The following is a 288,358-nucleotide window of genomic DNA, read 5'->3' as shown; positions in this document are numbered from 1 at the left end:
TCAGAGCCCAAAACTATGTAATCAATTAAATGAATCACCTTAGCTAATCTGAAATCCAAAGTTAAACCACCGCAGAGGTTAATTATAAAATACTAATATGAGTTTCTACATAACCATAACTAATATTTATTGATTGATCTGAAATACATATTACCCATTTTGCAGCCTAGGAACCAGACAACTTGGATTTTCTTGTATTAAAATTGTCCCTTCAAAAGCAAAACTGAGGAAAAAAAAAGTATTGATTAGGTAGCGAAACGATCACTTTTAGCTGGCATAGCTGATATATGGCACAGTCAGCTGTATCCACGTCCTAGTGGCAGTGAGAAGCAGAGATAGCAAACAAAAAGGTATTTGGTGAAGGGTTTTTTTGGAACTATACCACATTTTTCTTTGAGTGACAGCCAGCAGTATTTTCAAGGCTTTCCTTCCTAGTGAAACCCGGGCGACAAACTGCACATCACAAGCCGGCCAAGATGGCATCCATCGCACAGCCCTGCCACTGATCTCACCGCCATCGGCCGCCAGTCAGACTCATCACATAGCTGCCTTCTGCTTGCTGACAACAGCCAGGGCCAAAAAAGTTAACTCTTTCTCCACCAGTCTAAAAAAAAAAAAAAATACTACAACAACAGTTTCTTTCTCTCTGTTACTTTCTTTTTGTTAGGGGTCAGATTTTGTCTGCACAGAACAGGATTGAGCCACAACTGGAGAGAGATCACTCTCTCCGGGATCTACCTCAGTGTCTCACTGTCACCAGACCAGCAATGCAGCTGTGTCTTTTTTCTTTTTTTTTTTTTTTGTAGCTATCATCTACGTTTGTATACACAACTGTGGTAAATTATTGTGTGAATGTGCATAGTGTACATCTCTAACTTAATTGGGAATATTGAATAGCAGATAATTAGATATTTGATGTGACACGTGGCGTCTAATGGGCTTGATGCAGTGGTCTCATGTTGTTCCCATAGCGAGAGGGATTTTTGATGTGTTGTCAGGCCCCAGTGTAAAAATAACTGAAGTGACAGCAGTGACTTGGTTGTCAGTGTTGTCGAGGCTGGTGCGGATTTTCACAGCCGTGGGTCCTGTGCATGTGTGCGTGTGCGTGTGTGTGCGTACGCTTGTGTATACGCGTGTTGCGTGTGTATGTGTGCTTGCGTCTGCTTGTATCCGTGTGTGTGTGTGTATATGTGCACGGCAATGTTGTGGGTGACAGTGCTGATCGCTGTGTGATGACAGCCTATCATTGTCGCTGTGCAAGAGTGAGAGTGGCAGGGGGGCCTTTTTGGCATGTGTTTTCTCCACGCCTTCATCTGTGTCTATGGCACTCCGAGCTTGGCTTAACAAAGGAGAAGCAGGGTGGTGAGGTGTGTGCGTGTGTGTGTGTGTGTGCGTGTGTGGGGGGGGGGTGTACTGGGTGGCGGATGTTGGAGGCTGGGTGGGGCTAGCCGTGGAGAAAATGTGTTGGTAGCGCAGTCATATGGTGTCACTTCCATCCACGGTTCAGGAACAGGAAGCAGAATTCACAGACTCTGTGGGGCAAAAAAAAAAAAAAAAAAAAAGTCACCATGGCAACCGGTTTCTTTTAAAAGTCTTCTTCTTGTGTGTTTGCATATTGCTTTAGTAACAAATACAGCTTACTGATGTTGGACTAGCCGTGTGTGCTCACAGTTTTACATTGCTGCAGGTTTGTCCGGCTGATCGTGGCGCACAGAAAAAAATCCAGAAACCCAAATCGATCGCACAGAGACCTTCACTGTGTTCAGCTTTGTCTCACATGGCAAAAATACCAAGCAGATCTAACATTATCAACAAGTGCCATGGGGAAGCAGACGTTACTTTCTCTGGTGAGACATTTGCTATGTGGAAGGACTTGAGTGAAAACTTGCCGTGAGCCATTATTCACAGTGTGTTTTTAAGCAGATGGATCACATGATGCTCTGTCTCCATAAAGTTCTGCAGGGCTGGTTTGGAAAAGCCTCTTTCTTCTTGTTAATACTTTGTTCCTATTTAAACAAACAAACCAAAAAATCTAGACTTTCCTCTGTGCACACGTCCAGAAAGCGTGGCTTTGGCATCCTGTACTTCTGAAGCAGTTAGCGTTGTTTAAAATCACCTAATAAGGCTATTGGAAACACATGCTGTACGTTGCACTCACACCAAGTGAACGACAGGCTGCCTGTAAAATCTACACCCGGGAACTGCAGATCTCCACCTTATTATTTGGTGCACACTATTACCTGGACTGTACATACCGTTTATTCACTATATATTTCTGTATTTGTATTATTTCTGAGTGATCTGCTTTAAATTCTTTTCAAATTCAAGTTGAGCTTATGTTTTTCCTCTCAGTTATTTATACCAGACGTACTGTAACAAAGCCTGTCAATTTACTCTTTTATCGCAGTGGAGGACAAACTTTTGAGATGCGTCAGAGACACGCCAGTGCATGTTGTAAACTCTGAGGATCGTGAGAAACGTACGCTTCATAAGTGTGGAGGCAGTTAACCTTTAATAAACAGATGGACAGCTCCAACTGGTGCTGTGAAATTAACAAGCTCGAAATAACAACGGGACGATTGCATGCAAGCTGCCTACAATGCCAGTCTGCTTTATTTTTCCCTTAGTTTATACTTTTTGTGATTTTAAAACGGGGACAACAGAGGATGACGGTCTGCAAAGTTGGGCGTGGGGGTCCTCTTAGTAAAATGAGGACTGTACATTTAAGGAAATAAATTCTTTTTAAAAGGTTTTCATTCTTTCAGCCCAACACCTACAGCGCTGAATGTAAAACAATCCACTATCATAGCTGAACTGAGCCATATCAAGTTTGAATTTGGACATCTTGCCCACACATTAACACTCGTTTATGGTTAACACATGGAGTTAGAAATAACAACTACGGCATTCTTGCAAAAGCAGTTATTTAACCCAGAAACAAAAAGGCCTCTGTTGATAATTGTCTGTCTTCTCTGCAGTCCAAGAAGGCTCTGAGTGCAAAAACTTGAACCAATAATGTGAATAAGGGCTCACGAGGGAGCAGTGATTGAGCTGGGTGTGGGTAATGCAGGGAAACAGTTTCCAAACAAACACATTTGCAGTTCTGTAAAGAACGGGGAATGAATGCAGAATAAATGCCCCAGAGGGCCAAATCCTCTGGGAAATGATTGTTTTATGTAAGTCTTGGAAACAACGTTTACAGGACACTAAAACTCTCCATAAAACGCCATAGAGAAAAGCTTTCACGGCAGCTTTTCCAGACTGCTGGAAAATAAGCCACGCCACACATCTGATGTTAAAACTAAAATTATATTGATTAGCTGCGTTCAGGGAAACCACCATCAGTGCCATTGAGCTTAGATCATCTGTGTCCCATCCTGTGTGAGTAAACGTCTCTTTTAAAAGGGGTCTTGCACTAAATGGATATTGTGTCTTCTTGCCATATTTTTCTATTCAGCTCAAGCACTTTTTTTCTCCCCCCGCTGGCACACTTAAAACAGCTGAGGCTTTTTTTTAATACCAGCCTAACTTGTAACTTGAAAAGCCTAAAGCTCATTTCCAGAATTCCATTCAATCAGACAGGACAATGCACCAATTGACAACATGAATGCCGCTTCCTATGAATCACCATCAGTCATGCATTTTATAGGTTTTCAGAAGAAGATTTTATTTATAAACTTCAGGCTGGAAGTTTTTTTTTGTGTGTGTCTTTTACTGAGAGTAGTTGTTCTCCACAAGTAAAGACTTTTCTATTAAAATGTCACAAATTGCGTGTTTTTATTTCTAAATAAAGTGAAAATATTGTCAATAGAAAATAAGTTGTTTTTTCTTTTATGATTCTACTTAGGTATATAATTTTAGTCACCTCCTGCTCAGAAAGTCACACAAAAATGATTTTGCCAACATACAGTCACAATGCTTTTTTAAAGACCTTTTTTTCTTTCTGCTCTCCAGTAAAGTTTAGAAAAAGACCACAGTTATGACAAATAAACAAAAAAAAAAAAAAAATTGGTAAAAGTTAGGAAACAATAATTAACGGTAAAGCAGATCAATCACTGCGTGACTGAAGCCGTTGTCACATGTGTACTCTGAACCATGCCAGGAAAATAATGTGCGGACATTGTCTGGAGTTGCTCTTTCGCGCATGCAGCACGCAACATGAGAGTGTCAGTGTCACACCGTGGAAATCACTGTGTTTTGTTTTCAGCACATCAAAGCTGATCCAGTCACATAATTAGAAATGATGTCTTGTGTTTATAATCCGGGTTTCCTGAAGGAGCGAAGCACAGCACAGTACCAGAAAGCATGGTAGATCTGGAATGTCCAGTTGCTCGATGTGAGTTCTCTGGACAGATTCATGCTGTATTCACACATGGACTCAGTCAGACCGTACCCAGAGTTTGTACTAGGGAGCTGGTAGGATACTAACTATTTAAAGTCCGGGGTCACTGACTTGGACATTTGCGTTCTCACCTACAGCTCCTCTGGGTGATGTTTTCAGTGCATGTGTGAAAACAGCTTAATTACTGTATTAGGTACTGAAGCTGAGATTAAGACTATGTTTGTAGGTCGGGGCATAAAATCATATAACCAACCTTCAGCTGACCCAGGTCAAACCCAGGGGCTGATAGGAAGTTTGTAAATCAATTTGAAAGTGTGCATTTGTTTCATGATGTACTGTACATGACCAAAACCTAACTTTATTATATTTTCTCATGTTTAATGACTTAACTTAAATCCTGATCAGATACTATTTTTTACTTGATAATCACATTGGATACAACTGGAAAGAACAAGCTGCTGGACAGGAGACAATAACACGGTAGTAGTACAAGACCCCATGACAACACATCACAATTCTTACAGCACATTTTCTTTTTTTTTGCCCTTGCTGTTATTCTGAGCTAGCCCTTAGGGCTCATAGCAACAGACTGAGCAGAACTGAAATTAATATTTCCCTTCAACCACCATCATCACTACAGTAATACCAGTGGACAGGTGACCTACAGGCCTATAGGACCTCCTGATCTGCATCCATGCCTGCCCTGGATGAGGCCTGTCCAGAAAAAGGCCCCGCGGGCCCATACTGTACCTCGCAGTCCTGTCTAATCTGGTTACTGTGGCAACAGCAGGGATTAGAAGTGTGATGAAGGAGGGGCTCTTCTAACGAGACTGGTCATATGCATAATTCATGTAAACGAGCCAGGCAAGGAGAGGGGCAGGAATAGTTGATCGCCGATGAGCACTTCTAGAAGACATACATACAACAATTCACAATGTTATGTGGAAATGCACTGATTTGTTAAAACATAAACACACACACACACGCACGTTTACAGATTAAACCCAACCTAGCTGTAATCCACAAAATCACACCGCTCTGCACTGCCATGGACTTCATAGCAATCCTTTACTGACGACTTTGAATCTTTAACATATTTACCGACACAGTAAAAGCACAAACACACAAACACATCTACGAATTTATCGTCAAACATTTTATTGAGTCACCGCGGGAAAAAAATGATGTGAGGCCGTTGAGATGCGGTGTCAGTGGTGCTTTAACACCTCGCTGCAGCTGAAGCTCAGAGAACAATCACATCCAAAGGAATGACAGAGGGGCATTTCAACAGTATTAGTCATTTTCACTCACGAACAGATGTCTTAAAGGACACGATTATGGCTGTGATTCTACTGTGACTCAACATGCATATCACCAAAGCATGAATGTGAGTGCGTGCGTGTAGGAGTCTGGGTGTCTGCATTAGTGAATTTGAATGCACTTGTTTATGTATATGTTGCTTCTCAGTGGACATGACAAATGTTTCGCCCCTTCAGTGTGTGCTACACCGAGATGCCGCCTTCCACCGCCCCTTGAAAGCGCACGCACACACCCTGACACCTCTTCGCCCTCGCTCTCCTCTTCCTGCCCCCCACCCCTCCATGCCTCCCCCCACCCCCCTCCAACCACACACACACACACCAGCATAATAACCCCCCCACCCCTTCTGTCTTCCCTGCCAGAGCACCCATGTCCAAACCAAACACAACAGATCAACAACTCGGCATGCAGATCATGTCACGGGATAAATTATGCGCAGCATGTCAGCTTCATACGTGGGCTCTTGGCTGGCTGTCCGTGACATGTGTCAGGGTGCCCCTGCATCTCCGCCATGCAACGCTAATGACGTGATGCCGGGTTAGCCTCCCATGCACCCCACCCCACCCTATCTCTCCGCCTGCCCTCAACCACCCCTCTACCCCTTCACCCACTGTTCCACCACCCCCCACCCATCACACGACAATGAGACAGTGTGTCACCTCCAGAAGGGCGGAAGGGGGAAAAACTTAGGTTTTAAGGGTATAAAGATGGACAACGGTGTCTGATCCCGAACAAGACCATGATGACTGATGGTCTTAAGATAGAAGAAATTTTGAAGGTCAGTAAAATGATGGCTCCGTATGTTCGATATGTGTGCATATGCATCCTGTAACATGCTTAAAAAACATCTTTTTATTGCAAAAAGTGGGAATGTTTCATTTGAAAAGCAACATACAAATAATAACTAGATTAGAATGGACAATAGAAATAATAGAGTTTGTGTCAAGTAACATTCTAATCAATACATTACAACAAAACGTTTCTTTTTTTTCAGAGGTATAAAACATTCAACTAAAATGCCAAGAGTCGGAATCAGCTCTGTATATTGGTCTAACCCTTCTACATACACAACATGACATGTAAGACCTTTTTAAAACAATATACCGACCACCCCACCCCCCATCCCCAACTCTCCACCTTCTCGTCCTGCTCAAGATGGTTCACTTTTTATTTATGCCCTCTTTCCTTTTTTTTTTTTTTTGTTTTTAGTCTTTGTATGCAAATCCTGTCTGACTTGTCTGAATTATGTGTGTCTGTCCAGGAGCCTCTGTGATTCGGAGTGACTGAGGATTGCACACACGGTGATTGCATCCACTGGGCCTACTCTGAGCCTTGCATAAGTAATTGAGATGTCAGTATGTGTTCTCATATTCCCACAACAAAACTGTAGGAAAACATGCACTGTTGAAGGTCATTTGAATAATTCCTTAATGGAAGGGAGGCCTTGTTTTTCGGGATGCATGAAAAAGCAAATGTCAATGATCAAAATCAAGCAGCATCATATCTCACGGAGGCAGCACTGATTCCTGGAGCACTTCACCCTCTATCTCCCTCTATTTCTCTCTGAAAAGATAGATAAGGGATAAGTGTCTTTGTGCATATCAAACACAGCACAAGCTATCTCTCAAGGGTCTTTTTGAAACACAAATTGGTTTTGAGACATTTTCCATGTTGACCTTTTTGATTTGAAATAGAAATGACAGGGACATGGTAGTTCTCATATTCAAGGAAAAAATATCCCTGAGAGGTCAGTGACTAAATCATATGTACACACACCAGATAATAGGAAATGTTTCATTAATCTTTTATATATAAATTGTTTTTGTAGCTATTGACATGCAAACAGGCAGCTAGCAATAGATTAGGTGCTGCACAGTGAATGTGTTCACAGAAAAAAAAAAAAATGCATTTGCGACAGTTTTGGTGCACGTGTTTGTCTCAGAGACGTGGAATTCGAATACATGTTCTATGGAAAGGTGCATGACTTATAATTTATATCTGCAAAGACACTGAGAAACAAATATAAACAACACAATAAACTGGCTCAGTCCTCCTCATTCCAAAAACAAAAGGGGAAAAAAGAAAAATTACACGGTAAGAACACAATGGCTCCTTCATTCACCAAGATGGAGGAAACATTTCATCCCCTCTATGCTTTGTGTTTTGTCCGGGCTTGTGATGGATGAAGGGCCTGGCGACACACACCTGCAGTTCTCATCCACTACGGCATCATAACTAAAGGCTTGGCAGACTGAGATGATCTCCTACATCCGTTAGCCTGCTGCTGTCAAACACCATCATTCTCCAAAGACAACTCTGTCACATCAACCCTCCCACCGCAAAATAAACCCATCTTGATGAAAGACTGCTGCGTGTCCATCAAAAAAGTACAAATACACTGCTACTGACACCAGCTAGAGTGCTGCACTCTGTTAGAAAAGCATGAATCATACTCTAGCCAACATAATGCTAAGGTATATATATTTATTTCATTCATATTCAAGACTTTTTTTAAAATGATGTTTTACAACTTTTGAGCTTGTTCAACATATGTGAATCAGTAAGAGATGTTATCAGAAAGCTTACTGATAATTACACATACAAACATGAAACCACAAGACCTCCAGTCATGACTTTGGCCTGTGCCATTATAAAGATCATGGTACAGAAAATACCATTCATAACTAAATGTTTTTACTGCACCATACAAGTGTTATGTGTACTCGCCCTGTAGGTTCGCTGTAATAATACACTTGGATTCATAAAGGGGGTGCTCAATCCTGTGCTACTGGTGCACAGAACCTCTTCTGGTACTATATAGAACCTGAAGTGGTTAGTGGGTATAGTGGGATATGGATAGAGGTAGAATTGCTACAGATCCTGCACATTTTACAGTACGGAGCTGAGCAACATAACTGAATCAAGCCCACAAACTGACTTAAATCTACATAAAAAAGAGCGGGGCAGGTATCTTCAGCAAAACGTGAATACTGATAACTTCTCCCAGAATGCAATTTCCACAATGAGGCGTTTTATCAGGATGCACAGATTCCTCCGACTCTCGTTTCTGATCCAATACAAAGGCTCTCAGTCGTTGTTGCTTTGTTTGTTGATTCTCTGTCAGACATTGTTTGTTTGGTTTGAGGTATTTTGGAAGGGTATTAAACCATACGTCGGAATTGTGTGCAAAGTTGGAGGTTGTACAGATGGCAGACACATGCCAGGATCCTCAGCAAGAGCTTTATGTTTGTTTCGTAGTTGACAATGATCTTTATGCAAGAACAATGAACATATGAAGCCTAACGAAAGTTTTGTCAGGAAACCACAGGTGTGAGCGCCTCATATGTATGAATGCTGTTTCTGCTCAGCATACATACATTGAAGGTAATAACACGCCTTAAAGATTTAAAGGTGAACCACTGAGAAAAGATCAAACATCAGACGTACTGGCCGTCCTCGTTTATCTTCCCCTTGTACGAGGCTTTAACCACAGGGTGACACCTCTCTATCATGTCTGTAAGAGATGACACACAAACACTAAACAGTATATTTGACACAGTGTGCAGCATCAGAGCGGAAAGTAGCCTAGTGTACACATTCCCATGCAAACCCCCTGTTCTATCTAGGCAGAGGCAAGCACAAGTTACGGAGGTTAATACTCTCCCCTCATGTTCCCACCAGCCCAGGTAATTTTGTTATTCCGTTTGTGCCCTCTGTCTACACCCACCCCTGTCTGCTGTACATAATGGTCCCAGCCCTTAGAGGAAGCAGGCGTTTACTTATACAAAACCTTGAGGAAATCCCTACCAATCCTCAGGGCTCACGTTCAGCAGCGCCCAAAACACAAAGGCTATGCAAATCTGCCCAGCCTGCGTTTATCTATCCTCGGTTTCCGTTTGCACCACGGGAACCAGCATTGTGCCGTGCGTGGCGATTATCGCATGTAATTTACATAGAATACGCACAGGAAACAGTGCACTGATCTCCAACAAAGCAGGAAGGAGTCTCTATCGGCTCAGCAGCTATCTGACGGCACAGCAAAATTACAGGTTTAGCTGTGGGGTATTAAACCTACAAGGTGTTTTTTATTTCTGGTGTGCAGGGAACACTATCTCCTCCAAATGTCGCTTGTTTATCTGCCTTGTTTGTTTTATAACCCAACTCTAGCAGCCCCTTTCCGAGGAAGCTGCATCTTCAGCCGAGCTAATCTGCCCTCTGCCTGTGTTTCCTTTGTCACTGAATCCATGTATCAACACAGCGAGGTGCAGCCAGATCGAGGAGGTGTGTAATTGCACAAAGACACTCATGCTAATATAGCTGGGAGAGTGAGTGTGTGTGACTGACTCAGCTGACACGAGACATGTTGTGAGTGTGAGGAATGGAAGTCATAACACTGCAGCATGGCTTCATCCATACAATGGCTGGTACTGTAAGTACTCTAGCAGAAACTTGAGACATGAGGGCGAGATGAAAGATCAAATTCCTGATGTTATACCAGCGGGGCTGCCTGAGGAAGAAAACCCCACAACTGGGGGTCATCTAGAGGTCATTTTTCATAATGATTCACTTTTCAGCTCTCACTTCAGCTAAACAGTAGCAATACATTAAATTAAGCCAGTATTTAAACGTAATCAAATAAAGCAGCACACAGTGTAGAATCAAGGAAAAAACTAAAGTTATGAGAAAAAGCTGCAGCCAAAAGGCATCAAAGGCAGCTGATGACTAAAAAGCTGTTTGATTAGGTGCAGAAATTGTCTGTCATGCTCTGCAAGCAACTATGAAAACATTCATTTAGAGGAGATGGAAACAAAGTCAATGAAGTGGGACGAAAAATGGCAATGGTGTTCATCATCATTTTTGACTGACCTAGACAATCACATGCTGTGGAAATCCAAAAAAACGTTTAGCCAGTACACACTAGACATGCTGAAGTGATAACTGAACAAACCAGCTAAAATACAGAAAGGCGTGTAAAACAAAAGTGGCGCACACTGTGCATTTCTTTTAGACTGATGAGTAGTCACCAAAACAACAAACTTACGTTGCAGCGTCCATCATTTCATCCAAGTCATTTTTAAGTGCACAGCGTATATAGTTTCTTCCACTTTTGCAGTTAATTGGGAACAAAAAAGACAGCTTTCTCATCATACATCATCTGAATAGTTGTGTTAATTATTGGTTGGTTCAGTATGGTCAGGCTATATCAAGCAGAACAGACACCCATCTGATTTTGTTCCAAGAAGACAGGCAAAAGTACACTGCCGTCATTAATATAACACTGATTCTTTCAGAGCGGGCCCTCCGAAGGCCAGTCACAAGCCTAGCATGGGTTTCTTACAGTACAATAGGCACCCTTACAAGCTTATCATCCCCGTCATCTTCATCATTATAATAATCATTGGTGGCATGATGCAGCTCAGTCATCAGTTACACGTCTGACACCAGTGACTTTTCTTTTTCGGAATATTTTGAACACATAAAAGCAGGCCTGTTACGGAACACAAAATATATATTAATAGTGAGAGCAGGAAATTTTTTATCTCACCCCTGCAAGGAAAAAAGCCTGTTACACTGGATTAGCATTTGATATGTGTATGATTGCTTTAACTGGCTGCAAAGCAAGTTTTATATTGAGTTTGGTGTACCACCATGACAAATGAACACACAACCACAAATGTATGACTGTTAACAACTGCTTTGGGGTTTATTTTACAATTGAGAAAGAAATGAAACAAACTAATTGGTGCTAAAAAGTTTTTTTTTTTTACAATATTGTCAATAAAACATTGAAATGTATAGTCATTGTGCATCGCTTATTTATTTTTCACACCATATCATGCATCAAATTGGATGCAAGTATAATTAAAATCATTTCTGTAAACCAAGCCAAAGAAGCTAAATTTGTATTTTCTTTAAAAAAGGACATTTTGTAGCTCTACAGCATATATCTATATACACCATCTGTTTTTATTTTTTTATCATTTTTGTATATAAAATGACAATATAAAAGTTAGAGAATGCACACACCTTAAGATACAAAGAATGTTGAGCCGTTTCAAATGGTAAGATATGTCTTATGGAGTACTGACATTTCACTGCTAATCATTTACATTTAACGGACTGTTCTCTTTACAGTTGAATAAAGTGACACAATTCAGAAAGAGAAAGTTGTAACAAACGATACAACTGGAAAATTGCTATAAGGTGATACTTCACAACAAGGAATTTTTTTTATTATTATTATTTTTGCGCAAACTTGCATACTGACGGCCATTCATTTTTCACTGATTGACTCGTAACCAGAAGCAGCATTTCAGTTTTTCCAAATCTTCATGTGATCTTTTTTCTAATACACTGACAGATTTATGAGCAGGCCATTCATCATCAAAAACAATGCAGTGACAGGAACTTAAAAAGGAGGGGGGGAATGATATTCCTTAAGTTTTTTTTTTTTTTTAAATCAATCTAATTTTGACAAATGCAAGATATTTTTCAAAACATGTTCTCTTTACAAATTCCACTGTCTAAGGTGCTACTTCAGTCTTTCAGAGTATTCTTTCATTCTTTTAGTGTATACATTTAATTTCACCTTCTTCATATCATATAAGTATTATACAGTTTTCTCTTCCACTAATTCCTTCCACCCATCACCTTTACCATTGAAGCAGTAGTTGTATTTTTGCAATGAAAAGATTAAAATCTTGTGTTTAACCTTGATTCACTAAAATACATGCACAGATCAGACAAATAGCATATAAATATATTACAAAATAAGTGTAAAAAAGCTTGGCAAAACAAAAACAAATCAACATGAAAAGACATGGTCCAGTCAGGCAGTTATCACAACAAAAAATAATAAGACTGATTTTTTTTTTTTTTTCTGGCGGCTCAGTTCGGCCCAGTGCAGTAACTCTGAATAATGTCATTTTAGTGCAATGATATTCTAGTCAGTTCCACAGCTGGCAGTCTCTACCCTCAGCTCGAGACCCCACTTAAACCTTCTCCATCTTGTCTAGCTTCTCCAGTTTCTCCAAAGCAGTGACAAACACCAGGTGGTCCTCTGGAGACTTGCCATGGGTCTTGCTGAGGTGCAGTTTGACTGCGTGTTTGCTGACGAATGTCCGATTGCAAAGTCTGCACTGGTACACTGAGCCTGTGTCGTCCTCAGGTGTGGTCAAGGCAGACAGGGGGCTGCCGAATGTCATTTTGTCTGTGATCACCTTTGAGGCAGCCTGCTGCTCCCGTAGGTGCTCAGCTGACAGTTTGGACAGGTCCTTTAAGCTGAAACCAAGGTGAGACTCCAGGTGGCTGATGTAGGAGGAGGGAGTCCTGAACTGAGAGGCACAGTCACCACACAGGAACACAGGCTGGCATGAGTCCATGTTCTTGAGAAACTTGGTTCCTCCCGTTCGTCTCAGCTGGTACTTGACATTAGCCAGCCAATGGGATATAGTGGTCATGGAGAGACCTGTGAACTTACAGATGTGGACCCTTTCCTGAGGGCCCAGGTCAGTCATGGCGTAGCGACCCTCTGGGGTCTCCCTCAGGCTAGAGGCAAACTGTGCTTGGAGGATGAGGAGATGCTGGGGATTCCAGTTGGACTGCCTCCCTTTCCTCTTTTGCACTGGAGAGAGGTCCTCTAGCGCATCCTCAAACGCGCTGCCGTCAGCATCCGACTTCTCTGAGATGGAGGAAGGAGTTGAAGATTTAGGCGTCAGTCTTCCAGTGAGGTTCTTTACCATGTCAGAAATGTCCATCAGAGCATTCTCTCTCAGAGGAGAGGAGACTGTATCAGGCAGGGAAATTAGGGGTTTGTTACCATTTACACCATTATTGGTCAAGAGCACACTGTTGTTATTGTTATTGTTGCTGTTAGTGGTGGACTTATTTTTACTCAAGTCTATAGGTTGGTCATTGTTTTCATATAATTGATAGTGATTGATGGACTCAGCTGACTTGCCCTGAGGACTTGGGTTGAAAGCCGGCTTATCCATCATGCTGTTGCTGATTTTGTAAAGCATAGACAGTGGATCTGCAGCTGGGCTTACTGGTTTGGAGGCTTTACCCAGGTGTGTGTTCATGATTGACTGGAGTGCGCTGAGAGGGTTGATGAAAGGACTTTCTGGTGAGTGATCTGTGATGATGCCAAGACTGTTGCCGTTAGACACTGGGGACTGGCATGCCTCTGAGCCATTCTTTGCATGATTGCTGTGACCATCGACTAGGCTCTCTTTAGGCTCCTTCTTACAGATGAGCTCTGAATCTACACTGCCTGGGCTGCTACTTCTCATACCAGCAGGTTTACCAACAGAAAGGTCATTTGGAGATGCCAATTGCTCTCTTTGCTCTCTCAAAGCAGGAGAAGGGGATTTCACTAATGATGGAGGCCGGCATCGTTCCAGGCTCACCATCTTCTCTTCCTTTTCTTTCTTTACAATGGAAGCTTTCCCTGTCACTTTTTCCACAAGCTCTTCCATGGCAGTGACATTGCTCCTCAGAGGGGTGGGGGAGGAAGGGCTCCGAGGTGAGTGGATTACTGAGTTGGGGTCACTCACCAGGCCTCTTAGCCCACTGTTAAACATTGGCTGCATCTGGACACTCTGGACAGTTGGGGGCAGAACTGCGGTGGAGCTTTTCAAGGCACCCTGCAGCTGGTAGGCAGCATGAATACTAGGGTAACCCCCCCATGTGGGTGTGCCTGTTTGAGCCTTGCTGATGGCACTGGATACTGTGTTCTCAAGGGACTTAAGAATATCTAAACCCTCCTTGGGTGTCTCCTCCAGATCTTCTTCTCTAAGGTATTTGTATGATGTGGCATCAGTCTCAGATTTCTCACCCGAGTCATCTTTTTCCTCCTTGATTTTCTTTTCCACCGGCTCACCACCATTAACTTTTTCATCCTCACCTCCTTCCCTCTTTTCCTCTGAGCCAGAGGAGAGAGCAGGAGAGACTGGCTGGGACTTAACACTACTGGGAACAGGAAGCCTGGTGGTGGTTGGTGGCAAGGGGATAGACTGAAACTTCTCTTCGACAACTGGATCAAAGACCAGCTGTTTGCCCTTCTTGGATGCGGAATTTGTGACCTTCAAAAAGTGGCCTGTAACCATCATATGGGCCGTCAGCTGTTGCAGTGTGTCATGAGAGCTCCCGCACTCCATGCATTTGAGGATTTGGGCTTTACGAGCCTCAAACTGCCATGTGTAGCTGGCACCATTCTGGTACCCATAGCGGTTGTTTGGTGTAACATAGGGGTTAGCTGTGGATTTTGCATCTTTGCCAACATCCCCTAGAGATACACTGCCACCACCACTAACAGCATGGACAGAGTCTGGGGAACACGGAGACACTATAGCATCTTGGATAACTCGTTTTTTAGCTGAAGTGGGCACCAGTTTAGTGGCCAAGGCTGGCACTGGTTCTTTGAGAGGCACTTTCTGGTAATGCTTGGTCTTGATCATATGAACACTGAGATCTTGCAAAGACTCAAATGAGTGGCCACAGTACATGCACTTCAGCACCTTCTGTGCATCCTCTTTTCCCTCCATCTCCATTAGGGAGCGCTTGCGTGGTTTGGACCAGCGCTTTCCCTGATCCTCATCTTTGTCCTTGTTGTCATCTCGATAGTGGCCCGTCTCATTCATGTGGACTGTCAAACCCACCAGTGTGTCATAGGCAGCACTGCAGTCTTTGCATCGAAACTTGCTTGCACCAGTAAAAACTGAGCCATACAGCTTGTTGTTTTGCCTGTAAAGCTGCACTGTGCTGAAGAGGCTGGGCTCTGGTAAAAGGTGGTAGGGTGTCTGCTGAAGAGTTTTGGCAAGTGCTGCCTGGTGCCAATCATAGGCTACACCACTACCATTACTGGCTCCACCACTGCTGCTCCCACTGCTGCTGGTTGCACTGTGGCTGCTAACAGAGCTAGCTGCTGTGCCATTAGTATTACCACTTGCATTGCCTGTGTGGTTGACAGTGGTGCTGGAGCTCCTGCCATTATGGTGGCTGTTTGCCATGCTGACCCCACTGCTCTTCACTGTGGTTGTAGTTGTGGAGACCGAGGCAGTAGAGGCAGGCTCTGCAGTGCTGAGGGCAGTGTTGACACTGCCTGCTGCAGAAGGCTTAGCTTTCATGATGTCCATTGTGATGCTGGACCAAGAGGCATCTGAGATGAGATTTGCATAGACGGCTTTCATCTGTGCCAGGCTATCCTGGAAAGAGAGGCCGTTGTTGGGGTGAAACGTTAAAGCAGTGCCATCCCTCTCCTGACCATCCCTTGAAGAGGTGCTCTTGAAATCCGTGAGTCTGTCACTGGCATCACTGAGTGGAGACCCGTACCCAGCATCAGGGTTGGTGCCATTGCTGAGTGGAGAGTCTCTGTAACTAGGTGGCTGGCCTCCATCCACATCTTCCTCTTCTTCGTTGCACAGGAACTCATTGTCCTGGCCATCTAATGATAGGCCGTCATCCTGCAGGTGCTCTTCCTCATCGTGAGTGTCTGCCTTAAGCTCATCCTCTGGCATGTACGCTGGAGCATAGAGAGAGAGAGAGGAAGACAGAGAAGACAAAAAAAAGTGGAGAAAAGAAAAGAGGAAAAAAAGAGGTCAGCTCAGTGAAATTAAAGATTTACAGCACACTAACAGGACCCCTGTCAAAATAACATGGAGTGAATACTCAATGATGGGAAATGTAGGCTTTTATTCTCATCCAGTATGAGTGTGTGCATGTATCTGTATGCATGCATGCATGAGTTTGTGTGTTTTTTACACACATCTGGTTCTGAAAGCCAGTGGTGAAAAAAGCCTCCAAGGGAAAAATAAATCACTGAGCTTCTGACAGTTGTCCTTTTCCTTCCCAACTCCCTATTCCTCTGCACATGCCTCATGTTCCCCAGGAAATGACTGACTGTTTGGCCTTGTTAGCCAGCTGCATGCTTGCATGTTCAACTCCCCATTTTTCTGTCTATCCATGAAGTTCAGCACCCCACATGTTCAGTTTGTGCAACTGATAGCTGATGGCAATAAACAAAACACTAATGTGGAGATATCACAGCTTTTCCTAAACCACTCTGATAAATCACATGTCACTTCCAATAATAAGCAGGAACTGGCCAAACAATTGTGCAAATTGTTTGTATATGCAAATGCACAAAGGCATATATGAGATGGAAGGCTAGATCACCATGTCGTATGTTCGTGTGCATGCTAGGAAAGGCGCAGCAAGCATCAGTAAGTAGGAAAGATAGGAGGTGGTTAAGGGGAAAACAAGTGAGAGGGAGAAAGAAAAAGTGAGCAGGAGGTGGTGGGTTTGGTGGGTGGAGAGACAGGGTGTAAGAGAAAACCGGCGAAAGAAGAGAGATAGTGAGAGAAGGGGAGTGAGGGAGTGAGGGAGGGAGACAGGAAAGACGGCCCCCTAGCTTCTTCCTTTATCTCCTTCCTGCATGGTGAGATGTGTGTCCTAGATGCCAGTATCAGTCTCTCCTGATGAAACAGATGTGCTGTCAGCTTCAAACGGCATGCTAACCTGTCATATCATAATCTAAGTGGACATAATACCTGATATATATACACTGGCACCATTTACTGCTGCCTGAGAGGAGATGGGTGGAGGAGGTGGGGGAGGTGAGCAGCTGCACCATCAACTGTGACTGTATGATGATGTGCATGTGTGCGAGTGCCTCGGTAAGTGCCCGTTTGCGAATGCATGTTTGCCAGCACGCTCACCTTCACATGCCTGTGTGTGCTTTACACACTCTGGTGCACATATGTGTTTGCTCTTACAGTGCAAAGCTGAACCCACAGACCATAGGATTGCCTATAAGTCTGAGTTCTCTGTGTGCTACTGATACACCCTCCTCTAAATGAGCAACATACTCCCCTAACGCCTGACAGGATTTCAGTGAAATGAGAGCACTACAGGAGAACCTGGCTGCGCTTCAATCCCACTGACAGACTGAGACCGAGACAGTTTCTAAAACTCCTGAAAATCCCTAACACAGCAGATTAGCATTATGTGCTATACTCTCTACAACACATCTGCAGAGTGTCTTCTGTTACAGTGCCTTCTCCTTTGCAAACCCACTTCCACAATAGGAGGCTATCAATACATATCAGTCTTTTAATATACAAAGCATTCTGCAGAATGGCTATCCATTCTTCACGAGCCCACATGAACAGTGCAAACATACAGTAGGAATTACCTATGTGAGTCACTCGCATCGGCAGCAGCCAAAAAAATAGCTAAACCCCAATAGTTGGCAGTGCTTAATACATACACAGTCACACACATACACACAGACAGCAGGAATGAGAAGCAGCAGATCAGAAATATCCCTGGGTGAGTGACAAAACACAGACTGCAGCAGGGAGGGGCTTTGAACGATGAGCAGGTCGCCAGGGAACCCTTTGACGATCCCTGTCAATCAATGCCTGTCCTGCCATGTTGTCATGGAAACAACAAAGAGGGAGATATCAAAAGCACACAGACAAAAGACTGGCAGAGACAGACATCTGTAAAAATCACAGGCAGCAAGTGGACGGTTTCGCAAACCATAAATGTACAATATCACTGATGAAACATTAGTCTGAAATAAATGATCTCCCTATCTGTTTTGAAACGCTTCACTTCTGACAGGATGCTAAAATTTGAAGCACGAGGAAGGAGAAATATTAAGAGCTACATATCAACTCTGTCATTGCAACTTGAAGATGTGTGATTCTGACTGGTGACCAGATCCCGGACACACATATGCGGAGCAGCACCAGCAGCAAGGGGAGGGCTTGGGAAGGGGTGGGGATGGCGTGCCGTCCCTGGCGGTTTGGTTTGCAGAGTGGGTGATGGCTGTGAGCAGGGCCATCTGCACGGGCGCCAAAGCGCCTGTCACTTTTGCTCGGGGACGTGCTGCCATCAAGGAGACAGGCGGCAGCGTGGCCAGGATAGTACTGCAGACTCACTGTCAGAAGCAGCAGTGATCAAGCCCACCACCAGCCACGCCAAATCACCAACAACACACACCAAGGAAGTGAGAATTAGCATCCCAGTGTATCTCTGATTTCCCAATACCTGCATATACCTTTAATAAAAAGGAGTATAAAGCAGGTCAAGTACTAAAAAGCGTTTGCAGCAGCCCCACTAGATGTTATAAAGAACCCCTTTTAAAAATTCATAATGCACAAATGGATTGACATATACACCTATAGCGCTGTAAAGCAGGTGTTATCAAAGATTTTCATGACTCGGACCACGAAATACACTTTCAGGCTACAAACCCTTATTTGATTTAATATAAGAGCTTTAAAAGAGCTCAAGTGTGTGTTTTGTTCTCATCTGTCTCATTTATTATTACTCTTATTTAAATGAGAGATTTCCTGGAGTACTACACAAAATAAAGTACCCATGAAGCACCCTTGATTCTGATTAGTACCTGATACAGAAAGATCAAAGATTGCTATGCCCCATTACAGATTTTTGCATTTGCAATCTGTGATCAGGTTTGTGCGTGTAGCACTACTTCTCAGAAAGCAGGGCAGAGCCAAGTGTGTGCAAAACACAGACAGTTTGATAAGATGTTTTTCTGATGAAAAGATTGGGTGAACGCCCTGTATCCTGCCTCAACATAACACTGGGCCTCACAATGGGACAACATGATTGACCTAAGTACAGATCATCTGTAAAACATCCTGCCTCACACACAGCTTGACTTTGACTATGATGTGATTCTTCTAAATGATACCAAATGAAATACAACCAGTGGACACGTCAGCATTTTGGCAAGGAGTAAAGCAGAAACATATCACTCTTTTTCAAAACTTCTATCTGCTATCTTTATGCGTCCTACCCATTTTCTTTTTTTTTTTTTGCCTTCTCCCTTCTCCTTGCTGAGAGTCTGCTGGTTGTTAAATCAATAAAACTCTCTGTCAGGCTTGTGGAGCTTCACCATTTGGCCGCTGTCAAAGCCAAACAAACCAGATAAGAAAGGCAGAAAGGCGATGAAATGAGAGAGAGGGAGAGAGAGAGAGAGAGGGGGAAGAAGGAGATGAAACTAGTCAGCTTCCCCTCACCACCACCACCATCTCCACCACCAGCCCCATTTCTCCAACACCCCTCCTTCTATTTATTTACACACATTTCTTTATTTATTTGATGTGAGTTTGGGAAGAGGGGGCAATCACAGCAGTCATTTGCGGCACTAATGTCCAATCACGGGCCCCTTCACTCATGTGATTTAGGCAGTGCAGGAGAGGGTTTGCGGCAGAGAATGGTTTGGAGGGGGGTGGGGGGGTGGGGTTGGGTAGGTGGTGGGCGCAGAGGCCGTTTAGGCTGGCCCGTAATAGGAAACTGGCAGTCTTATTCCTTCCCCAGATTCTGTTTGTCACCCCGCTCTCCATTACGTGCCTCTCAGCCCTGATGGCTTTGGACAGGAGCTGATCAAAAAGCCATCGCTTGACCTACACGCCGTGGCAGAACGAGACTCGCGCCCTGCACAGGAAGAGGGAGAGAAAGGCAGATGAGATGGAACAGGAGGGTGGGGTAGGAGGGGATGATGTCTGTGCATGTGTAGAGAGGAGGAAGAGTGCGGTGGCGGGGAAGGGGGATGGAGGGAGGGAGGGGGTGATAGCTCTCGGACCGGGACAAGAGGGCTGTAAATAAAATGACATTATTATTTCCTCTGTCCCGTCATGTAGAAAAGCCAATTATGGTAATGCTGCTGCCGGCGTGTCAGAGGGAATGCTGGGATGTGCTTCCCGTGAAGCGGCTAACATGAAAGCAATGCCATGATCAGGAACACAGGCCTCAGTTTGACAAGAGACGGTGCAGATAGGGAGAAGAGAAGAGAGAGGGGGAGAAACAAGAAAGAGAAAGACATATAAAGCCAACAACAAAGCTGTATGTGGACCTTGTTTTCCTAACGGAGAAATATTAAGCTATCTACAGGAGAAAAGATTTTTTTCAAAACCCATTACAGATGCCAAAATAAAGTTTGGGCATCCAGGGTTAGAAGGATGCAAAGTTTATATTTGTCATTTAGTTGATATGATTTTTATTATATTTCATTCTCACTGCTGCATGTACTACATCATGTATTTAAGACATTTGCAAAAAAAAAAATCTACAAACGATAAACAACAAATGTCCACGAGGAGGTTTGTCGCATGGACTGTCATTGAGCGCCGTTCCATCATAAGAATATGATTGAGAAGCCGTAACCTAGGAGAAGCTATCAACCTGAAAAGTTCAGGAGTTCATGAATTATACTCTGTCACACCTCAACATTTGACGAGATGAATTATGCAAAGACGGCGGAGAAAGAGGCGGATATTGAAGGTGAAGGCGATCATTTGCTTTAGAAGCTAATTCGTTCTCATCTCATCTCAGGCTTCTCCTGGTATCCCGTTCTTAAAATTCCTCCAGCTTGATAGGGGAGCTCTCCTTAAAATAATTCCTCAGCTACCTTTCTCCTTTCAGTCCCCTCCATCAACCTCTCTGTCTCTTTTTCTCCCACCCTCCGCCTCCTCCTCTCTTCAGCTTTGCTCGCACGCCCACATGGGCCCCTCCCAAGCGGAATAATGGGAGCATATGGCCTAAGCAGCACCTACAGGGCCTTAAATAACTGCTGCAGCATTCCAGCTCGCTGTACCAATTTATCTCTCACCCCACTCTCCACCCCGTTTCAAAACACTTCTAGCTTGAGTTGAGCTCAGCAGACAGCGGCGGATGGGACATGTTGTTCTTCAAACACATAATGGATTGACGTAGAAAGTGGTGTGAATGTGAGTGAATAAGTGCTGTGCAAACAGGAGTACTGTTGAAATTCTGTATTATTGGCAGCTATTCTATGAGTTAACAGATTTCCCCTTGGTCGTTTGAGCTGATGGACCCTTGCAAACACATCAAGTCATACTGAGTTGCAGCAGGTCTATAACATTATGTAAAGTAGCAGTGCTGTTCTTCTAGAGAGCGGTTTGTTAGTATGTTTCGCCTGCCTGCAGCACTTCATAGGAAGTCTATTCCTCTGAAAATGTCTTTCTTGTGACACTTTGTCATATCAATCAGTTATTTGGCCAACAAGTCGCTTCAAATAAAAGCCAAGGTGGGTCATAGGTCAGATGGGTAGCTGTTGCTAAACTGGTACAGCTTGTGCTCTCATGTAAATATGTCCAACAGACATCCTTCAACCTCATCTCTACAGAAAGAGGGAAGGCTTACAGTACGGGGGTGTAATTGTACATATGATTGTGTATGGGCAGGTATAAGATCAAAGACACACGTAGGCAGATTTGAATGTGTGTGTGTGTGTGTGTGCGTGTGTGTGTGTGTGTGTGTGTGTATGTGAGAGAGACTGAGTGCGAAAGGTGCTGCTGTTTTATTTATAGAGCGAGCGCTATTTATACCCAACTCAAAGATCAGTTCAGAGAAGCAGCTTGTGGGCCACAGCCAAGATCACTCTCCATTACTGTGCATGCACAAAACCAAAACACACACACACACACACACACACACACACACACACACACACACTTGCTAGGGCTGCGAACACTGTCGCCTCTGCTTTTTACACATGCATGCAGTAACAACACAATGAGACATTTACAGTATATCCAACCATGTGTTAGTTGGTGAAGGAGCAGAGGGGAGAGGAGTCGAGAAAGGGGGGGTGGGGGTGAGCCCACACTTACTGACTGAGTGTTCTTCATGGAGTACAGCAGGCTTTAACATGCTGGGAGATCAATACAGTGAACCAGCGCCAATCGATTGCAATTCATCTGGCTTTGTTTTTTAAATTTCATTCTCACCCACTCACACTGCGCACTGAGCTGCTGCTTCTGCCGTCCTGTGAGGCAATACATAAATAAATACGCACATATGCATACACACCAACACATAAACACATACACACACCTGAGTGGCTCAAACGACTACACCCTCCACGCAAAAGTGGGTTCAATAAACCTGTATGGAATTTATTTATTTTTATTGAGCATATCAGCCCATCCTGGTCTTCTCTGCATAACAAGGCCTGTATAATTAAACCATAAATTTCAGTGCGCTCCTTTAATTACCACAGACAATGTCAGGAGGCAGCACAGTAAACAAATGGCTTTGAAGTGAGCAAGAAAAAAAGTGCTTCGACACAGCAATGGAGAAGCTGTTCATTTTGGTGGGGATGTTGTTGCACTTGAAAAGGATGAAATGTTCAAAAGAGTGTACGTGCAGGGGGAGTACAGTATGTATTTTCTTTCCCCTCCTGCCTTTTCTAAGAACGCTATTGAGGGATGCAGGCTTGCTGCAGAATGAAGGAAGGAATAATCAGTGTATTGCCATGAGCATGACGATGTGCAAACATGTATATTTGGGTGAACATTGCATACTTGTGACTATTAATAAAGCACGTTAGGGTGTCTTATGTGTGTGTATTTGCACGTACGTTTCGGCATTTGTTTCTCCTGAACACAGACGCGGCTCAGAAGACGTGTTTGTGTTTGTATGTAATTTATTGGAAGCCAGGAGTTCTTGTCTCCCTTGTTCATGACTGCACTGTGTGCCTTATACAGTATATAGTATATGCATTTGTGTGTGTGTGTGTGTGTTTGTGTCTGTATATTGTGTGCGTGTGTATGCTTTAGGTCAATGTCAACACACAGACCTGCTTCCCAGCAGCTTAGCTAATTACACAAGAGCCCTGAAGGCCACTTAGAACAGGTTAGCTAATTAACAAACAGGCTGATTGCAGATTAATTGAGAGGTGTTCCTAATCTTCACCCCTAAAAGTAATGACAAATGCTAACTGCGCTAATTAAGCCGGAATGGAGAGTCAAGAGTGGAGCTTTTATTTACAGTCATCGCGGCTCATATGTACTGCGTTTGTGGCTCACATAATACAGATATGCCAACAGGTTAAACAAACAGAGCTTGAAACATGAAGCTACAGGATTGAAAAAAAGAGGACAAGAGTTATCGTCACTATTTAAGGTTGTTCACAGTGTAAAATGTCTAGCTGTGTCTTTTTGCATTTCTAATTGACTGTGAATTTGGCACTAAAAATGGTCAATCAGCTATTTACTGTAGGTGTGATTTGCAGTTAAATCAACACAGCGTGCAGTGTTAAGACTGTGGTATTTGTACTTGACCTTTCATTTTGTGAGTGTGCTTGAAAGGGTGGTACAGGTTTCATGTCTGCTGGAACACGAATGAGTGTGTGTACATCATGAAACCAGAAACGGCGTGCAACACAATGGGTTAATGCTGGATTACAACAGCAAAATGAAGAAAAATAGGCCCCTTAAAAGGGATTTGAACCAGCACCCATCTGTGGGACAATCACCTGCCAATAGAAAAACACCCACGCTCCACTTCCACACGTACACACACACACACACGCGCACATTCAATCTTGCAATTTTCACAGCCACTAAAATTACTCCCCAAGGCCCGACTTCTTCCAACCAACTTCCATCTGCCTGGATAAATTTATCATACATCTCCCCTGTCTATCACACACACACCTGTGCCTTTTAAGCTGTCCACACCCCCGCCAAACACACACACACTCAAATTCCACCTGGCCTCTTTCAACCTCTGACCCCGCCCTCTCCCTCCCTCCCTTAATCCTTTCCTCCATCCATTGACTCTTTGCTTCCTTCTTTCTTCTACACCACCTGCGCTTTTAAATCCCCACATCAGGATGGACCACTTTACCTGAACACACACGCACACATTGCCAGTAAATACACACACACAAACCCATGCACGCACCCATGCCCAAATCCCAGGAAACATACACAAATATACACAAGTACGTACGCACACACACACACACACACACACACACAAATGCACTGTCCCTGACAAGACAACAGCCAGCAGCAGCTGCTTCCATCTCCTAGCAACGGCCAGCCTGATAGATGACCCAACGATGGATAATTACCGTAAATCACCACAGCTCGCACACTAAAGGAGAGAGAGAGGGGTGAGATAGGTTGAGAAGGACTAAGAAAGAAGGAGAGAGAGGGAGAGAGAGAGAGAGAGCAGGGACTGAAAGGGATCAGAAATAGAGTGCTGGAACTGGTCGTGTGTGCTCTAATGCACCTTGATGAGCTTAAATTCATCTGCCTTTTAAAGCACACACAAACACAGTGTGCAGGGCACAAACACGCACTTTCATGTATGAATACACACACTTGTATACGCACAATTCATACACTCCAGCGCACTAAATAAATCTGTACATATCCATGAATACTCATGCATTGGCAGCGCTGTCGCTGTAATCGAAAACCACAGGCCCCGCCCCCTTACAGAGGCACTTGTCTGTCACAGATTCACCTCTTTTACCTCAAAGGCCAAACGGTGTTGTATTGTGGGTCTAAAAGCTGTGACTGTGTGAATTAAATCTTGAATTTTAGGTGGTATCTGCGCCTGAAGGCTCCCCGGATGCGAGATCATTTAAGTCTCACTAAAATAATCTAATGACTTTTCCATAACCTTTTGACCTTCTATAAAACATATTTACATAAAGCTATTCCCGACTGCCATGTGGTCTATGTTCCCCATATTCCAAAATTAGCAACATGACAAACTACCTCCAGAAGTTTCAAATAATTGCACTCTGAACAAAGTTTACTCCAAATTATCAACAGATCTTCGATATGCACACGCAGCTGCTCCACTCACTTCCCCTTCATTTTCTGCTCTCTCAGACATGCAATCTGTCCCTCGCTCTCTCTCTCTCTCTCTCTCTTCTTTCTTCCCTTGCTCCCCCTCCCTTCTCCCTAACTCCCTCCCTGTGCGAGTCCTGGCTGCGGCAGACATTTGATCTGGCTGCCTTGTGATAGATTGACAGGTAATGAGGAGGTTGAAGGGGCGTTGGAGACAGGAGCAGGTGTTCAGCACAGTCTTTTTGGCCAACACTAAGCTGCCATGTCCTTCACTGCTGCACCACACCACCCTGCTTCCTCTCTGTCTCTCTCTCTCTCTCTCTCACACACACACACACACACTTGTTTTATCCCTCCTTCTTTCCTTCCTTCTTTCCACCATCCCCCCTTTCTCTTCCTGAGAGAAGAGGACTATGCAATCCATCACGCAGTGACACGGTTGGACATAGACTGTCTTTATATGGGGAAAACGCATGGGCTGTGGAAATAAATAGAGAAACGAACATCAAGTCCCATGCTGGCAGCAGCAAACTAGGCCTCGGACTGATCAGTCAAACTGTGCAAAGGAGAGGATGAGACTGTTTGGAACATTGTGTATAGAGGAGACATACAGGCTTTTAAGATGCTGATAGCTGCACGGATATAAATTTTATCAGGCAAAAAAAAGAAATCCCTCTTATCGAAATGTATATTTGTCACGTTGTGAAATCACTGGATACAACAGTTCAACCATCATGTGATTCTAAAAGTTTCTTGAAAGCCAAACTAATTACATTCTTTTAGATTTAGCAGCTCTCTGTGGCAGAGCTGGATTTACACATTTAAGATGGTGAGTAAACCCTCCCACTCCTCGCTGAGGAGTATTTTCTGGTCAGCCGCCTAAAATAAAGATATTGCTAACACTCATATTCACCTCCCGTAGTCTACCTGCATCATCTCAGAGGTGGACAGCCTTGTCTGGCTTGAATCCAGCAAGAACCCAATACCGAGAACCATACAGCATTACCGTACCCCTTTCTGAGCCACTATACACTTTGACCTGTTACAGTCCTGCTGACATGGCAAAGCACAGCTGTGCATCATACCTCACCAACTAAGGAGGAGCAGAGAGCAGAGAGGAGGATGATGAGTGGGAAGACGGAGCAGAAATGTGAGAACGAGGAAAGGTAAGGGCAAGCTGAATCAAAAGATGGGCTGCAAATCCAAACTGGCTGGCATTCAGGTTAACTGGTGACTCCAGTAAAATAGTATCCTACATCCTGCATAATAAGATAGTAGTATACTATATATCTTATACTAGTAGTACACTTAATGGATGGATTTATCTAGTTTATGTAGTTTTGTTTGCATCAGTAAAATGTCACACACCCAAGAAAAGTCAAACAACAAAAGCCACAAGGAAAGTTCATTTGCTTCACTAGTCAGGAATTCGGTGCAGGAAAGGCCTTTGTTCTGGGGTTAAGATGCATCAAATTTCCAGTGAACTGGGAAACTGGGAAAACGTCTGTCCAGTTTGTACGTAGCAGGTGATCTGAAGTAGAAGCCAGCTGCTCTGCTACAGCTCCTGCTGTAGCTTTGAGTACACCTTTAATGCAGTAACGGTGCTTCTTGTATTGTTGTCTTAGGAGCCAGCAGACGGGGTTGGGTGGTGGTGGTGGGGGGTGGTACAATGCATAAACCTGTAAATCCACTCCTCCGGTTTACTACCCAACATTAAAGCACATGTCACCCTCCTAAATCAGCGGGCTGCGAGGAGACAGCGGGGCGAACACAGGGAGCATTTGCATGTTCCCTCAAACATTCCTGAGAAGTGAACAAACTGCTTGACCACCTTCCTCCAGTTATATCAACATCACGGTTCAAACAATTCGAGATTACTCACGACATGATGGATGCCATCGGCCTACTGTCATGACGGACCTCTCTAAAGTGAAATAAGGGTTTGCATACGAAGAGAAACTTGCAAGCCCTGTTATCTGGGTTTAGTTTTTATCCAAATTTTGTTAAATCCATTCCTATAAATGGATTTAAACACTGAAATCCATCACCTGGTCACATGACTGACCGGCTTGCTTACTTAGTCGTAGCTATAAAAACAGCTTCACCTGGACAGTGTTACAGACAGTTTAATTATTTAAAATAACACTAGATAAGAGTGTGTAGAATTAAAGAGGATGCTACCAAGCTTAAAATTAGCCTTTCCCAATTGTCACCCTACTCAAAGAGAACCTGTTTTCTGAAAAAAAAAAAAAAAAAAAAAAAGTCATTGACGTACAATCACATTCAAACACACTCGCCTGTCAGTTTATAACTCTCCTACTCTCACAAACACACACACACACACGATGACACTCACACACACATACAGACCAAACGTCGTCCAACACACAAATAGACACCCACACATACACACTTTTTAAGCCCTCGCCTGGCATCAGCTGTCACACAACCTGTCTCGGAGAACTAAGCAGAGACAGACGCTGTCAACTTAGAGTGCCTCAAATGCCCACATCCAGCCAGGCAGAGGAGAAATCAAGCCTGTCTCCCAGTATAATTTGCGCTAATCCTTCATGGGAGATAGTAAAGTCTATGGCATATCTGCCTAATAGCATCAGTCACCGGCAGGTTCTAATCTCATATTTAGACCCATTTCCATCACAGACTGACGACAAAAGCACCAGCACAAAGTGTGATTACCTTCTTATTTTTTACATTTCTGCATGACTTGACTCCTGATAATGGTGGTGGGTAGGAGGGGGGGGGGGGGGGGGGGGAGATTTTAAAAACACAAGAAGCAAAACTTTGAGGCTCTTTTCCTAGTGGAGGAAGAAGAAAAGTCATTTCAGGCAACTACAGAAGACAGGTGGGCAGAAAAAAAAGGAGCAAAGTAAGTGGTGAACTGTGTCGGGAGAGAAAAAGTAGAGGTAAAGAGAGTGAAAACCTTTCAGTCAAGAGCCTGCACACACTCACACACTCGGTCTCGTTCACATTTACACATCTTCATGCACGCCTTAACACACTCACATACACACACACACTCCTTTTCAAAGCGTTTACAACCTGTGGTGTTTGTCCTGCTCTGCTGGCTGCTTTACCACGTGCATTTGAATGCCGACTGGAGTGCATCCCTCTCTTTCAGACAGCGCCATAAAAGACGACACACACAATGAGGGTTCTTTTCAGCCGAGTGGGGCTGCCTGGGGGTAGGGGAAGCACCTCCAAAACCGCCACAGCACTTCAACTCTCAGGGCACAATGAGGTGCTAAGCCTTGATGAATAATAAGAGATTATTCATAAAGATGACAAACAGAATAGAAACAAACTATACAAAGTGTTGGGATGAAAAGTCCTTTAGTTGCAGCTTTCCCTCTGCAATGTGTGTGTTGTCTGTGTGTGTGTGTGTGTGTGCATCTCCAGGAGTGACCCGGCGAGAGGAGGGAGACAAAAAGAAGGGGAGGTAGCGCAAGGATCCTAATGAAGCCGTAAATCAGTCTGATGAGAACAGACTCTGAAGGAGGATCACATCACTGGAGATCAATGCAGACAGCTTTACACACACACACACACACACACACACACACACACACACACACACTGACAAGAATAAAGACGAGAAACAGCCAGACGCAAACACATGCCAGAATTCCCAAGTGAGGCCGACTTATGAAGGTACAAGCAAGTACATGAGGATAAGCACACGCGTTCATTCACACACGCACACACAAGTGGCACATGCGCACCTCTCATCTACAATCTATTAAACTTCCATGCTGCACCCACCGCTCCCCCCCCCACCAGAACCCACCCATGGGCTCAGGAGTTCCACCTCCTAGTTCAATCCCGCTCGTCTGAATAATATCGGCGGTGATGAATGGCGCCATAACTCTGATATCCACAATCAATCTCTGCTTTAAAGACACATCCATCTTCTGTAATGTTGATGGTGGAGGTGGTGGGGTGCTTGCCTGACCTCCTAGTGGAAGGGAGAGTGTGGTGCCATGGTGTGGGGGTTGGGGGGGGGGGTGTGTGGGGGCCGATGAAGGGAATGAGGGGAGTCGAGCAGGCCACTGAGTGATGTCTGTCAGTTCACATCTGGTTGCAAAAATAAATGAGGCATATAAAGACAAATGAAAATGAAAGGGTCTGTCTGCCCAGTCTCCCACCTCTATGACACACACACACACACACACACACACACACTCGCAGACAGACAAGCAAAATGCACAGAAGACAGAGGGAGAGCAGGGGAAAAAACAAAGAGACCGGAAGGGATTCAAGAGGACACCCGGTGAAGTAACCGTGTGCAAAGTGTTTGATGCTGATGTAGTTGAGTACACACGAGTGTAGTTAGACTGAGTTGAGATTCTCTGGAAGTGTAGCACAGCTGTTTAAATGTGATTATTTTATCATGGTGCAGCTAAACTCGGCTGGATGCTGCAATCAATTAAAAACGTCTGCTGCTGAAGACCCTTGTTTCAGTGAGAAATAAGGAAAACAAAGACATCACAATGGCAACTGTGTGATGAAAATGCTCAGCCAAGAAGACATACCTATGAGGGGGGAGGGGGAAGTATTTAGTGGGGCAGAAGGGGGGGGGGTTAAAGAGTGAACTATCCGTGACCTGTTAGAAGGGTCACCTCTCAGTGACACTGCCACCAAATATTCGTCTTAATGATGCACCGTGTCTTTTAACTGCCGCAGACAAAGCAGAGAAACATTATACTGTCATGAGGGCTCCCCCCACTATCTTCTTCCTTTTTTCTCTCTTGTCTCCCCCTCACTCACTCTCTCCTTCTCCGTCTGCAAACCGCCTCATGCTGCCCCGAGTTGGATTTTTAATTATTAAGCAGAGAATTTCACCCAGAGTTTTTCTGCTGCTCTCCAGGCTGTCTGATCTGCAAGGACACAGTTGTATTCTGCACCAACCTAAAACCTATTTAGTCTGATATTAGAAAGCGAAAGTAAGTGAGTGGGAACAGTTTTCAAAGAAGTCAGGCTTGCAAGATGCATTAGAAGTGTATGTGTATGTCTTCCCTAGAAAACCTTGGGAGAAATGACCTTTTACGCAAATGACTGTCAGTCGAAACCTTTGGAAATGTCTGCATCTAATACTTGTAGCTACATCTTCATTTTAAAAGATAAAAAACTGCAATTTATTGTAATAAATATTACTATAAATGGTGACATTGTTTCAGAATCATGTGATTTCTTTAATTAGAGCTTCCCATTATTGTATGCTAATTGTATGCCATCTGAATTTGGATGCACAAGTTCTACAAAATAAGGCGTCATACAGACATGGCGATAAATATACACAAGTTAAGAGGATGAAACTCTGGCCTCTCTTACCATCTAATCTGACCATAGTGGAGGACATGCAGGGGACTCAGGTGAGATAGTTTATTGATTCTGGAAGTAGCTGGGATAGAGTTAACCCTATAGCAGGAGCTGACGATGGGGGTGGATGAGAGGTGGGGATGAAAGGTGAGCTGATGATGGATGAGAGGAAGCTGGAAATGGAGTGCATGCGGTGAGGTAAGGCATTAACAAAAAAAAAAAAAAAAGTTGTGGATAGGCGTGCCATGACTGGACTGACACAGCTTGCTATTGTAACTGACACATTGGTTACAACAAGCGTTTCGATGTACAAGCTATACTGCAACGTAACACGTTACTAAATGGGCCCGGATCGTTCAGTGCCGTGAACCCACCGATCTCCAAATGAGGCCCGATCATCCAGAAAAGCTGTAATTTCTATGTCAGGCAGGTATGGAGAGTGTGTGTGTGTGTGTGCAGGAGAAAATGAATAAAAATGGCAGTATGTAAAGAATATTATGTGGGGGAGTCCTAACAGCTTTGCTGTAACAAGGACTCAATAACAACAAATGAAAGATAAAGGCTGAGTTTAATCAGATCAGTTCATCAACATCTATCAGGACCAAAACTTTACAACCTAACTTTATGGATACCTGTATAAAAAAAAACCTGCATGTTGTGGAACTGTGTAATTAACTTTGGCTTTGAACGTTCTTTTCATGTGACTTAATCTTTCAGAAGTTGTACTGACTTTGGTTTGAGGGTATAGCAAAGTAAAGCAAGTACTCACTGGGGTAATCCTGCACACACAAAGACACACAGTGGCTCTGTGTGAGTACATGGAAGACAGAAAACATTACAGAGCCCTTTTTTTGGCACCAAGCAATGTGAGTAGAGAGGGTGGAGGTGGTGGAGGTGTGGGGAGGGTGGGGGGTGTACGGAGAGGAGAGAAAACGTCGAGGAGAGTGAACGGTGGGGGCGAGCTGAAGGAGTAGAGATGAGGGAAGGAGGGAGAAAGGGAGGGAAGGAGGGAGGGTTGAGCGCTGGAATGAACTCTCTCAGGCTTTGTGGTGCACGTTTCCCAAGGCCCCCGCCTGGCCTCTTTGATAAATGACACATGTCATTCTGTCAGCTTGTGACACTGCAGCTGGGAGGCCCTGTGATGTATGGCTCTGCTGAAAAAGGAAATCAACTTTTTTCCCCTTCTCTCTCTCTCTCTCTCTCTCTCTCTCACTCCTCTTGTTTCTGTCTCCCTCTCTCTTCACCTCTTTCTCCCTCCCTCCTTCCCTCAGCCCAGGCTGAGTGCATGGCCTTTTTATATGAGGATTTAGGTTTCCTCTGGTCCAGTAAGCTCCCCCTCCTCACTCCCAGACACCGATAGACAGGCATGCATGCAGCCAGGTTGTGGCTTGGTTTGTTCTCCCGCACACACATTTGCGGTGACACAGCTATTATGATCGCGTACAAAGCTGTAACCTGAGGAAAAGGGGGCAACGCCACATCGGAGGTGGATCCAGGATTTATGGATAAGAGCCGAGGAAGTAAACAAAGTACGCACTTTTTAGTAGGCAAAGGGGGGCAGGTGGGGGGGGGCAAGATTCCGGTTGGGCAGGATGGCTGGTGTCTCCCACTGGGTCATCTGTCATCCATGTGTCTGACTGGAGGACGAGCACACACGGCTCTGGAAACACTGCACATACACACACACACACACACACGCTCTCTCTCCCACAGGAACTGGGATGAACTAAGAAAAGTATGCCACACACACTTACATGGGTGGATACTGTACAGATGCAGGCAGATAAATATTCACACTCAAACGGAGATTTCAGAACAAATACCCGCACTATCAATCTTCAAAGGTGGAAAAAAAAAGAAAACAAAGATGCAATAAGATTTTATTTCACAGGGCAAATGAGTCTAACCAATGAGCTGCTCCCATGAGGCCTGCCCTAACCCTCCCTTCCTGGCAGATTAGCCTATCACAGCATCCCATTGACCCCTCCACTCCATGCACCTCCCACGCAATGGTAGAGCCAGCATAAAGGAGACCAGTATCTCTCTTTTTTTCCTCCCTCTTATATACACACTTTCTTACTCTCTCTCTCTAATCATATCCTGGTTCATTCTCTACCTCACTCTACCCCTCCCTCTGTCTCCCTTCTCAACGGCTGACCTGTTATCAGCGCTCTAGAGATTTAATGGCCAAAAAAAAACAAAAAAAAAAACAGTCGAGCGTGAGTCAGGCGTGACGGGGGGACGTTTCCCATTGTTGCCTCTCTATCTTCATGTGACCTCACACAGAAACACAATTTGCCCACCACTAGGAGACAAACACAGCGAATACGGAAACAAGCAAATGTCCGGCTATCATCACTGGCAGGCTGCTCAGTCTGGTCAGGGGGAATCATGATGAGGTGATGGATGTGTTGGTATGAAATCAGAGGAATGGAGAACAGGATTCAGGCCATTCAACAGGGCTGCATGCACACTAATGAGTAAGAGTTCACTATGTGTTGCTATGGGGACCAGGGCTACTTTGACTAAAGGAGAGCAAAAAGAGACACAGAAAAGACAGGGAAAGGAGAAAAAGCAAAACAGCATGAAAAGGAGGGAGAAGTTGGTGAGATTCCAAGAGACAAAGGAAGAAAAAAAACAGTATATAGATCGGATATATTAATACATTTGGTTAGCAAAATGTATTAAAAGATGACTCGTACCACAGGTACGTGACCGATGTGACACATTTATTGTGACATATAACACTACAGTGCCGTCTAAGGAAAGCTCTTTTAGCCACATTTAATAGTGATGCAGCATTTTGATTGGATTAAACAACAAGGCAACAATATTTTTAGTGTTATTATCATTGCTATTCTTATTGGCTTATTGGCTTAGAGCATTTTAGTATCATGCAGTTCTGGTTGAAACGCAACATATCTGGAATTTTTGGTGGCATGAAAATTGTCCAATTAATCCCATGCAGAACTATAAATATCAGCTATCTGCACCTTCCAGCACAGAAACGTTATATTTGCTGCTATATCTGTTTGAACGGTAACCGAATATGAAGTCAGCCGAGGAAGAGAGAGAAACAGAGAGAGGAAGAGAAAACGACAACAAACAGCAACAAACAGAGGAGTGCAGCGATCGCCCAGGACTGTGGCCACCTGGGGGTCACGACCTGCCTGCGACCCCGTAGGATGTGCTCTCTGGCCAGGGCGGTGTGTGTGTGTCTGTGTGTGTGTGCATGGGGGGGGGGGGGGGAAAGCAAGGCTTCATTAGGGCTGACTGATGAGCAGTGGTAGAGCTCTGCTGCAGGACTGACACTGCATTTATAAATGCCAGAGGGCCTTCACAATGCCATCAACAACACCAGTGCAACAACTGTGTATGTGTGTGTGTGTGTGGTTAGAGGTGGGGGGAGAACCACCAATGGTATGAGCCCCCCCCCCCCCCCCCCCCCCCCCCCCCCCAGTTAACAAGCTGCTTCTGTGACCCACAGGATATTGAAGACAACAAACACATTGAAAACACACAGCGCTGCTGCCACTGGAAGAACATTCCAGTGTTAATGTCCATCTACATGAATAGTGTATCCACTGTAGTCATTTTGTTTTTGTTTAGTCTCCCTTTTGGCCAAAGTTTGGTTTGAGCAGTTTGATTTTCTCTTTAATCACAGCAGGAGGGGAAGAAGAAAGAGCCATGAGGAAATGAGGGAAGTGATATGAGAAGAGGGGCAGTGTGTGGAGGCAGGATCCTGGGAGTGTGTTGCTGCGTGCGCGTGTAAGAAGGCGGCAGGGTTGGATTCCAAGGTCAGCTGATAAACACCGCATTCACAACTCAAGAGCGGAGGAAGAACCTGCAACCTTCTATCACCAGCACCACCCCCCGATCCCTCTGATCCTAGCGTAGGATTCACCTCAATTAATCACTAGAATTGTTACACCATAGTAATACCAAAAAACAATCTCCATGATCACACGCACAAACAAAATTTCAAATTGCTATCATCCATCTCACCTGCCCCTGCTAAAAGCATGGAGAAGGGGGAGCGGAGGAGGCAGTGGTGGATGGGAGAACCATTCCATGGCCTCCCTCTCCTCCGATCTAAAGGCCTGGCCAGTGAGATGATGGTGAAAAATTAACGGCAGGCAGCCAAACAAGTAAAGGCACCGGGGCAAGAGGATCAATGCGCTGCGTCCGTGGCAGGAGCAGCTATGTAAAACATTTGCCTTAAGTCAGCCACATCCGGTTAATATTTAATCCCTCCATCCATATCCACAAAGAACATTTTCCTTTTAGCTTTAGCTGCCGTTTACTTTGATTACACACAAACGGTTTGGGGTGGAGGGGCGAAGCAGGAATGATAAGAGAGAGCATGGTGGATGATTTGCATGGGGATGGAAAATATTCTCAGGTTTGATAATCGCTTGTAGCAATATAATGCCAGTGTGAGACAGAAGAGAGGAAGTGGGCCTGAAGAAAGAATGAAATAAGAAGAGAAAGAGAGAAATAGAGGGAGAGAGGAAAGGTTTGTGAGGTGGAGAGAGGAAAAAAAAAAAAAAACAAGTGATGCAGGATGAATCTCTGGAAGCCGAACTGAATTTCACTCCGAGGGGTTGCCTTATTTAAAACAAGAGATATGCAAATAAAGCAGAAGTAGTGAAATAACACTGATATTATCTTCCCCGGTTATTTTCTGTGGCAAATGATTTCTAGGGAGGAAATCCAAAACTGTAACTCCCAAGTGAACATGCAAATCCATCTGTGTATTCCTGGGGAGCCTTCTGCACTCACTCTCATGTTGCTTTTTCTCGTTGCTGTTTTCGCTTCCTCCTTCCACCAACTGAAGCTTCTCATGTTTACTCTGCATCGGCACTGACGACGCCATTTATTACCGAAGCCAAGTAATAACCACGCAGTGTCAACAGCGTGGCTCGTGAACAAATAATAACTTTAAAATGAATAGAACACATGTGCACTTGAGGGCAAATTATAGGTTTATAATTAGAAATAATGGTGAGCAGCAGAAAATCTATCACGAAACTTTCGGTCTCTCTCTTTATTTCCTCGTACAGTCGCCACTGTCGCCAGCCGAATCCTGGTCTCGTACGCATAATGCTTCTATTCCACTTGATCAGTTAAAGGGAAATTAAAGTACAAGCCACAGCACTGATTTAAACTCCTACAAACTGAGGAAATATGGCAAATGGAGAGCGCAAACTGCTCGAATTTGCTTTTCCTTTTTTTTTTCCACTGTAAAGCCAGAAGCCTGACTGCCGACCCCTAAATGTTTGTCAGCCAGCGGGTTTACTGGAAGGGAGCCTTCAGATGGGCAATGGCAACTGTTCATTTTCTCACTCATTGACCTCAACTCCCCACTTTACAATGTGAAATAAAAGTGGCCCTGTGTTAGCCAAAAGGGTGGGTAATGAAAGATCAAGGGAAGCAGCATCTGCATTAGCCCGCTGCTTACGCATCGCAAAACACACCAAACATAGCGCGCACACGCCAGGGTTGCATCACATACACAGTATATGTATATATAATATATATATATATTCAAGGAGCCCGATCTTAATCTCTATACACAGACAGTAACAATCCGCTGGTAGTTAAACTGATGTTTTCAGGTGCCTGCGTCATCACAGCTTCCTTCTAATGTTTGGTTGCTTGAGAGAACAGCAAGACACAAACAGCGGATCACAGTTGGTACGGCAATAAGTGGACCAAACGGACACCCTCTACCCCCATCTGTCCAGCTACAGACACACCACCATGATCAGTAATACGGCGAGCTATTGATCAGCAAGCTGGCTGCCGTTTCAAAGGGAGAAGAGAGCCGGGGCTGCAGGGCCTGTGACAACACTGACAAGGGTAAAGTGTTATTTCTCTTGCACGCCGACAGCTGGACAAGGGGGTGGTGGCGATAGAGGGGGGGCTTGGAGAGGGGGGTGCCGTAGGGATGGAGGGATGGGTGTGTGCGAGCCGGGAGGGGCATTCGGCTGGCCGGGCAGTAATTCTTAATTGACACCTGTCAGGATAATGGCGCCAGTCACAGCTGTTGCAGGAGAATTTGTCTATCGTTGCGTTCATCTGTCAACTCTAATACCCATCCTAAAAGCTGCCCCCCCACACCACTCTCCATCTCCATCCCACCATAACTACTAGTGCCACCCACTAACACCTTGTTTGATGCTGCCTTTGGACTAAACACTGGTGCTCGCTGCCATCATCAAACATCCTTTCTTTGCATTTCTCTCAATTTGATTCAGTTAATGTACTGACAGTATAAGCAACGCCAAAGCAGATCTCTTTCATTATACTGCTGTCTGTATTCAAACCACGCTGGGATGATTCAGTATTTGGCATAAAACAGCTCCTTAAAAAAAAAAAGAAGAGAGAAAAAAAACAAGAATGCAAAGTTGAACTCTTTCACTTTTTTCGCTCATTTGTTTCCCTTTCAGCTTTTCACTTCCCAGACAATCTCCACCTAACTTTGTCTGATGAGGTACAACCAACAGGAAAAAAGCTCAAAAAGTAAGTTTAAAAAAGAAGAAGAAACATGTTTTTTCATCCCTCCCTTTTCATTTACCCCATCCACCAACACTTCTCCCTCTTTTCTCTTTTCTTTTGAGTGGTGGATAAAAAAAAAAAAAAAACTAGCATCTATCCAGAAAAGAGGAGGATGTGAGATGAGAAACATGCTGGAGAGAGGAAAGAGCAAGAAATAAAGAGAGAGGGAGTGCCGAGAAATGAGAGGAGAGATGAGAGGCACGTGAAAGAGATGGAAAGAGAGAGAGAGAGAGAGAGGAGAAGAGAGGCATAGAGGAAGACGAGACGGAGGAGTGCGCAGGGGTTGGATGTCCCTGGATAGGGCTTTTGCTCTTCTGTAGTGGGCCCATCTCGTTTGTCTTGTTTGTTTGTTGGCATCAAAGAGTTGCTTCTCACTCCCCCTGCTAACTGATGTAATGAGTGGGTAAGCTACATGTTTTGTTTTTTTTTTTCCTGCACCGAGGAATTCAAATACTTATTAGACAAAATATTCTGTAATTGCTCATCTTTTATTGATAGTAGTAACATGTTAAATTTGGCTCTAGCAGCCTTTTCCCATAGCCTCTCGAGGAGGCACGGCACTGATCAAGAGAGCAAATTTACCCTCTGCAAATGTAATACTTTACTTAAGAAAATTTGAGATGTCAATTTTTGTGCCTTAAATGTTGCATGACTACTTCTCTTGAACGCTTCCCCTCTTATCTTCATCCTCACGTCTCAAATTATGTGCCGGAGCATAAAACTGAAAACACAACATATCAACAAATTTTCATTAATGAGCTTTTAAGCCTTACATCCCCACAGTGGAACCTTAACAAAATGTAATTACTCAGCACAACACAAATATTACATAGTAATTAAGCACACTTAACAAATTGTTGACAACAGCAGCGGCACACCGTTTATCAAAGCTATGGGTCCAATCCGAATTTCACGAAAGTAAAAAAAAAAAAAAAAACGAGTTTGTTATGCTGCTGCAACATTGAAAAATGAGAACAAAAATTCTTTATTTGGGGGGAAATTGTTTTTCTATGGCAGTCAGGAGTAAGACTGCTTGTCAGCCCAGTCCCAGAGGGCTGCTTTCTATCTGTTTCAGACTTGATTTTCTCAGACTTGGATTTTTTTTTTTTTCGTTTTTGGATCCCATGACTTGCTGCTGTTTTTATGTGCTGCAAGGCAGGCAACAAAGCACATCTGGCTGCTTTAATGATATGATTTCCCATCATACTAAGCCACCTCCATTATGACCTCCCACGGAGACATGCTGGCTGCACTTAAACATTAGGTGTAGGTGTGTGTGTGTCTGTCTCTCTCTCTCTGTCAGTCTGACTGTCTGTGTTTATGGTTGATGGTGTTTGTATGTGTGTATTTAAAGTGCGGCGAGGGCAACACACCGCTGGTGATGGTAGCAGCGTGCCCTAAGGGCAACCTTTTTTGAGAATGGCCCACAAAGAAAGAAAGAAAGCGTCACAGACAAGGACGGGCATTAATGCTACAGTGTGAAATATTAACAGGAAAAGCTTCACACATTAGACACACACACACACACGCAGGACCCCGCCTTTACCATCCATTTGATTGTATTAGTTATTCACTGAAAATCAATACCAAAAAGCACTGATGTTAATCTTAGTTCTGTGCATAATCTCTGTGTAAAAAATGCATTTTACAGGGATGATAACGGATCGAATGCATGTGACACACACACACACACACACACACATACAAAACACCAGGGGCACTTGTGGTGACTCAAGGCATTAGAAGAGTGAGCAGAGCATGTTTGACCTTTGACTGGCTCAAATCCCAGATGTAAATTCGACTATTACTTTCCGAGGATGGCACAGGAGTAAAAGTGGCTATCGACGAGGTCGATCGAAGCCACCTGCTAACGACACCGCCGCTCCAATTAGTGTAACCTCTAGTGCAGGCAGACTGCTAAACACACATGCTAAACGGAACACCCAGGAAACATACAGCACAACTCAAGTGGGGGGGGGGGAGTAAAGGAGGCTGTGCTGGATCAATATGTGTTCTTGCTCTGTCTGATATTCCTCCCTTCGATTGGGAACAGCGAGCAGATATGACGGTGAGAAGTGAGAAATATGTGGAGCTGTTGTTAGAGGTTGTTTTCGGCTCCTGTGGGGGAACTGAGAAGGGGATCTGAAGACAGGCCCTGCTAAAGAGGATGACTAACATGACGTGGTTACCGTTACACTCGTTCAAGTTATTCATTCCAAGAAAACCAACACCGGTCAGCGCTAAGCTACAAAAACATACATGCTCTTTTCGCCTCTGTCTCCTACCCCCTCTCTTTATTACTCACATACAAAAAGACACACGCTCGTTTTTTTTTTCATGAAACGCTCACATAAACTCATTTCTCAGAAGCTGTGGAGCCTTTAGGGCATCGGAAGTTACAAGCCGCTCCAACTTTCAGGCCAAAGACACTAGTTCCTTTGCTAAAAATCAACTTCTCATCAAAACAGGGCTGTTCTAATTTTCAGGAAGGAGGGTCTTATTCAAATCTGGCAACATAAAAAAAAAAAAAAAAAAAAAAACAGAAAACAAAACACACACACCTAGAGGCTACACAGAGCTGTACTCTTCGGGACGCTGGTGTAGACAGAGGGGTGGAGGGGGGGGCACATAAATCTCAGCATGCTGATTATTTCGAGGGGAGAATATCACATAACAGCATCGGCAAGTAAGAGCACAAAGGTCGCTGTGTAATCTTAGCTACCTCGGGCATGTAAAATCATTAATCCCTGGGCACTGTGATTCTCCAGTTCGGAATAAACTGGAGGCCTTCGACGAGGCGGCTGCAGCAGTGAGTTGGGAGGACGTTCAGCCAAACTACGTGGAGACTGTGTTATGATGTTGCAGTGATTTACTAGCAGGGCTGTAACACATGCAAAAGTGTAAAAACTTCAACAGAATGTCGAGATGTTAAAAATGATTCCCGGGGTTACTTTGGAGTGCTGATATATCAAGCAGCTAGAGCAGGTCTGTGCCATGTCATTAATAAAAAGAAATAAATAAATCTTTTTGCAACGGTTTAAAAAAAATAAAAAAATAAATCCAACTCTCACATTCCGGCAGAAAACAAGGAGAAAACTTCAAGGAGACGCAGCTCTAACCCTAAACCCACACAATAATGAAGTGCTACAACTGAAAGGATCCAAATAGAAACCAGGGAATTTGATGATAGAAAGTAAAAAAAGAAAAGAGAAGGAGAGGTGCTGTAGCTGGTCTGGTTTGCTTATTACAAGGTTATAAGACTGGTGCTCGGGGGGGGGGGGAGGAGGAGGTGGCGGGGGCTTACCGAGGTCATTAACTGGCATTGTCTCCTGACGTGATTAGTCAGGTAGCAAAGTCCATTTGTCACCTGCGCAGGCAAATTGAGTTGGTGCTGCACTAGGGGCTATGGGGACTGTATAATATCAACTTGATTACATCAAGGCAGCTGCGGACTTGACACCTTACTGAATTTGTCAGCATTAATCGTTAGGGCCTGTCACAAATCCATCAGCTCCACAGATAATTAGGGCTCTCTCTAATGAAGCCAACGGGAAGCAACCTTACCCCCACCCTCTCTGCACACGCACACACACACACACACACACACACTATATCTTTTTTTATAATTAACCGATGTGCTCCACAGACATAAGAGCAACTATCTTATCTGCTCTTCTTCATCTTCGTCCTCCTGCAAAAACCATCTATAGGATAAAAAACTACAACTATAGGATGAAAGACGGCATCAGTCCATTCTGCCTTTTCATCGCCTCTGCTCTCTCTCCTGCCCCGGTCACCTTTACATCGATTTCATGATGAGGTGAAGCTACAAATGTAACAACACACACCAGAGCAGGAGCATGCATCAGTGCACAAGGAAATACATACGTTATCATGTAGGTTTTTAAAAGTTTCTGTCCATGTTCCTACGTGTGTAATAAATGCTAATTTGTTTGTTCAGTGGGAAATCTCCATGTTTAAACGCGGATGTTAAAAGAACACACACACACACGCACACGAGCCTAAAAACTGAACTCTAATACTGAACAAACCGTGCAATATTTAGTTTCAAAAATGTTGTTTGAAATAATCACATCTGTGTTCATGAAACTGAGATTTTAACTGCGCAAAAATATAACATCAGCAACTAAGTTAAAGAGAAGATGAAATCTGGGAAAGCTAAGCAATACAAAAATTCAGTTATTGCCTCAAAAGCTGCCTCAGACGTTTTAAATTATAAGAAGACACTGGAAAATGTATACGAATGATTGTTAAACGCAGCAAATCCACAATTAGAACTTCCGCTGTTTCTTAAGTTGTGGAATTATTTTATGAAGAATCTGGTCCTGAGGGACTCAAAGAAAACTCAACGTAACAAAAAAAATCTTTTCTAAAATACGATAGAGGGTGAAAATGAAAAAGAAACCCCTGGAGACAAGTCTGCTATTGTGTTTTAATTGTCTGACTTCTGATTTCCATGCTCGTTCCCACCATGAGCAACTTCCTCTCTGAGCAGCAGCACAGAGAGGAAGCCACAGGTCAGTACCAGCTCCCACTGGAGCATCAGACTCGCCTAGTGTGTGTGTGTGTGTGTGAGTGAGTGTGTATGAGTATGTGTTTTAGTTATTTGTTGCTGCTGGGAGCTTGGAGTGGAGGGCATTATCTCTGACCAACCACCATGTTCATGGAAGAATGGAAAACATCCAGTCTGCCAAGCTGTGATTGACCATTACAACCCATGAAGCGCATGGCACTCAGTGGACAGTGGAACGGATCAATGTGTGTGTGCGCGAGCGCGCGTGTGTGTGTGTGTGTGTGTGTTATGAGAGAGGGGAGGGATGGGGTCACAGTGATGTCATGTTTTCATGCCTCCGTCTACTTGCTGAAACATAAGGGGAGTCACTTTGCGCCCACAGTGACGGGCCTCTTCCAAAAAGATATTTCCCCAACACAACAGTCGAAACTCTCTCACACGCAAAAGCACAACACACACACAACACACACACACATCCAAAACTGGGTCCAGAACTCGCGTGAACAACACTTTGCTAGAAAGACCTCGGCAGCTAGCACCGGTTGAATGTTCTCCATCCTACCCTCTGCCTCATCCCCATCACCACTACCACCATCATCATCACCAGCTCCCTGCTTAAAATGATAAAGAAAAAAAAAAAAAAAAACCTGCTGAGTTCAAAGTCTTCGACGGCTGGCCCTCCTGTTCGACCCGCTTTGCACCTCATATTTCAAAATCTCTTTAAAATTCTGTAACTGTCTTTTGTTCACTCCAGTTGTTAATGCCTAACTTCAAAGGCTCGGCCTCATTAGCACAGAGGTAGAAACCCCTGTCACTCATTTACATTTGTTTAAAGGCTGCAGGGAGACGAGAGGAATAAAAGGGGGGAGTCCAAATCCAAACCACTAGAAGTCAACCTTGTCGGTCCTCTGCCAACACCTGGTTATATCAGTTGGTCACACAGCAAATATTATACGTCCCCCCCCCCCCTCCAGCGGTGGATATTGATGTCAAAACTGGACTGATTCCTCCAGTGAATGTGGGTTGAATTTGGATGGGACGGTGCAAAACCTTAAGTGCAAAATCTTAACAAAAGGCATAAACAGACAGTCATGGATCTGATTTAAAAGGAGTGTTTGGACTGATTCCTGCTGTGAGCTACTCCAACATACACACTGGCTTTTCATCTGCTTTTAGTACAGTCACTTAAAATAAAATGAGTTGATTTCCCACCATGATTCCTAACTTTTTCCTTTTTTGTTATATATATATTTATGTTTTATTTAATTTTAGCTTTTTTAAAATCTATTTATTTTTTTATTTTTTGCCTCTTCGGCGCTGCTTCAGACAACAGCATGGCTGTGTTTCAGTGACTAAACCTACCAGAGGCATGCCTGTCTTCGTGGAGGGATTTATTGATGTTTATCAGGGATGAAAAGATCAAAGACTGCCACCTGACAGGCGATCAATCACGCATCAAATCAAGAATGGCAATCCTCTAATAAAACAGAAAGAAAGGGGAAAATAAAAAAAACGGCTCTCACCAGTTTTCTCCCCCTTCTTTCCCAGTCAATTATTCATCATTACTCACTCTTGAACCTCAACAGCTCTCTTTTATCCCCATAACATGCCATTTAGTTTATCTCACTATTCTTAAGAGAACTTTCCTGGCAAATAAGGACATTAAAAAAAAAAAAAGAAAGAAAGAAATCCCAAAGTGCGCAGATGTGTGCGTCATTTTCGCAAATGGACACATTTTTAACACAACTGTAGGTCAGAAGGTGAGTTGCGCGCAGTGTTAGTGACACAGTTATCTTCATTTAAGCTGGGTTGTAAAATAAATTGCAGCACAACTAGTGAGTGTGATGTGGTGGGAGCTCTTTTCATTTGGCACTTGGCAGTAAAAATTAGTTTAGCTACTGGGATGAGGAATGGTTGTAATGGAGGGGCGGGTTATACCTGCTGATCGCCGCGGCTCTTGCTGCTTTCTCCTCGGCATAGTGACCGTCACGTTCCACGGTGCTTCTCATGCAGGAATTACAAAAGAAATAAATGTCTGTCAGTTTTGAAAAACCATCCCGTTCTCGGGGCAGAGGTGTTTTTTTGATCGCGGAGCTGTCTTCTTTTTCAAACTGGCTGCTCTCTTTTTTGGGGGGGGGGGTGTTTAAATAGCTGGATCGGCTTCAGCGAGTATAAGCACAAATTTTACGAAGAGATTCGGCCAGTGTCCTGACACCTTCAAGTCCATCAAAGATCATCTTCCTTCATCTCTCTCATGGCAGGAGGAGAAAAAAAAAAAAAAGAAGAAAGAAGCAAAAGCAGTCAGAAGCAGGCAGGCACCTTGAAACCCAAGTTTTCAGTTCACTCCCACTGGAAGAAAAAAATCCCCCTAATCTCCAGTGCTGCGTGTGTGTGAAGGGGGACGATAGTTTGCTGCGCCTTTTTACGCACACCAAAACTAAAAAATAAATAAACTCGGGCGGTAACCAAACAAATAAGTCCCGTGTGAGCGCAGCGCTCAGCTCTGATAAGTGATGTATCCGCGTGTTTCCTTCTCTTCTTTTGCCAGAAACCTGAAAGAGAGAAAGGGGAGAGGAGGAAAAAAAAAAAAAGACAGACAGGCATTAGATGGGTTAATGTCAGTCCCGTCACCACCACGCCACCTCAGCCCGGATCCAGCCTCACCAGTCCGGCGAAGACTTTTCCCTCCCTCCCTTCCTTCCCTCCTTTTCTCCCATTGAAAATAATAAATGGGACGAGCAGGCTTTCTCTCTTACTTACGTTTTAAGACTCGTGGAATTGATTTCCACCGCTCATATCATCGCATCTTGGACAGAATCGGGTTTTCTTTTTTTTTTTTTTTTTTTTTGGAGGGGTGGTTGATGCGGTGGAGAGGATATCACTTGAGAGAGAGAGAGAGAGCGAGAGAGAGAGAGAGGGGAAACAAACAAGACGCAGGCGCATCCAGGCTTCGCCAACAACAGATCAGATCGGCGTGGAGTAAAATACTTGTCTCTTTTTTAGAAAAGCCAAAAAGAAAGAAAGAAAGAGGGGGGGAAACTCCAGGGACTGATCCGAGGTCTCCCAAAAAAGAAAAAATGGAAACGCGGTGGATCCAGAAGCTGTTTCAGACAGTCTCAACTGATAGACAGACGCATCGAGTGGCTTTTCCTGCTACATTTTTACTCCTCCCCTCTCCGCAAGCGTCACCCCTGACAGAGGAGCCTACCTGTCAATCTTTTTAATTGTCTTGTTTTCCCCCCTCTCTCTCTCTCTCTCTCTCTCTCCTTCTCCCTTTGCTTTAAAAAAAAAAATCCCAAACCTCCGACAAAGGATCCTTTTGGGACCGTGATGAACTAAAACCAAACTTACACGAACGCGTCTCGCAACGCACAACAAGTAGTGAAGTGCGAGCTGGTTCCAACTTCCATGTTATCTTTAGTTGGTGAAGGAGGGCGCTGACATAACGTGAGTGAGAGGTTCGACTCCCACCAGGGGGGGGGTGGGACACGGGTTCAGTGGTCCAGCGTGTTGTGGTGACAGTGGGACGTTTGGAACAGGCTGGATGCTTCTGGAAAACGACAATCACTAGAGCAGATGTCACCTCTGCTAAATGAAACGTGCCATCGGAGCGGAATGCAAACAAGACACTTTCACACATCGCTGAAACGCGCTTTGGTTACAGGTGTAGGCTGCTGCGTGCGGGGAACTAACGTGTTCCTGCCACAGGGCTCCCGCGAATAAAGCCCCCTGAATGAAACCCGAGCGCATCTGCGCAAAACGTGCCACGATCGCGTTTCGCGTTTCCTCGGTGTTTTGGGAAGCTCTGTCGGGGTCTGTGTTGTTTTAGCACAGAGAGGGGGGGGAAAAGAAGGGCTGAGGATATGTTAGCAGATGAGGATTGATTTGTTTCACCTTACTAGGAAGTGAGTGCTGTGTCCGGGAAGGGGAGGGACTCCGACGACAAGTCTGGGGCGCCGCTGTGCTGCTCACAGGGCTGCGCCAGCGCAATGTTTTAATCCCGCACACCCCGCTGTGTGCTTGTTGTTTTGTTTTTTTGTTTTTGCTTAAGTAACCACGAGTCGTGCTCCAAAGCATCGCAGCTTTAGTTTTTGTTGAAAGGCGCGTTTGACTCGGCTCTGCCCGGTCCGGCCTGCACAATGTGCAGAGGGAAAGCCTATAGCGCAGGCTAACGGCAGCCGAGCTTACTGCTGCCACTATTGCACGTCAAGTTGTCCGTGAACTTTGTCATATTTCGGAGCCATGTCCAGCCTGCTGTTGGCGGCACACGGCAGGAGAGCGTGCTCGGTAATCGGCGGGCGGCGCAGAGTCACCGACGCACTTTCAGGAGTTGGTGTGGTTGCGCGACGCTTCATCATAGATATGTCCTACTCAGCGCACTTCATGGATTTTAAAGGATCCTCCATACCGAGCACTATGAAAAAGCTCGTCGTAAGTAAGCTCAGTCCGAATTTCCGAGAGGCCGTTTCTGTGCAAACCGTCGCGGTTCCGACGCCCGGAGACGGGGACTTGCTCGTGAGAAATCGGTAAGTAGTTGTTTTATGAACCGTGGACACAAACAAGAGACTGTTTGTCTCAAAGCGCATTCAAAATACCGCTGCGAGACCCCCAAAATGTGTTCAGAGTCTTTTGTGGGATCATAACTGGACGCCGGGTTATCACTATATTGTTGAGAAGTTGTAAAAAGGCCTCCGCTTACCTCGGTTTACCTCTGTCCAGCACCTGCGATCATCATCATCATCATTACAAGATGGCAAAATACGTGAGGAATAAGCGTTGTACTGTAATTCCAAGTTCCGCCCTCTCTGCATTTGTCTATCAATCCATCTCGGCATCTCCCTCTCCCTCTCTCCCTCTCTCTCTCTCTCTCTCTCTGTCCTCCTGTCTCTCTCTCTACGTCACCAACCTGCAAACAGAAAGTCATAGGGTGGGGGGGCTCAGACTGACATCAAGAGATGGAGATGATGGAGAAGGAGATGCAGTGTTACATGGCGCGGGAATCGCAGCATCATTTCTCTCCTCCACAGCCACAGGAGCCAGCGGTGTGTTTACGGTTAGAGCAGAGTGAAGCCACCTGAAGTCAGTGAACTGCTCCACCTGATTTAGTCGAAATGATTTGGGGTGTGAAATGATGGGTAATGAATTCATCTCAACGTTGGTTTGTTTTAACTGGAAAAAAAAAAAAACAGAAATGAATTGTGTGTGTTTGGGATTCCAGCTGGTTGAGGTAATAACTTACCCTAATTTTGATTTAAAACTACATTACTGACTCTTTATGGGCCTGATCTGATCTTAAATGTTAAATCAGCCTTACACAAATGCACCTCAGGGTTTATTGTGGCGTTTCACTGCCAGCAGATGTAGGTTTCCATCAAACCGAGTGCAAAACATATTACATTAGAGTCTCACTGCCTTGCGAGACAGCGACCAGTTGCTGGTGAATTAAGACCTTTGGCTGAGGCGTCACATTCACCAGGACTGGGAATATGTTTTAACGATCAGAGAAAATAAATATTTGCTGTTGAAGATTGTGTGTGCAAACTGAGAAGCACTTACCCCGCTTTGCACAGCTTTAGTGTGAGCTTAATGAAATTTTCAAAACGCGAAAGTGTTAAATGAGAAATCTCAGAGTGAGAAATTGGTAATTGAAAAGAGCGTGGCAGTGCAGCGAAAGGAATGAAATGTTGTATTATAATGTTATCTTAGATCATTTATTGATGTCGTCACTGAACCACATTTTTATTTTTGACGTACAGCTGGATCCTTAGACGCCAGGATCCCTGAGTGCTCTCCAGCATCACCTTCAACTCACTTTTGAATACAACTTAAACGTTGTCACATGCTGTAATTGCAGTCAAATGCCTGACTTGCACGTGAAAGTAGCACGTAACAGTTTGATGAAAATACTTAGTTTAAAGTTCAAATTATCTTGTATTATTATTATTATTGGGTTTTTTTTTAAAATAAGAATACACTCAAAAGCAAATCATGAACATAAATCAGAATTCCCCTTTTGCTGTTCTGTGTTGTTTTCCCAAAGTGCTGCACTTCTCCTCACACACACATATAGATCACACATATCATGGTTCACGTTATAATACTGTGATGTTGCTATAACACGAGTTTACTAGATCAACATGGATAATGATGTGTTTTACAGCTTTTCTGTGCAGACTTTATCATCACAGATATCAGCTTTATTATTGCTCGTTTGAACTTATTCTTCACTATTTTCTAGCTGTGTGCATTAAAATAGTTGCGCCTTTGATGAAGACGTAGTATTTGTTTGAGGAAACCTGATTCTATAGATGTAAAGGAGTCAAATCACTGTGTTTTGTTTCGTCATTGTGACCCATCCATAAACCACACAAGCATTATCTACAGGCTCAAAGTACACGTGTGACATGCACAGTAATGAGGCGCAGCATGCGTGCCACTCTAAAAGACAGTAAATGATTTATTTATGCATTCCTTTCTCACGTATTTGTTTCCAATACGTTACCAAAATAAGATGAAAACAGCAGTCGTCTTGTTGAGGCAAGAAGCAACTATCTCTGATTGTTAAAAGTGCAGTTTGTTGTGGGTGTCTCTGAAGACAATGAATCATGACATCATGCAATGTTTTTTGTGATACAAGCCTTTCCCTGTCAGTGCAGGACTGTTCTCTTCAAGAGAAGAGGGAATTATTGCCAAAACAAACCAGAGTGTGTGTGTGTGTGTGTGTGTGTGTGTGTGTGTGTGTTCGTCCCGTACAGACGTGTCTAGAGAAGGAAGCTGAAGTCTTGACCTTCAGACAGGAATTCAGAAATAAGCGTTTACACTAATGAACATGGTTATTTTTCTAAATGCATATTTTATTATTGGAGGTGTATTCGAGGTATTTTCCCTCCCTGCATCTACAGTTATTGTTCTTTTCTCTGTGTTTCAGTTTTGTGGGAATCAACGCCTCTGATATTAATTACTCAGCGGGCCGTTACGACCCTTCGGTGACGCCTCCCTTTGATGCCGGTTTTGAGGGTATTGGTGATGTTGTCGGCCTCGGCCTTAGCGCGAGCTCCCGTTACACCGTCGGGGACGCTGTGGCCTACTTCCGGAATGGTGCATTTGCTGAGTACACCGTGGTGCCAGCCAAGGAGTGTGTGCCTGTGCCTGCCGTGAAGCCAGAGTTCCTCACCCTGCTGGTCAGCGGTGCCACTGCCTGCATCGCCTTGAAGCGTCTGGGTGACCTGGACAAAGGTGAGACAGTCCTGGTCACTGCAGCTGCAGGAGGGACCGGGCAGTTTGCAGTGCAGTTTGCCAAACAGGCGGGCTGCCACGTGATTGGGACTTGTTCATCCAACGAGAAAGCCGGCTTCCTCAAATCTCTCGGCTGTGACAGGCCGATCAACTACACCACAGAAGACCTGGCCAAGACTGTGAGGAAAGAGTACCCACGAGGCATAGACGTGGTGTATGAGTCAGTCGGAGGCAGCATCTTAGACCTCGCAGTGAACAGCTTGGCCAATAAGGGCCGTCTGATAGTGATTGGCTTCATCTCAGGGTACCAGACTGCATCAGGGATACCACCGATCAGAGGAGGAGGAACACTACCGGTCAAGCTGCTCCAGAAGTCGGCCAGCATTCGGGGTTTCTTCCTGCCCCATTTCCTCAGTGACTACAAGGAGGCTCTGGGTAGCATGATGCAAATGTTTGCAAAGGGCAAGCTTGTGTGTGAGGTGGATTGTGGGGATCTGGCACAGGAGGGCAGGTTTGTAGGCTTAGAATCCGTTTTCCGGGCCGTGGACTACATGTATGCTGGGAAAAACCTGGGCAAGGTTGTGGTGGAGGTGGCACCCCCCTCTGTTAGTAATAGTAAACTGTGATCTGACTAATTGTTAATGCACTAAACAAATCACGCGTGAAGTGAAATGATTGCTAAGTTTAAGACAGAACAGGGCTTTCACTCCTAGTACTACTTTAGTTTAACAAATAAATATAATTTTCTACTTTAATTGCTGCTGGCCTACTTTGGAAACAGAGTACAATAATAAATGGAGGATTTCTATTTACAAGAATAAATTTAATATAATAAAAAAACTGAAAAATACCTTTGAAAAACTGTTTATTACTGATGACATTGCACAAAAAATTAAAACAATAACACACGCCTCTGTATTATTATTTTTGTTTTTCCAGAAAATATTTTACAGTGTTTCCTAATCTTGAGTGCCCACCTTCTGGCACAAGCCTACTTCTGAAATAACTTCAGACCTGCAGCCGTAATGCGCTTGCTTTTAGCGCTCTCAGGCACTTTATCTACCATAAATGTTTTATGATAGACTTCATTGTTTTTCTAATAGGGGCTTACATTGGTATGTGCTTGTCAAAAGTGAGTGCTGCTCCAGGTGTGCTTGGTATTTCATTGCCTGTTTGTGGCTGACAGAAACGGCATTCACACAATCAATCTTTTCATTCACATGCCCTGAAGCTGCACATAATAAAAAAAAATTAGTCCAGCTAACCAGGAGTTGGACTAGAAAATGCCATTACTTTTCCCCACCATGAGTGGAAAAAAATCACTCTAGTGAATGCATTGTAGAATGCCCTCTGACATGTTTTTTCATTTCCATTTTTTTGTATTTAATTTGGTTTTGGAAGCAAGAAATAAAAAAAGTGGGAAGTTTGGTCACATAGCAGGTAATCTGTACATGAAACTCAAAGACGATCACTGTTGCACCAAAGATAGAAGATGTGTTTTTATTGCAACTTTAAAAGCTTCGCTACCTGAAAACTTTCCCACAATCTCCCAGCGTTTAACGTTTTCTTTAACATGAAGCCCCATAAATTAACCTAGATTGCTAAAAGCAAGAAATCAACATGAGCTGCGTCCGTGTTGTGTTAATGTTCTGTGTGTCATCTAAAACAAACACCTGTTCCTACCTGGCAGGGAGAGCTGTAGTGTTCATGGACTGTGAACATGTTATTTCCTCATCCAGGTGGCCACTCAAAATATAACCCAGTGTGAAATACGTTACAGGTGTGACCCCAGCATGCAAAGCTGCTACCTTCACCAGACGGTGCAGGAAATCTGAAACACACCAGGCCAAAAATTTAAAAAACCCACGGTGGAGGAAGTCAGAACAACACTCGAGACTTGAAGATAGACATTATCAAATATAGCTGATTATTATTCTAATTTGTCAGACCTGCTATAGGGTTTTAAAATCACAATTATTCCTTCATCTTAAATGTCTGTTTGCAGCTGTGCATGTATTTTAGTTACCTTTCCTTCACTACCACTCAAGAAACATGCTTAGATTTGTTAGATGTAAATAAACGGGCACACAGTTATGCAGTGATTGATTTTTGTCATTCTGCAACACTTAATTACAGTAGAAGATGATTTTTGAATTGAGGCGACTCTGCCTCACGACTGTAATTAAAGTGGGTGTAACCCATGAAAAATCCACTGAGTTCATCTGACCAGCAGAACAAACAGGGATCATTATATGATTGCAGTCGGCTCTGTAACACCACTGTTTGCTCAAGCATTATGATACAAAAGCAAGCTCTGACATGCCATCCACACAAAAGGTGCGAAAGGTGACGATGCACGCGGATGTTTAGATGAATTAAGCATTGATGTCGCGTGGCGAGGAGGAGGCCAGGTTTAGCATCTCTTCAATTAACAGGAGAGGCCTCGTCTGTGCGTCCTCCAGGGCCTACCTGTACCTCCGCTGATTAGTGAGCAGTCACAGCCCCAATTAGAGAACACAGGAACCTGGAGAGACAACACTCTTTATTTAATTGGATTGTGTTGCAGTTGGAGGCTGCTAACTGGCAATGTATTGAAGCAGCCTGGAGCTGTGGAGCGTAAACAAGACATTAAAGACAGAGAAGGTCTTCTAGAGAAGCATTCACAGACGTTTGCGTGGTGGCGATGCTGTGGAAACTGTCTTCACTCAAGACATTATGTCAAGTGTCTCTCTCGTTTCAGTCAAGAGTTACAGTAGTACTGCTCTTTAGAAAGTGCCACCCAGTTACAGTTAAATACTTATGTGCATAGTAGCAAAGGAGGATAAAAGTTGACCCTTTTTAACCTGATGACATACAGTAAATACAGAGACAGATTTTCATCTTTCAGAAAAGCCGCAGCATTGGTTTTGCTGATGTTGGCGGCAGTGTTTCTGCCAAACAAAAGCTGATCTCACGACGATTAAAACACGCCCATGTTCATTTTGACATGTTCAGGGCGATGACGGCCTCATCCGGTCCGACAGATCACAGGTTTTGTTGCGTAACTGGCCTTTCTCAATCATTTTGCTGACTTCACAGCTCCTGTTCATCTGTGCTCGGTTCCACCAGCATTTCAACATTTACCGTTGTGCCACTTATCACTCGTGACCACAGCCTGTTCGGCTCGGCCAACTTTACTCTCACTTGAAAATGAAAAGGTGTTTGATTATGTACTGAGCAGCTCCGTTTTCGTAGCCCTTCAGTCTATTTCAAATTTCCATCCGAGACAACAGCACACGGCTGGTTTTCATTGTTGCACGTTGACATTCAGAGTAGTGAAATCCTCAGAGGTCTCTCCCTGTCTCTTTTTTCACTAAACCCTCTTTTTCCACAGGCTCCCCTTGCTGGAACATGTGGCACATAACAAAGACATCACCCTCATACTATGGGATGCTAGACTACCTCTAGGCACCTAAGGCACACTGGCTGGCTGCTTGGTGCTGCCAGAATCCAGACAGTCCAGTTCCTTTTCTCTGTAAGTCAGTCAGACCCCCTCAACTCCCCAGCTCCCTGAGCCCCCGTCACTCCTACCTCTGCCTAATTACCAAACCTAAAACCCCACTCAACTAATTAGCCACAGCAGACCCAGGAACTGTGAGTAAAGGTAGAGAGATGGCTTCATTGAGGAAATGCAATGTGTGTGTGTGTGTGTGTGTGTGTGTATTAAAGAGAGAGAGAGAGAGTGAAAGAAAGAGACAAGAAGAAAGGGAAGCAGAATATTCAAGTCTCCTTTAGCGAGCACATCTCTACAGCCAATTAAAGTCATTTATTAAACTCTTTGCCAAACCTGAGTCGTGCCTGACAGAATGATAGGGGGATGTATTTGTTTGTGGCTGTGCATGTGTTTCTGGATATGTACTGTAGCTGCGCGTGTGGGTTTCATGCACACACGTGCCCACTCACACTCACACACACACACACACACACAAATGTCCGCATGTGTCTCAGTATGGCTGGTAATCTGTCGGCTTTCCTGTCTATCAGCGGCGCGAGAGCTCAGTGGGACATAAATTACAATATGCAGCAGCACCACTTGTGTAAGTCTCAATGAATGGGAGGAATAACTTTCTTAATCAAGTTCTCCTGATTAATTGTAATAAAGGTGTCATCTGTAAATGTGTCCTCCTGATTGAGTAATTCGGGGGCCAGAGACAGTAAGCACATCCTTGGTGATTGGGGGGTTGGACAGAGTTAGGGGGGGGTGTGAGGGAGGGAAGGTGTGTGGAGGACATACCGAGACACAAATAGCTCCTGGGCACACTGGCAGCCTTCGCACAACTGACAGTTATGAAATACAATTATCAGTGTGATCTGCTCGAGAATTCATCAGCGGCTTCACCGGCCAGTAAAGACATTCATAGAGAGACAGCAAAGAGGGGAGAGAGGGAGGGTAGGTGACACAAGAGGAAAGGAGGCCTCACTGATTAAATGAGATTTTTATTTTGTCCAACAGATTGTTCACATTATGGTCCTCTATTGTGAAAGGATTATCTATTCTCCTGTTTTTGTTCTGCTAGTGTTGCCTGCTTTGTCCCGTGTTAGCCCACTGATTCTGTGAGTTTACTGGGAAACCTTTTTTGTACGTTTATAAGAAAACCAAACGTATTTGAAATGTTTCAGGCAACAGTTTCCACTTCTTGGGTTTGTGGACCTTATAAATAAAGCACTCCTGTCGTGCATCTTGCATTAACATATGAGCTTCTGTCAGGGAACCAAGAGGAAGTACGGACTCTTGAGAAACTATTTTATTTAATCAAATTTTTAATCACTCCTCCTCCACTCCTGGTCTGGTTCAAGTGTGGGATTTTTCCAGGTGATAATTTCCAAGTGGAGGTGGCCCGACTCAAGAGCAACTCAAACAACCAAGAAAGTTTTTTATTTTATTGTTTTTGTGTGTGTACGCTAACAAACATCTTCAATAAAATGTCCAAAGAAGCACTAACATTTCTATTTCGTACTTCAAAATGCACTCAGTAACATTCATCATCTCTTGTTACCTACACTAACCCCCTGGTGCAGTTTCTGTGGCCTCATGAGAGGAGCGAGGGACCCTCGCTGTATCTTTTCAGATGTAGATATATATTCAGGTGAAAAGACAAGGGCACTATTCACCACGGAAGGATTAATGACAACATCATTGCTATCGCTATGCTGACCAGCCCAATATTTCCATTGGCTGGATAAAGAGCAGAGGGAAGATAGTGGTGGGAGAGGGGAAATATAAGTATCCTGTCGGCGGGATGATGGACAGGTCCTCAGTCCAGCTCCCCTAGGCCCCCCTTGTCCTCATTCTTCACTGGCCTGAACTGGCTAGCAAGGTAGTGTCTCTATGGCCAAGGACACGAGGGTGTCAGCAATGTGTCTGGGTAACATCGTTCATCAGGGCGCATCGGTAATGGGTAGCTCTCTGTGACAGTGGTCATCAGGACACAAAAGCAAAAGGGCCCATAAACATCGCATGACAGATGGCTGGGAGGACAGCTTCAGACAGGGAGGGAGGGATGGAGAGCGAGAGATAAAGTGAGATAGAGAGAAAGGGAGAAGGACAGAGAGGTGGAAGAGAGATCTCAGGCTGGGTTGTTAAGTTGTAGGAAGAGTGCCGGACGGTTTATGAATGCTCATGTTCAATGTCGGCTGTGAAGCAAAAAAAAAAAACTGGCAACCACAGGGGAAATAGCTGGCAACTGACGTCCAGCAAAAAGACCCCGAACGACTGTTGTACGTGTAAATAGCCCCAGTAAATAAGATGACATGCTGAAATTATTATTTCTTTTTGGTACAAAACACACTGACTCAAGTCTATCTGATCAATACTTAGAAAATTTGATGGACATACATTTTTGTCTTGTTTGTTTGCCAGAATGTCAACAACAACTTTGGCCAATTAGTGCAGTTAAACCATTTAACCTTCAGGAAGGCGTGTAAAGTGCGAGAAAATGGTTAAACAAAAAGATCCAATATGAAAGAGGTGTTTGCTCAAAAGCCCAACACAGAGAGAAAAAGAAAGTTGTGCTTGAAGAGAAAGGATGAGAGATTGTTGAGGAGGCAGCTTGAGAGATACAAGCCTGCAGCGCCGATATGTCAGAAGATTTCATCAAAAGGATGTTTTGGTACAACTCCGACTTTGAAGAGTTTGACAGATAAGCCACGTTGGAAGAGTTGGCCTGAGGAGGATGATGTTTTTAAATAAATTACAGTCTAAGCAGGCTGGGGTGTGGTGAAAGTTAAGGAATAATTATTGAGGTGAGAGCAATGACAGAATGCGCGAAACAGGTTGTGTGAAGATGAGGTGAGGGTGTCGAGGGGCGAGGGCTGTCACAGAAGTGACTGCAGAACCTGCTGGAGGTCCCCGCAGAGGGAAGACAATTGTTGTGTTAGCAACACCTTTGTTCCTTTCACGATGTATACTTTGTCTTCACATGTTTACAGGGAGATCAGGTCCCCAAATGTGAAGTATCATCTCGAAAGCACAGTGAGACGTCGCTCCCTGCCCACCTTAGCGTCGCTGAGGGCCACGCCGCCTCTTTCTTTGTTTTGTGGAAACAGCCTTGCCCGTCCATTAATCGTCATCCATCCATCCTGCGCACCTGTATATAAAAGGGAAATTAGAATATCCATCACTCCAGCACAACGTCAGCATGATTGATGGGTTAGTCACAGGATCCCCTCCGTTTCCTACCCATGTCTGTGTTTCGGGAGTGAGAAGTGAACATTATCTAGCGCCATGATCAGATTTAGTCTGCACATTTCCATCCAGGAGAGCATTTTGAGTGGATGATACACAATCCCTACTAGGAGGCAGCCAGCAGAAGGTTTATGGAAATCTAATATCATAAGGCTTTTTGGTTTGTTAGACTTGTTATTCATGGAGTGGGCTGGTGACACTTTTGATATAACAGTATAAGACAATGTAACGAGGCAGAATCTCATTTTGTTGAAGTGTTTCTGTCAAACTATAGTCTGAAGGATGATGGGGAAAATCTGTGCAAACAGGTTTTGAGTGGGGTGTGCTAAGACTAAAATACCAACTGTTCTCAGAGAAAAGTCTTTGGTAAATAACAGGAAACATCCTCCGAGAAGGCGAAGTGAATGCCACGGGTGCACGATGTACATTTGTCTTTTAAGCGAAGCAGAAATCATTTCAACAAATAAATAAATAGAGTCAGTGCAAACAGACGACAAGAATTAAACTAATGTATGAGACTAATGTTGGGCTTTTATTAAAACAGCTGGATTTAGTGGGAAAATTGAAAATCAGCACCGTATATCCAAAGTTGTTGGTATTTAAAATCCCATATCAGGCATGTTTACGTCTCTCCTTCTCTGTCTATCGCTCTCCTTGTGTGTATGTGTGTGTGTCAGTGTGTGTGTGTGTGTCAGTGTATGTGTGTGTGCTTTGACGAGGTGGAGACAGGAGCCCTAACGCTGCAGGATGGAGAAAGGTGAACAGGAAACAGAAGGTGCCCATGGAGGAGGTATATGACATCTGTCAGGATCCAGGGTGGGTGGGGGATTCAGCGCCGCCGCCCCCCTTCCCACCACCCGAGGGTCACCCATCGCACGGCAGTCGCTGAAGTTGTCACGACACCCTGACACTTCCTTGGCAATGGTGGCCGTGAGCCGGACAGCCTCGGACATTCAAGACACACACATATTTTTGAGTAAATTTGTCTGGCTGGGGGAGGGGAGGGGGGGCATTTTGTATGTGCTGTTAGTGACTCCTCTGTACAGAAATGTCAGCGTCCTGCTCATTGTTTGTTTGTTTAGTTGTTTTTTTTTTTTTCACATTTCCCCTTTCTCTTCAGGGTCCTGGATGGAGGAAGGTCAGATGACATGGCAAGGTCAACAAACAAACAAACAGAAGGAATTAAAATAGAGAAAAACAGAGCAGATGAAAAGTGGCAGTGTGGTTTTTTTTTATCGCTGTAAGGTTGATGGCATGTAGCAGCCATTACTCTCTGGTGTGTCCTCTGCCCCCCATTGGCTGCAACAACATCGTCTGGCAGGATGGGGGGGGGGGCTGCCAGTGTCACATCATCTCAAACGTCTGCTTAAACGTGTGGACGACAAGGGCTCTGCTTCCTGAGTCTAACTAGTCAGGTGTGTTTGCTAAAGGCAGGAAGTTTAATAATTAGAGTGTCATTGAATAACTTATAGAGGGAAAAAACTGTAAAAGAAAACTCCTCACAAAAACTATTTTGATTTGGCAAGTCTTCTGCCAGACCTCTGACTCACTGCCACATCTCTGATTTCTTCAGATAATTCCGTCTGATGCTAATTGGAGCATCCCCGATGTTCTTGTTAAAGTGATGATGTCTGCTGACCTTTTTCTTAATTCATCACACAGAGCAAATAATAATACATTATCAGCTGCTGCTCATTACCTCGATTTGTCCTCAAACGTTTTGTTGGTACGGCCGTTTTGTTGGAAATAATATCGAATGAATGTAAATTGAGAAATATGTAGAAACTACAGCTTTAGACGCTGAGGTCCAGGTAATGATAGAGACAGACTCTCAGTCACAGCAGCTTTCATCAGATGTGTGGTGCTAAATTGTGTGATAAACCCCACTTATAAGTAAACAAGAATAATATAGTTATTTCATTACTAGACCGCATCCTAAATAACCAGCAAAGCCCCGTTTGTCATGACTTTGAATATGTTTGGCTCAGGCTGCTGCAGGTCTGGTCCTCGCCCTCGCATATCTGTATGCAGAGTGTGCCTTTAAAAAAGCATGTTTCTTTTGTTTATTCTTTGCGTTGTCTTTTCCTTTCTGCGCGGAGTTTTGACATTGGAGATGACAGGTGTCTGTGGGGTGGAGGAGGAGGAGGAGATGCTGGTAAGAAAACAATCTTTGACTGCCTGTGGGTGAAGGCAGACTCCTCTAGGCAAGGCGGCCTTCAGCGTTTAGCTGGGGGCACAGTATCAAAATCACAGCCACTGCTGTACCCCTAAGGCGCTAATCTCAACCAGTTACCATCAAGTGCTGCTTCTTCTTTATACAATCCTTCATTCCCCCCCCCCCCCTCCACCCCCCTTCCCTTAGCTCTCTCCATATCCGTCATTCCTCCACTGTTCAAGACCCAAACCACAGAGGTGAGAAGATAAATGACAGTTTGAGAAGGTGCAAGGGAAGCCGAGCATCTTGAATCCAGCATCGCTTCTTTGCTTACCAGGCTTAAAATCAAATCCAAACTGTACAGCCTTCATAAAATGTTTCGCTGAAACTGTAATATCATAATTAGCAAAGCTTCTGTGCTTATCTGTACCAAACAAGGCATCTCACCAGATGCTGAGGAGACCTCTGCCGTCATTCACTCGGCTCGATAGAAAAAGGGTTGTTGTTTGATCACTGGATGACTGCTAATTTAATAAGTGTTGACTATGGAGCAGCCGAGCGAGGGAAAAAGGGAAAAATGAGGCAAAATGTAGGAGTAAAAAGCATTAAGACTAACTGATGACATGTTCAACTGTGCGCATAATATGGGGCTTAGTTAAGTACGCACATGCTGTTTGTCAATTATTTAAAACCCCAGGAAATTAAGTCAAGGTAATCTCATAAGGTGTAAATAACATTCTTTTTCATGGCAACTTAATTGAATTCATTTGACGCTATTTAGAAATAACAGCATTAGATTTGCTTTCACATGCAATCAAGGACTGACGAGAGGCGTTTTAGTAAAGGTGTGCTGAAGAGAAATTAAAGTACGGTTTATTCAAAGAGATCTGAAAGGATCAGATGTGGGAATGAATCAAATTTCATAGGGTGTAGGCACCTGCTCTTATTTCCTTCACTTTGCAGAACTGTTCTCAAGTTAGTTCATTTGTTTGTTTTTGTTTTGTTTTGTTTCATTACGAGTTCTGAGTTTGGGCTCAAACTTTTTTTTAATGTTAGGAATAGATACACGTAATAAAGCAAATACATCGTAATAGTTAATCTATGTAAATAAAACTGCTGAAATTAACAGTTGAACCTGTTTAACTTCCAAACTTTATAATGGTGTGGTGAAGATGCTCAATGTGAACTGGGCCTCTTCTTGTACATCACCATACAACACCTTGCCACTTGTTCTGTTGCATTCATTCAACTATATTAAGACTTCACAGAATGAGTGACTGTGCCGCCATGGACGTCTGACAGTGACACTTGGTGGTAAAGACCAGGCCAACCATGCAGCGACGCTGGCCTCAGGCAGTCCTGATTTGGCCTTACTAGTGGGATGGCATGACTTGACGCTTCTTACGCACACGCACACATAGGCAAGCAAAGCCATCAAGAGTTGAGATTGTAGATTGTAGGTGAAGGCCGGTATATGTCTGTCTTGTCTTGTGAACGAGCGGGCTGAAGATGGGGGGGAGGGGGACTGGAGGCAGATTGGAGAGATGGAGGGGAAGAGGGGAAATAGAGGGATTAGATGAAACCTTTCAGTGCGTGTCATCATCCCTGACATTCTGTAGGGCTTGACCTTAACAGAGCAGCATCGTGTCAGAGACAGGGTCTCATCACCACCAGGGAACACACACACAAACACACACACTACTCTTCATAGCTCAGACATCTACACCCAACTTAGACTTTCACATAAACACACACACGAAAATGCAGTTTGAGGAGTAGATTAGTAGATGCTAAGATAGTTTGAAACATTTTTTTTTAACCAGGTTGAAATAAATCAGAATTTCTTTAAACATATTTTAATAATAAAAATAATAGTTTCACATCTCGGTTCACTTTTTTACAAGTGAACTAAGAGATGTTAATAAGAAGACATGAACATGTTATAAATGAGCTCATTCATTTGGTGACTGGTCATCAGCACATGAATTTACATGGGGAAATCAAATTGCAGTGACTGACTCTAACTCTTTGAGCTCTCTACTTCTACTTCCCATGCGTAAAATCATATTCCACCCAAACAGGACAAAAAGAAAAAGGCTGGGGGACTTTATTGTCTATCTGCCACAAAAAAAAGATGATGCAACGTTAGTCTCTACTTGTAGTAAAGCAAATTTATATATTACGCTGTGAACAAGCTGTAAGTGTTGTTTGTGATTTTCTGACTCTATCTTCACTAACATACCAACATAAACGTCGCATTTTGGCTGAAAGTTAGTAGGTGTAGTAGTTGAGTATTTAGCGTCATCCCTTTACTGTTCCTTGTAGTTGCAGAGGCCACTGTTCCATAGCCTCATTTTTATGCTTTGGCCAATATATATTAATGTACAACAACTGAGGCTAACAAATACTACTGCTTCTGCACTTCCTCGCTTGACAGAAACTTACATAAAGCTGGCCTATAAAGCGCAAAGCGTATACAAGTCCCATCTTTCCATAAAGAAATGCGTCGTAATGATGCCCCACCCAGGTACTAGACTTTATCTCTCCCATCTTCTCATTGGTCAGCCTTCATATTCAGCTGACAGATTTAGAGTTGGCCATAGGGCTGCTATTATAAAAATATGGTTGACCTTTGAGGACCAGGGATGGTTTAGAGTGGGATGTGCCTCTACGATGCTGATCGGACAGCGGGTTACTCTCAGTCTTATTAACATATGCCAGTCTCCCTAAATGTTCTCAGTCACTTTATTAAAAAAAATTTAAGTGCAACAGTATAATTTTTATTATGGCCATAAAGGAAGCGCTAGCTCACATTAACTTCTTCATGAACAGTGAACTTTCAGAGTGAACCACAGTGGGTTATTATGGGTCTTTATTTCTACTTTCTGTTAACGCATCACCATATTTTCCAAAGCCGTGCTCTTTGGGTCTTTGTTTTAATCTTGTTGTCTGTCTACGTACAGTATCCGTCTTCAAGGTGCACTTATTTTTATCGGCCTTTAAAAGTTTGAACTTATTTTTGTGATATTCTCCTAATTCGAGACGCCGTGAGTCAGAGAAGTAGCTGGATGGAAATGTATTTTGGTGTCTGTGTTTGTCAGTGAGAGTGCTGCTAGGAGTTTGCAGAAGCAGTGCAGTGGTAGCAGTGTACATCTGACCCCATCATGCTATCCGTTCTAATGATGCTCAGACCTCCATCAAAGTAGGGACCCCCCGTGGCTCCTGGGGGCCCCTGGGCTCAGGCACAGTTGCTCTGGTTTGGTTTTTTTTTTTTTTTTTTCTTTCCTTTCGCTGCTTGAGGCTCGGCACAGTAATGAGAAACAGAATTTAAAGAAAAGCAAAACAAAACAACAAAAACCCCTCAATCTTACACTGACATCCAGTCTGTGTTCAGTCAGCTTGCTCTTTTTCTCCTCTGTATCAAAAACAAAGATTGTTTTAATGGAGCAGTTCAAACACAGTGGGCAGCTTTTGTTCAGTGCTTCTCTCCTTCGCACGCACACGGACACACACACTACTTCCACCAACAGGAAGGATTAGTGTAGAGTGTGTGCACATATGGATTGATATGTTACAGCTTACTGGACCGGTGCAAGACAGAGGGAGAAACTATTGATTTTTTGCCAATATGGCTGCGTGTTGATCCTGGGGCCACATTCATTTTCATCACTCAGATGCAGGGAGAGAAAGCAGAGAAGTGTCACACTTGTTTTGCCAGTCTCCATGGCAACAAGGATCGTCCAAGTCAGAGGAGGTCAAGTCGCTGGTGAGAGGTGAATGTGGGTTCACTGAAATCAACATTACATGAAATGCCCTTCACCCCTCACTCTCCGTCTGTCTTTCTCGGTGTCTTTCTATCACCTCTGCACACACTGTGCTTTCCCTTCTTCCACAGGCACCGTCACGTCTTTTACCTCTACTGCAGTTTTTCATAGTGGTCAGGTTCAGTGTACCACATCAGCTGGGAAAACCTTTCATCCTACCTTTGAATAGAGGCACTGAACTCCCGACTGCTCTCGTGGAACTACCAAGCAGCCACCGGTAACACGCTGTCGATTTACCCTGTATGAAGGAAGTTTCAACACATCACTCATTTCTGTCATGTCCCTCCGCTCTCCTCTCAGTCTGCGCTGCAGCTCTCTGACCAGGCTGCATCCTTCATCCCTCATTCCTCGTGATAGATTAGAGTTTATTACTCCGATCTCAGATTTGTTGTCACTGCGTATTTGGGTGGTAATATGTTTCCTGGCTCCTCATCCAATTTGCTGGCGGCTGATGGGTGGCTGATTTCAGGGGAGGCGTGAGAAGAAAGAACGGTGGCTGCCAACCAACTGAGGCCAACTGACTCTCCTCAGGTGATAATTGGCTGCTGATGCAACATCCAACCCCTTGTAATTAATTTCTGCATTGGTGTGTATGCGTGTGTATCACAAACAACTCATGTTCCCGTGTCCTCTTTGTGCACGATATGAGGGAGAGTGTTTACAAAATAAAGCTCCGTTAGTATTGATAGGGGTGAGAACTAGAATAGATGTACGTTCCCTTCATTGCTGCCCTTCACTTTCCACCTTTACTTTACTAGATTTTCATGGATAACAGTATTAGTTTAAAGATATCCTTGTCAGTGGCACTTTGAGCAATTTATTACAGTAAAACTCTCAGGTCGTAAGAAGTTTGAAGAAAGGTCACCAAGTGTCCAAGTGCAATAATGCAGTTTGATGGGGTGTGAAGTTGAAAAATAATGAACTCAGTGAAGAAAATGCCGCAACGCAAAGTGGAGTATTATTTTCCAATATCGGCACACCTTGTTTTTATTGCTTAAATATCAGTCAATCGGTTGAATTTAGAAATGCCACCGTTTCATTAGATCTTTTACTGTAACGTATTTGTTGTTATTTCAGTGGGTTCATTCTGAGCTGTGAGCATCGTCGTCCCACTGTCCAAACACCTACCAGTAGTAGCCAGGTCAAGTAAAAAGCGAGTATCTTTGTCATATTTTAAAATAATTTTTAAAGGCTAAACATCAGAGAAATTCATAAGTGAAAAGCTTAGAACCCACTGCCCCAAAGAGAGCTGTTAACTTGAAGCAACTTCAGCAGACTTCATGTAAATCTTTACCTCCAACTGACCAATTGACTTAAAAACAATTATTTGAATTTCGTCTCTTCTGTCACTTGCATGTAACTGGCATTAAAACGTTGGCCTGTCAGATATCTACTGATATCTAAGATCATGGTAAATCTTTCTTTGGACTCCACTGGGGCATGAGCCTAAGGGATTCTTATGCAAACCAAATCATTTGTTTGTGTAAAGACCTGCAAAGAAAAGCCTGCATTATCCTACAAAGTTAATTAGAATCCATTTTTGGAAAACAATATTGGAGTATAACTTTTCACATAATACACATCGGGTAGTTCATGCTATTACATTGCGTCTGGTGATAAGCCCTGAAAATAACCTGACAGCATACACAGCGAAGATAAGAGGCAGCTAGAGTGAGCATCTATCTTACTGTGTTAATTAAAGATAATCAGTCCTTAAAGACGTCCAACTCTTTAAATTAACACAAGATGCTGAGTCCTGCATCTCAGAGGGAGAGAGCAGAGAGATGTAAACACAGATTGAGACAGATGCTGTTTCCATCCAACTGTCAAGGAAATTTTAAGCACACTTTTGAAATGTCACCAGAAATAAAATTTTAATTATGCATATTTCTGCTGAGATGAAGTTACTGTGTGCACGCACAAAAACACATTTGTGGACGGACTATCTCCAGAATTGATGAGCACCAGGCAGCTTATTATTATCTGCTATTCTTAGCTGATGTTGATAATGTTGTCTGGGGAAGATCTACAAAGACATTTGTGTCATGATTTACTAATCAGGTTTCTAACAATTTCAGGTCCAGCCAGTCCAACAGCGGACTGAAAGCATGTGAAACTTTTAATGCCGAAGCATATTAAACAATTCCAAAACTATCCTCTTGGCAAGTTTTGAAGAAATATCTGAAACTGAATTTTGATTATCAAATCACCTTTTGAAAAGCAAGTTGGTGACCTTTTGACCTTCTTCAGCTCACACTTGAATATGAGCTTTGGAAGACAATTATTAGGATGAAACATTATTAAACTGGTTATGTACTGCATATGTTTGCATAGTTAAATGTTAATGCATGTTTCGCTGTGATAGTACATTAAATATATGATGTACTATGTTATAGTACTGCTAAGGTCACCACAATACTGCACTCTAATAGCCCACACAGTGGTTAGCCATATTGAGATGTCAGTATGTGTATGTTCTTTAACAACTAAATAATAAATCTGGTAATAATAATAATAATAGTTTTCTGATATATTACTGTGTTTAAGCAATTGCCAGACAAACAGAAAATAAAGTTCTTATTTTCAAGAGAACAATGTCAATTTATCATCTATATCTAGATGAAGCACATCACCAGCCCTGTCCGGGTGTCTGTGCTTTTTTTTCCTCAACGATTCCAGTGGCGTGTAACAGTAGGAAGCTGGGCTTCCTCACCAGGCTTTGTTCTCTGTGACTCCCCTACGGTAGCTTTCATTTGACTCCCAGTGTGAGTTCCGTGTTAATTAGGTAAATGAATACGTGTGTACAGACAAGGCTGCCCCACGCTAATAACGGCACCAGCACAATTGCAACAAAAGGGCCCCACCAGCTAAGGCTAAGTTTGTGATTAAAGGAAAGGCCTCTATGGCGAGGTGTAACAAAACGGCATACAGCGGGCTTTGAAGCTTATTTATGGTGCTTTATCTAATCCCTACCACCCGTGGCTATGGAAAAGATATGGATGTATTATTCATGATAATAATGTATGGTGGTGACTCTTATGCAGATTCACAACAAAGGCAAACTTTCTTTTTGTGCCTCTAAATGGCCAATTATTTTTTTTTTCTCTTAGACTGATGCAGAACAGATCACATCATGAAAAAAAAAAAAAAACAGTGTTTCTGACATTTAGTGGTTCGGTTTGCTGTATGTTCTTGTCTGTCTTGTGAGTCTCTGAACCCTTAAGCTATGTGCTTCCTTGGCAGAACATCTGACTACAAATCATTGTTACAAAAGTTTTATTCTTCTCACCTAAAGGATGCTAGAGAGTCCTCATAGACCCATAGTCTAGTAGTAAAAGCTGAACTCAGGCCAAATCCACATCTTGAACACATGGGTCACAAAACAACAATATGTGAAAATAATTGGCAGTGCACCTGGTGGTGGTGATCTGCGTTGTCATGTTGAACATGTGCGGATAGATAAAATATTTCTTTTACACAGCTTTTTAAAACATCTTTTGTCGGAGAGAGCTGAGGGTCCTTAAACTCTCTAATTCTCCTCTGGTGTGAAAACACCATGTCTCCAACCATTTGACTGACAACACACAAATCATACTTGTTGTCACCATGTAGGTTGGAAAAAGTATATGAACACCTACATTAATGACATCCAGAGAAGCTAATTGAAGTCAGGTGCAGATCAAACAAGATCAGAGATGTGGGTTAGACTGACTTACAAAACAACCATCTGCTCAAGTGAACTATGACTAGTACAAATGTAGATCTCAGAAGAAGACGATCAATTAGCATAAAGCAGGAATAGATTACAAATTAACATCAAAGAGTTCATATATATATATATATATCATTATATATTATATTACATTGTCATTAACTTGCTTTCTCCATCAGCACTTTAATGTGCACTTTGATGAATGTTTGTGTCTTAGCTTTAAGTTTGACGAAGATCAGATCACATTATACAAAAAGCAGGTGACGCCAAAGGCTCCACACACATTTTCATTTCTCTACACCTGAGTTTTGGCTGTAGGTGCCACACACAGTATTTTTCTTTACATACCAATCATTTTCTCCGGCTCTTTCACACTTGCGTAGGTAGTTTGCAGACGTTAAAGTTCTAGCCTGCCTCTGTAGTGCTGAGCAAGAATATGGTCCAGTTTTATCACATTTGATTAGGCTCTGAGAGGTGAGGTGAGTACCTAGGTGTGTTTCTGAATCATAAGACACAGTGAAACCACTGTGTTGAGCCCCTCTCTAAGATGTTTCGTTTGACATTACATCAGCAAGCTCACTGCAACACATCCGCACTTTTCCTCTTTGCTTGTGTTAAAGGCTTGCAGGGAGGACAAAGTTAGAAGACAGAGGTTTTCAAAAACGTGGCAATTTTCTACTCCTTATCACAGGTTGGGAACGGGATTTCTGGATGGATAAGTCACTGGCAAACAACCACAGCAGAGTTACGTGTACAAAATGAAATACTGTCATTAATTCAAAAGCTGTTAATAATGGATGAGGGAAGACATCACTGAAAGCTATTTACGGTTTGAGGAGGCAGACATATGAATAGATGACCCTTCCCTCCCTCGCAGTGACAGTCGAGGGTTACTTTACAAAACTGTTGGCAGCAGAAGATCTTCCTGTAGCAGACAGACAGAGCTGCTGTCACTCAACACTGAGCTGTCACCCTCCGCTGAGATAGCACCAGTGCATGTGTGTGTGTGTGTGTGTGTGTGTGTGTGTGTGTGTGTGTGTGTCAACGTGACAGGTCTGAATTAATGAGAGGTTGAAGAGTAAGGAGGGCAAATATGGTGGCTGAGTAGTGGCGACTACAGCATGTGTGTATGTAGAGATGGCACTTAAGAGAATTGCTGGATTGTTTCCTGCCTGGTTATTTTAGACAAAGTCAGATCGGATAGATCTTTAAAGTTACCAAATCCTTGACAGTTTCATATTAAAATAGCTTCAGTTGCACGTAAAACATTTCACATTTGTTCTAGAAAAAGTCAGTGTCTTGTAGATTTTCTCTGTGGCGGGGGGGCTGTAGTTTAAAGGGTGTGATACCAGCAATAACCTACTGAGCACCAAAGACACCAACAAGAACAATAAAGGCCATTTCATGGTTTACGTTCGCCTTCAGACATGTGGACATACACACTACAAATGAAAACACACTTTTGTTCATATTACACTAGCGTCCCCATATGCAGAAACTTTCCATGCTTGCTCTACTAAACATGATGGAGACCTGTGACAGCAAGTGACAGCAAGAGGACGCTCCTTTGTTTGCTGGATCTGACTGAACAGCTGCGCACTGAGTTAAAGCTACAATAGGCCAGTGTGGGGAATCAAGCTTGAGGCTTGAACTAAATTCACTCCACTCCACCCTGGTTCATGCTCCTTGCTCCACCGTGCTCTGCCCAGCCCTTCACATATCAGTCATTATGAAATTAAAATAAAAAAAAAGAAGCTACATAATGTACCACATAATCAGCTAGAAATAATTGAAATTCTCTCAATGGTTAAAAGGCCTTGCTCAAAAAGCTTTAAAAGCAAATCTCTGCACTACTGCCAGGCTGTTTACTGAATCTCTCTAACAGGGCTTGGATGGTATGTGTCAGTGTAAAGATAGACCTGAAGTGGCAAAAAGTATGTGAACCTGCATTAATTTGTCATAAAATGTGATCTGAATTTCATCAGGTCAAGAGAATTAAGAAATATAATGTGTCTAAAATAATAACACAAAACAATCTGATCTTTCATGTCTTCATCGAGAACAATCGTAAAAACCTCATAGTGCAAGTGGAAAAAGTATGTGAACAGGTGTCAGGAATCAGGTGTGAGCATACGTTTAGAAAATTAGTTTGAAGGGGTGGTCTAGAGCTACTTCAACAGACAAAATCCACATTAACTTTTTAAGTTTGCTTCACACAGGTTATGTGAACTGTGTCTGGCCAAAAGGAGCTTTCTGCAGATCTACAATCAAGAATTGTTCACTTACATAAAGTTGGAAAGGGTTAGTGATGAAAGTGATGTCAAAGACTTTTGAAATTCACCAGTCTACAGTTATTCAAACAATCTACAAATGGAGACACTTTGGGACTGTGGCTACTCTACCAAGAAGTGGGCGGCCAGTCAAAATGACCCCAAGAGCACAACAAGCTCTCACCAATGAGGTAAAGAAACAACCCAGAGAGACAGCCAAAGTTTTGAAGGCATCATTGGAACTGGTTAACATCTGTGTTCATGAGTCTACAGTATGTGTAATAATAAACTAGCTGGGTGTCTATGACAGGACACCACGAAGGAAGCCGCTGCTAAAAGAACACTGCTGCACATCTGAAGTTTGCCAAAGAGCACATTGACACTCCACAGCAGTATTGGCAAAATGTTTTGTGGACTGATGAAACTAAGATTGAACTATTTGGAAAGAACACACAGCACTACATCTGGGGTGAGACGTCCAAAGAATATGACAGAGCCAAAGAAGTTCTGCAGAAGGAATGAGCTAAAATACCTCCTGAACAATGTGCAGGTCTGATCCACATGTACGGGAAGTGCCTGGTTAAGGTTATTGCTGCCAAGGGTGGGTCAACCAGTTATTAGTGAACATACTTTTTCCACTATCACCATAAGGTTTTTATGATTGTTCTTAATAAAGACATGAAAGATCAGATTTTTTGTGTGTCATTATTTTAGGTACATCATATTAGTTAATACTCTTGACTTAGATGAACATCAGATCGCGTTTTATCACAAATGAATGCAGAAAACCACAAAGTTCACATACTTTTTCTTGAAACTGTATGTTGTGAAGCATATTTCTATTAAAACAAATATTAGAAATAAAAAAGTTAATACATACTATTAACTTCGGCAAATTCAAATGACATAATGTCACACAAAATACCAACGTTTAATATGCTGATATTAAGTAGTTGTAGAACATATTAGCAGATGCTGATGTGTTTGCTAATTAGCTTTAAACACACTGAACTGTGTGACATTCCTAAATATAGCATTTGTTATGTAGGGATTTTGGTGATAAACTTAGTCCAGTCCAGAATGGTAGATGAACCAACCATCAACATGGAGCCATCTATGCTGCTCATGGATGGTTAAGATCCAGGGGACGAGACACTCAATTAGTACTATACTTCCATAATCCTTAAGACAAGCTAAAAAAAACAATACTCAATCCTACAATTCCCATGATGCAACTGGATCGTTACATACATTTTAAAATCATACATTTTCTACAATAGGACTTAAAACATACACACAAAAACTGCATCACAGTACGTTTAATGTAATACTCATCTTACGGTACCGCTTCGTGTCTTTGTTGCCCCTAAGTGGTGCGTTTGGTCAAATGTGGCACCTTGAATTTGAAAGAAAATGTTTCTCCACACAAGAAAAGGATGCAGGTAAATGGGTAAACCTCAGTTTGTCTGTGTGTGTGTGTGTGTGTGTGTGTGTGTGTGTGCGTGTGCCAGTTTCCCCTACTGACTGAAGGAGAAAAACAGCCAGGGAGAGTCTATCAGCGTGGCACCCTGCTCCAGAACATTCTTGATGAAGCAAAGGTTGTCTTCATTAGGTGCATTAATATTCATGACGAATGGTAATTTTGACACAGAAAAGGTCTCAGTAACCTTTTCTCGTGCATTTTTTCACTTCTCAAGGAAATTACAGTCCGGCAATGACTTAATTAATGCTTGGTTTCCTCGCCAAGTCGTTTGAGGGCCTGTCACTTTGAGGTTGGGGTATCTGTCTCACACCGACAGCGATTGAGAGAGAGAGATAGGAACAGAGAGCGAGAGGAAACTAGGATTTCACAGAGATAGGGAGAGACAGGATCAGTTGCTTCGGCACAGGCTTATTTACCATTAAATCATCCGGTCTGTTTTCCTCCACATGCTTCAGCCCCTCTCCTTTCCCTCTCTTTCCTCTCTCCCCTCCATAGCATCCACCCTCTCCGTTTCTCCACCTCCCTCGTTCACTGTATTGTGGTGTGTTGGTATATGGAGGTTGTCACCCTCAAGGCCCTGCAGGCCTCACATTTCAGCCGAGAGATCATGAGATGTGACAGGATGTGACTTTTCACTTTCCTCTCTTTATCATCTCAGGGATCGTTCTGCAACGCGGCTTCAATGCCGCTGAACAGTGAGACACTGCAGTCCTCAGTGCATTTTCAGTCCAGGGGCTATTACAGAAATAAAAACGATCACTGTCACATACCACTGTCCATGAGCATATTCATACATGAGATGCTTCAATTCATGGCAACAATAACTGTAGATATTGTAGCATAATAAATCTGTCTCTCCCCCCTCGTCTCTCTAATAATAATAATAATTCAAGTAACAATTTCCAAATCTAATAATTCTATGAGACCATGCAGCGACAATAATTAGTGTCCACATTTGAACCTATTCATTTAAAAAATTGAATTATTTCAGAATCTTTTCCAGAAATTTTTACCTCTCGTAAAGCATGAGCTTAATTTCATTCATCGACAGTGTATTTTTCTATGACACTCTAACCAAGCATTGCATTATCTGTCAGCTGAAACAGTTCTGACCAGCCCTCACACACACACACACACACACACACACACCAACACAAAGATCAAAACACACGCCCTACAATCTGAAACACTCAATTCTTTCTCATTTCCTGTACGACACTAAAACGTTTGAACATAAGGCAGCATTTCCTTTATCATGTCCCATAAAAAATAGTAATTTGCAGGAGCCTCTTGTAGCACGAGACGGTAGGCAGTGTGTTTTCGTGATAATGTAGAGATGACAGATAGGTCCAGTACTGGAAGGTTTCACTTCACTCTGGTTACCAGTGTAATAAATTACACAGGGAAGGAAGGAGAGGAGGGAAGGATCGAGCAAGAAGAGAGGAAGATGTGGGAACAGATAGAGACCACTTCGACGTCGTCTCTCTTCTCTGGCCAGTCGAAGGCTGCACTGTGGGCAGTGATTATACGCTATGAAAATGTAGGATTAATTAGGCCGGCAAGTGAATGCAACCCTGTCTCATTACTGGCACACTATACCCCCTCAAAGATATCACCACTAATATGACCATCGCACTAATGCCAGCAGACAAAGTCCTTTCTTCTCTACTCGTCGCTCTTATTATCTTATTTAAGGCCACTTAAGGAGGGCCCCAAAGGTGGGCGACACCATAGATTCTCTTCACCATCCGCCGCCTTAATCAGAGCCTCTCCTTTTGCTCTCACCTAGAGTTATATGGAAAAAAAATGTATGTGTTTCAGAGGGAAGAAAGAGCCGCTTTTACGGTTTAGCACAAGATGTGTGATTGGGTGGAGCAGAGACAATGGTGGCACAGTTTCTACTTTGTCACAGGAATAATTAGTCTATGGAGACTTTGCCCTCACTGTGTTGATCCTCTGTTCTTCTCGCTTTATCCATTTTCATAGATAACATGTCACACGGCCGGAGCCTTCCGCTCCCCATAACATCTGTGATTCTCCATCATACACTGTTCGTCTTCCAGGTCTTTATCTTTCTTATTCATCAAATATATTGCATCACAGAAGGGCAATTTTCGACACAGGCGTGCAGATGATGTGAAACTTTCCCAAGATCAATTCATTTTTTTTGACTGCGATTTCAAATGATCATTAAGGTGATAATCTGTAAAATCTTTTTTTTGCTTCTTCTTCTTCTTCTTTTGTCTGTTGTTGCAGGCAGTCGCAGCTGCGGTGATTTCAGTTTGGTTTCGCACTACACCTCACAGAGATCATTTGTCACTCAGTGTGGGTAGTCTATGACTGCTTACAAGTGTCTTGGATGATTTTTAAACGCTGATTAATTAATTTATCAAACAACAGACAACTATTTGGCAACTATTTTCATCTTTCTTTTTTTTATTATTAATTTATTTTTCAAGCAAAAACAGCAAATATTTGCTTCTCAAGCTTCTCAAAAATGAAGATTTGAAAATGCTTCTTTATCAGATTTCATGATATAAAGTTTTGGATTTTGCAGTCAACAACAGTGACCTTGGGCTTTTGGAAATGACAACTGGCAATTTTCAGTAATCAAGAAAATCAATAACAAAGAAAAAAAACTGTTTGTATAGGTTTAATTGAAAACTATGTTGCAAATGCTACACAAAGCAAAGATATTAGATTATCTCTCTTAGATAATAGTGTAATTATGTCACATGTAAATAAAAACAATTTGCTGTAGGAGTGACATCACAGTAGCACCAGGCGCATGAGCTCATCTTAAGACAACATTGCTTTCACTGTGGAAGATAACTTTTTTTTTTTCAGTTAAGACAAAGTTCATGGTTGGAGAACAACAATAGTGATGACGCTGAGGGTGGCCACTTCAGCGCGACGCTTAAAAAAATATGACCCTGTCACCCTGTGCACCATACGAGCCTTGCTGACAATTGTTACACGTTGCGGAGCCTACATAACGAAACCTAATTAGATTGTTGAGTCAATCAGCATCCCACAGGTACATAACATGGCTGTAGAGAACAACAAACCTGTCTAATTGCCCTGAACATGATTACACCTCTCACCAGGACTGAGGGTTTCCAACACGCTTGTTTTTGTTTTTGATTGCAAAGTCGTTACATGTGCTAATTGTGGCATGTAAACCTGTTTGAGTTAGTGTCAGCCTCAAGATGGAAGTCGAAATTGATAAACATTCAGTGCAACAAATGGCATTCTTCCCTCTGCACACATACTGAGCTCTATGCCTTGGAAATAAAACAGCTTCTCTGTGTGTGTGTGTGTGTGTGTGTGTGTGTGTGTGTGTGTGTGTGTGTGTGTGTGTGTGTGTGTGTGTTCGCTTCACTCTGCTGTTTATAACCACTGCGAGAGTCTCACCTCCTCCGAGCCAGACTTAGCCGAACATAATTACCCAGGGCGCTCTGCGATAACGCCTACTGTCACTCCTCATTTACAAGGCCTGCTGGAACTCCACTCAATTAAGTAATAAAACATGTTCTCTACTATTACCCTCTATCACATGAACATTTCAATAGTGCACATCCATAATTGACGCACGCTGCTCTCCCTTTAAATTTTTCAGGAGAGTTGTGTGAGAAGGAGAGGAGCGTCACCGAGTCAAAATGTTGCCGTGCTGGTTTGGGACTGTTTAAATGCCAATCTTTATCTCAGTCAGAGTGAGAGATCATCTTTCTAGTTATACCACTGCAGGTTTGTCTTCACTTTCACTTTTATGTCACTAAAAGTTAATTGGAAACAGATTCACTCATAAGAGTGTGACCTGACATCTACAAATGGTGCAGGATGCTTGATAATGGAGAAAATGAGCATTACACACGCTTCAGCAACACAGAATTAAAGAAATCACCGAATGTTGATCGTCTACAAAAATGTTACCAAACAAAAATAAGACAAACTTTCAAAAGTTTTTTTTTCACATATAGAGACACAGTACGTTTAAAGAAGTTTTCTATAGCTTACAGTCGTTGATATGAAAAACAAAGCTATGAAACCTGAGTAACATGTGACTTATAGGGCGTCTTATAGGGAGTAATGAAAATGTCCCCTCCGTATGTATTTTCTCAGCAGCTTGTTGTAATGTGCCTCCTCTGGAGTGTCAGAAAGCTGCGATGCCTGCTCCTGCTGCACCACAGAGAGAAGAAAAAAGTGTGACGGAACCAGGGATTTGTGGTCTGATGCAAACATTGCTTGGTCCCCAAATACCCGACCGGTACTGCTGGCCAGTTGTGACCTGACTGCAAGAGAAGAAATGTAGTCTGATGCAAACGTTGAGCTGGCCTGCAGTCAGAGCCCTTAAGTCGACCCTGAGGCAGTTAGCTAACTCCCAGACTGCAGCGTACAGGACTCTTCATGTACTGTAGCTGCACTGTAGCAGTAACGTGGCTGCTGTGCTCACTGTTTTTCCACGAGGGTGCTCTCCAGGGCCCCCCCTCACCCGCCCCCTTCCCACATTTGCCTGCAGTGATGTCTGAGGCCACCTCTAAAGGCAGCTGCCACACCTCTGCTGAGGCAAGAGCCACCTCTATGAACTGTGGTAACGTTTCATATGTGTTGCCATTAAACACCCATGGGACCCTGTGCATGCACAGATTGGAGGAAGGAGGTCAACATACATCTCATGAAGAAATGAAAATACTATTTCACTCCCAATCATGTGGAGAAAATGGATTTTTATTGGATATGTTAAAGTTTATCAGCCTCATCTGTTATAACAAGTCCAATCAGATTGACACATCACTGGGTTTCATATTTTTAAAGGCTTTAATCTGGAGCACCATGCATTAGCTAGCTGCTCTTTTGTGTGCTTGCCTCTATAGGACAAATTCCTTTGATCATGCTGTGTAAGATGGTGTTGAGTGTCAGACATGAGCCATAGCCTCTTGTTTTCTATTCTAACTTGGGGCACTGCATTGAATCCTGAGAACACAATGGCTGCTTATGTGCACATGGAGGAGGCATTTTCTTGTTTTATTTATCCTTCCAGGATAAATGCAGCACAGTTTAGGTGACGTTACACTGATATCAGTCGTTTATCAGCTTTATGTATGCTGTGTAGAAGTGTTACCTACAAAAGGTGTGTATAGGAAGTGCAGAAAGGAGAAGAATACAATGATTGTGTACAGTGAGGACCATCTGGATCTGTGTAACTGTATTGTATGTTTCTCTGTGACCTCTAAAAGCTTCTATCCAGGTGAATGTGCGGCACAGTCAGAAGCATCATAATCACAAAAAGAAGATGCAAGTGTCGTTTGGACGCTCAGGTCGAAGTTCACCAGAGCTGTTTGCCTCTGTGAATAAATCCACTGACTGTAGTGAGCCCATGAAATGTGTGCGTGTGGGCATGTGTGCTCTTGTCTGTGCTGTCTTGTCTCGACCAAATGAATGAGTTCCAGTTCATTTTTCAGTGTGTGTGTGTGTGAGTGGGCATTTGTGTGCGTGTTACTGGATCTGCCCACTGATTACTGAGGGCGAGTCTACTTTGGGAGCTTGGTGAAGGACTGGCTAAGCTCTGTGTCATGTCAGTGGCATTTAATGTTGGGGAGAAAGCCTCTGCAGTGTCGCTCAGTGAACTGCTGTGTGTTTGTGTTGGATGTCAGCGCATGATGTTTGATGCTGAGCAGACCCCAGACGTAGGCCAACAAAAGTGGAAGGGGAATGCGTGGAAGAACCTGGGGCAGGCTGGGTAACGAGATCCGGTGAGACCAAGGGATGCATCATGGCAACCTACCACTCTTTATGAATGTGAAGTCACAGTTCAAGGTCACTATTCCACTTTCTTCACCCCATGTTATTTATTTTTTTTAATACCACTTTAAAGGCATTTCTGGTCCAGCAGTGAGAAGACACATGAGAGATGAGAGCAAGGCTGATGAACCATAAATACCCAAAGCTGAATCTGGAACTAGTTTCTTACAACCAAAACTGAAAGCAGCACAATACATCTAATGTAATGTGATAATATAACAGCTCGCAATTTTCAGTAATTGGAATTATCCATGTCATATCCACTGCTCAGCAACTCACATATTGTTTTCATTCACTAATATACAGCAGTCGTCTCCATTTGGGTGTTTTCAAATTTTCGTGTCTTTAATTCTTACTGTCAAACAAACCAATCACTTCCTCCTAGAAGCTCAAAAATAAAGGTTCAAAAAACTGTATTAATCCCAGATGGGATGATGGTTTTTTTTTTTTTTTATAAATTCTACTCTGGCTGTTGGACTTTTTGTGTGAAACCTCTGCAGGAAGTGTTTCGAGCTTCATAGTCGGTGATTCAGCACTGAACAGAAGAATGACAAAGTGCAGTTGCAGCAATAAGATTTAATTCCTGAGCATCACCTGTATTCTCCTTAAAAGAACAGTCTGTAGGGATGTTTGTTGTTGCTATTTGAATAACAGCTTTTATATACACATTTTGGCCACTCTAAAGTAGCATAACCTTACTTTGGGACAGACTTGTTTGGCTATGATCATACTGTACTTGTGAAGAATCTGAATTTACTAATCCTGTCACACAACGCAAACACACGAGGCAGCCTGATAAGATCTGCTCAAAGTCTCCATCAGAGAATGACCATTAATTGTCATCTGTCACCGGTGAAGTGGTGCGAGGGCAACACCGTTGCATTTCAATCAGGACAAGTGTTGAAAAGCGGCTGATAGGCTGTGACGGCTCCGGGGTGCTGCTGGCGTCTCAGGGGCATCTCTCTGCCCAGAATCAAGTCTTCATTGTGGGCTAAGGAGCTCTCAGGGCCCCCCTTTCTAATCTGACGCCCATTCTCCTCTCTGTCTCACCTGCAGGTGGGAGCTCACACAGCTAAAGGCCTCCTCAACCCCACCTCCTCGCCCCCCCTTCGGCTCCTTCTCCCTCCTGCCTCTTCGCTTTAATCCCTCATCCGCCCGTAGATTTGTACCCTCCTCGCAGGTGCTTCCCTCCACTTCTTCCTAACGTATGCACACATATCTGCTTTCTGTTTTTGGGCTACATTTTGCTCAGTCGTTCTTTTGGTGAATTCCTCCCTCTTTGGATTTGTCTCACCCTCCTTCTGTCTGCTTCTTTTTTCCTCGCCCTCCTTCCACTCCCTCTCCTGCCTTCCCTTCTGCTATACCTATCTATCTATAGTCCAGCAGATGCTGTCCCATTTGTACTCTCCCCCATGACATTCCTACAGGGGATTGCTTAAGGATTCAGGAGCCTCTGTGCTCATGGATCACACTGACACTTGGTCAGCATCAGCAGATTATGAACTATAGGAACCTGACACCCCGCCATTGTTCCTCCATCTAAATATGAACAATAAGGCCCATCCGACGCCCACGCTGACAGCTTATTCGCTCTTATCACTCCTGTGGAGTCGCCCGGCGTGATCCGAGCGCCTCCCCTCTTCCTTCTCCACACACGTACACGCCTCCTCCCGCCTGAGCTGGCCTCCCCTAGACCCTCCACCTCCCCAGCCCCGAATGCCCCATCCCCTTCCTAGCCCAGCCACAGTGCAAGGGTGGGAGAACTGGATGGAGTAAAAGAGGAGAAGGAAAGGGCAGAGGGCAGAGAGAGGAGCTTGCAGAAAGATACAGATAATGGTTAGGAGAGCCTTTTGGTGCCTCGTTTGGAAGTTGCCCTTATCTAGTAAAAGTAGAGGTGCACTTATAGGTTCAGGGGCACTTTAGCAGGGGGCTTCACTATCTGCAACACTGTACTGCCAACATTAAAATCAATGTTGGAAGTCAGAACCCCAGATGTTCAATTTCCATTTTTTCATATCTAGAGCAAATATTTTCAGCATTCTCACTGTCTACAGTGGTAATTACTGCACGGCTACGGCCAGGGGAACGTCGTGGCAAAAGAAATATAGCTGGTTTGAGTTGAGGCAACCCAAACTCTTCCTTTAGGATCCAGAAAGATTGTGAGTATGGATGATAAAAAATCTGTCTTCTAATTGAAAGTTGGACGCTCTAAGTGCTCATCCACCACTTTGACCCCCCACAACTTAACTTCCCACATGGCTGTAAGGTGTAAGGCCCACTACTTGACATACTTGTGATGTGCAGAATTGTTCAGTATGGATGGTATTTATAGGGAACTGTGGTGAATCTATAACATATATTAAATGAATATCAGTAGGCTTTGGTTAATGGACTGTTTCTCCAACCACGACACTACCTTGCCACTGATCTGCACATCTCTGTCACAGTCACAATTTTACAACCTCCAGCTTTTTTAATGAGACTGGCCGAGTTCCCTGTTGACAGCACACCTTCTACATAACGAACAGAAAGAGAGAGAAAGAAAAGAGAGAGAGAGAGAGAGAGAGAGAGGATGATGGGTGGATAAAGAAGAGGAGGAGAGCAGTGTGAAGAAAAGTAGGAGGAGAGCAGTGGAGAGTGGCGAGGCTTTCTGAGCAGAGCAGGAATTAACAGGGCCCCAGGGACGGCCAGATCAGAGCCAGGGTCCCCAGAGAGCACTTACCACAGGGGCCCCCTACGCTTGTTACAGCAAGGCAGGGACCACTAGGGGACTCCCAGGGCTACACTTCACAAATGCGGGGCTCAATTCGCCATGCAAGATGGTTAAAAGGCAGACGGTCAGGGTGGCTGGGAAGGAAGCACACTGCAATTATGTCCTGCTTTGAAATGCCCTGCTCCAAGAGAACCAGAGAAATTATAACAAGCTCAGATATGTTTAAGATCAATTTGGGAATAAATCCTCGCAAATGACGTATCCCCCTCTCTGAGAACATTATACTCAAAGGCTAACTCCCATGTAGGGTTTTTTAGAGGGCTGAAATGCCAACCAGATCACTAGGGATGAGGGAACTAGCCAATAATATGAGTCCTGCTGAATGACACAGACACCACCCATTGGCAGCACCATAAATTCGTGACTGCACTTCTCCAGTGGCACAGTCAGGAGTAGTATCACATCTAATCCAATATCAGTGACACTAAAACTCAATTCAGCAAATGAGATCACCCTGAGAGCTGAGGCCTCACTTTGTGTACATTAGGAGAAAGAAGCCAGAATAAGGAAAGTAATAGACCTGACAGGGGATGACTAAGAGGGAAGCATGCTGCAAAGAGAAGTTTGCACATACATCGAGATTTTTGACATTTTCATTTTAGTCACGTTATTTTAATCGATGAGATGCAAACACACATGGACCCGTTTACAAACATTTCACACTGTGACATTGGTCCAACTGGACTGAACCTCAAGTGCACTAAAAGAAAACAGTTGTGTTGAAAGAGCTTTAAATTCTGACACATCACCCTAAGAATGTTCATAAGTCTTTTCCAGTGTCTGTCAATGAAACAGAACCAGACAGTGAGTAAAGCTAAGAAAATCTGTAGCTCAAAGTTTTCAGCACTGTCAGTGCAGCAAGCTGAAGTCACAGGATGGGGCCTCGCTGTGTTAAATTAGTAAAGGAGAGCAAAAGCTTTGTTTCCATCCAACTGACAAACACATTTTCATCAACCTTTTGAAATGCTGCAAAATTAATAACATTTGAATTGAGTTTCCACCAGCTGAGCTGTGGTCAGTCAGTCAGCTTTGTGAATTTCCAAACAGGCCCATCCACAAGAAAAATGGAACACGTCTTTCAAAAATTGATTAAGATTGGTCAGGTTGCAGGGTTTTTGTTGTTGTTGTTGTTGTTGTTTGTTTGATTGTTTTGTTTTGTTTTATTCTCTCCAAATGTTTTTTTTTTTTTTGGGTATGAAATAGTCAGAATGTACTTGCAAATCAGTGTGCTAGTCATTTTACCAAGATGTTTTCAATCAAGCAAGCCTATCATACCGAATTCTCTCTCTTCATCTGTCAAGCTGTTTGTTTTGTTAAAATGAATATACCAACAGAATTAACCCCTATATGGCAGTGCTGACATGAAGCAGATGGCTGCAGCAGCTATGTATAAAGGTGTTATCGCAGGCTGACAGTGAAGATCTGCTATTTAAACAGAGTGGTGTGTTGGCGCAGGGTAGCGTGCCGACTTCTCAGTCTATACACGTGAATCAGACTCTGTGAAGGCCACTGATATAAAATTGAGCATGTCAAATTGTTTAATTCAAGAGGACAAATTTAAGACGTAACATTTACTTACTCTTGGGGGGGGATTTCATTTTAAATATTGTAAATCTAAATGGGAGGAGAAACTAAAGTGCAACTGTTTTGAGAGCATTTCAGCTCAATTCAATTTCCAGCTTTTCTTCCATGATGTGCACGGTGTTGAAAAAGTGATGCTCTCGTAAGGGCAGAGGGAATAGACCTCCCACTGATCCACTCTTTGCCTCATCATTTACTTCCCCTTCTGCTGGAGATACTCTGTCTTTCACTTCGTGTTTTCATGTTTTGAAGTGCTATTCCTCAGCGTTGTGAGCCTAATTCAAAAAGCATTTACAGTTGTTTCTGGTGCAAGGTTGAAACATTGCGATCTCATCGTACGGAGCTAATCAGATCGCTTTTTAATCACTGTTTGTCCTCAGTGAGGTTCTGCACACTGTCAATGGGACTGCCTGCCTTGTGTTTTTATTTCATTCTTTTCTGGGGTAGGGGTAAGCTGCTCTATGGAGGAATTGAAAATGCTTGCCATTTCGGAGGGGGTGTGCATGTGTGGGATAGAGTGGGCTGTCAATTTCTGTCAGGCACTGAGGTGTGTGTGGCAGTGAGTCTATGGCAGGGAGACCAGGGGGTGGGCGCTAGGCAGGGATTAACATGATCAAAGACACAAATGCAGAGCCACATAGGAAAAGTAAGAGAAAGGGAGAAGAGCCATGCAGAGCTCCACACATACCCTCCCTTCCCTCCTCTTTTCTGCCCCTTTTCCCATAATAACTCCCATGGAAGAGATGAACCGTGACTGAACCGTGGCATCCCCTGCACTCCACCTCTGCCTCGAACACCTATCGATTTACAGCAACAGAAATGAGAAAAACAAACACTGAATTCTGACTGTACCTGCCACTATACTTGGCCTATGGATAGATGTAGACACCAGGATTCAAGGTTCTAGCAAGCAGGGCACATGTAGCAGGAGACAGACAGGAAATAAACAAACAAGCGGGGTTTAATAGAATTGTACCTGGTGCCCCGAGGACACGCACACACACACAAACAGAGCGTATCAGCCGGCATGCTAATACTGCCAAAGGGAAACCAAAACTAATAGCAGAGACATTAAGAAAATGATCCTCGGGCTGATATGTTTTCTATAGATGGCGACTAAACCGAATTGCCATATTTATCATACTCAGCGAAATGGAGAGCGAGAGAGCAAAAGAGACCCCCGTCCTGTCCCTCTCTGTTGTCCCCAGGAGAGTGATGAGTGTTGCCCCCGGGAGAGGGTGCAAGTTAGTGGTTCTACGTATGAGAGTGTGCATTTATGTGTACACTGTGCACCTACACACTCCAACTCCAATCCAGCCAACGGTGTGTTAGCATCACAAGCATGTACTGTTTAAAAAGCAAAACAAAGACACTGCATTACAGGTAAATACTGCTGGAGTATGTTTATTTGAGGGTTTGCTGATGAACTTAAACCTGCAGCAGCCACAACTTGCTGTCAGTGGACCAAGTTAACACAACACTGACAATTCACGTTTTAAGATGATGCTGTTGGTAAAGAGCTGCCTCTTTACATGCAGTATAATTACTGTATAATTAGGCTACTTGATGAATGTAAGACCAGGTCTCTCTCATCACCAGCGAGTCAACTAGTTGCTAACTTTATCTGTCTGGTGGTTGATGATGTGCAGGTTGTGTAACCTGCGTCTGTGTTGTTTGTTTTTTTTTTCACATACATGACAATGGCTAACGCACAGCACTGCCTCATGTGTTTTCAGCACTTTATTTCATCGACTGCGTCCAGCTGTACAGTAAATAGCATAACAATACCATCAAAGTCTTTTTTTCAATAGTTACATATTAAACAACACTTTTATCTTCCACCCTCGCTCCCACTTCTTTGCCCTCATCTCTCTATGCATGCCTCTTCTCCTCCTCCACCCCTGCCCTTTTCCGGCTCTCCAATTAAGCTTCAGCGGCAGGTTTCCATCAGCCGTCTGGTCGTCTGCAGCAGGACTCTCCGGAGCAGAGGCCTGTCAGGAAATGAACTCATCACTGGGTGACAGCTGCTAATTTCTCCCTCTTCCATGTCACACGAGTGGCCTGCTGCAGTTAATAATGAGCCATCCAGCTCTGATTAGGGAGACACACGGGGAGGGTGGGGATGCTCACAATACAGAACACAATCACTCAGCCAGACGTGTAGAATGATGTACAGGCATGAGCGCAGGCAGACATTCCTATTCAGAAGACAAACACTGGCAACACCCCGACTGGGGACGTTAACGGAGACCATCAAAACAGCTCAATCAAAACCTCTTCTAAGGAAGTATTAATAAGATTTCAGTGCGATATCTGTTTAATGAAGTAAACCAGTCACTTCTGTTTAAACTTATATGCAGTTGGTGAAAGTAGTGTTACCAACTTGGGGTCACGAGATTATTAAGGAGACAGAAATGTAAAAGGTCTAAATACATTTACATTTCTCATACATTCATCATTTTCAGGCCTTTAACAAATTATTCAAATAATCTGAAAACTCTAAACTACACTATACGAAACTAGACGAGAAAGGCTGGCAAGAGCTAATTTAAACAATACATTTCTTATGTTGTTCGTTGAAAAATGCTAATAAATTCAGGTTACATTAAATATCCTAAATATTTAACCCCCTCCCACCACACACACACACACCCTGTATAGTTTGATATGAACCCTGAATAACATATGGTTATTTAGCGAATTCAAAACAGATCTAAATCCTATAACTAAATGTTTTTGTCGCATGTTTTTTTTATCGCTCTGTGGGTGTTAACAAACTTTGGTTCGCGCTCGTCCCTGCAGGTACGTACAGATGCTCACACAGAGAACGTGACCTCTGTTTAATGTGCCTGTCTTCGCCAAATGGGGGTGTTGGGGGGGAGGAGGGGGTGAAGGTATGAAAAGACTGTGTAAGTTTATAAATGCAACATGAGGCTGGGAGCAGGAGACAAAGACAGGCTGAAAGGCAGACAGGTGCTATGTGAAATTACAGGCTCCCTTCTCTCTGTGTGGTTGTGAATTTCACTGCTCTTTCACTTCTCTCTAGCCTCACCTCTCTCAACATCCATCTGTAATCCTCTCATTTTTCCTGCCCACTCCTCCACCACTTTCTCTCTCAGCCCACCTTCTCCCTCTGCGTGCGCTACGTATGTGTGTGTGTGTGTGTTAAAGGGATGATCTTTTGATGCCCTCAGTGTGTATGAGTGCTTTCTCTCCCTACTTTCAGCAGTTGGCCATTGTGTTTGCAGCCGTCATACTGCTCTCCCACTCACTCCATCAGAAACCAGGCCTGTGTAGGGGCCTAAATGAATATTGATTCTCCCTCCAGTGCTGAATACTGCTGGGGAAAAAAAAAAAAAAGATGAGTGTGTTGTACGCAATGAACAGAATGGGCCTGATGGGGGGAGAGAAGAGAGGATGACGATTAGGATGATGGTGATCATGATGACGATAATGATAATGGTGATGATAATGACTGTGTTAGTGATCAGAAAGCATGATGGGAACCATCAGTTGATGCATGTATGTGCATGTTGCCTGTATGATGGCGGTTTGCTGTACGTAAAATTGCACCACTGATGATAAAATGTGTGCTTGACATGGCAATTAACAGGAGCTACTATAAAAAAAAAGTCTGACCACCATTCTTTAAAAAATTTGGCTCAATCTTTATTGTCACAAACAAAATTGCATTCGTGTTTTAAGAGTCTGATGAGCTCTAAGGCTGATGAAAACTACAAGGAACTCTGTTTTGTTACACATAAAAGATCCACAAGATTTGTCGCAGAATTTTCCAGTTCAAAGTACTAGTTCATAAGTGATGATATAACAATAATTACGAAGGACAGAATATAAAGAAGAAAAAAAAAGAGAGAACAATCAATCATAGGACACAGAAAATTCTATATCACAGCAAAACAAAAGGTGAAAATACACAAACAAACCTCTACTGAACAAAATAGATATTTGTCTTTATAATGAGCTATTTCATTTTATGTACTTATAAAAAATATCTCAGGAGGAAATATTTTCATTTCCTTGAGTTGCATGTCATTAGTCAAGTTGTTAATATATATATATATATATATATATAGTTCTGGTGGTTGTGAGGATTGCAGAATCACTTAGCACCAAAATCTCTTTGAATCACTAAATGAATAAATGAAGTTTAACCTGAGTTTAGCAAAGCTCAAGAAGATAGTAAGACAACAAAAAAAAAGGGTCAATAAGGCTGAAATTAAAGAGGACATGGGATGAGGAAGCCCCAGTAAACATTTGGCCTAATGCTGAATGACGTAAATGAAATCACAAATGCACGTCTATTACTCCATTTGCATCTCTTCTACCCTTCTAGTACTATATTATGAGAAGCTCCATCCAGATAGACCACCATCTCTTCTCCAGCTTGTTCCTCTACCTGCTGCACCTCCCCACCACCTGCACCTCCATACACACCTTCCTCCACCTGTAAGGTGCAGTTGTCCAGCTCCGTCACGATGTAGTGGGTCCCTTCATCGTTGACAATGACCTGGGTCAAACCTTCCTTCATCATCTGGGACGCGGCGAGCTGCAGCACCTCTTGCATCTCCTCCTGTGCCGTTTCCTGAATGACCTGCACCTCCTCCTGCTCCTGTTTCACATCTGACTGCCCTTCACTCTGCAAAGCCTCGGCCGTCTCAGAGGTCAGGACCTCGTGAACGACGGCTGTCTCTCCTTGCATTTCCTCCTGATGGCCCATTTCACTGACAGCGCTGAGCAGAGCGTCCAGAGCAGTGGATGACTCCGAAACAATGTGACTTTGTCCCGCACCTGCAACTGCCACCCCTCCTCGAGCCACAGCTCGCAGCTCCTCCCTGGCTTCCCCCGACTCTAGCACCACATACTGGGTGCTGCCTCCAGCCAGGTGAGCCCCGGCGGATGCTACTTCCCTGCCTGAGGCGATAACTTGTCCGTCTTCAGTGATGTGCAACACCTCAGCCACCTGGCCGGCCATGGCCAGTGTCTGAAGGGTGGCAGCAGCTGACTCCTCCAGGGCCTGGTCGATGGCCACCTCCCCGTCGCTATAGCCCTGGATGATGATGACCTGCTGGACTTGCTCTTCTTGCCCGGATGCCTCTGATGAGCCCTTCCTCGGCACAGGAGAACCAACACACTCTGCTTCCACAAATGTAGCCCCCTGGCCCTTCAGACGACACTCAAAAGACTTGGACACAATACCTGGGGAACACAGACACTTAATGTTACATTTCAAATGTTTGACGTTTTGCTGATAACTAAGCACATAAATTAAGCATCTGAAATGTTTCTGTGGTCAGAGCACGTGTTATAGCAGTGAAGTACACAGACAGAGGACCAGAGAAGCTAAAATGAGAGTTGGACAGTATAAAAGGGAAATAATTTAGTGGCAAGATGTTCAGAATCACATCCAAAAGTACTAAAATAGGCATGGCAATTACTGCGCATACAGTACCACACACTGCTGTTCATATTCATCCTCTCTTATTTTCTACTTGCTATGCATCCATCACTGTAAGGAATAAAAGGGAAAAGCTAAGTTGATATAAAAGGTGATGTAACACTTCACATATTTGTGTCACTTAATGCATGAAAGGAGACAGAATATGGAGATATTAGGCTGGCGGAAGAGTGCAGTGAGATACGGCTGGTGCTAATTGAGCCACACTGTGCCCTCTCAGATCACGGGTTGCCATGGCGTTTCCAAGGTGATAGGAACAGTGTTAGAAATGCCATTGTTTAAACAGCGCCTGGCTCAGACACTTGTAGGCTAATCTATGCAGAAAAATGGGAATTTGAGACAGTGAAGAGGGGACTCTGTTCACACCTTAGCTTCTAGGCAGAGATGAACTTACTGTAAAAAAAAAAAAACAACAACAACAACAACAACAAAAAAAAAAACTTACAACACACATTACAAATACAGTATTATTGTCATGGGAAGAGCATAATGACCCTAATTTCACCAGAAGGTTTGCAGATTTGGCCACTCTTCAAAGACTTCCTGAAACCTCGACTTTGTCTTTTGTTTTTGCTAGAACGCTTTTGCTGGGAACGTTAACATTTTGGAGCTACAAGGTTTACGTCCAAGGGCAGATCTCATGCTACATACAGGAACAAACTCATCCATCATTAATATTCCTATCTCCCCCTGACATTTAATGTCCTGCACTCACAAGGTTGACAGTGTGATCAGAAAGTCAGAGTTGTGCTGCAAACAGTCTCTGACCCAAATGCGCCCCGTCCTCCTCCAGTGTAAACAGGCCCAGAGAAGTGGTAGCTTTAACTCTCAGTCCCACTGGACAAGTAAGAGACCACGGGTCTGTTAATCCAACAATACACTCGTGAAATTAGCTAGTGATGTGTTTTATAGGCATGTACCTGAAGAAAACACTAACAGATGTTTCTAACATCTGAGAAAAATATTGGGACAGATTTGTACAGGCGGGTGTCAAGAAATACACCTCATCTTAGTGGCTGCAAACAAAGATCAAAGCATCAGGTTTTGAGTGAAAGAGCTAAATGCAGCTTAAGGTAATTAGTAAACCAACCAAAATACAGTGTTTTCTGACCTTTTAGAACTAGGCATGAATCTGTGCATGACACGTCCCGTCTGTTCAAGGCGTTAAAGAAAAAGTCTGCTTTTAGTTTAATTGGTCAAGAGCAGCAGAAGATTATGTCTCTGTGGCTCAAATGTATAAATCTGTCCTCTGCTCGTGTTCACACGTTAGAATACAGTATGATAAATCATCAGAAAGTGGCATTATCTGGAAAGTGAGAAGATTAGAACTTGTTGCGGCTCCGAGTTTGGACAGTGAGTTATTTAATGACATCTACACACACAGACACCCACACCTGTCTACACCTGCCAGGTTTATTTTAAGGAGTGGATAAAAAGGAAAGAACATTGGACAAAAGGCTGCCATTTCACCAGTTTTTCTTTTTTCACTGGTTTGATTTGTAGCAAACAGAGCAAAGGTTAACCAATGCTTTCTACTGTTGAATCTCAAAGGATTTAATGAATGGTAGAGAAATTAGAAATCTACAAACTAGGGAGGGTGCCGTCTTTTGAGCAGAGACGGACAGAGTGATTTCTGAAGAGAACGTTTTCACTCTCACTTCTTGTGTTTTCAACTCTGAAATAATTTTTCTTTTGGCCAATAGAGAGAAACTTTAGCTCTGCCTGCTGTATGTGTCTCTCTGCCTGACTCGTCCCTCACATTACTGCTCTCTATTTATCTACTGTACATCTCTACTTTGCTTTATACATAGCCACAACATTAAAACCACTGACAGGTGAAGTGAATAACATTGATTATCTTGTCACAATGGCACCTCTTAGGGGTGGAATATATTAGGCAGCAAGTGAATAGTCAGTTCTTGAAGTTGATGTACTGGAAGCAAGAAAAGTAGGCAAAGCTTAGAGATCTGAGCGACTTGGACAAGAACCAAAACATAATGGCTACACGATTGGGTCAGAGCACCTCCAAGGTACTGAGTAGGTGGTGTGTAGTGGGCAGTCCGTATCAAAGAAGAGAAGAGAAACGCATCAGGCCCAGTCACACAGAAGAGCCACTATAGTACAAACTGTCAAACTGTGACTGACAGCTGTCAGAACACACTGTGCCTCTCAATTTGCTGTGTATGGGGCATGTAGCCGCAGATGGTTGTTTGTTTAAAGGCAAAATCACTACGTTGCTGCACTACACATGCAACAAGTCAGTGTAGTAAATATCAATTCAGACTCTATTTGTATCTCAAGTGACAAGCACAGTAGTTAGTGTGTGGAGGGAGTCAGCACTGTCGAAGACAGCCAGAGGAGGTTGGCATTTTGAACAGCAGAGGTTACCTATTTACACAGAGCTACGGGGCCTATGATAACTGCCTACGCCGAAAGGCTGCGAGCTGAGAGGTCGGATCGAGAGGACAATAACTCAGTGGCTGTGCAGATTGTGCTGTATTACCATAAAAGCTGTTTAGAAATGTGTGTGTCTGTGTGTGTGTTTCAAAGAGAGAGAAGGCATATTAGTGTGTGAACTCTTGAGTGTGCGTGAATGTCCAGCTTGGCAAAGCTTGGTTTTGCCAGTTAGTGCCAAATATGTGCTAATGAATGTTCTGTGAATTCACATGTTGTACGTATGTGTCAGTATGTGGGTGGAACGTGAAGGTCAGGCTTCTCCAGCATACAATGTGTGCATGTATGTGGGTATATCTGCGAGTCTCTGCGTGTGTTTGCTTAAGTGTGTCTGTCAGATTGTGTATAGTGCTGTGTGGGTTATAGGGCTATGCGTTGCTAGTGTGTGTCACATTAGCCACGGGGTGCTGTCGGCGGGCCCCAGCGGCGGCCTGCTGAGGTTTATGGAGTGTCACTCAGTCGCCGCGGCCGTGAATCAAGTTAATGTTGCAGATCCCATCTCTTCAGTTGTCCTGTGCTCCCGGTGGAAGAACAACATTTGAACAGCGTGATTTGGCCCCGGCAAGAGGCTGATGCCTGTTTAATATGTGTTTTGAGTGTTCTGACTGACTGATTCCTTTAACAGGAAGTAGGAATGAGGATGAGCCTGAGCGAGAGAGGCAGGCTGCTTTATTGGCTGTGATCTGAAACAAGATGGAGGCTCCCTGAGAGGAATAAAACACCGGGAAGAAGAAAAGGCTGCAGAGACAGGCGCTGATGTCATTTTGATTTCCCAATGACAGACGTGTCTGAAGAAACGTGCTGTAAAAAGTGAATCAGTGACTAATAGCAAACTGACTGCATGTGTGAACTTACTGAATGGTAATTCTCTTCACAACAGACTTAAAGTACACTGCATAGTTATGTGTTTGCAATTAGGCAAAGGGCAAAATCTTGTAGTTGGATTCTGCATTTTGAAGTAAATCAAATGCAAACTTAGCTGAAGCATAGCTCTTCTTTGAAATTACATTTGGCTTTTGGCTTGAGTTACATTTGGTACAAATACTATTAAGAAAAGTCTAACTAATAAATGTATGTCATTATTACTGGCTTGTGCTGCTAAGAAATTTGAAATTGGTATAATCCCCATGTGCTTATTCTATTTCAGCTCTTTGTTCTCACAGTCTTTTAAAATGTTTCTCATAAAAATAAAAATATAAAAATCCACAGGAGGACCTGTCTTCACTGTATGGGGAGATAGCAGTGATCTATTCTCAAAATGGGATCACCCCTAATGAATGAAATGCTTCTGAAATTAAGCTGAAGCTAATTTTGCCAGGGACTCCTTTGGAACCCCTTTAAGGACCCTTCGGTGATCCCTGGACCGCAGTTCGCTAACCGTTTTGTGTGTAGCGCCAGGTCAACGCTTCCTGCTTAGTGTATGGTACAGACGCAATTATTGATGAGCGGATCAATGGACTGGACGATGGCGGGGGCCCGGGGCCTCTAAGTGGCATTACTTCAGCTCAGAGAGGCCGCCTGGGGAGCGGTCAGACAGCACTTACCAGCAGTTAGAGAAATTAACCTTAACACTGAGACTCCAGCACACACACAATCAATTACACTCGCTGTAACACAGGTCAGCTCGATGCAAATATAAGCTCACGTGCGCACGTACATGTAATCAGGCCTCCAGCACACACGCCAGACTTGTTATACTTGTGAGAACAATGTGCTGGTTGTTTTTGTCCTTTAATGCTTCGTTCAAACCTAAATGTAACCCTAAGCTTTTTCTAAATGTCCAGCATAAGGAACCCCTAATTGGTTCATAGTAAAGACAGAGTACGCACACACTCTGAATGACAAAGACAATACACTGAATAGACACTGGAGCAAGCAAAGTCAATTATACTGTATCAAACCATAACACAAGAGAAGAGAACAAAACATGCTAACCAAGTGGATCACAAGGTCAATGATGGGACCATGAAAAAGCCAGCGCTGCCACAGCACAAAACCCTTTACAATCCCTTTACCACACGATTACCTTCAATTATAGATATGAAGCCAGTGGCTTAAAAAGAGCATGATGGAGACCCCTAACCCTGACACACATACGTACGGCTGTTATTTGTGTGTGTGTTGGGGGTGGGGGTGGCGGGTGGCTACAAACGAGGTGGTGTATGTCACTTTTGCAGGCTTTTGAAGGTGACACTGCTAAGTAGATAAAGTGTCAGTTCCGAGTGTATCCAGGTCACCGGGGAAGGCCTGCATATCAGAGTGCGACGTGTGTCTGTGTGTGTGTGTATTTTAATGTATATAAAGGTGTCTGTACAATCCAATGCAATCCAGCTCTGCCATGAATCCCACTTGGTTTCTAATGCTTTGGCTCCCTCATTTGTTTTAAATAGGATGGCCAAAACATTAAAAACACCTCTTAATAAAACACCTCCATCACCCACTATGATCTCAAATATAAACATATATTGCTATTATCACCTTCTGACAGTTTCGACATAGCCTATGAAATTTGATCTTGTAAAAGGAGCGTGTACGTTTTTTTGTGTGTTTGTATATTCTCCGGCTGAGCCGTGTACATGATGACCTTACCTGCCTCTCTCTCCACCCCCCTTGAGGCTTCAGGCAAAGCTGCATGTGTTTCCTGTGCGCGTATGTGTGCGCGTGTGTCCGTGCAAGTGCGTGCGCACAAACTAGTGGGTCAGCTGAGGTCCGGCTGGTGATGGCTCTACTTTGTCTGGTTGGGACAGCCGCTACTGTCACCTTTACAAACGCCATGAATCAACGCCAGGGAGGACAGACTGGCTGACCAAAAAACAACCAATTATACAGCAGCCAGATTGACACTGGGTGGACAGGGCAGGGAGAGAGATGGAGACTTACTGAACACACCCCAAGGACGAATAAACAGGAGAGAATGAGGGCACAGACTGACACGCTACCTTCTGGACTCTAACACCTATACGATGGTCCTGAAGGGAAATATTAATCCATCAGTGACTTTAGCTGGAAGCTAAAGGTGAACATCTTTTACATAGTTTCCTAAACTGCCACGTGAATGAATGTTTTTATTCCCTATAGTGCAGTGTTTAGTGAAGCATATTTAAAGGTCTGTCATAGCATAAATCACTAGCACACAGGATGTTGTATGTTTTTGAGTGATGTGTTTCGGGGTTCCTGTGAACACAGGGTTTCTTTTTACAGTTAATAGTCACATAGCTTTCTTTATTTTGAGTCTCAAACAATTCAGCAAAGTGTAGAATGTGACAGGAAAGCTATAAGGCTCAGAAACAGCCCACAGTGTGTTTTTCCTGCATTTATTCCTGCATGTAGCTTTATTGTGTACTAAGTGTAATGGAAGCTAAGAGGATGAATGATGTTGTTTGAAATACCCAGATTGTGGCATCATTTATGAACGCAAATCACTAAGTCTTTTTAAAGACGTTCCCTGCTTCACCAGATCGCAGTGTTTAACGAGGGCTTAAAGGAAAACAAAATCCTTTAAAAAGGTGGTGTATTACAGTTGTTCCCACAAATAATTAATGTAACAGTTGTTTCAGCAAATGTCAGGTCAACCTCACATAATCAGGGAGCAGACTGGCAACATTAGTTTAATACTATGTGTAATTCCTTCACACAAACAAGAAGTTACCAATGGAAATAGAAGTAAACAAACTGACCATGACAAATCCCTGAAATATATATTTCAACAATATGTGATAGGAACACACACTTAAAAATGAATTGGTACACACAAATATGAGCCTGCAACAGAAAGTGAATATCATAACACCCAAAGCCCTGAACAATTGCATATAGTGCCCCACTGACTGCCAAGTGCAAGGGGCACAAAGGGTGTAAAGTACAAACATCCACATGCACGCACACAGTGTAACAGTGGTCAGAGGGAGCACTCAGGTCAGTGTCATGCTCTCAGCTCTTTTTCTGCTGACAGAGGACTTGAGTGTGAGTATAATGTGGTCAACAATAACTCCCCCTACCTCTTGTCCCTTAGGTCTGTACCCCCAGAGAGATAGAGGGGAAGAGAGGTGAAAGGTGAAGAGAGAGACAGCGAGAGAGAACACAATTCTTACTGCCTTCACATTTCCCTTTCATCCTTGCAGTGTTTTTTTGTTTTCTAATCATCAACAATGTGGTTGTTTAAGATAAGTATGTTTAAAATTAGCAAACATGTAATTTGATCAGGGTCAACATTTAAAAAATATTCCATTTAATCACAGCGTTTCAAAACAAAATGACAGAAGGTCTATTTAAGAATTATTATTTAAAGAGTTATTTTCATGACAGAAAACAAAATGTACTAAAACCAAAAAAGAGAGGAAATGGACACACAGACCTTTAGTCCATTACCTTGAAATGACTATAAGATTACTTTAGAAATATGAAGGTTTAAGGAATATATAATATAGAAGTGATTTTCCAGATTTGGGAAGGCAGGTTGTTAGTCACAGCTATATTTAGACTTGCCTGAGTCTCGTACCATGCTGCAGCTGACTACTTCCTTGGAGGACCAGGCTTTCAAACTCAAACAGTTACACATAAAGGCCTAGTTGCCCCATACACTTAGTAGAGGATGGAGAGGCTTGGTAATAAAGTCCCTCTGTGACATCAATGTGTCATCTACCACAGCACACATGTTGTTGAGAATGCATCTCTTATGATGAAAAGAGCAAATGAGTGGGAGGTTGCTAGAACCGCACAAAGTGAGGCCTGCTCGACCTCAGCGGCGCGGCCGGTGAGAGTGCTTCTGATGCTGAAAGGCCTGAAACACCTGATGACTAGGTTACATCACAGACTGTGTGGCCTAGAAAAGCATCAGAAGATGCATCATTTCAACTTTAATAATGACTAATCAGACATGACTAATGTATTAGTTTTTTTTTTTTGTTGGAGCATCGCTTATTTCCCTGATGCTTGAAATCACAGCCAGCTGCACTTTGCAGACGAAGGTCAGAAGCGATCGCTGTGTGATGGCCAGATGCAAGTGGAAGAAAAGACACAGAGCAGAGAGAGGAGGCGTGTAAGATCCTCATCCAAGAATTCAAGAAGAGAGGAGGTTGACATGTGAAACAATAACAATGATCACAACACGCTTCCCATCTTCTTTCCCATATTCCCCCTCCTCCTTTCCCTTCTCTCATTCTCCCCATTAGGCCTCCTTTCTATATCTCTGGCCTCTTTCCTTCTTCTCCCTCTCTCGTCTTTCTCACAAAATCTCTGGAGGTGGACCTTTGATTGCTTCTTTAATTAGCCATGTCAGACGGCTCTGTGGATTTACTGGGGATGTCGAACTTCTGCAGATAATTGCATGCCGTTTCCCTTTCTTTCTATTGCTACATCCTACCCTACCTCCATCCATCCCTCCATCCTCCTTCCACTGTGCCCCCTCCCATCTATCCCTCTCACTCACTCTCCCATGATTTAATGATTAATTATGGATGTGAGTTTGAGAATAAAAGCTTTTTCGCTAATCAAAATGAAATTTCCCCCCATTCTCGTAATTACAGTGTGAAGATGATGTTGCTGATGTCTTTTTGTTGCCAGGGCCTAGTCCGCGCAGTGATCTGAGGTCCGTCAAGGCGGATGAAATGAATAATCGCAACATAATGGCTTGCTTCAGAATTTATAAAAACTGGGTGGAGAAATGAAGACACAGTGGACTGGATTGGGTCGAGGGGGGGTGGGGGGTGGGTGGGAGAAAGAGAATAAACAAAGAACACAGACAAAGAGACAGAAGCAGAATGCTATCAAAGATGTCAGCACAGAGGCCTAGAAAAGGAAACAAAGGGAGGCCTTAAACTTCAAACCTGACTAAAGCCATCAGTCATAGAGGGAATATTTTTCCCAATCCAGAGCTAGAATTAGACCCCAAAGATTTATTACAAATAACTAATATATTCCTTATAGATTAACCAGCTGAGTCTATATCTACCGATATATCGCAGAATCCGCCAGTCCCATAGTTAGACTATGAAAGAGGAAACAAGCTGATAAATAGAATAATGAACTGACAGTAATTCAAACAGTATCAGCAGCTAAAAACACATTTCTAGTCCATTCCAAATAAACACAACTAATTGTTTAGCTTTTACATCAAACTTGCTGATTGTCTTTTCTGTTTTTTGAATTAAATCAGTTTAAGTATATTTAGGCGTCAGTATGCTCAACTAAAGAGGTAGTCATGATGGCCACACATGTGAAACCCCGTCTCCCCGACACTCTCCCCACATCAGAACTGTGGCTCTTGTGTCCGAACGTTTCTGAAACTTGTTTCTTAAACCTCTGAGACTGAGCTGGCCTTGATCAGCCCGGTGTGTGGACATGAGACAGTCAGCACTCTCTCTGGCACTCCTGTTTTCCGTTCTTTACACTTTACTTCTGTGTGTAACACATCACTGCAACACTGTCAGCAACTTCTAGAAGAGTCTGAAGATGTGCACTAGTATCATACTGAACTGGTGGTCGCATGACTTCTGTCCGTGTTGGCAAGCTTTTCACTCCCTTTGAGCGGTGGACAACATTTTTTAATATAATACAATGACACCGAACTTGCAGAACTTATATTATCAAACTACACTACGAATCCGAAGTAGAAGTTAAGCTGTTTGGCTTGTGTACACCATCTGAAATAACTGTTTACCCAGCTTTTAACAGTATTTATCATAACATCAACAATGCCAACAAAACATCTACATACTGTATATCCATATAGAACATAGGATAACAAGTCTCTATTGTTGCCTATTGAGTGACTCACACACTTGCACATGCAGGTCTGTTTGGCTTAGTCCCCGATCCTCCCTGCCATATTTACTGGGTATTTACCTAACAGAGGCATGCTGGAGATATTTATCGTCCTGATGGCTCTATATATAGGGCTGAGGAGCTCGGTGAGAGGAGAGGCAGTCGCGGTGGGAGGTTGCTTCTCTAATCTCCATCTCCAGGCTGACAGGCCTGAGAAGGCCCTAATGAATGGCTCTTTTCATCTGCACGCCTGTGTGTATGTGACAGTATAAATATTTAGCAATATTGGAGTCAGCTCGTGATTTTACACAGATGGAGTGATTGATGGCTCAGCCCCCTGACGCATGCCAAAGACCATCCTGGAGATGTTATATAAACCACCACAGCCTCTCTCTCTCTCCCTCCATCGTCATCTCGATCTCGCTCTTTCTCCGTCTTTCACACAGCCTCCTCTGCTCTCCGCCTCCATCCCAGCTTGTCTTCTCGCTGTCGATCCGCCCTCTGTGGCTCTGCCAATTTGCTTCACTGTTGAATTTCTATCATACAGTGTGGTGTCTGTATGGCAGTAAGACAGGCTAAATCAGAGGAAAACAACCTGACAGAGAGGAAAGTCTGAGTAGATAGGCATCGACATGTTACAGGGAAAAGCAGTTTAATGTTTTAAACCTCTTATTAAAACACATTGTTCATAAAACTCCATTCTGAAAGATTTATTCTTTGACTTGATTCAGTTGTTCTTGTAGTTGCTTTGTATGAATTTACTTTGTTTTATTATTGATCTTGCTTTTTTTATAATCTTCATTTAAGCCCTAAAATATTCTTTGTCTGCTTTACAACTTTATTTTTCTGTGCAAAGTTTTTACACATGAAAGATAGCAATTTATATATTTCTTTAGTTATTTATTTTATATGACAAACGTGCATATGGACACTGTTCCTGAGCACTTTGCATTTACAGTAAATCAAAGGTCAAGGTGAACATATGAGTGAGAGCTGCTCTTTATAAGTCTGTCAGCTCACACAAACTCGGGCACACACACACCTACACACACACTGAGAAACACAAGCACACAGTGCTGTCATCTGTGTCAGAGAGAAACCAGACCAGAGCCTTTGAGCAACACACACACACACACACACACCTTAGCTATATATATGAGGACTCAATCATTACAGCTACTATCAACTATTTTTGTGGCATTAATATTTTGTGCATTTTCATCATGCAGTAGTTACTGTAGGGTTAATAGCTAAACTCAAACTAAAGTTAGTATTTAGACTAAAGTTAGAACATTAGGTGGGATTATACACATTTTAGTTAAGGTACTGTAAAGGCGCCTCAACCTCAAGGCAATTACTGTATAATAATCTAATGTATTTGAATGCATGTGTGTCTGTGTAAGTACATATATATTTGTGTGTGTATGTGTGTGTAACATACAGACTTCCTGCCTAGTTGCTGCATAGTCAATTAAACTAAAACACAAAACAAAATCCCTGAACAAATATATGAAGACTTAAAGAGGGGATGTTGAACCTTGTAACTGCCTGTGTAAAATATGCTCCTCCAGTAATACAATTTCCTGCTTTAATTTGAAAAAATTGGGAAAAAATCTCCCCTTTTGTCATATGTTTTCTCATCGAATTGCATTTTAAAACTTTAATCTCAAGCACACACACCACCACTTTCATGGGGGAAGAGTAACAGCGCTAGACCACCACATCTATTAATCTAACTGTCCTTTATTGGAATTAGCATTCAAATGTGATCGGTTCCACTGTGCCTTCACCGCTGCTTGTAATTCCAACAAAATCCACTCCTATGCAATAACTACAGTGCCCTTCAAGACCACTACCAACTCCCCCTCGCTTTGAGAGGTATTGATTTTTATTTGTTCTGTAATGAGAACAATTAGTCTTCTTCCTGCCCTCTTTCATCTATCACCACGTTCCTGTGGCTTTGCCACGTAGCCAGACTATGTATGGAAACCTAGTTTAAGGCCTGTTCTATGGGTTGAGAACACCACTGTATCCCTAAACACAGAAAATAAAAAAAGCTGGAAGAGAGATAACAGTTTGCTTTTTCTGTCTGATTATGGACTTAAACTAGACATTAAGTACAGTGGCAAGAAAAAGTATATTGCTCGTGGAAAATCTATGTGAACCCTTGAAATAATGCTCTAAAATAAACGGAGTTAGGTGTTAGCATACTCTGAGTCTTGTTAAGAAAATTAGCTTAGAGCTCCTTAGACTGACATCGACACTTACTTTTTGAGTTTTCTTCACACAAGGAGAATACGCTTATGTGAGCCATGCTTTGTCAAAAGGAGCTTCCAGAGGACATGACAAATTACCAAAGGTTCACATACTTTCTCTTGCCACTGTATGTAGACCTGATCTGAGCTGATACATAACCATAAAAAAAATTAAGAACTGATGTTTTCCTTCCATTTTTTTTGTTGTTACAAAGGAAAACTTAGACTACCAAAAATAAATTAAAAAATGTCTTCTACTATTATAATAAATGTATTATTAATCACTGCAACAATAACCCATAAATGAATTACATCCTATCTATCATGACTGATGTCTTATCTCTGATTTTAATGAAAGGCCTATATCTTGCCCATCTACTTGCATTCCTCTAATTGATATGCTTAGAATAAATTACCATACTCTAAATCTAGCGTTGTTGGTATTAATATGTATCATAAAAAGTGAAAACACAATAAAACACTCACATTTATCCATTAAGGACACTTTAATTTCCGCCGTGGCAGGCGATTGGCAGGCAGGACAGACCGACGAGCGGTGACTGGGAGGTTTTAGCCTCTATAGATCACCTGATTGACAGCATGATTTGTGACTGACTGACTGGATAAGTGGCCAACTGCTTTCCCTGTGTAGCAGTTTATGCTTGTATATAAGTATGCGTGTATATGTGTGTGTGTGCCATCAGGTCCTATTTCAGCCATGGCCGGTGAGGAACGAAGCATCTGAAAGAGTCTATTTCTCTTGCCGCGCTGCCTGAGCCTTACTTACCCTAATGATGTATAATAGCCTGCAACTACACTTAACCTGAGCATTACTGTGGCAATGACTGAGTGGAAGAGGCAACTACACAGACACACACACACAGACACACACATAAAGGTCTAGTTTTTCTGAAGACGCTGTTTACCAAAGGCTGTGAGGGCAGGAAATGACCTGGCACACTGAGAAATGAAAGACTCACAAATCGCACTCCATCAAATCAAATCAAACCCTAAGATGTGTATTAACATCGACAGCTGTATCCTTGTTTTCTCTCTGATCCCTCGCTCACACATCAGTCTGCTGCTGACTCATTCTGTTGCTATAAGCTAAATGATACAAGCAGTTAGCATGCTGCATCTGTTGTCTGTTAATTAAACTCATTTTCCTGGATGCCTGTGTGTGTTCATACGTGCAATATGGAATCTGGCCCTTTAACCCCTTTTGCCTTCATTAGCGCAGACTAGAACAAGCTCATCAGTCACATGCGTTTTTTGTAAGTGAGTGAATGAATGTACGTGCAAGTGTGTGTATGAGTGTGTGTGTACAAGACAGGTCAGAGACAGTGGAGAGACAGTAAATGACAGTCACGTGAGGCGGCTACTGTATGAAACCTCAGATCTAATCAATAGGAGTGAGGAGGACGCCAGGCGCCAGCCAGGGGGTCACCACTCATCACTCAGGTCAGTGGCGAACACACACATGCGTGCACATACACAAACATACACGCATGCACGGGGAGGGCATTGCACAGGGCACATTACTAGACAGGACTATGAGGCAGTAGAGGATGGGTCAGAGAGAGGTTGAAGCACATAGCAACAGAGGGGGAACTGGATCGATGGGAGAGATTGAAGGAGCTCCGTAATACCAGAGGAGTCACGGATGTCCAGGATACAGCTAAGCAGGGCTAGAAGACAGGTCAGGAGGGTTAAAACAGCCTCACACCACAGGGAGGAGACATCGACAGGCCATAAAAGAGGTGAGGCAACAGCAGAACTGACTGATTTTGATGCTAGTCATGGCTGAATGCAACTGTGGTCACCACACAGTATTGCTGGTGTGGGAGAGAATAAAAAAAGCAAGGATATGAATTTCATCAAAATGACCGGGATACCAATATGACAAATACAGCAGGTTTTTAAGTGATGTTTGCAACAGGAGACAGCGTGCTTGCTTGAAAGTGGGGCATCAGAGGGAAGCTCCAGAGTGTGTTTTTTGTGTATGTGTGGGCACATCGAGTGTGTGCTGTCTCTCTGCAGTAGAGACACCAACAGAGAGATGGACTGGGCCTGGTGGCATTTAGCCCTGTTCCATAATGACACCGAGAGCCGGGAGGAGACACAGGCACTGTTATTGAATTATTGAAGGTGCATGGTGAGGTATAAATCTGCCATGGAGATGCCATACTGTTAGTAACACGCACGCACATTTGCTCACATACACAGAGGCCACTGGCACATAGCGAGGCTGGCGTGACGACTGCAGGCTTTGACTTGCTGACCTTGAGGTTGTTAAAACAAGCTCTCCGTCAGCTTTTCTGCAAAATATGTTTACCTCACGAGAGGGAGGTGGAGAGAGACAGAGGAAGAGAAAGAGAGATAGTGAGACTGTGTGTGTATGTGTGAGAGAGTGTGTGTGTGTGTGCTGTGCTGACATTGCCGGAATAAACACAGCAACTCCATCAATTCTTCCTGATTGTGAGGGAAAATAAAACAGGAGACACTGCAGACATAAAGTAACTACAACTGCCAACCAGTAGTTGCCAGGTTCAAGCCAGCTTTTACTACAAAGCAGCATTGTGACTGAGACAAAAGATTAAGCTCTCGAGACTGCAAACATTTGGATCCTGTGAAACCAAAGAGCACACACAGATTAAAGGAGAACGGTTGTATACATGTACTTGTAGCAAATGCAGCCTGGAAACCATACATCAACCACCAATTACTGATGTTTATCTCTTAAATAAAAAGAGACAAAGTATTGCTACATGCATGAAGACATCACTATATGTGATAATTCCCTTTTCTTCCTTCCAGCGGAGGGATTTTCACCGCACGCGCTAACACATTTTTATTTCCATTATTATTTCTCTATCTCTGTAAAGATAGTGGGGAAGTGTTTCTCAGCTCAGTCGCCTCCCACCTTGACCACACCAAACACAAGCTTCCTGAAGAATAGTGGATATAATGTACGGTACGGTGTATGCGTGGGAATGTGCAGTGCGCTTACGGGATGTTACAAAATGCTTACATGTACATTCGTTTGATTTCACTTTAGTATGCTCATGTATGTATGTTTGTGCTTATGTTTGTGTATTTGTGTGTGGATAAGTGGGCGCGTGTGTCCTGTCTGAGCTCTGTAGCCGAGGGGGGCACCTCTTCTTATTAACATCATCAGTCTGCATCATTACTAGGCTGCCTGGGTTGGGCAGCAGGTGCTACGAGAGTGCCAGGGTTACAAACGACTATGGGATCGCACTTGGAACACACACACACACAAGCGTACACGCAGACACAACACACACAGACAGACTCTGAACCCCCCTTTCAAATCCCCAAAAGGGATGTGGGGTGTCTGTGTCTATCTGTTATCCAGTGGGTTAGTGCTCGGTGTCTGGCCAGGTTTTCACTGGGAGGGACAGACTCCATCCATTTTCCAGAAAACAGGCCGAAGATATGAAGCAGAGGCTGGGAGAAACTCAGCTCAGAGCAGAGGAGGGTCTGCAAGTCAACATGTAATTCTCAGGTGCAGGTGAAAATAAACAAAGAGGTTAGACGGATACATTGGGCTGATTCTGGCCTTCTGACAAAAATGGGACAATTTATTTATTTATAGTGGCTTAGAAAGTCACTAATACTCTCCAAGATTCAAGATGCAAACCTCTGGAAAGTCTCAAAAACAGGAAGACTACTTCCTAAAAAAACATACAAAATAAAATGGTGGAGTTGAAGAACAAAAACGACCGCTATCAAAAAGGAAGGTAAGATAAGAGAATGGAGAATGAGCATGACATGCATAGTCTATATCTCATAGTGATCCTTCCATACTGATGTACAGTAAAGTAGTTTCTACTATTTTAATGCTAGTGCTAATCAGTTAATCTGGCATTTTGTAGATAAAGATGATTTTATTATTGTATTATTATTTTGTTCTGGGGGTGGGGCACAAAATACATCTTCACTCTAGAGGATCCTTTCACAGTCACACTCTTCCAGTTATTCTTTCATTTATATCATAGCAATATTTAAAGCTGATGAACTTTGATTTGTACCAGGAAGTCCAGGATTTGAAATAAAATACGTTCACATTAAGTAGAATACAGCTGTTATTTGACTGTGCCGGTGCTACTGGCTTCCTGAAATAGTCTTTCTGTGAATTACCTGGCTTTGCTGACCATGTATTTCTCTATACCTCTCAGTGTCCATCTCTGATAAGGAGCATGTCCCACACATAGTGCACGCTCTGGTGCACAGAATTTACGCCTGTGAGCAGATTGTTTACCAGTCAAGCAGTAACATAAATTATGGTTACACGATGCTGTGATTTTAACAGTGTTTTACCTGTGGAGTAGATGTGAGTAATTATGGCACATGGTGGATACGGTCAAAAACTTTGGCACAAGCATGTGAGCTGGCAGCGGCGTGTACAGCTGTTGTGGTTTCTGTTGCTGGATGACATACAATTAGCAGCAGAGGCAGTTCAGTGAACTTTCAGTATGTTTTGTAGCCAAAAGACATATAACACAACATCACATGGGCATCATATAAGCATGAGCATGGTCAATAGGCAGAGTTTGCCTATTGACAGATGGATATCTACACCAGTAAAGTTAATGCTGATAAAATGCCCCGCGTTATTACCATGTGTAACCCGAGAATGGTAATAAAAACTATATGAATGGGGACTGGCCTGTTTCACAGGCGCCTCTATGGCACCACCCATGACACCAAAGATGTGTCAAAGACAACAGACACTCAATACAGTGCTGTGCTGATCTACCCTACCTACTGTTATAGATTAGGCAGCCAGCATGTGTTCATTTAAGATGTACACATTGATCTGGCATTGACAAACCATTTCATATTAGCCAGGTTTTGCTCTTTACAGTATCAAGGGCAATAAGATGCTCTGTACTGCAACAGGCTAAATTTAACCCCTTATCAACCCAAATGTGATACACTCAAAGTCATTCTGCTTCAACTACTCACTTAAGGGTCACTTTCAAATAAACCTGAACACCTGAATTTATGCTAACAGAAAAATAACCATCTTGCAGATTTTTTGAATTCAATAATGATATGACTAAAGTTAGTTAGAGTCAAATTAACTCGAATTTGTTGATGGCTCAATATGATAATATTTCCCTGAATCTAACACTTGAAATTGAGTCAAAGCAGAGATAGGTGTACCTCTGAATATATCAGCATTAGAGCCATATTGATTTGACTGCAATTCAATAACGAAGAAAAAAAAAAAAAAAAAAAAGCGAGAGTGGGGATGCAAAACCAAATGATACATAAGAGATTTACAACAGGACAAAAATGTATTTGGTTTTCTAATATTGAAGCTGCAGCCGAAATTAATGTCTCTGGTTAGTTAGTGTTGTTAATTGGGCGTGCAAAATTAAAATGTTAACTTCAGTGCTATGTGGAGAAGCCCCCCCCCCCCAGCTGTATTTGACCTAACAGAGCGTGTTTCTTCCCCTTCCTTCTCTCTCTGCTTCAAGTGTCTCCAAAACTAATAAAAATCCCCTCACAAATCCCCCCATGAAGCCCTCCATATGAACTGTCACATTAATAACACTGCACTCGTATTCAAATTTTCTGTCGAAAAGCTAAAGAAAGATTGAATGCCCCGCCGTCGCGTGGCCAAAGATTGAAGACGTGTCTCATTGACATTGTTAAAAGTTTATGAAAATATATGAATTCTCAAACGTGGCAGGCTGCCGTGCAGCTCCACTCCCAACACTTCTGTTAGAGACCGCGGCTTTTAATCAAAATGATTGAATACCACAAGTTTGGATTCAGGGATTCTAATAGAGGACGGATAAAGTGTCACGGTCCAGAACTAGAAAAACCACACGGGATTACACATGCATGCATAAAAACCTTTCTACCTTTTTTAAAACCATATTCCTCATTGGTGGGTATCTTGTTTTCCTCAGTTACTGAGTGCTTGTGTAGATGGCATGTGTGCCTGCAGTGTACAGTGGGTGACTGCTAGTCCTTTGGCTCTGTTCCTTTGCTTTCTGGAGCTGATCTGAAGCTGTATCTGGGCAAAGAGACATATGGCACCAACATTTGCATAGAGACACACATACATATACTTTTACACTCGTATGCACACATAAAGTGTGCTGAACATACAGTAACAGCTTCTGGCAATGTCACAAGTGAAGACTAACAGAGTGACAGGCAACCATGTTTTTATGTTTGTATGTGTGGGGGAGTCTGTAGCATGGTATCCGGCTGAGGTACAAATGCTCTCCAAAGGCCAGAAAAAAGGCAGCTCCACTTGGGACAACACATGCATCTCATTGGACCACAAATATCTCTGCTTGTTTAAGCTTAACCATCGCACTTCTCTGAATTTATACAGAGTTTGGGCTTCAAGTCGACTCGAGAAGAAAACAGTCAGGCAGCAGTATCTTTGCTTAGTGAGTGGTGGCTATGCACCTACCTATTGCTATTTTCACATTGGCATTTGAGCCAGTATTTCATAGTTTTGACAGTGGATGGCTCATAAGTTTGACTCGTACCCCTCCAGCACTGTCAAATGTTAGGTGTGTGGTTCTGCACTGAGTGAGATGTGTACTGTATGGAGGTATGTGTTCTCATATTTACTATGTGGAGAGCAGGTGGTGTTTCTCTAGGAGGCTCCTCAAACAAAGAACTTTTAGCATTAACTTATCAATCTTTGCTGTGACGTAGCTAAGAGCTGGGTGGAGGGTGGTGAGGGACATAAACAGACTCATATATACACATGCATATGCAATGTAAGTGTTGCCTGGAGTGCACTGTGGGAGGTGTCTCATCTACCTGTTTGTGTGAATAGGTTCTGCATAAGAAGACACAGGTGATAAAGACAAAGTCTGTCTGTAACTTCACACAACACAACCTGTGTGATTTGCTAAATATGAATGACAAATGAGGAATATTATATCAATCAATCTGCACATTAGCATTGCAATTTTATTAAGAAGTTAAGATCACTACATGCACATAAATTATCTGCCTGCTGCGTGCCCGGGGGGAGGAGCAGAAACGGTAAAGACAGTTTCAGAAAGAAGCGGCAGTGACAAAGAGAGAAGACAGTTTTCTCCGAAGGTGCAGTAATTCAAGTTATTCAAGATGTAGGCCCGTCAGCTGGAACCTTAGTTAGATGGCAGGTAAAAAAGCTTTTATCATTTATTTTAATGTACTTCGTTGACAGATTGGTGGGATTTGCAAGACAATGAATCCCCTACAACTTTGGTGATACATTTGAAATGTAATTCTGTTGGAGGCATACGTACCTCTTGGCCCAGTAATGTGGTGTTATTGGATGCAAATATAGATAGGATTGATGGGAATGAGACATGGGGCATGATGTCAGGAAGAAAGAAAAGTTTAAATGATTTTCACAGAAATACTAGTAAACTATACTGTATATGTCATGTTATTTTGTACATACATACTAGTATGTCTAGCATTACAGCTAACAAAATCTTTTCTTGAGGTTTCTTACAAAGTCTTTATCAGCTGCCTCCACAAATGTTACAACCAAAAACAGAACAAACCATATAACAAAACTGCAGTTTACTGCTGAATTTATCAAAGACACTGGTATAGCAGCTCACCAAAATACAGAAACAGTGTAATAGAATGAAACAGGAAGAGGAAAAAAAAACAAAGAGTGTCAGGAAAATACAGCTTTGTGGCATGCATTTGCACAAAAATAGAACCCATACTCTCACAGGACTTGAAAACTGTGCCAACCAACCAGCAGCATGGGAGGGAAACAAATGAAAGCCACCAATGACCATCCTGGGATAGTTTAAGTCCATCAATGATGAGTGAGGTACAGTTGTGAATCCCACCAGTGACAGGTGGGGTAGAGATTGAGGCTCACAATGTGAATGATGGGGAGAGCTGCAGTCAAATCCCTCTACATCAAAGCTCCAGGCCTTGTCTTCCTCCTTCCTTGGCTCTCTAAAGAGGCTCAGGAGTCACAGCTATCAGTCTCTTCCTCAACCTCCCCCTTTAACTCCCTCCATCTCCTTCCCCACCTCTACTCGTCCTTTCATTATCTTCACGGCGGAAGGGAGAGAAACGGGGTGGGTGGGGGGGAAACAGAAGAGGAGAGTGGAGAGGTCTGAAGAGGTTTTCAAATCTAGTGAAGCCTGTCACATTACAAAAACATGTCGCTTTAAACTAAATGTGAAATATCAGTAATTGAAGCCATAAATCCACTGTTGTGTTTCCCCTCACCACCCTCCTCCTCCCTCTTCTCTCTCTCTCTCTCTCTCTATCCATCCCTCCCTTGGTCTCTATTTTTTTGTGAGGGTGCTTTTGATGAGCGGTAAATTGGAAATTATTTTGTGTTGTAATGCTGCTCAGAAAAGTCTTCCCATTACCATGTGTCAGTCAGGACTGACAGTGAAATTACTCAACTGTCAATCTAGCTATCAAAAGAGTTGGGTGGGTGGGGGGGTGGTGGGGATCTTTACTAGGTCTTACAGATTGATCAATGAGGAAACAATGATAAAAGGGGGGAGGGGGCAGAATGAAAAACAAAAAGAGGGACGAGTGTTTGGTTTATCACAACACTTAGGTTGTGACTGAATAAATCAAAGCTGTTGTGGGATTTAGCTGTCACCGTTACACACCTCCTGAGTGCTCTTATTTCCATGTGTGCGTGCGCTTGGCGTGGGTGCCATTACTCGTACCGGCACCGTCTTGCGAGGGCAGCAGCAAATGAACCATAATTGCAGATAAGGGACAATAAAAGGAAGAAATGTATAGAATCAAGTAAATGGAATAATTCCTTTGTATGGCAATAATTTCCAGTGTGAGTAAGGCTCCGGAAACCTAGCTTAGGTTGTCTCCTGCTGTGTCCCGAGAATGCGTGTTCGTGTGTCCCAGGGGGCACAGCTGTGTTTTTGTTAGTGTGTGTGTGTGTGTGTGTGACTAAATTTGTACTGATATAGCTGGAAAATAACAAGCTCCACAAAGTGTTACCACTAGCTGGTGATCATTATAAAGCAAATATCCACCAATATACCCACTAGCTGTTATTTTTACACTTTGGTGCTTTTTGATTCTTGTTAAGATGCTCTTGATCCAAATACGTAAAGAAATAAATAAATAACACATTACATTCTGTGGATACAGTATTGCTGTAAATAAAACACAGTGCAAATTGCATTTGGGAGTTCAGGCCTCACCTGCATATTATACAACAGTTCTTGGACGGTCTACTATTATTACTGCTGCAGTGTGCGAGTTTTGTAGTGATATGTGTCTGTAATGACTCGTGTGTTGAGAGGTTCTGCAGTATATAGGGAGAGAAAGACAGAGGGAGAGAGGAGAGTGAGAACTCCTTTATTGCTCAATGCTAAATTAATTGCACCAATTATTCACGGAGAGAGTTGTCTAGTGGCGGCCTTCGGGGGGCGAGGCCCTGACCGCTCTCCCTCATTTTTAATTGGCTGTCCTGTTGAATAATTGATTGGAGCAAATGTGAAATGGATGGGAAGGTCCAAGTGTCTTTCATCACAACAGGCTGGCCACTTTGACAGGCGGCCACAAACAAACTGTGCTGCTGTACGCAATAAACAAACCGCACACAGCTGAGTTCAGCCTGGCCACTGCAGCAGGGTTAGGACAGCAGATATGACTCTTGTACAGGACGCTGCCCCCTGAAATCCCAACAAGATGCACTTACTAGTACCCCCTATGAATCAGAGTCACTTTAGGTAAAATGTATAACATTATCATTTTAAAACCCACTATTACTGTACAACAAACCAACTTCTATACTACACATTGCACTACGCCAAGGTGTTATACTGCTGCGTTAGCACAAAAAGCTAAACATGAATGTTAAATTACAGATTGTTCTTATGATGCCGTTTATTTAAAAATAAAAAAAAGAATCAAATTAGCATAAACAAAATGCTAGAATTAGAGAAGAACTTGTAGAACTGAATCCAAATCAGAAATGCATAAATATTTACTATAAACTGTAAATCTTGCATCTTGATATAATTTTCTACAACCTCTTACATACATGTACATTGTAGCATGTGCTTCTCCTATATATACACACACAGATTTGTTTTTACTACCCCATTGACTTACATCAATTCTTATACTCTTTAACAATAGCTAGTTACTGCCCTAACCCTAACCTTACCTTATTAATAAAGTTTATGTGAAATCAACTATTCACTCCAAAAAACAGTAAGTGGAACAGTGTGGATCAGCATCTAGTCCCATCTAGACCCACACACCTACAGATACACACACACACACACACACACACCCCTCGGTAATCAAAGGCTATTAACTCCTGGTACTTTCGCAACAAAACAGATGTAAGATTCATGAGTCCCTGCCCGTGACTGTTGTCTTTGCCACAGGCTAGTAAAGAAACAATTAGTGCAGAGCTGGCCTCACTGTCCGCCACAATCAATAGTCCCTGATGGTCTTCTAAGCCTATTGACCGAGGCCTGTTCCTCTCTCTGACCCCCCCATCTGTAGCAGCTGACAGCAGCTTGAGTCCAGCTATCTGGACCTTGGGAGGGGGTTACTAGGTTAAACAAGGCCTGATCCATGCAAACAAGCATTCCTTAATACTGACTGCCTCAGCCTGCATCTGTATGCAAGTGCTGTAGAAACAGCTTAAGCTGTTTTGCTTGACAGAAAACTTCAAGAAGGCAAGAAAAACATACTGCATATTATTATTTCTCAAACTAGTCAAGCTGTCCTGAAGTATTCCAGGTCTACCTTCACCTGGGTTTTTGAAGACAGTGTGTGTATGTGTATGGCTTCTGCCAACCAACGAACACACACCATCTTGTCCCAATCCTCTCACTTAACAGCAGCCTTAGTGGCACTGAGGCAATCTGCTGATGTTACAGTAATTGTCTCAGTTTGTGTTTGTGTCCTAACAAAACCCTCCTCCTTCCCAGCATGTTAGAACATCTGGGCCGGTCCTACTCACTGCTCCCTGGCCTGCTGTGACGAGTTTCTCCTCCACGCTGCCTGCTAAGGAGGAGGAAGAAGAGCAGGAAGCAGCAAAGATCGAAGAGAGGGAGGGAAAGGCTGAGGCAGAGGAAGCAAAGCAGCTGTAAGGTTGAAGGGGTGGACAGTGGTGAACAGGTGTCACTCCCACTAATGGGTTGCCACTGTGCCCCCCACCCTGATTGCCTGCCTCACCTACACACCCACACAAGCTAGTAGGGGTAGTGGTGGTTAGAAGAGCACGCATCTCTCACCCATTTCGCACCCCACGCCTACTTCCCTCCTCTTCCTCAGATGGGAACCGAGCCTCAGCTCAATCTGGCTGCTGAGCCCATAGACTGACATACAAACACGCACACATGGACTCATTAGCACACGCAAATGCCTGTACATATTCATAAGTGTATCAACATGAGAATGCATGATTGGGAATGTGTGCAAACAACACACACACACACACACACACACACACCTTTGCTCTGCTTCTGTCGGCTTTTTCTTTACATGGTACAGTGCTCTCAGATCAAACTGTGCAACCTTTGCCTGAGTTTTTTTTTTAAAAAAAAAAAACTGAATTATTAATTAATTATTAAGAATATTATATTTTAAAATACACATAAATCCACTCCACATTCATTTTGAAGTACAGTATGTTAGTCTAAAGTTAAATGTCAACATATTGTGAAAAATCAACTAGACTAACTTAAACAGAAACATCCTCAAAAAGCTGGTTCTGTGCAATAGCCTGTCTAAAATGAAAAGGTATTCCTTTGCACTGATATCAAACAGAGAAATGTAGAACTAGCTCTGTACAACAACACAGTGGGTTTTTAATCAAACTATCAAGATGTGTATAAGGTGAAGATTGCTTTAATTTAAATCCTTGGTCATAAATATTGGATGAACTGTTTACAAATTCAAACCACTGTTATTCATTGACCCCAGCTTTAGATGATCAAAAATTATGTGCTCAAACATAATCATGAATTTAATTCATTTTTAAGTGTTAATAATGTTGTTATAAGTAATTTGCAGTCAGTGACTGACTAAAGTCTGGAATCCATAAACATCGCCAGATGCTGGTAATGCTCTGCCAGGTGCCAACATTTCAGTCTCCCAGTGTTGAATTAGCTTTCTTTTCAGTTCTGGTAACTGAGAATATCTTGCCAAAGCATCATTTGACTAATAGTCAATTAAACATTTGATCATATGGTAAGCAATATACACTGCCATTCCAAAAAATAAAATAAAAAAAACACACTGTGGTATTTTGTTGAACTGCATTGTTTCGATAAGCTCCTGCAATGTCACATTTATTGTATTGATGATGGGAAAGTCAAACCACTTCACAAAGTCTTCTCAATGGGGTTGAGGTCTGGATTCTGTGGTGGCCAATCCATGTGTGAAAATGATGTGTAATGCTCCCTGAACCACTTTTCACAATTTGGGCCCGATGAATCCTGACATTGTCATCTTGTAATATGGCCGTGCCATCAGGGAAGAAAAAATTCATTGATGGAATAACCTGGTCATTCAGTATATTCAGGTAGTCAGGTAACCTAAACCTGACCAACTGCAGCAACCCCAGATCATAGCACGGCCCCCACAGGCTTGTACAGTAGACACTAGGCATGGTGGGTGCATTACTTCATCTGCCTGTCTCCTTACCCTGATTTGCCCATCACTCTGGAACAGGGTAAATCTGGACTCAGATTTAATTGTACAGTTCTTAACCCAATTTTAGTAGTTTCATCAATCTACTTAGATGTTTTCTTGGCTTGATTCATGTCAATAATTTGACCCTTTTGAAAACATCTTTTTCATGACCACAGGATGTGTCTTCAGACATGGTTGTTTAAGAAATGAGAAGCTACTCTCTGCATCAGTTAGGGTTAAATAACTTGTTGCATGCTGAAACATAATCATCCATGCAGTAATTAACCAGTGGGAGGCTCTTTCTTATTTGCTTAGTTAAATCCAGGTGGTCACTTTATTTTTGGACGGGCAGTGTATATACGCCTTTCCTCATAGTAAGACAATCAATCATGAGCGTGGCCACAGACCTCTCCGTATACAGTAATCAGGCAGAAGAGCCTGATAGAACTAATTAGGGGGTAATACACTGATAAATAAAAAAAATAAGACATGTAACAGTTTTATAAGGGATCTATAGGGATGTTCCCCACTAAATCAATCAATCTGTCAATCAAATGTACAAATGTACAAATGTGCCAACTATCCATTTGTTGCATCTACACCTGGTATCTGTCCATCCACACAGCATTCATCACCTTTATCACTTTACACAAGTGACGTTACAGGACAGTGTGGAGGGAGGTGCAGGTGTGTGTATAAAGCACCCCCCCCCCACACCTCTCTGTCCTCATCCCTCCTTCTCTTCCCTCCCATCCATTGCTGTGGTGAGGAGGGCAGTAATTACTCTGGTGTCAGCGTTGCTGGGTGCGACTCCTCCCCCGGCAAGGGGCGGCGGGCATCCATAACCCATCGTCCTGCCACAGGGTAAACGCTGGGCCATCCATCACGCACCCACTTGACAAATACCTTCCATAATAGAAGTTTATTTTTATGGGAGGCTGAATCAAGGACTTTCCCATGCATACAAAAACGTGTCAGAATTATTTATGGCTTGTGCTGAGACGCACAATATGTCATATCAAAGTCCCATCCCGCTTGCCGGCGCTGCTGGAAGCTGCTGGCGCTTGGCCTGTCGATATCTCTGCTCGCTATCAATAATGTGGAACACCGCCACGATAAGCCTCAGTATTCTGAGGTCATAGTCGACACACAAACACACACATACTCACACACGAGGGCTTATGCACACAGACACACACACACACACACTCATACACAGGCATCATATTATACAGGACATGCAAACAACTCACAAATGATGACATACGTATATGAACATAAAACATTTGTGTGCACAGACACACACACATGCAGTTATGCATATACACTCACTCATACACGCACAGACCGAGAGGGACATGTAAAAACATACTGCTGAGATGAAAACATAAATCCATACATGTGCCCGTAATCCCACATGAAGTGTTCATAGCAATGAAAACAAAGGTGTTTTTGCACCCACTCATGTAAAAAACATAAAACCAATGCCTGGGTAATCAAGATTTTTTGTTTTAACAGAAAAAACAACCCCTATCCTCCAAGAATAAAACAATTACCCAAAAATATGCTCACAAGGCTGAACATGACCCACTGTTTGATCGAGGGGGGCTGTGGATCCCTGTCAGTCAGTCAAAATCACCAGCATGGTCGGACGAAAGCAGCTGATGTATCTACTGTGTCTTGGTGTGTGTGTGTGTATGTGTGTGTGTGTGTAATGTGTGTATGTACATCAGTGCGCGGCAGAATAATCTCTGACAGCACAAAAAAAGAAAAACATAACAACTTAAAGGAAATCCCTACACTGCAGCCTGCAAATCTGAGAGCTGTCAGTCAGCATGAGTGGCAACCCCTTTCGCCCAGAGAAACTGCAATAAATTGGGTTTCCTGATAAGGCCCGGCATCACCAGCACAACGTCAGACCAAAAAAAAAAAAAAAAAAAAAGACAGACAGAAAAAAATGAGCTGCTTTTCCGTAGGCCACTTGAGTGCTGTCAATCAACTTGACTGGCAGGCTCACATGTCGCCAGTGGTGAGAGGAATGGAGGAAAAAAAAAAAAATAGATTAATGTACAGAAGAAGGAGCAGAGGGAGAGGGAGAGGGAGGAGAAGAGAGAGACAGCATTAAGCCTGGCTGGGAGAAAATGAATAAATATGATAAATATGATAATTGAAATGATGAGATTTTGGTACTTGGTATTGAATTCCACTATGTGCCCAAAGGGATTAGTCCTTCATTCACTGTCATTTTCAGCTTTTCTGTCCCCTACACACACACACACACACACAAACACACACACACACACATATGTATACACTGAGCACCCAAGCATGCAAACAATTGCAAAATACATACATTTAACAAAAAGGTCTAGTTCTAGCAGATGTGTAAAACTCAGAGGGAGGAGGAGGTCGTGAACCTAAAAGTAGCCGTCTACAAAACCACCAGTAAAGTGGAAAAAAAAAAAAAAAAAAAACCCAAAACAAACAACAACAACAAAAAAAAAAACAGCGTTAGTAGCAATGGAACTTTGTCCTGTGAAGACAGAAGATGTATGGCTCAGGGAAGATAGTAGCAACAGTAAATGATTACCTTTTTACAAACTGGGCCTTTGTAATAAAATGCATAGGGGGGAGTATTATCAATTCAGCCGCCCGGTGAAGATAGCATTTCTGAAGCCACAGCGAGGCTGATCACTATCTAGAGAGGAACCTGAATCTGTATTCCTCACTGCGAGTCCAGGAGGGAGAGGGGTCTGAGACCTGTTCGTGTGCCTATGTGTGCTCGCGCTCGCATGTGTGTTTCACTGAGAGAGACATCCGTTAAGGCCTCTTATGCCTGCAGGCCCAGCTGTGACAGAACCAAGATCTATTTTCTTACACCGACAAACAGAAAGACATGCAAGTGTGCGTGTGTGTGTGTAAGCGCGCGTGTAAACACACGCACACACACGCACACACACACACGAAATCTCTTATACAGGCAAACATACACACTTAGTCCTCAGGGCAAAGAACTATAAAATTGGAGATGAAGTTCTGTGTGAAGCAGTGTGTGTATGAATCTTCATACAGTATGTGGGTTTGTGCCAAACTGAGATTCTCTGTTAGATGTCTGATTCTGGAGAAAGACACTGACAGATGACATGTTCACACACACACACACACACACACATACGCTTTTTCTTAAACAACACGCTTGTCTGATAGCAGTCAAACAGAGTGGAAGACAACACAGACACGGAGCAGACAACATACAGGCTGGCAAACAGAGAGACAGATAGCATGGCAGAGCTCAGCTGCTGGCCCAGAGTCACATCACTCACTCTCAGCACACACAAACACGTCACTAAAATAGTAAGACATCATATCGCACACAAACACACACGGCGCCGCAGACAGAGGCAGGAGTAGTGGGAGGGAAAAAAGTGACGAGGGGGGGCAGTTATAAAGAGGTATCAGTGTAGCCCAGGGGATTAATACACACTGCTGAATTGTGGGTTATTTACATGCGACAAGGTGACCAGCGATGTCACACTCATCCGTAGCTGTTTGATGTTTTAAAGCACAGCATGCTCACTACATTGCTACCAACTTTCTCCTTTTAACCCTTCAACTCTAAAATCAATACCCTTCACTCTTAATTCATTCATCAACCAAGATGAAGAGCTCTCCATGTTTTACATGTGCATGCTACGTGGCACAATGCAAAGTTACTGCTGAATTTCTATTTAGTTTAAAACACTTTGAACTTTTCTGTCTTTTTTCAGACTGAAACTGTGTTTTTTCTCCACCTAAAACAGAGCTCAGCCTAAAGAGCCTCTGTATGTCAATCTGAGACCACAACTTTTGTCTAAGGGGGGAAACCCTCTGTATAAAGGCTGTCATATCTCTACCCAAATAAACTGGGGCAGTAGTGCCACATTCAAACGGTCAAACAAAGACGTTCAATACGCTTGTTCCCTGTTCCTGTTTTCTGCTTGTTCTGCGGCCTTAACTTAAAAAAAAAAACCAAAAAAAAAAAAAAAAACCTGTCGTCTGCTTGCTATAAATTATTTGCAAAGTGGAACCAGACATAGTAAACTGTCTCTTTGTCAGTCCTCCACACGTGCTCAGTGAGAGAACTTCCCTATCTATCTGCATTTTAGTGTTGATAGGGGTGGACAGAGGAAATAATATTAGATTACATTTACTTGACAGATTTCTATATCAAATATATAAACAGTAAAAGAGGCTGTTCAGCCAACCCAAGTACACACGTGCACCTAGCCGAACTCTGATGACTAATATAACAAAAAGTACCCTCATCTAAACAAACACACAGCACAGACCTCTGCAGAAATACAAAAGTTTCCCAACCCATATATTTTTTCCTTTCTTTCTTTTTTTTTTTTTTTTTTTTACAGGTGTCAGAAGACATTTCATGGCCCGTGCATATGTGTGAATTTGCCACACCCCCTTTGAGTGCTAATTTACTCTTTTAGGTTTAATCTCCATGTGAGTGGCTTTCCTCGCCCTTTAATTAGGCTATGGGGAGTCGACACCACACTAAACACACACACGAACACAGGCTTCGACAAACGCACACAGGCTATTTCTTTCTGCCACACACACCCACACACACACACACACACACACACACACACACACACACACACACACACACACACACAAATGCTGCAGAGCCTACGGTCCCAGACTTGAGACACGTTTTGTGAAGACAGTCCTCATCAGCCCTCTGTGGGCCTCTTTCACACTCTGGCTCTTCTCAACTTCAGCAGTCACCAAGACAGGACATAGAAAAAAAGGGAGGGAGAGCAAGAAAAGTGGAAAAAAAAAAAAGATTCAGATAGTCCGTACTTGTAAGAGGACAGAAAGAGGTGCTGGTGGGGAAGGCATTCATCTCTGAACTTTTTCCATTTCAAATCTATTTGTCAAGTTAAAGTCGCATTAAGCCACATCAGGGTTTGGCAGACTCAAGTGGCAGCGGGAGATAGATGTTTGAATTTTTTAAAGTTTAAAGACTTTACTGCCCATAAATCTTCTAACATGATTTTGGTGACATGTGCACTGAACCCAAATAGTGTGGTGGGGGGAAAAAAAAATGTTTGCAACAGATTAGGCAAGAATTCACTCATGTTAATGAGATGCTTGAATTTCACTCATCAGTTTCATTACTAAGTTTTTGATTTAGGCAGAAGGTAGGAGTGTTTTTACATAAACCCCTGCACTGTAGCCTCAAAGTGGTCCACAAAATGTCTTTTTCTAAACTGTGCAAGGACTTTTGATGCTATGAGTTCTGTTGTAGCACTATCATGTACACCAGAAGTTTTCACAGGAAAAGTCCGATGTTTTTTTACAGCAGCATGCAACCGCTGAGCAATATCAATCAGACATTAGAACAACATCTCAAATATGTCTGTGCTGTCACACTAATTAGTGTACTCCACTTAAATCAACATCTGTATCTGTGGGAAAAACACTACAACTCCTGTAGTTCCACTTTTTTAAATCTCTTTTTTTTTTTTCTTCAAACTGAAATATTTACCCAAACAAAACTAGGCACTAAAGAGGGAAATACAATAACAGCACTAGTGATAGTGGCTTGTTATGCTGGAAATAAGAGGGCACTTAATTGGGGTCTGATAGTCTAATAGGAAGCCCCTCTGATTACCAACTCTGCACATTGGCTTAAATTAGCCCACTGATGAGCAGCCAGGGGATTCAATTATGCTGGGGGAGAAATGAGGGGTCCTAATAGGCCACTGTATCAGGAAACATGGGACTGGGCTGGGCTTAAGCGCTGGTAATTGGTTGTTTAGCTGAGAAAGTTGAGCCTGTTGGTAATTAGAGATGGTGAGACGTTTGGAGAGCCACCAAACAGACGACACACAGAGAGGCTAAGGAGGAAGACAAGGGTCCTCGGCACAGTAAAAGGGGCAAAGGTCATTGTGGAGATCTCAGAAGTGCACTTCAGCCAATGAGGATCTAGATCAGGAAAAACATGTTGGTATAAGGAGCTGTGTTGACTTAGTAAAGGTCAAGACAGGGCAAGCTGGGCTGAAAGTGAAAATCAGCAGTCTGGCCTTGTCTTACAACCTCTTCTCCACTACAGTTTCAGTTTTTTTACCCCTTTACTTTTTACGCAACTACTTTTCTTTGTTTTTTTTTTTCTTTTTCTCGCTGCAGGCCGGTTAGCTGTTAGTTGTAGCTGGATGTGTACAGTGTGTCTGAACTGGGGGAGAGGCAGTACTGAATTATGGATGAGGGTTTACAGGAGCCAGCTGCATGTCTGGTCCCATATTCGCTGTCCCATTCAGGAGAAGCAGTCCTGCCTGTGAGCATCCCCAACAGGTCACTCACATGAGGCACTGATGAATGTTTCTGCAGTATATAAGTTAGGCCCGTAGGTATTTGGACAGTGACTCAATTTTGATCATTTTGACTTTGCATGCCACCAAAATGGATCTGAAATGAAACAACGAAGATGTGCTTAAAGTATAGACTGTCAGCTTTTCTTTGTTTGGTACGGTATGAACTGTTGGCTGCAATAAAATCCTGGCAACTGCAAATTATTTGCAAATAAATATTAGACTTTTGTTAATTACTTCTGTAATTATAAGGTTTATGCAAATATTTATAAACCTCCAAAATTGAGAAGTTAAATCTGACAGACACTTCTCTGAGGCACATCTCTGTTTCATTTTAAATACACTCTGGTGGTGTACAGAAAATCATGTCACTGTTCAAAGACTTATTTTAAATTGTTTGTGTTTTTCTGGACATATTTCTGAATACTGTCCGCATGTTCATATGAAAGCATGTGTGAAAGACAGCATTTCAGTGTATGTTTTGATTAACAAGAAAAAAAGTTATGAATTTAAAGCACACAGAACTAATTGATTCCCAAATTCAGACCTGGATATGTGTGGAGTGCATTCAAATGGAAACTGGCGCTGTACCTTTCCAGGAAAAGTTGTAATCTTTTAGGAATTGTGCATCATGAGCACACACCTAACATAACTGTGTCACTGCACCACCAGGGAGCAGTATCAAGTGTCATCAATCTGCCTCAAATTTTCTGACAAAGACAGAACCTGTCTAGAGGCTCAGCAAGGAGAGGCTGACCCCATCTGACAATGACTGTACACTTACAGCCATAATATAACCAGAGGAAAGTGTCTGTGATGGCCTAAAGGTGGCAAAGACACAATGTAGGCACCACTTCCAATTCAGAGCAGTTTAAATCCTTCTATCTCCATGTCCCCATACTGATTTGATGGGACTTGTCAGTCAAGACTCTGAAGGTACACTAAATGGCTAAGAGGAGTCTCTGGTTGGTTCCAGAAAGAAGGCAACAGAAGAAACTAAAAGAAACAAAAGCCTGTTTGTGTGATAAACGCAGCCAGTTGGGGGAGTTTTCATGCTCATTGGAGCAGGTCATTATGCAGGAATTGCTGCCTGCTTGGCCCAGACTGGCCCTGCATTGGTTTACTGAGACACATCCGTTTTTCCCTAAAACACTTAGCTAATCCCCCAAACATATTCACACACACACACACACACACACACACACACACACACACACACACACACACACACACACACACACACACACACACACACACACACTCCATGTTGCATGTCTCCTGGGACACACTGGCACTGAACAGTTGCTTCTCAACTTTAATATCTCAAGCTAGACTACATTTGCAGCGTGCTGTAGTAAACAGGGTGCAACATTCTAAATGAGGGATATTTAAGGTGAGACAAAGGGGTAAGAGACGAATACAGAGCTGTGACTTCAAACCTAGTCACCTAGTCACCAAAGTCAGTCTCAATTAACAACCCAACATGGGGAAGAAGTAATCTTCAAGTTTATGCACGTGGGCTCGCTGTGGTTGCTGTGTGTGTGTGGGAAAGTTAGATATGATGGAGTCAGATTAAGGAACGCAAATGCAAAAGCAAAATATTTCACTGGATCTTGAGCAACACTCACACACAAACATCAGAAAGATTGTGCAGGATTGGGCTTTGATAGCTCTAGCTCATCATAGTTGGTTCTTTTCTTGAATGGCAGTCATGATTTTACATCATACTGAACAGAATGACTTTTTTCATTAATGCCTATCATGTGAATGCAACATAAGGACGATGACACAAAGCTGCAGGTTCATCACTGATGCTGACGACGTGATGTCCTATAGGTGTTTTTCAAAAAACTGTGATGCATTGTTTTTCACATCTTTTCCCACATAGAAACATGTCACATATAACACATTGTTATTAGAAACAGATGTTGATTTTATCGCTGGCGTGTGTGGCTTCTTTCACAATGTCGACACAGTGTCATATGCACTGGGATACCAGGACACATTTGCATGACACACACACCTGTCCCCTACAATCCGACGACATGCCGCTATAACACAATACGCAAGTAAAACTCAGGAGAGTAATGTTTCATTACCTGATGAACAGAAGGTGAAAACGAGGGAGGGGAGCCACAGATGCATAACTTAAGTAAAAGCCATCGAAACCCATATTTGTTTACAGATTTGTTTAATAAGGAAAAATATATGCAAACAAATGAATTTGCCTGTGGTTGTAACTGTGTATTAAGATCATCACTTACAAGGCCAGGTCTCCTCTAGCCGTCTACAGTAGCCATCGATCATGCATTATTAAAGAAAATAGAATCTGCATAAAGCGGCAACAATGCCTTGAAGAAGTTTATTTATTTATTTGTTTTATCTTTTTAGGCACTAAGCAGCAGATCCAAATACTCAGTCGCTGTTAGCTAATTACAAAGCATTTGATCTCTATGCCCCCAGGATGTGCAATTATAACCTTGGTTGAAAATTAGGGAAATATTTTGCAATTAAAAATAGTGGAATGAAGATGCTCTGACAAAGCTAATGGTGACATCTCACCTGTGTGTGTGCATGTGCGTGTGTATCATAGCTTTTTGTCACTGAACAGGACATGAGGCTGATTTAACAAAGCCTTTGCCCTGCAACTACAGCTGACCTCGCTAGAGGGAAAGAGGAAATATGCTATTTTCCAAAGCTCCAACAGTCGTAGCGTACTTTCAGGAGTTTAACTAGAAAGAAAGTTCTAGTAGAGGGGTAATTTAGCAAAGTCGCAGCACTGCGAGGTACCTGTAGCTCTAGTTTTGCTGCAGTGCTATCTACGCCGAGATCACACATGCGCCGTCACTTCTTTCTGGCATATCTCTGTGCGGATCGCACAAGGAAGACAATTGTCATTACCATTTTATTAAAATGTGTCCTATCAGCAAGATTTCTCCTCACATATCTAACCTCTGTTCTTTTTTTTCTAATTTTTCCCCCCTCACAATTCTAATCATCATTCCTCTCCATCACTTGCTGGGTCTAATTCCCTCTCTTCCTTCGTTTGCAAAGGACCTCTGCTTTCATCCTTGAGAAGGGCTTTAATTCGAAGTGCGACGCTGAATAAAGAAGGGAAGGCAGAGAAAGAGAGAGAGAGAGCGAGAGAGAGAGAGCTATGGATAGACAGGCCGGCAGTGGAGACATTCGGGTGTCAATCAATCCGGCGCAAGGGGCTGTAAGGGCTCATGACTAGGGTGCGTTTGATCTGTGTCTTTCAAAGGGGGAACAGCGGGAAGGGCCATCACAGACGATTTGCCTCTTGCTGCTGGCCCTGGTGCCACTCTGACAGAGAGCAATCACAAGCAGGTTAATTCAACATCTACCTTCTTAATCTTTTTTCCCCTGTCTCTTTCTTTTGGTCTTGTTCTGTCTACTTAGATGAAACACTGTTCTTTCCACTAGCACCTCCACCTCCCCTTTCCCTCACAAGTGTACTTTCAATGCCTTCTCAAATCACCTATACTTTGATTGTTTTGGTTTTAAACAGGTAAAGAAGTGTTGATTATCTACATTTCTGCAGTGGTATATTTATGTGTAGCTATCAGAAGGCAATTTTTTAAGCAAACTGTGACGCATCAATGAAAGCAAAGCAGGATCAGTAATTTCTCTCTGGAAATTGGTTCAGTGGTGAGTGGTGTCTCTTCTAGGCATCGAGACAGCACCAGCTGCATTTTTGGATCATTTCTTTTGCTGTCATTCTTTTGGTTCATATCTGTGGCATGGAGTGAGCAGAATATGAACTAGAGCGTCAAAATGACATCTTAAAAAAAATGCTGCTTAACTTGTCTGAAAAGAGGAGGATATGTTTCCTCCAGATGACTGAAAGATGACGCATATTCCAGACAAGACCTGACCTTCGCTCATAACACTGAAATCTGAAACCCACATGTTTGGTGCCACACCACAGACTTGCTTAGACACACAAAGAGAAATTTCCTATTTGACCTGGTAACTGTTGTGTTCTCATATGGCCTAAGAGATCAAACCAAGGTGGAAAAAAAAGAACAAAATTAAACTGTGGGTCCTCTTCACCAAAGGTCATCCATGCATAAGGACAAATAGAGGTGAGAGAAATTCTTGGGCGAAAGGGTAAGAAGAGGTGTAAAGGTATACTTTGGTTAAAGGTGAGGGGGTATTGAGAATATGAAGGTGGGGGGGTGTTTTTAAGGGTAGCCAAAGGTGAAAAGGTTTTACATGGAGGGTAGGAGGTAAAAGTAAACAAGATTAAAGAGAGAAGTTGATTTCTGAATTTGAAGAATAGTAATTATACCAAGAATAAGCTGTTTCAGAAAAAAATTATAATAATAATTTTCAGAGTCAGCACAAAGTCACAACTCAGATCCATCCAGGTTCAATAGTAAATAAACCACAGTGCTGCCAGAATGCAGCCATTTTCTAGTAATGTCCCCGCCTGGCCTCTTTCCCATGGTGTTTCCCTCCAACTCTACTGCTTTTATGTAAGGTCAGAAGGATAACAGGATAAAGGCTGTCCTCTCTGCTCCTCTGAAGGACAAGCACTCTGCCGATTGGATTTGGTGGCCGTCAAGGACAAAGGGAAAACACTGGGATACAAAGAAAGCAATAGAGGAGGAACAAGATTTCATCTGTCTCTTTGGCCTGAGTGATTGGCAGGGATGGCTAGACCTGCAGTCTTTGAGTGCTGCCTCTTTGTGGTTGGGTGCCCTCCATCAGCATTGAATAGCAAGACTTGATCCTCTGACAAAAACACACTCAAGGATTCTGGAAAATCTGACCTGGTGGAATAATAGAGCCTGACCAGGGTTGTAGGAGCAGCTAGGTGGTTTAATGCAGTGGAATTATTTCAGATGTTTATTTGTCTGTCAGTATATAGTGGAAGTGAGTAGAGCGGTGTGTGCACAATAACATCAGGATTACATAGACAAGTTTGTAGATGGAGGGTGTGGATGGGAAACAAAACGCTACTATTAAAGTACAATGCACTTTCTCTCTAAAGGCACATTCTGAAGATTTCTCTTCTACAAAGTTAGTGAAGGTAACAGCTAACTCCACATGTCAACATGTTGTGACACGGGTTTTGTATTACGAAGTTAACCTACACTGAGTTCATGCCAATGACGTAGCTTGAAGATCAAGATCCAAGATCAAGATGTCAGAGTAAAAGAAATATCCAGTTTCCATTATAGACATTATCCATTTCTCTACTGTAGATAACTGATTATAGCGTAAAATAGTAATAGTAGTATGTTGGAGTTTCTTTTAAGCAAAGGTGATCCTGGATCAGTGGAGCTTCTCAGCAGCTAACACAACAGACTTGTAGCAGAACTGGAAAAACATCACTGGAATAAGCACAGAGCTCAAACAACCCTAAAGCAGAAGAGTGTTCAGGAAGTCTCCAAGGCACTGCCATTTCTAAATGTAGGAGTATTCCATGCTCTGACAAGGATTTCTCATCAAGGTCAGCCGTTTCACTGAATTGTATACTGTAGATATTGAGAGAGACAACAGGCACTGAGGTAGGACACCCACAAAGATAATGCCAAGGCCCCTGTCATAGTGCATTAGTAGACTCTCCTCCAGATGTGAGTTTACTTCTAAAAAACACTTTTGTTCTGGTTTTATTCAGATCCTACACAAGAGCACATTACCTGCATGTAGGTAGGCGAGATCTGGGTTCTCAATATCAGGGTGATTCTCCTTCAGGTGGTTGCGGAACTCCATGGGAGAGTTGGTGGCGTGGCTACATTTGGGGCAGTTGTACATCTTCACGCCCTCGTGTTTTCCCGTATGGAGAATGTGCTTGCGGATGTTCTCAGCACAGTTGGATCTAAGGCAGACAAACAAAGATAAAAAAACCCTCAATAATATTGGGAACAAATAAAAAAAGAAGAAGCTGAGATTAAAAGACGAGAGCCACGGGAGAGAAAACATAAGAAAAATCCTTGGCAATGCCCCCAATAGAGATCTTCTGTATTTTATTTGTTGGAATTATGACACACAACCATACACATATGAAAAAAACTAACAAACTGTGCTTTGGCTCTGAGGGAACAGCCCCATGTTTGGACCGACTCTCAAAGCATTCACAGCCTAAATATGCTTCTGTGATACATGCCCATGACCAGCAAATCACTGCGTTCACTCAAACACTATTTACATCATGCTTATTATGGGATATTATGTCATGCTCTTACAAATTCAGTAATTTTCTTTCCTCAAAATTGTTGGAGCTGTTGTTACTAACTGCTGTGAGACTGGAAATGAATCTAGATGCATTATAAATATATCTAAAGACATAGGTTACTCTATGCAGTGTACTGTATATCCTTTGTAAATGTATGAAATAGAAATAGTGGTGTATTGTGTGTGTGTGTGTGTGTGTGTGTGTGTGTGGGACTTAAGGCTGGTCAGATAGGGCAGGCCAAGCAAGTGAGCTACTGCAGGGTGTAGGATGTAATGATGTCAGCTCAGAGAGTCACACACAACCCTGTGCTGATTAATGATGCTGCCTGACCTGCTCACAGGCTCTATCTAAACGTGCCCATGGACACACACAAATACACATGTTGTTGAACCTCTGCATGGAAAAGAAACAACATGCATGTACGTAGACAGACATTAATGAGCCTCAATTTGTGCCATAACTAAAATTGAGAATCTCTCATAAGACTACAGAGGGGTAAATATACAGACATGTATATTTGATCTATAAAGACCCACACACACCCACTTACATGTGCACAAGAGCTTTCACATAATACATCATGCAAGCAAGCATGTGCCGCATCGAGCACAGTTTCATACACACACAAACACACACTACCATGTGTTGATGGATGGGGCACCCGTGTTCAGTTTGGACCTGACATTCTCGGACAGTATAATACGCAATTACTCTCCCTTATCACCTTGGCCGGGACAATAAAGCCTCACAGTGCCATAGCTCACGCCAGCCAAGGAGAGAATTTGTTTTCACTTTTGCAGAGACACCTCTCTCCATCATGGGGCTAGGGTCCAGTCTGCCTCCATTGGGGCCTAAGAAAACAGAGCGGGCCTTTCCTGTGTTCTGCTCGTGTTGTATGAAATACCTAAGCACGAGCCAGAGGTAAACAATGAGGGGTCTTCACTAATTCTGGTTGGTTAGAAAATAACTGAAAGATGAACTGAGTACGAGTATTGAGTACTGAAAGCTATATACATAAAATAAAAGAGGTACAATGCTCCCAGAAATCAAGAAAACAAGATGATACAGCAGTGGCCACACTTTCTGATTCACCATTGAAATTAGTACTAAAAAAGCAGCATTAATATCTAACTTTTAAATAATAAAATGCAGATTATAGGCTTTTACCTAAGGCTGATTTCAAAGTATGCTGCCCATAGTCGCTTGAGGTCAAATCTTGGAAGTTCATATCATAATGTCCAGTGTCTAATCTCTAAAGTTTGAGTTTTGCCTAAATGACCAAAAGGCAAAAGATATGTACATAATATTTTATATTTACACATATCGTCTATCACTTAGCCCACAAATTGATAAACATTGTTGTGATTACTTAGTTATGAGCCATCACTAGCAAAACAATAACAGGTTCACAGACAAATCACGGTCACATCTGTTGACTGTTCTTCTGCATAATGAAAAAAAGGAGAGACAAAGATTTTAACTGTCACACGCTGAATGAATTAACGCAAATCATGCTGCTAAAAAATGCATTCAATGCTAAAAGTGAACTGATTTCTTATTCCAAAGAGGCAGCATAAATAGATAAAAATTTGAAGCAGCGCTAAAAGGTTTTAAAGTGAGCGTGCGGGTGGATTCCTAAGGGGCCATGCTATCTCTCAGATATGGTAATGGTGTAATTGTCATATTAAAACAACACAACGTTCGTTTAGGAGTCAGCAGGTGTCACAGTTAGTGAAAGCCCACACCAGCCCTCCTACTATACACTGTATTAATTAGTCCAACACTGTTTCAACTTCCTCCCTCATCCGATGCACTCACCATGGGAATCAGCCACAGTGATGCTGAATAGATACATCACCCCGTCTTTGCCTCTTTCTGTCTCTGCAACTCTCTCCCCTTTATTTTAGCCATTTCCATATTCCTCCTCCCAACAAGTGTATGGTAATGGGAGAGGTGTAATTGAGAGGAGCTTCGTTAGAGGAGATTTAAATGTGTTTCTTTGTGTGTGTGTTAACAGTTGAAGGAGGGGGGTGCGTTTGGATCACCGGTGCTATTTGAATCTTATTCTGCCAAGGAGGCCCAGTTATAATCATTAATGCCTCCCCTTCCTCCCTCATCTCTCCCTTCACTTTACAAGGTCGCAAAACCTTCCCGGCACTGACAGTAAGCGTGTCAGCCTCAAAGCTGCCATTGCCACGAACTGAAACTGTATTTTAACAGGTAGATTGAAACATGAATGCCGCAGCATTCAATAAACAATAATAGCCCCAGAAGGATGGCAACGTGGCAGAAGTCAGAGGCTACATTTCAATTAGACTGTTTAAGATGCCACTGAGAAAGAAAAAAAAACTGCTCATTGTGAACAATTGAAATGATTCCTTAAACACTAAAGTAAAGAAGTTTTGCAGTTTGCATAAATAGCTGGAGAACAGTCAAATAGACACCATTAATTGACAGCCAAGGACTCCCAGTGCAATATCATTAGAATATTTTTACCACCATTCCCCAACTATAATTATGCCCCTCTATTATCTATCTCTGTCTGAATGGGAGATGAGTGGCATTTGATAGATCTTTCACTCCCTGTTCATTTACATGAATTTGAGAAGCAGCCTTGATGGAGATAACACTGTATCAAGTGGGAACCATAGATGTCATCGGTAACATTTAATATGGATATTTTAATAGCGCCTATCAGATATATCTCCTTAAAAAAAGACACATTTTCTATAACCAAGAACAGCAACACAGTAGCACACAACCATGTCATTTGTCTGAGACCTAAATATTTTTTCACAGCTGCATCATATTTATTTCATAAACTCTGCTTACACTTAAAAGGTCAAACATGCTAGTTCATCTAGGACCTCCATCTGGTGGTCGGGCCACCAGAGATGTACGGGTTCTAAACACGTATTCAGAGTGTGAAAGCACTGCGAAAGCGAGGCTCCTCGTGGCTGTCTGAGGGCCTCACATTCAGTTCTTCATGCTCACATTAGTAAGCCAGCGGGGCGTTTCCCCACCCTCCTCCTCCTCCCACTTCCCTCCCCTCTGAAACCGTCAGAACCCCCAGGGCCACCAAAATGTTAATTGTAGTTCTAATTTACTGTTTCATTTGCCTCTATCTGTAATGATCATTGAGTATTAGTGCAGGAACAATGGAGCCAGGGACATTTGGCTCTTTCTATGTTCAGTGTCTTTTCTGATACCATTTCACTGATTAACTATTACATACGGTACATTATCAATACTTAAGCCCTGAAAGTATGAAAAGTCTCCAAAGTAGGCTGAGGAGCAGTGTTTTTAAAAAAAAAAACCAACAGGGTGAAGTTCAGGTCCAACTCACTCAAGTCCCTGCAGCACAAAATCCCTTAAAGTTCATTACCTGGTTTTTATGGCACTAGCTAGAAAATCAGGATCCTATTAATTACATTATTGATCCCTGATTGATTGATAACCTTATTATTGATTTCTCATGAATGATGAATGTGCATACCATAATCCATAAATTACTAAAACAGAGTTGTTAAGACTGAAATTTCACTAAAAGTTGTGAACAGGATAAGTAAAAAACTTTTTGTTGGTGGCTCTATAAAAAAAAAAAACTCAATGGATCACTAAAGCCATTAGAGTTCATCCCCTAGACACTAGCTATCCATCTAAAAGGCTGTATTTCAACTGAGCCAAAGAGGTGGACCAAGAACCAAACTGTATATTTTGTCTGCAAGTCGTAGGCGAGTACAAATTAAAACACTTGATGCAGCTTGTTACACAGATAAATGAAACTTGTAATTATGTGACTTTATATTTTTTTCAAAGCACCTTATATGGATCTTTTAACAACACCACAGTGTCTGATTGTTAAGGTCAACTTTTGGTAAAAGGTGAGATTGCAAAATAATAGCCTGACTACAATTATTAGCTCTCAGTGTTTTTCTTTTTTTTCCAAGTTGGACACCATACAAAAGACAGATGAAATGAGTTGAGCGCTTCACTGCAGCGGAGCAGGTGTAGCAAGCTGCTGAAATGATTTTGTCACAGAGGGGGAAAAACGAATGAAGAGTACATCTAAAACCAATGATGGGTTTGAGATCATTCCCTTTCACACTCTTCTGCCACTCTTCTGATGAGGAAGCACAGGATGAGAGAAAGCCACAGACGGAGACAAGGGGAGGGAAAGAGAGAGAGAGAGAGAGAGAGAGAGAGAGAGAGAGAGAGAGAGAGAGAGAGAGAGAGAGACGGAGATGTGCAACGCCAGCCAAAACTTTTTCAATTTCACCGACAATTTCCTGTGTAATTACTGATGTGGTATGATGGTGTTTTAATGACAGGGACCTGCCAGTGACAGTGACATTGTGTGTATGTGTGTGTGTGTGTGCGCGCATATGTGTGTAGTGGGGAGATCTGGCTGGGCCTGTTGATGATGGCAGAGTGATGAGATGGAGCCGTGCGGTGGAGATTAGACCTGTCTGCCTTCCACCTCTCCCATCCACCCTCCTGACACACATAAAGCCTCTAGCACTAACGCCACCCCCCAGCCCTTCAAACTACTCTACATTACCACCTGCTATCTCAATATCAGACACACACATACACACACACACACACACGCACACACAACTCTGCCATGTATGTACCCAACATTGCCCCTCCCACCCCCACCCATAAACCCTCTGATCATCAGTGCCACAGCAGCAACCATCAGAGCCCCCAACCATGGGAGGGTCAATGAGCCAGTACCTGTAGTCGCACCAGGGGCAGCGGTATGGTTTCTCCCCGGTGTGAACACGTTTATGCCGTGATAGGTGGGACTGTGTGGTGGAGGCGAAGTTGCAGAGCTTGCATTTGAAGGGCCTCTCTCCTGTAGGGTGGAGGGGTTGAAAAGAGAAAAGATGGAGAAGGATGATGAGACTGTGGTTTTGTGAATGTCTTCAGTGACAAGAAAAACAGAAAGAAACTTTGAAAGCTACATGGTTTAGTTTAGGTTCCACCTGCCCTGCTTGTTTTCTAGCTGTCCCTGCTCTACCCACTGATGAACATTACCATAACCATGAACATTTCAGAATCTACTTCATGTAAATGTGCTCCAGTGAAAACAGGTGAGAATGTTGGTTTATTTGTTTGTAAGTAAACACTGAAAGGGTTTTATTTAAATGCTGGTCAAGATATCAATTGAACCTAAACTTAAAGTATGATATCTGCAGGTGTAACTCTTCCTGAAAATGTTTCTATTACAAATGACAGACTGATGGAAATGTTTTTTTTTTTTTTTTTTTGCAATAGCTTCAACGATACAAGGGTTTAAAACCTGTGAGAAAGCCCTCTACCCAGCTTTAAGGAGGGGTAACTTACAGTTTGTCTAAGAAGTTTATTAGCATAACATTCATTAGACACAAGCAGTGTCAACTGTTTGTTTAATTAGTGACATTACCACGCTGACAAAAAAATAAGTTAAACAACTGATTAATGCGTGTAAAAGAGAAAATGCTTTAAAATACTAAATGACAGCACAATGTTGTCTGGGAAACTTTAATCACAAAAAACATATTGGCATTAGAAGTGGATTTTAAAAATCCGCATCAGTCAAACTCAGACAGGACACACAGTTGGACAGGTCAGCCCCTTCATATGCAGCTTGATAACAGATTTGAATATGCAGCTAAATCGGTGAAATTGACACATGTCAACACAGGAGAGGAGGCCAAAAATTGGAGGTTTCAGGGGGGAAATGGGAGAGAAAGTGAGGAGTAAACAAAATGAATTATGAAAACCTAAATGAATATTTATAACAGGATTCTTGATCCTTGGGCGCCTGCCAGACAACGGTTAAGAACAGTATTTGTTTCACTATCCCAATTTCCAAAAAAGCTCTTGTTATTGACAGACTATCTGAAAAATGCAATTTCCCTAAGCGACAGAATGACATGGTGAAATGATAACTGAAATTAAAAATCTCAGATTCAGTCAGCCATACTGGTACACATGCCTATCACTGAGAGCAGCATGTCACACTGATGTGCCTGTGCGTGTGTGTGTGTGAGTGAGAGACAGCAAACTATAAAACTAAAATATTGTGGCTGTTCAGAAGTCAAGTGTCAATCACCATCAAAGATTATGAAGGTTTCCACATACAAACAGTTTGTTACATTAGCTTGAAGAGTGAGCTCAGGGTGTGTGTGTGTGTGTGTGTGTCGCTGCTTACCTGTATGCTGGCGTCTGTGTTTGGTGAGGGCGTGTCTCGTGCCTCCCGCAAAACCACACAGATCACACAGGTAGGACTTCTCTCCTACAGACATGGAGAGAAAGAGAAAATGAAGGCCAGAGCACTAAGACTGGAGAAAACCACATGAGAGACCAGAGTGGGGGGGAAAGGCAGCAAAACACTTCGAAGTGAAATATAACTTTTCTAGTTTCCATTTTCAAAATAGCTGAAACTGAATCCAGGCCTCCTTTAAAGGCCCCCCTACCAAAAAAATAAATACAAATGATGAAAAAAAAAAACCCCAAACATTTTTATCTTTGAAGCAGAAGTTGAAACTGTAAAAGCACATCGATATGCAGGGTTGTTTGGTTTAATTACACTTAATAATACTAAATATGTTTATGTTGATGAATGCGAGAGATTCCTTAACATTAAAATAAACTAAATCAAAATTCATGACATTTATCTTGTTTTTATTTTCCAGTCAAAATCGAGCTCAACGTAATTAATCTGTCACTAACATTTGCACATTTTAAAGTTGCGCCAACATTCATGCAAAACAAATACAATAGCTGTAAAAGTAGTAAATAGCAAAATTACAACCTCAACTATACCATCGGTTTGGAATAATTGGAGAATTATCAAAACAGAATGATTAATTATTTGAGCGGAACAGTCTGTTGGAGGAAGGAACTGGTGATATACAGTGGCAAGAAAAAGTATGCGAACCTTTTGTAATTAAATTTATCACATTTATCATAAAATGTGATCTGACCTTCATCTAAGTCAAAAGTATTAACAAATCTATCTATCTTCAAAAATTTGTTTGGAGGTGTGGGCGAGAACTACTTTAACAAAAAACACTCAAACTTTTTGAGTTTTCTCTGCACAAGTAAATGTGCTTATCTGTGCCATGCATCGCCAAAAGGAGTTTTTAGAGGATCTCCAATGAAGAATTGTTGATTTACATAAAGCTAGAAAGAATTACAAAGTGATGGCAAAGACTTTAGAAATTCACTCTACCAAGAAGTAGATGGCCAGTCAAAAAGACCATGGAGCACAACAAACACTCATCAATGAGGTAAAGAAACAATCCTGAGTAACAGCCAAAGATTTGAACATCTGTGTTCATGAGCTGTAAGCTGCTGCTTACTAAAAAGAACATTGCTGCACTCCTTAAGTTTTCCAAAGAGCACATTGACACAGCAGTATTGGCAAAATGTTTTGTGGACTGATGAAACTATATTGAACTATTTGGAAAGAATACATGGAACTACATCTGTGGTAAAAAGGGCACAGGATATCATCATAAAAACATCATCCCATTCGTTGAATGAATGGTGGAGGATGAATGTCTGTACGGCAGCTGAAACTCTGTAGAAGGTGGGTGATGCTACAGGACAATGACCCGAAACACACAGTAGAATGGCTTCAGAGAAACAAAATCCACCTTTTGGAGTGGTCAAGTCAGAGCCCAGACGTGAAACCAATAGAGATGCTATGAAATGACTTAAAGAGAGTCACATATGGGACACCTAAAGAATATGACAGAGCTAAAGCTGTTCTGCGTTATTATTTTAGGCACATTATATTATTATATATATATATATTTCATGACAAACTAGTGCAGAAAACCATGAAATTCTAAAAGGTTCACTTACTTTTTCTTGCCACTGTATTTAGAACTTCTGTCGAGGTGCCACTGTGCAAGTACTCAAGTAAGTAGACAAAGAAGAAACAAATGTTGAGCCAATGACTGGGAGAAATGTGTAAAGGAGAGAAAAAAAAAGGCAGAAAGCGAGAAAAGAAAAGACAGACTGAACAGATGAGCAGCGAGTCTAGTTGGCTAACAGATGAGCCAAGCAGAAGTCACAGATCACTAGTGTATATCCATCAGAGCTCTCACAGCTAACTAATTCCTCCAATCAGATGGATCCGTGTAAATATGTCAAATGGGGGACGGGAAATTGCCAGTGTGGTTTATTGACTGTGATAAAATCTGAAAAGCACCGCTGAACATAATTACATACTTGTCAGAGCCATAAAAATTAGCTTTATTATCAATGGGATGGTTTTGTACAACTTCATTTGGGGGCGATGCCTTCCAGATGGGGAGCGTGGAGAGCTTTTTTACACTCCCCCTCTCTTCCTTGCATCTGGCTCTGTCATTAACAGCATGATGGCCCCTCTCTCTCTCTCTCTCTCTCTCTCTTTTTGCCCCCCTCTATCTCTCTCTCACTGTCATAGCACACAGGCGGTCACACTCCTGCACACACACAGCGCAACATTTGCGATAAGACTCACTCAGGGAAAGCACACGAACATGTACACAAACGCATTTATGGGATGGACACAGAGGTGCATGCAGATCTGCAAGCGCATAAACACACAGGCTAACTAATTAAACTGCTTGTGGTGTGTTATACGCACATGGTTTATACCACTACATGTATGGAAACACCGTGGGTGCAGCCACATCCCAACACTCTAACATGTACTCTGTGTACATTATGTGCAGCCAAGATCCCCATCGCTTAAATATTCATTTAATGCTGATGCTGAACTGCAGGTCTCGTCGCACAATGATAACACATTTGGGTGACTCTTCCAGCTGGGTCTCAGCGACACTCCGCTCCTCTTCTGCACAGATAGCAGCTTTCACTGGGTCCGCAGAGACAAAGCAGCCTCAAGTTTCCTCTATTACACCCATTTAAAGCCACTCAACTGTGAGAAGAGTTTTAATGCAGTGCCACTTAGAGGAGAGAAAAACAGCCTTAAAAAGGTGCATTCGTTAGCCGATTCATTCAGCCTCACTTTTCACTCGCAGTGTGAATGGCATTTAAAGAAACAATGTTTTCCTATAAATAAATATCAATTCTGCTACTTTTTGATGTAGCATGATGCCAGCTCATTTGAAATTGTGATACAGTAAGAGACGCGTTTCATATTTTTGGCTGCAACACTACTGTATTTTGCACGGGTAGTACAAACATCATCAGCGGAAAAGGAAGAAAAAAGACATCACAGTGATTTACAAGTAACCTCTGGCAATCAGAAAAAAAACTGAAGTAATAAACACTTAACGCACCAACAAGAAAGGCAAAAGTTTGAGATGATTTTCTTCCTTTTTTATAACATCTAAAACTTGATTTCAAATCTCATATTTTTCTCAATACAATTGTGAATAAATAAGAAAAACAACCTCAGGTATTATTTGTCACACATTTAACAGTCAAAAATGAACTTTGTGCCATATATATATATATATATATATATATATATATATATATCTGTGTATACACACACACACACACACACACACACACACACATTTATTTGGGAGAAATTACCCAGGCTGTCGTAACTTTGGTAGAATGTTCTGTTCATGTAGGACCCCCACTGCTCATAGAGAGAAAACCAATTTGGGGCTGTTAACTAAAATAAACAACTCCTTTGTTTCTGGCTCTCTAAACTTCAGAATAGTTACTAAGCATCTGGTCAGAGCTTTTCTCCCTATTAGAAAAACAGTGGAAGTCCCTCCTCCAAGTCTCCCCTCCTCTACTCCTTCCTTTCCATCTCTCATTACGCCCAACACTACAAGACCCTACCACAGAAAAATCCATAGCCATCGATCCCTGCGCCCAGCCACGGTCGCCACAATTATTCTTGAGGAGGAAACGTTGGCGATAAATTACATGTGTGCTTTTCATCTGCTGTTCTGTGGCGCTGAGCCCTCTGAGGACCTGGGTGGGGAAAGCAAAGTAGGGTAGCACAAGAGTGACATGATGCTGTCAACACTGGGGGGTATAGTTGGCTGAAACAGCACGGACCATTGCAGATTCTCCTTAACCTTTGTGGAAGTACACCATGAACTCAAAAGCTCACATATATGAAATTTACTCTTAAGTAGTTCTCTTGCAATGGTGAAGGCCAGGCAAACAAAGCTGCAAGCAAACACAGATCAGGCTACATGTTGCAAATACAGCGTCTGATTGCAGCAGACACGACTCAGTGTCACTCCAGTCTAGCACCAGCCACAGAAGGGCCTAAAAGCACATTTCCTGCACTGAGAGCCCCTAAATATTGACAATTCAGTATGTCCAAAAATCATCGCACTTTGTCCTTTGTTCCCGTTATACACCTCAGCCCTCCACCACATAGGAACCTAGTGGAATTAAATCTGCCTTATTGCAACAATAATAGACAATAAAAGAACTTTGAAGTCAAAATATACAACCTCTCTTTGCACGTGTGTGAATATATATATATATATATATGTATGTGTGTGTATGTGTGTCTTAAATAACCCCGGAGGAGTCTGCATGCAGCTATAATTGCCTCCCTCATTAGTTATGTTTTAGCAGGAGCGGATGGGAGGGCAATTAATTTTACCGCTTAATTTTTGACATGGAATCCGCTGCTGTATTGATGTGCTCGCCATTTTAGGTCTCATTTTTCAGGGAAATTAATTGACAAAGTGCGAAGATTTATCAGCATATCGCCAGATTAAGCGACAAACTGAAGCAATGAGGAAATCAATTGTGGCCCTGTCGCTGTGTTCACCCCCCACTTCCCCGCTTTCCACAACGCCCAAGAGCCTGGGAAAAGCTGGGTGGGTCAGATGCAGTGCACTTATTTATTTATTTGAGTCGCTCATTCATCAGCCGTTACAAATGACCCTGGCGGCTGACGACCACTGAATCCCCCACCCCCGCCGTCCTCCCACTCCCTCAGACATGACTGGTGTGTGAGGAGGGAGTGATTAACATAAAAAACACACAAATCAGTGAGGAACAATGAATACTGTTAGAAGCAGGAGAAGGGAAGCTTGAGGTGTGAACTTTTTTCTCGCTGCATGTCACAACCAGCAAGTCCTATCCACCGGATGACAAAATAACACATCTTCCTTTTTATTTAGGAACTCTTTATCTTACTTTTGGCTGCTAGTTCGGCTACATTTTTTCTATGAGTGCAATGCAAAATATGCTATTATGCTTATGCCTTTTTTATTCTGGCCAACTAACCATTTGCTAAAATCCGGCCCTCTTAGTTACTGTTGCTATGCTGGTCAAGCTTCTCTTTGTCTCAGGACCGGGTGCCGTAATGAAAATGGGAGGAAGATAGTCTGAGACTTTAAAAACACTACTTGAACAGAAGTACACAACATTTCTAGTTAGCAACCATTAGTTTCGATACTAAAAAAACACTTAAAATTGGAATTAGGGTAAAGTAATTAGCAACTGACACAATTGATTTTGTTGTGGGAAAGACTAAAAACCACTCCAAGTCTTGATAAAGCCTCTTGCACACTGCTCCGGTGAAAATAGATTATGCAAACTTTGTCAACGTAAATGATGCACATTTCAATTTTTAAAACATAGCTACAGTATATGAATTCATGGGCATATGTACTGTATGTGTTTTTGCCATTACTCTTCCCTAAAATGTTGTCAGGGTTTTGAAAATGTTATTTTAAAGGATTATAAGCCAATTATACACACTTGACAAAAAACAAGTCAATCAAAACTTGCATCTGCGATGGTATTCTTGCATGGTAGAGGGATATTTTTACAGTTCCAACTAATAATAAGCTAGATGTGTGGATCATTTTACAGAGCTCCAGTACAAACTCCCAAGTTAGTCATCATCCTGTGAATCCCCACATAGCCCACACACACGTACTGTAACTCACATCCCCTCCATTACTGACTGCTCCATTCCCAGGACAGATTAGTTCAACTTTTAAATCTCCTACTTATTTTGTTAGTATTGCATCTTAGCGCCGTGAAGGAGCCGATTTATAACCTTTAAACAGATCACACGCATGCAGATAATATTTCAGTGTGTCAGGTTGGCTGCTGGAATGTAATTGCAATGATTGTATAGCTGTAGCAAACAGTCCAACCCTGCACCAATTACAGCTGGAAAAGGACTGTCGGAGGTCACAGAAGAGCAAATTGTGTTAGCTTTTTTGGTTCTTGCTAATCACGTTAAGTCTTGTCGCTCACTAAAATGAGGTTGTTCCAGGTTCAATCTTAATTCTCCCATGTTCATATGTACTTGGTAACCCTTGATCTATCAAGCACTTCAATCACTTTCCTTTTTCCATCTCAATCACTTCACTCACTCACCTCACGTCTGTATTACCTCCTACCAAACACACACACACACACACACACACACACACCCCAACACCACCACCACCACCACGCAGCACCCCACGCCTTTCCAGGTGACAGGTAGGTGACAGCGTGATGCCGGCCTCCTGATGGGGAATGATGAGGGCTGGAAACAAATGAAAATAAAACGTCTAATTATGTCAGAGGCGTCTTGACGTTACATCACTGTTAAAACACATTTAAAATAACATCTAGCAAGTCTTGCACTTACGCACACACACATACACACACACACAGCAGGCACCCGTGACGGATGGAGGGCTCTCCTGCAAGCGCTCAGTCAGGCTGTCAGGCCACTGGCTGCTGCTGTTTCTGTCATTGACTTAAAAGGGCATCAAGGAGCCGTGTGTGGGACATTACTGAGGGCGAGGGGAAACTGCTGGGCTGCAGCATAAAGACACTTTCAAAGAGGCTGACTTGGGCTCCTATTGAGGGGCTATTATTCAAGACAGTATCCTCCCACCGCCCACTGCACCATCTGTCTATCCAAAGTTTTAGAAAGTAAAAAACACGACTCAGAACAGTCCCACAGTGCACCGTACTGTATGTACAGAAATGAAAAGGAAGGATGGATTTGGAATGAAAGAGCACTGCATATATAAAGAAAACACACAAAGCAAATGCCAAGTGATTTCAGCACTGATTTTCATGGTTTTGTATGTATAGTCACCAGTTAGATTTGGTTATAGTCAATAACAAACTAACTTAACATATAGAACCTCATTCTGTGTTTAAAAAAAACATATTCAGCTTTGTATTATTTGCTCTAAATAATTAAAAATATATTACATATATAGGAGCAGAGTAATTTTATAATGCTTCTTATGGTTCTCGTTTTGGATCAAAGACGAGCGATGCGTCACATAAAGACATCACTCACACTTAATTACACATGTATTTGGTTCCTTTTCTCCCGTTTTGCATCACAGATGAACACATGCTGGAAGGGTTTTAATGTGGGAAAAAACAGTCTTGAGGATCAGATGGATTTGATGAACACGCACTTGCTGACCAGCTGGGTTTTAGGGAACACACACATACTTGGTGACCAGATGGATTTTGGGGAAATACACATGACGAGCAGTTGGATTTGGGGAATACACAGTACCTTAATTCCCACACTAAGAAACCCTCCAAGTGTGGAGGACGGCAGAAAACAAAACAAACATTAAATTCAAACATCTTTGAGCTCTGCTTTCTTTCTCATTTGGTTATTCATTATCTCTATTCAAATATAATTGGCCGATGTAACATAATATAATAGTGAAGGTCCTTTTGGGATCAGGACATAAGGGTTTAATCATTTAGGAAGAGTGCCTGCAAGACCGCCAAGAACTAGTTCTCGACTTTCTCTGGATGTTGCAAATCAGTACAGATGGACAAGTCATGGCTATTATCAGCCAAAAACGTGTGTATATTTATTCCAAACAAAGCTGTGAAGATTCATAATTAATGTGAGATTTTCACAGCTAACACAAAAAAAACTTTTTTGTTGAATAGTCTACAGATATAGAGGAATGAAAAAGTACATTTTGTCTGATCCAAGTATAGCGTTTCTTGATAAATAACCCTTTGTCCCCAACTCATAAAAACACTGATTGCCAGTAAAAAAAAGCAAATCTCATGAATTTTGCAGTTTAGAGTGTCAGTCAATGTGTTTATGTAGGCGTGCAGCAGTAATGGTTCACAGTGGAGGTTGCTAGCGCTCTGTGTCTCACCAGTGTGTGTCCTGTAGTGGTCCTTCATGGCTGACAGGTTGAGGAAGGCGTAGTGGCAAGACGGCCAGGCGCACTTATATGGTTTCTCCCCACTGTGCAGTTTCATGTGGTTGTTCAGGGCCCATTTTTCACTGAAGGAGCGTTCACACAACTTGCATTCAAACTTCCTGCAGGAGAAGAAGAGAGGCAGAAGGGAATGAGGAGGAGGGAGGAAAAAAAAAAAGAAACAAAAAACGAAGAGTTATTTACTGATCCCAAAGCTGACGTAAAATGCTAGAAAATCTACCCTGTGAGAAAGGAAATTGAGGTTGCTGGGTACTTGTACTCACACCCACAAAGCACAGGGCCGTATGATTGTGTGCTGGACATCTACGCCCACACACACACACACACACACACACACACACACACACACACACACACACACAGAGTGCAGTTGGCTGCTGGTATGTCATGTCTGTATAAGCAGGCATTGATTTTTCTGTCCTGGCCTGCCACCTCTACCATTTATTCTCTGCTTTGCACCAGGGCCCAGAGGACTAGAGAAATTCTGTTACAGTCCACACACACACACACACACACACACACATACCCCGCAGGGCCAGTGGGGAGAATAGAGTTCACCTGTCCAGCGTCCCTGACCACTTAACCAGGGCTAAATGAACAGTTAGCTACATTTCTACCTCCCGCTTCTCTTAAGGCCCCTGTATCGGAGTCTCTCTTCGTCTTCACTCCTTTACACGTCCTTCCCATTTCCTGCTCACAACATTAGGATCAGTGCTCGCTCTGCTCTGGATAGTCAGTATCAATCCAATAAGTACAAAAGCATGATTTATTACATGTGGTGTGTGTCATTTTGTTGTGTGGTGCCAAAAAGCCTCATTTAAGAATCAGAGCAAAAAATGTGAATATGCATGCTGCTCTTTCTTTACATGGACATCTGTCTATTCTTCATGCTGACGCCTACGACCTAACAATAGATGTGTGTTCAGCTTCTTTTTGTTTGTTTTTTTTTTTTTTCATCAGTGTGTAGGATGTTTGCACCTATATTCATCTGCTGTGTTATTAGGCTTCAAGAGACACACAGAAGTAAAAACAATAGCAAAAGCCCGTGCTTGAATTAATCTTTACCCCGTGCTATAATTTAGGCGCAGAATGACTAATGTGCGAGTCATAAACAAATGAAGTCGGGTTTTGGGGAGCATTCGTCTTGCAGTGAGGGCCATGTTATTTTAGGGAGGGCGGCTGTCTTTAAGCCCTGATTGTGTCGCTTAATCCCCGTGGTATCTGTTTCATAGCGAGCAGCATGACACTCACCTGAACAAATAATGACTCCAAGCAGCATGTACCATGTGTCTGAATCAATAATTCAAACTCATACATCTTCCTTACTGGAAGGAGGGTGAGGGGGTGCGGTGGGGGTGCGTGGTTGGGGGGGAGTGTAGAGGAGAATGAGAGAAAGGGGGGGAAAGTGAGAAAGGAGGAGAATTAAAGATGGAGAGGTGGAGAGAGGGGGAGATGGAGAGGAAAATGTGTCCTGGCCTCCGTATCAATCTATATGTTCCATAAAGATTTATCTAAATCTGATATGGATGTCACCTTTTGCTAGTTGAGAGGACATTTTAAGCTCACTTACCAGGAAAGATGGAGGAGCTTTAAAATGGCGCCGTTATCACCTGGTTCTAAGCTCAAGTGTATATTTAAACATCCCTGTTTTCCTCCGATTCTCATCAACCGGCCCGGCAGACGCTCTATTTGACCAACAGATGTACATCTGCATCTGCACTTCCTTCCTTTTCCTTCCTCTCTGTGGTATTTATAGAACTGCTCGTCGCCCATGCCACCGTGGGAGAGGTAAATAAGATGAGTGAAGAGATGCTATCTTTTATTGTAAGCATTATGCACAACACTCCTGCTTTATGAGCTAAACGGGCCATTGTTTATCACGGGGCGTAATCGCAAAGTCAGGCAGGCAGGCCTTGACGTGGGCACGTGGCATGCTGGGATGGAGGAAAAACGGGAGAGAAAGGGAAGGCAGGAGGAGAGGAGAGAAGATGGAGGAGTCAGGGCTGGCAGAGTTGACTATCAGTGGGGGTTTTGTAAGGATGAGAGGAGGGTTTGCGTCTGTTTTTATGGGATCAGATGGAGCGCTTTGATCTTGTCCCCGCATGTCAGATCCCGTCACGATCCACCGTTTCGCCCATACATATGCATACTGCCTCTAAACAGCCAGGCACCATGCAAAACACACCAAAGGTAGGAGGCAGAGCGGGGAGAGATAGAGAGGAAGAGGCTGAGTGGATGTGTTTGTGTATGCATGGTAAAGAAGGGAGGAGGAGAGAGATGGAGAGACAGTAGTAAGAAGGACAGAGAGGTCTCCCAAGTTAACAAATTTGAAGACTTTGACATTGCTTCCTTAAAAAACTAAACTACATTACACAAAATGCTGCCACCTATTTCAAATTCAACATAACTTGACAAAGTTCTGAAACTCTGGAAACAGGGATTTTAGGCATGGAAAAATATAAGTGGATATATATATATATATATATATATATATATATATATATGGATATGTATGTCTATGGTTTCTGTATGTAACGAGGCAATGAAAATAAGAACTGGCCTGAACAATTCATGCAAGTGTATGATATTCTTTAAGAGTAGACCTTAAACATCCATCTCAGATGAGGATGACAATGAAAGAGCATCTTTATTTTTAGGATTCTTCTATTGTGATACTTGATTTATTTTTCTTCTGAATCCTGTTGGAGGTACCAAGGAAAAAAAAAAAACCATCAAGTCAAGATAGAGATGAGTGGCTAATGGCTAATCTGATGCAGAAGTCATGATTGGAAGTCTAAAGCACATGTACTGTACGTCAACCATGCAATTAGCAATTCCTTGTGTGATTAGAACAGAATAGTTGTGTACGTGTCTACAAAATCTCAGAGGGAGAAGTACAAAAACTGTAATAAAAGCTGCACCTCACCTCAGAGGCTGAGTAATGTAATGCAGAATTTTTTGAGCATTGTTTTAACTGTATGTGCATTCATGACTAAAGACATTTGCCTCGGGAGGATTTGGGGTCAAAACTTTGTAAATAAAGAAAAGTCACCGAAAAGTACCTTTCTGTTGTTTATTGAGGCCAAAATTAGAACTCTATTTAAGGTGTCTTTTGCTATGAAATTACTATGGCAACTGTTTTAAACCTAAGAGAAAAAATATACAATTAAATATACAAAGAAAAAAAGAAAAACAATGCACTATTAGACTTAAGCTGGTTCTTTTGCATTGAGCGGTTGAGCTTGGATTTTCTGATCAGCAGGAACAAGCATCTGTAACCATGAACAAGTTCTACTTCTAGTCATTATCTGTTTTTTTTTGTTTTTGTTTTTTTTTGCGTCTCTCCAGCAATTTGATTGACAGCATGTGCAGATTTAGTCAAAGACCCAGGTAGGACTCTTGCCTGTATATTCAGAAAGCTTCTTACTACTGTGTCTATACTGACGCTCATTACCATATCTATACTGTGGTCTGATCCTGTCATCATACAGGGCTACTGTCAGAACATCACAGGCCACACTGGCCTTAATTGTGATATAAATCCCTCAGGAGTTACTGCACTTCCAAAGGGGTGGAAAGAAAAAGACCTGATTCACTACCACACGCTCACTATTGCCCCCAAGTGGTGAGGTGGTGTGTGTCGAGGAGGATTTTGCAGAGTGTGTGTTTCATGCAAGCTGTAACAATGTGCTCCAGATTAAAAACTGTGACTAAAAAACAAGTTTGTTTGTCTTCTTAGCACTTGCTAAGGAAACAAACAAGCTAAATAAAGATTACAACATTCCCTCACTGCATCCGACAAAAATATATATAACTAACTTTTTCACTGCTTAGACTTGAACTCATCGTGAGCCTCACCCTAATAGATTGGCATGTAAACACACAGTATTTTTTTTAACTGACTGGATTAATTGCATTGGCCTTTTCTGACAGTTGAGGAGTCCTGTTTTTAATGGTGTGCTGGCTGGTCGGTGTGAGAGGAAATAATCTGCCGATGCTCTCACACTGCAACACAAAGACAGAAAGAGGGAGAGAGGCCGACTCTTGCCTCAAGCCAAACTGACACAAACAGACAACTTCAAAGTGAAGACTGTTGTTTATTTGGCGAAGGGAAAAGGGGGGGAGAGAGGGAAAAAAGAGAGAGAAAATTTATCTGATATGCAACTGTCAGGAGAGCATTTTCACATGCAAAATAGCGAGTGAGTGAGAGAGATTACCTAGAGGGAGGAACATGACAGCATTCACTAGGGTCAGGATGGATCATCATCTTCAGCCCCCTCCTCCTCCCTCATCTCTCTTTCTCCCTCCATCGCTCTATCTTTATCGCTCTCTCTTTTCCTCCCTCCTTCCTTCCGTTTTCCCCAGCTCTGCCTTTCCCTCTCATCCTGTTTTCAGACTCCATCACTCTGAACTTCGACAACCCAGCAGCTTAAATCCAGACTAAATTAGCTGAATGAAGATTAAATCATTTGGCCCTGAGCTCTTCAAGATATTGGGAGGAAGACTGAGTAAGCCTTAAATGGTGTCTGACTGGGTTCGGACCCATATATGTGTCTGAGGAGAGGCTCTTCCTTCAATGGCAGTCAATCGAAACCTGATTAGAGGGGGGGTGTTGGGTAAAAAATGGGGAAAAGATTAAATTTCTTGGACAACTGTTTCCTAAGTAAGGGCACTGGCTTCGTTATTTTTCGTTTGCATGCACAATGTCGACCGATGACAGGCTCGTTCCTGGGCTACGATATCGAACTGGGCAACATCATCGCTCACGGTGCTTAGGAGAAATGCTTTAGAAAGTGCTGTAGTCAATGTGGTCTGCAGGTACTCAAATCAGCTTCCTGCACGGTGCTAGTTTAACATTCAAATGAGCAAAGACATCAATCTCAGGCCTGCTACAGAAAGAAGAGCTGGATCTCTTAGGGAACGAGTCCGAGAATCATTGTGTTGCAAGGGCATTTTAAAGTAAAAATATGTGTGGAGTTATATCATACTGAGACCTGCAGGAGTGTTACAGCCAGCACGTCACACAAAACAACAACTAAAACCTCCATGAAGACGCCACATGTGTCTGTGGAGTATTGTAGATGAACCTCCTCTGAGAGGGCTGCTGCTGCATATGACTGCAATATAAACAACGGCACACAACAGAGATGCTGCTGCTGATTTATGTTTACCTTCAATCCCGGGAGAAAGAGGAGGAGGAGGAGAGGGGGGAAAAAGATAATGAAATAAATAATAAAAGACCAGGCCCATCAGATAAGCTGCTGTTTATCCCGCTGTAGGGCAAATACAAATTGTCAATTTAATGAACACGGTGGACGTGATGAAAGCGAGGTGAAGGAGCCTCCTGCCTGACAAACAATCAGGAAATGTTATCTTAATATTGTTGAGGCTGTTATTCAGCCCATAACTTAGGGGGTGCGGAGAGGCCACGAGGAGAAGGAGGTGGCATGGGAGAGGGAGAGGGCGGCACAAAGGCCAGGTCCCTCTGTGGTGGCCCTGTTATTGCCTGTTTTTATTATGAGCCATAGCTCAATAGTCCCAAACACACTTTGAAGCACACATACTTAAATGTGAGACTAGTAAGCGCGCGTGCACACACTTTCAGCCACTAGTGCAAACTTAACCACACACACACCAGTCATATATATATATATATATATATAAATATATATATATATATTTCTTTTTTTTTTTTTTGCAAGAGAATGAAACAACATGATTCTGGACAAAACACCCTAAAATGATCTTTTTCTGTGTGTATGTGTGTGCGGACTAGTGTGATGCCTTTCCTCTCACGCAGTTAATTTAAAACCTTAATAGGTTTTATGGCTATCAGACTATTAATCAAAATGTTTCCACTAAAAAAAAAAAAACTGCAAATCAAGAGCTTCAAAAAGCTTCTTGCTGAAATTAGCAACCACTGAAAAGTACAGGAAGTCTGATTTGTGGGATACGGTTTGGTCAACGCCCCCACCCACCCTTGAACTGGCACTTTAAAAAGTGTCCAGATGCTTCACAGCTCAAAGTATTTTTGTAAGTCTTGGATTTAAAGCATTGCAATCTGAGCAGCTACCAAAATTAACTATTATCTCCATATTTATATATTGCTGGCACTAAATTGCGTCGGGAAGAATTACTATCAATATGAATATCTGCAACAATAACTCAGCGGCAGAGCTGAGGACAGGATGCTCTTTATCAGGCTTCTGATAGGCCTTAAATACAGCACAAGGCAGCCATATCAGAGCTTTTTCTCTCTAATATCAGGCTGCATTAGCACCTCGTAAATCAAATTACACTCCTAGAATTTCATTAGGCTCACCTGCCAGCACTGCTGTGCTGCAGAAATATTTATGTTTTTATGCTGCGATTGTGTGCTCTCAGGTACACAAAAGGGAAGGAAAGGGGGGGGGGGGGGTCAGAGAGGGAAAAAAATGGGTGATAAACCTAATTATCTTTTAAGAATACAGAAAATGTGTCATAAATTGTGGCGATCCTGAGGAGAGCTGGCTTTCGGAAGCCTGTGGGGCTGAGAGCTGGGGGACAAGTCTGCTCCACTGTTTACCATCTTTAACCGGGGCTAGACTCCCACAATCCAATTAGCAGCTTCCCCAAATTTGCTCTAAACAGAAATCAAACAGGATGATGTATGACGCCGATCAGCGGGCCCTCAACAACAAGCTAATCTGATAAAGTGAAAAAGCAAGACTGCTAATAGTGCAAATACTTGTTCAAACTGGATCCAAATGTTATGATAGGAGTCTGTCTTTGTTATTTAATTACCTCAAAAGAATTTCCCATTCCCATTTGTTTATTTGTTGTTGTTGTTTGTTAGATTATATTATCTGCATCATATGCATCTCTGGTAGCGTGAGCGGAGGCAGGGGGTGTTGGAGGAGGAGGTAGTCATGGGAAGGGAAACGCCGACTTTCCTTTTCTGTTTTCTTTCCCATCTGGAGCGGCTGGGGTCTGGATGGTGGGGTGTCTGGATGCGGATTTTGATTAGACACAAAGGGAAATGACTGAGCCAGTGACCGTAACGACAGCCACTTAATAAAAGGTACAGTCTATACATCAAAGAGCATCTAGCTGTAAATCATTCGGCCCTGTAACGACGTGCATCCCCGTCCCATTACCGAGCCCCTAACAGGCCACTCATATTTACTCTCAGGGCCCCAATATCATTTTAGAATAATGAGCTTTATCCCTGATCTAATTAACAGAGGCCTAGGTTATTTTTCCCTCTCTATCCACTTTCTCTCACTAAAATTCTAATGCTGGATATTGGTTTAACTCACAAATGTTTCACAAATTTGCTTTGCACTGTACGACCAGCAAAAGTAAACACAGATAGGGCGGTTATGAGCATTGTTGTATGTTCTGTGTGTAATTGCTGCATGTTGCAACTCGAGGCTGTTCATCCAGGATTTAATGCGTGTGTCTCTGTGTGTGTGTGTGTGTGTGTGTGTGTGTGGTGTGGAGCTGGGGTGGGTGGAGTGGTGGGGGGAGGTGGGCTCCAGTGGGCAGAAGTAAAAGACCAGGTCCATTCTCTCTCTTATTACTGAAATTGTAATTCAATGATCACCTTAGATCACACGCGTGCCATAAATCAGATAGGCTTGACAGAGGATGAAAAATTGTATTAATAATGTGAAACTTATTATACAGTCCCAAATGCTCCCTTGATAAATGACATTGTTTGGGCCTGACAATGATTGCATTTAAAACATTATTTCTGTTTGCTGCTGGTGTGCATGTGTGTGTGTGAGTGTGTGTGAGTGTGTGCGCGGACTGCTGGACATATCAGCGGTGGTTTGCAGGGTGGGGAAGACAGAGGTGGGGTTCCCGAGATTCATAAAATATTCAAGATGTTTCCCACCCTTCTCTCCGGAGTCAGTGGGCAGGCGATGGCCGTGGCAGTAAGGGTATAAAATGTGTGTGCGTGTGTGTGTGTGTGTGTGGATGTATGTGGTCAGCACAAGTGAAATGGCGGGTGGCTCACCACAGAGCAAACACCCAAGCTCCCAGACCACAGAAAGGAGCCTTGCACATCTTCAAGCCATAATGCAGTGTATATTTGCTCTATTATTATGACACATCCTAGTCAGATATTAGCGAATATGAAGAAGTGCAGAAAGGAGCCACACGGGCCTAATCATTTATGAACGAGTCTACTATACCATTTTCTTTTTTCTTTTTTAGAATAACTGCTTTGGAGGAGAGTTTATTTTTCTCCAGAACTCAATTTATACATGAATGCTAATATAAGAAAAGCTAGTCTGGATGGCTGGAGCAACAGCCTGCAGAGATATGAAAGTTTTAAGATGTGAAACAAAAGCCTTACAGGATGACTACAAGCACTGCGTCTGCACAATTTATTCCCGTCTACACTGTGTCATATCACAACCAGCCGGACCAGCCAGGATTTACCTACCACCCCCGTCTGAATTAACTAGCACTGAACTGTACTGGACAGAGGACAAACAGAGAAAAAAAAACCTATGAATCTGAGTGTGAAAGAGACAGAGAAAAGAATCTGGCACAGGCTCCTTTTTTTTCACAAGGACAAACACATTAAGTTGAAGCACAGTATTTTACTAATGCTTTATTAATTCCAACAAATACTAAGCACCCTAGCTTAGTGTCTGAGATATAATGTGGGATGTTGTGTCTGTGGCAGAGATTGAGCCAACAACCCTGGCCTGCCTGCCAGTGCTGCTGTAAACAGTACATCAAAACTGACTGGAGGAAACTGTCAGCCTTAAATATGTTCCGACATCCTGCTTGTTTGGGATCAAGTTATAATCAAGAGATGGAGCTTTGGGACTGCTGGTCCAGCTCACAAAAACTAACATCTAATTCTAAGTATTACACTAGCCAAAAAGGTGGATCAGACATCATAAAAATAAAATAAAAGTTACAATCCAATAAAAACTATTGACAAATGCAGCACCAACATCAGCACAGGGTGCAAGATGACAGCAGCTACGTGCTGGGGGGGGGGGGGAAGGGCAGAATCTGGCAAAACGTAATGTGTGCTGTAGTAAGGTTTGGAGGGGAGAAATCAATGTTGGAAGAAACACTCACAACTCACAACTTAACAGAACACCCCAGAAACTTGATCAAACAGCTGCACAAGAACCGTGTAGTGTAAATTGTACTGCTGAGTTGGAGCTGCTACATGTGTTGTTAAAGGAGAGCAAAGGAAATGTGGAAAACTGAACTATACTGTGAGATTTAAATATACCATTTGAAGTCATTGCTATTTCTGACTAATTAAGTTCCTGAATAGTTGGAGTCGGATCCCTTAACGGGGACACTGAGACCCAGACTGGTTCGTCCCTGTAGACTTAGATTTGCCTGGCTGGTCTTGTCCACGTCCTCTACTGTACTGTACGTGCGACACAACTGCCCCACTCCTAGTGATCTTATTACCCCCCCCACCCCCATTAAAAACACACACATGCACATACACTCCTCCTCACGCCGCCCACTCTCCCCTCTCTTCTCCTTCTCCTCATCCCTGCAAATGACCATGATGGGAGGCCATTCATCTCACTCCTTCGGCCACCACAGTGAAATAAATCAAGATTTTTTTTCCCCCCAAATATAACAATATTTGTATTTGGGGTGGGGCAGACGTAATTGATGACTGTGGCCGTGCTAATTAAAAACGGTGGAGGTTTCATTAATCTTGGTCATTGGGTAGGGGGGATAGTAGGGTAGCTGCTACAGTCTTGGCTGGACAGGGGGGACAGGGCAGCCTCCATCGTCCTCATTGCTCAGGTGATTCGGGCTATTGTCGAGTATATTAGCATGGTGAGGTTAATGTGAAATGGCCATTAATAATCACAACAAAAGTCTATACTACACAAGCTCAGTCTCTCTGTGACTGGCCTTTTACCTCGATGGAACCAAACAAGACAATGTAGTGAACAATCCCACATGTTTACTGCCATGTCCTGGCTGGAGAAGTTAATTGCTTTTCTGACTTTGCTTTGTAGAATTTTTTTTTCTTTCCCCTGACACACAAACACACACACACACACGCACACACACACACCAACATAAAGCTGTACACTGCTTTTGAGAATCGATTACTATTCCCAACTTTTGCTGATTTGCCTGCATTTATGTATTCAAACATGATTCAGCCACCGAGCTGGACCGTCACAGACTTGATGAGAATGAGTGTCAGGATGAAGCTCTCTGTGTTGTCTGACTTATAGTTGAGTGTTTATATAAAAGACTTTTTTTTATCTTTTTTAACTTTATTGAAGCATATTGCTTAAGCTTGTATGTTGTTGTTGTTTTTTTAATGTTTAAGAGCATGGTGTTTTATGGAAATCTCACATAAATTATAAAGCATAAGATAAAAAAAGCATCAAGATATAAATAAATAAATAAATAAAATAATGCATCGGTGTCAGCCAGGATGATTTTCTCTAACAACTACATGACAAGATGATAATAAATAATAAAAATAATAATAACAATAAAAGAATAAAAAATGGAGTGAAGCCTCAGTGATTAAAATATATTTCCTTCACTCTGATCTGACCAACAGAGATAATCCACCAAGAGCTGTGACAAACCGAAAAGGATCAAACAAATCACACGTGAGCGTCTACTTAACAGAAAAGAGGTGAACCGACGGCACAGTTGACTACATAGAATCATATTGTTACTTTTGTGCCATTACAGCACAGACAATTTACTAAGCAGCACCTAAGAACGGCGCTGATGGATATCATCATCACTCTATAATCGCTTTTACATGTTAATTTGCAACTTTAGTTTCTGCACCACAGCTACGCCGCAGAATAATGGCTAGCCTGCATCTGGTAGAGGCAGTGTAGAGCAGTGGATGAAGCGAAGACACAAGCAGAGTGAGAGAGAGAGAGACAAAGAGAAAGAGAATGAAACAGAGGAAGAGAGAGAGAGAAAGGGAAAGAAATGGGTGGGTGGGGTGGAAGCAGTAGCAGCATATGGTGCTACGCTGCCATAAACAAGCTTTATGAAAAGACCAGGGACTTTTATTTAATCACGGAATACCTGAGGAATCGCAACGAGACACACACTTTGTCCCATTATTGTAAGGCCATAAATTTAACTGCTTTACCAGAACGACAAGGAACCCGATACAGCTGCTGAAGACGACGCGGGGAAGCAGGTGAATTCATACATGTGTGTGTTTGTGAAGATCGCAGTGTCGTAGCTACAGTAAAAGAGCGCGTGCGAGGTTACAGATGAACAGCCATAACTGCTACACACTTGTATCTGTGTATCTGGAAACAGAGAGGGGAAAAATACATTCTGGAAAGTATCTTGTAGAGAACGCACAGATACAGATGTGACCTGTTTCTGTTTAAGTCTACTGCATTACTCTATTCATCTAACTGTATTCTTTCAGCAGAATATAAACATGCATAAACATTTCTATTTTCACCTGTAGGCACCCTCATTCTCTAGAAAGCAGTGTCTCACAAGCAATGTAGAAAATGAAAACAATCAGTGATTTAACGTCAGAAAGCACCTAAGAAAAAGCTCGTAACAGAGGTGCACATGCAAATATAAAGCTCTGCATTTCACTGGGGGGACTTGGGAAAAAAGTACACACAAGGCACAGACACAACTGTTCTTGTACACAGACACGCATGTGTGCAGACACAAACTTCCACTTGCACAATATTCAACACACAACTATACACTTCAAAGTTCACAAATACAGCACAAAGAGCTGGTCTTACACATACAAAAACAATTGGGAGTACATGTACATTTTTGTGTCTGAACGCATACTTACACACACACGCGCGCACACACACACACACGCACAGCTCTGGGTCAGGGGGACAGCGGTAGCTCAGAGCCAGCTGTGACCTACCGGTCCAGGTGCTCAGGAAAACCGCTGTTAACGGCCACGATTGATGATCTAATCAAACTGTCACCACGGCGATCCGCTGCAGGGGGAACGAAGGTTTGGGTATGTGTGTGTGTGTGTGTGTGTGTGTGTGTGTGTGCGTGTGTGTGCAGGGTGGAGGGAAATGTGGGGGCAAGAGCAGGTGGGGTAGGGTGTGTATGCAGGAGGCCTTGTGCATGCTTACCGTTAGCCCAAATTGAGAGTGACAGTCTCAATAGTGAAAAGGCTTCTTTTTTCCCTCTCTAAGTAATGGAGGAAACAACTCCAGCAGTCTTCCGGAGGATGTCACATAATCAAGGAAGCCCCCCCGCTCACACACCCCTTTCTATAACATCTCATCTCAAGTAGAGTGTGGGGGGGCTGAAGACTTTGTATGTCAGGGGATGATGTGCTACAGTGTTGGACCAACAGCACACACAGAGCTGATTATGATGAATTCTGCGTTGCTGGGCGGTTAATACACACATCCTCGCAAAGTCCTCCGGAAATTAGACAGACATGATGGTAGGCCTCAAAGACCTCCAGTTTGTTCAATTTAGTCCCATGGGTTCATAAAAGAATACGTTATTGTTGATTTAGTGATGAAGCGCAGAACTATCTATGATGTAAATGAGTGGACGACTGTGGAGAAAATGAAACCTTGAACTAAAACCATTCTACTTATACATCCCCTAAATTCAGCAATTTCCACTTAATTATTGTGTGGTTTAACAGAAACTGAACCTCAATTTGGGGGACACTGCTTGGAGGTCCCTAAACAGCCCCTAAAGTCAAGAGCTTCCAATAGTTTAACCTTCAAAATAAGAAAGTGTGAGTTAGAATTTAAATTTAAATGTGTGTATATATACAGTATATATACTGTATGTGTGTGTGTGTGTGTGTGTATCTGTGTTCTAGTGTGCAAGTGTGCCTTAGAGACAATTTAAACATCTGGGGAAAAAAAAATCTCTATTGACTTATTGTATAAATCAGACTTTGTTTTATTTCATTAAACATTAATATGTGAATCTGCAGAAAATGTTTAAAACAGCTTTCTTAATATTTCTAAATGAGTCAACTTATGTCATGTAATCAATTTTTTGTGGAGACTCTTTGTTTAGGTTTAATGACTTCTGTGGTCACAGGTTATTTTACAGGTAATTTACATAATTCATCTAACCTATGAAATAAACCAAAGAATATACCATCTTAAATGGTGGCAGAAATAAAAGTGATAATATGAGAAATAAAAGTGACAATGTCACATGTATTTGAAAACATACAGTCGTTCCGCAGCATATGCACTGCTGTGAAGCCACATGGGAAAATATGATAACATTTCTCTAGTCCACATAAAAATAAACTGAATTAAGTGTTGCTATATTTAGCTGAAAAGAGAAAAGTTCAGGAAGTTGTCCAACTTAATAGTGGCCTTGTTGATCGCTGCCTGTTCTGTGTGTGTGTTAATCACCTTCCCCAGGATATATCCACGACTGCCGTTTGCCCGTCCAGCTCACATTAATTTAATCGCTGCTCAGCTAATTCATTGATTAATTGGTTCATTAGTGATGCCTGGCAACATCCATTTCAGCCATGACAGTCTGATGTTTCAATAGAGAAGAAAAACAGGCTGGCAACAGCCCAGTTTTTCCACAGTCCCACTGTGCATAATGTCCAACCACTGTCAACAGTTAGCCGCACAATTGTGTCACTGTAGAACTGCCTGGTTTTGTGCCATAGGATGTGAAATGAATATGAAGGTGAACTGTGCACATTCCCCGTTCTTGTCTGGTTGAGTAATGTCACTTGGGCTTCAGCACTAGGTGACATCATTCGTAAGGAAAGAAAAACTTCAAAAGCTGGAGGGACTGTTGGAGCTGCACTACCCAGATGAGGTAGACGCTGTTATGAGAAGATGAACAACTGCTGCAGATTTAGCCCACAAGTCAAGGTCACATTGCTGTGACATGACAAGTGGCTTCCAACTCTGGGACGAGCTGTCGACCGTTAACTGACATTATTATTAGTAATAGGAGCCAATTGGACCCCGCTGCACCCTGCAACACGGAGCTGGATGTTTGAGTGTCCAACAACAGCACACAGCAGGAGTGCTGATGTGACATCACTGGCCAAATGACATTAGCATGAAGTAACGTAGACAAAAGTGACCTCTGACCTCTCAACTCCAAGACACAGGCCCAGATTTATAATTGGCATTTTGTCACAACTGCTGTTAGCAGACGGTGGTGGTGCTGAGCATTAACTAATGATTCGAAAGACCACAGGGGTGGAGGTTTTAGCAATAGAGTGTGTCAGCTTTTCAGAAACCCAGCTTGCTTCTCTCATACTCCCCCTACCCACAAACACACACTCCCACAATTCTGCACCATATACCCATGACAAGTGCATAAAAATCGTTCCCAAGCGATAGCACAGGCCAACCCATAAAAACTTAATGCACCTAATTTTCCAGTAATCAAACTTTTATAGACTGCGATGGCTTTTAAACTAACAAATTTTAATTATCGCTTAATTTTAACAGCAATATTAACGCAATCCCTCATTCTGCAAGTGTTCATTCTGCATGAAATATTGAGTAGGGTAAACAGCAAGGCGCTGTCCGCTGGCTCCTGTTCAAACAAGCAGCCAGCAAACACAAAGGTGAGCTAGGGGTCGCTGAGGCCTTTGCCAGTACCACACCGGGACTATGTGAGCTGCACAGACCTCTGGGAAATGGAGCTTCAGGAGTGCAAGCACACAAAATGAGTCTGCTGATGTTGCACTAACATTACAACACAGCATTGATCACTTGTGTATGTTGGTCAGCGGTTATAACGCGAGTCTGTTCTGTTTTCACAGTAGGTTTGATTTGATATTATTTGAGATTTGAGTGAACAAAAAAAAAAAACCTATGGGTTTTTTTTTAATACTTAACAGACATTGTCTTAAAAGTTCATATTCTTGTGCTGCAGTACTTTTCTGTACAGCTAATCACATTCCTGCTCACAGTACCAGCAGCTCGGGATGTTATTGACTGCTGCCCTTGGGTGGCTGAAAACTAGGCCTTACCACCCAGCACCAAACCAGAGACACAAAGTGCTGACACAGGCAGATAAGGGAAGGCAGAAAGAGTGAGATTAAAGAGCAGATTCATTATCAATAATTAAGGGAAGGGATTTATTCTAATGAATTAGAGGTTGTCTTTATCTACTCTTTATCTCCCATCACACTGCTCTCTCTTATTCTGCCTCACACACACACAAGCACACACACACGCACACACACACTCACACTTGCCCTGGGTACACACTGGCTCGTGGTTTTTGTGTGATTTGACCCCTGCCTGCTCCGTGTGGTCCATATTGCTACCATGCTGGCTCTAGGCAGGGCTCTTCCGCTCCTGCTCCCCCCGTCCAGGCTGGACGGTCCCGGCCCTCTGTGCTGGGGCAATATGGCCGCACTGCACGGCATGCTGGGACACGGCCGCAAGCCCAAAGCCCGGCACTGCAGAGCCAGATGCCTGCTTAGCCGAGCTCAGCCCCTGGCACAGCGTTGTGTGCAACCACAGCAATGTATCAATTCTGTCATGTGCAGATACAGAAATATGCAGCGGATTATGTAACTAGGATACTGGTTTGCTAATTTAACAGGCCAATTTTGTTTTACTCAGTATATGATGCAGTACTGCGATTTCCCATTTGATGCCTATATAATACAGAACTTAATAAGACACAAATAAAGATACAAAACATGTACACAAACGACGTGTATTTACCAGTGTCAGTTTCTATCCAAAACTAGTATCTCCTTTCAAAACGCGCCCAGCCTCTACACTCGGCTCTGCTCTGAATATCCCTGTCTTCATTTTATGAGTCATCACACCTGCGCTGCATGCATCATGCTAGCTATTTCTGGATCTGTTTTCATGCCTTTTCACCTGGTTTTCGGTTTTCTTCGGAAGGATTTTAGCACTCACTACTTACTTGACTCAGACATACAGTAACACTGTTGGGGGGGGGGGGGAGAAATAGCAACTACACTTGAGCAAAGCTGTGAGCAGATTTTAGTAATTACAGACCTCGAAAACATAGAAAACATTCTCTCTAGCTGCCTGTATCATGCCCCCCCCCCCCTCACCTCCCACACTACTTAAACAAATATATCTTTCTTCTGGGTTGTCAGCACTCCTGTTTCAAGAAAGATGAGTGTATTAGTTCAAGGAGTTTATTATTACAAGCGTGAAAATGGCAGGCATTTTAACAATTACCTATAAAAACAGGTATGTGAGACAGGTCAGTTGTCTTTTGGCGCCCTGTTTTTAAAGAACTAATTACAAGCAATTGAGGCAAGGTCAGCGCTGTCAGTCACGTTCTCAAGCCAGTTCCTTGTTACTAAAGTGTTGGTTTAGGTGTCTGCAGACTCTTCGTAAGAGCAGGGAACAAACAACACACAGGGACACACACCGTGGCTATAATGGTAAACTAGAATGAAAGCAAAGATAAAGTAGTGAAATTGAAATTAAATATGTATATATGGTGAAATATGTGAAATATTTTAAGATGCTTCAGAATTAAATTTAGAATTACACACATGCACATGTGTGTACACATGAATTCATGGGAGATGTATGTTTCAGTCATATAAAAATGTATTCCATGTGACTCCAGTGAGGCACATATACTAGTAAACAGCACAGACTCTAAAGCAATGGCTGTATCCTCAGTTTGTTTTGCAGTCAAGATATCTCTATTGTTCTCCTGTGAAAGAGAGGCATCGATGATTAACACTCATCAAGTTGTAACATACACAAATTATTCCCACAAAACTTGAGGGAATAATTTCACAGATCCTGGAGATTTTATAGCCGTCTTCCACACCGGGCTGGCAAAGAACAGTGTATCCATTAACTCGATAAGGGGGATCACGTGTTCAGATGAAAATGCACTGGAATAATTCAACTCAGTATTATTACATGTGGGTGAAGAAGAAACTATTTATTATGATTCTGAGCTGTAATGCCAAACGTTACAATAATTTTCAGACCACTGCAAGCCATTAGACCCAGACACGGCGTAAACTTGTGAGGACATGTGGTCCTCATAAGTATACATACATGACAAGGCATTCGCATGCAGGCAGACAAAAGGACAAAAAGCCCTCATCTCTACTCAGTGCCTGCAGTGAGGAGTGGTGGTGTGACTGAGACGAAGACCCAGTTGTGTCACTTTATAACAGTTCACCTCTCTCTCTCTCTCACCCAGAACCTGTCAGATAGTTGGAGTCTGTCATCTCACCCATCCTCCCCTCCCATCCCTCTCTTTCTCCTTTTTTCCACTGGGGTTAGAACAATATATGAGGCTAATATTAGCCTTTTTTTATTTCCAAGTCAGGTCACACCAGTGTTGGCCATCACTGTCCACTACACTCATTAGCGGGAACTGATCGTCATGAGAGACTGTTACTGAAGTATATTTATAGAATAAATCATTGAAGTAGAGAAAAATACATTTTTCACGTTTAAATAAATGAGATGTTTTCAACATAGTCTTTCTCTGTTTTTGTGGGTTTTCCTTCCAAACTAAAATATGCGTGGTAAGCTGAAAGTGGACAAGAATATCTGCAGGTCTGGGATCATAGGGAAGTGCATTCGGCTTCACTAGCTGCTGTGAGCGTAGGCTGGCTAGTAGAATTTTCTCAAACGCAGTAGTGTTTATTGTATAGTCTCAGCTTTTGTTTTACTTTGGGTTTTGTGTTTTAAGATATTTCAGATATATATTATATGTTTGACCGAGGCAGTTGGTATTGCTACAACGGTGCCTACTAAGTGCTGCCCAGTGTAAGTCAACTAACTAAAGTATACAAATTTGCCTAAGTGGATCCTGGCGTTGCCAGCACCTAGTCAGGTCCTCCTCCTGCTCCTCCTCCTCTGTTCCTTTAACTAACAGATCTCCCCAGTGTTCTAAAAATACCAGGTGAACAAGGCCGTAGAGATGGTGATGAAACTGCCTCTCTGACACTGTCCCACTGCAATCCATCTCTCCACCGCCTGCCAGCCAGCATATGTTTGCAATTGGCTCCCCCTAACAGCCTCCATTGCTTCTCAACCCACCCCCCCTGACTGGTCCCCAGTTGCTGGTTCAGATACCCCCAGCTACACACACACACACACACACACACACACACACAGTCTCCCCATCCTCTCCCGCTCCCTGTCTCTCTTTCTCCCTCAGCTTCCGTCCTAGTCTCCAGGTTTGGGCTTTCAAAGCTGGTGCAGTTATCAATCACTGAGCCAACACTGTCACGTTGGACCAAAACACTCATATACACGTAGGCACACACTTCAACTCTTTCTCCACTTCTTTCCTCCTTCCTTCCTTTCTTTTACCCCGACCCCCATCCTCTCTGCCTATCTCTTTGTCACCCCACGTCTTTCTTACACTCTCCTAGTTTCTCCTACTCCGCCCTGCGTCCTCTGCCTCATCTCTTACACTTGCCCAAATTTGTTCCACTTAATAAGCCCTCCCCAATGACCTTGTGCTAATTAAGCTGCACTGTGTTGGAAATATGATGGTTAATTAATGATGAGATAATTTCTGTCTGCAGGACTGTCAGAAAAATGATGACACCGTGTTTTACAGGTTTAAATAGAACAAACCTTGTGGCTGTCCTCCCTTTAAGTGTGCATGCAAAGAGTATGTGTCTGCATGATGCACTTGTTTAAATGTCCATAAATGAGACATAACGATGGATTAAAGAATGATCTTTTGATCTTAAATGTAAACTTTACACACTTGTGCATGAACGTTAGTGGATGTAAGTCGACATATGTGTGTAATAAAGTGAGGTAACTTAGCATAGAGTACTATGTGCATGTGTGTGCATGTAAGAGAGAGGTAATGATGCTGTGTGGCATAACGCTTAAAAGCTGAGCAGAGAGACGCGAGTTGTTTTTGGCAAAAACACACACTAAGCCAAAAAACTATCAGGAAACACACAGATCCATTCATGCCCAGTATCCCCGTGTGTAAATGTGTGTGTCATCTATGACCTTGGTTGCACTGCCACATTCTATTAGAAAAGCAATGAACACAAAAAGTCTTTGCGTGCAAAAGTGTGATGCAGTTACATGACTTTTTAACTGGCGAGTCAATTAAATGGAAATGCTAAATGGATAAAACTAAAACTGGCCTTTTTCCTGGCGCAGACTGAAACAACACTTCTCAAATGAGCTGTGTTTCCAAATTAGCAAGAATCCCACTTGCTTCCACATAGTCTGCATTTGCATTAAACTGCTAAAACACTTTTAAGCGGATCATGGTCCGTAATCATCCCGTTTTACAGTCAGAGGTGGCCTGTGTGAAAGTTATTCAGTCTCAAAACAGTAAAGTGACAATAGTTGTTCCACAGTATATAGTGTAGGTCATCCATGTTTCTTTCAAAATTCAATCTTACCTGAGCTCTTAGACATATTTCTTGAAATTGCATTAAACAGTAAATTTGTTTTCATGCACAGCAGTGTTTCTACGTTTCAGTATGACAAGATAGTAATGAAGTCTTGTTTACACCCCTCTTCAGTTTGGATTTGTCTATAATGCCCCCCCAGCCTCTGAGGTTATGGCGGCTGGCCTGGCATTTTTCTTTATTTCTTTATTAAGAAATTACAATGACCTCTTTCTTTTATACTGTCTTAATTGATGTCTGTTGTGACTTCGGAGTTTTTAGAGACGGGGAGTTACATAAACATTTTAACCACAGTTAACAGGAGAGAAAACAAAATTATGTTTGAACCATTCATCTTTAGAAAGGCAAAAGAGGCTACATCAATTAGAATGATTCTTTCTTGTATTCTCTCTCTCTTGTTTTGATTTTGCTCTTTACTTTATAACTGGGCATGTACGTAGTTGCACTGAACAGGTGAGTAAGGTAAGTAACTGAGTACTAAGTACAATGTTGCTTATCAATTATGTGGTGTGCTATGTCAGCTATGTATGACTAAATACATGTTACAATAATAACAATTTGGATGAAATACAGACTTGAAACAGTCAAGGATATGAGAATTTGTTTCCATCTAATCTAGATGAACAGCTGACAGTAGGAATTTAGTTGATAATGTCTGAGAGATGGAGAGGCATCTGGTCGGGCTGCTTACTTCCATATCTGAAGCCACTTGTCATATCTAATACCACACGTTGTCAAAAGTATCAATTTGGTTGTGGAGTAATGAAAAAGCGGGTCTGTTTCTATTTTAGCAGCTCGCTTGACAGATTGAGAGGTGTTTAACGTCTCATTTTGGCTTGTCAGGGTAGGAGGAAGGGGGGGCTTCACAACTTCATCCCCTCATCTTTCTTTTTTGCACACATACACACACATACTCACTGACAGCAGGGCTCTGCTTCTGATAGACAGGGCCAAGCGGGAGACATTACACATACACAGAAACACACACTTACAGACACAGACAAAACTGGTAAAAGAAACATCATTCATCCTTAATTCAAGAGGGAGAGCAGAGAGTAAGATGAGGGAAGGAGCCAGATAAAGTTTGACAGTAAAAAAAGGGATGTAAGCAAGAGACCAAAACAGACAGAATGAGTGAAAGCCATTTAACTCATTAGGGAACTGGAGGATCTCGAGGTATATTTAACTTGAAATTTAACGAGTGGGGACTTTTTGCTTTAAAAGCTTGCAGACCTCCATCGAGGTTGAATGAGCCATGTTCCAAATTTTAGAATTAATTGCCTGCTGTATCTCTCACTACCTCCTGAAAATAAGCTAAAGGTGCCTGCGGACTGAGAGATTTCAGCAATCCTATACGTTTACTGCCAGCCATACTATGCAGAATTAATACATAATACAGATCTGATACATTTGAGTATGACATCAACCTCCATTAGCAGCAGACATCCAACAATAACACCTTCTTAATCGTGGGGTATGACGCAAGTCAACACCAAGAATAAAACATGTTCAGCTTGTGTGATCAGGTTTTCTGTTCAGGATATGGCAACATATTTGAATCGGATTCCTTTTATTTGTATTTTACCCTTTTTGTAACTGAATAAAAAATTGTTTTAACATTTCTTCTCATTTTACACCAACAAGAGATGATGTAAAGTGACTGGATGAAAGTGAGTTACCTCTCTTTACGCTGTCCAACCCCATGTTTTCCCAGTAGGTGAGTGCTGAGATGTTTCTTCATCACAAAGGCCCAGCTAAAAAAAAACACAGAGAACAGACATGGGTTAGTCAGGAGTTTAATGCATGCTATGCCAGCAATGGACAAAGTTGTCTTCATATACATCGACCAGACAACTTTTCTAAAGAACAAGAATGACACTGGTATAAATCTCTGCGGTCATATTGATTGAAAAAAAAATTGACAACATAAAGTAAAACTTGATGGATAAACTGGATAAAAACACATTTTTCATTTGTCATTGTTTCCATCTTTGAGCTGCGGAACAGACAATATGTGTTTTTTCTGCTTCCTGAAAGATGTGTTTCATCTGAGTGACTGTCTGTTGCGTGTCCTGTTTTCTACCCATGTTAGACACTTTCCAACAATTGCATGAGAACTCAAGACCCATCCTTCTCACATTTGTAAACTTTTCCCAGGGAAAACCCCATCTGACACAGAGTTTCTGGTACAGCAAATATAAGCTGTCATAAACATGTTTTTGGTTTTCTGTTAATCAGTGACAGACAAGCACAACAGACACAATTCATACAAAAACTTTGCACCACGGGCAGATTATAAAGTATGAGTATGTCTGTTTGTTTAACTAGCACCTTTTTGTGAGAATGTAGGCAATGAGTGCCACATGTTGTATATCGATGTGTCAGACAAATATGTAGATACGTGAAAGTGCGACAACTCCCATGCATATGTATTTACAGTACTGTTCATGCCGCTGCATGCACACGCAGGCAAAGACACAGGGATGTCATTGCTAGACAGTGACCACAATATCCTGACTTTGTCGAGGACCCTGAGTTTAGCGTGTCTCCTAAACAGCATATGAAAACATAATGAACAGATGACAGGACTAACTACTCTGACATCCAAGCTGCTTCACCAGTGTTTTCATCCCCTGGCCTTTTCATTTAGCACCCATCACTTCCCATTATTGTGCAACTGAGAGACAATGACCACATCTGAGAGCAGAGGATGGAGCTACATGAAAGAGGCCCAGGGAGTTGAACCGACAGCCATGTGGTTGGCACTGTCACTGCACACACACACATACACACACACACACACGGGTCCCCGTCTGTGCCGCTCCTCCCATTTCTTCTTTTCTGGACGTTTTCCTTCTCCCTACTAGATCATTATACTATTTTCTCTCCGGCAGGCCCATCTACGCCTTTCTGAAGCTTTACTTCTAACTTGAAGAGTCAGTCTATCATAAAAAAAAGGATAATTATTTCACCATTTATGTCGCTTTGTCAGCTATTGCTCCTCTCTACCCAAACCCCCCTCAATGTCTGGACACACACACACACACACGGCAGTGTCCTCCATCCCATCACGGTCCCAGATTCCCGTCCGTCACCGAGGCCCCTGAGGGCGACGCTAACTAACATCACCATATAAATATTCAAACATGTTCCACTGTTTCGCCTCGTTATCATCACTCTACATTTTCTCAATCCTCTCTAACTCAATCCATCCACCCATCCAGAATGCTGCCTTGAAGTTAAACTAGGAGCAAGCATATGACTAAATCTTGTACACTCCAATCAGGGAAAATGGCAAGATCAAAATGCTGAGCTTCTCTGGCCCACTGGAAGTGCCTCTGACTGACTGCATCATCTATAAATAAACAAAAAGCATAATTAAGATATTTTTGAGAGGGTGGGGGGGTAAAAGAATTAATCAATATATGTGAGAGAAAAGCGCAGCCTTGGAACACTTCATGCATGCTTGTTTAAGTCGTCGTGTTTAGACGTGGAGAAAAAAGAGCTTGCAAACATTTCTGTTAATTATGTATTACAGCTGTCCTTCATAAACCTAATTACAGAGTGCTGAAAGGCAACAGGGGCAATTTGCATATGCGCATGAAAGACAAGACATATGCAAAATATGATTTTAATTAGCATTCTTTGATAGTAAGGGGTACAAATCAAACTGGCATGTTGTGAGATTCTCATCTTGCCCATTTTTTACTGGATTATTCTCAGAGTGACACAAGTGGAAGATGGGTAATGCCCTGTGGAGGCACCTGGCGCAGAACACACACACACACACACACGGGGGTAATAATCACTTCACATGCACAAATAACCATATACAAATGGAAGAATAGAAATACCCACTTTGCACACAAAAGGCAATGCCAAGACGTTTACAATTAACAATTTACCATGTGTATAACTAATACACATAAACTATTATTAGTGATAATGTCGACATTAAATGCAGAAAGCATACCCACACACACACACACACACACACACACACACACACACACACACACAAAACTGTGTGTATGTGTCAGGTGAATGACGATTCTTATTCACAAGAACTAACATCTACAAGTACCCTCTCTCATGTATATACACAACCAACACAAAGACAGATCCCATATCTAAATGTTAAAAGGGCAAACCCATTTGTTTAAAGCAGTGTGTAATCAGCCTCCTGCCCTTGGTGTGTGTGCGTCTTCTGCCATCCAGGTCAAGGCCTCAGCTTGTCGCCCTGCTGCCTTGGGCTGCATCATCAGCCCGAACCATCAGCCTTGATGGTTACTGTAACAAAAGGATACTCTAACATGCCATTCATCCATATCAATTCTCTTCCCCCCCATGAATTGAACTAATAAGGCTGTGCCTCTGCCCTCCAGGGAGGCTCATAATATCCATTGCAGATATAAAAAAAGAAGAAGAAAAAGAAAGACAGAGACTCTGGTGTTTCACGTTCGACTTTCCCTTCAGACTAATCGGCGCGCCACAGCTCGTTAGGTCCGTGACGTGCCGGCGCTTTACCGATAAGCAGGGGAGACACGGCTCAATTACCCACAGTTACAATCTTTCTCTCTTCCCTCCCCGCTGCCTGACGATGAAGAGATAACATGTCAATATTTGATACAAACAACTTCATTTGCCTAATGGTGTTCCTGGATAGGGCCCGTCTACAGGTCCTGAAGGCATGGGAGATCTAAGAAACGGTTTGGATTAACACTGTTACTGTAGCTCGCCACCCCCCAAAATCACGAAACCTCTCTTGAGAGCTGTCTACAAGGCGTGCTGGGATGGAGCACAACGTACTTTACCAACTTCTTCTTCAGTTGCTTCCTGGTACCTTCAGGTTTTAATGTCAACTTTTAAAGGTACAAGGGGACAAATGTACTGTAGCCTTTCGCTTGATTCTGACATCTCTCTTACTGTACTTGCCTTAAAAAGTCCTACCAGATGAATTTTACATTGCACTTTTCTAGCACTGCGAACTTGTGTGGTAGAAAGCATTTTACACTGTCTGATACACTTTTATCAGAAACAACTTCTGATTTCTACAAAAACAGCCAGAAGCTTCAATCAGACAATAAACAGATTTCAGCTTTTTATCATTTATATTATTCTAAATGTGGCTGTAGGAGACTAAGGTTAGGGACCAGTTGGCACAGTATCTTATCACCTGTCCTTTGAAATCGATTAAACATCCAGCTCGCTGCCTGCTGTGCACCAGCAGAACATGAACACAACATGGGAAAAGCTATGAGGTGAAAAATGAAGCTGAAGTCGAACAAACTTCTATTGTAATTGGTTAAAAGGTAACTTAAAAGCCATTACAAGAGAGTTACCAGATGCAGGAGCCACTCAACCTTTACCGGGTGAAACCTGGGGAAGAAAAAGGGTTCCACGGGGGAAAGATGAAAGGGGAGGTGGGGATGAGCTCGGAAGTTATGGGCCTATGCTTCAGCTCTTTTGGAGGAGACACAAACACATTCACGCGCGCTCTCTGCAGTGGTCTGCTGGGTCCCAAAGAAATGAGCGCGTGCGGACTCTTCCAACCTCCTGTGCCAGTCCTAATGATGGCCTCCACCTGCTGCTTTAATGTCACAGCTGGATCGCCCTCCATCCCTCACTGACTCCGACTGCCATCAGCAGCAGGTAGCTCCCCTATGCATACTCCTCCCTCTGCCTCCTCTGATTCCTTCATCTTCCTTCACTTTCATCTTCTGTTGCTCCTAACATTCATCTCAACAATACTTATTCCACTTTCTGCTACACCTCCTTTATACACTAGTAGGTAACCTATATGCTCATCTTCTTCTTCCACATAGGTTGTGCCATCTTTAATTGAACCCAAACAGAGTTAAGTAAGCAAAAAAGCGACAGGACAATGTGGTGCTATATTTGCTATCAAGAGAGAGATTCACATCACGAGAAAGAAAATTTGCTGCAACTAATTCCCTCTTCTGAGTAAACATAATGTGTTTCTCCCTTGTTTATTTTTATTTTTTATAAACCCATCCTGCATAAGTAGAAACCTGGAGGTAAGTTGACATGTCTAATCTGAGAAGCTTTGACAGGCAGGTGAACTGACAGAAGAACAGAAACCAACACTTGGCTGACAGCAACCCTGGAGCGCTGAGACAGCTGCCGACATGTCAGACAGACAGATAAACAGACAGGAACAAGAAGTCGGAAGATAACACATTTATTGACAGACGGAGTGACTGCTTCCCTGACGGAGAGACAGACAAGCAGAAATCAAGAATAAGGACCAGAGAAGGAGAGATTCTGCTGAGTTTACAGACTGAGATTAATGGATGTTTTACACGAGGGCCTACAGCAGAACTAAATGCAGAGTCAAATTTGCATGGCGATAGAAAGACGGAGAAAGAAAAGGCACGGGGAAAAGGAGGGAAAGAAGAGAAATAAGGGAATATGAAACATCATGATGAAGTACACAGATAAGCTGGGGGTAATGTGAACTGCGGAGAGAAGCAGTGGCATTTGCAGTTGGTGGTGCTGTCATTTTGTTAAACGGAAGCAAGAGGTGACTTCACATCAATACTGTTTGGGCTTCTATGAGATCTGCTTATGGAAACATCCCATAATGTAACAGATATTGGGTTTAATAAATAAATAAATAAAAAGTGATTTTGTTTTTTTGCCCGTGCCAGAGCAAAGCAAGCATTTGATCTATTCTAAGATGATCTTGATAAAACTAAAAGGGAGCCAAAGTGTTTCTCTGACGACTGATCAACGTCAAGCCTCTCAGTGGAACAGACACCTCTCACTTACGACGCCGCCGCCCGTGCACGCGCGCCTCTCTGTGTGTGTGTCCTCTAGAGGAGGTACATAAAAAGCTCACTTTGCCTCTCCAAAGGGGTTTTTGGATCATCTGCTGAGGCAGGTGATGGGGCTTGACGGATTGATTGAGGCAAAGTTCTCATCGACAGTGGCAGCGCCCCATAGAGTTCCCAGCTCCAGTGCACACTGTTCCATTAAAGGATCATTTAGAGGGAGAGCAAGTTCCACCTGCACTTATGCAGAGCACACCCTAATGTGAGATGAAACAGACATTTTCAAACTACAGGAAGGGAGGGAGGAAGGGAAAAAAAAAAAAAAAATCATAATAATGTAAAATAAAAATTCAGTCCCTTCCCAACAGCGCATTTCCATCTTCAAGAGAACAGCAATTGATGAAGTAATCTATTATTGATATCATCATCGTTATGCACCGATGGCAGTTTGAGTGTAACGGAGCCCCCAGCTCTGAGCGTCATAGCACTGTTTGCGTATTATGCTACCCAGCTTCATTATATTTTCTAATTAACTGCTTTAATTTGGGAATTAAATCCTAAGTGAGGGGAGAAACTGGAAAATGCTGAACAAGAAAGAATAATGCTGTATTTGGTGTCAAGATGAAAGGAGAGGTGTGTATATAGAACAAGGTACAGAAAGTTACACTGGTGGTTGTAGCACTTTTCAAAAACAGGCTCATAAAGGGTGGCGCGTTGTGTGGAATCAGCACAAATATGATTCACTTTTATAGATTTATAAAAAAAAAAAAAAAAAAAGGAGGAAGAAACACTTTTCTCTATCAAGACCGAACATGTCCTTAGAAATATTTTAAATGAAATACATAACAACTAAAATACTGCTGTGTTACGAGGAGGTGAAAAAGTCTCATTTTACACAGCACAACAAAATGAATCAAAAATGCCAGTTGTTAAAGGCTGTTAGCTTCTCCTGCTAATGCATCTCTCTCTCTCCTTCCTTCCTTCCCTTCCTCTCTGCAGTGCAGTTAAAGATATGAAAAATATATGTGCTTTTTTTTTTTTTTTTTTTTTCCCCCTCTCTCCTTTCCACTGCGCCGTGTTAAATCATTAAAGAGAAGTCCTGCTCATTATCTCTCTAAACAAAACTTCTCTTAAACCAAATAAATCACTGTTGCACTGCGCAGCTAACAGCCGTGAAGGGATAAATTACAAAGCGCCTCACTGGCAGCGTTGGTATTTTAAAAAGCTTGCTGCACAATTTCTATGATGTGCAGTAATTTGTAATGCAGGTTTCCTTATGTTTTTAAGGTCTCTTCAGGTGTGTGTGTTGTACGCTGGGAGAAGAGGTGAAGGGTGGGGAGTGAAAAATAATAAAATAAAATAAAAAAAAGAACCCATTTGTGTTCTTTATACTTTCAATATTATGAAGCTCCGCTGCCACTAAATCTAGCACACAGCAAAATTGCTTTACATCCCTGAATATAATTTTGTCAGCAAGATGATAATACTGTATTTGCCAAGTAGGTAAAACATTATTGACTGATGACCTGTGTAAGTTGTATTGTAACTGTATTGACTGAGGGTTACAACATGGTGCATACTGATACATTTAAGGTTTCAAAAATCTGTTTCTGCAAGAATAATATTCCTGGCAGAGTGGAAACACTTTTGGACTTGAATCATCACAGGATGCAGGTAAAGAAATCACTGATGTTCGCACTGTATTTCTAATCAGCCAGTGTAACCATAACAGGTTTTCTTCCAGCTGACCAATGGCGTTAAAGCTAGCTTCATTATAGCAGGAAAACACACCAGCGGGGCCTAATATCCTGTTAAAGAGTCTAATTGAGGGGAAAGAATCAAGGCGCCCCCCTCACCTCCATCGCCACTTCTGCACCCTCTGTGCTCCTTCAGGGACCAGAAGCCACGATGAACCCCCCCCTCCCCGACCTCTTTCTGGCCCCCAGTGGGCAGATTAAACTGAGGATAACAGGGCTGCACTTGGGTCCGTTTACAACAGCAAGCCTTTCCCCGTGCCTCTTGGGAATAAAAACCAACAGTATCCCCAATAACCCCACCCACACACACACACAGACACACAGACACACACACGCACACACACAAAAGAAAGCAAAAAAAAAAAAAAAAAAAGGCAAAACATGATTTATTCAGTCTGTTTATTGTACACTCTATCTGCCTGTCCTCTGAGAACAAATTAAATGTATGAAAAAGAGAATGACCAAATAAGAGAGAAGAGAAAGAGATCAAAATAAATAATTGATTCCCCAGAAATAAAAGTAAATATTCAAAAGACATACAGAATAGGAGTGTTTATGATGCATGCTCTACACCCTGCTAGTAAAGAGGGATGCCAAATGTAAATTTGAACACAGGTCGAAATCCTATAACCATGGCTCTTCAAAATAAAGCAGCAAAAGTTTGGTAAATCAAAGAACACCAGGTCACCATGCCCAAACCTGAGTGATCGGAGGATGCAAAGACTGAGGAGAGAGATGGGAAAAGGGTGAGAATTGAAAAGAAACAAACAAACAAAGCCTCTAATTTTAACTTGTTGTTTTGGTGAGTGGTCTCACACATTAAAAGGAACTGAAGCAACATGACAAGCGAGAGTTGTATTTCTCTCACTATAGTTTTGCTAAAGCAGATAATCCATAAAACATAAGGCCTCCGTATTGACGTTTTTCCTCAGCCAGCTGAGTGAAGGGCGTAGCTGGGATGTCAGGCCTGTCTGTCGGCCAGCTACCACTCTCATTATCCTCGCGCCTCTGTGAAGGGCAGCTAAGGTCACACTCCAGAGGAGCAAAATAAACCGCTATGGTACTAATCTAATATTCAGCGATCCTATCAAAGACTGACTTATTAGGCTCAAAGAACCATAGCTGTTGATGGAAATGGAAAGACTGTAAAAAAAAAGTGGAAGTTCACACTCTGTGGGTAGAGAAAGTTGAGCTGAAAATGTGACGTCTGTCATCTTCTCTGGTTGACAGAATTGAAACCTACTTTTTCTCACCCAGGAGTAAATTTCTCAGTCTTTCCTCAGAGGTTCAGTGTGGTGTCAGCTGCCTGAAATCACATAAAACAATGGACTTTCTGGAGATTGAGTGAGAGTACAGCTTAGGAATTTACACAATGCACCGTTCAACCGTTATTATAGATGCTGTTGCCTCCTACTCAAAGCTAGCGAACTTCTACACCTCTCAGAAAGTATGCACACACACACACACACACACACACACACACACATACACACAAAGGATGTCTTTGTTTGGCTATTGCTGCCGTTGTCTTGACACCCACCATCTGCCGCCCCAGCAACAGAGAAGAGTGAAGAGAAGAGTTTCACTGTGGAAACTCAGCCTCCACCTTGCAAACCCTACTCTATCCCATAAAAAACAATTCACAAGGATTCAGTCAAACGAGTGCTGGCCTACCTCCCACCACCGACGCTCTCTGATGCCCTACGGGTTGAATCGCCGCTCAATAAAAAGTCAGCATCAACCTTTTCTGATGCCCTGTGTAAGTCCTCACTGAAATATTCAAAGTGGTAAACAAACACGAATGATTTACAGTATGATTTACAGTATGAGCCGTCCAAACGTTTTTGTTTTTTTTTTCCTCTAAGAAACCCCTGTGCAAACTTCACGTTTTCATTTAGGCATTTAATGATGCTTCGTCTTATTGAAGTGTGGGGAGGGGGAGCTGTAAGGTGCAAAGGTCCTCCTCAGTCACCATCTACAGACACGAGATGTATCACAGAGAGCAAGCGCTCAAAAGTAAACGAATAAATGAAAAAAAAAAGTAAATAAAGTGTGCTATGCAGATGAGGGTGACGAAGCTTCCATCTCAGGCCTATTCTGCGATGCACTGGCCATTCATCACCTGCACATGCAAAGCGGCGGCTCCAGTCCTTAGCATATTCGCATATTCTAATGGCTTGCATGCAAATTAGAATGACCTTTTCCTGTTGGCTTTCTTTCTTTCTTTTTTTTTTACTCCTTCCTTTATTGATTTATTTTTTTATTTTTTTACAACTTTACATTACAAGGAGAGGAGTGGAGAGTAGCGCCTGTAATGGCTATTACGGCGACAGGCTAAGTACGTGATGTTGTGATCTAAACTCAGGGACGCTGTAATTAGGCTAATCTATTACCAGACGGCGGCTGTCAGAGATCTTTATGGCAAAGGACGGACTTGTCAGACACTATATTAAAATAGGCTCTGGGTTTTCTAAACGGATGGTCAGTTAGACCCAGAGAAACACGTACCCACATACTGACATGGGCTCAGACATGGATAACACCAGCACCCATGGGACCTTAGCCCTAGCCTCTGGACCTTTGAGGTGCAACATGCTGTGCAACTTAATACTGGATAAAGGTTCAACACTTTTACATGTGTTTTTAAAACAATTTGGAATATATCATGGCCCAAAATAGTATGAACAGTCAATCTAAGTTCTGTCAATGTCACTAGAAACCTGTATCTTACACTTACTAAGTTACAGCTGCCTGTCTTTGTGTCTGACTTCCTGACTTAAGCTTCTCTGTCTTTCTGTCACCATTGACCAGTAGAGGGGAGGGGAGAGACCAGCCATCATCAGCCTCCACTCTCCTGTCCACCAGGCTGGGTCCTGCGCTGTCGGTGGGGAGGCAGGAGAAAGTTATGCCTCCTTACAGTGACTTTGAACTTTCTCAGATGAGGCATAAATATTGAAATATTGAAATGAAAGATGCGGCGGGTGCAGAGGGGATGGGAGGAAGGTGGAGGAAGAGGAAGGGGAGGGAAAAAATAGTGAGGGAGAGAGAGGGGGGGGTAGACGGATTGGTGAGGGGGGGCAGGAGGCCCACTGAGAGAAGAGACAAGGCCCTCACCCCTCTGCCAGGCTGCATTCTAGCAGGCCGACAGTTATGGATAGGAAACATTACTGCTGCTGGTAATTAAAGCAAAAACTAATACTGTCTCTTGGATGAGGGGGTTTCATAGTGAGCATCCATTTGTCACTGCTGCACACTCGCCAAGGCCAGATTAAATCACACACATATTTAGTCCTGCTGTGCACAGAGGCTGTTCTATCTATCTGTCTGTCTGTCTATATCTATCTAGTGTAGCTCGACTGTCATTTCAAGCTACCCTGTGCTAGCCAGTGACGTCTTTTTTTAACCTCTACATGGCAGCACTGGACCAAAACAAACCTTGACAACACATCAGTTCTATTTTTTGTATTTCAGAAAAAGGTGAGAGGTAAAGATGGATATCAACACCAAGCCATATTTCCAGAAACACTCCAAAACTGGTATCAGCTTTCAAAGACACATGTAGGTCAGCTCCTACTAAAGACTCCTCAGTGAAGCAGTAAGTGACTGACTGAGTGACTGACTGCAGAGTGGCAGTGAAAAGGCCACTGGCTAAGAGGGGGTGTGGTGGAGTGGTGGGCAAAGACGAGGACGGGGGGGGGAGGAGGGGATGCCATGTCACCAGACGGAGGGGATCGGTGACACTGAGCGTGTCACAGGGTGACGGCTGCACTCTGCTAGGACCAGCAGCCCCTCCAGCGCTGTCAGAGGAACCAGCAGCTCCAGATACTGACACTAGCAGCCATACTGACAGGCCAAACATGACTCGTCTCCGCGCTCGCCACAGACGAGGCCTGACGGCAGACAGAGACACTGAGAGACGGGGGGATGAGAACAGAGGGGTGGGGGCAAATAAATACAAAGTGGCTAAAGTGGACAAATAGAACACAAAGCTGTGTGGCTCAAACAAAAAAAGATTTTGTAAAATATGGGCCTCAAAGACAGCACACACTGTCATAGGTAATAAGACAGCAGACAGAATGCAGCCACCAACCAATGATTACTGTGGCCCTCTGAGCTGACTGCTAAAAATATGTTGACCTGTTTTGTCCAATCAATAACACCTTATTTCATCTATCTTAAGCTAAGGCTCTGTTGTGCTGCAATAAACAGCACATAACTAGGGGATCATGTAAGTTATATGTGATTTGACCTGAATTAAAAAGCCTTGCATCAGTAAAAGTAGGACGAATTTCCTCAACACAATGTTGGTCATTTGCTTACTACTTATTTTTTCGCATCTTACTTAGACTCATGATGATTTTCATGGAGAGGTTGTTATGAACAACCTATAGACAGAAACATGGGGATTTGAGAGGAAAAAACGGGAGGGGGGTAATGCCAAAAGGGGAGAGGGCAGACAACAGAACAGGAGAGAGAAAGAGGGAGGAGATGTAGAGGACTTGGAGAGAGAGAGAGAGAGAGCGCAGCAGCGAGACTGATCGCTGTTGATCTTCACGATAAGCGCTCCCGACAACTTGTGACCAAAGTGGCGCTTCGACAATAATCGGCCGTGAAGGCTGACCTGCAGCGAGGCAGCGCAGTTCAGATCGCATAGGGCCAGAGCTGCAACTCAGACGAGATGGACCCAGACAGGAGACATCCAGGCATCAAAACTCCCTGAGAAATTGCGACATGGCTTCAGTGCACTGTGAGAAGAACATAAGAGGAGGGAAAAAAAAAAGCAAGCAGTGATACTGGGTGCTCTTGGCAGTCGAGGCAGACTCATCTGGCTTAAGATGAAAAGAGAGAGACAGAGGCAAAGGAGAGAGGAGAGAGGAATGAGGGAGTGAAGGGAAGTGTCTAGGGGAGGGGAGGAGGATGGAAAAATATGAGCAGAATAAAAAAAAAAAATAGAAAGATCAATTTTATTGACAATTATTTGTGAGCTGGACTGAGCTCAATTGGAGACTAACCTTGAACTGTGTGTGTTCAACCTCTGCAAGACATAAAGGGTATGTGCGAAACTACAGCAGTGGGTCTGAAAAATCTCATGAGCAAAGCACAAACAGGTCATATGAAAAAACATAGCTAGAGATGAAACAAATATAGTGTTCTACAAGTAGTACATGTACACAGCTTCGACTCGCACGCTGCGTCTTTAGCATTTTACTGGACAGATGTTCAAATCGAAACAGTACCACCTTCACTGAGAGCTACCACTAAACATCTTTCCAAAAAGGTACACTATGAGAAATATTACACATCAACAGTCCAACTGAAACAACCGCTTAATCGCTCCATTAACTGATTAGTAGATGGAGAGAAAATTAGTTTGTGACAATTCTGATAACTGATTAATAGCTTGGATCTTTTCTTTTTAAAAGGTTTCTCGCTTCCATTTAATTAAATAAAGGATAATATACTGCAGTAGAAAACCGTTTAAATAGTTTGGATGTTTATGACAGATAATGTCACTAATGTGCTAATGATCTTCTAAAGGTCAGCCTAAATAGTAACATATAGTTCAATAAAAACTCAGTCTGGCTGTCGGCATGTCAGCCAGTCAGTCAAAGCTTTAATTTACCAGAAAATTATTCCATTCCATGCTCTCTGACACATGTCAGGCTTCTGCAGACATATTATAGATTCTTAGATAAATATTTTCACATTCATTCAAAGCGCGTTGTCCTCTGTTGCCAAGGTGCTGCCACGGCGTCAGACAAGGGAAAGAAACATAAAGCTGTATTTTAATAAGTAGAGAACGCACTGTTTATTCAGTCGTTAAGACCTACTGGCTCCCACTTAAGTCGCCACATGCAAAAATGTGCCCACTGTGTAAAAATATATGGTATCTAATCGTATCTGGCACCATAAATAATCTGTGGCTGTGCCCCTTTAGGATAATTTGCAGCAAGTAAACATAAGCTAGGTGCAATGCATGTGCAAGATAGAGTGAATCCACCTGTATGTCAATATTTCACAACAGCAGCAGAAACGAGTGCACGTATCCAGAGAGGACTGGATAGTTCTGCCTATAATCAAATAATAAACAGGAGTTAAATCACATGTTCTACAAATACCGAGGTGATATCGAGGGTGTTCTTGGACTGATTGATGAGGAAGCAGCAAAGAAATGAGAAAATCTGACCCGAGTCCCACTGAAGAGCAGGGATGAAACACTATAGGCTCTTCTGTGTCTGATAATATGCCAATAATGGCAGCTAAGTTCAACCTAACCACCAGGACACAAGTGAGGTTGTCAGTCTGAGTATTCTTCACGTTCGTGCACACAAATGCACTCACACGGACTCGCGAGGTTTGGGTAAACAGGAGACAGAAGCAGAGGTTCTAGAAATACTCCCTTATTGATCTGTTGTGGGAAGATGCTATCTCTTTACATGAGGAGCAGACCACTGGAGCCAGAACGCGCGCACACACAAAGGGATAAACGCACACATGCACACACACAATCATGTACTGACGCGCATAAACAGTATTACCACAAACACATGACACAAGGGGTGTATGGTATCATCTACAACAACACAAACACACACACACACACACGATACATTAGCACACACTCACAGGCCAAACCCACCCGCGCAAACATTTAACACACATGGCATTAATGTCCGCAGAAATAAAACTTACCAAGTACAAATACAGCAGTCTCAAGACACAAATACCATTCCGTGCAAGTACAAACGGGCCAAAAGTCTGTTTACTTATTTATTGATGAACTTAATTGCTCGTTAAAATTGCACATGAATTGTTTTGCACAAACTGCATAAACATTTCATGTTCTGGAGGAAGGAGGAAAGTTTGAGGGAAAAGAAAAGCAAAAAAAAAAAAAAAAAACTCCTCTTCATTTAACACATGTACGCTACTTGAATTCCTCACCATAACAAATTGCTTATATTTATTCTGCAATGCTGAAAAATTAGTTATTTTAGAGAGAGTGGAGTTTGTTTTTTTTTTGTTTTTTTTAAACCAGCAGACCAAAAGAACTGTCTGGGAGACATGCAGCACAGTGCACGCTATTAGTTCTGACTGCTCAAGCTTCCCATTCCTGTACTTACAGTATACTGCAAATAGGACCATCACTTTTCATTACCTGCTGTTTCCAGCAGAGCTTCACTCTATCATTGCCGCGGCATGCTAATGTAAAGCAGGCTACTGTCATGTAAATTAAACTGTTTGTTTTGTTTGCCTTCCCTCCTTCGGCTGATTGTCAGAGCGACTTGCCAGGAGCAGCAGGTGTGTTTGTTTGTTTGTGTAGGAGTACACCGGTGTGCCGGGTTTGCTGTTTGTGCACACAGGCTGTGGCTGCACAGCAACAAGTGAGCTTGTGAGAGCGTGTATGTGTGCGGGCAGGTGTGTGCGTGCGTGCGTGTGTGTGTGTGAGCACCCAAGTTATGGAATCGGAAGCACAGAAATGACACACCACACACAAACCTCCCAGTCAACCAGATGTGCTCATGACCCTGAGCTCAGCCACTGAAATGCAAAGTCGGATGCCTACTTGGCGCTCTTCCCCCCGGCGCAGGTACAACCAACTGTCACAAACAATGGGGGAATATGCATACCGTGGGCTAGGGTTTGCTACAACATGCTCTCAATGTAAATCATATTTCACAGGTTTCCAAGAGACAAGCCAGTCAGCCACCAAGTCAGCCACCAAGTCAGCCACCCAGTCAGCCAACAGCACAGCGCTCTGCTGTATCTGCGAGGCTACTGCCACTGGGTAATTGACAGCACACATTTGAAAAAGAAAAAGAAAAAAAAAAAAAAAAAAAGAAGAAGCGCTGCCTTAAAATATGGAAACTTGTCCCCTGTTCATTTGTCAACACAGGAAAATATCAAATGGCACTAGAGAGAAATAAGAGCACTTCATAATTTCTCATTACAAGACAGATGACAATGACTCCCATCTCTAATTAGACAGAAGGTTTTTTTTTGAGCGTCAACTGACATGTGTTAACTAGATAAACAATTCTCCAACATCTGCAAAGGAGCGTCGTAGGAAGCTACAGCTCTCCTCACTAAATAGAACATGCCGGCAGTTTAAAAACACTCTCTGCTTGGCTGCAAGTGTGGTATGTTAACTACTTTTATTTTTTTCCTTCTGTTTTTTTTTTACACCTAATTGGTTCACAGGAGTTATTTTAAAGCACAAGAAGAGTTCTCATTTTGTGTGGTCAAATGAGAACAAAACATCACTTAACCACTGATCATCTCTACATGTCTACAGTTCAATTTTGGAGGGTTAAGGAGTTTGAAGGATGAAAAACAAAACTATCAACTATGGCTGTACTTAAGCTACAGTCAGTAATCAGCATCAATTATCTACTTAGGATTCATTACATCTGCCATCGTTCCATCTGGGACGTTTAACGGTAAAAATGGAAAAATCATAAGAAAGCTAATCAAATTGGGATTTTTTTTTTTTTTTTCCCAGATCAACATTGCAATGTCAATTTACAGGACATCAAAGATCTGTTAGTTCTTCAGAATTTTATTTTACCTTGCTTTCAGGATTTAAAACATATTTGTTCCAGTCTGAAATATTTGTGTGTAACAAAAGTATGCAAACCTAAACCAAAGCCATTGTTACCCTCACTATGGTCAACCAACAAAGATCACACCAAGAGCAAGGCATGTGATAGTTCAGAAGATCACAACAGACACTAGAAAAGTGGCTAGGACAATAAAGTGACTAAGATCGGTGTTTATTAGTTGCCAAGACACAACTAAAGCCACAATGAGGAACAGATCATTGTTGAGCATCTACAGTCTGTGCTGTGCAGGTAAGGCAGACGGCTGTTGGAAGTATATCTGTATTGTATCTCAGGATAGGACCAAAGCAGAACATTTTGGCCTGGATGAGAAGCATTATAATTAGTGACAATGAGCAGATGGTGCTACCAATTTGTGTCTGCTTTGCCACCTCTGGACCAGTTTGGCTGGCTAGTACAAGCAAATTCTAGGAAAAAGTCAAGGTACCCGTCCGCGAACTTGAGCACAACACAACAGCACTCTGTAAATCCCAAACCTTTTAAATTTGTTGTTAAAACCAACAGGATTTTGCTTGTTAGCTGGCAGCAAGCCAAAGAGTCCGAGGACATTCTGTTGTCTGGAAGGTGAGAGGGCAGTGCCCTTCAGATATTTTCAATTATGGCATAAAAAATAGACTCTGAACAGGCTAATTTGAAATCCAAGTGTATCTGATGAAATCAAAATCGAATAAAAGATTTATAGGAAACACGCAGCAAAGAAATGGGAGTTTTAACCACATGCAGCAGGCACATCAACCCAATTGCTAAAAATTGTGAACACAAGGTAAGAGTAATCTCATTTACACACAGCAATATAATCCATGTAAATCCAAATAGCTGCTGAAGAGCTCTCACACATTTTAATCACATTCAACAGTTGGTTTTATGCCTCTTCTAAACAGCTTTAAAGAAGTGGTTGAAAATAATCCAAAAGCACAAGTGTTTAGAGAAGGTCCATGGAAAATTCTTCAATATATACTTTAAGTAATTGTAACTCACAGTCTCACACACACACACACACATACACACACGCGAGCGCGCACACAGCCTCTGCCAGCTATGTCCACCAACAACAGGCCTTGTCTGTCAGAGAGCATTATTCATCATGCCTTATTCGAGTGTTTGGCTTTCTTACTGGCCAAAACAAAACAAGAACATGCTATGGCAACGTCAGCGTGATCCCGTGACAGATCTGAAGTAACACAAACACGGCCGAACTTAAAGTAAATTAGACCTGCGTGATGAGTCGACCACGTCCGTCGCTGCGAATCGCTCGGCTCTCCCTTTAAAGCAAAGCAGATGCCGTCAAAGCAGGCACTGTGAAAGGGACAGTTCACGATACAAACAACAGAGAGCTTTTTATGTGAACAGAAAAGTATGTGTTTGAGCTTCTTTTCTTTTTGTTTGTTTGTTTTTTTTTTTTTTGTTTTAAGATGAGTGATCCAAATTGAAGACTGGTGGATTACATACTAACAGCTGCTGTGAGACTAAAATGACCTTTCCACATATAATGCCATGCAGCCACAACTCTGGATGGTTTATTGGGTTTTGTTTTTGAAAAGTTGTACTACTTCAGGATACATATACAAAGCATGGATTACAATTAGTTGTATCACATTGATCGTAGATTTGACCTGATCTGGAAAACATGAAAAATCTAATTCTGAATGTACAATACTACTTCTATTAGTGGTGGAGATTGTTTGACTTATGATGACAAGTGACAACGTTGACTAAGGCTTATCCACCCTCTGTGTTATTGAATGTAACAGTGCAAGTCACATTTCAATAGTCACTTGCATGGAAGCCTTGTTGCTGTAGCATTATACATACAATCCATGTTACGTGTCAATGAAGGTAGGATTTCACTCATCGTTATGCATAAGGAACGGAAGAAGTATGAATGTTGGGGAATCATGGCTGCAGGCACACTTGGACACTTGGACTGAAATTTAAGATGGCGAAAAGAGAATCGATTTTTCCATGAGAAAAGGGGCAGATGAGAAAAGATCACAGTGGGGAAAAAAGGGAAAAAGTGATACGTAATGTGTCATGACAATCATGGTAACGTTTCATTTCAAAATAAAATACCAAAAAAGGAGACCCTATATAAAGATAAGAAGGTACAGTAAATAACATTCAAACTGTACAATTTCTAAAACTGAGTGTTGTGTGTAAGCATGCTGATAGTGTTGGTTTTAACCTGGTAACAGAGCCCCAGGGCTGCCGTTTCCTGCTGCTGTTGACCAGAGTCTGAGTGTGGGAGTAACTGGGAGCATTTGATCTGGAAGTTTCCTCTGACCCAGAGCTCCTTCTGTCACTCTGCCCAGTTATGCTAATGCCTGGCTGGGTCTCCCTCACCACGGGCCGGGCTTAATGATTCTCAGGATGGAGGGGAGCAGCCAAAACAAGTCTCCTTAGTGGGTATCTTGTTAAATTAAAGACATGAGTCGACTAAGGAAATACTTTTCCAGCCTCCGAACTACTGAAGGACTGCAGCAGTCAAGAAAAACAACTTCACTGAATAAACAACAGCAGGAACTCAACCCGAGGTGGGTTATCTGATACAAACAGGCAAATGATTATGCAAAAACAATGGCATCAATATCACTAAACAAACATGTTTAATAGTTTGCAAAACATGGAAATTAGCAGACTGTACAAACTGTATTTTTTGTATGAATATAGGGTATGATAGATCACTAACAATAAGGCCAGTGTGCAGGCAGGTGTGAGTGCAGCTGAGTAGGTCGGTCAAGGATGTCCAATATCCTCTGGTGTGGAGGTTGGTGGAAAACAAAGTAGGGTGGGAGTGTATACAGTCATCCTTCTTCTGTCGTACATGCACACTGACAGACACACCAACACCGCACTCCAACAGAGAGTGTCGGTGTGTGTGAGACTCTTTGCCCTCCTCTTCCTCCCTCCTCCATCTCTCCTATTCTAATCTCAAGCTAATCTTTTCTCATTCTTACCTCCCCAAACTGACTCATATTTCACCACCCGTATCTTTACATTTTCTATTATCCACTACTGAAAAATGTGACCAATGGAGGTACTGTTTTGAAATAAAATATGAATCATAGCAGATAAAGATATGGTGTGGTTATTATTTATTTATTTTCTGCTTATTCTTTAATTCTCAGTTAGCCATCGCTGCCCCTGCGTTGGCTGTGTTTACCCTCTCCTTCCTGCTGTGTGTGAAATAACTTATTCTTCCACTAACTTGCCGACATTTCTGTCAGTGGTACAACTAATTTTTCTCAATTTCTCCTCCTAAAATAAGGTTCTGTAGAAAAAAGAGGCAAGGTCTGCTGACCAGCTAGTGGTGTCTGATCAGATTGGGACAGCCAGAATGTAATATAGTACACACACACACACACACACACACACACACACACACACACACACACGGTCCTTGTATCTTCAACTCTTCCAGATATATATATAATAGAGAGAGAAATAGGAAATATGAAGCCTTCAGCCAAAGCGCAGCAGCGTTACATATGAGGGGAGATCCCATCGGTCCAGCTCTGTATTTAGTATTTCTCGTGAGTAATCTTTTGTCAGTTTATCACAAGAAATGAAATAATAGGGCAATCCTCTAATGAAAAATGAGGCTGCTGCTGCAGCACACGAGAGACCGAGAGACAAAGAGGAAAGAATTTCTTGAATTTAAAGCTTTAAAGTGCAGCAAACACCTCTACACGGAAAATTACTAGGTGACTAGTGATCTAGTGATTAGACTAAATTACATAAGAATACAGAAAGCAGATACCAGCTGGTTTTAGATAAAGTATGAAAACATATGAGTAAAAATAAATGCATATATGTTGTAGTCGGACTCGGCTTCGAAAGGTTTTTTTTTCAATTTAAAAAAACGTATTTAAGAGTTTATTTTAAATGCTTAAAAAATGTTTAATGTTTGTTTCATAAATCACTAGAATTAAAATTTGTAACTATTCTTATTTCTTTGCAAATGTAACTACTGAAGTACAATAACACAATTACTGGTGTATTAACATGTGAGCAGCATTTTATTGTAGTGACTTTTCAAAGTAGAGTCTGCTTGAGTGTGAGTCACCAACCAAACTATGACTTCTTGAAACTCACAGAGGGTTTTGACCAACTGGATTTTATTAGTTCTAGATGTTTGATTATTTGTGGTCTTAAAGTGGTATTCTTTATATCATTGTCATCCCACTGATTAACATTGGCTTGGCTCGCTTCCTGTGAATGGATTACATCAATCAGCTGCCTCGGCGGGGGAGCTCCAATACTGTCATTACAATACAACACATAACTACGTCCAACTACATGCAATAATGCTATTATCCAGCGGACAAAGGAAGCAGAGCTACAGATGTTACCAAAGAAGTGATAAATGAGACATAACATGCATAGAACATTAGTGACTTTAAAACTCGTCTTCAAACAAATTTAAATCTCCAACATTTCTACACTTTTCGAAAGGCAATAATTTTAAGGCTTAATTTAGATTAAGTTATTTATCTCTATTGCAGAGCGGAGAAAGAAAGAGGTTGCTTCCTCTCACACGGACACATACACACACACACAAGCAGTCCTTACACTCTTTCATCTCCTTCAATTGTGTGTGTATCTGTGTATTTGTCCGTGTGTCTGCATGCATGCAGCTGCTGTTGAAAGTGTATGTGACAGACAGTCTTTCCTTCCATGCATCTGCGTTTAATTAAAGGCATAGTTTCAGCATCCCAAGTCACTGCCGCAGCATGTGCGCACGCACATACACACACACACACACACACTCATACAGAGACTGAGAGAGCAAGGGAGGGAGGCTGGCCCTAATGTGCATAATTAACTTAACCCCCATCACTTGACTTTAAAAGGGCTGTTTGGAGGACTGAGCCAGGCAAATGGAGGCTGGGAGAGTGGTCCTTTATGTCTAAAATATTCATTACTACATTTCAGAGCATTTTCGAGCATCGTCTGATTTTTGTTTCCTGGTTCGGGAGGGCAGATTGTTACTAAGCACCTCAAGATGACAGAAGAGGCCAGTGGGAAATGGGACGAGTCACCATTTCAAATAACACACATGAAGACCTAGAAAAAAATAAAAAATAAAAACCCACTGCAATGGACAAGCCTGGAAGTACCTTATGTGGTTACACTCTTCTGGCTTCGAAACAGGAGAAAAGAGAGTCTTTGCATGTGAAACACAGTGTAAAGCGGCCAAGAGAAGCTGTCGTGGCTCCAGCCGAAGAGTAGTTGAGAGGAGAAACAAGGACAGGAACAGGAGTGACTGGCCAAGAAAATCTCTCGCCCTGCGGCCTGGTCCTTTTCCTCCTCCTCGTCCTGCTGTGCCAGTACTGACTGCTACCAGCCATACACTTCACCTCCCATCAGGGTCAGGGCGCCAGCGAAAAGGTCAGCTCGCCGACAGCTGATTGGCCGGGATGGCTCCGGTTGGCGGCCAGTAGCCAATGGGTATCCTGACGCACCTGATGTGACACACACTGCTCCGAGCATCCTCTCTGCACAACAGGCCAGAGTGGATGGGCAAAGTGAAAACAACAAAACATGCTGCACGGCAAACACAAAGAGAAACAAGAACAGACTGTCCAGTCCCACAGCGATGCATGAACCACAAAAATAGGTCTTCCTAATTGGCTTTTGAAGCTTAAATTAATATATGAAAATATGCAAAGATGATGGAAATCAGCAGCTTCCTACCAAAAGTATCAATAAGAGCCCTACCCAGTGAGGACTGGATTAGATATCATAGCTGCAGCTGCTGGACCAACTCCTGAGGTCGCCTGCAGGCCACCGCCATCAATTGTTGTTAATGAAGTATTAAACTGACTCACACAGCACTGCAGATGTAAATATAGAATAGACTAAAACTGTCCACACTTCACCCAGTGAAGAAAATGTACCCATCCCATAATAAGCAGCCTGCTTAGTTGACTCTGATCCCCGTTTCCTATGATAGCCTGTATCTCAGCATTGGGAAAAGCATGACAAGTCAATTGAGAAAATTAGAATAGATATATTCATATTTCTGTGTATTAAGCAGTGGGAAATACATATTCATAATGGGCCGGTTGCTAATTATCCAGTAATAGGAGTGTGTGCGTGTGTACGTGTGTGTGTGTGTTCATGTGGTTATTTAATGGCTAATTAGCTGAGATAAGAAACTAATAAGCACTGTACCTCAAACACTGGCTCCTATTACAGTGAGTCAAAATGTATCTGGAAAAAAAATCATGTGAATGGAAAAAACAAGATGCCGGAGTAAGTCAAAACCACACATACCCACACACATGCACGCACACGCAAAGACAAACTGAGCAAGGCTATAAAAAGTGCAAAGGGCCAAACTGCAGGGCTGTCTGCGTGTGTGTGTGTGTGTGTGTGTGTGTGTGTGTGTGTGTGTGTGTGTGTGTGTGTGTGTGTGTGTGCCTGGCGGTGGAGCTCTTCATGTGGCTCACTCTGGAACAGATCAAAGGAGACGCATCATTTTTGGGCATGTGTGCACCAGTTACACCCCCCTGCCGACACCACGCACACACACACCCTCCACATCCACTACCCCTCCATAATAGACCACAATAAGAACCAGCAGACCCGTCGTCAGCTGCTGATGTGGACGGACAAGAGCAGGAAATGGATTTGGAAACCTCCTCCAGCGCTCTGTCACATTTCCTTGCACTCTGTTGCTGACAAACAAGATGCATCACTGTTGTGTTTGACCGCCCCCTTCGCAGTCTTTTCCCTTTCTCCCTCTGAAACAAGTATTTGACTTGTGCAGGAAATGTGGGTGGAGTCAACTGCTGCTGTTGTTGCTGTTGTTCCCTTGAGCACAAATGCCAACCTGAACAAGTTAATGTCCGGCTGAGTAAATGCTATCATTTGTTTGGGAGCACTGGGTGGGCTGGTGGGTAGCTCCTCTGTGTGTACACCACATGTCTGCGTGTGTGTGTGTGTGCAAACAGAGCACTGGCTGCAGAGTGTCAGTCATTAGGAAATTAGTTAGGCTTTATTTAGTCCTGAGTCAAAGTCGTGTGTGTGTGGCTGGATCAACATTTTGGGTTTATTTGTTAGTAAATTGATTAATCTAGACGTTGTTGGGTGGTAATGTGTTTTGGTATTTCATTGTAGAGAAATTTTGACAACTATCTGATGTCCAGTAGACATTAGACTATGCAATTAATGGATTAAGCAACAAATGAATTTGTGTCTGTGAGGATTCTTCCAGGTCAGAGCCACTAAACAGCATTTTGTGGGAGAATTGGATGAGTGCAGCCCTCCGTCCTTTAATCTTAAATCTCAGTTAATTCCTTGTTGAGTTATGTTACTTTGTACTTCCTGCTCTGTCTACAAAATGTTACAAATGATTTTCAAAGTAAGAGTACGCCATTCTTAGAGGCAGCCATTTTTTGTGTGAAATCTACTCCTCCTTTCCCATACACACACACCAACGTCCCCACACCACCGCCGTGCCACTGTAAGGCAGTGCTAATATTTGCCCGACTCACTTCTAATTCACATCAGCATCAGGAGTGTGTTTTCACTGTGCTGTTGTAAGCCAGAGAAAATATTTGCTTCCCTCAATGCTCCCCCACCTCTTTTGAAAAACCCTCCTCCTCCTCCTCCTCCTCCACCACCTCCTCCAACATTCTCCAGACACACACACACACACACACACACACACACACCACCACCCCCAGTTGATAGATAAATGGTGAGTGGATTTGCTTAGCAAATTGTTGTGCAGCCTAAAATGACAAGACTTGTGTGGTAAAGATACATGTAAATAATTGACGGGCAGAAAATGATTTTCCATGATGGCTGGCTATTAGGCTGGTGTTCTCCAGCATGGAGGGCTGTTATTAGAAGGGAAACCCTACACGGCAGCAAAGACACACTCTGTGACCAGCGCAATGAGGTAGATGGTCTACCAAGGCCTCACACATGTAGACACTCACATACACTCAAACACAGACATGTGCCTTCACACTCCACAAATGATGTGTTTTGCTTCTCATTTTTCTTCTGGCATGTGAAACATCATAACATCGTGGAGCCAGCCCCATTAAGGTAGGGCTTTAAAGCAAACATTACAGTGTCATCACACCACTTCAGCCCTGCCCACTCACCGAATATCAAAGCCAGAAGTGCTGTCAAAAGCCTAGATTAATCAATTTCAAACTGAACAGAAAATTGTTTCCTACTCTCCACCCTAACGGCTCTGATTTGGAGCAATCTCGAAACCCCTGGTAAAAGAATTCACCTTCAAAACTCCAGAGTAAGAAAAGAAAGGAGGTGAAAGGAGGAGAAGAAGGGAAAGAAAGAAAAAAAGAAAAAAGTCAGGGTCTAATTAGGAGTAATTACAGCCTTTTCATTTCCAACATGATGAAATAATTTGATTCTTTTTAAAGACGGGAGTCTGGTTTGCCTCAGCGCAGACAAAGCGCCCCTACGTCGAGAGTTGAGAGCTGTAGCAGGACAATGGCGGCCCTTCTGAGAGCTGAGCGTCACACTGGCCCATAAATCATGCCAAAGGTAGGTTTCAGACACAGCTATTTGACTGTGCCTCGCTGATGGCCGCCATACAGGGGTGACCCACATTAGTGAGATAAAATAAATACAGGCAATGGCAGCGTTGAGATGGAGGGGAAGTGACATGTTAGAAGGGGAACGGGGACGTACGTCATCACAAAAACACTTTGGCTCGAACAGACATCCATATCACAGATGAAGGGCCAAACTGTTCCAATTCACTCTATAGAGATGAAGTAAGAAACAGAAATGTATTTTGTTTTATCTGGGACGAAGGGTAGAAATAATCAAATACTCTTTGGTGAAGAGTGAGAAGAAGGTCTAAAATGTGTTTGAAAATGACAAAGATGGAGCAAGGAGGAAAATGTTTCATCAGCATGAAGAGACAAGTTGGGAGGGTACAGTTAAAGAGGAAAATAGGGGAAAGAGAAAGAGGGAGAGGAGGATACTGGAGCATAATTACAAGGAAAATGTGAAAAAAATTAGCATAGAGAATAAGGGCTTCTATAGTTTGTCTTTCTCGTAGGCATCCTCCCAGAGGTTCTCCCATTGGAAGAGCTAAGGTAAGAAAAGACTCCAGCTAACTTCAGCTCCTTTTCATCTTACTAAGGACACAGCACATTTAGGGCTTTCACGGCTTAAAAGGCCTTCTTAATCAACACCAACTCTTTCATGTGTTCAGCAATAAGGAGAAAAGATTCCTGTTTCCAAAGGCTAACAAGAAGGGTACTGAGAGTAGCTTGACGTAAGTTCTAAACTAAAGATTGTTGAAGTGTTCAACAAACAGATGGGAAAAAAAAATGCCACTTAAAAACAACTTTATTAAATATGTGTAGCTTGGCTGTGTATTTCTGTGCATTGTGCAGTGAGCTTCTCAACATATTCAAATGTGTGCCGTCTTTACAATGTGCAATGATTAAACACATTAAAAGACTTTGGCTAGACTCGGTTGATTAAAACACTTTTTAAAGGCTTTCAAACTCTAAGAGTAACCAATTTTCAGTAATGAACAGAACACTCGGAATTATACATTAAATATTCAGTTTCATTAGCAATGTAATTGAGCATCTATTGAGAGACATGTACTGTTCACCGAAAAATAAAAAGTTTAAAATGAGGCAGCTGTCAATTGCTATTTTTGTAATTGTCAACAAATTCCATGAAATGACAGAAACCAACACTATGTTGCAGTTTTTCAACACTTTCTTTCTCCGCTTGTCTGTCATTCTCAGGCTCAACGCTATGGGTTCCTGCTGAAGATGTGAACTAAATATAATAATAATAATATTAATAATAATAATGAAATAACTCATCACTGAATCACTGCAGTTCTAAAGAATGCTGTGGAGGTTTTAACCAGATATTTGGTGCTCCACTGTCTTTATATTAGCAAGACAGTATATGAGGGTCATCTCAATGTTCATGCACATTGTAAAGAAGGAATACTGTGTTTTTAACACTTTTGAAATGGTGCTCCGTGGCAAAGTTCTGCTAAAACTAAGGTTTTGCAATGCAAAAGCACTGCTGGATTTGGTCTTTGTATGCCATTTGTTGGAAAAAGAAAAGAGAGACAATATCACCAGACGTTTACACTCGAAGATAAAGAGGCAGGGAGAGCCTGGTGCAGGCTGATTGACATTAGACAAAGAGCCCAAGTGAGGAAGTTGAACACCAGCATCCCTGCTCAGCATCAGCAGCCTGGCTGCAGCCAGCTTGGAGCAATCTCCGCCAACTCTACATGCCAATCAGTGGAACCGGTCTGCTCCCCCGGGCGAAGTCGGGGGCCAGAGGGTGAGCCCCTCCATCTCCCTGGGGGCTCAACCCCACCAGGGTAAATAGTTAGGAAAGGAAAAATAAGCTGAACAAGTTAATGGCTGTCTGTCTGTTCATGTTTCAAAGGAAGAAAAGTGAGTTCTGTCTCTCTTAACCTACAGACAATGTCTAGAAAAGCAATTTTTAATGTAAATATTAATTACTAAGCACAAGTTAGATGACATTTTGCCTTCAGATGAGCTCTAGTAATGGTAAAAAAATGAGCAATATGAGCAATAAAAAACGTGTTTTATTTATTTGTTCTTCTTTGCGGGTACGTTGGATTACTTTAGGCATTATTTTAGGCTGCAAAGTTCTTCAGGAAATATCTCCTTAAATGTCTTGTCATGACTGCTAAGTTTCAAACTGCAGAATCCTCTTTCACCATATCTCTTTCTTCCTGCAGGTTGCCCATGTTCGTCTTACACTGTCAGGGTTTTCCAGTCTGTTCCTCTTGCTACATTAAATATCTTGCAATTTGTGGAAAGATGCGCAGATGTGAAATTCTGTCACCAACTGTTAGACTGTTTGGCTTCTGGTTGCGTCATTCTCTGCAGGTTCTAGTCAAAATCTTGAGGTAATGAACAGAGATCTGTTCTATGAAAAGTGATTTTGCCTACGAGATGATGTTTGACTTTTGTCAGGGCAATATACCCCTGTCTGCACAGCTTCACGTTTGTCTATGTGTATGTGTGTGGGTATGTCTTTGTGTATCTGTGTCCGATTCTAAGAGAACCGGAAAATAAAAGCAACAGAGATGATGGAGGTCAGAGCCCCGTTTCATGCTTACAATCATAGCGGAGGCCCCACTGGGCGTGTAAAGCTGAGCCAAGCATCTGTCTGTCTCTTCTCTCCTTTCCAATCCCACACAAAAAGACACACACACACCAGCTCAGATATAGACATAACTACCCAGGAATGCCTCCCCTTCCTTGCCTCCACCTGGCCATTTGATGATGCCTCACTCGCTCATGACAACACATCGATTTTACTTCTAGCTGCTGTGTAAGCCGTCCGCCTGGAGGAATCCATTAGGGCCAAACAGTTCTCATCCTCCCATTGAGTGACAGCCATGACAGCCCCCCACACCCAGTTGCCTCATTGCAGACTGACAGCTCTGCACTCAAACAGGCCTCTTTCACAGCAGCTCTAATAGTTTAAAACGCTTACCATTACTAGGTACAGACACATGGAGGCCAGATAGTGCCCAGGCAAGGAGGATGGGTGTCGGGGGGTAAGGTATTTTGGCAGGCTAGCCTCTAGTAGCAGTCACACCTCCTCCTCTTTCTTGCATGCTTGCATCCAACGTGTTTATTCCCTATCATTTTCTAACAGCAGCTATCTGGAAAAGCTCTCACGAGGGGAAATTCTTGATCTTCAGATCAACCTGCCTGGCATTTTCAGTAGAAAACCAACACATATAAATACTACGATTCAGGTCCTCCAGCGGTGAGAGGTAAACCACTGACAGCAGTAACAGAGAGACATTTATTCATCCTTGTTAACTATGACCTCGAGGATCAGCTTACACCTTTGGCAAATTGTGGTTCCCAAGGTTACTACAGATGACATGAATACCTTCTATGTGTGCAACAAGCCAGCAGTTGTGCTTTTCACAGAGTTTAAAGTGTTGGGTATAAGTTATGGATTCACGTGTGATTTGGTGAGTTTCTATTACATGTGCACACTTTTATGTCTATGTGTTTATTGCGTAAGGCTGATGAGACCATTTTGCCACATTTAGAGTCTGCAGCCAAATGGTTTAAGGCCTTGTCATTTGGCTGATTGGGTTAAACTCTGGCCAGGTCCTGGTTAAAGGGTTTTTCACCCTTGTCTGTAACAGCTTGACGTTTCAGCGCAGGAAAAGTCCCATGGAGGTGTGTACACTATGTGGGTAGCAATCTTATATTTAAATTTAGAAGGAATCCCACACAGACGGGGAATTTAGAGGTAGAGTAACTAGTCTTGTGCCATCCTGGAAGTAATAAGAACTTTCTTTTATAAACACACACACCTATATGTATCATCACAGAGGTTCCGTTAAGAAGTTATGACTTGACAGACTGGAGGGTTTTATTTGACCTTGAGCTGTTCTAAAACTATCCACATACTACAAAACACACTGTAAATCATGTCCTGAATGCTGTATTCACACTCAAAAATATGATGTCAAGACTTTAAAAGTCACACTGTCACACACCTCAGTGTTGTTTTTACCTGAGCTGGGTGCCGTCCTGCTCTACCAAAGGCTTTCTACGGTGCATGTTCTCCATCTCAACAGCCACTCAGAAAGAAAAAGCATGACCTCACATAAAAATGACCTAGGGAGGAAATTCAAGTGTCAGGCACACACAGAAATATGCCTGAAAAGAGGGGAAAAAGGAGGGGGAATGCTGAACAAGTACCCGGTGATTAATTAGCTAATAATTAAGTCACGGGGTAATATGCATTTTTCAATTAATTAAACCTTGCCTTGCGCCATAAATCAAGCGAAACTGTCACTGTTTCACAAATTAAATATATACATTTTCAAGCAATAATACTGTTGATTGTGTAACCACAGGGCTCATCAGGGAGGGAAGGCATGTCATGTGTGTGGCAGACATCGACTCAGTCCAATGCCCCAAAACCTTTGATAGGCCCACAAGTCAAAGGCAGCTAACACGCCAGAGGCCTCCAACAGTCAGACTCCACATCACACACCTCCCTTTTTCTGCACGGGACATCATCTATGCATCTGAACAGCATAAGAATCTCTAGGAATATTTATTTGCAGAACAGTTACTTAGCATGTTCTTACAATAAAAAGTGTTTTTCTTTTTCTTACAGATACAGTTTATTATCCAATGACAGTCCATCCTGTAGCCCTATTCAAGCAAAGTGACATAATATCTCTGTTTGCTTTCATTGCTCACAAAAGAAATTCATTACCTCACATTTACAAATGCAGAAGCCAATAGATGCAATCATTATCCAAAATTTATTGTTTGTCTCTGATGGCAAATGATGGTATATTTTTCTTCCCAATGGTTCAGACGTTAATTTGCTGAAACATGATGTTGTAAAATGACAAAAACAAAGAAACACACATGCGCACACACATACACATAAATTCCAAGTGCCATGTGACACCCAGACGTATAATGAACAATATGAACCACTGCCATCATTATCCTACACAATGTATTTGTTATCACTGCTCCCATAATGAAGTGTCTGTTTGATGGTTGGTACAAAGTCCCATTGCTCAATTGCTTTTCATAAAATGGCATCAATATATCCACGTGTGGACACACGCATGCACAGCCAGACACGGAAACTCACAGTTCAGATGCAATTAATCAGAAATAAAAAATGCTTGCGTATGCAGAGCGGAGCACGGTCTTCTATTATATTTGTTTTAGCTCTAAAACTACAGTATGTTCCTTTATATTTCTTCTTTTTCTTTAGTACAAAAACGTATGTTTTAATTTTGTGTCCATTAATCATTACTACCTATATAAAAGCGCATACATTCACATATATTCTATTGTGATTCAAATCCCTATCTCTAGTCAGTTAATTGCAACCCAATCCTACATTCAGGTGGAGTCTACAAGTTGCAGCTTGATCTCTTCACTCTCTTTAAATGCGCGTCTAAGTTTTTTGAGGGAACTTGGTCTTGTCGTAACCATTTTGCCCTTGGCTAGCATACTAATATGGCCTTGGGTTGGAATAAATTACTCCTCAGATTAGCAGGAAGGATGAAGAGGAGGTTTTATTTTTAGAAATTAGAATATTTGTTACATTATTAAAAAGGGGTACATCCTTTGATTCCTCTCAAGTGTTTTTTTTTACCCCCCTCCTTCTTCCTCACTGAGATAGTCTCCAAACTGCCTACCTGTGTAAAAACATAAGTCTTCAGTGGACGTGAACATGGCTTAGGGACATGAAAGCAGCATGTCTTTCCCTCCTGCAGCCCGGCGTTGTGCTCGGTACACGACACAAACTCTAAATTTACTGCCACAGCATATTTCTCCCAACCCTGCACAACCTCCTCCCACCCCCCATCCTCCCTTCTTCATTATTCAATCAAATCTTTTGTTGAGGGGATTAACGCATGCCTTATTAATAGACGACCATAACTATATGCAAAGCACACGCACATAAACAAAGAAACATTAACCAGTGCTGATTAAAATCTTTGTATAAAAAGTGTGGGGGGGTTATTTTATAACTGTAGTTATACGTAAAAGTAACCAAATCAGATTAGATGTGTTCCACCAACACTGACAACTGTGGCAATATAACAATGAACTCGGAAAGTTCTTCCCTCATCTTGTCTCGGGGGGTCTATGTGGTTGACCTATCAAAAGAGGAAAAAATAAAACTTCACCTCGCTAATGTCGTTTTCTCAAATGATTTTATGACAAGGAAGCAACAAGGCTGAAACAGTTTTAGTCCACTGTGTCCGAATCCATTTAGCTAAAAATTGACCACGCACTGATTTTATTTTAATCGCAACAGACCCTTTTAATTATTGAAGTAATTAGTATGATATATGTGCCTTCACCTCTTATTGATCTATATTGTCTGTACAGTTAGTGATGCAGAGCTCTGAGTATTGACTAACACTCCCCCACAACCACCACCACCACCAAATGTCCAACAACAACAACACACACGTGCACACACCATGTTTTTTACTACCCCCTCCCACAGCCCTTTCCTAAACCCCTCAAGGGTTTTGATATCTCTCTCTCCCACCAACACACTGCCTTTCTCTTCTGCCTCCGGGTACTTGGGGGGAGTTGGTGTGCATATGTGTGTGTTGTGCGTGTGTGTGTGTTGGTGGGCTGTTTAGGCTGATGGGCCCTAAAGAGGACAGATGACCAGCAGAGCAGAAGAAACTGCAGAGTTGAATAACTCTTCCATCGCTCCGTCACGTCAGGAGGAATTCAGCGCCGCGCGACACACCCAGCCTAAGTGTTGTGACGCCTAATTACCACCAGCAGCAGCACCCAGCGGCACTCAGGGCAGAGCGACTCCTTCGGACGGACGGCCCTTTGTAGTTTCACACGCACAAGGAAGAAGAGAGGGAGAGACATGCAGGGGAGGGAGAGAGAGAGAGAGAGAGGGACGTCCATGCGATGCCAGCAGGCTGCATGGTGTGTGTTCGTATTGGGAGGTGCGATGAAAAGAATTTGAGGTCTGAAGTTTGAAACTTGTAGTCATTTCTCTGTTCTTGTGAATGACTATACTGACTCATCAAAAAGCCTCTGCCTTCCCTTCCTCTGTTTTTAACAATATTTCTTCCCTTCTCTCTGTTGAATGTGACACTTCGTCCTAGTTTCCCCAGACAATGCACCGTTAACAGCATCCTTAAAGAACCCGTGTGTAACAGTAGCTCATGTGCAGCTGTGTGGATGGTTTACTGCGTGTGAATTCCTTAATGTGCTGATTTTTGTATTTACTAAAATTCCATGTTTGACATAGTAATTCTAGATTTTGTGGTAACATTTATCCTTAATAATAACTTTTCAGTAACACACAAAAAACTATTTTGTTTTAAAAATGTGTAAAATTCAGTGAAATAAACAAACAAATAAATAAATACATGGTAAAAAAAAAAGGCCTTTTCTGCTAATTGCACATGCATCGCAAGGCAACATCTTTACTGCATGTGGTCTGTGCATGATGAAGTGTAAATGGTCAGTGTGCATCACATGCAAATGACGCGCTTTCTTGCTCTGAGGAACGTTAGCAGAACCAGTCTCATGCCATTAGCTGTACAGCAAATACGATTTCACGGCATCCATTGAGTCCTTCACCAAGAATTTGTGTTGAGGCGTTCATGTAGGCTTGAACACAAGGAGCAGCAGGGCCATCACACTTTGGTCCATCTCATTTAGAGCTGGCATGCTTAATAGTCTCTCTCTCTCTCTCTCTCTCTCTCTCTCTCTCACACACACACACACACACTCATACTCTTCCAGTGGGGATGGAGTGCGGGAGCAGAGCGGGTGTTCACAGGCACACTAATCGGCATGACAGAAATAAAATAAAGAGAGTTGGACTCCGTCAAAACATGTATGGCCCCTTAAACAGAGAGCTAATAAAAGAGCTAAAGCTGCTTGTCCTTTCAGCTAAGCCCGCCTGATCACACACCAACAGTCACATTATCTTAATTCAGGGGATTCTTTTAAGTGTCTCCTTAAACAACGGAGAGAATGCTGCTCTGGAAAGACAAATGAGTTTACCAGTTTTAGCAGGGGTAAGTGCCTAAATCCAGCGCTATCGATCCCTATCTGGGTTATTACGAGGCTGTGAGCTGCCACTGGAGCTCCGCTGGTCGAAAAGGCTTAAAATATTACGGGCTAAAGAGGGAGGGAGCGAGGAGAGATGTGTTTGAAGCAAGCCACCTCGTCCTCGGTACTAGTCAATAGCTGCAGGCAGCACAGGAAGGGCATTCACACATGCAAACACTCACGAGTGACAGTCCCAGTTAACCCAAGTTGCTCACACATCCATAGATATTGGTAAAGGGATGCCTTCAAAACCAGCAGATTGGCCCTCCGACACCACAGGGAAGATTGATTTTTCTCTCTCTCTCTCTTGTTGTTTTTTTTTTTTTTTTTTTTTCTATCCCAGGGAGGTGCTGGGCAGGTTTTTAACCTAACACTCTAACCTGAGTGTTAATGCACAAAGAGACATCATGTCCATTGATCCAGTGGTGCCGCCAGACTGTCTTGAAATGTCTGGGGTGGGTGGGGGGTTATGCTAAACTAGTGGGATCATGCTGTTAGCTTCATGTGGAAGCCTTTCAGAACATAACTTATAACTGACAATGCATTTTTAATTTTTTACTACCGCGATCATCATCATCTTTGAAAAAATATTTGTTATGCTGTGGCAGTTTTGATTGTCTTGCTTCTAGTTTGGGTGATAAACTTTACACAAGCAGCTGCTGTTCAATGTAGAGCTTCGCAGGAGATGAAAGTTAATTTAGTTTCAGCAAAAAGTTTGGCAAAATATACAGTACCTGCAACCGTCTGTGGGACAAAGAAAGTATTCCAACCCTCCGGTGTAGCACATCCTGTCTGCTAATTATTGTTAAAAAAAATAATAATAATAAAGATTAATAATACATTAAAGACAAGCAGAAGAAAAAAATCCCAGCCATAAAACATATGTATTTTTAATATGAATCTCAATGAATCAATACCCTCAATTAGCAACAGCAAGCAAATTGCCAGGCTAGGCATAATTACTCAAAGGTCAGTAGGTATTATTCACAGTCACTTTAGTTTACCACATTAGAACAAGACAGGACGTCGGGCTAAAATTATAAATTCCATTCCCATATCTGTCCTTTTCTGATTTAGATGGATGAAGAATAATTAACTCCTAATTATTCAGATCACTTAAGGCACTTTCTGGATCCACAAAAGAGATGCAGCCGTGTCTGTCAGCCCACTTCAGCTCCTATCATTTAGAACGATCCAACAACTTGACCAATGACAACAGGAGGGGCGGGGGTGGGGGGTCTCGGGCTGCACCCCCCCCCCTTCCCAAATCCCTCCAGCGCCACGCATTTCTACCTCAGAGGGTCTTAAGGAAGCACACTTCCTTTAAATTCACCCATATGCAAATTTTAAGATGTGATTTGCATTTTAAAGTATTTAACTCCCCATATTTATTGGGCTCTGAGGCCTTGCTGATCATTGATTTATGTGCTTCCGGCAATCATATTTCCATATTTTGTGTGGTTTTTAACGACAGTAATAATTCAAATATGCAAAAAGTTGTTCTTTGAACGATATCTTTAATTATATCCTCAAAGCATCATTCCTTTTCAGTCCTTTTTTTCCTGAGCTGAGATTGTCTTTGAATAAAAAAGGATGAAGAATCATAAATTAGACTGTGAGATGAGACATTGACGAGCAAAACTCCAGTCGGGTACCTTATGCACAGGGAGACGTCTTAGCATGTTTTGCCTATCTCCAAAGCCACAAACAGACTCAGGGTGCTCTGCTGTACAATGACCCGTGTGACCTTGTCCCCAAAGCCTTTTATTAATACTGACATTCTTTCACCACAAATCCAGTCTCAGATTGTGAAATTCGTCTCTTGTACTCAACCAAAAAAAAAAGAAAAAGAAACAAAACAAAACAAAAAAAAAAACAGACTCATATAAAAAAAAAAACACAAGGAGACCTTCCCCCCCTGTTTTGCCGCTAACACAGAAAGTTTCTCTGTCACCTCTCCTTATTAGAGTTGTCAGAGTCGCCGCATGCTCTTATGAAAGCAGTCACCTTCCACATGATTAAAAGTGGCGGGTTCCCACCACCGTTTGGCCTATCAGCATCACCGAGCAGCCGTCAAATGTGTCTGCAGTCCTCCTTGCCCATATTTCCCTTTGTCACCTCGCCACAGCGTGGAAACTTTTTAGAATAATTGCTCATCCATACACAAGCACGGGTGACTAATACAGTATATTAAATTAGTGGTGTTTGGTTGTAAAGGGGAAAAGTGGGTGTTTCATTAGCTTGTTCACTTGGTAGGCTGCATACTGTGAGAGGCAATATGAAAGGAGATTCACTTAGCAAGAGAGCCTGCACGTCAGACCCCTGACTGTAATAAGCTTCACAATAGCCTACTACACTCCAAAGTATTGCATCGTCACTCTGTATGTCCAAATTCTGCATTATCGATATCTGCAGAACCAGAAATGTGTGTAAATTGATGTTAGTAGAATGGAAAAAGCTCTAAATGTATTAAAATATTAACATTCAAATGGAAATGTAATTATGTAGTAATATATATTTTCTTTTGTATAATTGTATGATCACGTCACCTCAACTTCAAGTTCACACAGTCACACACAGTTTTTCTTTTTCTCTGTCTCACTCACACACCCAAATAAAATAAGAAAGGTCCACAAACTCACTGTAACAAACAACAACACGAAAATCCCTCAACTGTAACTATTGAAATGAACTGTCAATTCCAACGGTGAGAATTAACATGACAAACAGGAAAAAAAAAATCCTAAATTACACTTGAAAAATAAAGTAGTGATTTAATTAAAATGTTATTTGTACATTACAGCAGCATCATAATTATTAGTCAGAGTAATTACTGTTATTACAGTAATAATTTTTCAATTTTCTTCATGTTTCGTATCATCAAAATACATTCAGTGTGGGCGATGGATTTATGGCATCGTAGTTTTAAATGCAGGGATGCAGAGAGGCTAAATTCAGTGTTAGCCAAACACATTAACACGGAGGCCCTTGGAGGATGCATTTCACCCCAATGTTTAACTATCACTGCTGAGTCTTGCACTTGAGTTTTTTGCAACATATGTTACAACCCCCCCAACCCCAGGAGACACACCGCGGCACAACACCCTCCACTCTGCAATTAAGCTCTAAGCCTCACTTCAGATTTCTGCACTTTGGCTTCAAAACTGATCACTGCAGATCAGTATTATTAAATTAAACTGATTTAATGTGATGTCTGAGTTTGTGACATACACACACACACACACACACACACACGCCAACAAAATTCCCTAACAAGCAGCATCTACACACCAGATTATGTTTCCGCCTTTATGTTAGAGACAGTCAGTGAATGTTAAAAACTAAACTGATTATGTGACATTTGAATATGTATTTAATATAAACATGGAACTGTACATTCACATATTCATACACACACACACACACACTCTAATACATTCTACAAACACACACGTACGACTACTGCCAAAACAGCAGTCGAAAGCGGTCAATGATAAGTTGGAGAGCTGATCAATTTACAATGCAAATACAAAAGCCTAATAATAAAATCATATTAGTATTATAAAACTGTACAAACTCCTCTAATGCCTTTTTTGAGTCACAGCAGTGAGAGACATGTTTTTGTTTTTAGGTTTTGTTTTTTGTTTGTTTTTTTGGTTTTTTTGGTTCAAGTATAAAGCAAATCAATTAGGCTCTGCTAAAAATCCCTGATCTGGTGTAGCAGAGCTGTGAACCAGTGTAAAACTATTCTCTGTCCCTCTCCAGAAAGGTTATCGCGTTGTATCTTATTGCCTTTACCTGCTCCTATTCACTGTGAACATGCACTGATTTGAATAAGCACCGCTCCAGAGGCTCTCTTATCAGATCCCAGACGGGTGTGCCAACACAGCAGTATCAGGTACACACCATCTCTCTTTCCTAACCCCCACCCCCCCACACCCACCCCGAAAAAAAGGTTAGAAGAACAGAGAGTGAAAGAAAGGAAAGAAGAAGCAAGTGTTGGTGCATCTGGGATCTGTTGCCTGATAGCACAATCTGGCTATAATCATATGCAGGATTTATATGCAAAAATGACCAAAAGAGGAAAGCAGTTAATCCGTCTCTGGAAATGATTCTTTTTGTTTTCTTTTCTTTTCTGTTTCTTTTTTATATCCAGAATATATTTTCTACAAGTGCTGACCCACACCCTCCTCAATTCATTTCACGTAAAAAAAATGCAGGATATAACGTACTGAATTTTTAAGTGGGGTATTATTAAGAAAATCATTAAGTGATGTGATAAAAACTAATTGTGGATCTGCTAACGTGCAACAATTACCCATCGAAGGCATGATATTTTAAAGATTTCATTTCATTAATAGCTTGCATCGGGACCCTTTTTTCCCTCACTGTGCACAGCCAAGAAACAATTCCATAAAGACGCGCTGGTTTCCAGTTTCATGTAGTTGTTTGCTTTAGCTCTGTGAGGGGAAAAAAGACCAGCTTGGGAAAGCATCAGTCAGTGAGGTTAGCGAGCATGGTAGCAACATGACCTCAGAAAATGTATCCTCCTCGGGTAGGTTAAACACACACAAACAAAAACGCACCGAGGCCATGCTCATTTCCCCAGTCCTCTTAACAGGCTAACCTGCTCTCTTCATTAGGGTGCTGTGGGGACTTATCACTGTGTAGTCTTTGTCCTTGCTGTAATTGCCCTCTCGGCATGTCAGCCCCCAGCCACCCACCCACCACCATCATCATCATTGCAGCAGCCCCACACTCAGCCAGCCCAGCGTCAGACCCCTTGTGACAGGCCTGGTGAGGCAGCGGTACGGGGAGCCTCTCCTGAGACCTGCTGATCGGCCCCTGAGGTCCACCAGTATAGAGAGACTTGTCCTAGTTAAAGCAGCACCGGCAGGGACACCCTCTGCACACTACATCTGTCCTGCCACAAGCCCAGCCTCCAACTTCACTCATTTACTACTGCACTAAAACCCACCAGAGAGACAGGGAAATATTCTCTTAAGTCATTTGCAACTTCTGAAAGTACGGCTTTAGCAGGCAGTGGACACTCAAGCACATTCAAATCTTCCTTTCTAACCATGAACGCATTTAATTCATTGCATTTTACTTGAAATCTTAAAAAAAAAAAAAAAACGATAAAAAAAGAAAAACAGCTTTCTATAACAAAGTTTCACTTCATTATCTGTCTCAAACCAGCTCTGACATCCCCGCTAACGCATGCCTTTACACCCAATCCATGTTCTAGATCTATCTTACCTGAAAATGACAAATATTAATTGAGATAAATGTTAAAAGAGGCAGATTTGATCAAATCTTTCGACAGAACAAACAGAATCTTAATTGCATTTCATTCATGCAAGAGATCCACATGTACCAGGCAGTCACAGTTTGCAAATTATATCTGTGACTCTGGGTTTCTAGCAAGTTGAATGGCGCCATCTAATGTTCAGTACACATACGGCAACTCATGGACACCAGTGCCCGTTTCTTTGAGCTCCACACAAGACTCAAAGAAACAAATTAGTTTTTTGGCTCCATTTGAAGCTTATGTAGCCTGTAAAAGTCTAAGCAATCAGATTTTGCTGGGGGGCTTGGAAAGCAGCAGCCACACTTTGAAATGACCATAGAGTGGGCAGAGTGAACCCCTTTAATTTGAAATTTAACTATAATAGACACAGAGCTATCAGTGTTGCAGCATAATCCTGACCTCTGTTTGTTTTGCTGAATAAACAGAATAAATAAATAAATGTTTCTTCTTCACTTGGCGTGCTCTTTCTCATCATGCTCAATGTTTTTTTTTACCCTGCGGGGTAATCGATGTGTCAGCATTTTCACGGATGGCTGCAGGGGTTCAGACCTATGCTGAAGCTGGAGGGGCTTGGTGGCGTGAGGGTTAATGTGGTGCAGGGTTGAGATGGAGCAAAGACAATGTGGGGTCTTCTACTTTTCTAGTCGCATGTCCACTCCTCTTTCCTGCAGGCCTGACACTTGTAGATGTTGGACTGGAAGGCACGCAACTCTCCCATCTCATTTCCCTCCTCCTTACGCTTTCCCCTCCTCAAAAATGTGCCCCTATCTGCCCCTGTCAGGAGCTTTGCCACAATTTGGTGGCAACTGTGCTAATGAGGAGATTTCAGTGGCAGCCACAAAGCCCGATCCCAACCTCTTCCACCACTAAAACCAACATCGTCTACCAGGGCCACAGCAAATGCCGGCAAACAAACAACGAGACATAAAAGAGATGTGATGTGCCGTATAACGTTTTAATGACTTTGTTGCACCACATCTGAAATGCAAACACATTAAAGTGGACATAGTGCCCCTTTCATTAAATACACAGCAGTGCAAATATTATTTACCCCCCCTCCCAACACACACACACTTGCATAAACACGCACAAAGACCTCATTGCCTTTCTGTATCCCAGCATCCATCCCGCGGATGCCACCAACAAGCCTTGGAAGTCTTTCTGTGGGGGTGTTTTATGCATCCCACAGGGCTCGGAGACAGTGAGATGTGGCTATAGCACACAGAGGATCCCAGTCAAGGACACAGGCAGCATCACTCACTCCACCATTATTTGCTCATATTTAAAGCTGGAGAGGCGCCGGGACTACCTGAGGGACTGTAGCTACAAATGCATGAGGAAGATGGGTGATTTCAGAGTCCGACGGGTGTGCTGAGCGACTGAGAGCTAAAGGAAATGCAACACAAGCAAGAAGAGTGAGAGAGAGAGAGAGAGAGAGGGAGTGACGGAGGACTTTATATGTCAACCCAGTGATACCAGTGTTTTTATGGCTGAATATTTTTCCTCTTGTCAGAGCTGGATAAGGAATCACCATAAGGTTGGGGAGCGTGAATATTGCCCTTGAGGGCCCGCTGTGGCTGCTCCTGTTTATGGTTGACTAGCAATCAGCCACCGATTCAGGACCCACAACCCCTCATCCATCCATGTCAGCAATTAATCAATTAAACGTGCTGCGGGGAGGAGTGGGCTCGACTAGGTGTGTTAATACAATGGCCTGTTAAGGCTGATGTAATTTCATCACTAATGTCACCCATTCATCACAGCTTATTATCTGTTTTGCATAGACAGTGGTCAATATCACTTCATAAATCTGAGAATCACGGGGGTCTGCTGATATTAAGTTTGAATGATGCTATGAAATAATGGACAACAGAGCATGAGGGCCACCGTCTGTCCGTAGATGGTGTTTATTTGTCTGTACTGTGGAATTGTCATGAGTAGAACCTAAGAAGCATATACACTATCTCCAATTAATTTTCATGTGGTAAAATAACAGTAAAATTAATCCTTACTTTGGATCCATGGTGGCCCCCAGACCCCACTTAGGTAGCCACTAACATGATCTCAGAGAAACTCTATGCTGCCTCTTAAACCACAGAGCAGCATGTGGACTGCTTCAGCACAGCGGACAGTGTGTGTGGCTCTGTACAAAAGTGTGTAAATAGATGGCTATGTGTAGGCGGAGGCCCTGTCTGCTTGTGTGCCTGGTGTGAGCATGTGTGGGCCAGACCACATGTGATACACAAAGTGAGAGCGGTATTTGGCGGACCAATGGATATGAAGGCTTCTAACAATGTTTGTTGGACTCGGGCCACTGACAGCTGACAGTTTGTGCCAGTATTTCATAACTTTAAATGTCACCATTTCCAGGGCCAAAATATCTAGAAAACTTACAACAATTCAATTTTTCTCTGAGAAGTGAGGGTGGAATGAGCCTTGGCTGCAAGACTGGGACAATGGACATTAGTGTGAGGCATGTTGGGACTTTAGATCTGTCAGTACGTTTGGTTTTTGTGCCCAAACCCCTTCACATGGGTATCTAATGAGTTTTCTTCATCATAAAATGTTTATGTAGACTTTTAAAGCACCACTACCATAAGTAGCACTGGGTAATACAAATGAATTTAACTTGACCTTACTGCTAATAATAACCCTAATCCATAAGTAACTGCTTGGAATCCAATCAAACTGTTTAATTAGAGGTAGGGGTATCTCAGACAAGCAGCCTAGTGTTGATTCATTCTACAATAAATACAGTACATAATCAAACAACCTGCATCATATCCATCATATCAACTGAACAGCACGGGCTGGCTGACTTCCAGTTTTTAACATAAGGCCAATACCTGCCCTATATATTGGTCTAATGCTACTAACAGCTTTAGTCAGACACAAAGAGCCCCTCTTCCACTCAAGCCAACATTTCTCCAGCACTCCCAGCAGGTACATCAGCTCAATTATGATGATGGCAATGACTGATTGCATTTTACCTCTCCCATGTTCCCCCAATAAGTCTGGCCATCACACAGACAGACTGAGAGAGAGACAGAAGGGAATGAGAGAGAGTACGAGACACAGACAGAGACAGAGACTGAGATAGCAGCGTCATCTCTGCTGAGCTACAAGCTTCCCAGATGCAAGTCTCCGGGACGGTATCAAACATCTCAGTGGCAGACTCGCTATGAAAATAATCTATACCTACAGGAAGTCAATTAAAAAGTGCCAGGGGAGATTAAGAGCAGCGTGACAGCTTTTCGTCAGGCCACGGGTTTGACTTGGAGAACCAGCGTGCTGCGTGTCTGCTGTGTGAGTGAGTGTGAGGTAAAGTGTGTGACGCGAGTAAAGACATGTTGGAGAGAGGGCGGAGGTGGAGGTGGAGGATGGGGTGGGGGGTCTGAACACCCTTAAAAGCCCCTCATGAATATTAAAAGGCCTCTGGCAGACAGCAGCTCTGCTACAAGTTTGCAAACCAGTGTAATGTGTCTGCGCTGAGAAAGGGCTCAGTCCGGATATCAATTAAATCAAGCGTTGTCAGTCTGATGGCCCTCTCAATGGAGGGACAGCCCATTCCCCTCTACACATCAGCTCAGCTTTGTGTCAACCATCTATCTCTCATCCTCCCCTCCGCTTCCTCCTCTCTCCCGTTTGCCATCTTCATCAGCCTGGACCCACTCTCCCTCTCTCCACCTCCTCCTTCACTTCTTAGCTCTCTCCCTCTCTGTCTCTCAAGCAGCCGGTAACTGAATGCACAAATTACTCTACCCCCCACCTTTAACTCCTACTAAATCTTTCCCCTTTTCCACTTTGCTGAGCTAGGATATTTTATTCCTCCATCAAATATGCATCCCATTAATTAAGTTAAATTACTCCTGACTGCCAAATATCCCCTGCCCACGATGGGTGTCAACACAGAAATGCATGACTGTGAACCCGCAATGACACGGCCCCAACACTTAAACATGAGTTACAGCCTTTTCCAGCTCCATCCATGGGCAGATTACCAGACACTTTGGGGTGGTGGAATTAAGCGCTGTTCGCTCCTTCCCCTCCACCCAGCTTTTTAATAAGTGCACAATGGATGACACTCGCACTTCTGACAATGAGAGGACTGATATTTTAATTACACCCCTTTTTTCATCTGCCTTCCTCTTCATCTTTTAATTGCTGTTGTTAATCACTCATTAACTTCCCTCTCTCTATTTTTTTTCTCCTACAATATACATGATTATCTCTATAGAATGGATTGTTCAGCAACATTCTTACCACAATTCAACTACATTAAAGAGTAAAGTTTGCACTTTTTAGTGTGAGGACCTGGTTCGGTGTGATCCACCTTTGTTAGCATGATACTAATCTTTATGATTAAAATTCAAAGAGAACACATGCTACTAAGAGAGGAAGTCATTCTCTTCATTTGTTGTCTTGAAAACCCAGGAGTTGAGATTTAACAAGAAAAAGTGATTTTGAAAAAAAGAGCTGAGGCCACAATAAGCTTAATATTTTAGAAAAGAAGCTACTGTGATCGTACACAGTGAAAACAACAGCCTCTTTACTTAGACAGTCCTCAAGAGTAGTATAACTTACTATCATAAGGCTATGTGCTGTGTTGGCTCCCTAGCTTAACTACTGATCTTGCCGTTTAGCATCTGGCCTCGGTGCTCTGTTTTTTGTTTGTCTTTGATTACAGGGAAATGCTTTGATTATGAAGCCCAGAGGTCCCTGTTCTGGGCCCACTAAAAATATGAGCTTGTTATTAAAACCTAATAGGACTGATATGCTGACCAAGATTTCTCTTTTTGTCTCTCACACTGAGAGATGCTGAGTGGGGTCCCTATTTAAACTCTACAAAAGCATCCTTTCACCAACCTGAGACGGGCCGAGCGAACAGGCTTTGTCTCCCTCAAGTACTGTTGCTGCTTAATTTGAAACACAAATTTAATAGCACTCAGTGCATGTTAGGCCTGCAATCCAAAAGCAACTACTGAAGCCACATGTTTGTTGTCATCTCTTCAGCTGGAAGATATCTGCGAGGACGTGTCACTCACGAGGAAATAAAGTTTGGCAATCTAGCTCCAAAACAAGTGGAAAAAGTGTAAAGCTGTACACTGCTGAATTTATATTGATACATTGACGCTGTCTAGAATTGATTTCTCTCTCTGCTCTCTTGCCTTTTTCCTGTGTGTGCATGTGTGCCTCTGCATGAGTGTTTCTATTGCAAAAAACATAAATTTTACAAACATCAGCCCAAGGCTGATGTTTACTAAACACATCCAATCCATTATGCTGCGCTTTATCGTGTTATGGGGGGTAACGGGCTGTAAAGCTGTCTCGGTCATAAAGAGCGATCACAGAGTGCCGAGTCAAACCAGAACGCCTGGATCTGCAAGCCATACGCAGCCCTCGTTATCATCAGAACAGCTCCTTCACATACTTAACCTTTCCAGACCAGCCTTTCTGCATTATTTTCCAAATGACCTTTAGCGTAACTTATTTCATTTCCGATAATGGCACACTAAATTTAGTTAAATGCATCAGAGCAAAATGTGTTTATTTTGGTGAAGGGGACTACACTGACTGACAAGGATGATGTTCCTAGGCACAAACTTTCAAGTGTCCGGAACAGTAAACACCAATACATCTCCCTGATGGGAATGGATGCTAAGTGTGTGTTTGATAAGCACACATAAGTTATATAGATTGGAATGGAATACACGTAAAATATGACCATATATAAAGCTAAATAAGGCTAAAGCTAATTATGAGATCAGTCCAAATGGAAACCATAATAAATAGTGCTAAACAGATATAAACAAGATTGTTCCAGTGGAAGCCTGCCTTGAGTTCTTCACACCAAATGTTTTGACATGCCACAACGCGCATATTTAGAGACATCTAAAGCTTGAAAAAAAATAAGAATGAAATATGCAAAGACAAAAGGCTTAGTGAATTTGAATTCTGTGGAAAAAATATTCAGCGTTTCCAACTGTTACGTGTTAATGAATTCACGATTCCTGCTTCCACTTCCTGCCAACACATGGTGCACGCTCGTGGTCACACACAGCTAAATGATTCAGGACATTGTGAGCTTTCATAATGTCTAACTCTAGCATAAATACGAAGTTACCCTAGAGCTGTTGTATTGCAGACACAATCCCTCAGCCTGTAAGGAGCAGCGTGTTTCATGCCTTTGCTGTATAAGCAGAGAGGGTGGGGGTGGAGGATCTTAGCAAAATCGCTAATGTACGTGATGATTAAGTGTAACTCAAATACCGAGTGTGTTGTTCATGTGCCTGACAGGCAGTAATTTGGTGTATTATATTCTGCGGTTTTAATTGCACGCCACCAACGTGTCCCTCTGACACGTTATGAAGCGATGATGTACAATTATTTCGGGGCGGCGGGAGATCAGTGGAGTGACATTATAATCATCTTCATAGGGATCCCTCTCTTCATCTGCAACAACCATTAATGTTTAAATGGGAGGAAGAGAGAAAAAAAAACATAAAAATAGTTCTCAGGGAGTTCTAACCAGAATCTGTTTGAGGATTATAGAGAATCACGTCAGGGGAGAAGGAGAGGGGTGTGGACAGACAATAGAGGGGCTGAGTTAAGTGACGGCTTTCTCTGGATAAGCAGCAAGCTAAGATGCTCCTCCACTGTAACTGCCAGGCCTCACACTACTCATACAGGCCCGGGCATTAAGGCACATTACAGCGGATGAGCCACGCAGGGCGGAACTGATAGGCTATTCTAGGAACAGACCAGACAATCTCACAAGACAGGGGGGACATAAAAACCCTGACATGAGCCAGCCCCATCCTGTTAACAGTCAAATCACACACGCAACACCCAACATGAAATCATGACTATATATACACACACTCTCCAACACTAAGTCAAGAAAACTGAGACGAGGGGAGGGCAGGAGGGAGAAACACAATGCAGCTTCCTCCGAAGAGAAGACAAACTTTGGCCTGCCGCAAACTTTTTGTGTTGAGAGAATGCAAACGGTTTCGAAGTTTTGTTCGAATTCCTGAAGTGACGCTAGGAAACGGCAGCTTATGACCCATAATCATAAAATGGCAGTCCACAAGAGGACAATCCATGTCCATGATAGTGTTAATACTTCTAAGGCCCGGTCTGAGATATTAAACCCATGCCTCAAAGCATTTAGACTGTTTATGCATAATTTAATACCTACAGCGGCACTGGATGTCCATTGCATCTTTGGGGAGGACGAGAGAGCGGGAGGGTAGAAATGCTGAGTGCAGGGCCTTTTCTGGTAGATGATGGAGGAGAGGAGGAGGAGGCTCATTAAGTGGCCGAGCCCCACTGTGGACAAAACACGCCAGGAGGAAACACAAGAACCTGCAGTCTCACATGCTGGAGGATTTTTTAACCAATTAAATATGAGAAATCTTATCTTGCATACTAACATCCAATTTGTGTTTTTCTGCTGGTTTTGCACCTTAAGAGTTCTTTATGGGCAAATTAAGATAGATAACACACAGATACGCGGACAGACAGGTAGAAACAAAAAGACAAAGTGAGAGAAATTGTGAGGCAGAAAGCCGATAAAGTGTTAGCGATGATGAGGGAGGCACTGACCAGCCAACTCAGGTTTGACTGGCAGCATGGTCAAGGGTTCTAATCTGTGCTGGCCTTGCATTTGCATTTGTTAATTAAATGCCACAACAATATGATCTTTAACTATCAACAACTTCCCCCCCGCTCGTGAGAAGAGACTAGCAGCGGCAGGCTGACGGCAAAATGAGGTGGACAGCTAAGGTGCAGCCCAGCCATTCACTCACAGTGTCAGCGCCGAGGTAATCTTCTCGTCTGAAAGTTTAACAAGGAAAACACAGCAATCGATGGCGGTGAGCAGAGGGGTACTTTTAAGAAAAAGAAAACAAAGGGGAAAAAAAAACCCCACACACACACAAACAACATGAGCCGATGCTCTAAACAAAATGGCGACAAACAACACCCACAAAACCCCATGCCCCGTGGAGGCCCGGGAGTGTGTAAGTATGAAAGGAATTAATGAAACACAAATTTTATATTGTAAAAAAAGCAGCCCAAACATAGTCCTGTGCTAATTGAAATGATAAATGGCGATTAGGCATAAAAATAAAAAAAATAACTTTTCTTACTTAAGTGAAATGCTGCGCCATCATTAGTATTCACGGGAGAATGGTGAGCTTAATGGCACTATAATCTCACTTTTCTAGGTCACCCAAAACAAAACGGGTAATCACATTACACATTACACCTGAAACATGGCCGTCCATTAGTAACGCGCTTTAGGTTCAGATTAAGGACATCTCATCTAACGTGAAAAGTTTGGGTAGGGCAGCAGGTTATGTGTATATATTGCTGTGGCTTTAATGAAGGCGTTTCTGGGGGTTTCTTTGTGTTTGCTGCTCTTTAGTCAAGAGGAGGGATGGCCCGGTGATCAGTCAGCACTGAAAGCACACACAGGACCGATTTATCACCAGTGGCTGGCACTGGCAGCACGCGGCTCCTCCGTCCACATGATTTGTGAAACCGGGGGCTGTATTTAGTAGTCCCATTTAAAGGCATATTGGAGAATCGTTCCATATGTATATGTGTTTGTGTGTGCACGTGCTTGGTCAGAGCCCAACGCGTTTGCAGCACTCGGGAGAAGAGAGGGTTTTCAGCCGGAGGGCCTGTGAAACATGAGCCTTCCCTCTCATTAAAGGAAGAAGCTGTGTTTAAACCAACGCTTGTTTGCTCCTGCTGTAATATGTTTGCGAACATCAGCGGGAGCAAATAAACACACGGGCTCTGCTCGGCTTTAGAAGAACAAAATCGGCCCACGACCGAACTAAATGGAACAGTCTACACAGGATTACACAGAGGGAGAAACTAATAACTCTACATATGTCTTCATCTTAGCGAGAGTGTAGCCACAGAAGCTCAATGGCACAAAGCTGGAAATCCCACAATTTACTCTATTCCCTGACTGCATGTTAAACAGCTTAACACGTCCATTTCAACATGGCAAGGCAGTGAGGAGGTCTACCATGGGAATGAAACAAGCTGATCGCAACATATGGTCTACACGTAGGGGGTACAAGGTAGTGGGATAATAACTATACTCTTGTACTACTGAGTATATATAGGCTCGCGGTTACCTACATAAACTTCCAATTAGGACTATTTGTACAGGCGATCCCATAAAGAAGTTAAAATAAGCTCAATAAAAGATTTTTTTTTTTATTATTCATGAGGTCTGGGAACTGTTAAATGTTAAAAAGCATATTCACACTATTCAACTATTAGCAAAATGTTTAGATTTTTTCTGACTCCAATAATCTTTATATAAATAAAAAACGTCTTTAAATTTAGCACTTTCTTGGCTAAATAAATTAAAATCGTGTGAATTGTGTTTAAGGTGCTTGTAATGTTGTCACGCACGGACAAATGTGGTTTGTTGCTGTGTTCTGAGTTTCTGTATGTACTGTCCAGTCTCACTTGTATGGAAAATATTGCTGCATACCATGACTCTCTCCATCACAGTCATGGGTATGTCTGACCAGATGTGTTTCCAAATAAATAAAAGATGCGTGTAAATGTACATTGTACAGATGTAATATTGTAAGATTCAGTCCAACACACACACAGGGTTAAAGAGCAGCATCACTCTTATTATAGGTTGGAAAAATGTTTTACTTTGAATGTTCAGTTATCAAATGACTATGTCAATTTTGTCAACTTTTAGAGTGACAAAGTGTTTTCTGTCACTCACCCACAGATGTCGCATTTGTACTCTCTCATGCCCAGGTGTCTCTTCACATGGTTCCTTGCGTCTCCCAGCTGAGCAGTAGCAAAGTTGCAGATCTTGCACATGAAGGGCTTAGATCCTGCAAAACAAAGTAAGGCCGGTTCATACGATGAAATAACACTGCGTTTCAAATAAAACATGGCTGTATAACAGCTGGGCAGAAATTTGATTTTACATTACTGATCATTTTTCACTGCCTGAAATGTAAGACTTATTAGTTCTGTGTTCGTACTTCAGCTTACTTCACAGAGAATGCCCTTTTTCCAGTCCACTTAAAAACTACAGTCACACTCCAAGTGCCAGGCCCTTCACTCTCTATCTATCCTTGTCACTCTCCTTCATCTCTTACCTACTCTTCCTTTGCCTGTGGATGCGTAAATTGGATTCCAAAGGTCAGGGCGAATACGTAAATCAATTCTGTGTGCACTCACTACCACCCATTCCATCATTAAAGCACTAATCACTCTGGCGGGCTTTGCGGGGAGGCTTCTCCCTAATTATTGTCATTAATAAGTCTAGAGGGCGGGGTAGCGTTTGAGAGAGTGGCAAAGCCTGTGCTTGCCATTTGTCATTTAAAAGCAGAACCGCAAGGGCTGATGTCTGAGCTATCTGTGCGACAAACATCTAGTTAAAGTTAAGAGAACCTTCAGAACAAAGAAAGTGGGTAAGAAATAAAAAGACAAATATTTTATTCAGCAAAATTCTTCCAAATAATTTAAGATTTTTTTTCTCAATTACAATCTTATAACATTTGTCAAAATAAGATGGAGATTTCCTTTGGCAGCGTTAGCCAGGTTAAGGACAGCATCACAGAGCGCAGCACTGCAATCTAAGTGTGATGATATCCACATACACATCTTTGAGCTAATCCCTACCCTGACCCAGTGAATATCCCAAGACGTTCTACAATATTTATTCTGTGGCAGCCGCTGATTTGATTAAGCACTTTGTGTAGATTACTAATTCGTTCATACACGGTTCACTTGCTGTGAGCTGGAAGTACGACACATCGAATTTTAAGCCAGTAACGAAGATTGAAAGGCAAGCATGTGCTAACAAGGCCCATAAACACAGGGGGCAGGGGAGGAGGTGGGGGTCCACGCATGGCCCCTTCATTTCCCACGTCCCTACAGTACGCCACACACACACACGCACAAACACACACAGACGAACAGATAAACACATATTTAAAAAGCTAAATAAGTAAGTGAAGACAATTTCACACAAGCTATAAAAAAATATCACACAACAAAAAAATCATCCACAGCTGTAAAAAAAAAAAAAAATAAAAGGAAAAAGCCAGACATAGAGATTCACACCACACCTACACAACATGCTCACATCCAGATTCAAACCTCCACCTCACACCTATGTACGAGCATACAGACACAAACATTAAATTCACAAGACATAATCACTCGTGGACAAACAGAAGGAGAGACAATCACTCTCCCTCGTTCTCACTCAACCACACACAACCTAAAGTTGAGGTGAGAGAGAGGAAAGCGTGAGGGGAGCTGATTTGTCCAGATGGCTGGCTGAGTATGAGACATGGCAGAAAGAAGAGAGATGTAACGTCCCTCAGTTCTCACATCTTATCACATTAATACTCCACCACTCCACTTAAACAGTCTCCGTGAAACTGAAATTGACCATCAATGCAGTGTCATGTTAAATTAGTATTGCCATCCACATAGGAGGCGATGTAGCTCCCTCACATCCCAGACGAGACAGAGAATGACTAATTCATTTCCTGCAAGGAGAGAAGAACCTCATGCAACGTTTCACTAGACACACACACGATGATGTCTTAAACCTCATACGTGCCATTTACTACTGTCAGAGACTTGGCTTTAACCTTCAGGTTTGGCAAAAGAGAATACACAATAAGTTTATATACAAATGAATGTCTGCTTTATTAGGTTTCTTCATACAGCCAGCTAATACACACTGTTAGAACTGGAGAGTGTCCCAGTTTAAACCAGCTTTTTAAAAGTAATCGAAATCTTTATAGTCATGTTGTTTTCAGTTACTGTAGCTGACAACTGATAATAATAGAGATTTTTATTAAAGTCAGTCGATTAGAACACGACTAATGGAGCAGCACAAGTCACAGAAGTAAAAAAAAAAGATCCTATATGGGAAAAATATATCTATACTAATGCTTAATGGAATCATTTAAAATACCTGCTGGAGATACCTGCTGCTGTCTAAAGAGGCAGATGTGGGTGCTACTAGAACTGGACACATATTTTCTGCTATAATACTTGGTGCTACTGCTGTTGCTAAACTGCCTCCCTAATGTAACAGTCAGCTTCTACATGGCTAAAGACATTTCAAATCCCGCAAATAAAAAAAAATAAACACACCGTACACTTATTAAGATCCAATTAAAATACAGTTTCCTGTAAAGAATAAAAAAAAGACAATCTCACATTTCTAATAAAGCGATCTTAAAAAGTGGTAAACACCACCAACATGATTCATGATTCAGTCAGCGAGCTGTTTCAGCAAAAACGGTCCTAGGATCCACCTTCCTGGGATTTCTTAGTCTCTCATTAACACGATCTCTAACGTCTTTCCATTCTCTGTCTGAAATGTTCGCGAAGCGGCGCTGTAGAAGTTCTCTTAACTTGATAATAACATTCCTGGGAAGGCCTTGTTTGCCGTCAGACCCGTTCCAATTCACTTTATGTGCCCAAGACAAATAAGTGGCGAAGTCCACAATCATCATAAACATCTTTGCTGCGTAATCGTCCGGACGCCGTGGACCATATCTGTGTTTCGTAACACAAAAAATTTTTTCTTCTACCTCTGGATCTACAGTTTGCAGAACAATGTCTGGTAAGATGTTACAATTGGATGGTGTTCGTGCAGGCAGTGTAGCGTTAATAGTGGAAGTCCCATCTGGTGAGGATGGCAAGTGAGGTGAAACTTGTGTTTGTGCACAGCTCAAGGAGGAGCTGCAGGCCAGTCTCTGCGGGGGACTCGGGAGGTGCACTGGAGGAATCTGCCCTTGTGACAGACTTATAAGTCGCTTGTCATAGATCTGGTCACCAGCGTCGTCCGTGAAGTGGACCTTCTCCACAATCCTATGGAGGGTCTGTCGGAATAAACCGTTATCCTGACAAAGTTTGGCCAGCTGCTGCTCCAGCTTCCCAACAGTTCTCCTAAGCGACAAGTTCTCCTCCAATGCCTTCTTGTGGTCCTGTGCAAGCTCATCCAAAGACTTCTGAAGCGTGGACACTTCCCGCTGCACACACTGTTTCACCAGTTCCTCCACTGCCTGCATGGTGTTCGCTGCAGCAGGAGGCACTGGCATGGAAAAACAGCAATTAAATCTAGAACTGCAAATACGGTGCTTTCTATTTTCACTTTGACTCAGCTTCTTTCCATCTGGTGCCTCTACACTCAAATGTCCATGCATGGATTAGTCTGATGGTTAACGAAGGCTATGATTAGTTTAGAATTTATGAATATTAGATTCATATTGTATTTCCATTTTTTGGTACCGTTTCGTTGGACCCCGTTTTAATTGTAAGACAGATTTCAGCTTAATAGTAAAATAACATTTAGTATATAAATTAGAGGTGCCATCTGCTTTTTTTTTTTTTAGAATGTACTGCCTCATCCGAGTGTCTCTGAGGGCAGACAGCGCGTTCAGTGGAGATTTCCATTTTCCTCAAAGCTCGAAAAGTGCTTTCAAATGCCTCTACATTTGCTGAACGATACGATCCTAAGGGAAAACACTAAATCATTTCAAGGATATAAGCATCTTAGAAATGTCTACATCAAAAGTCTGTTTTGGTTAAACAGTGTTCAATAACATAGATTATGTTAAAAATGGCAATAGGCAGGCCAGTGGAATACTTATTCCTACAAATAAACATTGCATTCCGTGTCTGAACATGCATGCATAGCATGTGTGCCAATTACTTTAAAGCTCAGTCTGAGGTCAGACAGCCTACTGCAATGAAAAAGTGACCAATTTACCACAAAATGCAAATTCCAGCTGTACCCTCATTGGCAAAAATCAAGCATGTGTACGTGTTTCCTTTAAGGGACAAATTGACAAATCTGTGTGCAGCCTCCCACTACCGTCTCTTGATTTCACTGATTAATCAAGTGAATAAAAACTAGGTCTTAATTAAAAGGATCTGGACGTGCTCCCAGCTCAGAAACTGGCAGACCCCCACCGTGCTACTCCACAGTCCCACAAACAAACTCCTAGAATAAATGACCACCATATAAAAGGTGAATAATTCACTGTAATGAGGGAACTTAGCAATAATACCAACTGGCATATGTTGTCAAAATGAAGAGAAATAGGTGCTTTCCACAAATAAAAACAGCATAAATGAGAGTGGAGATGTAATCTCATAAACAAGAACATAACTCAATCGAATGAGAAGAAATAAACCCAAAAAACAAAGTATTCGTCATTAGAAACCTTACAACACGCCCTTGACTTGAAACCATATTAGAACCTCAGTGTCACAGCTTTCATTTTCTTAAGTAACACTAAGTAAGTGACCTCAAAACTCAAGAATTATGACACAGGGAAAAATTCTGAACACATATAGATCTAACTGTTAATAAGAAGAAAGTGGAGGCTCAACATTAATCATCAGGATTTTATCCTCCAATTCTTACAGCTTCAAGCAACCTGACTTGAGCAGTAAGCAGTATGACTTTGGCACGCCAAGTGATGGGAATGTGCACTATACAGTAAATAAGGCAAAAAAATATTCATGTTCAGCTGTTCCTCTGATCAGGAAAACACACTTGCTACTACTGAAGGCACAAAATATCGGGATATTTTACAGCAGTACATTTTTAGTTTGCTGCATTTACGGCCATATGAAGACATAATGAAGTGAAACCAGCGCACTGCTGTAACCACATCACCAATATTCAGCCAAAACACGTATGGAATATTAGCGCTGGGTTTTACATGTGGTCGGCGAAGAGCACGGACTTCAATTAAAGTCCCATTAAAGTTTGGGCTGGAATGGGGATGGACCGCAGAAGGCAGAGAAGGGCATTTATTGATGGCGCCTTCACATCTTGTTCCTGCATTAAGTTGATTTTAAGAGCAATTAATACACATAGTCAGGGAAAAGTAATGGAGCGCCCTCTGTTCTTAACCTGTTGGACACTTCCCAGCCGAAGCCCTGACCAGCGCAGCCCTGCTTTGCATTATAAATGACAAGATAAATCTTAATGGATTGAGGATAATCAGCTAGCCATGAAGGCTGACATATACACACATTCACTAGGCATTCGAGTGCCCACACACATATACACAAACATGGACGTACAGACACAAGGGAAATTAAAGGCTTTGAATATGTCTGCATTGATTATTTTAAATTATTAGCCCACCTCTCTTTGGATCTCCAATGCTTTTAGCCTAAGCTTTAACAAATTTACAGAGACTTATTGACTATAATTACAACTGAGTCTTGGTAATGGACACATCAATTATGAGTCGCACATGTCTCTGACCGAGCATTGCTCAGGGAATCCCAATCTGGGGTCCATTAGCGTCTCTCCTCCTGCTGGTCTGAAGCTCAATCAGTCTTTACCTTCACCTCTACTGAAGCACCTATTACCTGGCTGCAGTAGATAGTAGCCTTAACATTAGCCTGAGCTGCCAAAGAAGAGACTGTATCTCCACACTCAGTGCTATTACACCGAAAAACAAAGGCCTAAGAGCTGAACAAAGACATTATTGTTTTTCTTTTAAGATTTTTGCTCAAATCTGTTCATATGCTCAACAGACATTAAAACAGAAAGGCCCAATCTGTATCAGTGAAAGGAGGTTAAATAATTTATGTGGCAATCGAAAAGTTGCATCTAAGTAAATGTCTTTTAAGTTTTTTCTTTCTTTCTCATTAATAGATTATGTTGGAATATATTGAAAGTGTGTTACCACTCTGCTAATTCATATATTTGCAGGACGATGAGCTACACGCAGAGTATAGTAAATGTTATGAACAACTTCATAACGCTGTGTAGACATTTATTGTTTATACAAACAGATAGTGGGTTGTAGAATTTAGGCTCTCCTTTACTTCATCTTCATTTAGCTTCATAGCTTTAACTTTTGCACTGAGCATTAGTGTATATATACTGTACATACATAATACACGTGTTTGAGACACATATAGTAGGAGAAAGAGTGGGCGAGTCAACAGAAGCATGATACATACCGGTGTGTGTACGAATGTGTGCCAGGAAGGCCATGGAGTTGCTGCTCTTGCAGACCTTGCCACAGTATTTACACACACTGCCCTGGTTCTCCTCGCGCTCACGGTTGATCTGCTCCGTGTCCTCCAACACGTACTTGTTGACCTCCCTCAGGAGCTCCTCGTGTTTCTCTTTAATGTGAACAAACAGATCCTGCTCCGTTTCAAAGCGGTCAGTGCATTTCACGCACTTGAAGCTCGCTCCCCCTTCGGGCAGCTCCTCCACGCTGTTCTGCTCGTTGCGGTGGTGGGCGGCGCTGTTCAGGTGCTGGTGCAGGTTGCTCTCCGAGTAGAACGACTTGCCGCACACCAAGCAATGAAAATGCTTCTCCTTGGACGGATGCTTCATTGAGATGTGGACGTTTAGGCCGCTGATGCCATCGGCCATGAAGCCACAGTCCTCGCAGCGAATGCGAGAGCTGCTTCCTTTAGCTTCGTCCCTAGCCTTCACTTCCTTGGGTTTGACCTTCTTTACATATGCTGAACTGGAAGGCACGGTCTCAACGGGCATCGGCGAGCCTCCAGTGAGACATATCACTGCAGCCTCACCTTCCAGAGCCAGGCTCTCCTGCAGTGCCTGCTCCTGCTCAGCAAGGGCTTTCATGGATACAATGCAGGCATCAAAGGGAAGGGCTTTGGACATGTGTGTATCTGAATGAGAGCTGTCGCTTTTTGCATCTACAACCATCGCGTCAGTGTTTAAGTGTTCATCACATCCTTGTTTACCTCCTTCCTCCAGGTTCTCTTGCTGTGCGGGCTGATTTGCTGCTGACTGAAGATCCGCTGGAGCCTGCTGGTGTTCAGACAGTACTGAAAGACTAATAGGCTGGTTGGCTGGATCAGGTGCAGCACCAGTGGAAGTAATACTCTCTGCTTGTTTCTCATCAGCGCTGCCAGACACACTAACCATCACTGCAACAGGTTCTGTGGTGACAGAGGGTACAGCTGCATTCAGACTTTCCACAGTTTGACTATCATTTGGACAAGATTCAGGCTCCTCTGTGGGACTGGGGGGTTCACCTTCAGCATTAGGGTTTTCCCCACCAAGCTCAACGACATCCTTCATCTTCAAAGCTCTTTGTCCCTCGCTCCCCAGTTGTTCCAGATATTTCTGTCTTTTCTGTTTGTGCTTCTCTGTGCTGGCATGGCGAGACATTTCCCGGCTTGTTACAGCATAGTAACTACACGCAAGACAGACATACTCAAAATCTTTGGTGTGCTTTCTCTTGATGTGAAGATGGAGCGACGGGATTGACTGAGCCACAAAATCACAGTGGCTGCAAGCATTAACAGTGTCAAACTTACTGTTTCTTTGGCTTGTACCTGAATGAGTTTGCTCCTCTGTGCTGTGTTCTTTAGGGGGCATGTTGTTAGATTCCTGCTCTTTGTCAATGGTCTGTGGGGCTCCATTTGGCTCCGCTTGGACTTGCGTACTTGTTTGTTCCTGCTGGTTGTTGACTGGGTCCTTATTTGCACACTCTTGTGCACGTCTGACATGTTTCTTCGTGATACAATGGCGATCCATGTCTCCTTTAGTGACACAGCTGTAGTTGCAGAGAGTGCAGCTGTAGCCGTACTCCTTGCTGTGTTTGCGACGGACATGAACACTTAGGTTGGTTGCGTTGGACACTACCAGGCCACAGTAGCCACAAGTGGTTGTAGATCCTTGCTTCGGTCTTCCTCTTTTCTTTCTGGGAGGCTCAAGATCTAAATCTTCCTCCTCGGCTAACACGGCTTCCGCAGCCTCAGTTGCCTCTTCAGTTTCCTGTTCTGCTTCTGTCAAAGTATCTCCCCCTTCTTCACCAGTGGGAGCCCCATCATCAACATTTGCATCTTCAGCATTGTTACTGCTTACACACTCGACATAGTCTTTAAATGAGGAAGATTCTGCGCTCTCATTCCCTTTACGCTTCTGCATGTGACTATCTGAGGACAGGTGAGTTTCCATCCACTCCGACGTGGCTGAAAAAAAGTTACACAATTTGCAGCGGTACCACTCCTGGCCCTGGTGTTTGACTTGAGTGTGGCTCTCCAGCAGAGCAGGGGTGCTGACCCTAAAATCGCAGTGCGCACACTTCATTTGGAACCTGCTGAATGTACGTTTGGGCGCCACCTGTGTTGGAGTGGCGTCAGGATCGGGACCTTCAGCTTCCATGTTCTCATCAGCATCAACTGAAAGACATTTCAATTGAATACTTTAGATCTCTTTGAATTGTTTAATTCAATAATTCAGTTAGACAGAGACAGTAGGTGTGCACAATTTTGAATAAACGCAGAAACAGATGAAAAGCATCGATTAGTGACATTATGTTCAGAGAAAATTCTCACAAAAATACCATTTTGCCTTATTTATGTCTAATACGTGTGAAAAACACATCTAAATTTTATCTGAACATTTATTCTTTAAATAAGCCCAAAGCTATCTTTAGTTTGACGTGAGTCCAGACATCAGCTTTTGTTGGTTCTGAAATTCTCATATACTCACATGTATACGGGGTGTCTTTGACATGGTATCTCTGGACATGAACATCAAGAGGAGCCTGGTCTCTAAATTCTTGTCCACAGTAGTTGCAAGAATAAATCATCTTAGGTTTTGGAGTTCGCTTGCTCACTCTTCTCCCTTGGGTATGGCTCATCTCCTCTTGATTTGTCTGCTTTTGAATTAAACCCTTTGTGTTCTTGCTATTGTCACTGGCTGCTGATCTCAATTCCGAAAGTTCACACTCCTCCATGTCCACTTCCTGCTGGATTTCCATTGGACTGACATCAACAAGATTTTTACTTTTTCCAGCTGCTGTGGTTTTAACAGTGTTCTTCAAGTTCTTTCCATGCTTTCTCGCATAATGAATCTTTAGTGATCGTGGGCATTTGGCTAAGAAGCCACACATTGTGCAGAGGTTATCCCCACTTTCAGATACACAGACTGACCGCGGCCTCTCAGCAGGTTCCTGGTCTGCTTCATCAGCCTCATCAGTCTTATTGGGTGAGTCCCTTTTAGCTTCCTCCATTTCCACATCATCTGGATGCACCTTCCCACTGGTTTTACTTTGAGTCACTTTCCCCTCAACGTCATCCTCTCTACATTTAATGGTTTTATCCATATCAAATTCTTCTAAAATGACCGAACAAGGAAGTTTATAGCTGTCATCAAAGCTGGATCCAGTTTCTGTGGGGAAAAAATAGACACAACTGATGTTTGGCATGTTCAAATGTTTGAAACACAATTCTGTGGTGTGGAGAAGTTCAATGAGCTAGCTATAGATAGTGTAATCAACTACAAGTTTCTAAAATGTGATCAGGCTTTCAGAAGCACTTTCTGACCAAACACAAGTAAATGCTGCCATCTAGTGCTTCCACTCACAAATTGTTAGTGACAAACCAGCGCCAGCATCACAGTTCGCCGTTTCTGCTTATTAAATGAGCAACAAACATGTCACCTTAAGTCATGGTCTATAATAGAGTATACATATGTCATTGGTGGTCTACGATGCATTACCAGATAGCTGCAGACGTGATTCAGGAGAGCTGCAGTCAATGCCGGAATTAAATCACAATAAGTAAAGTGCTCCACACTGTTTTAGTGGTTGATTTTAGTGGCAAAGAAGCAATGTAATTTCACTATTTATGAGTCAGTTGAGTGTATGGTAAATTAAGCAGTGTTTTTTGACCTTATTTATATTTTCTGTATTTGCAGAATGCTTTTTGCCACAGTCACAAAAATGTCCTACACCTCTGTCATGTTTTCTAATTGGGATATGTGCTGTCAAAGTGGTTTAGAGGTTTTCTATGTTTCAGAAAGTGGTTTTGTAAAATCAAGCTTCAGCTACCTCAATTACCAGGTGGTACACCAACAGTGAAAATCAGCCTTTCAAGTGAGGCTATCACAAAGTTGAATCATGAGAACTGGACTATTTTCTTGTTAGCTCAAAACATTTCACTACTCATCCAAGTAGCATCTTCAGTCTGAGGAAAGTTGGTTAGGGGACACCAATTCCATTAAGTGGAAAACATAATTGGGTGTAGGAGTAGTAGGACTCCTCACATCTCCTGGTACCCTACACTTCCACGTTGGCGGAAGAGCAGTCTTAATCTACCTGAAGATGGATGAAAGTGAACCATGAAAAATAAAAGACAGACTGTGTCTCCTTCTTTTACTCCTGTCTCAGATAATCGATCTTATCTGTCCAAACTGTGAACATTGTTGCACTCAAATGAGTGTCCTTTGACCAGAATGAGCAGTGTACCTTGAACTGAAACACTAAGGATATCCCAATGCCTCTCCCCTACTCACCACCTTTCTATTCCCCCCTTAACAAGTGTATTCAACTCAGGCAAGACACCAAATCCCCATGGAGGATAAAGCTGGGATTCTCTAACCAAGTTTCCTCAGAAAGGAAGTTATTTGCATGATTAAGGAAACTTTTCAAACTAGCAATAAGTCCATCTGCCACGACTAAACCTCCACTCATTATTTACTATTTCTAATACATTTGAAGGAAAGTGTATAACATGGTGTTTGTATATATAATAGGGACACCTTGAGCATTCATTTTCCATAGTCCGGGTTTGAATTGCTTGTATGGATAGATAGAATATGTACAATTCATTCTTTGTGCTGATTAAGGTAAAGATCATGTCCTTAACCTGGATTCATGTGTGTACTGGATTCATCTTTGCAAACAAGCCACAGCATTTTTTTCCAATTAAATTATCAAATAAAATGGCCAATATCTGTTCAGATCGTACAAGATGACTTCTGTGAAAATCAACCAGTGTGCACATTATTTCAGTCTTTCAGTACTTCATCGTGCTCACTACCGCCATCCACCGAGCATGTGGGTACGACTCAACGCACCCTGGGTCAACTGGACTTTTATTTCATGTAAGTGTCCGTTTGTTTTGTAGCTAAAACTAACCTGGATTTATGCCACAAAAGAGTGGATTACAACCAAGCCGACACATTATACTGGCTATTCGTTCGCTTCCGCTGTTGAACTGGGACTTCAATTGAATATGATCTTCCTTTTAAAACAGCATGTTATGGTGGTCTCTGGTACCGATCGGTCGACATTTACTGAGACCTCCAACTCAACTTAGCTAGCCCGTACATTCGCCACCTCTGTGTTATTCTTCTGAGGTACAACTAACGTTGCCAGCCGTCTCACTGTAGTTCAAAAGTAACGCTAGCGCCAGTGTTGAGTTATCCGAACAGCTTTTAATCAGCGCGTTTGAAATCAAATCAAGACAAAATATCCAGCGTTGCACCAGCGTGGAGAAACTCTTTCCAGATCGTGCAGTGTTGTTGCACGACGATGCAAACTAGGTTATGTTGCTGTGGTTACTGCTGCTGGCTACCACTGCTAACATGCTAACTAGCAACATGTTTTCGAACTGTACGTAAGCGTACGCGCAGCGCGGCCAATTAGATTGTTAGTTGGGCTGTGTAGTCCAATCACAGGGAGGCGGAGGCGGGCACAGATCGCCCCAAAGCTTGGAAAACGACGGCAGCACAGAGGCCCAAAAAGGAGGCTAACGTCGACCTCTGAAACTGTGCTCTATTTTGTCGTAACAGTGTGCAAAAACACTCAAAAGATATGTCTGCAATTGCCGTAAATAAAACCGTAACAACACGGATACAACACGATCAAATGTTAATTAAACTTACCGCTTCTTATGCGACTCTTTCCACTGTCCGCGCTTTTTCCTGCTAGACACAAATGGCGTACCGTAGCATGAGCGGTGCGTCACGCGAGAACACGGCCTTCCTGCGCGCGAGGCTTCTGTTCAGCTGGTTCGGTCACGTGTTGCATTCACGTTCCGTAGGGAAAACTATCACCAACAACGAAGCAGATTCAACACGCTGATACTGATGACATGTGATGCCAATTAATCATGAGCGAAAACTTCAAGAGGTTCGTCGGTGCAGCTCAGCTTCGTAGCCCCTTACATCGACCTTACGTCTTTGAAGGGCGATATAATCTGTTTTCATGCAGGATCATCATCTGGAAGACATTTTAAATGTGAATAAAGCAGAACATAGTATTATGTATTAGAATTATTAGTGTTATGTTCAAAAGAGTGAGTTGTCCTTTTTGTTTTAAGTTGAAGGAAATCAGTATGACAACAAAAAGCTTTAACAACTGCAGAAAGAGATCCCAGCAACATTATTTTTTTAAAAACATCAAGATGTGAAGATACAAATTTGAAATGATTTTACCAATGTAGCATTGTTTCACTATGAGGCCTAAAGAGACGATCTCTGCTTTCTCTCTCTCACTCTCTCACTGTCATATGGCCAGGCTGTGATAAATTACTACTTCCAGTTGACAACCAAAGTTAGTGTTATAGAAAGACTGAAGATAGATTAATGCATGGGCATTAATTGATTAAGTAGTCTGACAGGTCAGGAGGTGATAAATGATACCTCCTGCAATGAATACACAGTTTACTTTTGCAATAATTTTCTTTAATTCATCACAGTCAAAATTATATGACATGGATGGTTGGAAACACAGACCCCTCCCCTCTTCCCCCATCCCCCATTTTTCATCAGGATTCATCATCCATTTTTCTCCATTAGTTGTCTATTGAAAGAGGAGAGGCTGCTTTAGTGGACTCTGTCTCACTCTCTGCTTTTTTTTAGCCATCGTCCCTCTATTAAAGTTTTCTCCTTACATTTAAGTCTGTTTGTTTGAACTCAGTCAGTTATACAGTTCAAGTATGTTTTATAGATCTATAGGTAGAAAATGATTGTGGTGCTTTCTATCTTACATGTTACGTTTTTCACCGTGTGCACAACATCAGACCAGTCTGTCTTGCAGCTCATGTGCTTTTTAAAGCAACATGACACATATTGCTCAATAGGTATCTCGAAAGAATAGTTTTAATTGTCTTAGAGTCCAAGAATAATTTTCTGAAAAGTTAATGAATTCCAGTAAAAAGATGTAATGACGACACCAAGTTACACTTAGGGAATTCATTTACATTGATAAATAGATATGCTGTAGCTGTAAACATGTACACACCTCACCTTCTTGTTACTATTTTCAAATGATGCTCTAAAAGAGAAATAAACCAGAGCAAAGAAACACAATTAAACTTAACACCTGTACGGACACCGCACCCACGGTCCTACTAATAACAACAACCCTGGTTCTGTTCTATTTAAGTGTCCCTATAAACCATGACAGCGGGCCGGCATGAACGATACCAGGACCCTGACACTACAACAGTTAAATGGAATTCAACCATCATTCATTATATTATTTACAGCTGTGTTTTTATTGCTGTGACATGTCAGAATGCCCTCCACGTTAAAAAGGCATACAGACAACCAACCCCTGACTTTAGTTTTATTACGCACTCTTGGAAAGGATAAAATTACACCTTAATTATTCTTATTAAGTAGTTTGCTTTCCTCGAGTAACTTCGAACTGAGCAGATCTAATCAAGCAGAATAACAGAAAACACTCTGAGTCTGCAGTGCCTTTAATAACCACATAATGTGAATTATTATGCCCTGTTAGTAATCAGTGTTTCCACTGGGATTATCAGGTGACTGAACCTTGAGCTACGGTGGTGACCCAACATATGTTTATCATTTTCAGTCAAACATTGAAATGTGTTTATATCTGGTATACAGTAAAATATAATCACTGAGAGAGTGGATTTCTGACAGTACTATGTTGTTAGGACGCATGGACAGCTGATAGCAGTGCAGCAAATGCAGCTGAAGAGCCTGCAGTCCAAATAGCCCACAAATGTCCGGGATATGGTGTTCTCTTACTTCCACAGAGGGTCCCTCAACAGGCTGTCTAAGTTAAGAAGTGGACTAAAGGCTACGCTGACTGGTGAGTCATCATTATTACACAAACTGCCCTTGTCATCGCTTTCAAGAGAAATGCTGGTCTAGCTGTAAAAGTTGTCCCCACATTCCCACACTATATGTTGACACACTTTTATGTGCATGCTTTAGTTTGCTTAGCCACCATTGGATCAGTGTGTTTATGTAACTTGAGGTTCCCTATTGAAGAGTGACAGAGTGAAATATTATGTAACACTGAGTTCTTCAGATTCCTACGATTTACTGTAATAAAAACTGCCTCCACTCCACCAGAGGGTGCAATCTGCACATCTTTCACGCCTTGGCAATGTTCACCCACAGCTGCACTTTATGTGTGTGTGTGTGCGTACTTCCATGGCAACCGCCTGACATACATCTCTAATCTAGACATCAATAATAATAATAGTATTTCACAGAATAAATGTAAAGTAAAGTTAATAAGAAAAAACTAATTGATTGTTAGAGCACATTTATATCAAGTAGGGATCTTTCTGCCAGAATTTACAGCCAAAATTAGACTTCTGTTTGTTTACATATTCCCTATCAAAGAAATGCATGATTTGTTATGTAAGGCTGAAAACATTTTCTGCATTCGGTGTGAGAGAACACTCAGCGCATGCTGTGTATGCATATAAATGTGCCATAGTCAGTACAAGTGCCCGCTTACTATTGATTTACTCGTTAATAAAATACAGACAGCTCACTGGCTGCTGTTATTGCGTGGCAACTCCAAACCAAGTCGCCTGTCTTCTGTGGCTCTGGTACAATAACACAACACATAATCAACATCTGTAACATCTTAACATGGGTGTTAAATGAACAACCGATCACACCATGTACTTAAGAGTGGCAGATAATCAGCTTGCTTGCCCACTGCAGCTTGAAGCCATATGACTCCTACCAACTAGTCCAGAAAGAAGAACAACTACACACACAGCCTTTATTTATTTATTGCCTCCGTCCTCCCCCAGTGCCCAGTGTGTGTGTGTGCATGTGTGTGTGTTTCCCTTTCATTATAACCTTATGGTAGCAGCCATGAGGTCACAGCAGTCGCAAAATGCATCACCTCACTATGTAAACACACATCCACATTTAAAAGGTGAGTTGTAGGATGGGGTGCAGTTATGTTTGGGTTTAGCATGAGGGGCTTGAGGGCACACATAATGGAAAGGTTTGCCCTTCGGGCCAATTAGTCCAAAGGAGAATATTTAAAAAAAGATATCAGTACCCTGTAGTACAGCAACATGCAGTTTTCTAAATTGCTTTCAAATAGCAAAACGGAGGCTTTGTCCCTTTTTCCATGTAAAATTGTACCCTGCTAGTCTCTAACCTACCTTGCTTCCCTCTATCCGAGTCTACTGTGCCTTTATCCATCTGTAATAAATACAGAAACATCCTAAATGGAAGGCATGTGCAGTAGCATTCCTTTAGACTAGCTTCTTAATCCCTCCCTGTCACCCAAGTTGTGGCATTTTCCTCTACAGATCTGGCACAAAATGGGCCTGATAGCCAGATCAGGTTTCTGCTGAGTCTAAATGAAGCTGCTTCTCTATCTTAGGATCCCAGGTGCAAAAAGGGAATGGAATTAGAGCAAAACTGGACAGGAGGTTATTTAAGGACTACTATGAGTACCTCTGCTACTGCAAGGGATTCTTCGTACTTGGGGAATTTTCAGAGAAGAAAACCATAATGAACGCATGGAAGAAATTACTGTACATATTAAGACATGAACAGGGTGACCGAATATCAAAGTCATGCTTTGTGTCCTCTGTTCACTGGGAGTGTCTGAGTTGAAACAGTCTGACGATTAATTCACATCTTTGTTTTTCTGGCACCAAACACAACAACACATGCAAAGACTCACAGATGCGGGACACTCTTTCTCTGGGGTCCCTCTTTCTAAACTCCCTCCAGGCGGCCCGATCCCTCCCTTTCCAAACTCCCCATCCTTTCCTAGAAGCATTACCTCACACCACATTCAACAGCACCAGAGGTATCACCTGGGGAGTCCGTTTGTGTGTTTCCCTGTATCTATGTGTTTCTGAGTGAGATGGAAAGTAGGAGAAAAAGAAACCATTTCGGAGACATTGCTGTTTAAATGTGCCATTTAAACAGCACTGGGTGGAGCACTGTAGACCTAATCCTTCTTTCTCTTTTTCTCTGAGTTCAGCCACAATTGCAAAGCCACAAAAAATGTGTAATCAGGGACAAATCACTTGCCGTAATACACCAGTCATTCCCTGTTTTAGTATTTAGTTAGTATACTGCATGGATTTACTCGTTTTTCCTGATTCCTGGTCTGAGATATTTGTGTCAGATGGTCTTGCAACAATATAGAAGCACAAGAATGAAACTGTTTTTAATGCACATTCACTGGATCACCTACTTTTCACGCAGCATTAAACAGAAAAGCAACCACTCAGCATCAGCACAATTGCATTTAAGAGGCATTTCATTACACCCACACCTTCATGTAATATGAAATTTACTGAATATTCTAAAGTGCTTGAATACAGTCAAGGAAAAAAGTGGAGGGTGTATCCTTAGACATGAATTATTGTGATTTCGCTGATAGTAACTTAAACGATGGGTATGAGAAAAGAGGAGTTACTTGTTCTTGAAGGAGAGGTTGCTGTTAACGAAACCATAAAATACAGAGAGCATAACTCATGTAAACATCCTCGAGGCTGAGGCTTATGAAAGTGGCTGTGTATAACATCAGTCAAACAGCCGTGATCTAAATCTTAGTGCCTCCAGAGGCCCACCCAAAGAGTCTGGAGAAATTAGACTGAGAATGGTTTCTCCTAACATCTTTCACTACACGTTTTTTATGCTCTGCCTTGCTCAGGCTTACCTTGACTATTATTATCCCATTCGTAGCCTCTCTTTTTTGGGTTGTAATCCAATTATCCCTTCAAATACTGTCACTATCTGTTGGACCTCAGATGACCCCTTTCCTCCACATAGCTGATTTATTTACTCTCTTTTTGATCACACTTCACACAGTGGGGGCATGATATAGAAACAAGATTGTCCCAGGTCCCTATGAACGGCCATTAGCATCATTCATAAACATGTTAGGATGTTTGGTGCTAACAGACGTTTGCAACACAAAGAGAGGCAGCATGACAGGGAGAAGGTGAAGAAAGCTGCAAGCACAGGTGAGAGCCCATCAGCACTGTCTGGATCCCACTGGTAATTGGAAGCAAAGAGTTTTTATACTGCTCTTCATGGAGATGTTTTCCCAAACAACGAAGGGGGACCTAATTGTGCTTATGTGGGGTTTCCAATTCTACATGACATATCTTCACCAAGTTATAGAGACATGAAAAAAATACTGATGTGCCGAAACGAATTTTTTAGGTTGTAATGCCTGGAGCCAATCAGAGCAGAATATGCATATTATGTGTTCTGATAGTTCTGAAAGTTTGATTGCCTTATTTGATGCATGGGTTTGAAGGCTTATCCTACACCAACATACTGGTGATTCATGATAAAGACTTAAGTATAGTAGAGTATTAAAGTTATCAGAGTGCAAGATTATCACAATATGATTTGATGATCATCATTTATTCTCTGAAGCAATAATAATTCCAGTGCTTAAAGTAATACCACAAATGTATTGACTTGGCCAATGCAGTGCCTTGCCAAATGAAGCTCATGTTAAGCCAACTAAAACATGTAGGGCCCCCATGTGTTTCTGCAACCCCACTGTGCCAATGCATTGGTCTCATTGAAATTAATAGGGGGGCTTTTCACAAAGTGCAAGGCGAGCAAAGCCTCATTAATGTTAAAGCAAAGCTGAGGCTCACATGAATTTGGTCACTACTTTTAATGGTGTCCTGCAGTGCAAACTTTATTTGGACCAGGACTTCTCATGTTATGAACGTAAAATCATACGGAGACAAGTTAGCTGTGGCATCTTTTTCCAGCTGTTTGATCATTGCTGTTTTTTAAACGACTACATTAGTACCTATGAACGGCCATTAGCATCAAAGCAGAAGACATAATATTAGTATAATAGTAAGTAGGTACTATGGCGTAATTGGCTCCATAAAACTATAACTAGTATATGTCTGCAGTGGATGATGCAATATATACATGTGATGGATGAAAAGTACATACATACTGTAAAGGAGTAGTAGGAATTGGAAAACAAACTACAGTTGTTCATAATGAATAATGTGATAACTGTGTGGATGATAAAAGCTGTGCGGTGGTAGCAATAAACAGACGCTCAGTGCACTGCTTAATGCAGTGGATTGTAACTATGCATCATAACTATGATGCCTCTTGCCCTGAAAGTACATGTGAATAGTCCAGTGACAACTTAGAGTTTCAAACGAGGTAAAGTGAAGATCTTTTGAAGATTTTTGAGCAGCATATGATTCCTTTTTTATGGTGGTGATAATAGACAGTTGACAGGAAAATAGATACACATAGATCACATCCTTGGCCAGACTGGAGCCAGAGACTTTGCAATTCATGGTTGGCACATTAACCCCGAAGACCACCATTATTCCCCAGTTCATTGTTTTCTCAGTCAGATTGGTAGACATGTATCCATGATTCATTGGACCATTATGGTGGCCTAAAATGAATCATCATGCTACGTCCCACCGTGACAAATTTAAACTGCAGTTCTAAAACTTGACCCCTGTCCAAGATGTGACGTCTCCACTACAGCTTTTAAGGTTTTTATTTTCTTTTGCAGGTTCATGTCATACCATTGAGGGGTGTGTGCGCACGTGTGTGAGAGGGTGATTATGGTGTCATGACGTCTGCTGGTGTTAGGGCTGAACCCGAGAAACCATTTAGACACAGCAACCCCCACAACAGCCCTTTTCCAAACACGCGACCACTCACCCGCTTCCCTCATTTAAACACACAAAGGTTCACACACACACACACACACGTTCACAGGCACGCTCACACACACTCTCTCACACGTGATTAGCAGTAAATAGGTTTTCAGAGTGGATGAGTGTGTTAAGAAGTAGTCCAGACGCTTAGCAGCTGATATTTGGAAATCTTTTTGTAACTGCTGTATCGAGTCATCTATGACTCAGTGTGTATGCATTTATATTTCAGATACGTGTGCTTGTGTCCAAATGAATTACGCTGGCGTTTACAGTACACTGCGACTGGTAAAAGTGTTCCACACAAGAAAACTGCTCTCATTGCTTTGTGAAATAAAGTGCTCTAAGCTGCAGTAAACTGGAGGAAAGCCATGACTTCTACACAGTCTTGCACATATGGGCGTGGACATGTTGAAATGTAAAAACATGCACACAGATTAGGATATGTTTCTAGGCCTTGTTGCTAAGTGTTGATCATCAGACAAGAAAATACCTGTAAAAAAGACTATATGACAATATTAACATGTTGTCATTTGGCATACGCTTTTATCCAAGTATACTAAGGTACCAAGGAGAAAAACACTGAAGTGCTGCATGAAGAAATGTTTCTGTTTCATAAGGTGCTTTTTTTTTTTTTTAAGATTTAAGTGCAGAGAAAATTGCTGAAGAGTTCTGTTTTCAGCTGATTTTCGGAAATTGGGCTCCTGAATGTGCACAGATTGTTCCACCATTGTGGAACCAGTGAGCTAAAGAGCTTAGTCTGGGATATTTTAAAGTGAGGTGAGGGGGCCACTAGATGTCACGTGTTGGTAGAGCGCAGTGGGTGAGACAGATTGTAGACCTGGATGAGGTAGTTCAGGTAGGCTGGTGAGTTAAAAACTGAGTCAGGGAACCTGATGCGGGCTGCTACAGGAAGGAGATCACTCATTAACACATTAATCACAGATCAGTTTTCCATATGAGAGTTAAGGGAAACCTGCCTGCCAATTTGACATAGTAGAATGTCTACGTTTTGTACTAGAAAACTTCAAAACCTCAAAAGAAAAATAATAACAATTAATTAAATGACTTATTCTCTAAAGTGGTCATTGCGTTGTTATCTTCTTCATCAGTCCAATCTAGAGCAGTTAAACATTTTCATAGAACTGTGTCTGGCATTGAAACCTATTATCGTGCAGAACTGACAGAATGAATTTATTCAGGATGATTAACTTAATGTCTCTTTTTAACTGAAACAGCATGATCAACAGTCCACATTTGCCAAAGGGTATTCAATGCCCATGGAACACACATGGGAAATAACTTATAATACATGTCACAAATCACATAATTTATTAAAAGAAAGTGTACTGCCCGTCCAAAAAGAGCCTCCCATTGGATAATCACTGCCTGGATGATTAAGTTTCAGCTGGCAACAAGTTATTTAACTCTAACTGATGCAGTGAGTAGCTTCTCATTTCTAAAACAACCATGTCTGAAGACACATCCTGTGGTTGTGGAAAAGATGAATTAGTTAATCTGTTTAGGAAAAGTCAAATTATTGACATGAATCAAGCAAAGAAAACATCTAAGGAGACTGATGAAACTACTAAAACTGGGTTAAGAACTGTCCAATGGAAGAAGGTCATGTGGTCGGATGATTTACTGCTCCAGAGTGTAGTCAGCTGACTACCTGAATATCCTGAATGACCAGGTTACTCCAGCAATGGATTTTTTCCTCTCGGATGTCACAGGCTTATTCCAAGATGACAATACCAGAATTCATCGGGCTCAAATTGTAAAAGACTGGTTCAGGGAGCATGACACACATTATTTTCATGTGTGGATTGGCCACCACAGAGTCCAGACCTTCACCCCATTGAGACTTTGTGCAGTGATCCGATTCTCCCAACATCAACACAAGATCTTGGCGAAACTTTAATGCAACTCTGGACGGGAATAAATGTTGTGACATTGTAGAAGCTTATTAAAACAATGTCACGGGAAAAGGGGGCCGTAATCAAAGCTAAAGGCGGTCCAACAGTTAGTAGTGACGTTTTTTTGGACGGGCAGCGTATATTTAACATGAAGTTTTAATCATATTGTTAGGAGGAGAAACACACCGGCATTAGTCACCTTTAGTGGAGCTGACAGAGGTGTAAGCTGTAGTGTATGCTCCATCTCATTCTCTGCTTCTCTCTGCCACTCTCTCAGACATACTATATAGTGTTGCACTGGCTGTGAAACTGCCTGTCTGATGTGGTTTACTGAGTGTTTAGTCTGGAATAACACCAAAGCCGCCCAGCAGTCCTAAAGATTAAGCGTGTCACATCCTTAAGGGCCTGCTCTGATCCTGGACACTTAGACTGAGAAGTTGTGCACTGTAAAAACATGGCATTGTAATGCCATTCTGTTTGTCATGCACTATACATTACTTACCACGAACTCAAGAAGAACATGCATTGTTTCTGACTGAAAATAGGATGAGAAGCAGACTGCGTGATAATCAAAAGTTTTTTCTTTTGACCACCACCCTCTGAAACTTAACTTAATGTACAGTGTATTTATACTACTCTTACAGGACCACGGATGCAGTATTGAGAAACAACAGTATCAGGCTCCAGTAGAAAATAGTCCAAGTGATTATTAACAGCGGGCATGTTCTAGTAGTTTCTCATAACTTTTTTATGTCTCTGGGAGACTTTTAATGATCAATGAAAAAATACATACTGAACCCTGTTGTTAAGCAACAAGGTAAGACTGACACCTTTTAGAGTCTGGTAGGGTGAGAGAGAGCAGGGGTGATTTTCCCAAACAGATTTAGTGCCTTGATCTCTTTCAGTCTATTGTTCAGTGGATGGAGGACTAATGTTACTGAGCTTTTGGGAAAGTCACCTACTTGCGAACCCTTACTTGAGAATGAAGGAAACTTCATACCATGTGAAAAACACAAACATTGTTTTTTGCATTTGTTTATTTATTCCATTTATTATACTTGATTCGAATTAGGAGACAGAATGAGATATTATGCTAAGACGGGAATACGACAGGAATATGTTTTCATTTTAGAAATTGGACATGTGTGAAAGAAATTTGTTAACATTTTTAACATTAAATGTTGCTATAATTCAGCGGGGCATTAGGAGCTCAGATGCTCTGACATTTCAAATGACAGTCAACACATTAAAAACACCCTGATTTGTAGTCAGTGGGTTGATTCCCAGTAGCATGACGCTGTGATCTTGCATCTTAAGGTCTCTCTTGTTTAACTGTGTTTTACCTGAAGGAGGAAGGAGTGAAGTGGTTGTAAAGTCTCTTTGTTGTTTCTTTATTATTTCTAAATCAATTTAGGCAAAGATAATTGCACTACAAGGAATACTGTATATTGGTGCAGTACAATGACATCTGTTTCTGACTGTTTCTGAGAACACGTTGTGCTGAGAACATCATCACTGGTTTTAACATGGGAACCTCTCATTCATTTAGACCAGCAAAACTCTCAGTCCTGTGTGAATTTGAACACTAAATCACAATTTCACTGGTTAACAAATGTAACAAGTTTAATCAGCCCCTTTCAGAGCACCAGGCCTTGTTTTTCTACTCAGTATTTGCTAAACAGAGCAATAAATACGTATGAATGCGTATAGAGTGAAGTAGTATGCATCGAGCATTGTGTGTGTGTGTGTTTGAAGCTTCATTAACCTCACATGTACAGTGGAAGTACTGTTCATTTTAAATGGTTTTAACCCGCTGACTTGGAGGAACATGCCACGGTGTTCTATGATTGGTGTAGACGCTAGACAGGAGCTTGTTCTGTGGTGTGTATGTGTGAGAAAAGACCATTTCAGTAGCCGTTTAGAAAGCACAGAGTTCTTCTAACAAACTCAGCTACCACTCTTTTATGTTCTTTCTCTCTGAATGAGATGATCTAGCTGTGTTTTCTTTTTTCATGCTCAGACTTCTCACAGAACTCTCTGTATTATGGGGTGGGTGTGTTACAAGTTAGGCTCTCCTGCTTGTGTGGTGAGAGAAGAAAATGTCTTGTCCTATTGGGAGGGATGGGTTTGAAAGAGGTCTTTTCTGATGTCACACACACACTGGTGGAGTTACAGCTGACTAGCATTTGAAGCTTCTATGGGACACAGAAACACATGCACACTAATAAACACGGACACACACAGACACACACGCACAAAGGTTGACGTGCACTGTTGGTCCTTCAGGAACCAGGAAGTCCCCTTGTTGTTCATGAAACATCTGGAGCACAGAGTCTTTGACTCCCAGGTTCCCCTGGCAACACTAAATCAACAGCCCGCCTCTTGCCCTAAGTGTGTGTGAGAAAGAGTGGGAAAGGCAGAGCAAGAAGGAAAGATGTTAATGTTGTAATCTTTGTAAATTTGTGTATGTGGGTAATGTAATGCGTATCTTGGGTGCATTTCATTTGGTCTGTGTACACGTCCTTACAAAATGCTGCTAGACAACACCACTGTGAACTTTTATTAAGTGAACAAACATCCTGCAACATATAATCGCACATTCAGATGCTTATGAGCAGTACATTCTTATGTGACTTTTTTTTTTAAAAGACTTTGGGGTTTCAGTGTTAAAGCCAAGGACCAAATTACAAGTAATTTTCAGTCAAATGATTTCCAAAGACACTTTTAAGGAAAGAATTATGAGGTTGCGAGATTTTCCTGTGTTGAAGGCCCAGCGAGGCATGTCGGAGTGTTACCCTGGTCATGACTTTGCAGCCTTCTTCATGTCTTCTTTCATGCTTCATCCTTCTGCTGACTGCACTGAAAGTGAAGCATAAACAGGTAATTTCTTTATTTAGTTCGATGATGGTTTTAATATTCCAGAAGCTGGTCTCTTTTCCAAAGTGAGCAAAATTGATGTCAGTCACCATAATTGGAGTGTTGTTGACCTCTTGTCCTTCACCCACTCAGCCTTGTGTTCCTGACTCATTTCCTTTCATCCTTTCCAAAAGGGGAGTCAAAAAAGACATGAACCACACCAGAGGGACATGTGAGACACAGGATCACTGTGACACATTGTTGGAAATCAAACCATTCACCACAATTGAGACCGAAATCTCATTGATTTAATTTTTCTATTTGAGTCATTGTTTCATCTGACCTCATCTAAAGGGTCTTCATTTCTCTGAGAAGTCAAACCAAGAATGTTTAGGCTGAGAACAAAGAGAGGGTGTGTTTTCGTGCAACTGTTTGCATGTGAGCGTTTGAATGTGAGCGTGTTTGTATATGTCGTCTGTGTTTACTTTAAATTCCCTGGACATATAAATCTTTTCGATCTTGAGCTGTATTGATACTCGACAGAGAGCTATTAACACCCATCTTGCTGTACGATATGAGCTAAAATGCGCTGACGAAGCCAAAGATTTAATACTTTAGACTGAGATATCCAAAGTTTTACCTTTTGACTTATATTAATGGCTTCAGGCAAAATACAGTGTGTGAGACTGAGAAACGCTGGGAGGACTTTCGTATTACAGATTAGGTTGTGGCATGGTTACAGCAGTTGCAGCGTGCTTTCCTCTCACCACCAGGGGCCAAAGTTTGTCTTGGCAAACAAATGCAACTTAACAGCCACTCATCGTCATGAGCCACACTCTTTGCAGTGTCTTTCTTGTCTAAAAGCGCACACATACACTCCTCTCCAAAAGTATTGGAACAATTATTTTTGCTGGAGACTGAAACATTTGAGTTTGACATCAAAAGATGAATATGAGACAACAGATCAACACTTCAGCTTTTAGTTCCAGCTGCTTACATCTGGATCTGATACACAACTTAGAAGATAGCACCTTCTTTTTTTTAACCCAACCATTTATCATATGACCAAAAGTGTTGGAACATGTAGAGTTAAAATGGATTAAAGACAATAAGACTTAATATTTACTTGTAAATCCTTTTCTTGCAATAACAGCATCAAGCCTGTGACCCACTGACATCACATTTACATTCTTCTTTTGTGATGCTTTTCCAGGATTTCACTGAGCCTCTTTCAGTTGTTGTTTTCTTGGGGGTGTTACTTTTTTCAGTCTCCTCTTTAGGGTTTAAGTCTGGAGACTTATCCAGTGTAAAACCTTCCACTTCTTGCCCCTGTTGTTTTTTGCAGAGTATTCTCCCAACACACTGCAGTATCTCTCGATCAGTTTGGTTGCATCTTTCTTTAAATTGGCAGACAAAATGTTTCCGTAGACACCTGAGTTTATTTCGCTGCTGCCATCACGTGTTACATCATGAATGAAGATTATTGAGCCTGTAGCTTGTATGTTTGGGATCATGAGCAGATTCTTTCTTCTCCAAACTTTAGCTTTTCAATCACTTTGGTAAATGTTCATCTTTGTCTCATCAGTTCATAAAGCTTTGTCCCAGATTTTTTCCAGCCTTTCCTTTCTGTTCTTCTTGCTAGTAAGTGTTTTGCATTGCATGGTGTCTATTTTTTTGTTCATGTCTTCTGCAAACAGTAGGTTGTGATACTTCCACTCCTGCCCTCTGGAGGTTACTGCACATTGTTTGTGCAATGGCTCTTATTAATTTAATCTTCTCTCAGCTTCACAATTGCTTGTTTTCCACCCATAGACAGCTCTCTGGTTTATATGTTGGTTACACCTCCTAACTATAAATGCAGTGTGATCTGGCAAAACCCAAATCTGAAACTGAGCGTAGACGTTCGGTGCTGTTTATTGTTTGAATAATCAATGTAATAGGACACAATAGGGGCTATCTTCTAAGTTGTGTAGCTTTGGGTAAAACAGCTAGCCTGGCATTGTGCAATATCTACCAATCAGCGCATTTGAGGCTCATTAATGTAGATGCATATTATATGTCTAATATACACAAAACAAACTGAAAAAACAGCAATGTTCTCTTTTACTGGGGATTTCTGAGCTTGGACCATTCTTGTGTTACAACCAAGTCAAGTCACGTCCTCAGACTCCCCTTCCTTTGAAGTTCGCAGATTCTTATTGGAGTAAATCTTTCTTAATGATTCTTGTGACTTCCATTTGTGTAAAACATGCTATGAAGCCTTTGAGAAAGAAATAAACAAATTCAATAAATCAGATCAAAAGCCATCTGACCTTGAAATTAAACTGCTGGAAAGAGGGTAGAGGGTTCAGAGGAGAGCAGTGAACGTTCACAAGGGAACCTAGAGAGAAGAAAGAATGAATCATAGAGTCTTAGTGACAAAATGCATAATTTAATCACACTGCATTCATGTATATAGTGCACGCAGTTCCACACTCCTTTAGTTCTGAAGGTCCAACGCAAGTTTGTCGTTTAGATGATTTTCTTGCATGTCTGCACAGATGCACTGTAATTACAGTAGTTAACGATAATTCTTAATAATAAAATGTCAGATGGAGTAGGGTATCAAACATTCTTCTTTCATAGCACTTCATCTTGTATGCACACTGATAAGGGACAGATGTGTTTGGCTCTTTACTACATCTCTAACCTTTTGGCTCTTTCAGTGCTGGTGAACGCCCTGTAATCCTTAGCTGCTGGTCATAAGGTTTTCAGACTCACCTGTTCTTGATTCTAGCAATGTGTCCTACTGCGGTGGCTATCTGGTTTTCTGCTTATCCTCTCTCTATTTTGTGTGCATTTAATTTTTTTCAGTTTTCTACTATGGGTGTAGGTTACTTTAAATACATTTTTGCAAAGTTATTTACCTCAGATGCAGTTCACCATGTTAAAGCAACAGGACATTTGGTTTTTAGGACTGAAATCATGTGAAAGACCTCCACTAATGAAACCAGTAAGTCAGTCTTCATTTAATTAATTAATTAATACATAAATTCAGTTTTCACAAAACTATTACCTAGTATTCATGACCATTTTTTTTTATTTGCAGCATGCTGCAATGCTTTAATGGTCAACATTCAATTTTTGAACCCGGTCCTCAAGAACATTAAAATATCAGGTGGATTTCATGTTGTATTCGACTGGTTGAGTTGGCTAAGTCATCATATGCATAAGGCATCTCTATTCAAACTCCATCTACTGGAGACAGCAACTTCAATGTTTGCTATGCAGTGGAAGGTTAAAGATGTTACGTTCAGTCAAGCTTGAGTTGTTTTAGTTATTTATTTTACCCTTTTTTTCTCTCTTTGTGAAAATAAAATTCAAAAAGAGAAAATTCTCAAGTGAAATTCATTAGTTCTGCACCTCTCATGTTTCTCATGCTCTGTGTGTTGGACCAGCTCAGTTTTTGTTTGAGTCCTTAGAGACTTGATGGATTTTCTTAAAGATCACTGAAGTCAGAGTTGTGGTAGTGCTCCCTGACTTGCATAAAACAAAGCTGAATCTGTCCCCCCCCGAGTTCTGGTCTGGTCTTGACTGTCTGTTGTCAAGATGTTCGTGCCCTGTGCCCCCTTCATCTCAGGGCTTTTCCAAAACTCAACATTGTTTTCTGCTATTATGATGGCTTCACTGTTTATGCTCATGGGGATTTTGCTGATCAAACACATAAAGCTACCCCACCCTCATTATTCATTATTATCACTGACAAGAATAGAAAAAATGTTGCCTTGGTTAATAGTTTTAATGCGGATGTAAGACCATTAATGTGCACTGTCTACTGTTGTAGAGAAAAAGGAAATTATAATAACAGCCCCAGTCCTGGCCTGTAGTAAATCAAAGCTGTTTTCTGTTTATATCCATGGATTCATACGTTCCTAATGAGAGTTAAATTCACTTCCTACATCTGCTCTACTGCCTCTGTTCCATTTTATTCTTCACACTGGATCTATAAAGTCTTCACTGTCATCTGTATCACCATCCAAAACCAGAAGGAGCCATCAAGCGCACATAAGGAGTGGTTGTTTAATTAGCTTCCACTAGGGGAGATCAAAGTCACTCTGATTTATGAAACTAGAGTATGCTTTCCTTGCACTGTGGGATTAGGCTGATGTGATGTGTGTGATAGAAAAAAGCATGGGTCAAATTTGATGTACACTGCAACTTAATTATCATACACACCCATACAATAAACATGTGTACAGTTCATGATTAATGTGATATGTTCACTGTGGGCTCATTTTAGAGCTTCACAGTTGATTTAGGACTGGTGTTTCCGTGCAAACAGGGATATGTGTCCTCATGACAGATGATAAACAAATAAATTATATATTTCTTTGCCTGTATTTGTTTTTTTTATGAATGAAACACAGATTGTGTATCTTTTGTACATACATATCTGGTGCCAGTTGTGCCCATTAATAGACACATCCTATAAATATAGAAAACAAATACTGTGTATCTCCTTTAATTAATGTTCTGATTATTTAAATTAGGCTGTTTGAGAACATAATCTGGGTCTCTAATCTCTGGTCTATTACTTTCCAGCAAAAGGGAGAAAAGTTTATGTTCTCATATTCAGTCTGAGCAGAAAGTCGGCAGTGGAATAAATTCAGCTGAGATGTGTCCATTATGAAAACAGTTTTCACGTGCACTTTGATCCACTTGCTCAGAATCCAGATACGTTACTCAGTTTCCTCCCATAGGAAACTAGTCCCTCAGTTACTCAATACTACTTATTTAATGCTCCCTATTATTATTATTTTTACTTACTTACGTCTCTAGAGTCGCCCCCACCCTTACCCATCCAAACACACACACAGTTATATAACTTGCTTCATCCCAGTAGTAAACTCCTCATATATTGAGTGTATGCATACACATACAGCATATAAATAAATAACTTGTAAGCGTATCCCAGTGAATTTTGTGTGCTTCACGCTCGTTGGTACTACATATAATTGGGGAAATACTTTAGACAAAGGTTGGTGCTAGCTTTACCTGCTTTTGCTTCAGTCTGAGTACTGTTATACACTCAAATGAGAGAAAGATGAGTGGTAATAACAAAATTGCTACAGTCCTCGTACTTTTTCTTTTTAAACCCCCGAGAGCTATGATAGCATTTTACAGGTAAATTGAGCACCAGCTTTGAGGGTAGCTATGAATTCAGTAAGCAAAAGGGAAATCAAGAGCACATTTAGTGTTACCTGACTGTCTGAGAAATACCAAGACTTGAGACCTTGGGTGGTCATTTTGTCATAGGGCAACAGGACTCTACCAACGTCAAACCTCAGAAATTCTAGTTTATTAAAGACAGACAGGACACAATAAAATGTTGTGTACTGAATCTTCTCATTAAATGTTTTATGTTTTTATGCAGATCTTTGTGCCAAATCATGTGGTAGTAAAACTATTTGGTGCATGCCGTGCAAAAAGAAAAGGGTTTTAGCATCATAAATGACTGCTTTAATTCTCAGAGAGGCACAAGAACACATGGGAGTTTTTAAAACAATTAGCTCTGCTAAATGAGCTTCATTATGTGGTTAGAGGGTTCAGAGAAGAGGAAAAAGAAGAGAAAGGTAAGATTGAGCATGATGGAGAGACCAGGAGGAGGGAGGAATAAGATGTGGCAATATGAAGTGAAAGATATGGGCAAGGAGGAGAAAAGGAAAGAAAATGAATAGTGTCATTGTGACAGTGGATGATAGTCGAGATAGCAGAGGGAAATGGAGGCTCTTCAGTGATTTGGATTAAAGTTGCTTTGACTCTTAAACTTAAGCATGATGAGAACCTCCACAGGGCAAGGGTGTATGGGACGCATCAAACTGTGGAAAACACCCCACCCTGACATGTCAATTAGCCAAGACCCCAAGACCCCCGGACCAGGGTGCTGGTTTCAAATCCACTGAGGAAATCATGTTTATAAAGAAGCTAAACAGCTTAGGACTTGGACAACTGAAAAGTATGACCAAATGTTTATCAGTTAAGAAAACAAGAAACCAGGAAGCTGTCTTTGACAGGATCAGTTCCTGGCGGTGATGTGATCCCCTCATCCCTCTGGGAACCCACCGTAGACCCCGGAGAAGAAACTGATCTTAATTCAAAACATCAAGTCCACATGTGTGAGACAAAACCGTACAGATTCAACATGAGAAAATTATTTCTTGCAGCTTTTAATACCCCTGTTAAATTAGAAAATACCAGATTTTCTATCACCTGTCCTCACATAAGGCAATATTTAACTTAAGGATGCATGTCACACTCCAGTTATGAATGTGCTGCTGCCTATTTTTATTCAAGCATGTGAGCTTCCTGAATGAAGTAATGCAATGTGCACATATTCAAAATCACAAAACATTCAATACTAGTAATTAAAACTCCTGGAATTAATTTAATGAACTCTATCAGGAAATGACTTAATTAAGGTTTAAACTCAGACATACTGTAATGTCTATAGCCAAGTTTGTGGTCCAGTTGCCTTTCAATCTCACATCCTTTTGTTTAACTAAGTCGCTGCACCACAAAACACAAGGCTGCTATAGTTTCTTTTTCCATGCGTCGTCTTTAATCAAACTTGAGTGAGAGGTCTTTCTAGCCTAAAATTTTCCATCCCATTCGTGTAATCTATAATTTACAACTATCCTTTCACACATGTCGACAACAGTTTTGCAAGTGCCTGAGCTGAATTTGATTTGTCACAATACACAGCGCCCGATGCAGTTTTGACAAATTCTAAGTTCACCTATTTATATATCAGATAACATTCCTTGCTGAATTTCATACTTCAAGGATTTACTTTGGCACACATGCATTATACATCGCTGCTACTGGCAAGCTTTGAGTAAATATGACATTGTACATGACCAGGGTACATGCCAGCAATGACAATCCAAATTATTATCATGGGACAAGGAATCTGTAATATTATCATCAGGCCATATAGTTACTTTTTAATCTCAGTCTCTCAATTTCTCGTGATGCGTGAGAAGTTTTATTTTTGGAGATGCGGGAGTTTGTCCCCCAAAGTATGGTTAGCATCACAAATAATTTGTGCTGGCAATGGTTCACCACCAGAACCACCACATACCAGTCGTCCTTCTGACTAGTGATAAAAAGCTAAGGGCCAATTAAGATGGTTTTTCGATAATACATTTGTAATAGTAATAATAATGCACAACCCTATTACAGACTGAATTAACCTAATTAAAGCTACAAAATGGCATAAGACTCGAAAGTTGCAAAACAAACTACTCAGGCAAAAGTTGTACTACTTCTAAAAAGACTATGCAAATATTTCTGCAGCTGCACGGCTTCCAGGGCGATGTCCATAGCACCTGTCCACAGTAAAATACACTTTTGGAACATATTTTTGCAAAAGAATAACCTCGTAGCTTTAACCTACAAATAATTAAGGTGACCACAGTGTGTCATAAATTGAAACTTGTCTCATTTTGAGTGCTCTGCAAAAGGTACTCAACAAAAACAGTGTCTAAGTTCCAAGTCTGTGCTCTGCAACTCTAAATCATATGGCCCAACTCATACAAAAAGCATTAGACATAGTATCTTCACTGGGGAACAGTGAAGCTAAAAGAACTTTGTGTCTGCCAGGTTGTGCAAAGTGTCAGACTGTGTGCTGTAATCGGTCCTAGTGAAATTTCCTAAACATAACGATGCATTTAAAGGTAGGAAGGCGTAAAGTAAGGTTTTAAGAAAGTGCAGAGAAGAAGTAGCAGAGAAGCTGCAAAACCTTAAGAAAAGTAGCAACAAGCAGAGAGGGACAGCCAGGGTAAGATTCAGTCAGCTGCTGGAGACGGTTTGCCAAAAGGGAGCCATTAGCTATCTAGCAACGGCACTAAGCAGTGCTGTAATGTATTTGGCAGAGTCGGCACAGCGATGGCGTTGACCGCTGACGCACTGAGAGAAAGGCCTGACTGCTTCAATTTGCTTTGCCCACATGTGCTAGTCTCCCCTGCATGAAAATTACTTCGCTGGAGAAAACAGGAGGCACAGAGAGCTTGTCAAAGGGTTTTATAGCACATTGTGTATAGCATACTGGAGGTCTTCTAATATTTAGACATTTTCAATCCAACTATCAATAACAGCTGTGCTCTAATATAAACCCAGGAGTCCTAAAGGGGCTTTGGACAGTTCTAAAAAATATTGAAAGTTCGCAATTCAGCATTATGCACTAACATTCTGCAAATTACAGCTGATCTCCGACTTATGGATGCTAAAGGTGCAGTGGACTGTGATAATTTATAGTTCTTCAATTCTTCAGTTGTTCTATTAATGAAATGTCACCATCACAAGCTAAAATTACTTAAGGCGTCTGTAATTTTATGATTATTCTGCAGCGTCTTTCTGTATCTGGCAAAATGTTTATTATTGACTGGTAAATTACTTGAGTGTAAACAGTTGTATTCTATATTTAGATTCATGTATTTTTCATTAAAGCTGGTATTTTTCTATTTACCCTGTCTTTGGCACTGAGCCTCAAACCCACTGGTTCCTCCCAAAGATGTAAATCTTTTATAATGAGTCATTAGTATAAGTCTCTGTCTTTTTGGTGCATTGTAAGGGACTATTTCCACCAGCAGATAAATACACATGTGGAGTTCTATTGAGAAACCGGGGCAGCAGAATGGTGTATATGGAATTGACTCAAATGGGAGATGCTGTTTGTTCATGATACTAAAGGAAACTTAAAGTGAAACACTAGCTGGTGCCCTTTAAAAAGCTATTGAATTACTATGGCCCAGTGGAATAAACAATATCAGGTTTTGGATAAGACAACTACCGGATCATTGTATTCTTAGAAGTGGTCTTTTCAGAACCGCTACTATGCTACCAGTCTTATCCTTTTAATGCTATTGATGGATACTTTTACCTAATATAAATGCAGTATAATGCAGTAAACACATCATCACAGCATCTATGGAAAAAACAATTAGAGCATGTTTTTTTCTAAAGCCTCCCATTTCCTGCTGGTCACGTACAGCTTTCATTAATGGGGCCAGTAAAGAAAGCCAGCAGAGGATGTCTGACACTGAAGGAAGAAAAATATTCAAACAGGCAAAAGAAAAAGCAAAAGATTTTTATCACTAGGTTATTCACGTCACTATCAGCAATTTATTGTAGGCTTGGGCAATGATTTAGAAACATTCGCACACATCCTGCACTAAACCCAAACCCCTGATACTGTGAGTGTGAGTATGTGTCCAGCAAATGCTCGTCTGTTCTGACAACAGCCCGCCCTTTGATAAAGGACTTCTGTTCTCCTTCACTCTGTCTCTGTTTGTCTGACACAGAGCCGACACACACAAAGTAAACACGGTTGTTGTGGCTACACTATCAGCTCACTAGCCAGTGGCTGCAAAAGGTCATCTCCAATCAGCCAAATCACTGTCATCACTGTGCCCCAAATTGCATGTTTTTGCACGTGTTGGGCAGCATTTCGTTAATGTCCATAAATGTATTTCTGACACAACATCACACAACCAGTTTCATGGGGTCTCAATCCAAATCTATGCTTGCACTGGCAGGATTTCTTTTCCAGGCATGGTAGCTCTTTCTGCAAGAAAAGAAATCTCCTGACATCCAACAACACTTTTTCTCCTTGTTAATTCCTTGTCAAATCTTTGCGAATTGCCTCTGAACTGTCAGAGTTGTGTTTTTGGATCTTTCCTTACTGCTAGTTAACGTGAGCGTGAGCTTCCAACAACGCGCTGCAGCTGACTGAGATCCAGTGCTGCGGAGTTTTGGCAGGCGGACGTTTGTTGCAAAATCACCCTAGTAAATGTGTGGGGCAATTAGAGTTAGTGATGCTTCATGAAGTTCCAACAAGACAGACAGCAGCTCAGACAAGCTCCATGTGAGGTGACAATCAGGGCTTCTCTGTAAACGATAGGCCTACGCGACTGCTCGTGTTCATCCTTCTTTGCTTCCTAAACCAGCATCTATGAAAAAGTGCTTTTGATTCATTGTTTTTTGACATTAAACATTCTAAACATTCATATATATTCATATTAATACAAATATATTCATATTAATATATACTCATATTAATACAAGAAGCAAAAGAAGAACCTGCTGAAGCACAGCTGACAAGAGACAAACAGAACTCTATCTAGGTCATATGAAGTAGAACTTTCATTTCAATTATGACTTAATTTTGCTGGCTTGTTGAAAAGGTGATTTGGCAAAGATGTGTAATAAAAAGAGGATCAATAGTAAATAGTCATCAAACTGCAAAGAATGACTTTGTTAATTACCATAGTTTGAACTGTTGGTACCCAACCGCTCAGATATAGACAGGACAAATATTGTCAGTGGGTGATGTTTCTTTTTTTCTTTTGATGTAGCAATTTTTGATTCCTGAAATAATAATGTGATTATTAAATTAGTTAAATCCAATATTTGTTTTTGTGTGGGTGCAACTTGGCCCAACATGTGAAAGATGGATTTAAGGTAAACTAGCTTTTTATCAGTGTGGAGCCATATGCTGAACTTTGATTGAGTACAATTATTTCCCTTTGTTGATTTACAGCATTATTAAGGTAGAAAGGCAACTGTCTGTCCAGATGTCATACAGTATGGTTAGTCCACTCAACAGGCTCTAGGGCTGTGTCCAAACACATCAATTTAAGACCACTACTTCTTATACTACAGTGCTGTTTTATTTGTGGCTGTATTTGCTTTTGAAACCACTCTCTGTCAAGTATTTTTTGTGCGACGCCCACAACACCGTAATATCTGCTATCAATAAAGGAGGTAACTACTGTGGTTGTGGAGCAGTTGTATATTGTCAAGTGTGAAGTGGATCTGATGCAACAGAACAAGCAATCACACAAATCTAGTTTGTAGAATGTAAACAGTCTGGAGTGGTTACAAGCTTTGTGTGTACATTATAGCTGTTAGCTCATTGCTGTGCAAGGCTGGAAATGGTTTAGCCAAAGTTTGACCATTTTGCATCATTAATAAAGAAGATAAATGTGCCTTTTAATGCTTTCTCATCATGTAAACTGAGCCACAATGTTAGTTTCATAGCAATGTAATTTCTTTGGAGACAGGGTTGTTTTGGTGGGTTCTGGTTTGGATACAGTTGCTGTGTATTGTACAAATGCCCCATGGCTATCAGATCAATTTACTGGTCATATTGGATCTTACTTACAGATCTGCTATGATAGATGGGAGCTGAAAATTTATTCATGTACTAAATGTAATAGATGTACGCTCTTGTCCCTGAAAACAGATGAAGGCAGTATCAATATCAACTGCACAAAGCAAGCAATAGATCTTGTGCAACAGGAGACTTTCAATGCTAGAGACCTGATACAGGATGTACATTTTTCCAGACACTGTTGAATGACTTGGCACACTTTTGATAAATTACTGCATCAAACAATGCAGTTTTGTCAAATGTCGTGGCAAAAGGGAGAATAACTACTCCTTGAACTTACTTTGTCCTGAGAGATTCTGCCAACAACGGCAAGTTGATGAATAAAATAAATAAATCAACACACACTCTCTGTTCAGTCTCCGTCTTAAATGAATGCATTTATTCTAGTCCCAGGAAACAGACTCTACACTTTCAGAACCATCATAGAATCTGCTGAACTACTTCTCTCAAACCTCAGTTCTCTTATACCAAACTGTTATGAGCACAAGGTCAGTTATCTCTTCTCTGAATAACAAGTTCCAGCAAACACAGGCTACTGTCTGGCATCGAAGGTTATAATGACCCTCATGAGTTATTACAAAAGCCAGTTTAAACGTTTGCACGTTTTAGTAACTTTTACCACATGTATTCCTAAAAATTGCATTTTTATTGCTGTTATTGCAGACAACCTCACCCCCCCAGCTCACAAGTTCACATTGTTTGGTCAGATATACAAGTCACTGTCAGAACAGTTGAAAGCACAACACAGACATTTTTCCATTATTTTTTTTATAAAAACATGAATGAAACATGAAAATAAAGAATCTTTGGTAGCTAAGCAAAAATAGAATAACAATGTCTATATATAAAAATGTATTGAAATACAAAGTAACAGTAAGTAAACAGCTACAGCAAAGGGCTGACAAGGCAGAGAAATCCAGCTTTGACTTAATAAGGAACCACATATAAAAAGGACATGTTTATATATAATATCACAAACATCATAAATTACTTGAGACCTCAAGAACGCATCAGTCTTTGGACGGCATCCTGATGCCTTAATGCAATGAAAAGAGAACCACTGAGGTATTGTATCTTGATTACGTCAAGCATCACACCGGAGGACGGGAGAGACATAAAAGTGCATAAGAATTAAACTTAGGTCTTCTCCTTGTCTATGTAGCAAACACTAGACTTGTTTCATTCCAAGATGCTGTTCTCTTCCACCAAGTGCCCTTATTATCAGGTAGTACTTTTCCCACATTAGATGCACTCATGTTTTCTTCTCACATTTTCTTCCTCCCTTGCGGGTCATTCAACACAGCGCAAGGGAGCAAAGAGATGTAGCCACATTATCCTCAATACAGTATGTGAGAGGAAGGAAGAGAGCAAATGCATGTGGACAATCAAAAACACCAAATCTCTGAATTGGAACATGCCCACCGTGTCTGCTTGGTGGTTATCATTCAACTTGGCATAAAGAAATACATAAACAATAATAGTTAAACCTATTTCATCACTCATATTTAAACAAAAAGGAAAACAAAAATCTAAAGTCATTGTTTCTGTAAAAGTAAAACAGTGACAGCAGCAATGATACAATGTCTCTCTTCTGGTCACATGTTCCCCTGGTCACCTGATCTGGTGAAGATTATATCTACCAATTGGTGATCAATTTGAGATTCTTCACTTTGTAAACGATGAGAGAAATACTGCATTCAGGTCATATGGGAATAGCAATAGATTGTCCAAGGACAAGACTTGGAAGAATCAACCCATTCAAAGCCTTTTTAATACTGTGATCAAATATTTCTAAAGCCTTTTCACATTCAAGATAAATGCACCACAGTGAGCGATGCGTTTTGATTCATTTAAAATGGCTAATCAAGCACTGTAACATCACCAACAAACACAACCAATAATAGCATAAGAATAATAACGCACTGTCGTGGAAATTTAGAAGTTGCAATTAGGTACTGACTTATGTGATACAAAAAAAAATTAGTTGAAGTACACGCATCATTATATTTATAAATACATTTAAATTTCATTATAATTAAAAAATTCATTTATTATGCGTGGATACCACAAGGAAGTTTCATGTCTTTCCCATATGTCTTGAGTGCAACAAAGGAAAGAGAGCAGCTCCTCATTTTGTAGTGGCTTGCACGCCATGTCACTCCTTGTACATTGTCACTGTAGCTCTTCCTAAAAACAGAATTTTAAAACACCAGTGCACCACCCACAGAACACTGGATATGTGGCATTTTTAATTTCCTTGCCCTTGTTTTTTAATTCTGAGGAGTACATATGTATAGTATATGAGGGGTGTTAAACCTCTCTCGATTAAAATATTTCTGCTTCTATCTAAAGGATTCCTCCAGATCAGTTTTTCAAATAGAAGCAGAGATACATTTTAACATAGGGAAGGCAAAGGGAAGTTTCATGAACATGCATGTATTTACCCCCCTAAAATCAAACAATGGCAAAATGTAGAAAATCAACAAAGTTGTCATTCAAATAATTAAACACATTTTAAGTATTTGCTCTGGTGGAATTTTGTGTTTGTTTTTCATGGTCAAGTGACCATGAAGGAATCAGATCCTCCCACACTACCCAATTAATTCTGGGCTACAGTTACATTAATTGTGTAGTGATGCCAGGGACATTTTGCAATCACTCATCATGTTTATGTCATACGACATGGGAGATAGAGTGGTAGTCTGTTGGCTTCTCTTTGGCAAGACCAAATATAGACCGGTCCTAGTTAGGGTGTACACATGTCTTGTAGACACAGTCATGCTCTGGAGGTAAAATATTATTATTGGTCAAGTGGAACCCCAATGGGTGGAGCCAAAACCACACAGTTTATTTGGCTAAATTGATAATATTAGACAGGAGCCCAGTGAAAATGACAGGGTTAAGAGGTAGCTAATATTACAAAAGCCTATAGCGTTCTTGCTGCCAACTATAATTATCTTGCCATTCTGAGTCATCTAGGTTAGATATTTAGCTTACACTGAATATATTAGGTGTAAGAAACGTAGGATAAGCTAAATGGCTAACATGCTGATGTTCCGTGTTCTCAAATCCTATGGTCTTGAGAGAACAAAATAAGCCATCACTGCCACTTATATTTGTGCCATTCAAGTGTTTTTCGTTCTGCCAGAACTCTGGTTCTTCACCCATTTAGGTTGAACTCAGCCAATTTTGCCTCCAGAGCTGCTCTGCAACTGAAAACATTTGCATAACAACATTATATGAGCAAAAATCACTCAGACAGAGAGTTCAGTGGTAAATGATAACTTCAGTCTGTAAGTCATACATCCAGCACCATATCGTAGTGTGTTTCCTTCTTCCTCTTCCCACACTTATTTATGAGCACTGTATACAACATCAACAGTATCACCCAGTAACTGGCATAGACAACTGCCCCTACGATCAGAACAATTTTTTCTGAGTCAGGAAAAGGTTTTCTAGTCTGCAAGATGATTGTGTAGATAATTCCAATGAAGAGGATGGTGAACCAAACTGATATAGGAATCAAACCAATGAAGTTCACAACTATTGTTTTCCTCCCAGAGGTCCCCCATCCAGATTTGTTGATTGTTGCTATTGCGAACATTTTGGCTGGCAACAGGCTTGACATGTACAGTACAGAGTAGAATGACATAAACACCATGACAATGTTACCTCTGAGGCAGCTGGCAAATGACGACTTGATCAACGCAACTGCCTGAACAATGAGTAGAAACAACAGAATATTCCAGAGCCTTCCTTGATAGAAGAGCTGGATTGCAGTGGCAATAAGAAAAAACGGGAAGAAGCCTGTGATCACAGCTTCGTAAGTCATCCATAGATGATGCTTGTGAAACCACATTGAGTTATAGAGCCATTCTCTAAAATACGACTTGCTCCATCGAGTCTGTTGATTGAGCCAACGCAGGTACGTAATTGGCGTTTCGGTGAGGCACTTTGATCGTGCTGTGTATTTGGTTGCATAGCCAAGACTGAGAACTCTGTTCGTGAGATGACGGTCATCCCCGAAACTGCAGTGAGAACCCATGAAGGTCTGATTGTACCAGTCCTCAAGGAACTCATGCAGGAGGGAGTTTCGGTACATTCCTAAAGGCCCGCTGATGCACTGCACACAGCCGAAGTAGGACTGGCAAGCTCGCTCAATGTTGAAGGCCATCCAGTACCGTACACTGCTCAGGAAGGAGATCCACGACTCATATTTGTTTAGGATCTAGGGAGGAATTGAAAAAGAAAAAGAATAAGTAAGACATTAAATTATGCTAAATGCTGTTTGTCAAATTTGTCACTTGCAAGGGATAAGAAAATATTCAAACATTAAACTACCTGCACATCTCCTCCAACACCTCCCACCATAGGGTCTTCTTCTAAAACCTTCACCATCTCCACCGATGATGCAGGATCTAGCATGGTGTCAGAGTCACAGACCTGGATGAAAAACACAAAACAAATTGAGTTTCCTGTGTTTTTTGGCCAAATGTTTTGTGTCATTCATTCATCATTCATGTTTTCTGCATCCACATGTCTTAAAGGATATGCGTGATGTAGATGTTGTCAGATAGCCATGTCTGCAAGGGTCTGTGTAGAATAATTCTTCTTGCTGTTGCTTGCTGTCAGTTTGCCAGCATGTCAAACACAGCCAATTGTAGTATGAATTGAAGTGTGTCTAGGTTTGTGGTGCATATATGTCTGTCTGAGAGCAAGTGGAAACCATCTATTGGCCTTTACAGTCATAAAACGCTTGAACCTGGCAAAGTAGAATTAAATGTTATGTGTTCGTTAATAGAAACCACCTTTAACTTATGGCAGACAAAGTAGATTCATGTTGTTCCAATGTATTCATATTCACATAACACAAAACCCACACAAAACAAAAACAAAATAAGCATTTATTGTACTTAGTACCCCACCTGCCTGGCTTGCTGTCCTTATTTGGTGGTCTAGTTTAAAGGTTTAATGGTCTAAATAACTATGGCCACTAGATAATCCTGTGCAACAAAGTTCATGCAGAGTAACAGCTTTAAATTCAGTTACTGACACTACACTACCTTTCTCGTTTTCTTCTATAAATGGGAATTTTCTTTCCCAACAAAATCGGGTGATGAAAACAACTGTAAAGCTCAATCACTGCTAACAAAACACATCTGTTACAGCCTGATGATTGTAAAAAGGCATACAACCCTGTCCCTCCTTGCTCAGAATGTTGAAGGGCACTGGCGAGACTCTGGCAGCAATGCAGAAAGTTCTTTTGAAATCTCTCTTAAACAAGATGTTTCTGGCAGACTGTATCCTGCAGCAGGTGTTCGACGACATCATATCAAAGAGGTTCTATCCTCAAATTCCCCTCGTTTGTAACGTTAAAAGGATTATGTTATTACAGTAATGAGGTTTCTGTTCAGTTTTACTCTTGCTCAAGATGTTGATTGTAACATCACCGGGATATTACAGCACGAACATTAAATGACGACTGTTGATGCTTTGGCCAATTACCCGATTAATAAAATTGACTTTTATATTTTTCCAGATTTGTAAATCGGTTACAGCATTTGCTTTGGAGATATAAGAGAACCTTGATAAATACATCAACTAAATCAAAGTAATGCTAAAAACAAAACAATGCAATATATTAATGCTAATAAGTACATTAGCTCTTTTTTCTGCAAATTTGTTTCCAGTCCCATATGTTGTGTAGACACACAACAGTGGCATGAAGTATATTAACCTAACTATTTCTGAAAATTTAAAAGAGAAAAGCATTAGAATAAGAAGAATTATATTATGTTCTTGCTTCACAAACATACCGTTAACGGCCCCACTAGCTAATACTTGCATGGAATAAAAACACATGTCTTGAGACTTAATTAGCTGTTGTTACCAGGCTTGGCTTTGCTGTCAGTGTTTTCAGCTTCTCTTTGTATTTGGGGCCACACCACCACAATGTAGCCTTATAAATTACATTAGCCAGTGAAGCACCATTGGGAACAGGGCTTTTAATAATAATTGTTGTTAACATTCCCTAAGATTTTTTTACTTTTATTGACAGCAGTAATTCTCTAAGCCTAGCTTTTAACCCTACAGAAACTTAGTTCTGGCTTATACTAGTTCAACTTTAGGCTTTTTCCCAGCAAACACATTACCAAGTACTAAATTTAATCTTTCTTTGACATAGTTTTGGGCCCTGACTCTGAATACCACTCACATAGATGATGTAACATGCAGGTCTGTGAAACAGATCTGTTATTAGACTCAACTACTGCTGCCCCCTTTCATGCTACACTTCACAACTTGATGCACACAGCCATCAACCATCTAAAAGCAACACAAGAGGCTCTTTGTGGACCCCTTATTTGGCTTGGCATAGACCCCTTTCCCTCTCTAGCCATCTTTTTCTCCATTGCTCTCTCTCTCTTTCCTTTCGTCTCCTCTTTAACTCACACTGATGTCTGTTATCCTTGTCTCATCTGTGTGTTTGTCTGTGAACATTGCCACAAGCAAACACTCATTCCGCTGATTATTTTATGTACATTCAGAGTGTCTTATCTTCCATTGTACTCTTTACCATCCCTTTCTATCAATATCTATTTGTAAATTAATCAGCCTTACCTGCACATAATCCACGCTCCTCCCTAGTGCTTTGAAGGCCGTGTACATGACCTCTCTTTTTCCGCCCCACTTTTGCATGATGCACACACACTTGTTGTTCAGCACCAGTCTGGAGACTTGCTGGAGGCTCTCTGCGTAGCTCTCATCTGTTTCCTCGGGCCCTCTGTTGTGATAGTTGCTCCGCCACACATAGGTAGCTGACTTGTCCCGCCCCATGATCTCTTTAAAAATATCCATCATGTACAAGTCATCGTCTGAGTTTCCATCGATCACCATGATCACTTTGATTCCTGGGTAGGTCAGCCTCTTCACAGACACTAGGCATTTCTTCAGGTAGCTTGGGTCCTCTTGGTATGCTGCTATGCACAATGCTAGGGATTTATTCAGTTTGATAGGCGTCTCTAAAGACCGCTTCATGTTTCTGTGTTCTAGGAGTGCAAAGAGGCTCTGAATAATAAGGTGAACGACCAAGATGGCGCCATACAGGCCAAAGGATAGGTGATTGCGAGCTGTTGTGAAGAACTGGTAGCCCATGATGTAGGCCGTGGAGATGCCCACCAGGAGGGACACGCCAAACATGGTGGTTCCAAATATCCGCAGGTAAGTGAGGACTCTTTGACACTTCATCTAGGTACAAAAGAATGAGTAAAATACATTTAGTGATCAGTGAATGGTTTCATGGTTTCATGACTGTTGTACTGTAACACATGTAGCCTTGTTTTATTACAAACAACTCAGTGAAATAAAGTGGTAAAGCTTCTCTTCTCTTTTTACTCTCTCCCTCCCCTCTCCTTCTCCCTACTCTTCCCCAAATTCCCTGTCTAAATGTCAGACAGTTGTGTGTAGCCGATTGTTCTGACTCTGTTTAAATGGGTGGGCGCATATTACATTTTTGACCTAATTAACCAACAAGCTGTGTGTTCTCGCCAAGACATCCAAACCCCAAAATGTTTGGGAGAAACAATCCTGAACAATATTTTCTTCTGCAGTAAGACAAAATTTGAACACACTCAGGCAAGCACTGTGTTCTTTCATCTAAATCAAATAGAGGAACATTTTGGTTCAGAGCAGTGAAGAACATCCCTTGCTTTTGTGTCTAAACTCTGAGGGACTTTTATAAACTCAGGCCCTGTTGCAAAAAAACTTAAAGTCAGTTTCCAGTCCTCATTATACTGCTACCGCCATCTGTTTGGCAGACCAACGGAGACCTACTCAGCGTGGCTCAGCTCAACTCAATGTAGAGCGGACCACCCTGTGATGTCATCTGTTTATATCTCCGTGGGAAGAAGAAGACAAGAGTTTTTTTTTTTCTTTCTTTCAGTTTTCTAACGCTGCACGTGTGCTTCTTTCCATCTGCAGCTCCCAAAGAAAGTGAGAAAGAAAATACAGTACATACAAAAGTCCTAGAGTTAGACAGATAAGAGCATGCAAATGAACAGTTAAGAGAGGAGGGATATGACATATTAGTTTAAACATTATGAAGAACATGCATTTTTGCATAGCATAGAGAAAATGTGTTAGGTGCTGTGATGGTTGATTTATATTTTATGGCATCATTAATCATTTAATGGAAGTAGTACATCATCATCACCAACAAAATCCGACAAGAAACTAAACCATCAAAAGCCCGGCAGTATTTGTGATTCTTACACCACACCTAAACACATTAGACAGATGGGAAAAGAAAGAGCAAAGCACAGAGACACAAAAGAGAAACACAGTAAAGAGAAAGAGAGAAGAGCCAGAGAGACAGATAGAAAGAAAAGAAAAGAAAGTGAGTACAGGCAGATTCAGGATCACTCTCAGAAGAGAAAGAGGGAGATGGATACAGATAGAGAGACTGCAAAAGAAAAACAAAGCAAGACTGAAAGCGTGCCAGTGAAGAAGCAGAGAGGGGGGTAAGCTGAGAGAGAGGAATATACACACACACCCCTTGGCTCAGACATAATGCCTTGTTCATTTGATCATTGGCTGAGAAGGCCACAACCAGTGTAGCAAGCCTCCTCTGGCACGTGGCAAAGCTCTTAACGTCAGACGCTCGTTTACAACACCCCCGACACACAAACACTATATACACACACGCAAATGCACATAGAAAAACGTACACTAGTTACACCAGTGCAGAGAGAGAGAGAGAGAGAGGGGGGAGAGGGAGAGAAGAGTGTGTGTTTGTCTGGAAAAATACACACTTACAATGGTGTTAGGTTGAGAGTGCATTTCACCTTAGATCTCCGTCCGTCTGTGCATATCTGTATGTATCATGTTTTAACTATATAAGGTATTGCAGAATTAATCATTCTTTCATCTTGTGTCCTTGTTTCAACTTTGAATGAAGTGAGCCACAGATAAGGAGCAAAGCCGTTTTACCATAAATGTGTCAGCAGACTGTACTGTATGGAGCTAATGGTTTGGGAATGCACTGTGTAGCTGAAAGGGCCTTTAGAGAATTTAGTATCAGGAAAGGAATCTTAGATCAAGGTATTTTCATAACAGCTCACCTTTTTTATCATAGAACCATCTTTTTTTGGACGATGCGACAAAACCCAAAAACATGAAGAAAATCCCTGCACAGGGAGAATGGGCAAACTCTGTGAAGTTTTGATTTCTTTTTTAATGTTTGTTTCTTTATGCTCTTAAGTGAAATAAAATGTTCACTCTGGTAAAATGTTTGTGGACAAATCCAAACTGCGAAATTCAATTCAGGTCATGTTCCACAGATATAAACCGTCTGCTGTGTGATTACAGACCAGCTGAGTACAGTCAACTCGAGTCTGTTTTGTGAATTCTTTGATTCCGTGCAATGAAAAAAACAAAACAAAAAAAGACACACGCTTACACTTGTTGGGATGCTTTGCTCTACGTAGCATGTAAATCATTTTGGGCGTGTGATCCGGTGCAAAGGTCACACTAACAATTAGCTCACACTGCAGGAGGATTCAGTGCAGACTAAAATTCAGTCATGATGTTCTTCCAAACTTGGCCCCAGCCCGTCAGGGATAACATCTCTAATCAGTGTGACGGTGGAGGTGTCATCAACACATGTGGATGATGTCACTTTTGAGTGTAGTTGATGGACTGCATGTATCTGTGTGTGCATAGAGCGTCATTAGCACATGTGGATTATTTCACAACAGCCTACTGTTTGGTTTATTTTTTAATGATATATTTATTTATTAAAGTGGCAATTGTGAAAGATAAAAGTAATAATAAAAAGTGTGTGTGTGTGTGTGTGTGTGTGTGTGTGTGTGTGTGTGTGTGTGTGTGTGTGTGTGTGTGTGTGTGTGTGTGTGTGTGTCTGTGTATGAATGGGTGTTCGGTATCCAACCTTATGGTGAACCCGGGTTGAATGCTTAGCCTCACTCTGACGTTATTACCAATCTCTTGAGTAAAACTCCCACTTGCTCTTTCTCAGATGTAATATTACAATAACTGCACGACTTTCATATAGTCTTCTATGGACTTAAAATAGATGATGTTTCAGCGGAGAAATGAACTGATGAATGATTAAATGATTTTCTCATCGAGCTCTCACCATAACTTGACCTTTACGATAAAATCTGTCTTTAACAGAGTCTGTTATATCATTACAGACTCTGGTCTACTGGAATTTTACAGTTAAGACAATACGGAGATGGATGGATGCAACTGCCTTGAAATTCGAGAAGAGGCCACTGGAGGTCACTCATTTGAAAATGGGAATGGGAAAGGAATGAGTGAATCTGTGACTTCTCTCAACAGTTAGTGTCCAGGTACCATTGGACAATGTACTGACAGGCCCAACAGCAACAGACTGCTACTGCTACTGTATAATTGTGAACATCCTTGGAGTCAGCATGTGATCTGCTTTGGTTAATCCAACTATCTGATAAGAGCTTATTAGATATGAATAGGTCTGCACAAACCTCACACACTAACACACACAGTTTACTGCATGTAGAGTGTCCACTGTAAATTGTTAACTTAATTGTGTCATGTTGCCATCTGTGCAAACATACGTTTACTGTCATTGTTTTTCCTTCCTCAGTCTTTTAATAGAAAGTCTGTTGGCACTGCCACTACCATCTTCGGAAAATGCAACACTGCCCCATATTAGAAAGTTCATCTTCTACATGGGACACCTGAAGAAATGTCTCTGTGACCCATTTTAAGTATCCATATGTGTGTTTTGAGTAAATGTGTCTATATACACAGGAAGAGTATGTGAGTGTGTGTTTCAGGGGGAAAGAACAGCAGTGGAATCCTTGTCAGCAGGGTCCCACTTTCAATGCCTGTGTGTGTGTGTGTGTGTGTGTGTGTGTGTGTGTGTGTGTGTGTGTGTGTGTGTGTGTGTATTTGATTGCTGTATGCACAGGCAGTAAAAATCCAAAGTGGAGCCAGAAATGACAGCTTGCTGCTCTGTGTGGAGCTGAAATAACATAAAGTGTACTGTACATCTTTATGTTATTGTGACTCAGCAGTCACTTAGTGCAAGAGATGATTCACAAATCAGTGGCTCCAGCCGGATGACTGTTCACAAATCAAACTTTAATGTTGGGTCTAAAAAGTGAGTCAGCTCACACCTGTCACTAGTAGACCTAGCATATGACTGAGAAAGAACAGCATTGGAATAAACAGGCAATTAAAACAGGCCAATAAAGACATATTAGAAGATATTAATGGTTTGCTAAATCCTCGTGATCCATTGAAGAAATATTGGACAATGTTTATATTATCACCAAGGCAGTACTGGAAAACTAAACCATCTGAGATAATACACACATTCTGGAAATCTCTTTCAAACTGTGTGATGTTCTGCCAACAGAAAATGGAGCGCTACATAAGCTCACAAGCATTGCACATAGTGCAGGATGCAGCAAAGACTCACATGTTTCTAAGTAGATGATGAGGCAAGGAGGAGGGAGCGGCTAGGAAAAGCCTCGAGAGTTGGCTGCCAAAGTGGACATTCTTAAGATTGGCTCCCTGCTCCCTGTCCTTCTGCTAAATACATATTAATGATGTGTCTTCAGTGATTAATGTGAAAAACTGTCAAATAGTGATCAGGTGAGGCACAAAAGATCATGTGAATGTAATGGCTGAGGCAAATTTCATATGTGCTTATGAAGTCACCAGCTGTCATCTAGTTACACCTTCATTTTCCTTATATTGCTGCAGTTAAATGGAGGCTGGGCTTTGTGGTTTATATTTGTTCTATATAAATTAAACTGTTTAGTCTGAATGAACTGAAAGGTCAAGTGATTTTTCAAAGGCACTGCCAGGAAGTCACTCCTCCTCTTCCTCCTCCCTCTCATAAACCTCCGATGTGGTCACTGTGCGCTGTTGTTGTGGGATCGTTGTCATTATAAGAACCAGAACTAAACAGTAACACCACCCACTGTGCCACACCGCACTTCTCCTAACGTGATTGAAATCAGGTGGGAAAGGGGCACAACTGGCGAAGTTGCAACATTACAAGGGAGTTGGCTTTTACGTTCCCATTTATGTCAACCCTCAGCTGCGTCTTTATTTCCTCACCTTCTGTATGCTATTAGAACCAGGTGTGATGCGTCTGACTGGCAAAGTAGCCGAGGTTACAGCATCCTGGAAGAGTGATTCCTATTAGCATGCATCTTTTTCTTTTACTACAACAGCACTGTTTTAGCTTTATTCAATTTAAAAGTAAACAGCAATGAAGCTGTGATTCATTATTCAATAAGCTCTCATCCAAATCCATTCTCAGTTTTCAAGTTTTTTGGCTCCTTTTTTCTCCCTTTGACTCATACCTGTGAATGAGTAGAAGGAAGTGATGCAACTATACTACAGAGACGGTGTGAGACGTAGATGAGGAGAGGAAAAGTGGCATAAAGGGAGGGTTGGAGTGGAGAACAGCAGTATTCAGGGAGAATACAGAGAAAGTGGGTTGGATGCAAATGAGTTTGGGAAAGAAGGAGAAGGGAGGGAGGGATGGCAGACACCATAAGAAGGAGGGGGAGAGAGACTGAAGGCACGGTGGTGGGTTTGGCTCCGTTAACTGCCAGCTGAGGCACTGGAGTTATGCCACTGTGGCAGGCTCCAACATTTTCAGCCAAATTGCAGATGCTTGCTGTATGGCCTCTGTTTTTTTTTTTTTTTTTTTTTTTGTGTGTGTGTGTGTGTGTGTGTGTGTGTCTTAGTATATTTCTGCCTTTCTTTCTAATTTTGTCTCACATTGAGCCTGTCCCTCTCTCTGTCACACACTGATTCAACACTTTCCCTATCTGGCAACAACTGTTATCAAATGCTCTAAAATAACTGTCTGCCTCCCTGCATGGTAGAAAATCCCATTTATGGAACTCTACTTTTCACTTCTAATTATGGCAAAGAGATAAGAGACTCACAATCAGCAGGAATGGATAAGTGAAAAGATGGTTTAGGGAAGAAAGAAAGGATGTGACTGTTTTTCCAAACAGACATTATCAGTAAGCAACAACCAAATATCAGGGAGCGAATTAAATTTGCTGTCAGGCTGTTCAAGCAAGTTTACTTTATGCAGCACTTTCTGGGTTCTGTATGGTATACTGTAACTCCTGGACCTATGCATTAGCACTGGCATCACACTTCCCTGCGACTCAGTATGAGGTAGTGCCAATATAACTCAAATCCTCAATGACTTCCAAATTTTTCCTTTTCCTGGCAGGCTGCAGAGCAGCTTCACTGCTACTTATCCAAATGAACCTGGAATTTTCTTTTGCATTAATGCAGAATAAATGAGGTAGGTGGTGGTGTATTGTGCATTAGAGAACACTGCACACATACTGGCTTCAGTAGTTACCGTGCCGGCTCCAAGGCCCTATACACCAAAGGACCCCAGCTGTGAGCAGTATTGGCACGTGGGACTTGTGAGAAAAACCCCTGGAATGCTTTTCCCCTGTTAAAGACTAAACTGCTCTGTACTGTAAAGAGGAGTATCCTCTAGCACTGATGAGCCTGCAGAAAACTGTACTGCTAGACCCCAAGCAGTTGTCTTCCCTGTCTCTCTTACTATCATCATCTATGCAAGGATACTGTCGCTTTCAGTGGCTACCCACATTGCTGCACATAAGAATTAGGTCTTTGTTTTAGAAAATTCCACTAAGAGGATGCATTGCTGTCCTCGCTGCTAAGCCCACACTCAGCAGCACTCCCTTAAGGGCTGAAATTAAGAAAAGTATGTTGTTAGTAGTTTGTCTGTATGTAGACAGAAGGTCTACACATGTACTGATTATAGTAAGAACAAATGGTCTGCACCATTTGACATTTACATATATGTTGCAGACTAAGGAAAAGCTGCGAACACTGGTAGCTACTGTAGCTGCTCCGCCGGAGGCGCTGTAATGCTGGAAGTAATTGGATCTGGATTTAAACCAACTCTGTGTTAGTGCATACAACACCACTCATATGTTATCACTGACTACAAGCTATATGCTTCATGATTCCTTACGGGTGGATATCACAGTGGTTCCAACTTATACAGTGTCAGCAGTAACATAGGCCCACATCATGCAAACATGTCCAGGTCGTCCAGGTCATGAGGCAATAGATGCTGTATGTAGGACAGAAACTGGACTGTACACAATACATAAAAGACATCCAAAGCACACATGGTGTGCAGCTAAACAGGAGCCAACTGGAGAAAGATGGTATCACAGAGTGTGACATATGCTAACTTTCCATTTGTGTGTCTATGTATAATGTGTATGTGTGGGTGTGTTGCAGATTGCAGAATCAACTGGAGGTGTATTTTAAACACTAGATGCATTTGGTCTCGGTAGCACCAGTACAAGCACCGGTCACAAGCTTTCCGTTTTGTTTCAGGCTAAATTTAGGAGTAACTGGATGAACTGCTGAACATTTCATTCACATGTGCGCAAAAGTAACGTCAAGCATCAAATTACGCGCTCCAACCACGAGGCACGCTGAGCGCGTCCAAATCCAGCCTTCCCATTGGCTCACACACCTCAAAAGAAAGACGCGTGTCTGGAGCCCACATCAGTTTAGTTTATTCCGAGGTTATAAAAACTATTTCAGCCAAGACTATGTGTAGTTTTATTGTGTAATCTGGACAAATGTTTCCAAAGCTGGCACAGCTGGCAAGGAGAACCGCAGTTGTCCGCGCCAGTGTGGCCAAGTTGAACTTCGGAGACACATGTTGTCTTGGTTTGAATGTAATAGCATTTTAAATATGACAACTAGCATCTGCTGAGGAAAAACACGCAACAGTTTATTTTAACATAAAAGCTTCAGGAGATCCTATATGCACTTTACACTCATACCTGTTGAGACGCATGGAGACAGAAACTAGTTCAGTGACAGCCTAAAGCTTTTCTTTATTGATCCCAAATAGCATCAATAACACTGGAATGATTGACCCTAATATTATGAAAGAAACATAATATATTACCATACACGTATTGAAATGTTACCATGACTGCACCATCAGCGTATCCATCACTAGACTTAAGACGCGATTAATGAGCTCCCAAACCACTTGTGCATAAGAATAACCGACTTGTGCTGAAACATTTATCACTGTCTGTCAGCATGCTGCAGGGTCACCGGACCAAACCAGCAGTGGCCGCCTACCTTGAAAGCAGCTGTGGTCCTGGCGTTCGCCTTGGAGGAAAGATGTGGTCAACTCCGGCGGCTCTGGCACCGCTCCACAGGGAGAAAAAGTCTTGATAAACTTAGATCGGGCACTCGTGGAGTGGTGAGTCGCATGAATCCGCTCAAAATTGTCCTCATTAAAAATAAAAGAAGGAAAAAAACCAAACAAAAAAAAAAAAAAAACAAATGAGAAGCGCGCACCTTCCTCTAAGTTTACTCAGCTGGACCCTCAGAAATAATCGAGTGCTTGTAACCTAGTTTTTAAATGTGTCTGCAGTCATTTAGTGTGCAACCACATGCATCTTAGGTGTACAGACACAGACATCATCATGTCAGTCCACTTTGGCATCATTCATATAAAAAAGTATAAATAAAAAGAAGACTGTGTAAAAATGATAAATATTCCTCTCCATCAACTTCTCACAGTTTCATTCATATTTGAAAGTTTTTTTAAGTTACAAAAAAGCCACCAACTTTGGCAGCGTCATATTCAGAAGAAAAAAAAAAAAAAGGTCTCCAGCAATGATTCTAATATTCAAATAATAAATCAAATATGTGAGGGGCATGTAGGTAGGTTTCCCAAAGCATCCAGGTTACACAGCGCGCAGAGAAGTGGCCAAATGTCTCTGTGCCGCTGTTTCAGCTGGCTAATCCCTTCCAGATGGCTGAATGTGGAGCCTCCTTTATGGCTGCTGTGGCTCCCAAGCCCCTTTTGCTGGGCTACAACAGATTGGCGTGTTGTTTTATTAAGAAGAGGAGGTTTGGGGGGTAAAAGGAGGAGCGACGGAGCAGGGATCGGGGCGGGAGGAAAAAAAAGCGCTCGCATCCAAAGTCATTCAAACTCCTGAGGCAGCGACAGAGAGAGACACAGAGCGTCACTTCGCAATTTGCTGCTCATGGCCCCGTTCACACCTGTGCAAGGAGCGGGGTTGTGGCGTGTCCCTGCGAGGCCGCTCACATCTATACATCTTTAACTGCCTCTGTGTAGTGTGAAAACCAACACTGCTCAAAGTTCAGCTGCCCACTGAACTTCAATTGATCCTGTGTTTATTGCCCGACATTGACATTATAATGACATGAACCATAATCACATGAACCCTCCCATTTGACGTTTGACGCCAAGGGAGTGATAGTATTTAAACATGATCATTAAAATAGACATCTGCATAAGGCACGATCATATGCATGACTCATGGAAGCTGGAGTCGGGATGTTATGGAATTTCAGTCATTTCATTGATGCAGCAGAATTAGTTTCTATTTTTGACCAGCAGGGGGTGCTGTGTAACGCAGAACCAGAGATGGACATGGACAATAGCTCCACAGAGAGGAGATCAAAAATAATAATATTCAACCAGAATCAGGACTCATGTTACCCCTTCTGCCATGCAGTTATATATGACCACCGAAAACCAAAGAAGAAGAAAAAACAAACAATTTAATAGTACGATTAGACTTTATTTATTGACACCTTTTTACATCAACACTCTCCAAAGTGACTGTGACTATATATTGTTAGTGCACACTGTGAGGCGAACACTAATAATTACAGCAGCAGGTTGCTGCTGCTCAGTTTGCATGGTATTATATTTATTTCTATTTTAATGTAGCAAAAAATCAAAAGTGTGAGCCTGGATTTGAAACTGAACAGTACCGCCTTAGGTATATTTTTATGCCTCTATGATGGTGATAGACAGAGGCACTATTTTTTGTGTCATCCGTCCGTGTGTTCATCCATTTGTATGTCTGTCCATTCCTATGGCTTAGTTCATGTGAACGCGATAAGTAAAGAACGCTTGGAGGGAATTGCTTCAAATTTGGTACAACTGTGAACTCGGACTCAATGATGAACTGTTTAGATTTCTGTGGTCAAAGGTCACATTCACCTCATGTTCATCAAATTGTTGTTGTGGATGTGATGTGTCAGGAACGCTTTGAGGAAATTTCCTCAAATTTGGCACAAATTGGCACCTGAGGGTTGAGAAGGAACTGATTCGATTTACATGGTCAAAGGTCAAGGTCACTGTGACCTCATGTATGTCCCATGCATACATCTGGCACTAACACCTGCTTGGATTCATATATGCACTGATCAGATTATGAGTGTGGTCAAACATGCATGTCAAATAGTGGAGCTATACAACCACAATGTGGTAATTCAAGCTCATTCTTTAAGTTTCAGTGTCTTTTCTTCCTGTATTAGAATTCTGGCCTAAGTTAATCACACAGACTTTGAGCGCTTAAATTATTACAGACTAGCAGAACACGAAGCTGTACAACATTATCCTACTAAACAGACACAGCTGGCTTCCTGTTGTCACCATCCGATCTTTAACGAACTCTCTCTGGGCTGCTGAGTCAGCAGGCGACTGCAGGCAGTCTTGATGTTTAAGGATAAAAACGCCAGCACGCGAGTCAAAGGTCTGTTACGATAAAGGACGTAGCATGTACTACAAAAATGAGTGACACTAACGTGACTGAAGAATCTTACGGTTAAACTAAAGGCTTTGGCACAAAAAATGACACAAGCATTACAAATAACAAAACAAACATTACAACTAATTCAATACATGAGCAAATAAGAGGTAGAGTGATGAAGCGAAATGGGGCCTGTGGTGGGAAACCTGCATTGTGTGGTGCAGTAAAAACACACAGTTTCCACGCTCCTGTGGGTCTATCCTTCACTGTAGCCGTCGGTGAGTGACGTTGTTGTCACACGGGCCATACATGGTTTGGTCCCCAACACTTTTCTTTTTTCTATATTTGTACAAGCTCATTTGGACAAGTATTTATTTATATGAGTAAATTCACAATCACTTGCAGACCTAAAGGCTTCCTGGAAGTGGGTGTAGAGTTATCACAGAGATGCCAGTGGCATCGTAGGGGAACTGAACTGAAAATGAGGGCCTCACGATACCACCGTGAGGTACGAGAAGATTGATTTATAATATAGAGGGCGCTTAATGATGTTTACAATAGTAACTGCAGCGTATTTCATGAAGCTTCTGTTGCAGCTTTTTGCTGGCACTCTTTCAAAGTAACAGTAGTATTTTTACTTGGTTAGTTCTACTTTAGTAGTAAAGAGTGGTTCTATTTGAGACATTTCCCTGCTTGTTTCAGCATCAACTGGATATTTTACTGAGAACAGGGCTGGTGCGAGCAAATGGTAACGTGCTGACCACTGCAGCAAACTGTCTTCTGGATTCCATCATGCTGTCAGTACCAATCATGCATGGATTACTGAATGGGCCTATCAGGCATAGGCTCCATGTCAGGGGGGCTTTTGGGCCTGAGCCTCTGTCAGAAGTCACTCTAAATATTTATTGTTTGACAGTAACAGTTAAAAGTTGCATAGTGGACATAAAGGGATGTAAAATGAAACCAAAGAGTCAGAAAATGTCCAAAAAGACTCACAATATGACCATAAACGGAGACATCGTGACCATGGGGGGCCTACGGGGGCCCATTTTCTTATAATCCATCCACGGTGCCAATATGTGACAAGATCCGCATCACATGCTGTGGAAGGAGAAGCCAGCACTGCCAGTACTAATCTTACGTTAAAATCACAGACGGCACCACACACCTAGTAAAGTTCACATGTCGATACACGCATTTTGTATTATATGTCTGCTACTATGAGACTATACAGGCAGGAAACAGCAGCAGAGTGTTGGGGAACATACTGAGCAATTATCCTGGGAGGTATAGTTAGCTGTGGGCCAGTGTTCACAAAACATGTCACACTGTCAATCTAAGGTTTGTTTTACTTTTGCCTTGTCCAGTATATCAGCCTGAGATTGAACACAAATCCCCCACACTGACAGAACCACCCCTCAATCAAACTGTACTCTAAACATTAGAGGTTATGGAAACAATATAATGTGGCTGATTCAAATCCCCGAATCAGACGAGACTAATGTCAGGGGACTGGAATTGAATGAGTGATGTACTTCCCAGCTGACCGGCTGTCAGTGGTTCTTTGAACAAAGCGCGCAGCCCCCTGAAGCAGCATGAAAGAAACTTCAGGTTTCAGTTTGTCATGTCCCGTCTGCTGGCACGTTGGACGGTACTTTTCCACCACTGTTGAAATTTGCCGTCATTCTCCTGTTGAAACAGAGATCACACACAACGCGGCGTATAAACAGGATCGCCGATGACATCAATGCACAGGCGAAAAGATGTGGCACAGTGCCGCTCTGCAACATGCGCCCACCACCATGTTTAAGGTGAAATTCGATCCCTTCCGCTGTCTTTTTCAGTGTAACATGAAAGTCTGCAGGTGTGTAATGGTGTTGAAAACTCTAGTCCACTGTGATCTGTTGCTGTTATTAATATTCTACTCATCTGACAGCGGCCTCTTTGAAGCACAGTCTTTTAAACTCAAGACCATAAGAAACATCTCTCATCGATCCTGATGTTGCAACATTTGAATTGAGGATCTTTTGCTAATCTATTTCTGCTACTGTACTGAGCTAATTACTTATTTCACATCATGTTCAGATGTTACAATGACTCACTGTGTTAATATATGTTTTTAATTAGTTAAATTATACTGTGCCACCCACTATTTTGTCATATTGGGTATTTTCTGTGTGGCGTTTGCATGTTCTTCACATGTCTGTGTGTTTTGTTTGAGGTTTTTTTTCAGATACCATCCAAAGACATGCAGTTAGGGTTAGAGGAGGGCGTAGGGGTTAGTGTTAGCAGGTTAACTGGTGACTGACTTGCCTATAGGTGTGAATGGTTGTTTGTCTCTATGTGTCAGCCCTGTGATAGACTGGCAGCCTGTCCAGGATGTCCTCTACTCCTGCACTCCTGTGACCATTAGGAGGGAAAGTGGTTAGAGTTATGGTTGGATGGATTTAGTGTTTTTTTTAGTTGAGGTATTTTACAATCAAATTTCTAAAAAGTTGGGATGCAGTGTAAAATATAAATAAATACATAACGCTGTGATTTGCAAATGATTAAAAACATTTGAACTTGGAAATGAACCAAACATTTTCAGTAGGTGACGGGTCTGGATTGTAGGCAGATATAACACCTAAAGCAGGTGAGCAGAGAAGGAGCAGCAGGGAAGACTGAAATAAACAACACCATTGCCTAGATTGTAACATATATTGTTTCGTAAACCGTTTATCATCCAGCATTAATGGTGTTTACAGATGTTATAAGTTCCTATATGCGGTTAAGGTTAGGGTTAATCCTCACTAATGCTCCCCTATACCATCATGGATGATCTGTGTGCTGATAATAAGCCTAAATCTTGTTCATACATGTTTTTATTGGTATGATAGAGTTTTAATTTGCATCTGTGGATTCAGTGACATATTGTGTGATTTCAACCACAGAGTCATATCTGTTTTTAATGCAGTATTGTCTGAGGGTGGTTTTCCCCCTTTTCTCTTGTTATCTTCCCACACAGTCTTTTACAGAGCCATTAACATTTATTGATGCTTACTTCTGAAAGACCCATCCTCACTGGAATGCTATTTTATAACCAATCAAGCTAATTAGTAATGAGATGTTCCACCAGATGTTGTTGTTTTTTTTCATTACACAACTTTTCCAGTCCTCTGTTACTGTCCCAGCTTTTTAAAACTGTTGCTATCATCAAATTCAAAATAAGAAAAGAAAAGAAAAACAAAACAAAAAAAAAATCACATTTCTTGGTTTCAACATTTGATATCTTGTATGTATGTTCTCACTGATTTGCAAATTATTGAATACTGTTAATACATCAGTGTGTTAGTGTCTGGGCTGCTCTCTACAGTTTATACAGAATTCCCCACCTTCTGGAAATTTTATCCTTAGTAACTTCAGTAGTTTATTCTTGGATGAGTACTGGGTTAAAAAAATCATCAACATTGTTATTTTATTTATTTAATGTCGCCATGACCTCCATCATGTTTATCCACCAGATTTCATTTGTTTGTTTCTTGTACACAGTTTTACAGGATGCTTGTTGTATGAGTCGAAATATTACATCACTGGATTTATTGCAGGAGGCATATATCAACTTGTGTATTCAGAAATTGTGGCTTTTTGTTGTCGCGTGTGAAGGTGTGGTTTTAGGGCGTGATGTGCCATTTCTACACAGCTCAATTAGAAATTCACAAAAAAGAAAACACAGACACACTCAGCAAACTTGGTAGAGTTGAATGTGACAGAGAGTCCAATACACACACACAGTGCAGGCTACAAAGTTGGGGTACTTTCTATCCTCCCTGACATAAAGACTGTTACTCCAGGAGTTTAGGTCCAATTGGTACCATGTGTCTCTGCTCTTAAACATGTCTCAACCTCCAGTCTACAATTTCCTCATGTCTCTCTGGAGGGCTGTATCTTAAGCTCAGATTTTCCCAAATTTAGGGTAATGGGGAAAATGTACTGTACCCTCCTGCCCAAAAACACAATCAGTCACCAGGAAGGAATAATATTTAGGAAGGGCAGAAGTCAAGCAGTATCTTTATCTCATTATAAGGTAGTAAATCTGACTGTTAAATTACTCCTAAATAGATACATCACACACAGGAAGCCCTGTTAAATAGAGGGGGCTGTGGAATTAGTGAAATATTGCTGCTCTTCCAAGGCTACAGTTAAGTCGTAATATTTAGAACCATAATTAATGACACTTGCATCATAAATGCAACATCTAACCTCATCTCACCAGTTTGCTTCATTTAAACAATAGAAGTCCATTTGTCAAGAGAAGCAGCAGCGTGTTACAATATAGCTACAACGTGAGGCCTTAGCCTGTAAACATGCTGATGAACTGTAACTAAACTGTGATATGGCTGCTATGGACATTATGTGGCTGCAGAGAAAAATGTAATTGGACACCTTGGGCTACTTTTCTGCTGTTATACAAGTTCCCAATGAATACAATAAAGTAAACCTGTCCCATCTTAATAGAACCTAAGTTACACTGCAGCTAATATGTACACATCCCAAATCACAGCAATGTATCATACTGGGCTGAACGTGAAGAGAGCAGCTTCTTCTACAGTGGTTGTATAGTAAAACCCTTATTTAAATCTAAGCTGAACTGCACTGCTAGCTGCCCTGCTCTTGAACTGTAGTCTTGCACTACATGTGTACGCCTTGATGCTTTCTGCAACCTTCAGTGGTCTTAATCAGGGAGGGATGCACACACACACACACACACACACATTTTAATCTCTTCCTCCTCAGAGACAGTCAGCTGAGGTTCAGCGGTGCTGGTAATGGATAGAAGTAACCTTTGATCCCCAAGAGGAAAGCATCTTCCTCGTTTTCCTCCACCTCCCTCCTTCCCTCTGGGTGCTGGCTCAGAATTTCCACTGATGCCATGGTGTCGCACTGAGCCACCATCATCTGTGGATGTAGCCTATACCCAGACACAAGCACAGTGTGCATACAAACATCCGCTGGGCCACATCAGTAAACTTTCACAGAACAAAAGAGATTGAGCAAGAGAGAACGATTTGATTTTAAGGGGAAAAAGCGAGAAAGAGCTGAATCAATCATTGTGGTTCTTGTGTTGATGTGTTGATTTGCTCCAAGGGAGTGTTTGTATAGTTATTATGGAGTTGTGGCACAGAATACTCCACCCATCTTGTTGTGGTATTGTTACTATAGTGATTTCCATACTACCAGACCAGAATTGAAGTAGTAATTCAACTGTTTAAAAGGATAACTCACTTTGCCTGTCCACCACCACTCCCCCACCCCCGTGTCTTCACCTATGTCACTCTCTTTTTTCAATCTTTCCATCAGTTATTCTTTCCCCATACTGTTTCCATTTCTCACCAGCTCCACACCTTCTCCTCTCCTGTAGTGCTGCCGCAGCCCCCGTCCTCCGCGGTGTGACGTCTCGGCCTCTGCTGGGTGTTATTTGAGGCCACACAGACCTGTAGGCCACAACCTGCGAGAATTACAGTTGACATGTATTCAATCATCATCCCCCCTCACAGGACAATGAGCTGCATTTACCAACAGAGCCATATGTTTGCAACATGGCAACACTGAGGAATTATAGTATTACGGTATAGACATAACATACAGAACATGTGCATATGTATGTGACACGTATATACTATAGGTAATGTAGGACTGGCAGCAGAGTTTCTGCAGATGTCAGCACTGGTTACTTCTGTTATTAAAGTTCCTTATCAACAACATTGAATCTATCATTCCTCCTTGTATCCCTCATACAAAAAGATGTATTACTTACAATGCAGACAAATAAAAAAGGTGATGTTAATTTCTCTACAGTATTTGGTGTTCAGGTGTGTTATGAAGCCAATCCCAGTAAGTGGTAGTTATGACATTAATCCAAAAGTCTTTTACAAAACAAGATGCATATCTGAGTTCAGTTTAAGATGTTAAATTCGATTCATTTGTTAAAATTATTTAAGATACGTATCATAATAATAACAGAAAGTAAAAGAAAAACAATAAACATATCATTGCTGCTGCTCATTGACAAGTCATTTCTGGTCGTATTGTGGAAACCTGTCTAATCAAAGGAAAGTGAGTTTAAATGGTTTGAGCACGCAGACGACAATAATGAGGTTTAGGAGTTGGTAGAGTAGTTTACATTGTGCCTTGATTTATGTTCTGTTTGCTGAATGCAGAGGATGCTGTGGTGTGTGCATGACACATCAGTGTTGCCGTGTTGTCATCTGTGTAAAATACCGCACCACCATCACATTTGGGTCATCTGCTCCTGTAACCGTTTCTAATGTGCACGCCATCACGGATACTAAGGAATTCGAATAAATCCTTTATCTGTATTTTTACTACGTATATTTAAACCCTTGTTTAACAATAGCTGCTGGACCCCTAGTACTACATTATTACAGTTTATGTTTTCAATATCATATTTAAATAATACTACTGCTAATTCAAGTCATGATCTTTGATTAACGATTTATCAGTGTCCTTCACTAGTAATTCTCAAACTGACATTTACTGTGCACTTTGCTTTTGCTGCTCCTGTGGTTTGACACTTAGTAACTCTGACAACACGGGACTAAAGACTTAGACTGATTGATGCACCATATATGATTCCATATGAAATACGTAATCACAACCCCCAACAGTCCTGTCCTCTGAGAGACATCCATCTTCTTTAACAACTGCACAATTCTGATGCCAAAAAATTGAACTCTTGAACTAGCTTTTCACATCATGTGTCATAGAGTGGTTCTTATAGGTATATATGAAAAATGGTCTTCAAAATGTGTTGAAAATCATATGTTAAAACCTTGAAAATGTAAAGGAATGGGAGTTTAGAAGACAGAGGTGAGGGTCTAATAATCTATTCAGGTGTATTATGGGAAATGCAGGACCAATTGTTTTAGGGATATCTCAACCTTTGCTGCTTCATGTCATTAATGTGTACTAGGTCTGCTGTATTCTCTTCTTGTGCAAGTCCTAAATGTTGAGCTGTACGTTATTGGAATTGGGAGTTTATTTTCGTTGTAGTTGCAGAGCTGCTGGTGGTATTGATTAGTTGGCATCAAAATCATAGACCTACAGTGTAGAGTCAAAGCTACATCTTTCTTTTTTTTTTTTTTACAGCTTGAGATTGTACTCAGAAATTGACGTGCACGGATGCAATCCTTCGTCATCCATTCCCGTATTTCCCGTTTATTTTCAATAGTTTAATAAATCTGTTTCTAAAAATCTGTTTGATATTACTCATAGCTCACAAACAGGTGATTCAAACTTACAACACTTGAACTAACATTGTTCTGTATCTGACGTTCTTCCTTAAAGACACATCGCATTAGTCAACTGCAGGCCTTGAGTTCAGGATTGTATCCTAAGCTGAAGCTGGTGAGAAAACACTTCCAGACATTGCGGCGTAAACCCAGCCTTCGTCTGGTAAATGAGCGTGGCAACATTTTTCACGAACAGCCGTGAGAATGGAAGCAGATATTAAAAGGAAACAGGACTCAGTGTGTGCTGTTTCCTGTCATGGATTACACGAAAGTACAAAATCTAAACTTGAGACGTGCACTTATGGATGATTCGGAATTGTCCTATGTACTGCAGACTCTGTGGACTAGTTATTGTGAAATGTAGAAATGAATGAGCCTTCACTTGACCTTGAGAAAATGAATCTCGCTTTTATCTAATGCATTTTACAAGTATTATATTACATGCACACACCATAGGCAACCTGGGGTTCAGTGTCTTGCCCAAGGACACTTCAGCTTAGAGGAGATGGGGATGCCGCTTCCTCAAACAGCCAAGTTTAGATGAAAATGTGCTTTTAAAACATCATCAAATGTCAGATTTGGCATCCGCTTTTTAAATATTAAATTGAAAGAGATTAATCAATAAATACTACTTACATTACTTACATTACACAAAGTTTCCTTTTTACAAAGACTCCATAATTCCAGAGTAATAATAGTCATAATTTGCCACAACTTATTATTACACACCACATTACTGGCAATGTACTGGACATTTTATCAGAATTCCAGCGAAAGTCTTTTTTTTTCCTTCTGTGGTCCATGAATATGCATGTGTTGTTTTATCAGGAATCAACCGTTGAAATGGTCTTTCCCAGCTGGTTGTCATGAAGTCATCCACCTTCTGCTTCCGTTGGTCTGAATCATTCCCAATGCAGGAATTAGAGCCTCATGGGGGATCTTGATATGAAAAAGTAGTACAATGAAAATAATAGTATCATCAGAGTTTGGTTTTGAAATCCTGAACAATGTTTAAAAGCAGAATGATTTCCATCAACTTTGATAATTGCGATCAAAAAACGTGTGATATGCAAGAAGCATGTGGAGAGTCGCAGCTTTGTGATTTCTGTCCATACAGTATTACACAAACCTGTTATCAGCTCTTTGTATATCTGATACAATACATCACTGTCACTAAGTTCTAAATCCTGCAAAGTACCACGTCTGCCAAGTACCAAGTATGTGATAAGGTTAAAAGAACATCCATGGTGCAATAGCCAACATGTGACAATAGCTAACGTCTAACATGGAGGTATTTAAATGACACTTCCTCAGCTCCCATGTCTTCTCACAGGCGTTAAAGATAAGACCTGTCAATCGTTCTTTTTTTCACGTATCCCCCGCTAATCAGCTTGGTGTTGAAGCCCATGTATATTTCATCCAGAGGTCAGAGTGGTCAAGCCATAGCTGTCCAGTAGAAGATGGACTAGCCCCTGCATTTATCAATGATCTGAAGGTTCCACATCCCAACCCACTCTCTGCCCTCCACAGAGCAACGTACTGATCCCTTCTCAATCACAGCCACCTGATTTCCCTCACACTAATTCTCTTTGATCCCATGCCTCAACGTCTGTAAGTCTTTACTTTCTTCATACGTTTTTGTCTGTTCTCTGTATGTGTTTTTCTTGCATTAAGTGGCATTTAGTTCAAATTATCACACATTTCCACTTCACTAACTTTTGTCAGTCCTCCTCAAGAGGAGTAAAGTTTTGTATGACGCAAACTGCATATTTGTTGCATCTGAAAGTACACTGATGCTGACTTATTTTTCGCCAGACATCAGAGTCAGGTCCAAGGTTAAAGTGAATGGAACACAATTCCATTGGAGAAGCAGTTCTGGGACCATCATCCTGCTATAAAGGCAGGATGAGGGTCATCTGCCATCGACCTTAGCTCTATTATTCCATGTCTAAAACTCTCTGATGTTATGTGAACAATGATATAAAGTCTCTTTTTGGAAGCGGTATCACAGTACTGAGCTGATGGGTCTTGCCATCTGTGGTCAGTTGGATGAATCAGGTTTCAGCTAGAAAAGGCTGCCTTGTCACAATGTTTACTTTGAAGAATGTGATTAACACTGTTGGCAAATCCATCTTCACTTTGTGTCGCACACAGTATGGGTCATTTCCAATGGGTGACACATATCTTTTTTACAAAGGAAGACTTTACCCAGGCACTGTCTGTTCTCACTAAAATCAGTATCAGTGACACTTTTTTGTGGCCTTTTATCCACAAAAAACGATATGCACCGGTAAGCAGGTCTGAGAACTTTGTGAGTATAAAACAGTCTTTGTCTTTTGATTATGCCTTTTAATAGGGGTGGAGAACCTTTTAAAAATAAGCTAAAAACTGGTCTGGACACAAGTCTTTACCAAAAACAACATGCCATGCTGCAAATCCAATTTGCTTAACACTGATGTTTGAAGGTATTGGAAACACTTTGTCTTTTCAAACAGATAAGTAACTGTCTGATTAAAGAATGAGTGTTTAAGAAGAACAATTCACACTGTGAAAATGAAAAAAAAAAATCCCATCTGGGGTGGAGGCATTGATGGGATGCTACAGATAATTACTCTCCACTCAGATTTGGTTTCAGGAGTTATGGTCCAGTTGAGGTTTGCCACACACTTTCTGGGCAGTAAAGTGTAATTCTGCAGTGATTGATAAAAAACAGTCTGAACACCCGTCCGTAACTTTTTGAGAGCACTGCCAAGGTAAATGTTCAAAGGGTGTGGCTGCCATTAAATGCTACAAATGTACAGGCCAGTTCACTTCGAATACTGACTTGAAGTCAAAAGCTTAAAGCCAAAATACATTTTAAAATCAGCTGTTCAGATGACAAGTAAATTAAGCCCTTGGGTCAAAAACCAGGATTATACTGCACCTTTCAATGTATGTAATATGTTGTAACATAATTCAAATTAGAAAATGTATTTAAGTATTTAAGTAACTTTTAAGCTTATTAAAAGACTGTGCATGATCTCCCAGGTGCCCATGTTTCTGTTACATGAGCGTCTTAATCATATAATGTTTGGGTGTGTTTAAGTCTTAAAGAGAGCTAATATAACCTGATTCATGAGGTTAACACTGCCCTAAAGATTGATAATCATTTAAGAGATCATTTCAGCAAGCCCTATGTTAGAGACCTATCAGTTCATTTCTGTAGCAGCAAATTAAGTCATGTATCCTGGTTATTGTTCCACGCTGCTCTGAACATAACAGTTAGGATCCAGCCAAAATGTCAGAAAAGTCCATGAGCAGAAAAAAATATTGGCACAAGGTGCTTGAAAATCTTGAAACTAGAGCATGTGACAGTGTGCAAATGGAGCTCCAGAGCCTAAAGAAGGTATGCTACAGGTTTGCTGACCTTACTACCCCTCTGCTCCACTTGAATAATGTTTAGTGTCCTTTTTCAAGATGGCCCTTAATGTAGACAACATCTGATCTTGCTGTAGTAATTATTCTACTTAGTAATTATTTGATGGTTGTGTTACAATAAAAACAAAGCTAAAGATTGCTCTGTGGAATGAGGGACATAGATATCAAGCCGGATAAGTGAAGACTGGGCACCATACTTCAGCACTGTAACTTAGCTCTGGCTCTTCACAAACAGTGCAGCTTTGTTACACAACTCCTAACGCGGTTCTTGATAATTAGAACCATTTCTTGGTGAAACTCTGTCTCTGAGAATTTTTGAAACATCATGTTGAGCAACAGGACTTTCACTTATTATACTTATATGTTTAGATTTCAGCTTTATTGGTACAGTAGTATTAGTGAAAACCAAAAGCAACATTTCAGTGAGAGATCAAGGGATTCACGATTGATTGCAAATGGCTATATACAGTTTGGTTTGGAGAACTAATCCTGCTTACCAAACACATGCATCAACATCAAACATCTTATTAAAGTCAAACGCTTGGGTGATGGAGAGAGCTGCTGAGGCAACGAAGTTTTCTATGAGGATAATTATATGGTTGGACATTTATGGGCAGCGCTCTGAGCAATGAGAGAACACTTTCTCATTCATCATGTTCGCACCATCTCTGTCACCATGGACAGCAAGGGTAGCGTGTTCTTTCAGAGAAGAAAATCAGAAGTATAGACCAGAGTCATGTCTGCATAATGGCTGGGGCAGATAAGTCCATAGACACAATATGCCTTCACATCCAATTTACATTCACACAGTAACACATAGAAATGGGACGACCTAATGTTACCTACAGTTTGGCAGTTAGACAGCACTGCTGGACTAATCGACACTTGACCTTGAGTACATTTAGTAGACATTTTTTTTCTAAAGCATTTTATAAGTATTATATTACATAAGCAACCAGGGGTTTAGTGTCTTGCCCAAGTACACTTCAGCATAGAGGAGATGGGGATGCTGCTTACTCAAACAGCCGAGTTTAGATGAAAATATGCTTTTAAAACCTCAAATGTCAGATTTGGCATCCGCTTTTTAATCATTAATTGAAAGAGATTAATCAATAAATATTACTTACTGCTTTTACCTATCTACTCCGAGCTGGAGTAAATATAGAAAATTAAACTTTGTGTTCAAAAACAACCACTGTGAAATTAGAAACTGACTGCTGAGTCCTGTAGATCTGTACTGATGCACACACACTCACAAGTGAGACAGAGCGCAGAGTGTGTAAATAATGACCACAAGCATGATATTAATTAGTGGTGTTGCCTGCCCTCCATATATCACAATGTGTTATGTAGAATGTTTTCATTAGGGTAATCATGTAGGACATATAGACATGATGTATGTATACCTGGATGCACATTTTTCATGTGGTGCGACACTAACCATGAGTGTGATAATGGTAGATGATTAATATTAAAGGGTGTGGACGTGCCTACTGTAACTGTGTCAGTTTACCAGTTGTACTCCTTTGGAATCTACTACCTAAGTTTGCAAAAAATACACATTTACACTAGTTCTACTCTTTTGCTAATGCAGCTGACATTTCTTGAACAGTGGGTGTGATGGGAAATTTGGAAGACACAACGTCCATGATGACATACAGTAAAAGACATGGACTGGATATGAACCATATCTTTATTCTTTTATTAGCTTTATTGTGGTAGGCGATGTGTCATCTAGACCATAGTTTGAACTGTAAAATTTTTATTTTCATGATGTCTTAATTCCAGCTCTGCTGCTGCTGCTGCAACACCTAAACAATGTTTGGGCTGCAGCACAAAGTTTCCTTTTTACAAAGACTCCATCATTCCAGAGTAATAATAGTCATAATTTGCCACAACTTATTATTACACACCACATTACTGGCAATGTACTGCACTGGACATAGTATCAGAAAATCCAGGAAAGGTCTGGCTGTTTCCTTTGTGATCCATGAATATGCATGTGTTGTTTTATTAGGAATCAACCGTTGAAATGGTCTTTCCCAGCTGGTTGTCATGAAATCATCCACCTTCTGCTTCCATTGGTCTGAATCTTTCCCAATGCAGGAATTAGAGCCTCATGGGAGATCTTGATATGAAAAAGTAGTACAATGACTAATATCATCTGGTTTTGGTTTTGAAATCTCCAGAAGCTTCTGTTACTGAACACTGTATAAAAGCAGAATGATTTCCATCAACTTTGATAATTACAATCAAAATGTGTGGGATATGCAAAAAGCATATGGAGAGTCGCAGCTTTGTGATTTCTGTCCATACAGTATTACACAAACCTGTTATCAGCTCTTTGTATATCTGATACAATACATCACTGTCACTAAGTTCTAAATCCTGCAAAGTACCATGCCTGCTAATTATGACAAATCAACAAAGGTGTCAACTTTTTTTGCGACCATTTCTTTTCTGAGAAGAGATTAATGCACCAATGTTGGTGATTTCCAAGCTGCTCGATGGCCAAATTTTTAATGACTTCACACCTGGAGCAGTGGAGTTCTGTTTCCAGGTGGTCGGTTTGTACATCTGTTGTGCAGGCATGTATGCAAACAGTGGTGGAAGAAGTACTCAGATCAAATAAAAGTAGCACTACCATGTTACAAGTAAAAGTCATTCAAAAGGGTACTCTTCATGCTGAATGACTCATTTCACATGAATCAATATATTATTATTTTAACAATCTTATATGCTGTCTTAATGATCATCTGTTTCGAACCTACAGTCAGAATTTAAATACCTACTGCTGGGTAGGTAAATTCTGAAAATTAACTAGTATATCCAAGTATCAACTAAATATAGTAGAGGAGTCTTTGACTGTGACTTTTTTCTCTTAAATGTAGTGAAATGCAAAATAGCAGAAAATGGAAATACTCACGTGCAGTGGAAAAAAAACTGTTCTGATGTTCAGTACTTAAGAACTCCACCACTGCATGTAAACTGCAACTTGACAACCACTGTATAAAATGCATTTACACCTGGCAGAGATCTGATCACAGTGCACAAGCCTGACTATCTCCAAAATGTAGTCTGGCAGTCTACACTGTGGTAACAATGCATCCTCTGTGTATTTATACTTTGCATGAATATGCATCCATCTCCTCCAGAGATTGCGTGTTGATATCACATGTTTATGGGGGTCTATGAACACAGTGTCTTTCTTCAGATGAATGGATGGTGTTTCTATGGAAGTTATGAAATAAATGTCACAATAGCCAAATAATCAGAACCAGTATTTGCTGAAAATCAGTGAGACCGCCAATTTCCACAACAAGAGTTTTTTTTTTAAATCCTTTATTCTGTACACAGATGCAGGGAACAATTAGACCAGTAACGTCACAATGCTGTGAATGCGTCAACAGAAGAGTTGTCTTTGGTAATACTCATTCACACCCAAGGTGGTGTGTGTGTGTGTGTGTAGTAATAGTGTGAGACAGAGACCAATTGAAGGGCTCTGTTAGTGAGACTTGGCTGTGGCACAGTAGTAGTACCCTTGGGATCTCTAGTTTCATCTTCGGATTTCCCAACACTGAGCATGAACATATGACTCTTCTTTTTACTCAACTTTTCTTTGAGTTTCATGTTTACCTTCTTGTGTTACGCCTTCCTGTCGCTCTGTCCACCTTCCCTTTCCTTCTAGCGCTGACTTTGTGCCAGGCTCACACAGGGGATAACTCCAACTCCAAACAGCGCGGAGTTAAAACCAACCCATTTAGCCACAGAGAAAATAAACCGCTTTCTGCTTTTTCTCTCTCTCGCTCTCTCTCTCTCTCCCTCAGTCGTCCCTATTTAGTCTCAGAGAAAATAAACTGCTCAGTCTCTATTTATTTTACATAGGAAGACCTGGCCACCACAGAGTTTCCTTTGGGGCATTTCAACCTTAACCTGCTTAATTTCCCTGTAAGAACAACTTAATCTGGTACCTCGCGCTGCTAATTTGTGACTTGCGAATTCATTAGGGAGCCAATTGGATGTCAGATCCTTATTTGGTGATTACCTTTAAGTTGACCTCAGACCAGACGTGTTTTCCTAATAAAGAAATGTTGATTTAAATTGCTATAATATGCAGTAAAGATGCGTCATCCTATGTTAAAATGTCTTTGAGATCTGCGATGAAATTGAGCAGATTTTTCCTCTATTCCTGAAAAGGTGACACATCGCAGATGCAAGGAAATGCAGCATGCATGGCAACGTAAGCGAACCCAAGGCTCATGGGTGGGACGTGCAGTGACAATAGTAATAATAGTGGGTGGGTTATGATCAAACATGAAAAGGGCTTTCAGCAAGTGTATATGACCCACGAGTCCCAGGATGCACTGAATTGCAATGAAGAGCGAAACAGCTCTACAGTTGCTGTGGTTACATTCTCCAAATGTTTTCTGTCTGATGATAATTGATGACTACCACCAAAGTATTTCGATGATTGCTGAATAAGAAGTTGGGATAAGGTGTCTTGTTTACATGTCTCACAGTAAGCCCCAGAGTACAGCATAGGTGCGCTTTAGAAATCAATGAAACACTAATGTTGGTTTTCACGTGTGCTTTTCATTAAAAAAGCAAACCAATAGAACGCCTGTGCATCAGCACGTATACTAAGAAAGCTGATTGGTTCACATGCTGGACCTGCATCATGATGTTTTATAGAAACAAAAAAGTATATAATATAATAAAATATAATAGCTCTAGTCTACAAAACATGATTGATTTAGGTCTTTTAACACTTTTGGGGAGTGGAATGCGAAGATTCAACAATATAAACACAGATATAACAACATTAAGTAACATTTAGTCTGAGGTAACCTCTTGTTCTCTTGCTACTGATTGATTAGTGCGCAACAAAATAATCCCGAATCCTCAACAACACAACACAACAGAAACTCAGTCAGGCTGGAACTGGACAGCATGTTGAAGCTCCCTCCATGAAGTTTCTCAACCATGTGATGCATTGCACCATACAGTGGTTTCAATTTTTCTATTTCCTCTCCCTCCCTCTCTCTCTCTTTCTCTCGAAACATATATATCCTATTCCCCAATTCAGTGCTCCTTAGCTCACATGCTCTGTCAGCAAATCACCATACATTGTATACTAACATCATTCATGAAGGCTGATTGCATGTTGATAGATGTACAATTTCTCTGCCATCAACTCTTGAAGGTTGGCAGCTCAATCCACACAAGACATGTTGCCAGTAGGTTTTATTTATGACTGCTCCCATGCTATATCTCTCACTCCCTCGTGCACCTTTTTGTTCTCCTTTTCATCCTCCCACCTCCTTTCTTCTTCCTCTCTCTGTCTCGCCAGCAGACTGCCTTTCAGTGTCTCTTATTTTCATATTTATCGACCTTAAACTCCCATCTTGCAATCTCTGTCCCGAGGAGCACTCGTATCTGTTTCTCCACGCCCCTCCGACTCCCCCTCCTCACATGCTGCCAACTCTTTTCGGCTCTCCAACTACACCATTATATCATCATCATCATCATGTACAAGCAGCGTAGCACATTATTAGACAGCAGCTTTAGACAGGCTACCTTTTGTCTTGTAAAATCACTACCAGGCTGTTTCCAGTTTGTTGGCCAGGTCTGTATTTGGGTGATAAACAGCACCGTCTCCTCTTCTTTTCTCTTCCCAGAATCCTACATACTTATAGTTGGTTGTTACTCATTGAATGAATCATTAATCACTTTTTAACCTCCTTGAGGGTTTCTACTCTGGTGGTAACATATACACTTGTTTCTTTTAGAGGATTTAATATGTTAGTTTGTTTTACTTCACAGTCTTGCATGTCTCTTTGTCTTTCCCTTTTCTTGCTGTTTGTAGTTAATGAATCTGTTGTCCCTATTCCCGCCAGTGAACATATCCCAACAAATTGCCATAGTCTCTGACAGCTTACACTGTTTCCCATAAGACAGTAGTGGGAAAGGGTTGAATATGCCACAGATATTGTTCATCAAGCCAATATGTGCTACACTGTGCTGTGAAAGGCTCCTATTCTTTTCAGGACACTGACCTTAACTGAAATCGGAAAAGGATGGTTGGACCATCAGCCCTGTGCTGACAGCATGTTAAATACAATGCATATGAGCACACAAGTGCTTCATGTGAAACGTGGATGGGATATGTGCATGCATGTGTGTGTGTAAACACTTCCAAGAAATCTGGACAGAGAGCTTATTCATTTGTGCGTCTTGTGTTTGCCTTTGAATGAAGATAGTGGGTCTGTGGTGTGTCACTTTGCCTGATCAAATGAGGAACACATTGTAGGAGAAAATTGTGTGTGTGTGTGTGTGTGTGTGTACATGTGCATGTGCATGTGTTAAAACTGGTAGACAACCACCCTGGCAACATCTGGCTTTGCATCCTTTATAGCTCTTTTAGAGAAAGACAGTATTGTTTTAAGGCAATTAGACCAACACACACCAACTTCCTGTAGCATACTATGTGTGTGCATGTGCGAGATACCAGAGTATGCACACGTTTGAGTTTTTAGTGGTGAACAACTAGTACAGTATACTGTACCCCACTGCTGCAGCTGAATTTTAAGGCCTTATATTGTGTTATAAACGTAAACAACTTTCACTCAATGCAGCAGCATCAGGTGCTTCACAGGATTTTGCAGGCAGAAAAACAAAGAACTCAAACACACAGACATTAATAAGTATGTGGCCTAAAACAGTCTGATTCAAAGGTAGTTTTCAAGCCCCGCAGTGCAGTACTGTGGTGCAGAAAACTGCTGCAAGCTGCAATTGCTAAACGAAACCTTGTATGTATAGCTCTGAGTTTACATAGCACCTATCGTCTTGACAACAGTGACCCAAGGTTGGCTTATGACATCATCACTGGGTCTAATTAGATTGCAGGAGAAAATCCCCCAGCTCTCAGCCCAAACAGCCAGACCACCACGCTTCACATCAGCTAGCCTTCTAGGAAACGCTGTGTGTTTGGGTGGAAACACCCATCAGCTTGTGCACGTTTTCTAACATAAAGATGCACACACACACACACACACACACACACACACACACACACACACACACACACACACACACACACACACACACACACACATATGTTAGAAATACTGAAAGACACATGCATGTGGACCATAGTGTCCCGAATGTGCTGAAAATATGCATAAATAAGCCCCATACTTTCAGGTTCCAGTATTTATGCATCAATGTTTATCATGTGTTCATACAAGACACACGCACATACAGCACACACATGCACGCAATTACGCGCACGCACATCTCAGCAGCTGTGAGCAGACAGAGCCAAATAACAAAGACATCCTACTTCTTGGAAAGAAGATAGCTGCTCCAACCTTTTGTAACTTACCAAGAGATTTAAAGCAACACATGCCTGCTTCAAGCATGTACTAGACTGTGCGTCATGTCACTTCTACAGAATAAAGCCACTCTGTTTCTCCATTATTTTGAAGAACACATTGTTTTTCAATGAGGAACACTCCAAAATAATGCAATTTACCGATTTTCTAAATAACCTTATTGTCCGACTTCACAGCTGTGGCAGATTAGACAATAGACAGGCTATTTTGTTAATAGGTCTAACCTCCCTAACATGGTACAAATGTGAAAATGCAACATTTATTTAGCAGAGATGAGACAACAAATATTCTGCAACACAGTGTCAATACTGAGCCAATAAGGAGACACGTAACTGGAAACAAACAGGGGAACAGTTATTGATTTTGTGAACAACTTGACATGATTAATGACTTACAGTATCTGTCAGTAAATCCTCACAGTGCCTGCGAGCATGTGTATGCGTGGGTGCTGCTCAAAATGCCAAATGGCCCTCATCGATATCACCCGATGAGAAAATCGGTTCTTCGCCCACTTCGTCCAATTGGAACGTGAGCCAGAGCAAACAGGGGTGTAACCTCATAATGCATCAAGGCGTGACTCCGCCGGGGTGTGGTGCCTCAATCGCAGTGTGAATTTATCTACGGACGCATGTGCATGTGTGAAAGAGACAGTATGGGTGTGTTTGTGAGTTGCAGTGTGTTTAAAAAATGAGGAGGATGAAACAAAAGAGGAGAAGAAGACAACAAGATGGATGAGAAATTGGAAGCAGACAAGAAAGTAAGATTGGAGGAGCAGACAAGTGATGGACTTAAAGCAGCAAATACATGGAATAAAGCATAGTTTTTGTAATTAAAAACACAGCTGGAATGCTGGCTCATCACAAGTATGATAAAAATCCCATGAAGAATGAATCTGAGAATAAAAATGCATCAGCGGTCAAAGGTCATTCCAACACTTAACAAGGAAATTGCACTGTATACTTGTTTACCAGCTAGACAGAGGCAGGAAAAATATTTGTTGTCCTTCCTAAGCTATAAAATCCTGTCTCATTGCACAAACCATTTTTGGCCCAATAATCCTTCAAATTTATGAATCAACAGTGCGATGGCTTCCCAGAGTGCATTTTATTTTCTCACCAACCCAACCACTGCTGCATCTTGCTTTTTATAGTTGTTTTTTTTTTTTGACAATTTGGAAAAACATACATACAAAAAAGAGAGAGAAATAAATGATGGTAGACGGATAAGTGGAGATAAAAGCGAGAAAGTCTGCAAATGTGTTGACATGGATGAGATAAAATTCATTTGAAATGTAATTGTAAATTAGTGTAAAGAAATCGACGGCCCATTCAGTGTTCCTGTCATGCAGAAACATACTTTTTCAATGCTGTCACCTCTCTCTGTTCCATGATGCCATTCTTTTTCTAGCTTTGGCTAATGGCTCCCATGAGATCACTTCAAAGTCTGCTTCGAAGCCCACTGAAAACTGTCTGTTGACGGAGACTGGGTCAGAGTGACACACATACACAACTTTCACACATCCATGCATGTGTGCAGCAACACACACATTCACGTGCTCCGACTACAGAGTCCTGTCTGTCCGCGTTGCCAGTTGACATCACCTTTTTATGAAGTGCACCCTGTTTTACACTGGCTGAGGCCTTGTTTGGATTGGGCAGCACTGTGACTTGACTGGTCCAGTCTGAAACTAATGCCCCTTAAGGAGGATCGGGGGAAGGAAACCTGGAGCTGTGACTGAAAGAATGTAACCAGACCTGATGCTGTAGCATTTCAGGTCTGGGGTTGCTGGAGCTAGAGCAAAGGTTATTAGGAGATACATGTAGGATTGATTTAATGGAGGGAGACGGGGAAACTCGTTTTCAGGCTTTGAGCACTTATGATAAATATGGGTAGTTTTGGGAGCTCAGGGGCAGGACCAAAGGTGAGAAGGGGTTTTGGGGTTTGGATTGTTAGGCTTGGGTTTGGCTCTCAAGTTGTTGGATATAATAATGAGGGGAAAAGAAAGCACCAGCAAATTCACTTGTTTTATTTGATTTACAGTAGGCTCCGACTTCAATACAGCACTTGTTGGAGGAGAGGAGAGCAAATGTATTGGCATCTGATTCTTTTTTCTCAGCTGGAGTTAAACCAGCAACCATGCAGGCACCTTCCTAACCAGACAACCTGGGGAAGAAACACTAGACCTGAGCTGGAGAAGTGATGCTGAAACTCCTGACATCACATTATATCACATCATTAATCTCACTCATTTCACAATGCTAACCATGGCCCCGACGAGGGCATGGCGCTGCAGTTGGCAGGCCACCTTGTTGAGATAGACATTTTCCAGCAGGCTCTCTGCACGCTCTGGAGCAGGCTTTTTAAGGGATTAGATGAACTTTGCGGTATGGTGGTACGGCTCTCATACCTCAGCTGCTCCCACATTTAGCCCACAGTTTAAGGATTTTGTCAGAATTCATCTGGGGTGGGTCGCAGTGGGCATGTGTGTGAGTAAGTCTGAGAGAAGCTGCTGAAAGACAGAGAAGAGAAAGAGTGAGCTCAGATAAGGTGAAATGTGAAATTAGACAGAGCTGAATACATTATTTTTTTATTTAACCTTAGTGCATTTCCATGCAACCAAAAACTGATAATAACACTCTATGAGTCTGTGTCATGCACAAAATTATGTACGTAAGAATATATTTTATTATGTGGCTGGGTGCAGCCATCTTAATATGTAGGTTTCCACATATCCATATGCCTCCAGTTTTTTACGATCATTTTCAGTTTGTACATACATTGAAAAAGCTTGAATGATAAAAAGTAAAATGTGACAAAACATGATGGAAACAGATGTGACTCCATTGAATTAACCATGATGTACCAGGGCTTGTTAAGCAAGACTTAAATATCCCCTGGTGAACTGAAAACTAACAGATAACAGAACAGAGCTTCATATTGTTGAACAGTTTGAGGTCCTCAGGCATCCACTAAATTGTTAAGCCATATTCAGGTGCCCTCGTGTAACAGCTCAGTGGAACTTTATTAGCTGAATGGTAGTGAAAGGAAACGCGTATGTTTAACTTTCTTGAAATTAGTTTTTTTCTTTAAGCCGCCTCAAGAGGTGTCAGAGGCGGGGTGGTTTCACTGCGGCTCCTGTGTAAAAGACCCGAGGCAGCGTCAGGCGTTGGCAGCGAAGTGGTGTGAAACGTGTGTGATGTTTTTCTGGGAAACCAACTACTGGGGTGCTTTTTCCTGGAAGATATGATACGGACACAATTACGGTTGTTACGCATTGTAACAACATGTTAATAATTACAGTTACTTGCAGGTCTGTCGCCTCACAGCTAGAAGGACCTAGGTTCACTCAGCTCGTTGCCTTTCAGTGTAGAGTTTGCATGCTCTCCCTGTGTCTGTTTAAGTTTTCTCTGGGCACTCCAGCTGCCTCCCACAGTCCAACGACATGTAGTTAGGTTAACTGGACTCTAAATTGCCCATAGGTGTGAGTTTGAGTGTGAATGGTCGTCTGTCTTTATATGTCAGTCCTGTGATAGATGGGCGATCTGTCTAGGGTGTACCCCGCCTCTCGGCCAGTGACAGATGGGAGTGACTCCGAGGACCCTTAACAGGAAAAGCAGTTAGGATAATGGATAGATGGATGGATTTCTACTCCCATTCATGGCAAATAGTGAAAGTGCAAATGGGGCTCACACATGTGCGCTCATTTCCTCAATTATTGAGATTTATAGAAAAGAATCAATGAAATAACTCTGCAGAGTATTTATAAATCTGATGAATAGATGTATATGCATATCTCGTTTTTGTGTCGTGAAGCTACACCGACTTTTATTCACACACTTTCACACCTGGAAGCTGCCCAGTACAACCACAGTCTGACCAGCTGATCACTGAGCCGGTCCACCGCAGCAGTAGGGATTAAGTACACAGGAGGGACAAACTGCTTTTTAACTTGTCCAAACCAGATAAAATCCAGACTGAACTGGCTGGTCGTAAATGTCCTTCTTTAACCATTAGGCCATCACTGCTTTATTATACTCAATGCTGACTAACACAACAGACACCATCATCTTTGAATGAAACTCAATTGTCCAGCAAAATCTGGTAAGAGACAATATTATGTAACTATGTAATTTTATTTGAGTGTTTTGAAAGTGAAATATATACAATACTATACAGATATATAGTGCACAATATACAAGACACAGAGACAGCTTAAGTGACAAACAACACAGTATTAAAAGCTCAGGTGTTACTAATACCACAATAACAAGGACCGTCGTCTTATCTATTCAAGTGTACCTCTTCTCCCTTCAAGGGTCACAAGGAACTGTGAGGAGTGTATCTCAGCTGTTACTGGGAAAGAGGCAGGTTACACCCTGGACAGGTCACCAGTCTGTCACAGCGCTGACACATAGCATGCACACATTCACGCCCATGGGATAACCTAGTCTTCGTAACCCAGTATGTTTATGGACTGTGGCAAAACAGCACAGCACCCAGGGGAAACCCACACAGGCAGACGGAGAACATGTAAGCTCACAGAAAATGCCCCAACCTACTGACGGGTTCAAACGTAGAACCGTCTTGCTTGGAGACGTGCTAACCACTGTATCACTGATCACTAGATAGAGCCTAAAACTGAACCTGAAGCTCTGCATGGTTTTTTATTTTCACTGGAGCTTTTCCTTCTGTGACTAGTCAAAATAACAATAAAAGATAAAGCATAAATGTATTCTCCAAGAACTGAGCATCATTTCCTCTGAATATTTCCTCATCCGTTCTTGTCTATTGGATTTTGAGCACTGTGTCCACAACTCCAACACCAACCACAGTTCTTGACTTGGTGGAGCTATTAGGACATCTGTTATATGTTGTCATTCTGTGATTTTACCAAATGGACTTGTTAAGAGAATTAACATTCAGCTTCAATCTGAAGTGACAGTAAAACCAAGTGTTTACTTTTTTTTTTTTCGTGTAATGAATGCTGGACTCACTCTTGGCAGGAGAGTGCTGATGGCTGTGAGTCTCTCAGATTGCCTTTTTTGTCTCATGTCCTATTCTGTGTAGTGTTCGTACCTGACAGTACCAGACCCTGGTATTGGATGATTAATTCATGTGCAGTACTCTCACTGTGGATCCTGTGATGCTTCCTTCCATCACCAGCGATCATCAATCATCAGTGATTTGGCTTGTCATATCTGATCATCTCTGCAGATGTGTTTTCGTGCATGGAATGTGATTGTGAAACTAAACAGCTTGTCAATCATTTTAGTTTCAGCAAGAGAAAATGATAAGTTTCCACCTTTGGAGATTCCCTCTCTCTCTCATTATGAAAACATTGGATTAATGAATGATTGCAGACTAAAATCCCATGATACAGTATATATGAACTTGCCACTTATCCAATGTATTTTGGTATTGTTTAATCATCTGCTACTGAAGCAGACTGGAGCAGAAACAGATGTATATCACTTATATACTGTATGTTGCAATACTACTTATCATTTTACACCCACAGCTACTGATTTCCCACTATTAGTGGGATTGTGGCTGACTGTTATTACAGTTATTTACCACTGGTGATCATCAGCATAATTCGTTTTTCGCTTTTGAATCATTTCCTTTTGCTGAAGGCTGTTCAGATATAAAGAGGACACAATGCTAAGTCAAGTGACTGAAATACATCAGATTCCACTTGTTGTTCAGTGTAAGATGCTAAATGACATTTTGGTCATAACTATGTCCTCTTTTCAATTAGAGGATGCCTGAGCTTCAAGCCACTTCACACATGTTAATTCAGCCACAGCTATAGGAATGTTGGCCTCACGCTATAGTCAGTTATAAAGGAAAAACAGACACGCAGTAATTATCCACTCGGTCAAAGACAACCGAGAGCAGGTCCACTCAGCCATACTCAACCGTACACAAAAAAAAAGGTTTCACATTTGTCAAATTTGTTGGCAAATCAGTGGGATTAGAGAGAGACACTCATAAGACTTATGTGAAAATAATGTGAATCAACTACAAATTGATGGATTCTTAGAACGTTTTATTTTTCCAAGCTTCTGGGAACACTCTAAAGGGACTAAGTGGTTTCAAGGTTGTTGTTTGCCAACAGGAAGCGCTTACAGAGATCATGGTCATTTTACTTGGTCGCCGCTGGAATGTGTTTATCGCAAATTGACACATTTTCAACACAGATTTAGTCCTATTTTCTCTCAAAAGAACTGTCAGCCAGACCCATGGTTTCCAGAAAGCGTTAGTCATCTATGCCCCCCGAGTTAAGATATAAAAAGTGATGAAGGATGAAGGAAAATGGGTAATTATAGATTGTCTGAGCCAGAATCGTCTACAGAAGAAAGCGTTTTTGGCTGCGTTGTGACGGGACATGTGATATACTGTACATGTAGGTTTGTGATCTCTCTGATCCATTTAACCTTCAACCTCCTTTAACCTTTTCATAGTGTTTACCTCTCCTATGTATGCTTTTGCTGTGGTATTGGTATATTTGCAGTTTGTATGAGAAAGCATTGTTGATTTTGATGAACAAACGGATGAAGGATTTTTCAAAAGAAAAAGTAATCCCACACTAATTTCTTGAGATAAACTTTTAGCCTCAGATCCAGATCCATCTGCCTGCACTAACACTGTGACATCCTCTCCTGTGATCTCCTGTTTTATTGCTCCCCGCCCCCCACCCCCCGCGTCTTTTCTCGGTTTCCTAAAACCTCCTCTGTTCCCTCCGCTCTCCCCCTCCCTACCTCCACATTTCCATTTCCCACTCTCTGCACTTTCTTCTATTTCCCTCTCTTCTCCTTTTCTCTTCTACCCTCTCTTCTACTTTCCTCGCCTCTCCTCCCCGTTTTCACCCCCTGCCGCCTCTCCTCTTGGTCTCTTAGTAGCTAATGTTCCCTTGAGGGGGGCTGTTCAATTTGGAGAAAGCTTTACCCCCTGCATTGACATCTGTTGCCTGCTACCAGTGAGTCACACACACGTACACACACATTGCTTCTCCCTGTTTGTGTGACCCCTACCTTCTTTGCTTCTCTTAAACTGTGTTAACCCTCTCACATTCTCAGTTCTTCACAATCCTCCACATCTCTGTTTGTCCCCAGATGTCCTCCAGTATATTCCACTCTTGCCCTTACCCCCCACTTCTGTCTTTATTTCTATTATCAGGACTGTTGGGAGCACAGGGACCAACAAGTTCAAAAGGCAGATCTTGTACCATGTTCTTCACCTATGTCTCATCATTTGTCTACAATAGTTTCTTTTCTTTCCTACTCGATTCTAACCCCTTCTGACAGTTTACTCATCCTTACTACATGAACACATGCGAGTCATTAAATGCGCTAGTTGTTTTATGTTGAAATAACCATTGACAAGCTCAGCAGAATGCACAAAGAGATGCCTTTTGCATTGTTGTGATGATTAGCTCCAGTGGCTCCATTTGTGCTGGTTTTCTTAGCCCAAGTTCTCACGAGTTGGTCCTTTGAAAACCTCCACTATAGAAACTCACAATTGATGATGGGACAATACCAACCCTGGCTCCCAGAAATCATGTGTAAATTTAACTAACTACAAAAACAAACAGGCGACCGCAGTTATGACGGTAACTATGAAATTTTAATCAATGTATTCGCAGTTGGTTAAGGTTAGGTAAACATTGTGGTCTTGGTTCTATAGAGAAACCCTGCAGTTGCATTCAAATGTAGCCTGGGAAAATTAATGGCTACAAAGGACACAATTTCTGGGTTCCTTAAAGATTTAAGGATCTGAAAAAACATTAGCATGGGTTATGAGCATTGTCCAATCTTACCGGTGTTTGGCGACTTTGACCTGTTCCTCTTCTCCTCCCTATGTTCCCTAAAGCCATGTCTTCGTCTCCCTAAGCATTGCTCTGTCGCCATGTCTACCATATGTTGCATATGTTTCCGGGATCGCAGCCAAAGTTGAGTCAGGGAATTACATTGAGATTTGATGGTGCCAAGACACACAGCAGTGTGTGTTGCGTTAGACACAGACACTTGTCAAGTTCTCTAGAGGGAAAATTCAAGTATTTTGCTATGATGATGTAATGGTATTCCCCATGTGGGGACAACTAAGGTTTAAATAAAGTCAAAATAGTACAACAAGTGTATGTTGTTGACAGTGATGTAGGATCCCCATGTGGCTGTTGAAGCTACTTTTAATTTCTGTACACTTTTACCACATGACACATACATCACACATGTTTTTCTGCATGAATCTTTCAATATCTTGTAATACAATTTCCAATTTTGTGACTCCAACATTATTAAGGGTTTTTATGGTTGCGTTCAGGCTCTTATAGCACTAGTTAAGGTGAGGGAAAGATTGTAGGATGGCTTAGTAGAGAATAACACACAGTGCCTTTATTAAGATGTAACTTTCTCGAACGCTTTGTCAGTCCTGCACTTTATGTGCCCTCGCTCATGGCTAACTGGCTCTTTGCAACTTGCTTTCTGTCAATAAATGTAGCACTTAATTCAGTTAAAATAATTTTGAATGAGATTTGCTATAAAAATGCAATTGTGAATGCAATTTAGTTGTACAGAAACAAATTTTTCAGGAGTATTAAATTACAGTCCCCTTAAGTAGTAGTTCAGTTTAGTATTTTTTATGGGGCAAAGTTGCACTTATCATTTTAGGAAAAAGTGTGTATTAACCTACTAAATTTTCCATTAAATCAATAGATTTTTACGGGAGACGCGGTTGGAACATTATATTACAGTAATAGTTTTTACTAAATATTTTAGAATACTTTCTTTGTATATTTAGAGTGCATTAGAAATATACAGTATTGTATGCATATAAAAATTATTATAAAACAAATTAATTTAATTATTATCATTAAAAAGTAATAGGAAAAAGGCAAAACATCATTAAACTATTGAACTGTAGTAATTGAACAAATCTTTAGATATAGATTAGATCTTTTAAAGTGGTCAAACTGTTTACGAGACGTGCACAAACACACAACAAATTTAAACATAGTGACAACTGTGCACATTATAAGACACTTTCTTTTAAAAAAGGAAAGGGAGCTCGAGAGAGACTCCTTTAATTTTTTCAACTCCACAATGGCAAATGGGTGCAAATGTCACATCAGTGATTTTAGGGAAATAGCAGGGACATCAGAACATCAGAGCGTTTTGGAGGAGGGTTTATGATGCTGTTTGACTGCACATCCAGCACTTTGCTTGGAGCATAGCTGTGCCCTTATTCACCTGACTGCACTGGAGGATCTACTTGTCTCAGGAGTCTGTGTTTGTTTCATTCTATGGCAAAGACAAATGAAAGACCAACACAATAAGAGGCTAAAATCCCAATGTCTGCTCTAAATGAATCCTAACAAGCACATTCCACAGCTTCAGTAGATAATTTCAGCACTTAGCCACCCACTTGGCTTTCCCACAGATCTGGTAGATCTGGTGAAATTAGAGTATAAATCACTGCAATCTGTAACTCCTTGTTCATGTTTTATGACCAGTAGTGTGTAACCACAATCATAGATCTACATTTCACTCCGGTCTTGCCTTTATATTCTTTGGACATGAGGACGATCTCTCTCATGGCCAAGTTCTAAAAGATTTCATGAACAGCTACAGCTGCACTGATGATAATGACACAGAAAGCATCTGCTGTTGGTCTGCATCCAAACCAAAGCTACATAAAAGGCTAGCCCTAATGGATCGCTTTGTCTTAAAGCAAATGTCAGTGCTCCATTATGCTGAATTTTCACACACTTATGTCTCAAAATGGATATAAACTGCGTTTTCTACCCTGTTAAAAAAGCTAAAAGAGTTTCAAAAACCAAAGCAAGTCATTCAGTTTGATCATTGTGCATTTCTGTCATGTTTTATTCTCAGTTTGATCCATAATTGCATAAACATTCAGCTGTACAAAAGCAAAGGGTTATAAATCTAAAGCTTTGTCAATGTAGTTTTTGTGTGGTGCAGGAAGTAGAATACCTTTGGCGACACAAATTCAAAGTTCAGTTGTGTGAGTGATCTGTGGGATTCAGGCTCCAAAAAAGATGCCTGTCATTTTGGAATTCACGAGAAAGTTATGTGTGGTTGTTGCCATGTTCATGTTTGCTATATGTGATGTTTCCTGTGGAGCAGGTAGAAACTGGTGTACCGTGTCTTGAGCTGCCTATTTCTCCATGGATTTAGAAATCTGTGGTATACATATCATCTGTAGACCCCCATGATGTACAGCATGCACCGTGGACCCTGCTGACTGCTATATATATTTTCACTGAATACTTCAGCATGTTGCGCTGCTCTCCACATGGGGTATTATGACATATTACTGGACTGAATATGATAAAGTGGATTCCTAAACATAGTCAGGTAATGGTCTTCATCTTCTCCTATATAGAAAAACAAAACATCTGTGTTTCTCTTTGTGGTTGTTTTGCATCATTTGGTCATTTCGTTTTTTTAAATGGAGTTTTATGACTAATAATAATAATATCTGCAGTTTGATTTATACCGAGTACTAATAGAAGTGTTAAAATGGTTGTAAGAAAGCCAGCAGTCTATCTAGACCAATTTATTAAGGGGTTGACGGATAGGCTAACAATTTCTGTCTTACTACAACCACTGCCTGCCAATATGAAACAGAAATTACTTGCTGTAATGTTTTCTTCTGTTTGTACTATGGGTGCAACAGTGGCGCACAAAATCCACAGTTGTATGTCTTTTTAAAAAACCCTGGCGGTCTTGTCCTTTATTTGTAAGTTGATTTTACTTCTGGTGATCTCTAACCTGGAATCCTTGCAGTCCGTTCATTGACCTGTTAGCTTCAAAGCGCAGTAAGAGGCTGCCAAATAAGGCCTGTAGCACAATAACGTATGTACACACACACACACACACACACACACACACACACACACCACTTTCATCCCTCTGAATGCATTCAGCTGCCAAAAGTAACCTTCCTGTTGTTCTTACACCATCTCGCACTCAGAGGAAATGAAGAAGGCCAGCACAGCTCTTAATTACAGGCATCAGATAACAAGCATGAACACACACAGGGCCCGCAGGCGCACATACAGCACAGCCACTCGCAGCCTCACACACAAAGTTACAGACATGCTGCAGAGGACGGTAGCAGCACTGCATTATCTTATCAGCAGAAACCGGACCAATTTATCTAAGTAAGTCAAACGTCTAGCCAGACCACTGCTCAGGCTCCCATCACACCTGCTCTTATCACAGACGAGTCTGCACAGTCCTGTATGCCAGAGACAATTTAGCTGCTCAGAACCCAAACTGTAAAACTTCACACGCATATTCAGTAACGTAAGCACTTAAATATGTTGATGAAGTCTGATACGATAAAAAATAATAACTTAATATGAACTTAATGTGTGAAAATAAGCATATAATCATTTGCCTTCCTCAGTACAATGAGATAATAAAAAACCTGGATAAGTGTCTCATATCAGTCTCATATCCATCAATTTAATTTTCTTCATTGCTGCTGTCAGCATCTTTGATAAAAACAGAAATCTGCTTCCTGATGAAGTAACTGGAGAAGGATTACATCAGTCCAGTGACTCTGAGGTGGTGCTAGAACTTTACCACTAACTGGTTGGAGTGGCAAGGTTTGTGATCTCTATTTTACATTCAAACCACGGTGCGCCTTACAGCCACCCAATACCAAACTCCATACTGTGTCTGTCGTATTTGTTCAGAGATTTGGCCAATTCTCTTCATTTCATCAAGTGGTGTGTTATGACTGGCGGCCACTCTGAGAAGTAAAGACGCAGACAAATTGAAGCGATTTTCATTTTGTCAGCTTGCAGCAAGTCTGTCCAGAATGAGAAATTAGATCTGTTATTACTCAAATAAAACAGCAGTGGGAAACTTCAAAACTGTTCAATTTGTGTTTTTCCCTGCAGATCAGACAGAAGCTGCAGTCCAGCTGGGAAACAACCCTGCAATTCAGGAAAAGATGGTTTGCCAAATCAATATGAAGGAATTATGAAGGAACCAACTTGTTAGGACTGTTATGATTCAGATTAAAACTGTTAAAGGATATTTATTCATGGTCAACATTTCACTGATTATTGTGGTCACATTTGGTCTTTGTAATTGACTCTTAGAGCGCGTAACAGGAAATGCATTTACGAAATCAAATTAGCAGCAGCTTCATTTAGGACAGAGGGATTAGAAATGTAAACTACTATGGAGTGTTTACATTAGTGCAAACATTGATCAAACGTTGGGCTTCCTTTGCCATGCGAATGCCCCTTAGCTAAACCTTGAATCCTGCTGCTACGCCAGCTTTATGATCTTGCAGGGCACATATGCTGTTTACACTGATAATGTTCCTAGTCATTTTTCAAAGGCAGAATTTGAACATACACGCATTTTTAGTCTTCAACCATTGGTTATCATGGTCAAAACTGGGCCTTGGATGGGGTCTAACTGGTTACTGGTGTAGATGGTAACCTATGTGCAGGTCATGTTTACATCTGCTTAAATTAGAGAAAGCGAGCGCACTGAAACAATTCCTAATTTTTATTCGCTGATTTGGTTTGGAAAGGCTTAAGGCCACCCCCCCCTCCAAAGTCTTTCAATGCTGAGTGTCACTCTTACTACAACCCCACTTCAGGCCTGCTTACATTTGCTAAGCTACAAGTAAACAATTACTGTTCAGGATAAGAGGTTTTGCAAACAGTGAATTGCCTCCTTCGCATTGCTGCTGGTTTGCAGAGTTATCATCAGCGCTCTTGAGGCTTGTTTTCTTGCCCTCAGAAGCCATTTGTTTCTACTCGTTCGCGCACAGTAGAAAAACAGCTTCCACAGACCTGAGAATTGCCTGAGCTTAATAATCCATCACAGTAATGACAGGGCCTGGTTTTTATTGTTATTTCATCATTTCACTGTTTCACATGAGTGCGTGCATCGTGTTATTCTCTGCTTACAACCCAACATGACATTTGTTTATCTTGAAATGATTGTGTATAATCAGAAGAATAAGGAAAAAATAAATTGAGAAAATGCCTTTTTTTTTTTTTTAATACAACATAACATCAGCATAAACCTTCACAACTGAACAACCTTACATGTGTCTGATGCAGAAAAGGGGATGCAGCACAGATCACTGTTGACCCATCTCAGCATGGCTGAGTCTTTTCTGGGATTGTCATCTTTTAGATAAAGCTCCTCCTGCAGCTTCATAGGATGCAGGGCATGCCTGTAAATAGATTGCGAGAGGAAACTAAGTGGGTGATCATGTTGTTTCAGCCTACTTAACAACACACAAACGGAGACACCCCACCACCACAGCCAAACTCCCTGCCCCCAACCTGATTGACAGTCTGCAAACAACATCAGTCAAGCAGACGGCAACTGTCCGAGCCGTCCAATCAGCCGGCTGCCCGATAACATATTCTGTTAGCCAATCAGCAGGTCAGATGTACAGCCAGTCAGCCACCCAGAGAGCGAGTCACAAATCAGTGATTCGACCAGTCAGTCAACACCTTTTGGCTCCTACTATCTGAGAGAATTTCCTGTCACTGTCTTCTCCTCCCATGACACCTGGACACACACACACACACACATCCACGCAGACACTTGCAGGAGGACACACACATGCACAAGCGAGCCAAATGGCTACCACTCCTGTCACTCTTTGTTACACCTTGCTTTCAAACAAGTTGCAGCGCTTCCCCCTGAAGTCTCACATCTATTCCACAGATGTTTTCTCTTTCAAGTAATCAGA

The 288,358-nt window shown here is 41.9% G+C and overlaps 4 protein-coding genes across 9 annotated transcripts; 1 reads left to right on the top strand and 3 right to left on the bottom strand.

Moving 5' to 3' along the window:
* Positions 1 to 11,341: 11,341 nt before the first annotated feature.
* On the bottom strand, positions 11,342 to 46,666 carry LOC113169426 (teashirt homolog 1). Of its 2 annotated transcripts, none has more exons than XM_026370820.1 (3): positions 46,443 to 46,666; positions 43,682 to 44,295; positions 11,342 to 16,184 (listed from the first exon to the last, which is right to left on the bottom strand). In XM_026370820.1, exons 2-3 carry the CDS (start codon positions 43,719 to 43,721, stop codon positions 12,655 to 12,657), a joined length of 3,570 nt encoding a protein of 1,189 aa, XP_026226605.1. In that variant the 5' UTR covers positions 43,722 to 44,295; positions 46,443 to 46,666; the 3' UTR covers positions 11,342 to 12,654. The 2 variants fall into 2 exon arrangements, with proteins under 2 accessions (XP_026226605.1, XP_026226604.1); XM_026370819.1 differs by lacking the exon at positions 46,443 to 46,666 and adding an exon at positions 44,504 to 44,879.
* Positions 45,684 to 49,829, top strand: LOC113169427 (prostaglandin reductase 3). The gene is made up of 2 exons (XM_026370821.1): positions 45,684 to 46,269; positions 48,672 to 49,829. Exons 1-2 carry the CDS (start codon positions 45,986 to 45,988, stop codon positions 49,603 to 49,605), a joined length of 1,218 nt encoding a protein of 405 aa, XP_026226606.1. The 5' UTR covers positions 45,684 to 45,985; the 3' UTR covers positions 49,606 to 49,829.
* A 33,118-nt stretch (positions 49,830 to 82,947) lies between these two features.
* On the bottom strand, positions 82,948 to 215,913 carry znf407 (zinc finger protein 407). Of its 5 annotated transcripts, none has more exons than XM_026372094.1 (10): positions 215,841 to 215,913; positions 212,661 to 213,341; positions 210,140 to 212,347; positions 203,889 to 204,003; positions 156,694 to 156,768; positions 135,586 to 135,752; positions 127,689 to 127,772; positions 126,227 to 126,347; positions 120,951 to 121,129; positions 82,948 to 84,520 (listed from the first exon to the last, which is right to left on the bottom strand). In XM_026372094.1, exons 2-10 carry the CDS (start codon positions 213,274 to 213,276, stop codon positions 83,646 to 83,648), a joined length of 4,440 nt encoding a protein of 1,479 aa, XP_026227879.1. In that variant the 5' UTR covers positions 213,277 to 213,341; positions 215,841 to 215,913; the 3' UTR covers positions 82,948 to 83,645. The 5 variants fall into 5 exon arrangements, with proteins under 5 accessions (XP_026227879.1, XP_026227878.1, XP_026227881.1 ...); XM_026372093.1 differs by lacking the exon at positions 215,841 to 215,913 and adding an exon at positions 215,092 to 215,541; XM_026372096.1 differs by lacking the exons at positions 82,948 to 84,520; positions 215,841 to 215,913 and adding exons at positions 111,130 to 111,176; positions 215,092 to 215,541.
* Positions 215,914 to 239,212: 23,299 nt separating this feature from the next.
* On the bottom strand, positions 239,213 to 254,770 carry has2 (hyaluronan synthase 2). Its single transcript, XM_026372098.2, has 4 exons — positions 254,057 to 254,770; positions 245,480 to 246,106; positions 243,203 to 243,304; positions 239,213 to 243,089 (listed from the first exon to the last, which is right to left on the bottom strand). Exons 2-4 carry the CDS (start codon positions 246,104 to 246,106, stop codon positions 242,160 to 242,162), a joined length of 1,659 nt encoding a protein of 552 aa, XP_026227883.1. The 5' UTR covers positions 254,057 to 254,770; the 3' UTR covers positions 239,213 to 242,159.
* Positions 254,771 to 288,358: the final 33,588 nt, after the last annotated feature.

This window comes from Anabas testudineus, chromosome 16, assembly GCF_900324465.2.
Source record: "Anabas testudineus chromosome 16, fAnaTes1.2, whole genome shotgun sequence".
Lineage (NCBI taxonomy): Eukaryota > Metazoa > Chordata > Actinopteri > Anabantiformes > Anabantidae > Anabas > Anabas testudineus.
Note: the sequence above shows the minus strand (reverse complement) of the source record. Positions and strands in the feature narration are given on the sequence as shown.

Bases quoted from the DNA above. Each gene is read 5' to 3' on its own strand.
- has2 (XM_026372098.2), bottom strand. From the start codon at position 246,106: ATGAAGTGTCAAAGAGTCCTCACTTACCTGCGGATATTTGGAACCACC. The intron at 243,305-245,479 runs GTAAGGCTGATT...TTTTTCATCCAG, and splicing joins GGAGCGTGGATTATGTGCAG to GTCTGTGACTCTGACACCAT. The intron at 243,090-243,202 runs GTAGTTTAATGT...ATTCCTCCCTAG, and splicing joins GTGTTGGAGGAGATGTGCAG to ATCCTAAACAAATATGAGTC.
- znf407 (XM_026372093.1), bottom strand. From the start codon at position 215,137: ATGTGTCGGCTTGGTTGTAATCCACTCTTTTGTGGCATAAATCCAG. The intron at 156,769-203,888 runs GTGAGTGACAGA...GTTTTTTTTTAG, and splicing joins TACAAATGCGACATCTGTGG to CTGGGCCTTTGTGATGAAGA. The intron at 121,130-126,226 runs GTACTGGCTCAT...TGTCTGCCTTAG, and splicing joins TGCCCCTGGTGCGACTACAG to ATCCAACTGTGCTGAGAACA.
- LOC113169427 (XM_026370821.1), top strand. From the start codon at position 45,986: ATGTCCAGCCTGCTGTTGGCGGCACACGGCAGGAGAGCGTGCTCGGTA. The intron at 46,270-48,671 runs GTAAGTAGTTGT...TCTGTGTTTCAG, and splicing joins GACTTGCTCGTGAGAAATCG to TTTTGTGGGAATCAACGCCT.
- LOC113169426 (XM_026370820.1), bottom strand. From the start codon at position 43,721: ATGCCGAGGAGAAAGCAGCAAGAGCCGCGGCGATCAGCAG. The intron at 16,185-43,681 runs GTATAACCCGCC...TCTATGCTCCAG, and splicing joins AGAGCCGCGGCGATCAGCAG to CGTACATGCCAGAGGATGAG.